Raw genomic sequence first — 279,182 nt, 5'->3', positions numbered from 1 at the left:
ACAGAAGATGGCGGGGCTCTCAGGCCAGTACTAGCCCCCGTAGAAAAAGAGCCCCAGGTGGGGGTGAACGAACCAGAGGCCACCCCCAACTCAGTGCGCTCCTCCTCCACCGACACAGCCAGCGAGCACTCGGCTGATCTCGACGTGACGGAGGCAAATGGACCGAGCAACACAAACACCCCTGCTCCCTTTCTGAACTCGCTGCCCAAGGGGGCCGGCGATACCGGTGAACTTGGTGAAGCACTTGCCGAAGAACTTGGCAAAGGTTTGAAAAACCAGAGAGTCTTGGCTCGACAAATAAGGAACTCTGTCGAAGCTGGTGTCGGTGCGACAGGGCAGGAGAAAGACTTGTGCTCCCTGTCCCCGGTGTTCACACCTGGTGTGGTAAGGGAGGTAAGTGGGCACAGCGTCCAAGTCCAGCTCCAAGGAAAGAACACCATTGTTAAATATCCTTTTGATGGCGGAACCATGATGACAGCATCAGGATCCGCGAGCGTTGTGGAATTAGTTTTGGATGCGCCCCCACCTGGCATGTCGACTGTAGCTGTTAGTACAAAAGTGTGTGTGCCCTTTGGGGGAGATGAGGGGGGGCCGCTGCTGTACAGAGAGGGGGTTGTCTCTCTGGTGGACCCGCACCCCGGTGTCTCGTTCCCCTACCAGGTGGTTCTGAGTGAAGACGGAGAGACGCTGGGCAACGGCACTGGCCGTCAACAGGGAGATAAAAGTAAACCTCAAACCGTGTGGGTTTCCCGACAAAGTCTGAGACTCCTCACCCCTCCCTGGGATGTCCCGCACTTGGAGGGTGGGGGTGTGCGGGAGAGGGAACGGAACAGGGAAAGAGAAGAACGAGAGTGGAGGGAGGAGATGGAGGTGGAGAGAGAGGTTTGCCAGTTGAGTAGTGGAATGGGTGTACTGGGAGGGGGAGCAAGGCTGACCCATGGCTTGTCTCATCAAGGGCTCGCCGCTGGGCATCCCTACGGAAATTTGCATCCCTCCACCATAACTGCTAATATGGGGGCCAGCACAATCTACTCAGACATAGAGAGACCCAAACACGTCAACATCCCAGAGGAAGATGTTGAGGTATGTCGTCTAAACATGTCTGCTGCGCCCAAGACGAGCCCTGCCACGTCACAGCACAGAAATATAATTTCCAAGTCCAGTAGCTACCAATCATCCTCGACCCACCTCTCTGTGGTGAGGGGTTTTGGGCCCCCGGATTTCGCCAACCTAGCAAACCCCCAGCCTCCTCCTTCACCTGCCTTACTCAGTTCCGAAATGAACACTGTGCCAAATCTACCTCCATCCAAGATCACACCCAGTCAGACCCCAACCCCCTTGTCTGTAGGGGGTTCCTCCACTACTTCTTCTCGCTCCAGGACGCCCCTCTCATTGGCTCAGAAATACAAGAAGGGCGATGTTGTGTGCACCCAGAACGGTATTCGGAAAAAGTTCAATGGCAAGCAGTGGCGGCGGCTGTGCTCCAGGGAGGGCTGCATGAAGGAGTCTCAGCGTCGCGGCTATTGCTCCAGACACCTGTCCATGAGGACCAAGGAGATCGAAGCCGCCGGGGGAGCGGACAGGGCCGGAGGCGGCGTCGGCTCAGGGACCGTGACGCCGTCTGACCTGCGGGGGAGAGCTGGCAGTGAATTTGAGTGGGATGACACGTCAAGGGAAAGCAGCGAGACGAGCAGCCGGGGAGACTCCAGACCCCGCTTGTTTCTCCCCCACGACCTGTCGGCACGCTTCGACTTTGACGAGTGCGAGGCGGCCACCATGCTGGTGTCGCTAGGAAGCTCCCGCTCAGGCACCCCGTCCTTTTCGCCCATCTCCAACCAGTCCCCGTTCTCCCCTGCCCCCTCTCCCTCGCCCTCCCCACTGTTTGGCTTCAGGCCGGCAAACTTCTCCCCGATCACCGCCTCCCCGGTTCTTCAACACCGGCACAGGCACAGGCAACCAAGCGGCACTGGGGGAGGAGGGGGCGGCAAGGCGACCACCCCGGCAGGGGGAGGAGAACGGGAGAGACACTCTTCGAGCATCCAGCCGTCATACCACAGCAACCTGACATTTACGGTCCCGATGAGCCCCAGTAAACGAAAGCCAGACGCACCCCCTGCTCCGCCCCTCCCCCTGCACCACCACAATTACACGCCCAAGACAGAGCTGGAGCAGAGCGACCTCAACAACTCTTTCAGAGTGCTGTCCCCGCAGACACCGGCGTCACATTCCCACACGCCCACCTTTTCGAGGCCGAAGGGGTCCACCACCCCCTCCTCCAGCAGGCCTCCGTCCTCCACTGCTGCCTCCCCTCCTCCTCTCCTCGTGTCCCCGGCGCCTCCATCCCCTCTGACCCCCGACGGAGGGCCTCGTCGCGTGGTGCCTGTGTCCCATCAGAACTTGCGGGACTCGCCTGTCATTGTGAGGAACCCTGACGTTCCACTGACAAAATTCATTGAGTGTCCCTTAGGAAAAATGGGCGAAAAAGACGGCGGAGTGCAGCCTCCTTTACCTAAAGACAACGGCATAACCACCTTCGCGCCCCAACCGATTTCTGGCCTCCAGGTTCCTGTCCCCATCAACGCTGCAGCAGCCCCAGTCCCCAGTGGTACCGTCCTTCTGCGAAGTCTGACCCAAACCTTGCTACTAGTCTCCCCGTCGCCGTCCTCTCTGCCCACATCGGACGTCGCCCCGCTGGCGGCCCTATCTGTCGCCGTCGGCACGACAGTCGCCGGACCTGTTCCGTGCAGCGCGGACAGCTCCAGAGAAGGAGGGCAGGCCCAGGGCTTTGAGGGCGAGGTGCAGCAGCCCGTCCCTTGCCACCCTTCGCCCACAGCACTGCTACCCCTGATCCTGCCCGTGGAGAGCCTTCACCCAGCGCCGCGCAAGGACATCATCATGGGACGTCCTGGCACAGGTGAGAATGGTTTACATTTCTGCAGACAGAACCTTTTTTCCTCCTAACTTGACATTATTCTCTTCAACGTGCTTTGGACTCGTAATATTAGGACGTAATGTTAAAACATTACCACTTAGTTAGCTACTTCTTTCCTTGACACATTGCAGCAACAAAAGGGGTAAGAAGCGGGAAGGTGGCATGATCCGCATGTGGCAGCGATGCCCAGCAAAAGAATGTTTGCTTAAGTGACATGCTGTCGTCCCATATGGTCATCCTTCGTGTTTGTCACTCCGAAGCTGCCGCTCATGTGACCCGCACAAGCACCTGCGATTTGTCGCGCAGTCCTAATATTGTGCACATGATGTCCCAAAATGCAACACGCTTGCTAACATGGCTCTCATTTTTATAGCAGAGTTGTCTATTTTACCCCCTTGCAGGAGTGTCAAATTCTTTTTCATGGCAGGCCACATTTTAGTTCGAGGAAAATTGTAGAAAAATTATTACCTAATTATATAATGGTCCCACTTTTTATTATGAAACATATTTTTAGTAAGAAATAGAACTTGAAATCAGAAATCAAGGATATGATGGCAAACACCTTTGTTCAGTTAATGTTAAGAAGGGTTTGGTGAAGAAGAAAAAAACCGTGTATGATCTGTAAAACAAAAAAAAAGAGAAATCACAATGTTAGTACAGATTTTCAGACAAAATGAAAAGTACAAATCCATTTAGCAGGAACCATAACGTTGACGCTGTTGATTTGCTTTAGTAGGTCACATAAAAAAAAATTTGCTGTCCAGATCGGGCTCGCAGGCTTCCAGTTTGACACGTACCTTAAAGCATCCATACTCATTTACTCAAATCGTCTTGCATGCCGATTTGGAAATGAGAGGGATGAAAGAGAATAGATGTGTTTGTGGGAATTAGACTTGTTCTGGGATTAGTTCCATGTTCCATATTTCAAGTCATTAGAGAAGGATGCGATAAGAAAATAACACACAAAGTTGGAAATCTCAGGACTCCATAAAAAAGGTTTTATTGACTGGATTGACTATGCAAGGTGCTGAATGTGGACCAGGAAGCGTGTGCGTCTGTCGGTCTGTCGGTCTTTCGGTATGTCTGCCTGCCTACATATATATATATATATATATATATATATATATATATATATATATATCCATCCATCCATCCATTTTCTGAACCGCTTAGTCCCCACGGGGGTGCTGGAGCCTATCCCAGCCGTCAACGGGCAGCAGGCGGGGGACACCCTGAACCGGGTGCCAACATGCAAACTCCACACAGGGAGGGCCGGAGATGGAATCAAACCCGCACCCTCCTACCTGTGAGGCGGACGTGCTACCCAGTGCGCCACCGAGCCGCCTGTATATTTATCTCTATCTATCTATCTATCTATCTATCTATCTATCTATCTATCTATCTATCTATCTATCTATCTATCTATCTATCTATCTATCTATCTATCTATCTATCTATCTATCTATCTATCTATCTATCTATCTATCTCTCTCTCTCTCTCTCTCTCTCTCTCTCTCTCTCTCTCTCTCTCTATCTATCTATCTATCTATCTATCTATCTATCTATCTATCTATCTATCTACCTATCTACCTATCTGTCTATCTGTCTATCTGTCTATCTGTCTATCTGTCTATCTGTCTATCTGTCTGTCTGTCTGTCTGTCTGTCTGTCTATCTGTCTATCTATCTATCTATCTATCTATCTATCTATCTATCTATCTATCTATCTATCTATCTATCTATCTATCTATCTATCTATCTATCTATCTATCTATCTATCTATCTATCTATCTATCTATCTAGAGAGAGAGAGAGAGAGAGAGAGAGAGAGAGAGAGAGAGAGAGAGAGAGAGAGAGAGAGAGAGAGAGAGAGAGAGAGAGAGATAGATACATACATAAGTGTGTGTGTATTTTTATATTATATATATGTGTGTGTGCGTGCCTGCATGCGCCCGCAGTGTCAATCACGGAATGCCCGCAAGGATGTACACGTGAGTGCCCAAACGTCTGTTGCTATGGCAACAAAGCAAACATTTCAACGGACAAAACATGGAGGCAGGGAATACAATCACGCACATGTGTAAACGGGTCATCTGATGACACGGGCTCACGTGTGCGTGTGTAGCACAACAACACGTTGTCAAGCGGAATTTGGATCTTATAGATGATCTCTGAAGGGGATGAGAAAGCCCCTGGTGTAAATGACCCCCCATTAAAGTTTTAATATGACATTTTGATTATTAGTATAAGTGTCAATAGCAAGTGAGGAGGAGGGTGTGTTTGCAAAATTAAAGCGGAAACACATTTGAAAGTCACTGTAGGCCCGATTATTGCACATCTGTGAACAACGTGATTATCCTGTAGTGTTGGGTGTGTTAAGCATGATTTGTTTTATGGGTGATTTGTCAACGGTCAACGTGAGTGGACACGTGGCACATGGCCCTGTAGCACCACGCACCACCTCTTAAACGAGTGCAGGTGTGTGTGTGTGTGTAATACTATGACGTTAGATGATGTTTGAAATAAGAAAACAAAACGAGCATTTTTCTGCCGAACAACACCGCGCTGCATAATTCTTAATCATTCCCTAAATGATACTGTTTGGAAGGACATGTTCTTAAATGTCGCCATTTATCCTCGGGGCAATATTCAAAATGGCCTCTTCACAACTAGTACACTGCAGTTCTTCCAAAATTGTGACACACGCGACATGTCACACGTGCACTTTTCACCAACACCTTTGGAAAAATAAAGCTCTGCGTTTTTAACCCTTCACTCCATCGCATTGTGGTGCCCCCCTCTCCTCACCTCTCCCGCTCTCCTCATCCTGGTCTACCCGGATACGGATACACGGCAATAATATCCCAGCTCCCTCCCTCTCTTACTTTTTATGTAACACTTGAAAGCGCTTGCATATCCTCACCGGCCGTGGCAACAAGCACAACTGGATGTGGTGTTTTTGCTTGCCGCTGCCCCAAAAGGACTTTTCTCTGCATAAAAGGTCACTTGGAAGATTAACTGTTATGAATACTCAGAGGGAAGACTTTGTAAAGTTTTCAAAACTCTTTTTCTCATCCTTACATCCCCCCCAATAGGAAAATCTGCATGCCTTTATCTTTTGAATCTCTCTTTTTTTATTTTTTGCTCAGCACTGTCCGATGTTCTGGGTGCACGCAGCCCATTGGCCATGTATCTGCGGGCAAGTAGTGCCACCATATGGTCAAACTGGAGCATCGCATGTACAGCAGATATTTTTTTTTGGAGGGGGGGGCGATCTCTGGGGCATCGGAAAGTACCCCCCCTCTCCATCAGTGTGTCTGATAACTGTCATTTGTACATTACAGCACACTCTTAGTTCAATCCTGTAACGTCTCCTACCTGAGGTGTGTGTGTGTGGGGGGTCCCACAAATTGTGATGTGTAGCAGCAAGTCAAGTGACGGGCGAGTGAGGTCCAATTCGATGTGATAGGAGGCGAAAGCCTCTGCAACGAGACCTCAGGTGACTTGGATCACTGTTGCCACGGTAACTGCGAAGGACTGCCGCATGCAAGTTCTAATTGGAGCAAGTAAACGCCGGGCGCCGGGGAGGGCGGAAGACAAATTGAGGCGAGAGCGAGATTGGACGGGAGTGCAACGAAAGGTGGCACCTCGCCCGCCTCGTGGCCAGCGGAGGTAACGAGTGGGAGTAAAAGTTTCTCGTTCACGTGGCGCACGCACACGTTGGGTTCATGATGCCTGTTAGAATAGGAGACAGGCAGCGGTTGAACACCTACACACGTTACAAGCGTAGTCGCAGCGAGGGTGCGTAAGGCATCAGTGAAAGTCTATTTTTTCCCTTGAGGCCGCCGATTTGCAAAATGTATTGCGAGCACCATTGAGTACGTGGGCTCTCTGTAGTGCAGTGGTTCTTAACCTTTTTGGAGGTACCAAACCCCATCAGTTTCATATGCGCATTCACCGAACCCCTCTTTAGTGTGACCTCTGCTGTTGCCTTTGCAAGACCAGTTCAGATATGCGTTATCGCGAATTTACACAACATTCAGGTGTGTTCGGCCATCCGTGGGGGGGCATACCATACCAGCTCACCCCTTCAATCGAACCCAGGTTAAGAACCACTGCCCAAGTACAGTTCAGTTGTTTTCAACTCAAGTTCATTTTTTATCTTCAAGAAATGTGAATTTCAACGTGACTGATGCACAACCACATGTAGAAAAAGTCCAAATGCTCCAAAATGGCTGGCAGCAAATGTTAAAGTGCTCAGTGCTGTTGCGCTGTACGTCATCACTCCTGGAATGACTGTTGTTAGTATAATATATACAGCTTAAGTTAAATATTATGTTGCAACCATTTACCATATTTTTATACACATTTCAAGCTTTTTCAAAAGGACGTAAAATAAAAAAAAATTAACAATGTAATATACTGATCACAGTATAACCACTCTGGATAAATTGACTTTGATCGCAAGGGTAGGAAAATACTCAAATTCTGCTCAGTTGTTAGTTTACAGTATGTGTGTACCCTGCTTTAACTGATTACAGCTAAACTGTTGTTGTGGGGACCTGGGCCATGAATGAACCTGTGCAGGCCTTTTTCTCAACAAAATTGCAAGATGATACTTTACTTAATTTCTTAGTGAATACAGCAATAACAAAATGCAGGTAAACAGTTTGATGCTGAGGGGGTTAAGCGTTTTTACAATTGAGGGCAGCCTGCCAGAATCTCTCTCAACATCTCTGGTCATATCTCAAAGCTCTTGATGGGCTGACCGCAATAGAGACCCCTCCAAGTATTGTGTTGGTCTGGATGTGCTAGCTCAGCATGACTCATGCATCTTGCTTGAGAAATACAGCAAGCAAGCGTTCACAATGTACAGGTTGAGTTCTCGCCACACTTTTTCGCATTGTTCCCTTTGTCTGTGGCCGAGCCTTCCTGTATTTGAGAGAACTTGTCTTTTCACAAGTACTTTTCTCTCCTCCTCCCCCGTCCATGCCTCCCCCTGGTGAAAATGGCTCTATTTTTACCCACCACTCATGGAGCGTTTCAGCCGTTTCCTTCGCTTTCAAGTGGCCTCCTCTTTCCCCTCTCCCCACCCCCTCTTGTGCAAGCGTGTTGCATCAGAACGCTTCGCACTCTGTTTCACAAATGTCTATTTGTGTATATTTATTTGAAACGTATTCATTTGGGAAACTGGCGTCACTCGCCTCTTATTGCATAGGTCGTACAAGAGCAAACGCGCTGCTTTCTGAAATGATTTGTGTTTTGTAGTTAGTAATATAAAACGCCGATAAATGATTTTAAGATTCAAATCTACAGCAAAGGCCTCATTACCATCAATCAAATTGCAAAATCTTACATTAGTGAGCTCACGAGCGCATCCCATCAGTAACAGAAATTGGAACGCTTGTGTTTGGGTGGGATCTTGTAAAAGTCTCCACAAGGCAATTGGTTGTCCTAAATCCGAATGTCGATGTTCAATTGGTCGCTTTCTGCGTCTGTCTGCGTTTACTACAACAGCTTGCACCAATGGTACGAGCCGGTGGGGTGGCGTAAACGAAATAAACTGTACTAAGCTCTCGAAAGAGCTTCATTCGAACGACAATAATTGTCACCGTAATAAATTCTAAGTACGTATACGTGTTTTATTATCGAAGCTGTGTTGTATTCTTTAACGCTTTTTAGATTAGTTAATCGACCATGACTGTGGCACCGAATGATATTTGCATATGACTGGCATTCCACTGCACCTTTAAACCAATCACAATAGGCGGCGGGCTCCTGACTGGGGCCGCCCTAGCCAATGGCAAACGCCGATTGGTGGAGGTGGGCGGGACAAAGGTTGGGCGAGGTTGACAGGAGCAAGAAGGGGAGGGAGGAAAAGCAAGCCACCCAGCAAGCATAGCAAACGAAGCAGCCTAGTTTATAACAAGAGGAAGAGGGAGGGAAGAAAAGAGAGAGTAAAACGGGGAGCCGGGACAAAAATACGCGATTTACCTCGGCCGACGGTGGACTTTTGTGGATCGGAAACCCCCCCCCGAAGTGAACGACGTGTGCCTGTGGTGTGGTCCGCTAGAAGCTGCTAGCTAAACCTGCGTGCGGACGGCGGCGCTCTCCGCTCGCCACTACTCGCGTCTCGTTTTCCGCTGCGAAACGCTTTAAATTCGAGGAGGAGGCGGAGGACTAAGTGAGGAACGGGCGGTTCGGGTCCGTTTTTATTTGCCCGCTCACCGGAATCAGCGCCTCGGTTGTTGTCTTGTATCGAGGGCTGGCGGCGGTTGCGGCACTGGCTCCATTGGTCAGGTTGTGATGGATGAATGCGCCAGTCAGCCACATTTGCCCGTACCTAGCAAACAGGTAGACACACGACAACAAGAGTGTAATGGGCGCGCTCATCCTTGGCTGTAATAGAGCGTTCCATCCCGTCGCCTCGATGGGCTGCGACAAGGCCAGCGGATAGATAGTAGTTCGTAAACGGACAGCGGAATTGGGGCAGTGCATGTTTCCACTACGTTTTTGTAACTGAGACATGAGAACACTCGCGTCGTTTTGGCGTCTGTCTGTGCGCGACCAGGGGCGTGCCCGAGGACTCGCTTCCGAATTGGGCGCCGCGGCGATTCGGGCTCTGATGCTCGCCCCGGGCATGAATACATAACCCCCCCCCCCCCAAAAAAAAAAAAAAATCCAAAAACGAAAGAAAAGAGTCGAACCTCAATGTTCTCTCAGCTTGTGTAGACATTTTGTTCTTTTAATCAACCTTCTGCGTTTTGGCTGCGTCCGGAGGGTGCCAGTTTTGCGCAGGTTGGGTCGCGATATGACCCGTGTTGACTGCGTAGTGGCCGGTCTGATGTTCTAATCCAGGCCGTGGACACATTCGAGGCCTCGGTAACCCCTTCAGCGCCACGCCGCAACACTAATGTAAACAAACAACCGCGGGAGGGCATCGGGGCTAATTGGACCAAAGCCAACGGGGGAACCCAGTCTTTGGACCACAATCAATTCTGGTTTTGTTACTTCGGAAAGTTTTTACTGCATTTTCTCCACTTTGGAAGCCAAACAATAGCTTGATGTTTTTTCTCAGGCTCCTGTCAAGGATGACATATACAAACAGAATCCTCTCATCAATAGCAGATCAACATTTTGGACTAACTCACCGTCTCTTGTAGAAGAGACAAAATTGTTGAAAAGGCTGCATTAGCACGTTTTTCATTTTTTCTTTTTATTTGGGACAACCATCAGCAATAACGCCACCATGTTCTCGTCAGAGAATCGTCAGTACCTTCGCCAAGGATTAAGCATGTTTGGTTAGTCCTCCCTTCAATTCCTCCCTTGTTGATTGCTATTTGTTGAGTTCAGTGTGATCGTTTGTCAGCTGTCTGCATCTTGAATTTCCCCATGTTTTTGCAACATACGAGCGTTTTACTAGTCACATGATCCCAAACATGCAATTTCTTGATTTTTTTTTCCCCCCATTTGTGGTTATAACAAAAGAAATCGTTTATTTATTTATTTTACATATAGATTTGTATGATAATATATAGTGTATAATGTTTATCTTAAGTTTATGTCCTGGAGAAGGAACCAAATTTAGGAAATTGAGCTATAGTGCCTTAAGTGTTTATATTTGTGACTTCATTGCTCCCCTTCCCAAAAAAATATGATTTGCATCAGTAGATGTTCTGTCCAATAGAGGAAATAAAATGGCTGTAATTATGCGTAGAAAGGCTTGCTGCTTTGAAATCGGATTTCAGAGTACAGCTTGTACTTTCCCATATCAAGACCCAAATTCCAAATCTGGTTCCTCCCCCACATTCTTAAGATGGGATATAGTAGTGCTTTGACTTACAAACCTCTATTTCCATGACCTCGCTGATAACTCAAAACACATCTCAAAAGCCTTAATCCAAATTCATTCAAATGCAATCAATCATTTGGGTCCACGATCCGTTTGTGGGCCCCCGACCCTCAGTTTGCACAAACCGTCTTTTGTCTCCACAGTGTGGACCAATGTGGAGCCCCGGTCTGTCCCGGTGTTCCCCTGGCATTCTTTAGTGCCCTTCCTGGCACCCACCCAATCAGATGCCCCTTCGCAGCCGGGGGAGGGCCATCACCCTGTCAGTCACCCCCATGCGGCCGCTCCAAAGACAGGTATGGCCATAGCGCCATTGTTTTTCTTTCCTATCAAAATACTTGCTCGTAGTTTGGCTGCTTTTGCGACGTGTGCAACTCGTGTACAGTCTCTTCAAATGAAAGCCAGAGCAACTGCCAATTTTGTCCGAAAAATTCGTTTCCTGTGTCATTTTTCTCAGACTGTCAGACAGGGGCGGTGCCGCCCCCCGAACCCGCCGAGGCCCCTCACACGTTGGAGCGGGGTCCCCCGACTCGGCACGCCGTCGCACCCGAGGAGTCAGAGAAGGAGAAAGTGGACGCGGACAGGCCCGAGAGCGAGACGGAGAGCGACGTTGATGACCCGTATGTCGTCTTTTCTGCATTCGGCCCTGTAAACACGCGTCATGTATTTCTTGAAGTGAGCGTTGACGGTAACGCGTGGAAGGTGGAAAATGCTTTCATTCAAGGGATGTTCTTCCCGCTCTGGCTTGTAATGAAGCGCCATTCTCACATAAAAGTCAGCGGCCTTGTCAGTGACACGCTTGTGACGCTGAGCATGTTGATGGAAGGCCGGCGCACGTCTGGACTTTCCTCCGCACGAGAGAACTTTTGAGTTTTTGTCACCTGTAGCTTCCTCCCCGGCGTTGTACCCGAGCAGCCACTCTCGACGTCTCCCGTTAAGCGACGGACGCAGTCCCTCAGTGCGCTGCCCAAAGATGGGGACAAGAGTAGCCCCGGAAAGGTAGTCCTCCTCGCGCTTGTGGATGAGGCGGCGCCTGTGTTTAGTTCCGTGTGTCATTCTCAGCGGGAAAAGGACCACATCCGGCGGCCGATGAACGCCTTCATGATTTTCAGCAAACGCCATCGAGCGTTAGTCCATCAGCGCCACCCCAACCAGGACAACAGGACTGTCAGCAAGATCCTGGGCGAGTGGTGGTATGCCCTCGGACCTAAAGAGAAACAGAAGTACCACGACTTGGCCTTCCAGGTCTGCTCTTTAATAGGCTTGTTTAAGAAAAAAAAATCAATTTGGATTTATGAAGCATGCAAGTCAGTGTTAGCAATGAACTAGCGGACTCTTCTGAAATAATTTCTTCGCTCAGGTAAAAGAGGCCCACTTCAAGGCTCACCCAGACTGGAAGTGGTGCAACAAAGACAGGAAGAAGTCCAGCTCCGAAGGTCGCGGCGTCCCCGGCGGCAAAGACATCCGCGAAAGGAGCATGTCTGAGTCCACGGGTTGGTCTGGCGACGCCAAGAATCACCATGAGTCTCGGAGCTTTTTCTGAACATCCGTTTTGGTTTTCTGTTCCCCCCCACCCGGCAGAGCCCCATTCTGTGGAGGTGAAGGGGGTGGCGGCCCCGAGCCTGGCAGGCATGTCGGAGAGGAGTCAGACGGCGGAGGGTCACATGAGCCAGCTGACGCGTCCCAGAGCCTTCTCGCAAAGCGCCGTGCACACCATGGAGAGGGCCGACAGGGCCAACACGCAAACACTGGCCGAACTGGCTCAGGTGAACAGCAAGTTGTCCGGAAGTTGCCATTTTTGCATTTGCTATTCCAAAACGCAGAGTAGTTTAAAAAAAATTGTTTTTGAAAGAATGATCATCATGAATAACAAAAGAATCAAATTGTACCATTTTGAAGATGTGTGGTGACGGAGGCGGACAGTTTTCCAGCCATGCCCCCTCCCTGTCGCAGTCCCAGCGGGCTGTCAGCGAGGACATGACCAGCGACGAGGAGCGCATGGTCATCTGCGAAGAGGAGGGTGATGATGATGTCATCGGTAAGAACAAAACAGCCTCTAAATTGGCACTGACTTTTGTAAACCGCCATTGCTCATGTTTTGCTGCGCCCCGCCTGGTACTGAACGTGTTGTGGCATTGAATGTCAAGTGGAGCTGTAGCGCTTGTTCTTCTCTAGAGGACCCATACCCCAGCAGCTCCATCGACCTCAAATGCAAGGAGCGGGTGACCGACAGCGACAGTGAGAGAGGCTCCGGTGACGAGAGCGCTCACAAGGTAAGCGGCCGTCATGGCATCGACACAAAAGACTCACTTGGGTACTTTCACCAGTTATTGCTTGTGTTTGTTCAAAACTTACATGGCAAAAGGGCATTGAAAAAAATCATGAAATATTCAAGTTGCAATGAAATATTGAGGAAAAAAAAATGTTTTGCTTCCCAGCGTGTCTTTGCTCCCGTCATCTGTTCCACATCAGCCTCGTCTTCCACGCATCACGGCAGGAGCGCGTCCCTGTCTTCATATCCGGTCAGCAAGCGCTACGATGAGGGGAGGTCGGGGGCCGGTTCCGACCCTCGCAAGAGGGGCGAAGGAGACGTTAAGGACACTTTTGGGTGTGAGGCGGCAGCATCGCACGTCTCCCCTCTCGCCCTCTCGCTCTCCTTGGGCCAGTCTGTCATCCCCGCGTCACCTTCGCACCTCGGCATGGGTGCAATGCGGGTGGCCTCCACTGTGTTGACCAACGTGATGCGCCCCGTCATCAGCACGCCGCTGCCCATCGTCAGCAAACCCAGAGACGCCAGCGGCCCGCACCCTCCTGAAAGGAAGCCCCCAACGCTCCAGCAGCCCCAAGTCCTGATTGGCACGGCTCCGGGAAGCACGCCCATGCCGAGTGGCTACTCCTCCTGTCCGTCGCCCGGCCCTGTGGGTGCCGGTGTGGTGACTAATCTAGTGCTCGGCGGCGCGCTGTCAGGGCAGCCCACTGCCGTGCAGCTCATTGGCCCGCAGCCGCAGCCCCCGTCCTGCAACAGCCACTCCAACGGACCCCTGCCTCTCCCCCTGCTCCAGCCTCAGTTCCTGCCCACCTCCTCTCTAACGCCCCCAGGGGGCAAGGCCATCACGCAGGTGCAGTACATACTCCCCACCCTTCCTGCCAATCCCAAGAGCCCGCCGCAGCAACTCTGCCAGCCCAGCAGTATCTTCAACCTGCCCACAGCGCCGGCGACACACGCTGCCTTGGCCAACGGCAAGCAGCAGGCTCAGAGTTCGCTCATGTGTTATTCGTCCGGCCCCGCAACGAGAGGTGAGCGCCAAGAATCATTCCTCGGTGAATTTCTTTTTTTTTTTTTTTTTTTTTTTTAGCTTTCTGATAATTTTTATGTTCGCTATCTGGACGTTATGGCAAGCATGCACATTCAGCACCATTGAGAGTATTGTATTGCAAGTGTTCCACGAATATTTCTTCCTCTGCACAGTGCAAACGCAGTCCCCGGTATTCCAGGGTAAAATGGTCGTTCCCATGGCGACGGTCCGCACTGTGCCGGCTCCAGCCCAGCAGTTTCCTATTGTGGCCCCGCCTCTTCCTGTCCAGAACGGCACTCAAGCGGGGAGCAAGGTTGGCACAAAACATATTGGCTTAAAGCTCTCATAGTATTTGTTAGTGATTTTTTTATTTTATTTTGTCGGCAACATCAGATCATACAGATCGCACCCATGCCAGTGGTCCAGTCTCAGCTGCCCCAAGGAGGGGCAGTTCACCCTGCCAGCCCCTTCCCAGTGACAGTGGCCACCGCCGCCATTGTGGCGCCGGGGCCCGCTGCCCCCTCGCAGACAGTTCTGCTGCCTCCTCCAACCACCAGGTATGAACACTGCAAAAATTCCACAGGAAATCTTAAGAAAAAAATATGTTAAACCATGACAAATAATACTTAAAATAAGCAAAATTATCTGCCAACAGAACAAGAAAGTTTTACTTGACAAGATTTTGAAAAATAATAAACTAATACTAGGCCCATATCTACAGCAGTCTTGAAATGAGTATTTTTAAACTTGAAACAAGTACCACAATATAATTCAAATCTTAAAATAAGCAAATTTGATATAAGAAACCACACTTCAGGTTCTTTTGTTGTTGAACAATCCTCTTAAAATGTTGAAAGTGTTTGTTGTAAGCCTCATAGTACTTGAAACTAGCTTTTAATACTCATGGGCAAGACAATAAGATCAAATGAGATAATCAAGTAATAAGTATCTTGAAATAAGATGATGCTTCTCTCATCTTGAGCCAAGTACGGGACTTCTTTCTCTCGTGCTTTACGAACAGAGCGACTCAACCATGGTAGACGAGCTAAATGATGGCACCGAGCAGATCGCGGGATTGCTGGGTTGGGGAGGGGATGTTGTGCTGCAGGGGTGCCGCCGCTGCGGCGGAGCAGCTCTATTCTGGATGCATTAGTCACGCTGCTGGTGGCCCCTGTGCTGCCTCGGCCGTCCACCCCCGCACGCTTGCACTCGGCTCCGCACCTACACGTACAACACAACTTCTCCTTTTGTTCTCTGACCAAGCTTCCTTCCCGCGGCTGTCACATCGTTAAACCCAGTCAGCACTTGAACAGACCTTTGGACTCTTCTGCAGGATCACCTACGTACAGTCCACTCTGGGGGTTCCATCAGCTCTTCCACCGGTGTCCGCGACAACAGCTTCCTCATCCTCCCCGTCCTCCCAGCCAGCGCTGCCTCTGCCGGGCTCCTTGGCCACCCTTGGCTTCACCGCGATCCCGCCGCCTGGCCAGACGCTGGTTCAGCCGCTGATCGCTGGTCAGTGCAGCACATTTTTAAAAGCATCTCAACTGTCCTTATTCTTTTGCGCACCATTAATGGGAGCCCACCTACCACACTATGAGAATCACTGACCTATTTTGTTTAGAGTTGATTGACTTCTTTTTACACTTGCATGACGGTCAGACTCCAATTTGAACACCGGTGTCCACCCACATGCAGGTCAACCGCCTCTCCTGGCCACGGCGCCATCTCCGCAGCCCCCCAGCTCAGCCCCCGTCTGCGGCTCAGGCAGCCAGATTGTCACCGCCATATACCCTCCTTCGCAAAGTGTCACCATGGCGACCGGGGTGGTCTCCATGGCGGCCGTACCGCCTAGCGCGGGCGTCTACTCTGTCTCCAGTCTTTCCAGTGTTTCCAGCCACGTGATGCCCAAACCCACGGTGCCTCCCGCTGCCGTGTCTGTCCCACAGCTGCATCCTGAGCGCCGCCTGCCTGCCGACAGAGCTGGCGAGAGGCAACCGGAGAGTCAGACAGAGGCGCCGATGCAACCGGAAGACCAGCAGCCACAGAGCACCATGAGTGGCAGCTCAGTAGTGCCTCCTGGTGGACCTGCTGCGAATTCTTGCAGTCCTCCGCTTCAAATCCAAACACTCGGTAGGCTTGTTCACATTCTGATGCAGGTGGTGCAAGTAGAAACATTTATTGTAGTCTGCCATTTATATTCTAGAGAATAAAGTAGAAGCAATTTGTATTATATTTGAGATTTTCTCATTTTTTCCTCCCCAAATATTTTTTACTGTAGTGTGGGTTTATTTAAATTAGTTTGAAATCATGCTTTTAAATATCATTTGGCAGCCAGCACACCTGGCACACTCAAGCTCAGCCAGTTCCCGAGCCGCCCCCCCCAGAAAGTCAAGGCCACACTGGCCAGCATCCCGGTGGGCAGCTACGAGGGAGGGGGTCGCGGCAAGGAGCGGGACAAAGAAAGAGGGGCCGCAGCCACCACCGCCTCATCTAACAGCCACTTCTCCTTCGACCTGGAACCGGCAGGACCCACGACTGCGTCTCCTGTGTCGCATTCGGCCGAGGAGCCTCCATCCTGTGACGGCACAGCAGAAACTGCCAGAGAGGTCATTTGATGGCAACTCGGGAACAATTCTTGAATAAAAGGAGAAAAATTAGCCTAAGGGTTCTATACTAACTCTTATATGGTTGTGTTTTTTTCAGACTGGATGGAAGGACTCCCTCCCATCCTCTCCGCTACCTCCGCCGTCAGCTACTGAGCCCACCCTGCCGCCCCCGTACACCGACAAAGAAGGATCGGTGCCAAAGAAGATCAAAGCTCGCCCTCCGCCGCTAAAGAAGACATTTGACTCGGTAGACAAGTGAGTGCTGGCAAAACCATGGAATATGGCCAGCCGGATGGCGCGCTATATGGCGTATGCCTTTTTTTTTTGTGTGTGTGTGCTGGTCGGGAAGAGTGCTGTCGGAGGTCTATTTCGAGGAGCGCTTTGCCGAACTTCCGGAGTTTCGGCCTGAGGAGGTGCTCCCGTCGCCCACGCTGCAGAGCCTCGCCACGTCGCCCCGTGCCATCCTGGGCAGCTATCGACGCAAAAGGAAGAACTCAACAGGTTTGCTTATTCCATTTTTATGATTAGCGATGATTTGAGATGCCGTTTACTTTGTCCAGTGCCCCGATTTTGGCTCAAATCTCCAGTTGTTTTTCCCCATTGACATGAATACAAATACCTTCCTATGTGGTTCAGACTTGGACTCGGCCACTGACGATCAAGCGTCTCCAAAGAGGAAGAGTCGGCGGCGTTCCAGCTGCAGCTCGGAGCCCAACACGCCCAAAAGTGCCGCCAAGTGCGAAGGCGACATCTTCACCTTTGACCGGCCAGGTAACACACATGCATGCACACATTTCATTAAACCCTAGCCTGTAAAGCAGGGGTGGGCAATTCCTGACCTCGAGGGCCGGTGTCCTGCATGTTTTCTATGTCACCCTCTTGCAACACACCTGATTTAAATGGTCAGATAATTAGCAAGGTCTGCAGAAGCTGGATAACAATCCTGATCATTTGAATCAGGTGTGTTGCAGCAGGGAGACCTATAAAACATGCAGGACACCGGCCCGTGACGACCGGAATTTCACACCCCTGCTGTAAAGTCACAGGTGCCATTTGAGCTACTGTACATACTTAGGTCAGAAATCAAAACACATTCTCTGTCCACATGATTTTAAGATGGTGGCCCTGTGGCGATGTTGTCGGTTCATAGAGGTTGAATACTTTTGGTGTGAACTTTTGGTTTTCTGTAGGCACTGACAGCGAGGACATACTGGCTGAACTGGAGTTTGACAAAGTGCCGTACTCATCCCTGCGACGGACGCTGGACCAGAGGAGGGCGCTGGTCATGCAGCTGTTTCAGGAGCAGCAGGGCTTTTTTCCATCAGGTTGACAAAGCATACACGGAAACAAACAAATACCTTCTATATAAGTTAAAGCCGGCTGATCATACTAGAGCAGTGATTCTTAACCTTGTTGGAGGTAACAGTTTCATATGCGCATTCACCGAACCCCTTGTTAGTGATTTTTTTTATTCTAGACATAGATGTTTTTTACTGGTGCACAAAATGAGCCATGCATGAACATCACCTTGTTCGAAGAACAAAACCAACACAATGCATGAACTCACAACAAATTACATACTGGTAAATCAGAATTTGCACAATAAATCAGGTTTGTTCGAACCTCCTCAGCGGAGGCTCTGTCGAACCCCTGAGACCGACTCACCGAATCCCTAGGGTTCGATCGAACCCAGGTTAAGAACCACTGTACTAGAGCATATACAATGACTTTGTTTCACTGACGAGCACATATGTTCGCGTCGTCACCAAAGCACAACAAATCAGCAACTTCCTGCTTCTTTTTTAAAGAATTATGTAAAGTCCGTGTGTCAAAAGACAACTAAATTAAAAACGACCTGTTAATACATCAATGAGTATAACTATTGAACAAACAATTAAGTGTATTGTTTGGTAATTGAACAGCGCCCCCGGCGACCGATGGGAACCGCGGCAATGTTAACCTTGTTCTCTGCTTGCAGCTCAGGCCACAGCCGCCTTCCAGACCAGGTACTCGGACATTTTCCCAACCAAGGTGTGTTTGCAACTGAAGATCAGGGAGGTCCGGCAGAAGATCATGCAGACGGCCACCCCGGCCGACGCTGCCTGTCTTGCCGTCCCCACCGACTCATTGCCGGGACCCTCCAGCGCCCAGTCGGGGGACTTGGCCGGGAGAGAGGACGAAGACGGGGAACCCGGGGCTGACGAGGATCCCGGCGATTCGCAGGACTCTTCCAGATGAGGACGTTTTGCCATAATGTGGACTTGTAATCATATCTCTGGAAGCACAGTGAGATGTCCGTATAAACCCCCCAAAACCAAGACTGTATTGAGAGTCCGGGTGGAACGTTGGAATCCCCGGAACTCCCCCTTGGAGGTTCAGAAAGACCAAATGGATGCAACGTTTATGTCTTGATTTGTTTTGAACAATGTTAAGAGGGAAAGTCGTTAGATTTTTTCCCCTGGATATGTAATCACTTCCAGGAAGTTTCTGCTGACATTGTGAGGGGCTGGGACCCTCAAGACTTTTTCCATCCCTGAACCCGCAACCACCGGTCGCTTCTTCTAGCTGACCTACAGGCCACTGACGGAGAGCTCTTAAAAATCGACTGCAGAGTGGACAGAAAGTGGACTGTCTGGCTGTGCCGTCATTCCCGCTGTCGTAGTCTGAAGGAAGCAAACATTCCCGTGCCTCTTATTGGTTACGCATGAAGGAAGGAGGATGGTCCATGGTGGTGATTTTTATGGACTTTTTTTTCAAGTATTTTCAATTTTAACATCATTGCGTTGGCTCCACCTGTACCCTATTATTAATATTATTCCTTACATTTTTCATTGCCCTTACTTTACAATCTTTCAGAGGCATGTACTGTACCCTTCCTCTGTGCTTTGTCTTCCCTTTTAACAAACGACAGACTTTTTACGTTTTTAGAGCCACCTCAACACTACTTCTTCTTTCCTTCTTCCTCCCTTTGTCACTTTATGCCTTGCCTCCCTCCAATCAAAATACAACTGTTGGAACAGAACAGTTGATCTAGTGCAAAACTAGTTGGGTAAATACTGTAAAAGAGTCTACATATATAGGACCTTATATCACAAAACAAAAACAGGACTGTGCAAAGCAAATTTAAAGGAGGAGGGGGGGGAAACATTATATGGCTTTCAATGTTTTTGTGTTCATGTTTGGCTGTTCCAGTATTCAAGAGACAAATTTATATGAAGAATTTAAGTTTGTATCTGTAACTTTCAGTATGCCAATAAAGTTAGGTGGTCAGTTCAATAAAAAAAAAGTGGAAATGTAGTAAAGCAAACTGAGTTTATTGGGTTATGAACACCATATTTTGTTGCGACTTTCAGCAGTGACATAAAATTTATACAAATCAAAAATACAAAAAAAATAGGTCACATAAGGTATAATGCATTTATATACAAGCAGACACTCGTAACCTTTAAAAGTACTTCTTCCTCGCTGCAAAAAGCCGCTCACACGTTGTATGTAAATACACTACTGTTTTAAAGTTTTGAAGTGACTGAGAAATGTTATTTTTGAAAGGAAAGCACTTGTCATCACAAAGTCTAGATTGAATTTCTACCTTCATTGAAAACCAAACGCTTCTTTTAAAAAATAACCCCACTATTTGTGTCTTTAAGTTGTTTTCATGTTATAACGCGAGTCTTTCTGTTGGCTCAGAGCAGGTGTAGTCCATCCAGGCCATTCTCCATCGCCGTGTGAAAGATCTCCAGGGCCTGCTCCAGCGGCAGCGCCCTGCCCTCGCTGCTCTCGATGATGGCGATGGTCTCCCCAAACTCGTTGCACATGATGGTGTTGGTGCCCTGTGACGGTGGCAGAACAGACATTTGACATGATTTAGTATGCTTTGGCTGATGAGGGCCGATCGGGCGTGGCCCCTTATGGCACACTTGAAGTTGTTAATTCCCAAACTTGATTCATAAAAGTATATTTTAAATTTTTTACTTTGCATTTATTTGTTTTATTGAAAATTAAATGATGAAAAAGAACAATACATTTTAGGAAACAGTTTAATTATAATTAAACAAGTTGTACTGCAATTAAAATTAAAATTGCTTACTGAGGCAATTTTACATTTTAAATAAATTATTCTTACATGTTCCAAATCATTAAAGAGTTCATTTTAATTCATTTACTTCTATACTTGAAAATGACAACCTATTCATTCATTTCCTTTCGCATTTTCATCCTAAGTGGGAACTCATTGCTACCCATGAGGATGCATGATTTAGATAATACGAACCTGCTGAAGATCAGAGGACTGGATCTGGATGAGGTGCGGCTGCCCCTTGGGAAGTTCCACTGTGGAAACCTCCACAGCCGAATTAGCTTTGTCGTCCCGGTCCCGATCCAGCTTCTGCTGCCGACTGTGCGTCTTCTTGTGGTTCCTGAGGTTGGAGAAGGTCTTGAAAGCCTTTCCACACTGCGGGCAGACGTGCGGCCGCTCGCCCGTATGCGTGCGGCGATGTTCGACCAGGTGCATGCTCTGGACAAAGCCCTTGCTGCACACCTCACAGCGGAAGGGTCGCACGCCCGTATGTGTGCGCAGGTGCTCACGCAAATGCGTGCTTTGTCGGAAGCGCTTGGCACATATCTGGCATGGGAACGGGCGCTCGCCCGTGTGCACCCGCTGGTGCAGCGCCACGCCTGATCTGGACACAAACAGCTTGCCGCACACGGGGCACTGGTGGGATTGGGCGCGCTTGCAGGTGGCGCTGCCTGGCCGCCCAGGACTGGGGTGGCTCAGCTTGTGGAGCCGCAGATTGGCAGGTGAGTTGAGCTTCTTGCCGCAAATGTGGCAGTCCAAGCCGCTTCGGACGGTTGCGTCGGACTCTTCCGCAGTGGAAGAGGACTGCTCTGATTGGCCGCCAGTGGCACTCTGGGGTTCTTGGTGCCGCTCAGAACAGTGGGCGTCAAGTTGCCTCCTGGTGACAAAGCCGGCCTCGCAGTGAGAACAAGGGAAAGGCGCGGGGGAACCTGGGTGGTGCATAAAGCGGTGCGCGGCTAGCTTGGCAGGCCAGCGGAAGGCAGCAGGGCAGTCTGGGCAGGTAAGGCCCCCGCTGCCACCCGCTGCGTGCAGCAAACTATGCTGCCGCAGGTTGGACGACTGCGAGAAGGCGCGTTGGCACACATCGCAGCGGTACGGCCGCACACCCGTGTGGATCAGGGTGTGGCGGGTGAGGTTGGCGAGGGACGAGAAGGTCTTGCCGCAGTCGGCGCACTGGAAGGGCCGCTCACCCGTGTGCGTGCGGATGTGGTTGCGTACGTGGATCTGCTTGGTGAAGCTCTTGTGGCAGATGCCGCACAAGAAGCTGCGCTTGGGCCCGTGTGCCGCGCCCCGGTGCTGGAGGAGCTGCAGCTGCGAGACAAATGTCTTTGGACAAGAGCGACAAGCCAACGCGCTTTTTCCCGATGACACAGGTGTGGTGCTTGCCGCCGCGCTGGACGCGATTTCCCCGACGGGCTCGGCGCCAAGATGCTCTTCGGCAGGATGCTCTTGGCCCACCTCCCCTTGAACCTCGCTAGTGTGCAACTTGCTCGCATCGCCAGAGTCCTGCTCAATTTGTTCCATCTCTTCCTCAGTAAGGGGGGCCATCATCTGAGAGTTGTTCTTCTCCCTGGCTCGCTGCAGGATGGCCAGAGTCGAGGGAGAGACTCGTCGTGGAGCAGCGTTAACCTGGAGAGGGATGGAACTTAGTTGAAATTCATGCTGAATTGAAGAAAAAAATACAGCACATAGCACATGTCTCAGATTCTCCTGCGGTATGGCAATTGTGATCAACTAGAACATGTGGTCGCGTCGACGACTTCTTGAGGATTACCGTCTAAATTGATGATACAATGAGTTCTATCTTTTCTGTTTTACAATAACAGTTGCAGAAGGACTACCATGGTAGAGGCGGCGGGGCAAGCAGGTGTGCCACAGGTGTTGACGTTGAGGTGTGTCCGTCGGTGGTAAAGGTACTTTGTCATGTTGGTGAAGGTTCTGTCGCAGAACTGGCACTTATGAAAGGGGGTCGGCGTGTGCGACTTTCTGCAAGAAGCACATGCGAGGGGAAAGGTGAGGTCGGATGGGAGCAAAGAGGACGCCCACCGCCGGCGTTGGGCCTCACCTATGCACGAGGAGGGTCATCTCTGTGGTGAAGCCTTGGCCGCAGTCCACGCACAGGTACCTGTTGACGCGCAGGTGGGTGCACAGGTGGGCCTGCATGGAGCTCTCTCTCTTGAAAACCCGGCCGCATTCGGGGCATTCGTGCGTGCCCTGCTCGTGGACGCGCTGGTGGGATTTGAGGCGGTTGGCTGAAACGAAGCTACGGCTGCACAGTGTGCATTGCTGAGGCACACACCCCGTTGTGCCGGCTTTCTTCGCCGCCGTTACAAATTGGCTCGGTCGCCTGATGGAGTTGTCCGCCATATCTTGGCGCCCAGAGGCTTCGTCAAAGCCGCCCATGAGCCCGCAGTCCGAGCTCTCTTTGTCCTGAGCCAGGAAGTGCTCTCCCTGGTGTTGGAGAAAGTCTTCTGGCGTCTGGAAGAGTAGGGAGCATTCAGAGCATTCGTACGCTTGGTTGACCGTCGTCTCAATGGTGCCAGCATGGACTCCGGGGGCCAACAACAATGCCGCTTGGCGCCGCTTGGCCGTCTTGCCCGAGCTGTCGGCCAGGGCTTGGGCCGTCAGGATCTGTAGGTGCATGGTGGCCGAGCCGGGGGCGGGTGTCACCGGGGGCAGCAGAGAGGGCCGGGGGGCTGCTTTGTATTTGAGGTGGGATGTCTTTTTTTGCTGCTGCTGCTGCTGCTGCTGCTGCTGTGCAAACACCTGCAACAGATCCAAAGCAAAGCCCTCATCTGTCATTAAAGATTAGATGGAAAATTTATAAGCTGCAAATCGCACTCGCGCAGGCAAACCCCTGCGTGGCCCCTGCGATGTCATTTCCGAGGCCGAGGCACGCACCCAATGACAACAGTAAGAGTGTGGTAATCTGCATACTAACCGCACTTACCCCACAGGTTGATGAAAATCCAGAGCCACTTTGAAGTGAGCCCGGACCTCACCGTCAGAGACAGCCTCATCCCACACAAACGCAAAGCCCTCGCTCTCGCGTCGACAACAAAAGGAAAGCAAACCTGCATTGAGTTCTGTTGCAATCACGCAAACTTCTGATAAGTGGCAAACACTTGACTGCTGAGTGAAGTTGCACAAAAAATGCTATGGGGAAAAACAAAGCATGATCCGTCTCGGTCAAAGCATTTAAATTCAGTACCTGAGCCAAAATCTCGCCAGCCTGCTGCTCGCTCAGCACAAAGTTCTGCGTGTTGGTGAGAGGAGCCAGGGTGCCGTCCGCTTGGATCACATACTGCTGCGGCTGCCAATCAATCACACGCTCGCCAGTCAGACAGACTGTTCAAGAGGCGCTTCTTTGGCCATCTCTGTCTTACTGTGTCCTCCGCGTATGTGCTGGTGGTGTTGCTGTGGTGGCTTTTGCGATGTTCAAACCATGTGTTGGGTGAGTCAAAGAGAGCCAGACAGTCAAGACACTGGTACTGTACCGCGCGTGGCAGCTGGGAACCAGAATCTTCGGGTGCCGCAGCCTCACACAACTCTGAGAAGGGATTGCACAAATGTTAAGAATTCCAAATTTAAATAAACTTCTCCTTGTACAATTACAACCATTGTCTTTGACTGCAACTTTTATCCCGTTCAAAATATGCATCTCAACACAATCCAAATCCGAAGCGGGGGATGAGCGAATGATTCGACAAAGATTTCACGTGACAAAATGTCCGACCTCGTTGCTCGGCCTCCATCCCCGCCACCCTCATGTGCATCTCCTGGTGCAGAAGCAGCTCCTCGGAGTTCACCAGAACGGCGCCACACTCCAGGCACTGGTACTGCTCGCAGTGGACCGCCTGGCCCGCCTCGCCTTCCTCACTTGTATGAATCTCCTGGTGGATCAGGACTTCCTCCAGGGTGTTGAAAAGCTGGCAGCACTCGCTGCACATGTATTGGTGGTCCACGCTGGCATCCTCAGGCTGCTCCATCTCCATGTAGACATTCTGCGCTTCCATGATGTCAGGTCTTAAATCGAGTGGGTCATTTGAAGACAACTGGAAATAAAACTGGCAGATGAAAAAGAAAACCCATCAACTGGGATTCAGACCATGGATATATGCTGTATACATGAGTCATGAGTTGATTTGATCCCATAGGTACGTATACATCATCTATCATCTGTGAGGAACACCATCTTCCTGAAGAGTTTTGGCTGGCTTCATCTGTATAACGCTGTCCTGAGGTGACCAACAAATTAAAGAAGAAAAATGGCCAAAACAGTTTGATTTTTAAAAATTTAATAATTTATAATTACATCTATATTATTCATAAAGTACTATACTATAGAATATCAAATAGCTATTTTATATCAGCTAAGCCTGAATGCTACTTGTTGTTCATCTGATCCCGGCCTACAGGTAGAAACTACCGTAATTTCCGGACTATAAGTCGCGGTTTTTTTCATAGTTTGGGTGGGGGGGGCGACTTATACTCAGGAGCGACTTATATATGTTTTTTTTCACAAATTTTTACTTGATCATTAAGACATCACTTACAAGTATAGTTGACCACTTCCCATGTTATTTTTAGTATAGTTGATCACTTCACATGCTTTTATATCTTTATCTTGAACATATTCAAAACATAAAAAATACAGGAAACATCAAATAAAGCAATTAACACTTTAAAGCACTATATCCAAGTCCACTGTCTGCTGTATGTACACTTGCTCCATTTTTGCTCCTATTATATTTATTATTATTATTTATTATTATTTCTTTATTTATCATTTATTCAACACTCTTATTTATTCATTGTTTGTGCCTTCTTGTTTTTTTTGTGTTGCTTGTATGCACATGTGTACTATCTCACCAAGGGATAGTGGAAACGTAATTTCAATCTCTTTGCGTGTCTTAGTATATAAAAAAAAAAAAAAAATCAACGATAAAGCAGACTTTGACTTTGATAAAACAACCAAAAAAAATTATATTTTCAGACGAAACTGGATGAGGGCGCTCTAAATTTCACCGTTGGCCGTGACTCATCAACTGGGTGGGCTTAAGAAAAATGGCACCAAAAAGAAACTCATATTTTGCACGTTCCAAACTTCAAGTTGTAAAATATGCAGCTGAAAACAGTAATCGAGCAGCAGAAAGAAAGTTTGGAGAACCGTGATGTACCAATGGATTACTATTTCAAGTGACGTCAGTAGCGCGGCGCGGCGGTTGTTTACATACAAACGTGCCCACACAAGGACATCATTAGCGGTGATCATTTCTAAGTGACACGGAGGACAAAGAGTTTGAAGGAATTAAGGATTTGGAGTGACATAGAAGGTTTGAAAAAACTATTATGGCTTTTACGCACGCCCGGTCCGACTCTACTGAGTCGGGGGCCGGCGCTCGGCCGAGTGGTTGTCCGCGAACGGTGCGCGGGGCTCGGACATGGCCATTACGCACGCCCGGTCTGTCTGGAAGTCCACGCCGCCACACGCTTGGAAGTTTGTTTTGTTTAATAAAGAGCCGTTTACCAAACCCACGTCTATCCTTGTACTTTGTTAACGCTACAATATATATAGTAGATCTGTGGAATAAAGACGAGGCTGACGTCAGGGCGCACGCGCGGCGATGTTGACAAAGGACGAGGAATTTGATCGATGGATTTAATGGAATTAAAATGCACGGATGGTTTGATAATATTATTGGCTTGTATTATAGTTATTTAAAATATAGTTTATCTATCGTTATATGAGCCTGTGGAATATGTGGAATATTTTGAAATGCAAGCGTCCTCAGCCGTGCGCACCCATTGTTGACAAAGAACGATCGATGGATTTAATGAATTGAAGTGACACCGATGGTTTTATAAACATGTTATTCATGTAATAGTTGTCCTTAATCACTCTATATGTTACGTCAGGCCCGTTCTCAGCTCTTTGTTTGTGTTTGTTGAGTTAGCACACCTATCGTTTAGCCTGTTGTTGCTATTTAATGAATTGGAGTGACACCGATGGTTTTACAAACATGTTATTCATGTAATAGTTGTCCTTAATCACTCTATATGTTACGTCAGGCCCGTTCTCAGCTCTTTGTTTGAGTTTGTCACGTTAGCATACCTATCGTTTAGCCTGTTGTTGCTATTTAATGAATTGGAGTGACACCGATGGTTTTATAAACATGTTATTCATGTAATAGTTGTCCTTAATCACTCTATATGTTACGTCAGGCCCGTTCTCAGCTCTTTGTTTGAGTTTGTCACGTTAGCATACCTATCGTTTAGCCTGTTGTTGCTATTTAATGAATTGGAGTGACACTGATGGTTTTATAAACATGTTATTTATGTAATAGTTGTCCTTAATCACTCTATATGTTACGTCAGGCCCGTTCTCAGCTCTTTGTTTGTGTTTGTCACGTTAGCATACCTATCGTTTAGCCTGTTGTTGCTATCGTTTAGCCTGTTGTTGCTCGTTCATGACTGTTTTTGATGTGGGATTTTGTCGAATAAATTGCCCCCAAAATGCGACTTATACTCCGGAGCGACTTATATATCTTTTTTTTCACTTTTTGGGGCATTTTATGGCTGGTGCGACTTATACTCCGGAGCGACTTATAGTCCGGAAAATACGGTAAAACTTTCTAAGCCTGTGGTGAGGACTGTGAGGAAGTGGACAGTGGAGTCAAGGCAGGATCTCCAAGCCTGCTTTGACTGCACCGATTGGGGAGTTTTTGAAGTTGCAACTTCAGACCTGCACGAACTCACTGACATCGTCACATCATACATCAGTTTTTCAAAGGATCTGTGTGTGCAGACTAAGACCTTCTGCAGGTACAACTACGACAAACCTTGGTTTGCACCGAACCTCAGGAGGCTGCGCAAAGTCAAGGGGGAGGCCTACAGGAGCGGCGACCGGGACCTGTTCAAGCAGACCAAAAACACACTGAACCGAGAGGTCAGGAAAGCCAGGAGGTGTTACGGGGAGAGCCTGGAGAGACACCTCTCTGCCAATCCTGATCCCTCAACAGTGTGGAAAGGTCTGCAGAGCATCACGGGCTTCAAGAAATGAACCCCCTGTCCTGTGGAGAGCACAAGGCTTGCTAACCAGCTAAACAGGTTCTACTCCAGTTTTGATCGGTCCTCCCACACAATGGGACCTCCTGCAGCACAATCAACATACTCACCTCCCCCCACAACCGCTCTGTCCACACCTCCATCACCGTTGTCACCTACACTCTCTCTTGCAGAGGCCGCGCCCGCACTCCAGATACGCAAGGAGAAAGTGCGGCAGATGTACCGGAGACAAAAGATCAGGAAGGCACCGGGCCCAGACGGCATGTCACCTTCCTGCTTGAAAGTCTGTGCTGAGCAGCTGGCACCCACTTTTGCACAGATCTTCAACCGTTCCCTGAAGCTGTGTGAGGTGCCCTCGTGCTTCAAGACCTCCACCATAGTTCCAGTAGCCAAGAAGCCCGCCATCACAGGTTTGAATGACTATAGACCTGTCGCTCTGACATCTGTGGTCATGAAATCTTTCGAGAGGTTAGTGCTGAACCACCTGAAGGATGTCACGGGCCCCCTGCTTGACCCCCTCCAGTTTGCCTACCGGGCAAACAGGTCAGTGGATGATGCGATCAACATGGGACTGCACTACATCCTGCACCACCTGGACACCCCAGGAATGTACGCCAGGAGCCTGTTTGTGGACTTCAGCTTGGCGTTCAACACCATCGCTTCTGACATCCTCCAACAGAAGCTCATCCAGTTCATGGTGCCTGCCTCCACCTGTCAGTGGATCACCAGCTTCCTGGCCAACAGGAGACAGCGTGTGAGGCTGGGGAGCATCATATCTGACACCCAGACCACCAATACTGGCGCCCCTCAGGGATGCGTCCTCTCCCCACTGCTCTTCTCTCTCGACACCAACGATTTCTCCTCAGGTGACTCTCCTGTGAAGCTCCTGAAGTATGCAGACGACACCACTTTCATCGGACTGATCTGGGACAGTGATGAGACTGCGTACAGACAGGATGTGGAGCGGCTGGTCCACTGGTGCAGCCAAAACCACCTGGAGCTGAAACCGCTCAAGACCGTGGAGATGACAGTGGACTTCAGGCTTCACCACTTTCACCCCTCACTATCCGCAGTAATACTATTCTCTCCACAGACACCTTCAAGTTCCTGGGAACCACAATCTCTCGGGACCTGAAATGGACCAGCCACATAGACACTGTCCAGAAGAAGGCCCAGCAGAGGCTGTACTTTCTGAGACAGCTCAGGAAATTCAACCTGCCACAGGAGCTGCTGAAGACCATCTATACTGCCATCATCCAGTCCATCCTCTGCACCTCCATCACTGTCTGGTTTGGATTGGCCACCAAACAAGACAAGCACCGACTGCAACGGACAATCAAGATTGCAGAAAAGATCATCGGAACCAACCTCCCATCTATCCAGGACTTGTACCTGTCCAGGACCAGGAAACGTGCAAGTAACATCTCTACAGACTCTTCTCACCCAGGTTGCAGTCTGTTCGAACTACTCCCCTCCGGACGGCGTTCCAGAGCACTGTACGCCAAAACCAGCAGACACAGAGACAGCTTCTTCCCCCAGGCTGTCGCTCTGGTGAACTCACACCACTTTTAGAGTTTCAGAGACATTGCTGTGCAATAACATCCTGCTCTCAACGCTTTATCTTTGAATTGTCTATATGATGTGTACTATGTGTCCACTCTGCATCCTTTGCAGCCTGGTCATCCTGGAAGAGGGATCCTCCCATTTGTGGTCTCTTCTCAAGGTTTCTCATTTCCTTTAGTTGGAGTTTTGAGTTTTTCCTTGCCCTCCTGGGAGTTTAAGATCAGGGGATGTTTGAGAATATTTGTCATTTTTCACATGTCCTGAGTGTTGTTAGTCACCTAAATGTTGCACAGATGGTGTGATGTACCGAAGTCAAATTCCTTGTTTGGCACGCTCAAACATGGCAAATAAAAACTCTTGAATCTTGAATGTAGGTATTGTTTATTGGAAGCTAATTTTACTAAATGCACAGCTTTCTTCTCAGCCAGGCGGCTTGGCACTGGTTAGCACGTCCGCCTCACAGTCAGGAGGGTACCGGTTCGATTCCACCTCCAACCCTCCCTGTGTGGAGTTTGCATGTTCTCCCCGTGCCCGCGTGGGTTTTCTCCAGGCAATATGGTTTCCTCCCACATCCCAAAAACATGCTTGGTAGGCTAATTGAGCACTCCAAATTGACCCTAGGTATGAGTGCGGATGGTTGTTCATCTGTGTTAGGCTGGCAACCGGTTCAGGGCGTCCCCTGCTTACTGCCCGATGACTGCTGGGATAGGCTCCAGCACGCCCGCGACCCCCGTGGGGACAAGTGGTATAGAAAATGGATGGATGGATGTTTTCAGCCAAACCTGCTTTCTTACATGCTTCACTCACTCACACAAATCTACTTTTCAGCTTCTTTTCTCATTCTTTTTTTTAATATTCCTGCATCCTTATAGATTATTCAACCGGGTTCACCTGCTTTCCCATATTCCTTCCACCACAAATTAATAAATTGAATTTAAATTTACTTTTGGGCCACCCTGCTCTCGACCTACTGGATTAAACGAGTCAATTTCACATAAAGTAAGGATTGTCTAGATTTTCTTCTCATGGAAAGCGCCCGTGGTTAAAATGTTGGCAATTTTAATTCTTTTATAGTTTAACGCGGATGAAAAGACAACATGTTTCGACTTAGCAATTAGCCAACATGATGGCCCTTGTTGGTTGCCTCGTCCCAGCCACTACCTTACAAAGGTAATATTGAAACCACCAAAAGGTATCTTAACAGGTTCGCTTGTGTACTGTCTCATGTGTGCGATGGCGTGTGGAGGGCGGTTGGAGGCGCTCCCTCGGCCAGCGAGAACCAATTTTGTGACGCTCCTTGGCACCGCTATTTCCTGACGGCCGTTGCCCGGTTCGCCGGGCGGTCCGTCAGGCGGCGCTAGCAACTTTTCGCCGCAGCTCTCGGGTCGAAAGGCGGCAGGGGCCCTTCTTTTTTTTCCTTTTTTTTTTTTTTACCCACCCCTGTACCTCATTTACTGTCGTCGGACGGCGCCGTTCGTAGTCATCACCGCACGTCACTCAAACGCCCGCTCCGCCGAGGCTGCTCCGACGCTGTCTCGGGCACGAGAAGCACACAACGGGATGGTTGTTCGCCGACGATTCTGTTTTACAGCATGTAGGGAGACGTTAACCCGCCATTAGCCTCCATTTTTGTGACACTAAGCTCCGCCCCGTATGAGATCCGGCTGAAAGTCTTGCAACCACGATTGGATAGTGTAGCTGTCAATCACTTTGGAACTTATGCGTGGTGGGTATTGTAGTTTTATGCCGCCGGTGTTTATTTGGGGCGAGTAATTTGTTAAAAAAAAAAGAATTTGACGCAGTATTTAATGTACTTTAGTCATTTTATGTTTGATAGGACTTATTTTTACCATTATTGTTGTGTAATTTTTGATATAGTTTTGTGCACTGTTCATATTTGTTTTAAACTTGTTATCATGGACTTCAACACAAAACTTTTGAAACGTTCTTATTTATGCTTGTTTTGCTTGATCACCTTTATTAGTGTATGTTAAAAAGCCTATCGCTCTTTTTTTTTATACTGTGTTCTATTTTGAGGATAATATTGCTATGATATGCAACTGAACGTCGTCATTTCGCTCACCACCCCTGGAGGACAGGTACATCGAAACTCGCTTTCCCACAGTCCTTTGCGAATGTGACGTCATTCCACGTCAACTCCCCAGTTCCCCACCATCATCGTTGTACAGTACAGAGGAAGAAAGGGGGAGACTGGGCAGAAAGCAAGAACGCTGTAAGTGCAGTACTTTTCCCATGGGAGTTTTTTTTATGTGGTGGTCGTGGTTGTGGTGGTGGGCTCGTATTTATTGTGTGACTTGGTTGGCTGTCAGTAACGTTCGCCGTTAATCCTGGCTGTAGTTCACACAAATATGAGCGGCAGCGGGCGGCCCAGGACCAGCTCATTCGCCGAGCCTCCCGGAGCTCCCGGAGCCGCTGCAGCCGGTGTCGGATCGGCAGTAGCCGGCGGAAGCTCGACAGGAAAGTCGGGGGCTTCGCAAATCAGCGGAGGTGGCTCGACAAGCTTTGGTAACCTCAAACTACCCCGTAAGTGTCGTTTTTTAAAAATGACCACTCGCCGCCTCAGACGCTTTGTTCCAAATGATGTCCATCCCGTAGTTTATTTCAGATGACGATATGGACATTTTCTTTAAATGAAGTCGATCACAATCGCCGAGCTCATCTCAGCTAGCAGGCTCTTGGCTAACTTGGGCTAGCTATCCAGCTACCATTAGCCGTGTATTTCTCCCACTATTAAAACTCTTCGATGACTTCAACATCAACATCAATACCGACTGTTGTTTTTTCGGCGAAAAAACGATTCCATAAGTTTATTATTGACAATTTCAGTTCGGTGGACTCCTCTTCACGTCACTCAGGTTGAGTTAACCTTAGCGTACGTGCTAGTCATTTGTGGAAGCAATCGTCCACTTATTTGTGATGGAACTGGGGGAAAAATCGTTTTATGTTTTAGGAGGCTTTTGTTTGTGTCACAGCGTATGACCAATTGATTGATATATTTCATTATTGTTAGCACAGAACCTACATTTAAATGTCAATATGTCAAATTGCGACAACACAAAGTGACCCAATTTATATATTCTAAAATGTCTGACCTCTGAGATGGATAAAATCAGGTGGATTTACTGTAGCTGCTTATTTCATATCATACAAACACAATATTAATCAGATGACTGTGTTTAGATGGGAGGCACTGCGTAGAATGAATTCTTAACCAGAACTTTTTGACTTGACTTCCCCTTTAACACTGCATGTTACAAACTATACTGATTAAGTTTCTATTTGGTGTGTTTAGTGAGGAATGCCATGATGTCTTTGCGAAATTTGTCTGTCTGGTGCGGAATGATTTGCCGTCTTACTCCATTTTGGTACACGGCGGTGCCGAGACGTGTAAAGTGAACAAGCCCCGGGAAAAAGCAGTAACACTTGTGGATGTGCTGCTGTCCACACCATTTTAACCACAGTGAGCTGACAAAAGCGCTTTGGGGACGGGCCTCTGTCTCGCTCGCTCTTGCCTCGCTCTCCCTCCCTAATGTTGATCCGTTGGAATGCTCTCAACGCTAACCGCTCTGTCAGTTACTGTTTTATCTGAAGCACCAAGTTTTTTTTGGGGGGGGGGGGGTCAAACATCAGCCTGGCGATGAAACTCTTTGACCAGTTGCAAGACGCACACAATGTACTCCCCCAGAGAGGGCATCACCTCCTTGTACATAATCTGATCCTGGATTATGCCAAATCAACCTGCGGACCACACGTAGCGCGCATGGCGCTCGCTGAAGCGGGAAGTCGTTGACGTCATTTGAACTGTTTTTGAGCTGTAACTGTGATGGAATTATTTTAACGTGCATCAAAGTCTCGGTTGTCGCAGGGGATATGATCCCACACATTGCACAAATGAGCTGATTTTTCATTTTGCCTTTATTTTTTCGCGCGCATTTCTCGTCCAGGTGACACTGGCAAATTGACCACCGTAGTGGCCACGCCGGGCCAAGGCCCCGACCGCCCGCAGGAAGTGTCCTACACGGACATCAAGGTCATAGGAAATGGCTCCTTCGGCGTAGTCTACCAGGCCCGCCTCATCGACAGCCAGGAAATGGTGGCCATCAAGAAAGTGCTCCAAGATAAACGCTTTAAGGTGAGCATGGGCTGTTGGTGATGTAGGCCATTTTATGGACTACGTATATTGGTGACTCACTCTTGGTAAGAATCTGCCTTGTGATTTGATTGTTGTATCCTCCTTGGTTGCTTTTTAGAATAGAGAGCTGCAAATTATGCGCAAGTTGGACCACTGCAACATTGTGCGGCTACGTTACTTCTTCTACTCCAGCGGTGAAAAGGTGTGTATTCGCCTGCTGTTCAAAAAAAAATTGGCCGGCCCACGAATAGCAAAAATCCATGCCTGTTATAACTGCATTGGGGAAAATTGATTTGATTTAATAATCTGTCCTGATTTTTTTCATTGAGTTACAAACATGGCACTATTGTCAAGGAAGAAGCAGATTTCCTTTGTCGCCCTCACTGTATTCCGTTAATACAAAGAAAGGAAACGGGCCAGAAATAAAGCAGGGACAGTGAATTTTTGAGAGGCAACTGGCTACTTTTGTCGTTTGGGTATTTAGCCAAAGGTAGAAATTGTCTGAACTTCGATAGACATTCTTGTCAAGCACCTTACAAAGCGTCTTGGGACGACTTGGCGGCATGAGCTTTGCTCCGCGTTGCCTCTGTGATGTCATTTTCAATTCGCCGTCACACTCGTAACACTGCACTCGCTCCCACTTTGTGTCTTATGCAGAAAGATGAAGTCTACCTGAATCTGGTGCTGGACTTTGTCCCCGAGACGGTGTACAGGGTGGCTCGGCACTTCAATAAGGCCAAGACCACCATCCCCATCATTTATGTTAAGGTAAGCGCCACCTCGTTGCACCCCCGCTTATACTTGTCGCTCGTTCCGTTGCCTTCAGAGCTACATTTGTGTTACGTCTTATGCCCGTCACTCACTTTCTCTCCTTGTTAAGCAACATCCCTTTTTGTACTCGTCTGTAATCGTGTTGTTGTGACGTCACAAGCCAGTGTCTCCACATTTTGTCACTTTTCCCTGACGAAAAGCAGCACGTCTAATTGTATTCCCCACCCGAGCCTCCGCATAATTCTCGGCCCGTTCCACCCCATCTCTGTCCATACGTGTTTGCTTAGCTGCGGTGTGAAGCCGATGCCGCCCGGCGTGATGGCGCTCTCTGACTCTTGTGACACGGAAGAAACGCCCACGCGTGTTCTTTCTGTGTCAGAGAAAAGCGGAGTGATTAACATTTGACCATGCTGTCGAAAAGTCGTTGCGCAACTGTAGGAGAGCGTGAGTCACGGTTAACCCCCCCACCCTCACCTCCGCCCACATTGGGAAGCCGCACATAGCCTCGGCTGACAGGAGCTTAACAACTGCAGCCGCGAGACGACGACTCAAAATCAGCATGGTGGACTTTGTACGTGTTGATTTTGAACGGTTGCGTCCTTCTCATCAGGTGTATATGTACCAGCTGTTCCGGAGCCTGGCTTATATCCATTCCCAGGGTGTGTGTCATCGAGACATCAAGCCCCAAAACCTCTTGGTGGACCCGGAGACGGCCATCCTTAAGCTGTGCGACTTTGGCAGGTGAGCAGCACACCTTCCGACACATTCCTCGCAGTGTGTCAGCCGTCTTGACTGCGCGTGCAAGTCTTGTTTTGCTCACCCACTTTTTTTTTTGCGTCCTTCATTGAAAATAAAGCCCAACTGAATTGAATGTTTAACCGAATGGATTGATTCAATTAAAGTGTGGCAGGAAGATGAACTTGCCGAAATGAGAGTTTCAAGAGAAAAAAATCATCAAAGCATTTATTTATTTTTCTGCAGAGGGTTGAATGTATTTAATAGAGTAAGAGCGCGGTATTGCATAAAAGTGAGTATGAAGAAAGAAACTGGTTTTCTAAAGTGTCATTGCAACAAGCTGAGTCACAACAACAATAACATGCACAATTGTTGTGTGCCTTCAAGGCATGTGGCCTTACTCATGTGTGGCGTCAGTCTGCGTGTGAAATCCTCAAAATAACCTATTGGAGTTTTCTTTACAAATTATACAATTGACACACTTTCATTCTAGAGTTTTTACTTTTTATACAGGGATGAGAATTATCTGTGGATTTCCGTGTGTTTTTCCATCGAAAGTATCATTTTTGTGAATCATGTAAATCCGTTGAAAAATTTTATTTTATATATGGGGGGGGGGGTGTATGGAAGCGGCCGGCCAGCTGGCTGGGCAACGTTAGCCTCGGCGACTCACAAGCATTCGCCCGCGGCGGCATCTTTTGACAAATCTCAAGCCAAAATTAGTGAAGCTGTGAGTACGGAAATCGGCTTGCCTCTGTGAACCTAACTCACTGGCAGCCGTGATGCGACAACATCCGTCTTATTTTCGGCAGCATTTTGGCACTACTTTTGTCACATCATTTCCACTTGTTAACTTAACTTACGCGGCGAACTAGTGTTTTTACACCGCCACAATGTGAATTTGCAATTTGGTTTTCATCACTTGTAGACAAGTTATTTAGTTAAATAGATCTAGGGCCTACTCAGCAAAAGTTTTCGCCAGCATGAGGATTTTGCCAGGGAAATAAACAAGCCAAACGGGATCAAGAACTGCTTCAGATGGGCAGGGCTCGAGAGCAGCGTCATCGTACAACTCGGAACACAGTCCGTCAGTCTGACGGAACATATCCGTAAAGAAGAATAAATAATAATATATGTGTATGTGTATATATATGTATATATACATACACACACACATATATATATATATATATACATACATACATACATACATACATACATACATACATACATACATACATACATACATACATACATACATACATACACATACACACACACACACACACACACACACACACACACACACACATAGGCCCACCCAGACCCCCGGCTACTTTTCAGTATTTTTTCCACATTTGCTATTCTCATCCCTGTTTATATAAATGCAAAAACAATGGTCGTCCCCTAACGGTGCCCGTCCCCCACCGCCCCCACAGCGCCAAGCAGTTGGTCCGAGGCGAGCCCAACGTGTCGTATATCTGCTCGCGCTACTACCGCGCTCCGGAGCTCATCTTCGGCGCCACAGACTACACGTCCAACATTGACATCTGGTCGGCCGGCTGCGTGCTGGCCGAGCTGCTGCTGGGCCAGCCCATCTTCCCGGGGGACAGCGGCGTGGACCAGCTCGTAGAGATCATCAAGGTACATGCGCCAAGGAGCCCAAATTCGAAGTGAGAGCTGGGTCGCAAATTCTGTCTTTCTCTCCTACTCACAAGCCACATGTCATTGCACTTGTGTCAGGTTCTTGGAACTCCGACGAGGGAGCAGATCCGAGAGATGAACCCCAACTACACGGAGTTCAAATTCCCGCAGATTAAAGCTCACCCGTGGACAAAGGTAATTCGTCAAATCGGTAGCAACATGGCGACGGCGGTCCGCAAAACGCAGACCTTGGCTCAAAAGGCCTAGCGATTGTCCTTTGAGGAGGTCCAAAGAACGGGCCTCCTGGCAATAAAATTCAAAATTAATTTATTTGAAATTTTCTCAGGTGTTTAAGCCCCGCACGCCACCGGAGGCCATTGCCCTGTGCTCGCGACTGCTGGAATACACACCGGTCACCCGCCTGTCTCCGCTGGAGGCCTGCGCGCACGCTTTCTTCGATGAGCTGCGTCAGCCCAACACCCGCCTACCCAGCGGGCGAGAGCTGCCCCTCCTCTTCAACTTCAGTCCCGTCGGTGGGTTTCCGCACTCGCCGGCGAGTCTGACACGAGGGGGGTGTCATATTCGTTTGTTGTGCCTCCTCAGAGCTGTCCATCCAGCCCCAGTTGAATTCATCACTCATTCCTCCTCACGCTCGTACACAGACGACGCCTGCCTCGCATGGTATGTCGACCAATACGCACACATGGCAAACCTTTTGCTACTGGCTCCTCTCTGTCTGTCTGTCTCTCTGTCCCTCTCCATGGAAAAAAACAACAAAGTGCAGCTGTGTGTACAAGTACCCATGACTTACATATTTACACCTTTTTTTTCTTACAATGTTTCTGCATATTTTACTGCCAAATTTGTAATGCCTTTTTCGCTCTACAGATGGCAGTGCGTCAGACAGTCCTGCACAGCCCGTGCCCGGCTCCATCAACAACAGTACCTAAACAGCCAACACCACCCTGCCATAGTTTTTTTCTTTTTCTTTTCCTCTTCTTCCTCTCAACATTTAAAAAGACTATACAGCACACAGTCTCTCAACACACACACACACACACACACACACACACACACACACACACACACACACGTACATATACACACACACGTCATGCATTGCTGTTTCCTCCCCCTGATAGGCTTCATCTATATATAAGCTGACTTTATAAGTCCATGTTCTGTGGGATGTTTGGGGTTGTACAAGCATTGTCTGTGTTACGGACGTTTTACCCCCTCGTGTGTCCCCCCCACCCCTCGTTTTTATTTAGCTTGTTTTATGTGGAGTGGCCATTTGGCTTTTGGAGAATGACAATCACCCAAAAGATACAAAACGTTCTCTGCTCGTTCGCTAAAACAACCAAGTCAATTGGGTCCTTTGAAGCAGTCAAACATTTTGCCTGCTGATAGCACCGTTTTTAGATTAGGTGATTTTAAAAAACATTTTATGACAAAGGAAGCACACTGCAGCAGCCTTTCTTTTCCCCGCTTTACCGTGACCTATTATTTTTAAATGTGGGCATTGAGGGCCACTGTATGAATAGTAGAAGCTCACGTATCGAGCATGTAAGCTGGAAAGTGTTTCAGCAGGCTAAACAAACGGGTCCAATCTCCTCATCATTTTGACCGAAAGCTACAGTACTTCCTCCAGAGTGACTTCCTGTTTCGGACCTTGAATTTTGAGCCCCTTCCCTCCTGGTTGTCCTTGCTCCTCCACAACACAGCTAATCTGTAAATATCAACTCTTATTTTTATTTTTTGTTATTATTCAATTGTTGTTCTTGTAATGTTTTTTTTTCTCCAGTAGATGGCGCGTCAGTCGCAGTCTGTAAATACGGTATTACCTTTTATTTTTTATTTTTTTTTTGTGGGGGGGGATCCCTGGTTCAGTAGGGAGGGAAAAATGGAACAAAAGTCTCACAACTGAATCTCTCTCCTTCCATTTCTCCTGTCATGACTTCTCCCCGCCCATAGTTGTCTTAACTGTTTTATTTATTGTATTGTGTGTTTGGTCTCTTTTTGTATATTATTTTCAAAATCGTGTAGTAGTGGGGCAGAAAATGTAGTCACATCCAAGATACTGTACCTCGACTCGGATCGCCAGTCCTCTGGTAGAACGCTTGTTTCCATTGAGCTTCAATGTGAACAGAACGTTACAAGGGTGTGTGTGTGCGCGCGCTTGTGTGCACTTGTGTGTGTGTGTGTGTGTGTGTGTGTGTGTGTGTGTGTGTGTGTGTGTGTGTGTGTGTGTGTGTGTGTGTGTGTGCTCACGCACGCGTGTCGTTGATGAAAACAGCCTTTCATTGATCGTCTCCTGTGTCCGACTGTCGGTCCACTGTTGTACGACACGCTGTTTTAATGTTACTTTTTAAAATCTGTTTTAGCAGCCCCGACCCACAGTCTGATTACAGACCTCGACATTGGTGCGGAGAACAGTGAAAAACGGTCGGCTAGAGGGGATGACCAGGGAGGGATGGGGGGAGAGAGACAGTTTTTTTGTTTGTTGCTATAAGTAATTCAACTCATTAATAAAGTGATGAAACTGTTGGCGTCTCCGCACAGCCGTGTTTTAATTGTGCGTCTGTAATCGAGGTGCTGATCGTGTCACAGCTGTAATTGAGACTCCGATTGTGTCACCGTGTTCTCACAAACGCCGTGGGAACGCTGTGACGTGATTGGTGCCTGTGAGTTAATCATTTCACGCTGACTGGAACAAAAGGGATAATATGTCAAGGCAATTTGTTCCAGCCTCAACTTTTATTAACTTTACCATTTTTGACTCTTGCACCCCAACCCCCAAAAAAAGAAAAGCCAAAGAATTGTGCCACTTTTGGTTTGTGACTTTTGAGAGTGTAGTTTGAGTGGCGCGTCTTGCACCAAACGGCAGCAATTCAACACCGCTGTTTGTGAACTTGCCTGCCAATCCAAACTGAGCATGATTCAAATTCAAGAGGTGCAAGTGCAGGTAAACAAACAGGTTAGACCAGACCTGGGCAAATTACGGCCCGCGGGCCACATCCGGCCCTTTGTGCGTCCCTGTCCGGCCCGCATGAGGCCAATCGTAAATGATATTGGATTAGTACTTAATTTAAAAAAATAAATAAGTGTCGTGCATGCAATACAACTGTTTTGCTTTAATTTTGAAAGGCGTGAAGGTGAACAGTGCGAAGTAATGCTGCCTGAGAAATGTGTGCTGACCCTCAGAAAAGAAAAGTTGACAAGGAGCGCCGTGTTTTCAACAAGACATGGACTGCCAAGTATTTCTTTACAGAAATGAAAGGTAAAGCCGTGTGCCTGATTTGTGGTACACAGGTCGCTGTGTATAAAGAATATAATTTGAGTTGCCACTACACGACCAAGCATGAGAAAAAATACATCTGTCTGATAAACAGGGCGCATCAGAGGCTGATGCATTGCTAGCGAACCTGCAAGCCCAACAAGGACTTTTTATCAAACTTCACACTCAGAGATGCAGCGGCTTTGTCATTTGAGGAAAAGTTAAAGAAGTTAAGAATAAATTGTACTGATTAATGAATGTTTTATTATTTGACCTATACACCACAATTTCACATAGCTTAATAGAAATATAAACAGAATAATTGTATTCTTCTAATTACCAGTACCAACTATTTAAAAGAAATAATGTAGTGCATTTTACAATGGAAGAAAATTGAGCAGGTTTAAGTTATCATAGGTGTGAACCTCTTACACAACTCAGGTTTTTCATGTGGCCCCTTGTAAAAATTAATTACCCACCCCTGGGTTAGACAGTGAGGCTTCAGCCTCCATCTAAAGTAGTACATGGATATTTAACCAGGACCAAACGTGCGTGTGCGCTCGTGCTCACGCTCATTGTCTTAAGGCAATCATTTTCCATTCACACAAGACTCTTGTGTAAAGGAGGAATTGTAGGTTTTAATGAAGTCTCGGGCTTCGCAGTAACAGTCTCCATCTTTTCTAGAATATTTATAGGCATTGGCAGTGCAGCTGAATAATTTGTTTCCTTTTTTTCGTAGCTACTCTTCAACACTTGCTATACTTAGTTTTTTTAAAGCCCTGGCGGGTTCTTTGGCTCCATCCTCAAACTTCAATTTCAATCATGCAGGTGAAGAGATGAAGATGTTGGGAATCCATGTGCTTGGAGTTTGTTTTAAAAGTTGAGACTGCAGCCAGTCTCGCATTGAGTCATATCAAAGTCAAAGTCAAAGTCAGCTTTATTGTCAATTTCCCCACATGCCAAAGACACACAAAGAAACCGAAATTTCGTTCCCCCCTATCCCACGGTGACAAGACATGGCCCACAACAGACAAACAAGTAAACAAGTATAACAACAGCGTGCTGAATAAATAATGAATAAATAACACAATAAATAAATAAGAGGAGCCAAAAAAGGAGCAAGTGCGCGTACAGCAGACATTCCAGAAAATAGCGCAACAGTGCCGCACGCTACGCAGAAGGGGGTAGCGAGTTCAGGGTCCTAACAGCCTCGGCTCGTGACTCAAATGAAAAACCAAGAAGAGCTGAAATAATGGAATTCATACCCAAGGCAAACTTCCAACCTTACCCAAGGCAAACTTCCAACCAAATTTAAAAGACAAATTTCATTCTGGAGAAGTTGCGCCTAAGGGAAGGTGCTGATGGAATCCTCCTGGAGCTTGAAACTCCAAAGTAACTGTACTCGAGGCAGCGAGACTGATGGAATACTCTTGACGGCTGCACCTGAGGGGTGAGGGAAACTAACTGGTAGTCCCTGAGACTGGATAGATTTCACCTGAGGACAGGCGGTCTGAGATTGCTTCCAAAATTGAAAGAATCCATAGAAAGTCGGGCTGCAGTTGAGCTGCGTAAACTAGTCTTGAGAGATTGTGCCTGTCTGATAGAATCTCCATGTGATTTTGACTGATGGAATAAGTTTAGGGACTAGATATGTTGAATAATGACATCCCTCATGCTGGGAGACTAATGGAATCTTGCCCAAGACTGCAGCAAGGGACAGGCCAACTTGTGGAATTTGCAAGTGTAGACCAAGGAGAATACTGAATGAGAGATGGAACCTGTCGAGTTTGGGAGACAGAACTGAGAGAATCCCTCTCAGGAAATGGCACCTGACCTGAGTGGAATCAGACTAAATCACAGAGAGAGTGCAGAAAGGGGAGTCTAGTTCTCCTTCCTGTGGTGGCCTTTTGTTGAAATCCTCCTCTGAGGTCTTGTGTTGTTGTAAACCCTTTGCATCGATTGTGTATTTGAAAACTTTTGGCTGGTGTCTGCACAAAACGCAAACTATTGCCTCTTTTAAGATACACAGTCAAACGTTTACTTTAGTGATCAGCAAAAATTCTTGAAAAGGTGCTGACGCCACCCTTTTTTGTGTCACTCTTTCCAAGTTGCTGATGTGATTTTCGTTTTCCCCCATCAGGACAATATTGACTGTCCCTTGTGACTTTACCGACACTTAATAAGTTTACAGTGGTTTTATTCAATCTCCCGCTGCCGTTTATCAACCAGCCCGACACTTACCAAATTGGCAATGGAGCAATCGCAGCGAGCTTCCACTGTGCCGCATAAACTATTATATTCACAGAGTGACGAGTCAATCAAAGTGTGCCCTTGGATGCCCTGCCGACCAACCGGAGGATGAGCAACTCCCACCAGACTTGCGAACCAGACGCCAAATGGGTATTGAAGGGATGGCTTGCGGCCAGATGGGCCACAGCCACTCTCAACCTTGAAGGAAAAACATTACTGTGATGAAGCTCCAGGAGCTTCACATGTTTTGCCCCTCCTTCCTCTTTCTCAACACTATCAGTAATGGCATGTGTGAATTCAGAACCGACAAGGTTCCCGGGCAATGTCTTGACTGAGGTTGTAAAGGGACGATATCTGCTCAATCTTTTGTATTTGATCTCATTAGGTTGCACAGTTTTGGCTGAGAGGCTAATACATGAATGGGTCGGGCCGCATGAGGACAGACATTTTATTTTGCATGTGTATTCAGAAAAAACAAGAGTCAGCAGAGAGTGCGCCAGCGAGCACATTAATACTCAAAGGGTTTACGCACACAAGGAGACTTCATTAAAACCTACTGTGCTTTTATAGAGGAGTCTTGTCAGAATTTCAAATTATTCCCTTGAGGTAGTCTGACTGGGTGTGAGAGAGAAATAGTTAGTGCTGAAATATCCATGCACAATGGATGTGCCAATGGATGCTGAGCTTTGTTGTTTAAAAACTCCCCATAGAAATGTTACACACCAGTGAAGGTCAGAAATATTGTAAAAGTGCTTCTGATTTGCTGCCCTATTATAGGACTCTTAAATATACAGTATCTCACAAAAGTGAGTACACCCCTTTCATTTCTGCAATGCTTTAATTATATTTTGCTATGGGGCAACACTGAAGAAATGACACTTTGAGACAATGTTAAGAAGTCACTGTAGAGCTAATAGCAAATTAAATGTATTGTTACTTCAAAGTAACTCAAAATACAACAATGAATGTGTAAAATGCTGGCAACATAAGTGAGTACGCCCCAACTGAAAATGTCAAAATTGGATCCATATCCTGAAGACAAGTAGACTAAGGATATGGGTTACTGGAACCATGTCCTGTGGTCTGATGAGACCAAGATAAACATTTGGTTCAGATGGTGTCCAGCATGTGTGGCGGCAACCAGGTGAAGAGTACAAAGACAAGTGTCTCTTGCCTACAGTCAAGCATGGTGGTGGGAGCGTCATGCTCTGGGGCTGTATGAATGCTACTGGCACTGGGGAGCTACAGTTCATTGAGGCAACAATGAATGCCAACATGTACTGTGGAATACTGAAGCAGAGCATGATCCCCTCCCTTCGTAAACTGGGCCGCGGAGCAGTATTCCAACACGATAACGACCCCAAACACACCTCCGAGACGACCACTGCCAAGGTGTTGGACTGGCCAAGCATGTCCCCAGACCTAAATCCTATTGAACATCTGTGGGGCATCCTCAAACGGAAGGTGGAGGAGCTTAAGGTCTCCAACATCCACCAGCTCCGTGATGTTATCATGGAAGAGGATTCCAGCGGCGATCTGTGAAGCTCTGGTGAACTCCATGCCTAAAAGGGTTACGGCGGTGCTGGAAAATAATGGTGGTCATACAAAATATTGACATTTGGGTCCAATTTTGACATTTTCAGTTGGGGTGTACTCACTTTTGTCGCCAGCATTTTACACATTCATTGTATTTTGAGTTACTTTGAAGTAACAATACATTTACTTTGCTGTCCAAGCTCTACAGTGAGTACTTAACATGGTCTCAAAGTGTCATTTCTTCAGTGTTGTTCCATGACAAGATATAATTAAATATTGCAGAAATGAGAGGGGGTGTACTCACTTGTGAGATACTGTATATTTAAAACAAATCAAAGGTCTACTTTGGATTCAGCAGCGTTTATTTTTCTTGTCGAAGAATGAGGGCAACTTAAAATTTAAAGTTCAGACACCCCATTTCAATTTCACCCAAGATGACTCACTCAACCAACACCAACACCCCCCCCCCCCCCCCCCCCAAAAAAAAGGTTAGTATACAAAAGTATTTCAGGTCGTCGGGTGAAGCGATCTCTATAGTGATCAAATAAAAGTATCCCCCCTTCCCATTCAGCTCTAGAAGCAAGTTTTATTGTGACGTGAAATCTTTTAGTCATGTCTAACAAGTGTAGACCCACAAAAATGTCTCAAGTAATAAAATCAAGTAATTTTGTGATTAATTTCTTTTTCTGAACCGTTAATATTAATTTGTGCAATTGCAATGCCTTGGATTTAGTGAGGTTAGTATATATTCATAGCCTTTACTGAAGTGTGCAGTGATACTGTAATATTCCTGGCAGGATTTTTAAATCGTGAAACTTCAAAATGTTCAGGAAGTGAAATACTATAGGTTGGCAGCTCTGAAAAACAAATATAGAATGAATAATATATTGAAATACAGATCTGAAATGAGTACCTTAATTTTGAAATACAGGCTTCATGACACATCTAATTTGTGCATTATGCAATTCAGGAGTTGAATGAGTACTACTAAGGATTAATGGGAGTGTCGTAATTGCACTTGAGTACATAGTTTTTTACGTAAAAAATATCTTCCACCATTGTGGAAGAGGATTCGGGCTCAGAATTCTGACTTTAAAGTGGGAATTCTCACATTAAAGTCAGATGTCTGTAAGAAAAAAAGTCAGAATCCTGTAAAAAAAGAAAAAAAAGTCAGAATCCTGTCAAGTGGGAACTTTGACTTTAAAGTGGGAATTCTCACTTCAAAGTCAGAATTTTGAGAATAAAGGTCAGAATCGTCCCCCCCCCCCCCCCCCCCCCTCCTTAGCCCTAATCCTCTTCCGTAGTGGACGTACTAGTCAAGTCAAGTCAAGTTTATTTGTATAGCCCTAAATCACAGTCTCAAAGGGCTTCACATAGCCAAAAATTGACAATTATTCTCACTGGACAATACTACATTTGCATCTGACGGGTTACGTTTCCGCCGTGTTTTAGCGCGCTTTCGTCCATCAAATGTCAGTGTCAGCGAACGCCATTGGCGGATTACGGGACCACCTGGACAAATCAGCGCCGCGCTTCTTCCAACCAAGCCCCGACTCAACTTGTTGTCCTAGTTCCCCTTCAAGCGTCGACGTCAAAACGTAACGGCAAGCCGCGGTGAGTTACTCGACGTTCGATCACTTTTTTTTTCATACTTTTGGGGCATCGTTTCCTACTCCGTAGGTTATCATATGGACAACATTTCACCGGTAAGGGGACAGCGAGACTTTTAGACTATCGCCGCCATTACACCACCGAAGAAGGGTATCCCGCCCTCCGTCTTAAGTATTCTCTTCTTCTTCTCCTTCGCCTCCTTCTTCTTCTTCTCAGTTTTCTTCTTCTCCACCGCCTTCATGGTAGTACTTGACGAGGAAGCAGAAGTGATCTAAGTGTTTTAGAGGAATACTTTCGTTAGCGTTTGGGATGCTGAAACGCGTCGAAGAGGAGGCCGCTTCGTTAGCTTTTGGAGCTATCTCGCGCCCACGCCGTTAGCTTTTGCTATTAGCCGGGCGGCCATTTAGCTCAACGGTTCTTGTCCATGACGGTGACTGCTAAATTAGCTGCCGAGCTGCTCGCCGCCATCGAACGTATTTTTTATGTACGATCAAAACGAAGCCCCGATCCACCTTTCCTGTGTTCGCTTTCAATATGTGCGTTTCATTAGGCTTTTTTTTTTTTCTGTGTGTTGCTGTGGTTTAGTTAGGCCAAAAGAGAATCGTCGCGCCTTTTGAAATGGTGTGGACGTTACTTAAAGGCCCACGCACACCGAAAGTTAGGCCGTTTGGCTTTCATCTTCAGACTTCGTCGGTAATGTGTTTGTAATTCCCGCACAGTCTTAAGATTCAACTATAAAATAATCCACTGAGCAGAAGTTGGTGATCTGGTCAAAAAGACGTGCAAGTTACACAACAACACAATGTATATGTAATAAAAACACTACCAAGTACAGTCCTAACACTCATTGGAGTACAAGGCTTGTTTAATTGACCCCAACATTTCAAAATCATGTTCTGTTCATTGAAGACTAAATTGTCCAAAGGTCTGAAATGTGAACAAATTTCCCCATCAGTTGTTGAAAAATAAACGCAAACTGCAATGCAATCAATTACATTACTGTTACTAAGCACAAATACTCAATCCGTTGTTCATGATTTAAAATAGTGGTTTGAAATGAGCCCCCAGACCACTCCTCCAAATGTGCCCCTTGAATTTAAAGGACTGCCTTTCCTTGCCAAAGCTGCTTGTTAACATATACTTAAGTGAGGCACTTACAGACCTTGCAGGTTTATCAGCGTGATGTTATACCAATGTCACTAAGCACTCGTAGAAGCCTGCAAGGCCAAATCAGGGAGAACCATCGTCGCATATTGTTGGATGTCAGAAGCGCAGAAAGGTGGCTCTTGAACAACATGAAATGTGCCTACAAATTAGGGCGGGGAGACAAGCTGCATACAGTGACATCACAACTGGCACTCTTGTCTTCCATCAGGAGAGGGCAATGTTTGCACCAGAAGCACATACACAACACACATACAATTGCTTTTATATTGAAAGTTAATGTTTGTAGTTGCAGCACACAAATCTTTAATTTCTGATATTTTCTCGGCTACTGCAGGGGGACATGGAGACTCAGTCGGTGTACATGTGCTTCCCCTGCTACAAGGAGTTCAACACCCTTGAAGAGGTGCTGAAGCACCAGATGACTTGCACGGCCGAGGAGGACCAGGCGGACTCGTCCCGCGTCACGCCTATGATTGTTCCGGTGCTCCAAACGCAGGTAATAAAAGCTCGCTGGTTTGAATTCCTCCAAAAAGCGCTACAAAAAGTGTTGGTAGCATCGACGTGAGGTGCTCGTGGCTCCACTGATTAATAATGAGAATCCCTAAATGGTAGCATTGACCTGCAGCTGAGCACTAAACGCGGAGCTTGTTTGCCACAATTTATAGGCCGCTCGGCGGGATTTTTTTGTTCTCAGAATTGATTAGCTCAGCGGGACTGAGGGCTGAACACTTTTCTCACTGAGAGAACAAATTGTATCGCTGTCAATGTTGCAAACGTGGGTTGTGCAGAAAAGTCAATTATGGACCTCCATCAAGTCATTGTCGCAGATTAGCCTCCAACATGATTAGTTTCATCGTATTTTTTTCATAAGTAATACATTGTAACTACAATAAATTACTACAAGATTCCACAGCGTCACAATCACAAAAAAAAACACACAGCCACGGTTATCATTAGGTAACAGAGGATAGATTCCCTTGAAGACTTGCGAATTTGCTAATGCAGAGCAGTAGAACTGCGGCGGTCCTGCATGTTTAAGCATGCACGTACAAAGACTGTATTTTAATATGTTTCAATGAAACTTTGAAGTCGTTTCGCAATATCCATATACAGGGTTCACTACTTTGATCCACCCGTCCATTATCTGAACCACTTATCCTCACGAGGGTCACGGACTCTGCGACGTCTAGTTGTTTGAAATCTCAATTAAAATGGTAGTATACAAAAATAGAAATGCTAACCTTTTGGCCTGAAACAATAGTCATACAGACAAAACCGATACTTTAGAAAAAGTTCTCCAGTCTTAAGTGCAGTTTTTCTGACGCTGACCCTGCAAGTGGAGCTCAATCTCATGTCTGGAAAAAGGTTCCATATCTGTGAGATGGCAATCGATGTGGCGGGGCTTCGGAACAGCCGGCCACGGCTGCTAATGAGGTCACTCGGCAGACTGATGCTCATGATGCTCGCTAACTGCCCAGGCCGTCTTGCCAGCTCTGGATCATGCGCCTTTGTCCTCCATCGTTGTCTTTGTGTTTTGTGTGACTGTTGAATTGCTGTTGATAATTTTCCAAATAATTTTCAATTTGCATTCACCCAGGGAGATGGGAGCCATTAAGCTTCAGGAGCTTTGACATAACGCATGCCATCCCACTCCATTGGCTATCATTTGCTTGTTTATTAAGGAATATAGCCACATAACAACAGCCGTTAATGTGGATGAAGAGAGCGTTTACAGTGACGTTCAGTGCACGCAAACATTTACGGTCAATCTGAGCGAGGAAGTTGTAGGTGTAGCGCCTTGACAAGTGCAGAACTACCCTTTTGCTTTATGATACGAATGAAAGTATATGTATTTTTATTTATTTTTACAAATTTGTTGCATTTAGTCATCTAACAGTGGCAATAAAAAAATCCTTTATTTTTATTCTCCAACCAAAGGAACATTTATTCTGTTCTTTCTCCCTTATCCATTGTGTTCTTGCAGCCGGCCGTAACACAGGAGGAGATGGTCGGCCCGCAAATCCAAGTGGAGCTGGAGCCACTGTCGGCACAGTCTGCCGATAATGTGGTGCAGGTGGCTGACATGGAGGCCCAAGAGGCCGAGCTCAGCGAAGATCAACTGTTGGATCAGCCCCGAATCCTCTACCAGTGCGGGGACTGCGAGGAGCTCTTCAAGAGCCTGGACCAATGGCAGAGTCATCGCAAAGAAGGTGTCTGTATGAGGGCCGTCGTCGTGGGTGAGTCGGACAGCGAGCCGCAGTCCGGTTTCCCCACCGAGGAACCTCATCCTGTCGCCGAGCGTAACGTGAGTGAGCATGAGACCGACCGAGCGGACGCTTTGGGATTAGAAAAGGAACAAACACGAGACCTCGAAGCTTCGTCGTGCGACGGTTCCGACCCGGCGGCTCCTGAGGTGGTCACAGTGTCATCTGCGCAGGAAGAGTCGTCTCCCAGGAAGAGAGGCGCATTAAAGAAGCCAAAGCCTGATCCGGTGCTGCTGTGCGTGGACTGCGGCTCCTGTTTCGGCCTGGTCTCCGAACTGGTGGCCCACCGCAAGACGCATGGCTTCGAGGAGGCCTTGCACCACTGCACCGTGTGCGGCGAGAGTTTTCTCAACACCACCCTCTTCCTCTACCACCGCAAGCAACACCGTCAGAAAGGCGAAGGAAGCACCACGGTGGCGAGCAGCCAATCAGAGAAAATGTACCCACACAGCAGCGCGGCGGAGGGGCAGGAGCCGGACGGCGCGCCCTCCACTTCTTCGGCGCAGCCCACCGAGGTCTTCCTGTGCCTCCAATGCGGCGGCAGCTTCAACACCGCCGCTGTGCTGGCCACGCATCGTCGGGCCATGCACGACCTGGACGCGCCCATCCATTCCTGCTCCTACTGCAAGGAGACCTTCATGAACACCACCCAGTACCTGTACCATCGCAGGCAGCACCGCGTTCTGGAGTGCGGCCCGATAGATGAAGTGGAGACCGGCGACGAGATCGCGTCGCCTACGGAAGAGGCGCAGACCTCAAAGCGCTCGCTCACTGAGTTGGATGCACCAGCCCCAAAGAGGAGCAGGCAGGTTTTCCGGATCGTTGGCAAAGGTAAAGTGGACTCCGCAAAACTGATGTAAGAAAGCTGACAATGCAACAATCAGGCCTTTGCTGAGGAAAGATGTTCAAATCTGCTCTTGTAGCCTGTTTATGTCAAAAGTGATTATTTGTCTTTTTAGGAAACAAGGATTCTAGCGGTAAAGAGGAAGCGGAGGGCGGGGCAGCAGTTCCGGTGGACACGGCGAACCTCCCGCCACCCGCCAAGCTGCTGCAGGACTGGTCCCGCACCGCCCTGCCCCACGTATGCCCCTACTGCGGCAAAACCTTCACCAGGCGTGTCTTCTTGCGCACGCACGTCTACAGCCACACCGGAGAGAAGCTCTTCAATTGCAAGGTGGCCGTCAGAATCTTCAAGCGCACTGCAGCAACACAAGTCAGCCACGTCACGCCTTGCCTTGCCGTTGTCCTGCAGGTGTGTTCCAAGTCCTTCACCAACTCGCAGAGCCTGCTGCGCCACACCATGAGTCACAGCGGCAACAGGCCCTTCTGCTGCGAAGTGTGCGGCAAAGATTTCACGCAGGCCGCCACTCTCAAGAGGCATCAGCTCATTCACACCTCGGACCAGCCTCGCCGCAAGCGCGGACGCAAACCGGTCGGTCCCCTTTTCTGCTTCTTCAACAAGAGGCACGCCTCTACCGTTGGTCCTTTACCTTCCCACCGTAACAAAAACATTTGCCTCTTGAAACAAATTCTTGTGTAATATCGTTTCACGATTGTTTATTTGGCTTTGTTTACGCTTGCTCTTTAGTGAGCCCTCTAGAGCATTATTTTTATTTAATGTGAAGGATTCTGTAGGTGCTAGTCTTTTGCGTTTCACTGCGTTAAAGTCTGAATAAAGCGTACTGCACAAGGCTTTTCAAGACCTTGCTTACTAATCTTTTTTTTTTTTTCCCTCCTCCTTTGTCCTTCACTGTGTCCTTGACTGCAGATGTATGCTGCAGATGGTGACGTTGGAGACGGTCTCTTCTCGTGCCCCCTCTGTCCTTCACACTTTAACACAGAGGAACAGCTCAACCATCACAAGTAACACGTTTCCTTTCTCTGTATTGTTTGACGTATTTTGTGTCTCGTGGCACTATTTTCTCTTCAGTAAGAATATTCAGCCTTGGCAATCCAGTTAAATGTGTCCCCCATTATCACAGGGATGACATTTAGATTAACGCCCTTCTCTCGGCTGGCCGTGTAGCAGCTATGTCGGACCTTTAAGCTTTCTGAACACGCCGTGCCCGGATATCTTCGACGTCCTTGAGTTTCAGCCACGTATGATTGACAGACAGCCCAAGCAAATTAAGCGGACAGGGCAGGACAGGAGAGGATATGAGGGAGGAAATGTGTACACCGTGTCTGTCTATTTTCTTCTTGTGAGTATGAGGTGAAATGGCTGATGAAGTCACCTCCCTAGCTTCTTTATTTTCAGAACAATGTCGCAGTTCTCATTGACTTTGAGTAGAACGATTGCATTTGTACACTATTGACAGGTTGTGTCCTTAAGTGGACATGGTGACAGCCCTGTCACGAGCAGCAAAAATCTGCACGTCAAGTAGGGTTTAGTTTACTGCTGTTCTTCTAGTTCAGACACTCTTGACTATTTAGTCATATATTTAAAAAGTGTATAATTGTTTTAAATCATCAGACTTCTCCACACCAGCAACCCATTCCCCTGCCCGGACTGCGGAGAGGCATTCAGTCGCAGGAAGGACCTCGACCTGCACTCCCTCACCCATCAAGGTCAGAGCCCCCCTGAACCTACCCAATTTGTATTGTCAGCGGGAAGAAAGCACTCTAGCAGGAAACAGTTTGCGCTCTTTTTTTTTTTTTTGCGTTATCTTCCCCGTCAGTCGTTTTGTGTTTCTGTTCGGGACCGGAAGAGCAGGCATCAGCGTGTAATGAAAAATCCGCTATGCCGTAATGGAAACGAATCAATTATGATGTTCTTATTAGTGCAACTCCCAGTCAATTACTATTGACTCGGCAATAAATGCCTGCCCGCTCACCTGGTCAATCTTGTTTATTACTAAACATACGTCGGCGTTGCTGCGCCCATGCATTAGGTCAGCGACTTTGCATTGATCTGTGTCTCAAGTGGAACAGAATGGGAAAGGTGCAGGTACATGAATTGGGTCAACGTGCCCACACTTCATCTTAATCAGGAAGGTGGGGGACAAGGGGGGGGGGCTCATTAGTTAAGCTTGATGAGTCCGCATGAGGCAAAGGTCAGAGGTACGGCGTTCTTCAGCGAGAGATGATTGAAGACATCGATCCGCTGATCAGCCCTGGGCCATCGGGCAAGATTGTCCTTAATAAAAGTTTAATTAGTTGCTTCCCGAGAGGAAGGAGGGGCCAGGGCGGGACGGTCGTCCCTCCTGTAGTAGAAAGGTGCTGATGGTTAGCAGATTGCCAGCCGTTGGGGTGACGACCCCTTGACGTGCTCATGATCCATCGGTTGGCTTCTTTTTTTTTCTCCTCCTTCTTCCCCAGACATGTTTTCATCCCAGCAGGAGAGCATTTGGTTTTCGCTAAGTAGACCCAGGATATCTGCCGCCAATTCATTGATGAGCTGATCACGAGAGACTGAGCATCACTTGCAATAATTAGTCACGCGAAACTTGCAGCATTGGCACTGTTAATGTGTTAGTAGTCCAATCACGGAGATATGCGCTCATTTACGGCCTCCCTGTTGTTGTTTTTTTCTTTTTTGGTGCGCGGAGTAAACCAGGAATTTTCAAAATAGAACTTTAGCACTTAATAGAGAAGAGAGAATAGAGTTGAGCCTATCTTGACTTATACCATTTGAGTGGAAAATGAAAGTATTGTGACGTCCTGCCATGTGGGTTACTGTAATTATGACATTTCTTTTATTGAGTTAGCGCAAGATGGCAACCTCGTTCTGACTTGCACATCAATCCTGGTGACGCAGTCGCTCTAAGAATGAGACTACGTCTAAAGTGGGAACGCGTGTATTTTTTATTCTCCTGCTTTAAAAATGAAAAATTGTTTTAATGTTCAGTTGGGAAATATGTGATTATTTTTCTGGCTGGTTTTGTTTTTTGGCTGAGAGTGGGAAAACAGTGTTCATTTAGGAATGAATGAAGTGAAAAGTGTCAGTGAGCCAATGTGACCTTTTCTCCCCGGAGAATCCAATGATACTGTTGCCGCTTATTAATGCTCCTAAATTGAAAGCTGTACGCCTCCTGAAAGTCAAACACCAGATGATCACTGCAGCTCTGTTAAGATGGAGTCAAATATCTCTCTCAGTGAATTGAAGCAGGACTTCACTCAACGTGTTTTACAACGCACACTAACAAACAGCGCTTGTACTTGCGCGTGCCACCGCCTGTGCATTGATTTTTATTTATTTTTTCCTTCTCTTTAGCGCTTGTCCTCATTAGAGTCCCTGACTTTGGCCAAGAAGCCAGGTACATTCTGGACTGGTCGCCAATCTCAGGGCACATGTAGAAAATAACCATTCACACCTTAAGACGACTTCATCAGCCTCAAGTGCATGTTTTTGGAAAACACGCACAGCACGGGGAAAACATGCAAACTTTGAGGGTCAAGATCAGGGAATGACATGTCAACTTTGGCCATATGAAAGCCTACCTAAATAGACTTGATTTTAAGCCAGGACCTTTAATGTGTTCATCTCCACTTGGATTCACAATCCCACCTTTTCTTCCATTTCAGACAAGGAGCCCGTCGTCTGTCCCCACTGCTCCTCCCAGTTCATCAACGAGTCTGTGCTTGAGATCCACCTGCAGCGCTGCACAAGCGAGGAGGAGAGGAACACCGGACGCGGGCGAGGACAAGGACGAGGGCGCTCCACAGGACAGGTAAGCCTTACGGAGTTGCCCACACCATGTCAACAAAGGATCAGAACCTGAAAGTCTGAAGCACCCCCCCGCAGATTGAGTGCGACCTGTGCGGCCACCGCTGCATGACCCAGGAGGGCCTGGACCTCCACCGGCTATCCCACACCGGCCAGACGCCGCTCAAGTGCCCGGTGCGGCCCTGCCGCCGCCGTTTCATCTCCAACAAGGCCCTGGAGGAGCATGTGCTGGCCCACTGCCAGGGCAAAATTAGCAAGTCCAAGAGCCGGGTCCGCTTCGAGTGCGAGATCTGCTTCAAGGGCTTCGCCTACAACTCCACCTTCCAGGTTCACATGAGGACTCACACCAATGAGAGGCCCTTCGAGGTAAGAAAGTCATTCAGAATCGTTGGGAAGACCTGCTTTTTTTTCATGACCTACATCACAAATTGAAATCCAGCATTCACGGTCACAAGCTGATCCCGCAACGGCCATCTTGCCACTTCTGGACCTGAGCCATTTGCAACCTGTGCGTGTATGTGTGTCCTACGGGTGTTTCCTCCCTCGCTGTACTTGTGATTAATGGCCGGGCTGAATTAGGACCTGTCAGCTCCCCACGCTGCCTGTTACTATTCTGGGAATCCCCCGCCACCCCCACCTCTTTTGCCGCCCCCATCCCAGTGGCGACCCTCCATCTTTGCCGTGCCGGTGACATCAACTCTCCCCACCAAGCCGCCCTGCTTGCCGCTGCGGGAATTGATTTAATGTTGGCAACCACGCAGCATCACTTTGGCCGCGCTCAAAGATGGATGTTTGATTGGAGACGCAACAATGGCTGTCCTTCTGTGGCTGAATATTAATTGAAGCCAGGCGACAGAGAGAAATCATGCATTTTCTTAGAATTTCGCTGACAAAGTTAAAAAAGAAGACATAGGGAAGCCACAGAAGTTGATGCTGCGGCTTTGTGTAGTCGCTCATAAAAGTATGAAAAATCCACAGAATGCGGATCAAGCAGCAGATGATGTTGTGCTCTAATAACGTCTGCTGTTCACCTCCCACCTTGTGAAAAACCTCATAAAATATGTTTAACTCTTGATGCGCGAATGTCTTTGCCATAAAGAGGCACAATAAGCCGTGCGGGTAGCCCGCCGCCGCAAAAGCTAACTTTGCTCAAGCGGCACTTGAAGGCACAGTAAAATATGAGGACGCTTCTCCGGCCAAAAGTCCCCTGGAGCCGGACTGGGATCAGTTCGCATATTAATGGTCTTGTCCGGTTTCTTCTCCTCCGCCAGTGCACCACCTGCGGCAAATGCTTCCGCCAGCTGCCCCACCTGCAGGACCACGAGCGTATCCACAGCGGCGTGCGGCCTTTCTGTTGCTGGATCTGCGGCAAGAGCTTCAGCGTGGCGGCCCGCCTCACCGAGCACGCCCGCACCCACAGCGGCGAGAAGCCGTACCCGTGCCCCAACTGCCCCGCCGCCTTCCGCTCCCGCTCCAACCTGGACAAGCACATCCGGCAGCACGGCGACCAGGCTGCCCAGGCTGCTGAGGAGGTGGCCAGCGCCAACGAGGCGGCGCAGGTCCAGAAGGTGCTGGAGGGCGCCAAAGTGCTCTCCTCCCTTGCTGACGCCACCCAGGTGGAGGTAGACGACGGCAACGGCGGCATGCAGACCATCTACGTGCTGCAGGCCAGTGAGGGTGGCGGCGAGGCGGTCATGATCCCCGCCGAGGAGCTGAGTGGCATGGATGGAACCTCGCAGGTGGTCATCCTGCCCTCATCCATGCTGGGAGCTCAGGGCATCACCATTCCCACCATCACAATGGACGGCAGCGAGATCACCATGATGGACGGCTCACAGTCCCCGCAGCACTCCATCGAGTTCATCGTGGAGGAGACCATTTGAGCGTCGAGCCCCGGGTCAAGTTTCACTCTAAATATACATTCCTTGGAAAGAAAATTAGATAGTCAACTTGAGCGCTGAAGTGTTAGAGGTGCGATTGATTTTACCTTCTCTTAACTTTGGAATACAAGCCCATCTGTTCAATGCTTCAGTGCCTTTTGCACAACTTGCTAACAAGGAGCCGAATGGCAAAACTCACAACAGTAGTTGTGAGCCACGATCCCTGGCTCATTTCGAATTAGGGTTTAACGCCTCTTCTTCATCATGAGGAGTGCACGCCGACGTCAAATACTGCAATTAATCAACAAAACGAGATGTGGCCACAGAGTTGGTGCGCTCAGCACATTGTGACAGAGATTGGGAAAGAACAGAAAAGTCCAAGAAATGGACACATTGCAAAATTTCTTTTATCAAAAACCTGTTGTGAATTTTGAAGTGCAAACAAGTAGTGAAACATTGACCAAGTGTTCATGTGCATCGTGGAGGTCACCTTTAAAGCTTAGAGCGCATTTTAGGATCTTCCTTTGATTTCACGCAAACTTAATAGTTTGCAGCTTTAACCATCCTGCCTTAAAATACAATCAAACCTGGAAAGATCCTTTAAGTGTCCACCATCCGTTTTTTCCTCAAATTCAAACTTCCCACAACTGTCGTGGAAACATTTAGGTTACTTTAAACTCTTCTTCAGCCTAAATTTTGGACTTGTGTTCAGTTCATAATACAGAATGTGGACTTGTAAAAGGAAAGACTGGTGTTTATTATGACCATTATCCAACATCAGTGGCGACACACCTAATTGATTCGGTCGTCGGTCACCCTTGAAGAAAATCTTACAAAAAATCTTCCTACTTGTGTTAGTTTACTGCATGCTTTGAATGCGAAATGTAGTGCCATCTGGTGGACAATAAAAAAAAAGATCAATGCGAAAGCCGACAGTCCAAATGTAAATCTTAACAAATGACTGCATTAGATTCAATTGAGTTTCTGATGGTGTGGGTATTTTTGTCTGTTGTGTTTCCATGTTGTGCTCATTTCATGAGCAGATGACAATTATGAATATACATCCCCTGGCGCTTTATTCAAAACAGCCCAAATGACTTGGAAAATGGTAAATGGAAAAAAAACCCTGAAAGGCACACCCAATGTCTCCGGGATTGCTTAAGGGTTAACTCAAAGGGTTAATTCAAATCACATTGTGCAAGCTAGTAAGAGCCGTTCATCAAAACGTCTCTGCAGTTGTAGATCATCCACCTTCGGCAGCCCCGGCTGTCGCACGCATCTTCGGGCTAACAAGCGTGGGAGTGAAAAGGCACCCAGCTCAGCAGCAGTACGAGTCAGAGTGACCCCCCTGCACTGTCACCAGCTTGGCGAGGTGCGTGCTAACTCCAGTTGTCTGTTCTATTCATTGTTAGTGACTTTTAGTCCTCAAAATAAATAAATCCTATTGTTATTCAAATAATGTGTGCGTCGTTCGATGGAATTAATCCAGTGGTTGCCGGCACTGAAAATCAAAATGATCCTATTTGTAAGCAAGACTTTATTATGGAAGTTGTCCACCCTTTTATTTCCACACACACATGCAAACATGTGTTGGCGCAAACGGGGCCACTCTGTCTTGTTTTGTTTCGGTGTCAAGGAAAGCAGTAATGCTGATGATAGTGAGCGAGGGAAAGTGAAATGGGCGAATGGTGGCAACGGATGGGCCTCCCAAAGTGCAAAAGGCGTCCGGCAACAGCAATTTGTCTGCCTTGTATTGCTTTCTTCTGATGCTCGACATGCAGCCGGCTAATAACCAAATCTTTTCAAGAGAACCGAGGCCCCATTTTGTGTTTGACAGGGGTGGCAAAAGTGAAAAATAAATTTTTACTGTCAGTTGTATACAGAAATGAAAACCAAACCTCAGACCACAGAAAAATCATTTGCCTCTTTCATGATAGTTTTCACCACTGGTGTAAGTTGCTTCTGCACATCTGACGGCATCAAGTTCACTGCTTGAATATTCGCTGATGAACACATCACATCCTGCCATATTTGTGCAAAGCCCTAACGATGGCATCTCTGGAAGCGAGTCCACCAAGGTAGAGGCAATGGTCTAAACTGTTTTTCTTAGGTACTTTGTAGATTAAGATTTAGGAGAAAAAAAGGAAAAGTGGAATCAAACGTCCCAAGTGATCATGGACTACATACTCCTCCTATCCACTATCTATACTTGTGTGAATCGCTTATTTTCACTTCTACATGAAATAAAAAGGGAAGAGTTGTGTTTGAGATAAAGAATTGAACCTTTTTTGTAGTTCAGTTCAAGATGCCTGCTATGCACTTGGTTGACCATGAGCTAGCCACGCTAGCCGTCTCCTTGGTTTTCCAAAGCATTACTTGGAAGCATTGTTGGCGACAAAATCTCCGCCAGCATCACGCTGAGCACGGGGGCCCCCCAGGGCTGCGTGCTCAGTCCATTGCTCTTCACCCTGCTGACGCATGACTGCACTGCGACCTACAGCGACAACCGCATAGTGAAGTTTGCTGACGACACGACTCTGGTGGGTCTCATCACGAAGGGCGACGAGACTCGGTACAGGTCGGAAGTTGACCTTCTGACCACGTGGTGCAGGGACAACAACCTCCTGCTGAACGTCAATAAGACCAAGGAAATCATTGTTGACTTCCGGAAGGGTCACACAACACACCTGCCGCTGATCATCGACGGTGCTGTGGTGGAGAGGGTGAGCTGCACCAAGTTCCTGGGGGTGCACATCAGTGAGGACCTCTCCTGGTCTGCCAACACCTCGTCACTGGCAAAGAAAGCTCAGCGCCGCCTGTACTTCCTGCGGAAGCTCAGGCGTGCATGTGCTCCTCAGGCAGTCCTGTCTACATTCTACCGTGGCACCATTGAGAGCGTCCTCACCAGTTGCATCGCTGTCTGGGGTGGTAACTGCACTGAACGGAACTTGAAGGCCCTGCAGCGCATAGTGAATACGGCTGGTAAGATTATTGGTGCTTCGCTCCCCTCCCTGAAGGACATTTACACCTCCCATCTCGCCCGCAAGGCAACCTCGATTGCCAGAGATGTGAGTCACCCGGCTCACTCTTTGTTTGACCTTCTGCCCTCTGGGAAGAGGTACAGGAGCCTGCGCTCCCGCACCACCAGACTCGCCAACAGCTTCTTTCTCCAGGCTGTTAGGGCCCTGAACTCGCTACCCCCTTCTGCGTAGCGTGCGGCACTGTTGCGCTATTTTCGGGAATGTCTGCTGTACTTGCTCCTTTTTTTTCTGCTCCTCTTATTTATTTATTTATTTATTGTTGTGTTATTTATTCATTATTTATTCAGCACGCTTTTGTTTTACTTGTTTGTCTGTTGTGAGCCATGTCTTGTCACCGTGGGATAGGGGGGAACGAAATTTCGGTTTCTTTGTGTGTCTTTGGCATGTGGAGAAATTGACAATAAAGCTAACTTTGACTTTTGACTTTGACTTTTGACTTGACACATGATGCCATGCCTGAAAGGTCCGCTCGCACTGTTTTTTCACACACGCACGCACGCACGCAAGCGCACACACACACACACACACACACACACACACACACACCCTCCATCATTATATGCGGGAATTGAACTCACGTGTTGGCACACAAGACAGGCAAGTGTACCCCCACACCAGGGGTCCCCAAACTTTTTCCTGTGAGGGCCACATAACTTTTCCCTTCTCTGATGGGAAGTTTGTAACAGAAAAAGTGTGACGATTGCAAGAGTGCCTAAACGTAAAGATGTATTGTTTTCCAAAAAGCACGATCAAATAACCCTTTCTGGATTCTTCACAAAGCAAAAGTCAGGAAATAAATAACACTATTCATGAAATAAATAATAACCAAATAACCCTCTCTGGGTTCTTCACAGAAAAAAATCCAGGAAACAAACACTATTTTTGAAATAAATCATAACCAAATAACCCTCTCTGAGTTCTTCACAGAAAAAAAGTCCATGGAACACAAACTTTCTGTTGTGCTGTGCACAATCTTAACTGGTCCAAGTTCAGTTTAGTTGTCAGAGCAGAATCTCTTACTTAAAAAAGCAGGCCCTCAAAGTTCTTGTGTTCCTTCCTTATAATCCTTTTCCAGTAGGCTTGTCGACATCGCTAATTGCAGCTCACCCTCTCATCAACTTCCTTGTGAAAACCACAAAGCAAGCAAGCAGGCTGAGAAACTGAACTAAGTCATACAGCTGCGCCTATACCAGTACCACTACCAGTATGGTTGTGGAGATGGATTTTATCCAAGTAGATTTTATTATGATTATATTTTTTTATACTCAGAATGACTCATTTAAGTCAGCTTTAGTACGTTCATCAGTGTGAACTGTGGGCCTGCATCTGCCAGATGATTGGTTCAGCTGAGCTTGGCTTACAAATGTAGTATTCTGCTGAGCTAACAGTCCACTTTTGAGATTTGAGTGTTTGTCTGCTCGCATTTGGCCTTGCAAGCTATCATACTTGTCTTTGCGACGGGATTCATAGTGTCGCCGCAGATTGTATTCTTTGAATACCGCCACCGCCTCTTGACAGATGAGACAGACAGCCTTTTCTTTGCATTGAACAACAAAAAAAAAATCGTTTGTTCACTGCAGGTTAAATGCCCTGCATTCTGAATCAATTTTTCTTTTACCTCGGTAATCTTTTCGCCATTATTCCGTTCTCTTTTTGAGAAGGGCGGGTTTAAGATTTTTTTTCCCCTGTGGGTTGCCAGATAGGGGCACACACCGCAGAAGGATGTAACAGAATGTCACGTTATATCCGTGTATGAAATAGTTACTAATGGTTTATAATGAAAAAAGTTCATAACTAAGGGACATTTTATTGCAAAAGTCCAATTTTATCATTAAATACAAATACACATGTATGAAGAAAAAAAAGCTCTCTGGGAGTGTTCCCTCTAAGCTGCGCAGCTGCGCAATTGCAGTCCCTGCACAAGAAACTCCATGCTGCACACAAAATAAAATTCAGCATACACTGATTGCTCAGTATCTAATGTTAGACGTAATCTAATCTAATTAGATGGACCAATGACTTTCTTTCTGTGCCTTTCTATAGTGTAAATCAGTGATTGACCAGCCAATGTTATGATATGGTTCACTTACGCTACATAGCCAATCATAGCATTGACAGTGCCTCAGAATGTGTCCTGCCCATCCGTGCCGTGCAGGTTTGCTAGCTAACAACACTGCGGCGGAGTCAGGAGATGCAAATGCTGAGTCAGCTAACCCCTCATCATGGCAAAACGAACGAGCAGCGACGCATCCACTCGTCAAGCCAAACTACTGTAAATATAAGAGATGCAGCGGTTCTTTTAAGATGGAATGGTTGTCGGAGTGTGTGCAAATAAAAGAACAAACGGTGAAGCTGGGTGTGATTTTCTCTTTTTTGAGTGAGAATGGTCTACTATGCAAAGCATGCAGTGAAGCCAAAGTAGCGGACGGGTTTACGGAGGGAAAAATATGGACTGAATGGAAGTTTGGCTACCTCAAGCGTCACATTTAGCAGAAATGACATTTGAAAGCTGTTGGAATTGTACAAAAACTCAAGATGGGACAGTTACATTATTGTGGCAGAACACAAAGGACCAACAGAAAAGGAACGAGCTGTCACACAAAACAAATTCCGACCCTGAGTATGTTTAAGTTCTCATTGACATTCATTATTTATTTATTTATTTATTTATTTATTTATTTATTTATTTATTTATTTATTTATTTATTTATTCGTTTAGTCAGTCATTTATTTATTTAATCTGGTGTTGCACACAATGGTCCACAGTGTGCACAGGGAGCGTGTGTGTTTGCACAGACACTTGAAAAATTAGAGGGACCTTTGCTCTGTGGAATTGTTCAGGGGGCCGGACCAAATGCGGAGGTGGGCCGAATTCGGCCCGCTGAACGTAGTGTAGGGCCTACACCATCAGCGACTCCCAACCACTCGTGCAGTTTATTCACCGACCCGTCCAACATCCCCAACTTGAGTCGTGACCGCCTCAACATGGTGAACAAACACATGGTGAGTGAATGCATTGAAGCCCTGCTGACACCTTTGACTTATGAACATTGAAATTTGGTTACAAATGGCACAAACTAAAGGCATCAAGGATTTAAGGGGTTGGAATTTTTGAATATTTTCAACAATACTATGGAATTGAAATGCTTGTTGGAAGTATATTGGATAATGGAAATGCTGACACGCCATGGAACTGAAATGTTTGACAGAAGTTTTTGAATTGGACCGCATGTCAAAATATGACTAGCTTGTATTTAAAGATGCAGAATAAGAACTTCTGGAAAGCGGTTTGAAAATTCAATTTTTCACATCCACGAGAAGGTCCATGTTACTCCAAGGTTATCTTCAAATAGAGCCGACGGAAAGAGATTTTTATCCCGATGAGTGAGCTGCCCATCCCCCTCCACCCCCCTCCCCGTCTCCTTGCATCCCCCTTGTAATATTCTCTTGATATCACGCACCCTAAAAATACCCAAAGTGACCCTCGGGAGAGAACGTGCGATGTTCAGCTCTCTCAGCAGTAAACAAGCTGACATCACAATGTCCCGTGTAGGTGAAGGACAACAAGCAAGCGCCGCTTTGTCCAACTTGTATCGCCTTGGAGCCGCAGGAGAGAACGCCGCTTAAGCAGGCCACTGAGTCAACAAAAAATTTGCCAAAGGAAAATAAAATGAAAAAAATCTCAACTAAATTAAAAAAATAATTAATTGTAAAAAGTAAAAGGCCATTAAAATGCTACATTTGGGCACAAAACCATTATTTGCACAACATTTTAATTTTGGTATAATTAATATTTTCCCAAACATTTGCCCCCATAATTTTTGTGTATTAAAAAAATGTTTGATTTTTTTATGTAGTAATGATGTAAATTCAATTTTCAATTCAAATCAGTGCTCTGAAACAAGCTGTTTTCAAAATGATCCCTAAAAACGCACATGCTGTGTTAAAATATTTGTTTGCATTTTGTTGCTCAGCCCAAAATTGAACTTTGGCCACAATTAGCATCATTTCTTTGATTTAATACTTTTTTGAATTTCTCGGAAGGCCTCGTCACTTGTGTACAATTTCAAAGTCATCCAGCCGTCGTTTGATGTTCTACGATGGCTTGCGGCTGTTTTTTTGCCCTCCAGGAGGAAGGCAGCCTGTGGATGACAACTGTTTCTCCTCGGATAACAAGAAATACACAAAAACGTGCAAAAAAATCCCACAATTAAATCCCGGCAATGATTGCAGTGAAATTATTAGCCCGCAAAGTCTCTTTGAATGAATTGTGTGGACTTGCACGAAATGCGTGCAAAGCAATGGTCCAAGTGCTAACTACATTCATGGCCGCATTGCTTGTGGACGTTGGGGCGTTAGCGTGCCCTCGGCGGATATTGGAAAACTGATCACCCCCGCTCATGATTAGCCAGACCGCTGCGAACATGCGATGGATTTAACAATGTAAACAATGCAAGCCGGCGTCGGGAAGGCAAGAGCTAATCAATCATCTTGCTTGGGATGAAGGGCCTGTGCTGCACCGAACAATTTGTCCTGGTGAGAACAAATAAAATGACTTTTTATCAGCAAATGCTTGCTTCATTTTATGAAATTGTTCATATTCTTCTCAAAAGGTCCAATTTTCGAATGTAGCGTTGACCTTTTGGGACAAAGGCGTTGCGTCAGCCGTGCATATAACCAATATGCACTTCCTGGCAGGTGAACGGTAGCAAGTGGTCTCCTTAAGTATCGGTCGCTAGTCTCGGCAGCCTTCGTAAGAACTTGATATTTTGAAACAAGCCTAGAATCGGCCCCACAATGATATCGGTGTCGGTTCTCACCTATTACTATCGATTCAGGAGCAAGTTTTAATTAGAAATGGCTTGAAGTTGTTCATGGTGCTAATTTCTTTCTCTTTTTTTTTCGCACCTCAGCTTTTGGGATGCTGCATTTTAATGCTTTGTTTTTAATTTGGGCCTCGAAAAGCTCACCGCAATTCGGATTTTACCGTGCTTTGTCATTCATTGCGGAAAACATTTCACCCATTTGGTGAATTGGACTGCTATTTAAAAAATAAAACGTTTTTATGTACTGAGCAACGTGGAACATGAACATGTCTGTCATTGATAAATGGACTGAAAGAAGTCAGATGAAGCCACATCAAAAAAGACAATGAGCACTCATCATTGATCCTGTGCGAGAGAGGGGCGGAGTGGCCAATTTGCATGAGAGAAGACCACCCCACCAAAACAGGTGCATTGTATTCGCCATTTTGCAAAAAAAAAAAAAAAAAGACATATTGACACGACCTGGAAAGTGTTTTCAGTGTGTGATGGAAAACAAGCACATTCAGTCTCTATGAAAGTGGTTAAAAAAAACACGACAGTTAATTGGGACGGCGTCAAGTAGAAGGACACAACGATTCCTTCGACCGTCTTGCACTCTATTAACATATTGTTGTTATTAACGGCGGGCGGGGCTGCCGGCATAATCTGCCACATGAATCACTCGCTGCGCTTTGTGGTGGCATTCCTCTAATTGATGGTTCCCTGCGCTTGCGGCTTGCTCAGCTCGGCACCTTGCTCCATTCTGCTGCTGGCGCTCGCCGTTTTCCAAGCATCCTTTGCTTTCCTCTGCTGAGGCTGTGCGACTATACCCGCCCTGACTTTGACAAAGTAGTGCCTGCGCGCCTGACTGTGTGCATGCAGCGTGCTTGTTCTTGTAGTTGGTCACTCCTAAGGGGCCGTTAGCTTTGTTTAATATGGGAGCCAATACTTGTTGGTTCTCAAACAGGGGTCCGCGAGCGTAGCGTAACTACACTAAAATAAACATCGTAAGCTAATTACCCTTTGCTAATTTAGTTTTGGAGCCATTGGTGGTCCTGACTCAAATGAGATCCCCTCCCCGCTGGTGCCCCCGCTAGCTTTTATGTCCTTTTTAGGATTAAAATAGTTTTATTGTTGCTGGGCACTTAGGTCTACTATGTTACTGTATTTTGACGCCATTATGCTGGTACGTGGAGAGCGCCGTGCTGTTCTTTTTGGGTGGTCCTCGATTTGAAAACGACTGGTCTCTCTAACACGTGCGTGCATGCGCACGTGCGTGTGCGTATGTGTGTGCGTGCGTGTGTGTGTGTGTGTGTGTGTGTAGCTTTGCTGCAATGCTGTGGGACTGTTAGCTTCGTTTCATGTGTGTCTTGGGGAGCCTATCAAGTGCGTTTGCACACTCTTCTGTTTTGTCCTCCATTACATCCCTCCTTTCATCCCCTGCTCTGTCGTTCACCTTGTTTCCTACCCCCACCCTTTCCCCTCTCTCCTCCCTCCCTCTCATTGATAGTGAAGCACATGTGAGCAGAATGCCAAGGAGCTCATCATTATTCTGGCAACAGAGCGTGCAGCTCGGCCTGAATGTCAATCCCCAGTCCTCCCTCCCGCCTTCCTTCCCTACATCCCGCCGCATCCTCTTGCATTATCCCACCATCTTCGGATGAGGGTGGGGAAGCACGTGTAACACTTGAGTAAAGTTTGCACTGTGCTCGTCATTTGTGTTTGTGTGACATGTGGCAAATGTTCCTCCTCAAGGTGTCAAGAGCAAAGTAATGTAGGATGGAAATGAGCTGTAGACTGATGCTGCGGAATAGATATTTTGGCACGGTGGGGGTGGGGTGCCAACAGACAAACGGGCGTTGGGGCTGCGTGCAATACCAGTGGCAGTTCAAGTTACGTCACAGCATTTCTCTGTGGTGATTGCCGTGTGTGAGTTGCTGTCATTGGAAGTCTGACTTTTGGTCTCGCTCTCGCCTTGTGGAGTTCCTGTGGTTACTTCAGTAGGAAATATTTTTGCCTCAGTTTGCTCTTCATTGATGTGCAGCTTGTGTGGGACTGCATTTGGGCCCTTAAGTCAGAAATGTTGCATATTAGAACTTTCTCAGATGGGGAAGAACCATACTTGGCCACTTGGGTAGGAAATGTTTCACGTCTAAAAGTCATTTTGACATTATGATGTGACTTTGGCTGCCAGCGAACCACTTTTGGTTCCTTCATTAGGAACTATATTTCCAGTATGAATATGATATTGATTTCTGCTGTGGATGCATATTTGGTTCCCCACTCACTGCTCCCTCACCCAATCAGTTATTTAAGTTTGAATTGGGACATGTTCAGAGTGATTGTAGCTAGATTATGATGCAGTTATTAAATGCGTCAAATCATTATTTTGTGTCTGTGGTTGTTTAGACAAAATGTTGGTGCTTTTTTCTCGGTCCAAGTTGCTTGAAAAGGGACCAAGAGGGGCAGTGACCCACCACATCCAGTAGATGGCGCGCCAGTGAAAATACACTCGTCTATTCCATCTTTGCTGCCTTCTACAGGCCGGGAATTGAATATCACCCACAGAGATGAACGTCCTCAAAGGAATGCTGAATAAATGTAGAACTTAATTAAAAGACAATTAACGGTGTACATTACTCTTTAAATTGCCCTCGCAGAGTTAAGTGGAGCTTTCTACTACAAAACTCGTTTTTTATCACCATATTTGATTGCATTTCATCATATTGAAGTCTCGCTGTGTGTAGGCCATGGAAATTCGGTCGTTTTTCCATTTCATAATGTCAGGAAGGGGCGGGGGTCACGCTTTGCCTTACTTGCTTATTTTGTTTTTGTTAATCTGCTTGTTTTTATTGATTGAAATTTGGTTTTCTTCTTCTGATGAGATATAGACAATTCTGAGTGCTTCTTTGAGTGTAAATTTCGACCATATTCTTGTGAGAACAGGCTCAAATCCATGCGTGTGCGCGCACGCGTGCGTGTGCGTGCGTGTGTGTGCGTGTGTTTGTGTGTCAGTCAGGGTGCGAGGCATGCTGGTGTGATAGCGTTTATCACGCTTGAGCATGAAGTAGTGTTAAACTCTGTCAGGGTAGTCGTCCTCCACCAGTGTGTGTTTATGTGTGTGTTTAATACGAGTGTGTTTTCCCTCCTCGTGAGTATTTTTTTCTGGTGTGTGTTGCCTGTCCCAATTCAAAGGCTGATCGCACTGACTGACAGAGACGAAGGTGCCGGGCAGTAGATGTTCATCTTTGAGGAAAAACACCTTTGAGGGGAAAAGAGAGGGGGAGGACGAGTGGGTGGTGAGTGTGGGTGAAAGAGAGAGCGAGAGAGAGACAGACAGAGAGACAGAGACAGAGAGAGACAGAAACAGCGAGAGAGTGAGAGACAGAGCGACAGGGAGACAGAGAGACAGAAAGAGACACACAGAAAGGGAGACAGAGAGAGAGAGCGCGAGACAGAGAGCCAGCGCGCGTGCGAGAGAGAGCCAAACAAATAGAGAGAGAGAGAGAGAGAGAGAGAGAGAGAGAGAGAGAGAGAGAGAGAGAGAGAGAGAGAGAGAGAGAGAGAGAGAGAGAGAGAGCGCGCAAGAGAGAGAAAGACAGTGAAAGACAGAGAAAGACAGAGAGTGAGAGCGCGCACGCGAGAGAGAAACGCACTATTGGGCAAGTGGAGGACGCAAAGTGGATGCAGCCGAAGCAGAGAAAGTGCACGCGCCCAAGTCCGAGTGGATGTACTACTGCTACGGACGGACAGACAGACGGACGGAGCAACACATGGAAGTACGCTGAACGCGGAGAGAGCGAGCATCTGCATCCCCTGGTGAGAGAGCGGAAGAGCAAGCGAGCGAGCGCCGCGCCGCAGTGAGGCGGGCGACTGGCGAGCGGAGTGCGCGAGCACAGCCGAATGAGTGTGCAAGTGTGGACGTATTTTGCGTGTGTCCCGCTGTCCCGTGTCGTGGTTCGCCATAGTCTTCAGACTTGATGCGTGCGTGCGCGCCCCCGTCGGCAACATTGGTATTCAGCGGACAGGAGGTCGGCGATCTCACTGCGCCTTTCCCCAGGACGGGATCACAGAGCGGGGATTGTGCGAGGCACCGGGAGCCCCCCTCCGATGGGTGAGTGAGTGCGTGCGTGTCTGTCCTCCCTCCTTCTTCTCCTCCTTCATCATCCTCCTCTGTCGAGTGATTTATGATTTTTTTTTTCTTTTTTTCCCCAAGCGTCAACCGGTGTCTCCGCTTCTGCCAGCTCCGCTCCCCGTCCTCTTCGCCCCCCCCCACCTGTTTGCCTCCACCCCATCCTTATTTGTACTGGTCTTCTCAGCCATCCTCCTGTCCTTTCCTGATGTCATGTCCACAATGTCCTCTGTCCAGTTTCCGCACGCATCCCCATTCCGCTCTCGATGCAGCCGTCCTCGTTTTCTCTTCTGATGCCTCTATCCGAATGTCCGGTCCATTCATTCTTATGTCCTCTGTTCAGTCTGATCTTGTCAACTCGACTCTTCTCCACCTCACTGGTGTCGATTCTCATGTATTTTCCCAATGTAGTCACCCTCATGTATGTCCACGAATGATGTCACCATCCTTGTGGCTTCTCCTGAGGGGTCCACCCCCACGCATGTCAACATCGTAATGTCTTTTCCGGAATTAACCGTCATCTCCTGTTGTATCTCTTCGGGATGAATCCATCTTCGTCATCCTCCTTACGTTTCCTGATATGTCCACCCTGGTGTCCTCTTCTGATGCCTCCGCCCTCATGTGCTGCCCACGCCGTCCGCTCCTTCCCATATCTTCTCCCGCTGTATCCATTTTCCTTCCTACTCCTGATGGTCATGTCCTCTGACATCTCCTCTCATGTCCTCATCTAATGAATCCCTACTCATGTGTATTGTGCTTAATCCATTCTCAGGCCCTCTGCTAACGTCTCCTTCCTAATGCCCTCATCCATTCTTGTGATCTGCACGTCCATATCACGATACTGACTGTGTTTCCCTCTGTTCAACTTTTCTGTCCGGCCTCATCCCTCTGTCTGTCCTGTTCCTATGATTGGCTGTAAACGGCTCAGTTCAATTTTCGTGCACTCTCCCCACTTCCCAATGATGAACCTGCCCTCCCCCTCACATTCTTCAATTTCTTACTTGGGCTCCATCAACCCTCATCTTTCTCCTCCTCATTCTCATCTCATTCATAGCCGACATCTCTTGGAGTGTTATTCTCATGCTTTCTTTCTCTGGATGTGCATTCAAACAGAGTACAGACGCGCCAAACACGTCACCAGCGAATGAATAGACGACTGTGCCAGTGTGCGTGTGTGTGTCAAAGTACTGCGTGTATTTCTGCGTGTGTCAATCATTCAGATTGTCTTTCTTGTGCCTGTGCGAGACAATGCAAAGAGGTGTTTTCAAGCCCAGCTTGCCGGATTGCAAGATCAACACGTCTAATCGTCTCAGGCGTGACACCTGCGACACAACACACACACACACACACGCACACACACGCACACACAAACATGCACACACACGCAAACACACACACACACACACACACACACACACACACACACACACACACACACACACACACACACACACACACACACACACACACACACACACATACACACACACGCACACACACGCACGCACACACACACACACACACACACACACACACACACACACACACACACACACACACACACACACACACACACACACACACACATACACACACACACGGACGCACGCACACATGCACGCACGCACACACACACACACACACACACGCGCGTGCGCACACACGCTCAAGCACACGCGCACGTACACACACGCACACGCACGCACACACGCTCAAGCACACGCGCACGCACACACACACTCTTCTCATGGCCATCCCATTTTAAACGGTCCTCTGCGAATCTGGCAATCCGTTGCAGGGTCACGTATGTCCACATTGCGGTATCGATCGGTGTGTAGGTCGAATGGACTCCACTGTTCTTTTCCCACGTGGGCCATCCGCTATACTGGACACTAACAGGCAGCCTGGAGGAGATGATGCAGTCGGTCCCGGCGAGGATTTCTCGCTGGCTACCAGCGCTTGTTGCTGCCTCAGGATTGCTTGTAGACATTGAGCAAGTGCAAACTGTTGCATAGTAACAAGAGTGGAGGCAACCTGTTGCGGGAGCTCAAATTTGACATCCGCCGGCTGACTTGAGCTTGTGTGAATAAACCGATGGATAGGGCCTGATGAATAATAAAAAAATGTGTGTGTCTAAGCTCCCCATCTGCGATCGACTTTCATACCTGTCAGCTTCCCTCCGTAACCAAATGTCTTGGCACCTTATAAAAGGGCCACCTGATTTGTGACAACACAAATAAGCGGTTCAAAATGATGAAATAACGATGAAGGGAATGGAATTAATCACGGCATTTAATTTGCGCTTACAAAATATCGCTTGTCAAATAAGTGTAGCTCATCAACTGCACCGCACACATCAAACGCACATTAAAGTTGCAGTTTCATGGCAGCAACTTGAAATTGTATTTATTATAGTGGCAATTGAAGGGATTTTTTTTCAAAAGTGTAAATGGTTCTATTTTAGTCAGCCGTGATAACAGTTGCGCAATTATGTGCTCGACACGTCCACATGATGAAGGATTTGCACAAAACCCGAAACTTTAAAACCTGCACCTATACTTCAACATCCCAAAAATAATTCCATTAACCTTATTTGCCCTTCTTTGTTCTTGAGATTATTTTCACACTCCACCACGCAAACCAGGCATTTTGTGACTCTTAGAGGATATTATGTTTATTTAGTGAAGATAGAAAAAAATATGCATTTTATGGATGCCAAGCGACTGTCTGGCTGCGAATATACAACAAGAAGCGTCATGATCAGGTGTGAGTGTATCAAATTCAATGCGGGCATTGAGAGGAGGAAGTGACAGGGTGGAGTGTTTCCAAAGTGAGACGACTGAAGTGAGCGGAGATGTGGGGAGGAAGTGGGCCGAGGCGGCCATCGAGGGCAGAGCAGCCTGCTAACCTTTCATACGCTTCTCCATCCAGCCAACACGCAGGGTAGCCTCAGCATGCCACTTCAACGTTAAAAGTTGCCAATAAAACCAATAAAGGCCATCACAACACAACTAGAGACGCTTGAGGGAGGAGTGGTCCACTCAGTCTAGCCGAGATGTGATTAATAAGACACGGCTTACTGTTTCCAATGTTGTGTTCTCACGTAGCCCCGAAGGAGCCCAAAGGAACCGAAAGGAGCCCAAAGGAGTCTGAAGGCCATTGGAGCTCCTCCGGGGCCGCAATTGGCCAGACCGTCAAGTAAGCGTTATAACGTGTGCTCCTCATGTCTCCTCCATGTGTCCACAGTCTTCTCCAGATGTGAAGAAGGTGGACGCAGCGCGCAACGGCAGCCCGCAGCCTGGATGATGGCCTGCTAAACCGCTAGCGGCGCAATCAAGGAGGCCCCTCGGAGGAGTCCGCCATCCGGTTCGCCTGTCGAGCGGCTTGTCGGGGATCATCGCAGAGCAAATAGGCCGCAGTGATGCCCCGGCGAGGCGGCAGCGCCTTCGGACATGTCCGGACCTATCCCCCGGATATCCTGTTGAGATTGCAACATTTGGCCGCCGAGCTTGTTTTCCACAAGGAGTAATTGAAAATCCACTTATCCCCCACCTCCCCACCAAGAAGACTTTGTGTCCCCGTTCTCTTGTCAGGGCAGAAGGACAGCTCAATTTTATAAGGAACAATTTCATCCCACTTTTTCCCCCGCCCCTTTTTCTCTTAGCCTGTAGTTTTCTTTTTATTGAGATAATAGACTGTCCGAAGAACATAACGAGCAGGTACAAAAGCGAGAGCGACAAATTAAGCAGCTTCTTGTTGCTGTGGATGCGCTGGAGAACGGGAGCGTATAGAAACCTGCCGCTGGAAAGATGACTCGGTAGACGAACAAACGTGCTGGGCAGTCGACTCATTGTCATTCTGAGCGTCGTGTGAAGCAGGAAGGAGGAAGAATAAAAGGCATCGCGAGGAGGGGAGGGGTGAGGCGACGGCGGCAGCCCTGTTGTTTTTGCAGCAGGCCTGCCCGCGCCAACAGAACAGGTGAAAGGCAGGAAAGAGAGCAGGTGTGCCCAAGCCTCCTCTTCATTTGTTTGCTGTTGACCTTTTTACCCCCTCCCACCCCCAGTGCCCCCCCATCAATCCGAGGGATTATTTTTGTTTCATCGCTCAATAAAGACGGAAGCCTGCAAATTCCTTCATTGTGTCTCTTGCACGCGCCCCTGCCCTCGCAGTCCTAAGTGACACACCATGCGGCCCTGTGGCCCCCTCTCGGCCGCCCCCCTTGGCTGAAGCGCTCAGAAAGCTCAGATCTCTGTGCCAGATCTCCCCCTTCTTCTCCTGCTGTGACGCTTCTGATTGCCGTCTTCATTCCTTCTGTGAGTAACAACCTTCCTATCCCCGTTCTGCCTGTACGGATGTGCGCTGTTGTTTTGTTTAGTTTGTTGACAGCAGGGGTTTGCTTTTCCTGCGCTTTTCCTGCTCCGGGCAATGTGAACGCATTTGTGTATTTGGTACTGGGCCCTCAGTCACAGGGAGGGCGCTAGACCGGGGCTTTGAGGGGCCACAGCCTCCTCAAAAGTCTTTGTACACACCACTCAAGGCCATCCAGCATTTTCTTTGATATTCTAAAATATATTTAGCATGTATCAGTCAAGCCCCCCTTTAGCCCCAAGAGGGGGAAAAAAATCTGTTCCCAATACCGCCACTATCACGTTGCAATTATAGAACCCATCAATCGATGCAGGTCACAACTAAGAGAAAAAAACGTGCAACAGTGAAGTAGAAAACATCACACTTAGCTAAAATGCCAATTATTAAATGTTTTGACGTGTGCAGATTGTGACAAACTTGCTTCTATTGTGGTCCCACCAACAAATCAGAGGGCGGAAAATTCTTTGTCATCGATTTAAAACCTGTTTGGTTAAAGAAACAGCCTCGGTCATTCCTTAGACGAACATGGCGACAAATATAAGATGAAATCTGATTGGGCACAAAGAAATGTTACTTTAATTGCTTCAATTGACCCGCTTTGTGTAGCCAATTTCAAAAATTCCAGTTTCAATTTTAGGCATGCTTCACAAAATGCCTCCTACTCGGAAGGAAAATGTCACACCGCGGAAGTGGTACTGGGAATGTAGTATTAGTGCATTTAATTTGGTACATGTGCGAGTAGTGGCAATGCACAGTATCAACCATATCAATATTGGTATCGGTGCAGCCTGCCTTTTGATTTCATACGTGATTGACTGCCCTTCATGTGGCAAAGGGCAGCGATAGTCGCTGATATGCTTCTCTCCCCCGCCTACTGCCCGATGACTGCTGGGATAGGCTCCAGCACGCCCGTGACCCCTATGAGGACAAGCGGTACAGATGATGAATGGATGGATGGATGGATGGATGGATGGATGGATGGATGGATGGACGGATGGATGGATGGATGGATGGATGGATGGATGGATGGATGGATGGATGGATGGATGGATGGATATTTCAAATATGTTTTGGGCATTTTTGGTGGGGTCCAAATATAGTTTATTTTCACTTGCGAGTTGAGCGTAAATTAGCATTCCTTGATCAAATTCTGACTGTCATCCAAGAAGCCTCTGCATAAGGCCAACAATGTTTCCAGCATCTGTTTTATTTCAGCTTATTGGGATCTTGAATTAGCCTTTTGCCTTCATATTGGTCCTGAGGTTAATGTAGACTAATTAGTGGCATTTCCCCCCACAGCTTCTTTGAGCATTTCCTTTTTTATGATCTTCTGTCACAAAGGATAAACCAGCTGATGAGAGAGAGCCCCGATTCCCCGACTCGTACTATGCCGCCTCCGTTTCACACCTAAAAGCGTTGCGCAATGCTTCCGCCTCCTTTGGTTTACCATTGCATCCGATGCGAGCAATGACGTCGTCTCGCCTGGGACATGTGCACATCTTTATACACTGTCACAGTCGCATAGCTGCTCCCGCTCCCTTTTTCCAACCACCATACCCGGGAGACGCTCAATCAAGATCGTTCCGTCAAACAGACCAATGAGCTGCGAATAACGCTATTACGCCGGGCTCCAGCTCGGAGTGTCACGGCGACGGAAAGGTTGGGAGGGACAAGCAAAAAAGATGCAGTGTGTGTGTGTGTGTGTGTGTGTGTGTGTGTGTGTGTGTGTGTGCGTGTGTGTGTGTAGTGTGCATGTGTGTCTGTACTGTATTAGAGGGGCCCTAGAGCAGCAAAAGACCTTCCATCCATGGGATCAATGTGATGGCTTTAGCGAGGCCTCGTTTTGTTCGCACTGCCGCTCAGCCTCTGACAACCGAGATTATTAAATAATACCATTTCTGCAGCTGCACATTGATAACACACTGCTACAAACAGCTTCTGTTTTGCCAGGATGGAAAGTGAGTGTGGGGGGTTGATAGTTGCCTTCAAAGACATGTTTGGCTTCACAACGTGGTTGACAAACAAAGTAGCCTAGCAACAATTGGAACAATTTCATATTTGATACAGAGCAGCAAGCCATTTTGGCTTGGGCGTCTCTCTGACTATCTCGACTGAAGCCTATAAACGTGATCTGTCTGCCCATAAGGTCTAAGCAATGACTACCTCTCCTGTTGTATATTTAATACAGAGCTGTGATTCAATGAAGGTTTGTGGCTGCTATATGCCGTTTTCACATTTTTATCGAGAGTGTACTCTGTCCAATTCTGTGACATTGACCCAATCAGAGCCATTGTGCTGATTTAGCGCTTGCGAGATCGTTCTCGTCCTTACTTCAGGTGCAGAAGTTTACAATGAAAAGCGAGTGATTGATTTGCACGTTTTTTTGTGTGATTTACAACATTGATCTTCAGAGAAAAATTGGATTTGAAAATATTGTCTTGGTGTGTAGTCTTGGCAAAGTGCTAGGCGCTGGGCATTTTTTCTCTCTTTGCTGTATGACAATGACGGCGCATCCATCTTGTAGTCTAGTACGCCTCACTAAGGTTTTGACCTTGCCGTCTAGTAAAAAGCCGAATCGGACAGTATTTGATGAATGTTCCTCCAGTACGTCAGGAGTGGGGAGGGCAGCTAGAAAGTTGCGACCCGGGTCCTTGGCGAGAAAGCACGCGGAACCCGCTGAACCAAATATCGAGGCTTGTTCCCCACCGCGAGTCCTGTGAGAAGGAATCACTTGCCCGCTGAGATGAAGATTAGCTCTGCAAAATGCAAGAAATTTACACGCACGCAAAATTTACAATGACAAAATCAATGCGTAACGTCTCAATTTAAAGAGACATGGCATGGAAAATGTGGCGATGGGAACAAAAGCAAAATCTTCCCAAGTTTAATTCAATGAGGCATGAAATCATGAGGTTGGGGGTCATTTGAGGTCATGGGCTGTGGACTGTATTTTTAGCGTTTTTAGTTTAGTGACAGCTTTTCCCAGCATCCACGGTGTCCCATGGAGCGTCTCATCTCCATAAAGCGCCGCCTGGGCGCCTTTCGTCAAGCTGAGGCGAGCCAGCAAGCGGCGTGTTTGAGCCTCCTTGCTTGGCGCCTTCAATCCTCAGGTGCTTGACCAGTTTGCACTAAAGCTTGGCTCATCATTGCCTAATGGAGCAAAAAAATAGAGCCCTATTTGCTTAGCTGTTTGTCCATTCCTGCCTGCTTTCAGAGCCTCAGGCTGAGTGGGGGAGGAGAGGGTCTGGGTAGCGAGTGCATGTGTGTTCGTGACCATTGTGATGGGGGCTTGGGCTTGAATGGACACTTGTTTTTTCTTTTTTATAAATGTTCTCCCTACTGAGCTGTTTGGTGGCTCGTAAAGAGATGGCCGCTAATGGCCTCCTGCTTAATGGACTCATTAAGATCGAATTGTAAGAAGATAAAAGCAATGCGAGTAGTGTGTGCCTGGCGAGATCGTTTCTTGCGGACGGAGGAATCGTCACGCCAGCCGTGTTGCTTGCTGGCGTTTTCCGCTGTGTCAGCGGCACCCGCCACAACTTTTGACAGCGCCCCGTTTTTGCGTCATCGCGATCCTCGACGGGTATCCTGACTCTGCCACATCACCACCGTGTGACGGGAGGTCACTCGGGGGCACCGCAGAGCGAGGCCAAAAGGCATTCTGGATGGCCTGGCGTGTTGCTTCACCGTGGCTCAAGTCTTTCTTCGTGCAGTCCGGAGGCTTGTTTGCTTGCGTCGGTCGCAGCTGCGGTGTCGGATCACCGGGGGATGGTCATTTACATGATAACGAGAATAGCACACTGCACAGAGCAGTTTAAAAAAAAAATGACACCCAAACATACCACGACGAGCCACATCTGTGGCATTGTAAGAGGCTTATTGCATTTGGGTGCCAGCATAACAGCCAAATGCTGCTTCACCGTGTGTTTGCTTCAAACTCTGAAATGAGTCTGCAGACCTCAATCAGATCAGTCAGCTAATTTTTTATTTTGTCGCAAAACTGTGTGAAAGAGGCATAACAGCACTTGTTGGCGTTGACCTTTCCTCCAATTTCGATTTGTTCTTCGTTCAAAGATGCGCCGTTTTGGAGCATATCTTCATTTCGACCGGGAAAAAAACCCAGATCCCAAGGTGACAGCGCTTTCCCTTTAATCCAATCAGCATTTTGTGCAAAGCAAAGCATGTCGCCGTAAAATGGCATCCTAGCAGGGGGCCGCAATAATGCAATCAGTGATCAAACCTGACGGTCCCGCGGGGGGTACTACAGACAAAGGCAAATCTGGAGAGCAGCCTCACGCTTTGATCAGATACCACCACACTCTTTGCACCCACGACACGTCTTAATTGATTCGCAATCGAAAGCCACACATAGCGGCGGGTGCATGCAGCCTTCTCCATATTGCAATTGTTGCTCCTGACTGTGTCTAAGCGCCACTTGTTTGAGCCTCGTATCATAATTGACGTTTTGTCACGGGGGTCGTCTTTTATTTTGTTGTGACTAAAACCGCTTTTGTTTCCAATGGCCGCAATGACCACCAGGCGGCGTAACTGAGTGATTTCCGTCTCCAGATCAAATGGAAACGCTCCTCTAAAGTTAAGATGGAAATTGACTTTAGAATTGCTTTCACCCAAACGGATGGCTTTCTGGAGTGCCTGGCCACCCATCAAGTGTGAAATGAAAGAAGCCACTCAAAATGAGCCATTTTGCATTTTTGACACCCAAACAAATGAACGATTTGGCGCGTTCGCATGAAAGACGAGTTTCTTGTACACTTGCCGTTGACGTCGGTTATGGCCGTCGCAAAACAATTGTGGGCGTCCTTCTTCATACTTTATTTGCGCCCCTCCTGGCACATTGCGTCGCATTTTCACCGCAGCTGTGATGATGACAATAAAAGTGCCCCGGCGGAAACCTTTATGTCCTCGCGGGCCAGTAATGAAAGCAGCCACCTGAGAATTATTGTGCCATACTTGAATAAATAAGACGCTATCTAGTCAATTTAATTTCAGATAGGTCGGTCTGGCAGAGACACCATCCCTCATTAAAGCACGTAACAGCTTGATTGCCTTTTATTTTCTCTCCACCCTTTGATTTCATTCTTCGCTTAGTATTTGTGTGCGAGATGTGTTTTTGCTGCCAAATTGCATCACCCGCTCCCAATGTTTTTGGTATTTTTGGAGCGTGAGTCAAGATGCCGCAACGGGTTCTGTCGATCGGCGATATTAGCGCGTGAGTCACATCCATGGCGGCAGCCTCCGTCCAAATGGCCACAGGGCGGCAAAATACCGGCCCACTTTTTTGGTAATTTCAATCGGGTCAGCTAGCCTCGAGTAGTCATGTTCAGCCCTGAATGACTCCAAGATTTTTTTTGATTGTGGCATCCGGTGGAGGCAGAGTCAACTACGCCCCCCTCAGAAATCTGTGTAGCTCCAGTTAAACCTCTCCAGCGAGTATAGTTGTAAATGGTTTTCTCAGCCTCCTAAAGTCTAGCCCCGGGAGCGAAAGAAAATCCCAAAGCCACCCCTGGTAGTGACTAACGCAAAAGCAGTCAGCAAATTGCGTGTGTCTTATCCCGAGAGCCGCTAAGCGTCTGGTATTAGCTGGCAAATTGGGTCTTTGCTGTAGATTGTGGCCTATTACATAGCAGGTGTTGCATCACTTCACTTGATTATGCTCAAAGCCCCAAAGAAGTGATTTGCGCCTCTCGCATCCAGCCGTAATTATTACCTCATAAAGGTAAACACTTGCTTGTTTGAATACCCGAGGGAACATCGAAATTAAATTGGGTTTGTTTGTTTGTTGTTTGTTTTGAAAGTTGCGTAAACCCATTTTCACCCCGGCTTTTGCTCTGCTATGGTTCTGTGGATTAGCAAATGGCTGCCTGCCTGCGTCTGCTCGGCAGTCGATACTTAATGGCGCATTGCTTTATTGAGCATTTTTATGGAAATCAAAAGTATTGAGAACTTAATGTCGCCGTCCAATGAAACTACGCGTCCCGTGATTTTTTTTCCCAGGAGCTACGTATATAAAATGTTTTACAGCAGCACATTTCATCAAAGCACGACACAAGCGACATTTAGCACCAAAGCCGCCAATGAAGATGTTTGTCTAAGTTTTGGTGGTGTTAGACGCTTTTGAATGGTTTTCGACGGCAGATCTTACTTGCATTTTCATCCTTTTTTGGCGCCAAACTGTCCTAGGCGCCGCTTGAAGATCACATCGTCTCCTTTTTCCAATTGTGGCCGCTCACCTCGCTGCATCATGATGATGGCTTTGTAGTTGGCCGCCGCGGGGAGATCTCCCTCCCGCCGTCGACAATAACAGCGGCGCCTCGTAAAGGGATAACCTGCCTTATTGCTCGCCGGATTTACATAGAGCAGGTAATCATGGCGGCCGGCGGCGCTGCGTGACTGATGGCGGGTGTCAGCCGTGTGCACGCTGCTTGTGTTTTCATTTGGATGCGCTGGCCCGCCGGGCCATCGACGTACCGCTCGGCAGATTGGCGTGGATTTGATTGGCCGACTGCCTGCGTGGAGATTGGGGCCATTTATCTCAACGCTGTCTTGACTTCCATTTTCCTGTCATGAGTGTGAAAGTCACGTTTCCACCAAGCCGCTCGCAGGACTTTGTCAGGGAACGCTTAGTGGAATTTGTCATCGGGTTAACCTGCGTTGAGGTGGCACCTTTGACATAGTTGACGCAACCAATTCTGTCAGTCAGCGGTTGCCGATTAGTTAGATGACGATTAGTTCCAGTCCCAAAAGGTACAATTATGTGGTGTTTTCCTTCCCAAAGCAAGCCACACCATGACTAATTCATACTCATTTACCTTCCCACAATGGCTTTAATATTAAAACGGCATTGTACAATAATCCAGGCTGAAAGATGCTAATGAGCGGATGTGTGCGTCCTCTGAGGCTTTTCCCCGCCAGTGGATGTAAAAGCAGAGTGGGGGCAGGCGGTTGGGGGCGTAGTGTGCGATAAGCGATAGCTCAGCAGAAAAGGTGTAAACTCCTCTGGCTGTTGGCTGATTTAGCAGGCTTAGGTGCAAGCGGTGCCTTTTCTGTCCGACCTGGAACGGCAATGTCCACTCAGGGCTTCTGCGGTCCCGGCCCGCAACACATTGATTACCCGGTGAGAGCGCGCAACACCTTTGACCTCCTTCAGCGTACGTGCGCACAGCAGGAGACGAGAAAGAAAGAAAAAAACTGGGGCGCTTGCGTTTGGTCTTGCTCTGATCTGGAGCCAAAATCGGCAGAGGTGCGTGCGCATGCTGGCAGCTGCTGATCTGCATGAGAGCCTTTGCGGGAAATCAAAACTGGCGGCGAGACAGGTTGCAGTCGACCCAGCCATTATGCTAACTCGGAGAGAGCAAGAAGACTCGGCCCCTGGTTTGAAGTGGCCCGGTCCCTCATTGGCATATGATGAATAAACATGATCAACGGTTGTTTTCTGAGCTCTGCACAGTGTGACGCTCATTAGCGGCAAATTGATAAAAACAGTGCGTCCAAGAAACGTCTGTCGGCAACTCCCGCAGGCTCATTCGTCAAACTGAACCAAAGCAGCGAGAAATCATGGTCATGGTGAAGCATCATGTGGCTCGGGTAAATTCCTAGACTGGCTCTTGAAGATGCGCTTCAAACATCACTTTAGAAAATCTTTCCAAGTTGACCCTTGCTAAGTGCGCCACTTTCAAACACGGGCGACGAGGTGCAGGGAAGGCCGCTTATGTCGAAGCTTTATTCGTAAGCGGCCACCTGCCACGCTCGGAGGCCAGCGGGAGTTTTCAACATGACCCGTGCACTCAATTTTTTTGTGAACCGATGTTTTTCCAATTTTAGTGTTCGCAATTTGTTAGTTTAATAATAATAACACACTTCTTAAACGTTTAATGCGATTAAATCCCATGCGAATTATCTGGGGGCGGGGCTCTGCATTTGCTTATTTCAAGTTGTGCCTCCCCACGAATGCGCATCCTTCCTTTGAGCTCAACTGAATACAAACCCGAGCGGCGTGTCGCTTTGAAAGCGTTACACGAATCACTAACAGCCGTTAAGACTTTCCGAGGCGGATCGGGGTGGAGATGAAGCTGAAAGGGAGATGGCGGGAGCAAATGTTTTTTTTTTTTACAGGCATCCGACACCTCCCCCATAATTGCGGGATAATCCTTTTTCATAGAGTCTTCCTTCGGCAATGCGTGTTGAAAAAGCCTTCCCGCTCTTCAAGGGCACGCGTTCATAAACAGTCATCATCTTGGCGAACCCACGTTAATGAATTGAAAGGGCTCGTCACGTGACGCCCAGCCGGCCAAAAAAGAAACGCGCAGCCAAATAAATCATGCAAGCGCATCCGTCACTGCCGCCCGCCCCGGCCCAGCCCGGCCAGGAGTTATTAGTCAAAGTTGCGCTGGCGGGCCGACGTGCCAAAAGAAGACTTTGTGCCGCTGTTGCTCATCCGGCAAGTGAAGTCGTTTTAAGTGGTAATGACACATGTCCCTTCACGTTTGCCGTTTGGCTGGCTTGAAATGCCGCCTGAGAGGCCTGACCGCTGGCCGCACTGCGCGCTGCCTGTCCGTCAGTCCGTCCTTCCTTCCTTCCTTCCTTCCTTCCTTCCTTCCTTCCTTCCTTCCTTCCTTCCTTCCTTCCTTCCTTCCTTCCTTCCTTCCTTCCGCACAACCATCTATTCGTCCACTCTAGCTAATCATCCACCAGTATTCATGTACGTTATTCATCCACATGCATCACCCGTCCATTTACACCCACCTGTCCATCATCCATCCGTCCAGCCGTGCTCATCCAACTCGTGTGCCAGATATGTTGAAGAAATGCTAATGGAGTTTGAACCCAGTCAGGTTCTTAACACAGTAGTAAATATGGCGCATCAGCATTTAGCTAACGGCGTGGAAGTTAGCCCAAAGCATCAATGCTTTCAAGGTTAAAAAGATCCCTTGCCTTCCCTATCAACCATCCACGGCATCCATCTGTGACCTCATCCATCCCTCCATCCCGTCCGTCCATGCCCATCTGCACTCATCTCGTCTTCTTTCTCTAGCAGAAGGCAGCACAGGTGACATGCAGCCTGCACGGTGTCATTTCACACGACAACACACCATGTCAGGTGCTAAACCTTTCACCTTTGCCTTGCTGGACGTGCCTCGCGGGGTCTACCTGGGGGGCGTGTCCTGAGCTTGAAGATGCTCAGGACCACCTGTTACTTGCAGCAGATGGATTGAAAGCCTGTTTCAATTCAAAATCTTGGCTTTAGCTGTGAGTGTCCAAGGGAATGGAGCATTGATTAGGAATTGATCCCCTATGTGAACCACTCGGCTCCCAATGGCCCCAGTAACAGTGACAAATGGGCCCTTAATGTCGTGACATTTGATCATCGTAGAATGCTGCTAACGAGTCTCCAAAAAAGGTACCGCAAGGTTTGCACGGGGGGCTCTGCATAGTCATTTTGTCCCGCGTCATTGTCATTCTTGTCCCGGTTGCACTTGCGGATAGCACAAGCCAGTTAAAAGGAAGCAACCTCCCACTTTGCGCCCACCACCCAATTGTTGCGTCATTTACAGAGCGTGACGCTTTGCTTTCTGCTTTCTGTTTCTGGCAAGGACTGTTCAAAGTAAAAAGCGTCTGGCAGCGTGCTAATGCAGCACCGGCACCGCCTTGTGGCTTTGGCTCTGTTTCGTAACATCCATCCAGGCCGGCCCTCGCTCTTCACCAGCTATCTTGTGCTATATCCCAACAAGCGATGCTATCTGACTTCCCCGTGGAGAATTCCTCCTCCAGATAAATCCACCAACCCCTCTCGCGACCCTCGCAGTTCGCTTTCTCTGCTACACCATCTTGTTCCCATCATTTGTCGCAATTCTGCTGCCTGCTTTCGGTCACACCTGCTTGTGAACTCTCTGCACCGGCGAGCATCTGAGCAGAACGGACTAAACTGGAGTGTTCCGGTGCGCCGACACACACTTGAGAGTTGAGTTCATGGACAAGTTGGCTAGCATCATGGACAACTGGCTAGCATTTTGTCGCCATGTTGCCACCTTGTACCCGCTTTGCCTTTCTCCTGCTTGCTTTCCTGCGTATGCAAAAACTATCAAGTCTGATGTCTGACCTTCCAAAAGCAAAGTCGCTGTCCTTGGAGTGCAGTGATCAACAGAACAAATCATGTCGCAAATATAGTTATAGTTGCGCTTCACTTTTTGCTCCTTCACATATTCTTCATTTCTTCTTTGTTTTATCAGATGACTCAATTTGCAGAATCAGAATCACGTCAAAATGGCAAGACGCCCACTTGAATTTGTAGTTGCCAGGAGTCTTGAAATCAGCATTATGATCATGCTAGCGTCTTGCTGTGCCCTTTCACATTTTCCACCCCCCCCCCCCCCCAAACAACATCCAGGCAGGAGCGGCCCAGCCTGCTTCCCTCTGCCTGCTCGCCCGCCATAAATGGTGAAATAATGGCAACCACACGCTATAAATCAAGACAATTGAAAAGCATGACCATTAGCGGCTCCCGTCACTTTTCTTCCCTCCCACGTTTCGGCGCCCTTCACCTTTGTGCCAAGAGTTGAGCAAGGGAGGAAAGGGTAAGCATTAGAGAATTATTTTTTCGTTGGGGGCAGGGCCACTGTGCCATCCAGCGAAGGTGAAAGATGATAAAAATCGCAAGTGCGGTTTCTTGCGTAGCCGCACATTTCAGGTTCTCCTGGAAATGATCACCGTATTTTCCGGACTATAAGTCGCTCCGGAGTATAAGTCGCACCAGCCATAAAATGCCCCAAAAAGTGAAAAAAAACATATATAAGTCGCTACGGAGTATAAGTCGCATTTTGGGGGCAATTTATTCGACAAAATCCCACACCAAAAACAGTCATGAACGAGCAACAACAGGCTAAACGATAGCAACAACAGGCTAAACGATAGGTATGCATGTGACAAACACAAACAAAGAGCTGAGAACGGGCCTGACGTAACATATAGAGTGATTAAGGACAACTATTACATGAATAACATGTTTATAAAACCATCAGTGTCACTCCAATTCATTAAATAGCAAGAACAGGCTAAACGATAGGTATGCTAACGTGACAAACTCAAACAAAGAGCTGAGAACGGGCCTGACGTAACATATAGAGTGATTAAGGACAACTATTACATGAATAACATGTTTATAAAACCATCTGCGTCACTCCAATTCATTAAATAGCAACAACAGGCTAATCGATAGGTATGCTAACGTGACAAACTCAAACAAAGAGCTGAGAACGGGCCTGACGTAACATATAGAGTGATTAAGGACAACTATTACATGAATAACATGTTTATAAAACCATCGGTGTCACTCCAATTCATTAAATAGCAACAACAGGCTAAACGATAGGTATGCTAACGTGACAAACACAAACAAAGAGCTGAGAACGGGCCTGACGTAACATATAGAGTGATTAAGGACAACTATTACATGAATAACATGTTTATAAAACCATCGGTGTCACTCCAATTCATTAAATCCATCGATCGTTCTTTGTCAACAATGGGTGCGCACGGCTGAGGGCGCTTGCATTTCAAAATATTCCACAGGCTCATATAACGATAGATAAACTATATTTCAAATAACTATAATACAAGCCAATAATATTATCAAACCATCCGTGCACTTTAATTCCATTAAATCCATCGATCAAATTCCTCGTCCTTTGTCAACATCGCCGCGCGTACACCCTGACGTCAGCCTCGTCTTTATTCCACAGATCTACTATATAACTATATTGTAGCGTTAACAAAGTACAAGGATAGACGTGGGTTTGGTAAACGGCTCTTTATTAAACAAAACAAACTTCCAAGCGTGTGGCGGCGTGGACTTCCAGACAGACCGGGCGTGCGTAATGGCCATGTCCGAGCCCCGCGCACCGTTCGCGGACAGCCACTCGGCCGAGCGCCGGCCCCCGACTCAGTAGAGTAGGACCGGGCGTGCGCAAAAGCCATAATAGTTTTTCAAACCTTCTATGTCACTCCAAATCCTTAATTCCTTCAAACTCTTTGTCCTCCGTGTCACTTAGAAATGATCACCGCTAATGATGCCGGTAGTCCTTATGTGGGCACGTTTGTATATAAACAACCGCCGCGCCGCGCTACTGACGTCACTTGAAATAGTAATCCATTGGTACATCACGGTTCTCCAAACTTTCTTTCTGCTGCTTGATTACTGTTTTCAGCTGCATATTTTACAACTTGAAGTTTGTAACCTGCAAAATATGAGTTTCTTTTTGGTGCCATTTTTCTTGATGAGTCACGGCCAACGGTGAAATTTAGAGCGCCCTCATCCAGTGTCGTCTGAAAATATAATTTTTTTTGGTTGTTTTATCAAAGTCAAAGTCTGCTTATCGTCGATTTTTTTTTTATATACTAAGACACACAAAGAGATTGAATTTACGTTTCCACTATCCCTCGGTGAGATAGTACACATATGCATACAAGCAACACAAAAAAAACCCAAGAAGGCACAAACAATGAATAAATAAGAGTGTTGAATAAATGATAAATAAACAATAATAAATAATAATAATAAATATAAGAGGAGCAAAAATGGAGCAAGTGTACATACAGCAGACAGTGGACTTGGATATGGTGCTTTAAAGTGTTAATTGCTTTATTTGATGTTTTCTCTATTTTTTATGTTTTGAATATGTTCAAGATAAAGATATAAAAGCATGTGAAGTGATCAACTATACTAAAAATAACATGGGAAGTGGTCAACTATACTTGTAAGTGATGTCTTAATGATCAAGTAAACATTTGTGAAAAAAAACATATATAAGTTGCTCCTGAGTATAAGTCGGCCTCCCCACCCAAACTATGAAAAAACCCGCGATTTATAGTCCGGAAATTACGGTACTCGTCTTAGCACGCGTGAAAGGGGCCATACTGACTCCTCACCAGCTATGTAGAGGGGGGACTTCTTGAGATGTTAATTGTCAGCTCAGGATTGAATGAAACCTGTTTGAGACAGCACAAAAAAACATGGTAGCCATTTTGATCTGTTTGGACTTTTTAGTGGCTGCTGGTGTCGCCTGCCCAACACAGTGGCATAATTTGCGAGCCGGGATTTGTGCCTATGACGGCAGGGGAAAATATCCTTGTGTCAGCACATCTGAGAGGCATTTGCATGTCTCCCAGGCTTAAGCCAGGGAAATACGTATCGGTGAGACAGTAACAGATCGGAAGAGATAGACGAATGGCTGGGGCCGAGCGAACGGCAAAATTGCTGGTGAGAGAAGCGGTGCATTAAATGAGATATGACAGCCATGTACATTTTCGTATTTGATTGTCATCGCGATGCGCAGACGCACAAATGTGCGCGCGGGCACCGATCCAGAACGCCAGTTCTTCTGTGACATTATTGCGCCAATAAAGGCCAGCGCCAAGCGAGAGATTCTGTCTGGGTTTTGGTTGCCATAGTGAAACACCAAAGATGGAAGCAGTATTTTTTATGACTCAAATGACAAACAAGATCTGAGTGATGGAAGTATATTGTTTTATTGGTGTCCAATAAATAAATTCCACGATGATTTGGGGGGAGGGGGGGGGGTCCGTCTCTCCTTTGGAAGCAGTCCATGGAGCCCATGTTGAGCCCATTCTAATAGTCAAGTGCTGATTCAGCTGAATATCGTCCTGCCATCCAACGTGAAGGTATTACCATAGGAGCGCTTGCGCGGCGCGCGCCCGCCTGCCACGCTGTGTCGTGACACTTGGTGACAGAGCACGACTAGTCACGGCGCAAAAAGGGCACGACGCCAGAGGTGCTGACGGCTGTCATGTTAATCCGCCGCCGCGGCTACCGGGCTCGCTTCTTCCCGTGGCATGGCCGGACACGTCATTTAATTACAAACTTGTGGTGGCACACATGCACAAGCGTGTCATGAACTTATTTTTAACAAAGACATCCGACGGGAAAGTAACGCACATATGCAACATTTAAATGAATTGACGTCTGGGTCTACCAGCAGGTTCATAAACAAGTGCACTTTATGCACAAATGGGCTATATATTATTTATTGTTATAAAAATGCATTTGTAAGACTAAAAGTCGTTGCCCCAATAAGTCCTTCATGAGTAATAGACGCCTGCTGCTCTCGAGGGTTTTGAACACGAATGCTCACCGCCGCTCACTAGATGAAGAATAATAATATTTGAGTTCATCCATTTTTGAAAAATGCATTTGTACCAATGAAGGCCTCTCACCTACCAAGCAAATGATGACAAATTCTTGACTTTTTTTGTCACAGAGTAAATGAATGCCCCTGGCCATGATGTTGTCAGGGTCGGAATGGAGCAGCGTGACCAAATGCAGCTTGGACCAGGGTTTATTAAGGGAAAAGGTGGTTGGAAGAGAGGAAAAGGGGAACAAACTAACAGAACCGGTAAACTGACATAACTTAACGGACCGACCGACAGACTGGCTAACCGAAACAGAACTGACAAAGACAGGAACCAAAAGAACCAAGAACAACATCAAACGTGAAGACATCAACGAACCTACCGGGGAGTGAGGGGCAGACAGGACTTAAATACAAAACAGGTAACAAGAGGCAGGTGACTGTGATTACATTGATTGAGGTAACACAGGAGGGGAGGGGCGACGCGAACAGAAACCATGGTAACAGACATAATAAAGCAACCGGGGACGAGTTGTGACAGATGTAAGCTAATCGGTTACAATATTGGCACATGTTCCTAAATGAATGGCCTCAGACCAGTATGAGGAAATACAATAGAATAAATAGAACAATAAATAATAAAATAGAATAAATAAAAGGCCTTCTCCGAATAAAGTACCTTGTGACACATAACTACTTGGCAGTTGAGTAACCGTTGTTGATAACCCCTCAGCCACTATGGAAGCAAATATGATGTTTGAGTATTATCTAAATGCTTACAAAAAAGAAAGACCTCCTCAGATAAATACCTTCCGACGACTCAACTGCCTCTGCCATCATTATTTCCGGATGGTGCAACATTGTAAAGAGCGCAGACAGTCCGGTAGCAGGAGCGAGATTGCGTTATTGACCTCCGCCTTTTTTCTCTGTGGATAAACAGGTAACGGGAGGAAGGAAGCGTGGGGGGGTGGGCGTTTGCGGAGTGCAGGCCCCTCGTAGACACTGTGTGTGTGTGAAAAGGAAGACTGCGGTTGATGAGAGCAAGACGAGGGAATCGGAGATGAGGGAACAAGGGGGAAGCAAGGCAGATGGCGGCGAGGGAGGCAAGAAGGTGGGGGGTTGGGTTGGATGTCAGTGATGGAATGGAGACACGTGAAAGAGGCACCCGGGAAGAAGGTTGGATGAGCTAAGGAAAAAAATTGCGGCTAGTGGAAGGGTTTGTCCTCCATCTCGTGAAGAAGGGAGGTCTCGGCTCCGGGCCCCTGCGGCGCTTTTTCTCCCCAATCTGCAGCCTTTTAATCGAGAAGAGGCATCAAAAGAAAGACATGGTAATGGAAAATGTCAAAGGGGAGAGGCAGAAGAGAAATAAAATAGGAGTACAAATACAGTCATGTCCAGCAGGCACCTTTTATCAATTGCTCTTTAGTAAATGTACTATTATTGAATAAATAAATAAATAAATAAATAAATAAATAAATAAATAAATACATAAATAAATAAATAAATAAATAAATAAATAAATAAATAAATAAATAAATAAATAAATGCCTTCCTCCCAATAAAAAAAAAAAAATCCATTATAATAGCAAGAAAAGGCCTCACCTGTAATGATTACCTTGTAAGAGCGATCATATACATTCCACCAGCCACTCCAGTAAATAAAGGAATGCTCTGTATGATAGGACGAATACATAAAACATGATGCGGAAAAAATATATTTTTTTCTTAATAAATGCCTTACAGCTAACCAAAGCTTGATGTTTACAGGTGTTGCGTAAATAAACACCCCTGCCACTATGAGGAAATATTGTAGATAGCCTTTACTCGTATAAAGCAAAGTTGTAAGAAATGAAAGTTTCGCTCTTAACAAACTGCTAATCTCCAGTTTGAGGTGGAGAGAGCGAGCAAGAGCGATGATGACACCGTGGATTGCAAATAGTGATCTCCCACAGGCACCTTGCCTCTATTGTTCTTCTTTAGAATGATTTGAAAATATGACTCTGAACCCCTCACTCTCATTAATGTGCGAGTGTTTTGCGCCCAAGCGTGTCTTGGATCTTTATTGGCTTTGTTGTCGAAGCGTACCCGCCCGGTCCCTTGCCGGCTCGTTCGTGTTCCTCGTGATGTCGGGCTAATCACTGGACCGCAAGATGTGTGTGTGCTGATTATAACGTTGAGTGACAGGTGGAAGGTGACATGGGGGGTGCCGCCGCGAGGACGCGGGCGTCGCCATTGTCGCCTCTCATCATCAGCATTCGGTGCCGGCGAGCCGTCATTTGCCAGACGCAAACTTGGTGGAAAACGAGCATATTCAAGGCCGTGTGGATCATTTGAGGGTCACACTTGTCACTGAGGGAGCTTTGAATGAGTTGTCACGTGGCTGCACTAGCTCATGGGAGGCGGCGAGCTGATGAGTGAACTGTCACGTCTTCAAATGACCATGGCAAGATTTTTGCCCTTAAAGGGCAGGAAGGAAAACGCTGTTGTGCGTGACTTCCATTGTGTGCATATTTTGTTTTTTTAATTTGACTTTGGGAAATTGTGTGTGTAATGGGGGGGGGGGGAGATAATCTGTTTGCAATATAGATTCTGTCCCTTTCTAAATATTTCCACAATTTCATCTTCAGAATGTTTTATTTGTATGATTTAAAAATATTTTATTATTATTATTATTATTATTATTATCGTTACCAATACAAGTATTACCTATTATTAATAATAGTTGTATTTTTATAATTCAAGTTCATTTTTAAAGTTAGACTATTGAAATCATACCAAAAATTAAAACGGTCATTTTCTTGTTCTTAAAGGAGACATATCATGGAAATATCCACTTCTTTTGTTTTTATATTTATTTTATTGTGCACTTGGAGTCTCCAAGGTTGTAGAAAAGTGTAATCTATCCCTCAAGGTGTTGTAGAGGTTACTTATATGATCTGTTTTGGGGCTATTTTTTACTCCGTTCAGTTTTCTCCATTTTCTATTACATATTTTTATCTATTACGTCACAGTCTTTGGGGCGGGATTGCCAAACAAGGTAATGGGCGTTGATAAACGGCTTCGCAAACAACTCAAGGATGCCGAAGTGGAGAGATCAAAATGTTCTGTTGTTGGATGCAACAATCCACACAACTCATTGCACCGTCCCACATCATCAGAACCTCAAAGAAGCGCCTGGTCAAATTTCATTTTTCAAGCAGTGTTCCCACATCTTTGGGCAAAGTCCTGCTTGTTCAAGGACAAGTGTTTCAAAAATCTTTTGTCAGTATAGAGAAGGATTCGCGGAAAGACTTAGTTTCGTTGATGGTCCAGTTCCTTCAATCTATGGAAACGATGGATTCAGCAAAGCAGTAAGCTTGAGATGACACAAAAATAATACACTGTATTTCACGTTCATATAATTCTATGATGCCCTCGTTTTCATAGCATTAGCCTCGGTCTTTGATTTTAGTGTTGTGTGCTCTGTTTTCGCTTCCTGTGGATGTATTTTGAGCAGTTGTATCCGATGAATTGCATCGAAGATGCTGTTTTATTCTTGGGGAACACAATAGTGTGTTAAATGTATTTGTTAGCTTCTTGCTAACACTAGCGCTAGCATTAGCTGACTTCTTAGCTTGACTGCAGTGCTTGTTTACAAGACGTGTTCATGAATATTGTGAGGGGATTTATTTTGTGTTATGTACGGTTGGATGTCAAGTCTTCTGCTGTTGACACCTTTCAATCAATCAAAAAGTTTGCGGGCAAGTAAACTCTACCTCCACTAAAAAATGACAAATATGTCTGACCGGAAATGGAGGCACATATCTTGCGGTCTGGAGTGGGTGGGGTGTGAAGTATCTCATTTGCATTTAAAGAGACCGCATTAAAACGCCTTGCTTTAAGGCGTCCTCAGAACAGGGGTAAAAGAAGGGCTTATGATACTATGATGATGAGGAATTCAGACAAAATATTTGCTGTTCTACTTTATATTCACCACATCTGAATGAGTAAAATGTAAAAAGGAAGGATTTATAACCATGATCTGTCAGCTTTATTACAAAATTGACTTTACGTACAAGAGGTCCTCGGTTTACGATGGCCTCGAGTTACATTGTTTCGTGTTTACGACACACGTCACATATATTATTTTTGATATTATTTTTATTATTTTTTTCGTATTTTATCTCATATATTTAAAGCCAAGTGGTTTTGCGTCGTAAGCGTCGTAAAGGCGTCGTAAGATTTGTAACGTGCGCGGGAACTACTTAGTGCGCGCAGCAGAAGAATACACCGTGAGAGAGGCTGTGGGCCTAGTAAGACAGCCCTCTTGGTCCAAACTGCAAATGTGTGACAAAAAAAGCCAATTCATTGAATTTAAGCATATGTACAAAATTGTAGCAAAGGGAGATGAGTTATATTTCCATCATTTGCTGTTGGGAAAATCTGTTTGGAAATGGTGGCAAAGTGAAATGGCGGGAACACGTGCACCGCCAGATGGCCAGCTGTTGCGCTTTGAACACGCTCAAGTGGCACCATCGAATGGGCTCATCGGGGCCGAGTGCGACTTTGAACGGGAGATGGAAATGTCAACGAGGCAGGTATCAAGTCAAAAAGTCAAAGTCTGCTTTATTGTCAATTTCTTCACGTCAAGACATACAAAGAGATTGAAATTGCGTTTCCTACTATCCCACGGTGAAAAGACATATTACACCCAATTGGTCCACAGACAAACAAAACATTCAAGTAAACAATACAAAAAGTAAAAATAAGAGGGCACATACAATGAATAAATAAGAGCAATGAATAAATAAGAGCAAAATGGTTGAAATGGAGCAATTGTGCATACAGCAGACAGTCAGTATATAGCGCAAAAGTACAGGAGGAGTAGTGCAAGTGGAGTAGTGCAGGGCAGCCATCGTGGCCCAAAAGGCCAGGACGTTATGCAGCCGAGGGTGGAGGGGGGAGAGGGGGGGGGGGGGGGGGGAGTGAGATATTTCAGGATCCTAACAGCCTGGAGTATGAAGCTGTTGGTGAGTCTGGTGGTGCGGGAGCGCAGGCTTCTGCACCTCTTCCCAGAGGGCAGTAGATCAAGCAAAGTGTGAGCGGCGTGACTCAATCGTGGTGATATCAACAAAACGACATGTTTTCATAGGACCACGCACATCGCGCACACATCGCATGGCTAGAGAAGCGTTGACTTGGCTAATTCAATAAAGTAAACACAACTTTGGTTTGTTTACAAAGAAACACCTTGGGGCGCCTTTAAGATTCAGCTCTGCCGCTCACTTTAATTAAGGTGTCGAGATCCTCTGATCTTTCTTTATTTTTGTTTTTTAAACCGAAGCCTGTTGTTGTATCCCGGTCGATCTTGCGTTCCCCAAATTCCAACTCGCCGACGAAGGAGCCAATGTCACCCAGTTAATGGCCTAATGAGCGCCGCCTCAGGCAGGTGCGCCACAATTTGTATTTGCAACTGCACCTGCCTGAGTGGCGCCCTCCCATGCCCCCCATCCCCTTCTCATGTTTTACACCATTTCCCCCTGTTATTGAACCAATCAAAATGTGCACATGGGTCTTTAAGCAGCAAGCCAACAAAACATCTTTGGTTTTTCTGAGATTCACATCCTTGTAGGTCATCCAAAGTCATCGCACTTTTTATGAAACTCGTTCCCTTTCAAACCTTGACTTGCTCACAGTCACATATCCTGGAATATCCTTGGGGGTGCTGTGTCACAAAACACAAGCCCAAGTTCAGTCTGAAAGTGCCACTGAGCGTTTTCGTTTCGGACTCGCTGTTGTCGTGACAATTGCAACGAGCTGCCCTTGCAAATGTGTTCAATCAAAACAATGCTGACGTTAAACAAGAGAAAATTGCAAGCATGATCCAAAAATTGCTTCTTTGAGCACTTACTGAATGGACTGAGAGGATTGAGGGAACATCATTTGTTTTCTCAGAATCATCAACTGCGCGACTGACCATGTGCCATCATTTGCATTCAAAAGTTTGTCAAAATAGTCACACGGAGAAAACGTCAATATTTTCTTTTTATTAGTATTATTATTATTATTTTGTTCTAGCAGGTTGATGCAACATCGGACCAATGCCTCAATTTCCTCTGTCAAGTGTCTTCAACAAAAGCGCGTAAGAAAAGGAAATATATGAACTTAACAAGCAGCATTTTCCTCATCTCAGTGAAAAAAAGCCCCAAAAAGCAAAGCAAAACAAAACAAGAGGCACTTTGATGCTCTTTATTTTCCAGATAATATTTCCAGAAATATTACTAGTGTGATTCCTGAAACGTAAACACAACTAGTATGTGTCACGACAATTATCGTTAGAAGTCCCGCCTCCACAGAACGAAAAATCATCGTCAAGATGTGGTTTCTGAAGCAAAGGGCATTTGAACACTAACGGTGGATGGCACATGTAGACAATATAAGAACGCTTATTCATTGCAAAAAACACAAATATTACACCATCTTATTGACTTAGCCATGAAACACATTGGTGGCTAAGGCTATGATAATTGATTTGAATGAAAAAAAAAGTGCAAATTAATTGCAATTAGCGACATTTAATATCACTTTTTTTCCCCAGGCAGATTCCAGTACGAGTATTCACTTGTTGATGGATACGCGTGGAACCAAAAAGCCAAGAGCCAAAAACCCAATTAATCCGTCTTCGGGCTGTAACGGCTCTTATCGGACACCTTTTTTTGTTGTTTTGGGGCCTCTATGATGTCACGCACGCTAATCCTTGCCTTTTGCAGTCAATGAGCGAGCGCTCTTCATCATCGAGCGACTTGGCAGGCGGCTAATGCGTCCCGCTGAAAGCGGCACACAATACGAGTGCCAGTCAAAGCTCATAGGCAGGCGTGAGCTTTCACTCCTGCTTGGATCCTTTAAATACGTGCGACATATTTCTGAATGTAGCGACCGGGAATGCTTAGTTCTTCAAGTGCAGACGGGCGGCGGGTGGTCGTCTCCCTGCGAGCGCGAGGCCGTTAAATGTGCCTTAGATGACATCATTGACGCCTTACGGGTTCGAATGAATGGCCCACAGAAGAGGAATGAAAGCTTTTGTCCCCCAGGTTAAGATCGAGTGAGCCCCTTAAATGCTTTTTTTTTTTTATTCGACTGTTCTTTGTTTGTCATTGAAGCTAAGCTTTCAAATTAAAAGCGAGGCCGCCCGGTGGCGGCAAACAATGTCGGCGGATTACGCCGGCTTCAAACTTCACCGCTTGGAGGGCCTTTTGACACCTGACATTTCAAAATAGAAATAAAGGAGCGTGCTGGCAGCATTTTTACGAGTTCTTTTGATTGTTTTTGCTTCTAGTCGACTTTGAAGCCCCACCATGGCCATTATTAGTAACTGGACCTTCATTTGCTTGGAACCCATAGTTTCAGTTAGTTTTTGAAAAAGCATTTCATTTTTATATTATTTCATTGTTTTTCCAATCCAATGGTTTTGCTTATTTCATAGTTTTTGCTACGGACAGTAAACACCCAAAACGCTTCAATTGGGCTCGGCCCGAGAAGACAATTTCACCTTGTTTGTGTGGTCTCGGTGAAGCGTGCGCTCGACGTCTCCATCCGAGCGCAGTGCGTTGCTGTATCGATTCTTGGAGGTCGGTGCGGAGTTTTTTTGCAGCCGTATTAGTAAAAAGACGATCACGCGTCCAGATGTCAATCACATCTTAGAGTAGCGGCCAATTATGGCGGCGGCAATTTGGCCGCGCTGAGGCGACGTGACGTCTTTGTGCGCGGCGCTGCCCCGCCCGTGGAGGCTGTCTCGTCCCACTAATGAGGATGGAGAGGGAGGTCAGAGATGATAGCCAATCCAAATCAGGACCTTGATATGACTTTAGCACGGTGTCATATTGTGTCTGCATCGTGTGCGTGAGCGCGCGCTCCGAGGTAATATCCGCCCCTCCCACCTTCCTGCTGCTCTGTTATGACTCGCTGGGAGCTCGCTGTCACCGCGAGGTGTCGTGGAGGGCGCACACACACACACACACACACACACACACACACACACACACACACACACACACACACACACACACACACACACACACACACACACACACACACACACACACACACACACACACACACACACACACACAATCATTAACATGTGACGTCGCATTCTTGGCTCTCATGTTAATGGTAAAGAACACGTGTATTAGTATGATCAGTGTCTTCAGGTTAATTAATATCAAGATTACTAACATTGTTAGAGGCAAATTTGTGTATTAAACGAGAAGTAGCTCTCCATACCCCAAAGATGGATGCTGCCCAGTATAATGCGTTGCCATCAAATAGCTGAATCGGGCCGTGAGATCATACTTGGCTTTTTCTTTGATGTAATATTCTTTTCATCTTTATGCGATACCTATTCATTGGACACTTCCGGGAGCTACAGATCAAATCCGCACACGATCTCCCCGCCGGAATGGAAACGTCTTTTCCGGGGCGAGTTGCATTTTCGCCTGGCTATGGTATTGGAAGTGAAAGCGCGGCTGCTTAAAAAGGTGACGCGCTACGAAGCACGCCAGCGGACCGGCTACGCTTTCATACATGGCTTCGCAGCTGCCGTTGAATCGTTGGCCCGCGTCATCGTAGCTGAATATTAACCTAGAGGCGGTGAGCCGGTAGGCCTCGTTATGAGTCCACCATTTTGGGGTTTGTTGTCATTCAAGCTTTACCAGCATGAACGCTAGCCTATAATGACTACCCCCTATGCCAGGCGTCTCCAACACGATGCCCGCGGGCACCAGGTCGCCCATGAGGACCGCATGAGTCGCCCGCAGGACTGTTCTGAAATTAGCTCAAATAGCGGCACTTATCAGTGAGCTGCATCTATTTATTTTACAGTCGAACCTCGGTTTTCGAACGTCCCGGTTCTCGAACAAATCGGAATTCGAACGAAAAATTTGAGATTTTGTTGCTTCGGTTGTCGAAAAAAATTCGGATGTCGAACCTCGCGAGATGAGCCGGGAGGACCCGAGAAAACCCGACCGCACGGTCCGGATGCCGACTGACTCCGTTGTTATTGTATTTTCGTTACTTTGAGGATTGTATTAACCCCTAATCATGGCTCCAAAGAAAGCAAGTGGGAACAGTAAAGCCATCCTACAACACAAAGACGCTCTTAAAGCAATGCGACAGTGAGCGCCCGGCGCGCTGCGGTCGCGCCATCGGACCAAATTAAGCTCCCTAAGCTCTTAGGTCCACTTAAATTTTGGAAAGTACATTAGGACTTTAAAGATATTTTCTAAATTTCAGCAACGGCTCTGTCACAATAATGCGACCAGCGCGGTGCAGTTGCGCGGTAGGCGACGCGCTACGGTTGCGCTTTCGGCGGTGCGCTGCACTTGCGTGATCGGACAAATATGCGCAAATGAAAAAATGCTTAAAAAGGTGGGATTTTTTTGTCTTGAAACCGATTAAAAACTTTTTCCATTATTTGTAATGGGAAAAATTGATTCGGAATTCGACCGATTAGCTTCTGGAACCGCCTTCTGGAACAGATCGTGGTCAAAAACTAAGGTTTGACTGTATTTTTGCTATTCTTGTTAAAATTACACTTACATGTGAACTGGAAATGACAATAATAACACATAGTGAAAGCCAAATTGAGCAAATTGGCTATTTCAGAAGTGTATGTCAAACTGGTAGCCCTTTGGCTTAATCAGTACCCAGGAAGTATAGCTCTCGGTTTAAGAAAGGTTGGTGACCCCTGCTCTATGCTAAGCTATCTTGCTTGCTGTTTTAAAAGCTTCTGCTTTTGATGCAAATCACGTCTCCATTTATGTACCATAAAACATGCGCTCCTTTGGCGCGCTGGCTTTTATAGTCTGCGGGCGGTTATGGCGTGCGTGGGCTTGCATTCAGTGGCTAGAAAATGTCTATACTATCCACTAGCCTGTTGAGATTTGATATTGAGACCAAGGTACATTGTTTCAAAAGGTCTTACGCCATTGATGTACAACTCAACGTAACACTTTTTCTCTGCACTTTTTTCTGTGGTCTTATACTATCTTAACTGGGCTCACGTAATAGGGGGACTTTGCCTGACCTGTGCGATCATGTGGATTCAACTAGAAAGTGTGGAAAGAGTGCCACAGATGAGGAAAGCAATAGCAACAATTTGACGACCTATCTAATGATAGCGGCCTAATCTCCCACCACTTTACCTCATGGCCCCGACATACAATATGAAGAAGACCCGAGTTTCCATATTTACTTGCCAGAAATTCCGTCGGCACCTTCGGTGGCAGTGCGTCTGACCAGGTTTTGCATCTTTTCATCAGTTTACCAGTTATTGCAAAAGTCACTGTTGCGCCATATTAGAGGATTCTGGTCTCCAGTATTTTGAATGGAAATTCAGTTGGTTCATTGTGAAGGCAGCCGCTTCCCCACTTACGGTATGAGAATGTGTACACTTCTGCAACCACTGATGAAAATTGTTTTCAAAACTTCATCTCTCTTTTTTATCATTTTGCCCACGGTGTGTTGACATGTGTTGTATCCGCCGAACATCCGCCCGTATCGTCACCGAGCATCGTGGGCCCCTGGCGACCGCCTCTGCTTTTTCAAGATCCCCTTTTCCTCGACACTTCCTTTCATGTGTCCGTGTACACGTGCCGGCGCAAAGGCAGCCGAGCATTTGGTCACGTTGCCTCGTCTCACTCACCGGGCCGACGTGTATGTTTTAAGCCGTAGCCGAGTACAGTGCGGCTGCGGGAATGCGGCTCCGGGAAGGTATGTGCTTGTTATGCTGCTCATGTCACGAGAGCGACAGCGAGAGAGGCTCCCTTGTTCTGAAGCAGTGCATCTCATTTAATGGCATCATTCAGGCGGGAATGGAGTCCGGTGCGAGGCGCTGGACAGTCATGGCAACGGGCATAGCAACTGGGACCTGTGAAGGAGATCTGGAATAAATGAGTTAGATAGGTGGTGGCGCTGCTTTCTGCTGCAGTCCTGCCTAGATGACAACCTCCTGTTTGTTTTCTCAGAGCCAACGGGAAGCATTTCCTCACAGTTTAAGTCTAGTTGGCCCCCCGATTTTGAGGATTTGCCAACCTTTGCTAGCGGCAGAATGATTTCAGGGCTCGGTGCGGAGGTGGGATCTGCAAGGTGGAGGGCTGCGCTGTTGTGGGGGTACTCACAGACCATTTCAGTCAAGGCCAATCAAAGCGATTTCTTTCATTCCCATTAAATGTGATTTATTACAGTCTCCCCATGGATTTGCGTGTTGTGTTTTGCTACTCCACACCGACGAGCTAAACTCGAGGCAAGTTCTTATTTGGTGGCACTCGGAGAACAAAAGTGTAGCCTGGCTTCTATCTCTTGTTTTAGACTCTCTCTCACACACACACACACACACACACACGCACGCACGCACGCACGCACGCACGCACGCACGCACGCACGCACGCAGGCACACGCAAACGCGCACACACACACACACACACACACACACACACACACACACACACACACACACACACACACACACACACACACACACACACAATAGATGCGACCCCCCCCCCCCCAACCGTAGATGGCTCTTCCTGTATCATACGAGGTGCGCCATCAGCCCATTAGAGAAAGTAGGACAGAGCTGATGACCATATTTGGTAGAGGGGGGGCTTGGTCCCCCCTGCAGCCATCTTGCCTGCCAGGCCGCTGATGCTCTCGCTCGCTCCCTTGGCCTCTGGCGTCATCATCATCCATCCCCCCTGTTGCTCTCCTCCGTCTCACGCCAACCATTTGACTTCCTCCTCCGTCTCTTTAGCGATACCTACTTGAAAACCTAACCTTTGGTTGCGACCTGATCTGGAAAGGCTGATTGAAAGCCCTAAACCTTGTTTGTAAAGCCCAAACACTTTGTTGAAAGCCCAACTTTAGTTTGCTCCCAACGGTCCGTTCCAAACGAGGCACATGCTGCATCATGACTGATGTTTAATTCCCTGGTTGCGTTCCCTAATCAGCACAGCCCCAATGACACGCTTCAGCGTTCCACAAACATACGCCGTCTTCTTCTCATTGTGCACCCGTTTTGTTCAGGCGTGAGCTTAATTTGCTGGAGCCTGTTCGCGATAGTGTGCACTGCTTCCGCTTCCTGGCAGCAGGTTGCATGAATACTTGAATGCAGGGCGCATAACAGCTGGCGGGGAGCACCCAGGCCTCGCGCCCGCCCTTCTCCCACTAGAGCGGCTCGACTCTGCTCCGCATCAAGCGAAGAGCAGAATCGAATTGCCCCGTTGGCCGGCATTTTAGGAGAGTGGAGCAGAGCGGCTCCTGCACCGACTGTAACATTCCCAGCGAGCGGGCGCCGTCTTCCTCAGACTGGGAGGAAACGGTGCCAGAACGCGCCGCCAGTCAAAGCAAATTCGGGACCGAACCGTCTGGGAGCGTCTCTTCCTGCTTAAGTTTGAATCATGACTTCCTTTAGAACCTATCTTTTCTTAATTATCTTACCATGTTGAGTTCTTTAGAGACTTGTGTTTTTTCCATTCTACTTTTTGATGTTGTTTCATATGATGCTTATTCCTTTTGTCACAAAAGTCCCTCGCAAAACTGGCGCACTGCGTATTTGCTAACTGGCTCTTCTAATCAAGACTCGTGTGACTTAATATGCATTTTCAAATATGATTCTCCAAAGCAGGGGTCACCAACACGGTGCCCGCGGGCACCAGGTCGCCCGTGAGGACCGCACGAGTCACCCGCAGGACTGTTCTAAAATTAGCTCAAAGAGCGGCACTTGTCATTGAGCTGCATCTATTTATTTTACAGTCAAACCTCGGTTTTCGAACGTCCTGGTTCTCGAACAAATCGGAATTCGAACAAAAAATTCGAGATTCTTTTGCTTCGGTTGTCCAACAAAATTCGGAGGTTGAACCTCGCGAGATGAGCCGGGAGGACCCGAAAAAACCCGACCGCACGGCCCGGATGCCGACGGACTCCGTTGTTATTGTGTTTTCGTTACTTTGAGGATTGTATTAGCCTCTAATCATGCCTCCAAAGAAAGCAAGTGGGAGCAGTAAAGCCATCCTAAAACAAAAGCAATACGACAGTGAGCGCCCGGCGCGCTGCAGTTGCGCCATCGGACCAAATTAAGCTCCCTGCGCACTGAGGTCCACTTAAATTTTGGAAAGTACATCAGGACTTTAAAAATATGTTCTAAATTTTAGCGACGGCTCTGTCACAATAATGCGACCAGCGCGGTGTAGTTGCGCGGTCAGCGACGTGCTACTGTTGCGCGTTCGGCGGTGCGCTGCAGTTGCGCCATCGGACAAAATTAAGCTCCCTGCGCACTTAGGTCCACTTAAATTTTGGAAAGTACATCAGGACTTTAAAAATATTTTCTAAATTTTAGCGACTGCTCTGTCACAATAATGCGACCGGCGCGGTGCAGATGCGCGGTGGGCAACGCGCTACGTTTGCGCGTTCGGCGGTGCGCTGCAGTTGCACGATCGGACGAATATGCCCAAACAAAAAAATGCCCAAAAAGGCGGGTTTTTTTTTTTGTCTTGAAACGGACTAAATTTTTTTCCATTATTTGTAATGGGAAAAATAGATTCAGAATTCGACCGATTCGCTTCTCGAACCGCCTTATGGAACGGATTGTGCTAAAAAACCAAGGTTTGACTGTAGTTTTGCTATTCTTGTTAAAATCACACTTACATGTGAACTGGAAATGACAATAATAACAGTGAAAGCCAAATTGAGCAAATTGGCTATTTCAGAAGTGTGTCAAACTGGTAGCCCTTTGCCTTAATCAGTACCCAGGAAGTAGCTCTCGGTTTAAGAAAGGTTGGTGACCCCTGCTCCAAAGCATCATTGCCACACGTCAATGTGATATAACAGGCGGCTGTTCCACAGACGTCATCTGGAGTCGATATCGAGCTAGTGACAAGAAAAATGAGTTGGGTTGACTTAAGTTCTCATCCTCTCTTTTGAAGAGGGTTTTTGATGGAATTGGAAGTGCTGGTGGAAAAAAAAAACCCCATCATTGGGTTTAAGGAAAGAATTCTGCCAGAATCCAGTAATCGTGTAAAGGCCACATTTTTTTGATTTGAAGAAATTCAATCTGAGCTTGTGCGAGATGCCTAACAAGGAATCCCTGACGTCGTATAGGACACCCCCAAAAATATTCAGAAGATTATTGCATCATGTCATTGCTTGCCGTCCGAGCATGGTGGCAAATCTGCACGACAAACTCGACGCTTCTTTTGCGGCAACTTTTGAATCGACTCCCTGCGAAAAAGGCAAACGGAAAAAGCAAGGTCTCAGAAGGCATGCTGACGGCTCGGCTAACGACATATTTGCACGCGTGCCAAACAATCTGTTAAGGGAGGTTTGAAATATTTGTCGACATTCGCCGTACCGAAACGTTTGTCTGTGGATGACACACAGATCTCGAGAGCTTGCAAATTGCAGGGAATATTTGCGCAGGCTGTTTGGGATTTCCGGTGTGTGTTTCAACAGGCGTCTGGGTGGATGTGTCTGGTGTCCGTATGAATTGCTGATGGCAGGTGGCTGCCCTGGGACCAGTTTTTCCCAGACAGCAGATGGTCTCGTGGCAGACGGGGGCCGGACGTCTTTTTCCCTCCATATTTCAAAGCCGCCTTCTCCCTGCAATGCAACATTTTAAAGCCACTCAACTGCTAAATTCGCCGACACCACAATAGAGTGAGGTTACGTTTGAATTTTCATGTTGTTGTTTCGTTCGTTTTGTTGCATGCATGCCACCACCTGCACTCTCTCTCTTTGTCTGCGCCGTTTTTGGTCAATCCTTTCCATTTCCTGCCTCAGTTTTTAGCACACAATCTTTGTTTTCAGATTTTGCTTCCACAAGCAATTTTACTCAACATTCAAGTTCAAGTTCAAGTTTACTTTATTGTCAAAAATTCTATGTAACAGGGTTAGCACAGAAGTTTGAAATTGCGTTTGACCAGTCTCCAATGTGCAGTTTAACTAAAAGCATTTAAATAAGACATTGACGTAAATCTCTTTCTTTCTCACACACACACACACAGCTAACTTACTCATACTGAATTTACAATACTTTCTCTGACATATTCATTCACAACATAAACACAGACAATGCACACTTACACATTGCAGTCATTCAAACACTAACATGCTGATAAGACATGTGCAATACTATACAATAAAATACTCTCTCTCACATTCACACACACGCACACACACACAGTGTGTAATAAGAGTATTGACATAATACAGACATAACACACAACCCCCCCCCCCCCCCCCCCACACACACACACATACACAGCAGCAGAAGTACAATCAGTGGTCATAGAAGTAAAGTGAAAAAGTGTAGATCTGTGTATAAGGTGCAAGAGTAAAGTGCCAAGTGGCATGGTGACTTTGGAATGTTCAAGTGGTTTTCCTCAGTGTGTTCATGAGTCTGATGGCTTGAGGAAAGAAGCTGTTACTCAGTCTGCTTGTGCGGGACCGCAGGTTGCGGTACCGCTTCCCTGATGGTAGAAGGGAGAACCGTCTATGTGCAGGATGAGTAGTGTCTTTGATGATGTTCATTGCCCTCTTGGAACAGTGTGAAGTGTACAGTTCCTGAATGGCTGGAAGGGGTGACCTGATGATCTTTTCTGCTGTCCTCACCACCCTCTGCAGCGCCTTTTTGTCTGCAGCTAGGCAGCTGCCATGCCAAACAGAGACGCTGCTGGTCAGGATGCTCTCAATAGCACCTCTGTAGAAGGTGGTGAGTGCAGAGGTGGGGAGGTCGGCTCTTCTCATCCTGATGATGATAGGTAGATGCAGAAAAAAAAGAAGAACCCGAAAGACGGCCATTTTGGTTTGAAGTGGCCATTTTAGGGTTCTTTTGTGACCTTCTTTTTTCTTTCCTCCACTGTGCAGGTTGAATGCAACTGGCTGTGCGTGTGTGTGTGTGTGTGTGTGTGTGTATGTGTGTGCGAGAAACTTCTAATAAGTCATCATCACATGGTTATAGCTTGACCAAACATCTTGTCTGCGTGCGTGAAGGCCACTCCCTCCAGATTGCGAGCCATCAATAATGCAGCACAAATGCGCGGCATTCCACTTATATCCAACTTCTGACTACTGTTAAAGGATAGTAATGAGGAAAGTGAATGAGAATCTAGATTGAAACGCTGCCTTTAGCCCCTTACATTAATGCTAATGCTAACCCATAATGGGAAATGCATAAAAATGGGAAATGCATAAAAAACCCAAGCAGCTGATTTTATTTGGTATCGACTCCATCCCAAATGTTGCTGTGTGGTGCAAGGCTGCAACACAAGCAGAGCCGCGTTGTCTTCATCTGCGTCAATAAAATTCGCGCCAACAAGTGGACAAAAGCATCCGAGGAGCAAAGTGTGGCAAGACGGTGGCTGGCATTCGCGGCGCCGGGTCCACGTGCGAGTGTGTTTTGACTTGATTAGCGGTCATCTTTGATGCAAGCCAGACGTTTTCAAGTGTTTGTTGTTGCCGGCGTGTTGTTTGCTCGCCGTTATCACGGCGGCCCAGACCGACGAAGCTCTTTAGTGGCGCATTAGCCGCGTTAGCATGAAGATTGGCGGGCCTTGCATGTGTGTTTCATTCCCCCAAGGGAATATGTTTTGCCATATGCGTGCGCGCGCTTCCAGTCAGCAGGTGGCTGCGGCGGTGTTTGCCGACGCGAGCCGTTAGGTAATCACTCTGATCTATTCCCGAAGCGGTGTCATTATATATAGCATTATCCTCTCTGCCACCCACTCGCTATTCTCTCCTTCTCTTCCCGGTGCACTTACTCTATTTTCCGCCTCCCCTCACGGAGTCCTCCAGCCGCCGCACTCCCACACTCGCTCCATCGGGCCGGCATTTGCTCTGACTGGATATATTAGCGCTCCCCGTTGTTTGTCTCTACTCTCTTGACATTTCGCTTGTCATTTCCCATCGTTTTCCGTCATCAAGACTTGCACCCCGCCGATGTTTTGAGCCCAAAACATCCCGTCTTTTCCTGTCTTGGCTTCCATCACATCACGTGTGTACGCAGAGTATTGATTGCATGCTTCTTTGACAGCCACAGCAACGCATGACTACAACGTGTGCGTACGTGCGTGCGTACGTACGATGTCAATAACTCACCTGAGCAAGCGGCGGGGTGGGGCGTGAGTAAATCAGGCAGAGTGAACGATAGCCAGCTTGACAGACTGCATTTTCAAGGCAGCGAGCCAAATGTAGGGCAAATTTCAAATCACAACCCCCTGGCACCTTGGGGAAGTGGACCAGCTGTGTAAAGACCCCCCCACCCCCACCGACACACACATACACATTTATTCTTACCGCCTAGCCACCCGGCTGGCGATAAAACAAATGGGTAAACTCCCAAGATGGCGACTGACGAGTGTGGCTGGCATTTGTTCTTGCCAAATAGTGAGCTCCTCAATAACTGATCACTCAGGACGACAATTCAACCAACTGCTTTTTTATGACGCATGATATTCAGTGTCTTTTGTCTTTTTATGAATTATTCCGTAAAAATTGGTTTCTTGTCCCTCGAGCAGTTTGAGGATATTATGATGATTGCAACCACAACCTGACTTTCATACTATTAGACTAACATGTCCAGATGGTTGTTGTTTCCCACCACCTTTGGGACTTACAAAAAAATTCCTTCAGCAAATGTAACTACGGCTGTGTGCAAAAAAGAAATGGAAGATGGGAGCTACAATATTACATCAAGTTTATCTTGCACAACTACTCCTGTTGCGCCATGAATTGCGAAAAGCCTCATTTTGGAATTGCAGTAAGTAAGTAGGTAGGTAGGTAGGTAGGTAGGTAGGCAGGCAGGCAGGCAGGCAGGCAACTAACTAACTAACTAACTAACTAACTAACTAACTAACTAACTAACTAACTAACTAACTAACTAACTAACTAACTAACTAACTAACTAACTAACTAACTAACTAACCAACCAACCAACCAACCAACCAACCAACCAACCAACCAACCAACCAACCAACCAACCAACCAACCAACCAACCAACCAACCAACCAACCAAATAAATAAATAAATAAATAAATAAATAAATAAATAAATAAATAAATAAATGCGTATATATCGATTTTTTTAAAATTGCGGATGAGTTAAACGTCCCAAAACTGTCAATTGTTAAAGACAAAACAAAGCCAGTTCTGCTACCCCAGTTACTATTTTTGCATGAATATGATAAAAAGGTTCAATTGTCTTTTGTATCCTTCACGACGTTGTTTATTTTTAACCTGTTGTCTACATTAACATGTAAGTCGTCTTATAATCTTGTCAACACACAGGTTTTTGTATTAGTCATGCCATATAAAACCCCGTCTGTTAGAGATTCGCTCACTCCAACTTATTTTGCAAGAACCACACGGGAGACAAGTAAGTCCTTTTAGACACCTGCAGGTGGAGAGTCCATTCGTCGCTGTGCGTGCAGCGATGTTCGAATGGAGGTCTGACTCTCCCTCCTGCAAGAGCATATTTATTAAGAAAAACAGAGTGGGGGTAAGAGTGGACTGGATAGAGAAAGCCCTTGTCCTCTAGTCAAAACATATCAGGGGGTGTTTTACGACCTTGCGTAGGATGGGACAAGCTATTTTATTTATTACCGGTTGCATTCCAACATAATCATACGATAAGGATAATCTGAAAAACCCTAACACCGTCTGGGTTCATTGGAGACGTGCCAACAATTTCATTATTTTATACAGTGTGTGCACAATGTGTTTTATTAATGGCGCATACTGTAAATGCCATCGTGTCACATCCTATTCTGCTTGCAGGCATTCAGTGACTTATATAGTCCATAATTTCATGGTCATTTGCATGAAATCACATTGTATGTTCTGTTTTGCATGTATCTGGTCATCTTAATGAATTCATTATGGATTAAAAAAAAGTTGTTTAAAAAAAGAAAAAGGTCTGCCGGCGGAATACATAAAGGTGACTGTTCCCGACAAATAGCAATTAAACTAAACCTGACCCAGGCGTCGTCAAAGCCGAACGAGCTGCGCTAATGCGAGATGCGCTCGTTTTCCTCATTTTCTGGATGAAGTGGCGCTCGGCCTCACGTGACGTGCTATTATGCATGCGCTTGTTCAGCCAGGGCCACTCGTTTACCCAACAACAGAGCAAACCAAATGCTAATTCCGCATTAGAATATGGCTGTAGCTGCTCTTAGCATATGCTAGTGTCTATTAGCATAGAGCGCGAACCCCTTCAGCGTAGACAAGAATGGCGAGGAGCCCGATGAAGCCATTCGGTGTCACGGATATTTGTGGAGATGCACACTCAGTTTCAGAGGTCCACCTGCATAAAATACACTTTTATCACAACCATGAAAAGCGCCTACTAATTGTCACCCCCTACTACATATTTGGGATTCAATAGTAACACTGAAGTCATCATGTCGTGGCAGCTAATCGGCCTTGGGCACCTCATCATCACGACGTCATCAACCACCGTGTGGACTGCGACCAGTCCAGGGTGGAACCTGACCCGGGATCGGCTCAAAATAACCCGACGGCGAGCATCGTGAGCAAAAAGCCGCGGATGGAAATTCTAATAACTGATCTGCCGTTAGGCGAGGGCAATGTGATGGCCAATCGGACATTAAAATTTGACCCGAGAATACGATTCGGTTCCAGGCGCCGCCGAAATGATTTATCATTTCTCACAGGCGACACTTTTGATGATGTCGTTGAGACACCCGCCGCCTCCCGCCGCTCGTCGACCTTGAGCCGAGTCCCGTCACGGGAAAAATGACGGATCGCAGTGTCAAAAATCAATGGACACTCGAGCATAAAAAGCGGCTGTCTATTGACACATTTCATTTATTGTTAGCGGGAGGCCTACCGTCAGTTAATTTCGACTTTTAATGCATATGATGAAATTTTGATAAGAGCTCCTAGTAAATGTGATGGTGTTTTAAATGTTTAAAAATAGTTTAACAGTCAACGGTAAACTAAAATAAAAAAAATCACAAAAGTCGTGTTGCTAGCCGTCTCTCCCCCCAAAACTCATTTTGCTAAACTGCAAGCATGTCAAGTCAAATTCAACTCGTGCCTTGTTTGTCACGTAAAGGAAGGACGGAAAATAATGGCGGTGCTAGATGCCAAAGTATTGAGCAGCCGCCTTTTGCGCATTTCACTGCCCTCCTCGCCTCGCGTCCTCTGCACTCCGCCTTTTTCAGCTTCATTAGTGCCACGTCTCCACACACCAATTTTAGCAACGTCCGGCCGTCTCTTTGCACCGTCTCAACGACGGGGATGAAATTTGGAGCGATATTGATCATTAGCACTCCCGTCTCGTGAAAAAATGTAATTACGAGACTAATTTGATCTGGTTTCAAGTGGCGCTACTTGAATGACTCCAGTCGGCAGTGGACAAACTGTTGCCGGTGAATTGAATTCCCATAAACGGCTGCGAATTCAACTTTTAATCCAATATATACAATTGCAATCTAAAGCAGCTCGGCTGGGAGATATACACCGCCTCGGGATTAGCATAATAAAATACCGCCGTTTAGAGGCGGGGCTTTTTTTCCCCCTTCTTTTTATCGTTTAGTGTTTGCTACAGTTATGGCGGCTCGGAAGTTCAATTGAAAAAGCCCCGTTCACACTGATGAAATCATTTTGCCTTAGCAGAGGCAGAAAAGTCATTTCCCGCTGCGTGGCCTCCTCCGGCAGTGTGACAAACTACACGTCTAAAAATAAAGTGTGCTGGAGAAAAGACAGCGCCACACCAAGGTCATGAACTGCACGTCAGCTGCAACGCCTGACGGCGATGGAATAGCAATCAGTTACATGAGACGGGCACCAATAGGGTGCCTGTTGGTCAATCTGTTTGCCGATTTCAATGATCACCGATTGCGTGCACCTTTATTTGAACCCTTGCAGTTATAAGTGTACCTAATGTTGTGTCCAGAGAGTGCGCATGCACACCCAAATACAGGGGGTCCTTGGTTTACGACGGTCTCGAGTTACGCTGTTTCGTGTTTACAACACACGTCTCATATACCGTATTGGCCCGAATATAAGACAGTGTTTTTTGCATTGAAATAAGACCTAAAAAGTGGGGGTTGTCTTACATTCGGGGTCTAGACATTATACCCATTCACAACGCTAGATGGCGCCAGATATCTTTAAAGCGAATGCTGAACTTAACTCCCCAGGCCAAAGCGAACCCCTGTCACGAAGAATAAAAATAAAAATAGCGATAGCACGAAGAAGAAAAATAAAAAATAGCGGTAAGAAAGAAAATAAAATAAGAGAAGAGATCTTTTTTCAAACTTGAGTCTTGAAAAAGAGGGGGTCGCCTTCTAATCAGGGTCTTCTTATATTCGGGTCTATACGGTATTTAAAGCCTTTTTTCGATCTAAGCGGTTTTGCGTCGTAAGCGTCGTGAAGGCGTTGTAAGATTCGAAACCCGCAGGAACTAGTTGGTGCGTACAGCAGAAGAATAAACCCCGAGAGAGGCTGTGGACCAGGAAAGATGGCGTTACCCACTCACATGGCATACGCCATTTTGGACTGTTGCGTAATCTTGCTCTTGCAACGCCCCTTCCAGTGTGAAAGCCAATCACAGGAATAAAGTTAAGGAATTATTTTCTCTTTTTTATATTACAGTACTGTTTCATTTTATTCCTGTTCCTACTTACACCGATATTCGGTGTACGTCGCCGTGTTGGAATGGATCGACATCGTAAACCGAAGACCCCCTGTACAGTCATGTATATTTTTGTTACATAGTTAACAGACTTGTATCAAATTGTAATTATGTGTGCAAGAGTTGTGAAACCCCCCCTCCCCCCATGTGCTCTGACAGCATGTCTGACTTAAGGGTTTGTTGGATTTTGTCCACAATTTAGGGAGCGCGTTATCTGCGCCTCACGGCAAAAGCCATTGCCAATCACCTGTTATCCAATTTACTCACTGCGTGCTCGTTTGATTTCTTCGGATTTAGGAAAATGCTAAGACACTGAAGCAGAAATTAGACTTACACAGGTTGGTTGAGTTCAATCACAATTCTTGTCAAGAAAGCTCTGCTTTCAGGAAAGTACAATACAGCGCTGGGCCTTTCAAGAGCGGAAAGTCTCCATTCAGAAAAGGCAAAGTTCAAGGTTCTTTGGTCAGTTTATATTCAGTTGCACATGCCAGTGTGGGCTGAGTTTGATGGGTGATAAGTCTTTGGGCCGGGGCAAGTTCGCAGGAGAGTCTGATTCCATGGGAGTGGGTGCTGGTTCGGTGAGAGCTGGTTCCGTGGGGTTGGGTGCTGATTATAGGCGATTCGATGTGTGGGGGCTGTTGTTTTCCTTTCCGTCTTTCAGCCTTGACGATCATCTTTGGCTGGGCTGTCTCCCTCTGGCACCTGCTGGTTTTATCTCCAAGTGACCTTCCTGTAAACATTCTCCTCCATTCTTGCACATACACTGTTCCACCTCATCCATTCATCATTCTTTCAATTTTGTTATTTTGTACGGAATTATGTGAGCTTTTGGCTGTGACATCATCTACATATTTATTAATGTTCCCTGACTATGCATAGTTTGTACTCACCACTTACCATGTTTTTGTTTGTTTGTTCTTTTGATCTGCATGTACTTGCTTACGTCATCATATTCTTAGTTTAATCATGCTTTCAACCATATCTTTTCTTTGTCCAGAACGTTCAGTAGTAATCAAAAACTGGCGTCTAGCATTAGTCAAAACATAAGATACAATCAAGTACTGAACATTTTTAGACGACTTTGGCAGTGTCCGTGATTCAGAAAATCATCAGGCATGCATTAAACAGTTCCTTAAGGGTTATTAATCTATTCAGGCAATATATCAAAAAACATTTGTTATTTCAAAGTGCTCAGAAATATATATCAGATCATAAAGTTATAAAAACCTTTCTCATTACCACTTATCAAAAATGTCTAGTTGTGTCTTCTTTATTGATTTGGTGTGTAGGTATAATTATATGCTTAAAATGTTTCTTTTATTTATTGAATATGTGAATATACTTGTCTGCTTATGTACTTTATTCAATAAGGTTTGAGCATATCTGTTTTTGTAGCTAGGCAGGACTTTTTGTATTTCGACCCCATTCCTTCAGGTTCCAGACGACAAAGCTTCTCCAGAGTGATTTTGTACACAAAAGTTCTCTGCTATTTTTGCAACAGCATCAAACGTAAAATTCCACACTTAGCCCGAGGTGCAATTCCCCAAATAATGCCCGACTGTTAAAAAATGAATTAAACCAGATAATTACAATGTTGCCTTGATTTCTCTAAATTGGTTTTATTAAGCTTTTTAGCGCTTTTAGCGCCTAAATGAAGCGAAAAGCAAAAAGTTGTCGCATCAGCCGAGGGGATGAGAAGGGATAAACATTTAGCGACAAAAAGTCCCGCTTTTGCAAATCTAACATCTGATCGCTTCAATTAAAGTAATTGAAGTTGCACAAAAAAGCCAATCGACGGAATGTGTCAAAGAATTCCGTAGAGCCCGCAAAGTCACCTAAACCCAACACGAGGCCGATTAAAGGCTTCATTTGTTGCATCTGTGTACGCTTGTGTGCGACGACCCCCCCTGCCCCGCATCAGCCACCGGCTTCCTCCTCCAATCAACAGCATGTACGAGTTGATGTTAAAAGGCTGTCGGGGCGCTCCGCATTAATACTTGGCTAATTAGCAGCAGGCGGCGCCGTCACAGCCGCCGCTCCGCGACACAACGTGTCGACGTCTCGTCCTACTTATTGTGCCGACTTCGCCGCGCAGTCGGGATGGATTTGTCTTTCGCCGGCACAGTCAGGATGGATTTGTCTCTCGCTCGCGGCGGGCTGAAAACAAAGCCGAAATGAGCACGCCGGCAAATTAGAGAAGATGAGAGCGCAGCGCAACGAGCGAGCCTTGCTTTCAGTTATCAGTCAGCACTAATACAAACACAATTTCGTCAAGATGGGCCAGTTTATGCTTTGGCTTCTTGCAAAGTTCCCACTGCAAATGCTGTCGTCCGCGGCGCAGGTGGCGAGCCATGTCAGGGACGCTTTGTTGCCTTTCACTTTGCGTGGGCGACGCGTCCTGGTGCTACCGTCGGAAATGAAGCCCCCCGAAACTTTGAGTCATTTGCTTTAAACTGGTTTCTTAGCAACAAGGGGTGGTCCGACTTGCTCGGTTCACTTCCGTCTCTCCTCATGACAAGGTTGGTGAAGTGTGCAAAATTGTTCGCTCTCTTTGTGAAAAAAGGATGTTAGTTAACTTGCTGTGGATAATAAGACCACAAAAACGATTTCTGGTCGTATGTGTAGTATGATCATTAGCAAAGCATCAAAATCCCCTCAAATGGGATGAAGTGACTCTTTTTGTGATGTAATTCAAAGTCTGTTATACCTGCACCAGCAGCTTCCCCTCCACCATCGGCGCCACCGCCTCCATCCGTCATCCTCGAATCTGTTGCCACAGCAGCAACAGCGTGACAAGGAGAGACGGTCCAAATGTCATGTGAGTCATTGGGTGCGCAATCTGTGTGTGCTTGTGGAGACGTCAGTCCGCGGCTGCAAGAAGACAAAGCTGCTCCCTGCTACGGCCAACCTTCCAACCGAACGGGATTCTGTGCGCTCGTTGATGCCGAGCGGCCCTCCCAGGCGAAGACGTCACCCATCCAAAGCCATGAGAACCCGGTCTGCAGGCATGCTGACCATTCCGTTGTGTTACCCCAAAATAAAACCACATCCAGTCTTCATTAATATAAGAAAATGTCGATAGCCCCCCACACATTGATGCTGCCCCACCTGCCTTTAAGTAAATCAACACTTGTTTACAATACGAAAGTAAGCCAATTGCACGAAAAGGAACGTACGCTTCTTCGTCTCACAACAGAAGCACGAGGCTCTCCAAGAAGACCCTCACGAGTGTGTTCCTCAGAAGAAAAAAAAAGAAAGGGGCTGAAACCTCAGGAGAGGCAGTTCAAAAGAAGTAGAAGGGAAAAAAATCTTCTCGCATGGCAGCATCCGCGTTTGCGTGGGGTTGGCATGGGGTGGGGGGTGGGGGGACAAGTGCAAAGAAAGCAGAAAGTAATACTGTCGTGTAATATTCTGAAACAAGGCTTGTCCCATCCCCCAGAGAAAATATTCCACATCCGCTGCGACAAGACCCACCATTTCCTCTTCTTTTTTTCCCTTTTTTTCTCGCTGTCCTTTTGTAACAACACAATGTAATCATAACGTGATGTACGCCAGCCACCTTTCTTGAAGCCCCATTCAAATGTTTCAACTCATCAAAGAAAAGCCACAGGGCGAGTGCAGGGTTCGTGGGGAGCATCCTAATAGTGATTAAACCACTTGAGCCCCCACCCACCGTCCCTTCACACATTGCTGTTTCCACATAAGGGAAACAAGCCAACTAATTCTTGTAGTGCATCAGCAGCGTTGTCATTGGTTCTACTCGATCCTGCGCTGACTTCAAGGGCAAAAATACACCAGAGTCTTGTACAGTGGCAGAGCTAGAGGGGAAGCCGCAGGTGACTAACCCCCCCCCCCCTCCCCCCCTGAAATATCCCTCGACCCCGCCAGGTGCCAGACCTGACTATTGACTTTTGGGTATTTTCATAGTTCTTTTTCATCCAGTATTTTCTTTCCCCACATTTCCAGCCATTCCATAAGGGAAACATATAAATCTTATTTATTGCGAACCCCCTGAGATATCCTTGGCCACATCAAACAAAATCCTAGGTCTCTCTGCCAGTGGTCTTCCACTGATCCAGAAGTCATGTGCACAGCAGTCTACAAAAATTACCGTGATATTAAAATGATTGCCACGGCAGTGTTTGTCGACTTGATGAAAATCTACCAGAGCGTTGTATCATGTAAAATTTTCTTGATGAAGCAGCATGTGGCGCGTGGCTTGAGGTTGTTTATGAACGTCCTGTTCCGAGTGAATGCAAATAATTGTTTGTGATGATACAGCTTGTGTTACATATGTGATTGCAGCCGCACGGCAGCGTACGGAAGGCTGCAGTCTTTGTCATCACCCGCGAGAGCCAAAATGCCGCTCAGGTTGCCGAGGAGTCATGGCGGGCGAGGGGGGTGAAGCGGAGACAAAATGCAAGGGAGGGAGAATAAGTGACGGAGGGGTCACAAGGTCAGACGTGGGCAAGACGAAAAGAGGAAGCTGGTGGGAGGAAGGCTCACTTCCTCTTTACATCTCCTCGGCTGTCGGAGCCACGCTGCCATTCCGATACACGCGGCAACAAAATTTAAATGAAATTGTTCTCATTTCATCACGTTGACGTGTGCTTCAAAAATTAGGCGCAGTTTAATCTCTTAAATGCTTGGATATTCAAATGGTTCCAAATAATGCTATAAAAATGCTACCTTCCTTCCATCCTCCCTTGCTTGCTTCCTTGACTTCCCGAAAAAGTTGACTTCCAAAGTGTCTCCCACTTTAGTTCCACTTTTTATGTGACACTTACACGTTATTTGTCATTTTATAGCACCTGCCAGGCTCATAATGGAATAATTTGGGCTAATAACAGTGATCATTTATTTGCAGGTAAATGAGTTCCTTGATAGCTTCAAATAGTGAGTAAATGCCATCAACTTGAGATGTACGTTGTTAGGATTGCGTTGCCTTTATGTAGCAGATGACAAAATGTTAGCTTTCATTGTGTAACCTTCATGACGCTAAGGAGAAGAACGTGTCTTGCTCCAGGAGTTAGCGTTGCGTTGCACCACCAGAGGCAAGATAAAAAGATGGCCGCATGAAATGTTAACTGTACTCGAGAGTTTCTGTCTTGTGATGTAAGAGCTTTTTTCCGTTCGACGTGTTATCAATTTAAATACAAGCCGCCGCGTCGGATGATAAAATATCAGGTGGACTTCGTCCGTGGCCGGATGACATCCGATTTGCATGGGACGGTATAATCGACGTCGGCGTTGGTGATATTACCGCGTCCCCCCCTCCATTTGAATCTGGTTTTGCATTTTTGCCTTATGGTGATTTATTCTATGCGCCCCAGCCAAGATGGCATTTTACCTCCGCCGCGCTCAAACAAACATTGCCAAATGCAAATGGAGGCACGCCGTGCCGAGCGGCTTCCAGGTAGAGATCCACATCAAATGAATAAATCAACGTCTGCTCCAAATGTTCTCGCTCCCCTTCAAGTCTGGGACAAAAATGGTGGGCATGAACGGGGGTGGTTGTGGTGGTGGGGTGGGGATTGGGGATACAAATCTGCCGCAAAGTTAGACAAAAAAGGGATAAAAAGGAACAAAGAGCCGGAAAATGTCAGAGCCAAGAGACTCGCAGCGATGGCGAGATTAGAAAAGTGAGTGTCAAAAGGGGAGATGGAGGATTAGCCCATGGAACGTTACTGCAACAACATGGCAGAAGGGGAACACTTGGTGAACAGAAAAGCCATCTGTGCGTCCACGTCCAGTCGGGCTGCTCAGCGTTCTTCGGCCCAGAGGGAAAATGCAAGTGGCAAACTTTGTTTCTGTAAGGGTGAGGGGGGGGCACAATATGGGTTTATAAAACAATAAACAAACATTCCTAGAAAATCACTATGTCTTATCACAGCGGGTCAGTACAAATCTTTGAAGTGGAACCATTCAATGCTTGCATTGATGTCCATCAATTGATCTCATAGGGAAGAAATGTCGAACGGTGTCATGGTATGTCTTGCGCTCGACTTTGAAGGTTTACGGTAGTGCATCTGACACACACACGCGCACACACACACACGGACGCACACACACACATACACACACACACACACACACACACACACACACACACACACACACACACACACACACACACACACACACATACACACACACACACACACACACACACACACACATACGCGCACACAATCGTGCCAAAGTCAGCCATGTTGCAAGGCTGCGGCGCTGTTGAAATCCTGCCCAAGCCGTTCCACTCGCAGATTCAATTACGGGAATGATTCATCCCGCCATTATGACGACTGTCACATTTTGTTGTGTCACACAATAAGGCAGAGAGGGGAAAACAAACCACTCGCCAGACCCCCCCCCCCTCCCCCTCCAGCTTCCCTTCCTCACCCTCCTCCTCCCCGCCTCAAGCTGCCCTCCTCCATCCGACTTGTTTTTGTCTTTTGGCTCCCCCCTCCCCGCCTTCCTCGCCTTAGTCTTCATTCATCCTCTGCTCATCTCCGGCCGGTACAAGGCCAGATAGCCTTTCTGATTTTCTCCAAGCGCCACCCCACCTCACCCCGCCTCACCCTTCTCCCGTCCAGCTTGTCCTCCATCATTCTCTTCGCCTACCTCACTCCCACCTCTTCTCCTTGGTCTTTCTCTCTCGAGATAATTAGGATCTCTGATTTTATGCTTCTCTCTTTCATAACAGACACTGCAGACGCAATATGCAGGCAGCCAAGTCCACTCTCATGCACGCGCACACGCACACAATTTGCATTTGCATACACGCGCGGCAAGATTAATGCCCCCTGATTTCTCTTTTCTTCTCGGCTGCATTTGCAGGCAGGAATTTTTTAAAATATTTCTCTGGTTTTGCCTTTTGTGTGTTTGTCGGTGGCATGCAGGGTGGCTTGCGCCATGAAAGGCGTGCGCGTGCGTACAACAAGGGGAACTGGGGTGCAGCTGGGGCGGGTGGGGGTTAGGGGGGGCTTCTGCAGACTGGCAGCTGTTCTTAGCCCTTGTTACTGTGACTGTGTTATACCGTACCTGTGGTGGCGATACAATTGAATATTAAATTTATATTTGAGTTTTTGGCGTGGGGAGTTCTATGTTTAGCGGTCCACAAACGGTGAAGCAATCCAAAATGACAGATAATAACACATTACTCACAGGCATATATTCTTTATCCTCTGTGTAGAAGGACCTACTATATGACTAAAATGAATTGCATAAGCGCCCTGTAGTTTTATGATTGTGTGTTGGAATGTTGGTGTGGTCCTTCAAATGGCTTGAAAAGTACAATCTCTGTATTGTAATCATCCTTCCACCCATCTATCTATTGTCCTCGTCTGTCCATGCCACGTCCCCCTCCCTCCTGCATGTATGACAAGCACAATAGGCGTGTTTGCCGCCTACCACAATATCATTTCCTGGCTGAGAGGCTTGACACTAGATGTAATACTATACCAGATAGAGAGTCATTACTCATCTACTTTTATCTGCACCAACTCACCAAAATCACCTCAAGCCTAATGTGGATGGATGTCTTGAATACATTAAACTGGGAACCAGATAAAACAAGCGCCTCGTGTCCAAGTGGAAATGATAACATGCGCCAGCCTGCCCGCCCATTTTAGATCCGCATCAATTACAGCCGATTATGAGAGCCGGGCAGTCAGCACGTCCAATCTCGCTAGCAACTTCAAGACGACATACTCCAGGAAAAAAAGAATTGATCCAATGGTTATCTGTGCCTTGTGATACGTTGGCGGCACGTCCATGACCTCGCCTGCCTCTCACTTCAGGTCAGCTCAAGAGAAAATGGCTGTCCTGTATCTCGGCATCAGAACGTCCTTCCAGACAGGCGAATGAATGCGACGTCGCTTTGTTATCGGCTCGCCAGGCTCCTGGGATGGAAGCCATGCGCTTCTTCGAGCGATGCAGCCTTCGGAGGAATCAATCAGCAACTTGTAGCCGTAGGTTGAGGAGGAGCCGCCGCTTGCCGGGAGCTTAAATTACGACAATCTCGCCGTCTCGCTTGATCACAAAATTATGTAAACACGGCGGCAGGCAAAGTGTCTGTAAAAGTGCTCTTTCTTCTCCGACTCGCCCCTCTCTCTCATTCCAGCCAACCACTTTCCAATCTCCTCAGCCCGGGCATTCAATTTTGCTTCTTCGATTCCCTCGCCTCACTCATCCTCCTGGATTCCACGCCCCCTCCCTCACCCCCCCCCCCCCCCCGGCGGGAGTACAGATGCTGTTATTTTCCCCATTCTAATGCTGTCAATAGCCCTCAGTAGCAATGAAATAGTGGCCCGTTTCCATCTCCCTTTATTGATAAAGACGTAGAGGCCTCACTCCGAGGGCTCTTAGTCATCTGCTTTTGGGTAATAGCCAATTGGACAGCCTGGCTCAAATGCTGGCCCTCTTCCGGGATAGGTTACCCACGACGTTTTGATTGAGTGCGGCTGCGGGCCCACCTCTATGGCCCCTGATCGATACGCCATCAAGCTGACACGCTGCGAGTGCACGCCATGAACATGCTGAGGCCCGGTTCGCTCGACAACAGCAAGGCCGCACATTTGACACCAAAGGAACTCACATTTGTTTTCATGGCGCTTTTACCGCAGCTGGACCAAAGCGGTTTACACAAAAAAAAGAAAGAATGGATAATGACATGACATGCGCGCTACTACCGTCGTGATCTGTGCCCTGTGACCTTTCATGGCACACCGATGGGAAATCACGTGATCTCAGTGTGTAGTTAAACTAATCATTGGTTGTTTTCCCCCCCACAACAACATTCCGCTCGTTTACACACACACACACACACACACACACACACACACACACACACACACACACACACACACACACACACACACACACACACACACACACACACACACACAGTTTTGTGCATACACGCTCTGCTTGGACGCAAAACAATGTCTCCCACCGCGCGGCCATTTTTTGCCGAGGTGTCGCGCTGGGGTCCGTCCTCAGTTCACTTTGACCAGGGCAAAGCGTAATGAGGTCACCGCAGCCATCTGCACAGTATGATGTCGAGCTATTATTATTAGCGCCATGTTTCCTCACGCGTGCCCCGCTCCCCCCTCGTTTTTTTTTTTTTTTTTGCACGCTCTTTGACACATGAAATACAGGAACAATAACATAGAACAAAAGCAAAAGAAAGAGTGGGGCATGTTGCGTGGAGAAAAGGGCATCAAGTGAAACCGAAGAAGACGAACAGTTTTCCATTTTGTTGAACGACTCAATTCGTTGGGCGTTTTACGTGCGTGTTGCAACTCTTTGAGCTTGTCCACCTGCTCCATCCTTTCTCGCCATGTCATCAGTCGGGGCCAGGCGGCATTGCCTTGCCCCCAGGCTGCCTGCTTAGCAGCTGTAATCGTTTTCTGGATGAACTTGGAAAGAAGTTGATGTCGAGACACGAGCGAGGAAGCTGAGCCTCTTGTTTGCGGCGACGCTGTCTTTGAACTGCCTCCGGAGATCTCAAGGCTGAGGCCTGTCACTTCCAAAAGAGCCAGTCTCTGCCGGCGAGGGAATGCGCCGGGCATATTTCACCCCCAGACAGGAGGTGCACGGCGGCACCACATTAAATCTCGCCACAGTGAAAGTCGAGTTTAGTGAGAGCAGGCGCAACTTGTTACGGCACACGATTGAAATCAGCGATGAAGAACATGTTTCTTCCCAGGGGCCATTTGCGCTACCTCGGTGGGCTCAACTATTACTACAGTAACACTGTGGGGGTTACGTTCCAGACCATCCGTCACGATAAGTGAAATCCGCAGAATTGAAATATCCTATTCAAATACTCCCTGGCTGTGCTTTTACAGCTTTTACAACACTTAGATTTTTAAAGGTCTTTAAACGCACTTTTAAAATAATACAAATATAAAAACACGTAATATACCGGGAGAAGGGAAGCGCAATGGATAAGAAAATATTGTACAAACAACATACTGATCACTCTGTTCCCACTGAACAAATCACAACCACCCCCCTAAACTAATAAATTTGACTCATCATTATTGATTATCAAGTGATCTGACAGCTGTCCCATTTTGTAGGCGTAAAACGCAGGATTGGAGAGTATCTCACCTTCAATAATGTTGCACTTTTGCTAGGCTGAGCTGAAAGACTTGCCATTTTCATTCTTTTTGTTTGTTCAATCAATGTGATTTTCAGTCCATGAACGTGCATCATGTTCTCCGTTCCCACAGGTGGCAGTACAGGCAGCCAGCAGACCGTTCTCCATGAGGAGCAGTAGAAGATGCCGGCTCTGCCAGCACTGCTGCTGTCAATACACTTGCTGTCCTTCCTGCTGCTAGCCAACATGCCGCCACGTTCGCTCTGTCAGACTCCCGTGCTCTCTGCCGTTCGCTTGGGTGAGTTTCAGCCTCCAATCTTTCAAGTGGTGTTTCCGGGACAGCAAGTCAGGATACTGCTGTCTTTCCAAGATGGAGGAGAGAAATTCTTAACTTTGCCATGCAAAACTCTGTAATTTTGTGATTCATAATATATTTTTCCCCAAAACTACCTGTGAACGACGACAGCGACGCAAAGTTAAGCTCCGCCTTCATCACAAAAATGTTGGGTCCAATAATATGTGAGAAAACTGCATTTGCATCACGAACCACATCAGTTGGCGAGGCCTGTCTGCTGGTAGAAAAATATCAATGATGTCGATTAATTATCGATTAATCGACTTGAAAAAGCTTCTGAGCCCTAACCTTCACTCATGTAGCATTGTCCTCTGTTTCTAAACCGTTAAAGTTCTTGGTTTGTTGAAAATTAGGCCTCGGCAGAGCAATTACAGTAAAATACACTGCTGCCGAAAAGGAGCAGTCATTTTTCCACCTTTAACTCAATCTCAAATAAATCATCTTATGTCGTTACATTGCTACAAAGACAACAATCGCTCCACCTGCCTTGCGATATAGCACTCCATACATGTTCTGAGAGAAAACAAAGTAGATTTCGTAACATTGAAAACTGGATCCCGCCGACGTGCCCAGAATGAAATTTGTTGCTGCTGCAGTTCTTTCACTTTTGACTTGTCATCTTGTGTCTTCATTTAGCTTTGTTTTTTTGATAGCAATAACGACAACGTTGAAAATTGGGACCTGCCACAGCGCCGAGAATGAAATTTGTGGCACCTCCAGCGCTGTAAAATAAAAACAACTGAATGGTTTGACTAGCAAGCTGGTCCACTCAGTATCTTTAAGGGTCCTCACTAACGATGCTACAGCATCGCGGCCTCTTAAACAAGCTTTCACGAGGTGCGTCCAACAAGATGAAGAGTCATTTTTGCCTTAATGTGACGGCTTGCATATCTGATTTCCTACCTGCTGCTGGGATTGAAACAGCTCTTGTGTAATCAGCCTTGCAAAATGTCAACCTCGCAAACAGGAGCAGCGAGCAGAGTTACTTTGAGTCGCCGCTATTTCGGGCCATCGCTATCATTCTTCAATCTGGTCGAGGGAGCGCATCACTGCCTCGAGCAACTCAACAGAACAGAAACAGTACAAGCAGGAGGCGAGACTGAAGACAGTCCAAAATACAAACAGAGCTTAGACCTGGAAGGGCAACTTCAAAGCTGGAGGGGCCGCAATTTTTCATCAGGGCGACTGGGAGGGGCGGGGGTGGGGGGGTGGGGGCACATACAGTTAGAACTGAGACCCATATGCCGCCTGGTGGTGCTTGGTGATATCACAACTAAAAACTGCAATCAGCCTCTGGGTATTTGCAGTTCAGCACTCACTGATTCAGATTCTTTTTTTTTTTTAAACAGATCTGAAATATATATTGTAATAGTTTGTTTTCTATACATCCCCATCTCTCGCTCTCTGTCTAGCGGCCATTTTGGATGACCAGTCTGTGTGTGGGCGCGGCGAGCGTCTGGCGCTGTCGCTGGCCAGGGAAAACATCAACAGCCTGATGGAGGGCCCGGCCAGAGCTCGAGTGGAGGTAGACATCTACGAGCTGCAGAAAGACTCCCAGTATGACACCACTGACACCAGTGAGTCGTGCTCTCATTCAAAAAACTCAAACTGTTCCGCTGTTGCTCAACTTGGATGAATGAAGGCGTTAATGCAGCTCTGGCTTTGGGAAATGGTAAAAAAACCTACCGTTCTCATTAGCACTGTGTTTCTTCTTTCCTTCTTTTCTTAAAGAAAGGCTGAAAATGACACCGGGAGCAAAAAAAGCACTCAGCTTTTTTCTTTGATGGTTTTATGCTAATGAGTTTATATGTTCAGTGGAGAGTGCTGCTGACCCGCCAAGCCGGTCTCATTAAAAGCAGTGGACCAGTGCCCTCCAGGAACAGCGCTTTCTGTCCGCCACTGTGCCCAGTATGGCTCTCTAAAATGCCCATTTTGATAAAAAATGAAGCATCGGTGCAGGCTTGAGACTCCCTTGCTCAAATTCTGATACTGTGGCTCTCTGACCCTGCCATCAGCCCCTGGCACAATGTCTGCTTGTGCATGACTAGGCTTGTGTACATATGTGCGTGCGGCTGTGTGTGTGCGTGCGGCTGTGTCTTTGCCCGATGGGCAGGAGACTCTGACTTGTTTGCTCAAAGCCATTTTTTTGACAGGGTCTTTAGATCGGAGAGCTCTGTCATCTTATAGCTATGACTGTCTGAAGTGCGTGCACACGCACGCACGCACGCACAGACACATACACACACAACTAACATACCGACGTATACAGCAAGCACCAACATATACATTGGCCTGTGTCACTACGGGCTAGTGTCATTTGAGCTTCAAAAATCCCACTAAAACAATGATATGTTTTCATTATCCTGACTCAGCCACATTCATAGCTCAGGATGGAGAAACTATGTGAACCCCTTGTCTTTTTGCTTAGCGGGACATAGAGCTGACTGTCATCAAAGGAAATCCCAAGTTTCCTTTAAATGGAAGCAAATACAATAAAACAGCAGAGGTTCTGAAAGTGAGCCCTGGTGGAACACCACACAGTTGTGGGGCGGAGTCCTAATTGGTAATGGTCGGAAATTGCTCCTGACTGTTGTGCAGGTCTGATCTGCAACAACTGCACACATCAGGCTGACATTGTTTCCGCCATGAGAAAGTCACCCAAGAGCATTTCGTGCTGTGCTCTTGCAGTCATCTTGTCTAGCGAGAATAGCAACAACGCTGAATAGACACGCTGTCTTACCATGGACTGATGAATGCTGAGGCTTTTTCAGCTACCTTTCACCACCTTTTCAACCTTCGTGCAAGATAATTTTTTTTAGCTCTTTTTTTAGCGTGGCACGGTCCGAATCGGACAATGCTTGTTGCGAATAGCAAACTTGTGTGTATTTGTTTGAGGCCGGAGCGCATTTAACCCATCTCCTCAAACTCATCATATTGATTGCACTCTTGGCTGGCCAACTGCTCACGCCGATAAGCTCTTGGAGAAGTCGTTAGCTGACGGTTCGCATACTTTTTTTCCCTTCACCCTGCACTGTGAATGTTTACATGCGAGGTCAAAATGAAAACAAACAACAAAATTGTTTTTGGGCTATTAGTTTAACGTCGTTGGTTTATTCTTTGCTAAAGATCACATTTCATGATAAGAAATGAAGCATTTCAAAAAAAGTCCTTGCAACATAAAATTGTACATTTGCTTCGGACACAGTCAGCGGCCTGGCCACCATTGGGTCCAATCAAGCCCTTTTAGTTCTCAGACTGAAAAGTGAAATACAACAAAACTGTATTTGGGTTATGATCCTTTCAAGTATGGCTCGAGTGAGCCCAGGTATCACACCGGGTTGTCAAAATAGATTATGTTTGATTTGACAGAAAAAGCCTGAGAATTCTACTTAAGTCGTGTCCATTCATGTCCTGCCTACAAGCTCGACTCGGCTCGTTTGACTCCCCTCACAGCAGTCCGTCTCATCTTGTGAGATAAGAGCGCTTGTTGACCCACAGGTTTGGCTCAGCGATCTCATTCAGGCGTCACTGAAACGTCTTCGAGCCTGTTGTTGTTGTTGTTTTCCTCCCTGACTCTCAACAAGCTGGACATAGCAAATTGTCTGGCATTGATTCATTTGGTTTTGTTTCTTTTTTTGCTCTGCCTGGTGACGCAGGTCAGAAAGTGATCTCCAAAATCAGAAGATTTGGTCCGTCATCTGTTTTGGATGGCAGAGCTGTTATTCGGCAAACATCTGGTTGTGCGTTCGCTGGCTGATGTTGGGCCTTCCTTTTATTTGCATTCGTCAGGTGGACGGCGTGAGTGAGCGTGAGAGCGCTATCGATCGCTGCTCGATGTGTTTTTTTCCCCACTGCCCATTTGATTTTGGCCACGAGAAGCCTCATTTTCACTCCATAGCGTGAGTCTTTTGTCCTTCTAGCTAACTTTTAAGCATTTATTAGGCATTTATTGGGAGAAATCAATCATTATAATAGAACTTACACTTACAAAGGATGAGTACATTGAGCCAAAGCATTTATTAAAAGAGGGCCACTATTTGAGGATATGAAAAACTGATTGTTTTACTTAATCTCCACAATGAACGAAAACACAAATGGAGATACCGTATTTGCCGGTGTATAGGTCGACTCGGTGTATAAGTCGACCCCCTAAAATTCGACGGAAATTTACGATTTTATGATATATCCTTTGTCGAGCTCAATTGTTGCATTATATTAAACTTCAAAATTCAATCAGAAATATGCGAAATTTATTGACGAAATGTGTTCAAATTCCGGGAGGCCGTGCGGATGCGCAGTGGCCGGAAATAACTCCAGCCGAGCGGATCGGCTGTTTATAAGCACCGCGGAGGAGATCGCGGAGCCTCATTCGACTTCCAGCGGCCGGCGAGCTCGCGCACGCCGCCCGGCACCAATGGGAGGCCGGAAATAGCTCCAAGCCGAGCGGATCGGCACTTTATAAGCACCGCGGAGGAGATCGCGGAGCCTCATTCGACTTCCAGCGGCCAGCGCACTCGCGCACGCCGCCCGGCACATCTGGGAGGCCGTGCGCACGCGCCAAGTGGCCGAAAATAGCCCCCGCCGAGCGGATCGGCTGTTTATAAGCACCGCGGAGGAGATCACGGAGTCTCATTCGACTTCCAGCGGCCGGCGAGCTCGCGCACCCGCCCGGCACATCCGGGAGGCCGTGCGCACGCGCCAAGTGGCCGAAAATAGCCCCCGCCGAGCGGATCGGCTGTTTATAAGCACCGCGGAGGAGATCGCGGAGCCTCATTCGACTTCCAGCGGCCGGCGAGCTCGCGCACCCGCCCGGCACATCCGGGAGGCCGTGCGCACGCGCCAAGTGGCCGAAAATAGCCCCCGCGGAGGAGATCGCGGAGCCTCATTCGACTTCCAGCGGCCGGCGAGCTCGCGCACCCGCCCAGCACATCCGGGAGGCCGTGCGCACGCGCCAAGTGGCCGAAAATAGCCCCCGCCGAGCGGATCGGCTGTTTATAAGCACCGCGGAGGAGATCGCGGAGCATCATTCGACTTCCAGCGGGCCGCGCACTCGCGCACGCCGCCCGGTTCAAATTTTCTAAGTGCAACGCACAATGAGATGCATGAGAAACGGCCTTGGTTACCATCACATTTGAAGCGATGACTACGAAGTTAAATTTTATGACTCGGTGTATAAGTCGAGGTCGATTTTTTTCGGTCGATTTTGGATCGAAAAAGGTCGACCAATACACCGGCAAATACGGTATGTATCTCTCATCAAAAGCGGCTTTTTGATGCAGCTCTGGTGTTGGCTCTCATTACTGGCATGCTCAGTTGTTCTATTTTTCTTGTGCTGTTGAAGTTACAATAGGGCAAAACATTTCAAGCAGCTGCAGTAGCGGTTGTTGTCCTTGGGGGCGCTCCTCCTCGCAAATAAGTCAGATTACAGACAGTCGCTACAATGGGATCAATGGATGAATTCCAAAACTCCAACCCCGCCTGGATTCGGCAACGGCGTATGAATCTAACGTTTTTTTGGTCCACTTTCTCCCCGCAGTGTGTCAGATTCTACCCAAAGGTGTGGTTTCGGTGATTGGGCCCGCCTCCAGCCCCGCGTCCGGCTCCACTGTCAGTCACATATGCGGTGAGAAGGAGGTGAGTGAGTCTGCTACGTGAAAAGTTGGCAAGATTATAATATTATTCTAATACTATACCTCCTTGCCCTCCGACTTGCAGATTCCGCACGTGAAGATCGGTCCAGAGGAGACGCCCCGCCTACCGTACCTGCGCTTTGCCTCGGTCACCTTGTACCCCAGCAACGAGGACCTGAGTCTGGCCATCGGGGCCATCCTGCGCTCGTTCAGCTACCCGTCAGCCAGCTTGCTCTGTGCCAAGGCGGAATGTGAGTATGCGCACACCCTGAGAAGAAAGAAATGCCTCCCTATGTCATGCTAAAGTAAAGGTAACACCATGCTGCCAATGTGGCAACTATGATAAAAAAAAGTTAAAGTTAAAGTCCCAGTGATCGTCACACACACATCTGGGTGTGGTGAAATTTGTCCTCTGCATTTAACCCATCCCCGTGTGATTTTGATCCATCCCCTGGGGGAGAGGGGAGCAGTGAGCAGCAGCGGTGCCACGCTCGGGAATCATTTGGTAATCTAACCCCCCAATTACAACCCTTAATGCTGAGTGTCAAGCTTGGAGGCAACGGGTCCCGTTTTTATAGTCTTTGGTATGACCCGGCCAGGGTTTGAACCCACAACCTTCCAGTCTCAGGGCGGACACTCTACCACTAGGTAACTGAGCTGGTAATTAAGTCACTTTATTTATCACGCTAGTGCTAGTTTAATATTGCTAGCGCTACTATATATCAGGGGTGGGCAAACTTTTTGACTTGCGGGTCGAATTGGGTTCTAAATTTTGACCGGGGGGGGCTGAACCAGGAGCAGATGGATGTAGTGTTTGAGTGAAGTAATATAAAAGACGTAAAGGTCATTGCATAAAGGTTTTGGCCTTTAGTAAAGCATGGATATTAAAAAAAAAGCTTTTTGAAAACAAATGCATTTATTAACAGCATTAAAAAAATATTTCACCAAAAGACTGCTGCTATCAGTGATTCTCATTAAATACGACACTGTTATTATGAATAACAGTTTCCGTCACTTCAGTGCCTGCAGGTAAGATTTATGAAAGATGTTTATCTTATGAGGCGAAATCACATCAAATGGCAAACATTCTGACCAAATACATCATCTTGAAGAATCAGTGAAAGAATACATCTATATAAAGTAATAAAGAAATCAAAACGGCAACACGGTGACGAATATCTGAAAATCAGAGCAGAGCTTTAACTCACAAACACCTGGTGACAGAGGTGACGAAACGGGACACACTTCCTTAAAGTTGGCCTTAAGAACTTTAAAAGTTAAGATTAGTCGCAAACAAGTGGTGCATCAATGTCCTTGAGCATTCTGCATTGTTTGAAAATGAGATTGGTCGCTCGTTTTAATCCCTGCTATTTGTACAAATTATATTCAAAATGCATTTTTTTTTCCTGTACAACAAACTTGAGAAACTCCCCTTCATTTTTAGTGGGAACAGTGTTGTTGGTCTCCCTTTTTTTGCTACTGCATCATAGTCTGGAGTAATATTTGCTGTGGCAATACTTGGGATAGAGCCGAGGTGTTGGTGTGTTAACCTAGATCTGTGATGGGTTGATATTCATGTGGCTGAACGTCACGTCGCACAGGTCGAGCCAAATTGTCCACTCTTTTTTAAACACTCGGCACTCAGTGTCCACCTTTCTTTTCCTTGGGCCGCTCATTTTAATGCAAGGATTCCAGGGGAAGGTTTGTGGGTGGCTTTAGCGTAAAACTGTATCTGAAAGCTCAGCGCGCGAATTACGAGAATGCTGACGTCACAGCCCACACTCGAAATTCGGCGTGTCCGTACTACTGAGTACGTACACGCACTTGTGAGTGTGCACCGAGCTTTCTGACACGGCTTCCGGTAGTAAATGCGCGGGCGGGTGGTTCCTCATCTACTGGGGAAACGCAGTCATTGCAGGGAAAATGACCCAAAAATGTTTTTAATAATACAATTTATTCAGGGTTGGCAGGCCGGATTAAACGGCCCCATGGGCCGGATGTGGCCCGTGGGCCGTATTTTGCCCATGCCTGTTCTAGATGCTAGCTACTGTACATTTGTGACCGATGAGTTCCAAAATGTGTTACTTAAAACATTCAGTTCAGTTTCCAAAGGCGAAGGTGTCTCTGGAATGGATTCTTTCATATTCAGTTCTGAAAATCAGCAGGTGTCCCAAAATTGAAGGGCCAGCAGGCCACTCTTGTGCTGCCTGCCAAACCGTTGTACAGTTCTGTTTTCAATGTAGAGCGTGACTGATTTTTAAAAGCGTGTTTTTCACCGTTTGGACAGCGTTCATAAAGTTGAGCTCGTGCTGGAGGCTTTTTTTTTGTTTTATTTATTATGCTTGCATGCGCATCCTCCTGGGAGGCTTGTCAGGCCGCACTCATCTAATCATAGAAGTAATGTTGGAATGTTTTGTTTTCGGAAGCAAAAAATGACGAGGCTCTCAGACAGCGTCAGGGAATTCATTATGTTCATTTTTGAAAGAGCACATTATTGATTGATTATGCAGTGGCTTATCGGAATCAAAGGATGGACGGCGCGCTGTGCTGTGCTGCGCTGTGCTGCGCTGTAGCCGCCCACGGAAGTCTTTGGAGGCCTCGGGGAAAAAAAGCATCACACAGAGCCGATCATTATCCTCGGGCGTGAATGGAGGGAGCCGCGAGGTGCTTTTTCAAATTCTTATGGACCCGCCGCGCCATTGACTTCCAAAAGCTTTTTCTCGTGCCTCTTTGAGCTGTTTCTCTCCTTTGCTCCGCAACGTATCGCATATGTTTTTTATATTCCGATGGCCCTTATGGAGCACACGCTGCAATTTCCATCCCTTCTCTCCAATTCTCTATTTTTTTTCCCCCCCACGAGGTTATCACACGGGAAGCCGGTGACCCACTTGGCTGTGCTATCTTATCGCCATGGCGGCAGTTGCCATGGCTGCGGGAAAGGTGCTAACTGCCATTCAGCAGCCAGCTTGTTCCACACTTGCGCAAACGCGGCGTGGGCGTACGTGCGCTTGCCGCTCGCGCTTCTCATTGTCCTGCTACGTGATGCGCTCGTCATTTGTTTGATTGCTTGATTGCTTGCGTGCTCACTTTGCCCTGCGTTGGGGCAAACACATACGTGTGTGTGCATGAGTGTGTGCGTGTGTGTGTGTGTGTGTGTGTGTGTGTGTGTGTGTGTGTGTGTGTGTGTGTGTGTGTGTGTGTGTGTGGGGGTCTATGTGTGTGCATTTTGGATCCAGTATGGAAGGTCCACTTTGATTGAGAGTGTTTTTGGCCATTTGTTAGGCTGACGTTTCAGTCATTTAAGATGGGCGAGGGGGGGCTAACCTTTTGGCAGGCGGCTGTTATTGACGCAGACGGCAACTATGAATCGTCCTCGTAGGGACAATTGAGAGCAAACTTCAAGTGGGGAGAAGAACACAGATGACGTTGCACTGACGACTTGTCATTTTAAGTTTCCTTATGGTTTCAATCACAGTTCCTTTTTCTGCCATTTCTTTTTCTATAACAATTATTACCTTTTTAATTTCTCTGCCCATTTTGTCTTTTACGCTCATGGGTATCAACACAGTTTTGGCCACTGGTTTTTCTTTGTTTTGCTGTTTTCTTTTCTTGCCATTTTCTTGCCATGATTATTGTCACATTTTTCTCAGCTCATTTCCTGTTCTAAGGTAAGGATTGCATTTTCCCATTTGCTGCCTTTCGCTTTCATGCCCCGTTCTATGGCTTTCCCTCTTGGCTATCGCTGTTTTTTGTTCTATGGTTCTCATCCTATCATCCGTCATTGCCATCCCAGGACCCATTAGAATGGTTTGCATCGTGCTCCTTTTTAACATGGCCGGCCGCCGACAGAAATGAATCCCCATTCGCTTCGTCAAATGCGAGCGAATTTTCGGGTCATTTCCGACGCATCTTTTCTTTCGCCGCGGCCGGCTACCGACGCTCTATCGTGAGACTAATTCCATTAAGCGGTCGTTGGCGACTCGATGAGGTGGAGGACGGCGAGACGTTGAATGCAGAAAAACAGAGAACAGGAGAGATAAGAGAGGCCGCCCCAAAGACAGCTGAGAAAAATATGTGACGTGAGCAGGCAGAGGGAGGGAAGAGAGGAAGCTGTAAAGTGCATTGATTTTTCTCCCCTCCTTGCTCAAACTAATTAAAGTTTTGGCCTGCTTCAGTGATTACCCCTCTGCTTACAGAGGCTTTCTCCCGCCGAAGGGCTCCATCCGCTACCTCTCAATCCGGATGCGCGGTGATGCCGCCCCGCTCCTCCTCTGCCACTTATTTACATAGCTGTGGGGTGCTTTACTCTCGCATTACGATGAGGCGACGCGCGTCGGCAGAGTCGACTTTGCGGTCAAGGCTCACTCCACATACGGCGTCAAATGTGTCTCGACTGCCACTGGTTATGCTCATTACCCAAACCAAGAAGTTCGTGTGAAGAGCGAGAATCAGCTCAAGTGCACACATTTCTGTCTTTCTGCTCCTTTCTTCAACTCGGCTTTCGGTTTTCCCCGTTTGCCTTTCAAAAAGAATAATCACAGCAGTGCTCAGAGGAACGAAAACTGTAATTGAGCTGTGACATAAACTGTGAATTGCAGCACGCCTGAAGGCCTCCTCCGAGATGGACATTTCTTTTCTCCCATTGTGTAAAATTAAAATGGAAGCTGCTGCCATTATATCACCCTTGTTGCCTGTATGGACTGCTCATTTGCACCTGCTTGACTCAAAAGGACAGAATGACATAGAAATGTCGTACATGACAGTAAGCAGCAGGACTCTAAAAAAAATGAAGGTAAAAGTCAAGCGTCTTGCAGTCAAATGATTTTTTATTGAAATATTTTATACAATCCAATCAAATTTGCCTCTTTTTTTTCTCTCTTGTTGCCATGGTGACCCCAGATCTCTACGGTTACACTTGGAATCAACAAACAAGCCAAATAAAACAAGGCACCCTAAATCATGGTCTCAAATAAATCCTTCAAGAGGAATAAAATATTGACTCTTTTTCACAGCAGCTCACAAATCTGTTTTCCAGAGCTGTCACGAAGCAACAATTATTTTTACTGAGCGGGGAGGTTTGAACACACATAAGCCCCGAGCCCAGCAATATTTCACCGTTTGAACGGTCCCTGCGAGGCAGCCGTCGCTCCGCCTGCCGTGCGCTGATAGAGACATTGATATGCAGCCTGACACGCCGCGTCGCTCTGCCTCAGGCCTGCTGAGATTGGAGGAACTGGTGCGGCGCTTCCTCATCTCCCGCGAGACGCTGTCAGTCAGAATGCTGGATGACAGCCTGGACCCGACCCCGTTGCTGAAGGAGATCCGTGACGACAAAGTCGCCACCATCATCATTGACGCCAACGCCTCTGTCTCCTACCTCATCCTCAAGAAGGTCAGAGCATACACACGCACACACTTTTTTTGTTTCATGTCAGCCAGTCTCTGCGTGAACGTCTGGCTGTTGGCCGTGGCCAACAGCAGCTTCTGTGTGAGTGAGTACTTCCCAACACCTGTGGAAAATTCATCACCACTTGTAGCGTTGATTCATCCTATTTCAGCTCCCTTTGGTGTCCTAATACCTTTGTCCATATAGTGTAAGGACTTAGTCTTATTAAAGTTTTTGGGCTAGTGCTTATTCATAACATTTTATTGACGATTATTTGAAATGGGGTGTCACAAAAGCTCCTGCCATTGTTCGTGCAGTGTGTAAAGCTAATCTGGTGCCCACGGCAACACTGTGGGAGTACTTTTATTTTTGTGTGTGTTTGTGTTCTCGGTGGGAGTGCCAGATCCTCAAGTGAGCTCATCATCCATAGAATAGAGCAACTTTTTAACTTCCATGGGCTCCACGCTTGCCCCAGTAAGGGGATGGAGGTCTAATTTTACCTTGGCGGATTTTTACCTTGAGGGACCATCGTGATAACGGGACTTCGGAGCGGGAATCGTTCCGCAGCTCCGTGAGGACTCATTCGGGGTGCGCGGCAGAGCCGTTGCGCCCTCCGGGAGCTGTATGTTTCCCGTGATGTAAAATAATGATTCGACTCGCCATCCTCTCCCGCCAGCATTACTTCCCTTTTTTGCTCCCATCCCTCGTCGTCTCACCCACCTGTCTCTTTGTCATTGTCCCCCCCCCCCAACCACCTTTTTTGCCGCAGGCGTCAGAGCTGGGCATGACGTCACCGTTCTACAAGTACATCCTCACCACAATGGTAAGAGTGCAACCTTCATCTTTTTCATGCATCCGTTTAACTGTTGTCCTCATTTGGAGCCTGGCTAGCTGATTTAGAGCACCTCATTGTAGTCCACAAGTACGCACCTTTCAGACAGAGTAAGAAGAAGAGTATGGAAGGGGAAGGTGTTAATTTTAAAAGGTGTCAGCACAAGATAGAGGCTAGTTGACGACGTCGCATCTGCAGTATTTTGATTGACAGTTGACTGGTAAGCGTGACTTTGTTTCATTCAGCACGTAGAGGACGGCTTGATTTTTGTCGATTTTGAAACCTCCTTTACAGTACTTGCCATTTTTTTGTATTATTTAAAATGTAGCCTGGATGTTAACAGCACTTGTCCCCGTGGTGTGGCAAAATCGTAAGACGTATTTAGTTTCACTTTACACTGACTTTAAAGTCAAGTGCAGTAAATCCCGAGTGTTATTTATATGAGCTGTAATCACATTACAAGTGCAGCAACCCAAGTGCAAATTTGACATGTGCAATATTCCCACGATGGTGACAAGCGCAAAATTGCTCACAGGATCTCGAGTGATTACTCGGGACAGTACTATCAAACTTTATTTTATTCACTATTAATTCATATTTTGACTTTTATACTTATTGAACTGCCTGTTGGCCGTAATTTTCAGATGCACCTTTTCCTTGTTTGGGTTTGTGCACAAGAAAGACGATCAGGCCATGCTTTGGGGGAAGGCTGAGACGCGGGAACGCACAGAGGACGAGCCAAGCGGTGCCGACGCCTCCCCCCTTTTTAGCATTTCGATTAATGTGTGGCTTCACTCTGCCGCCTCCTTTCATTCCCTCCCTTGTCTGTCCTCCGTACGTGCCTCACATGCGATTTGGATGTTTACGTGTGGCACCGCGCAAAAGTCACTATTAAGATGCAAAGCTCTGACAAACGTACACCGCCGTTGAGCCTCTAAAGATGCACTTCAAAAAGAAAATCTGCTTCAGATGCTTGTCAAGCTCCGGTTTGTGCACGTTTTGATCTGTTCCGGGGTCACAAAACTGTCTGAACGGCCAATGTTTGAAGTCAGTACGGTTGTGATTCTAGGGAGTTGGACTGTTCCATTCAAGCACTATGATGTCATTTCAATCCACAGCAAGTGGTAAAATGACTGCCATCTGTGATGGATACATTTCGCTGATATTCCACAAATGCAATATGAATCTGAAGGCCGTTTTTTGGACCAGTGGGGCCGCATAGAACATTAATTCATATGTTTAGCACAACCTAAAGAATATTTTAGATATATTTTGAATTCGTATTAAAAATGGCTAACGAGCCAACTTAGCTAGCGCACATTAGCCCATGAGTATAGATAAGGTTTCTTGCACTTTCTCAAATTTTTGGGCTGAAATGCGACCACGTGGGGATGACTAACAACAAAATGACTACTGTCAAAAAGGTCATTCAAGTAACAGAGCAAGTCGTTTAAGAATATAATAACAGTAGAGCGGCTGCATCAGCAACATGAGTCGCTGTCTCACTCAATTGCTACTTATCTCCTCTCCTTGTTGTCAAAGCCCTTCTAAGATTAGATGCTGTCACTTGCTGGCACTGTATTTCCGTTATCCGGCGTGGCTTCAAAGTCTCTGCGGCTTCTTGTAGGACTTCCCTCTCATGAGGCTGGACGACATCGTGGACGAGCAGTCCAACGTGGTGGGCTTCTCCATGTTCAACACCAGCCATCCCTTCTACCTGGAGTTCATCCGCAGCCTCAACCTGTCATGGAACGAGGGTTGCCACCTGTCCTACCCCGGCCCGGCGGTCAGTCCCTTTGTACGAAAATGGATTCATACCAGGTCTTGCTCACACCTCGAACTGTGCTGAAGTCATATTCTCAAACTCTTTTTGCAAAGCTCTTGGTGCCATTCAGTTAATGAAACAGCTGACTAAGCGGTTTTAGCGCTGAAGATGACACGTTTCGTTCTGTACCGATCCATTTTGAACAAAATAGCATCTGACCTAATGATTTTTACTCGTTAGTTATTTTAACACAAAAACTCCGTATTCATTTTATACTACTCGAGTTTTTTTCACCCATAGGTACCATCTCCAATACGCTGACAGTCAGCGCCTCCCCCTCCCTCGCACATACCCTCAAAAACCAACCCTAATTAGCAGCCACTAAAGATGTTTTGTTTCCTGATGATGCAAACGCGCCACATAACCTCTTTTTACTTGTATGTAATGACTATTGATCCATCCATCTGTCCCCTCATCCTTCCTTCCTTCCTTCCTTCCTTCCTTCCTTCCTTCCTTCCTTCCTTCCTTCCTTCCTTCCTTCCTTCCTTCCTTCCTTCCTTCTTTCCTTCCTTATTTCCTTCCTTATTTCCTTCCTTATTTCCTTCCTTCCGTCCATCCATCCATCCATCCATCCATCCATCCATCCATCCATCCATCCATCCATCCATCCATCCATCCATCCATCCATCCATCCATCCATCCATCCATCCACAAACAAACTCCCCTTTCCTCTTTCCCCTTTCCCGTACTCCCACTCTGGCTTCTGCAGCTGTCGTCGGCGCTGATGTTTGATGCAGTGCACGTGGTGGTGGGGGCGGTGCGGGAACTCAACCGCAGCCAGGAAATCGGAGTGAAGCCGCTCAGCTGCACTTCGCCTCAGATCTGGCAACATGGGACCAGTCTTATGAACTACCTGCGCATGGTACGCACACGCCATATCGCTTCATTCTACATTCAGTGAGAAACTCAACGCACGGACCGTCATAGACTATTGTGTGTTCATTTCCAAAACTGCTTTTTGCTTTCTTTTGGCTGACGTGGAGCGTTCCAGAAGGCAAATAATCATTTTTTGACTTCATTTGCCATGAAACCCCGTAGAAGTGGTGTTGACTGCTGTCATGATGATGATGATTTGTGAGCGCTTGTCTCTTCCTGGCCGCTTAATGAGAACAAATGGCAGCTTCATTATCATCCTCATCTCATGTTGCATGTGGCCTGGGCGTGTGCGTCTGTATGAGAAGGACGGCGTCTGCGTTGTCAACGTGGCCGTGGCACCATCCCTCATTGCCTCCTCCCCACCCGCCAGACATCTGTCCATGTTAATCAACATCACGATGAGTGCCGTCCTCCACGTTCCTCCTTCTTTTTCCGGGCACTCAAGTTCATCGTCTCCTCGTTGAATCGAAGCCGCCGGTCCCATTCTGACCCGGCTAGCCCTTCACTCTTTGCTTTTTGCGCTCTCAAAGGATGGGACAAAATATCGATACTCCATCATGATAATTCTTCCCTTGATAAGCTATTGATGTCGTGGAGCCAAATATTGATGCTTGTGTTAAGCCGCCATTACAAACACGCCGCCTCGTTTACCCGACTGAATTCAAGCACTGAGTTTCATGGTAATGTCTGCATTTGCGGCCCTTTTCTGGGGGAAAAAGTAAGGCCAGCAAGACAGCAATTGAAATGTTTCATTTACTCCGCAACAGGGAGAATTGAGCTAAAATTTGAGCATCCATGAAAAATACAATAAAATAATTGCTTTTATTCTTCAGTATATTTGACTCCCATTCATTTTTCTGTTAAACCATTGTTCTGTATTAAATATAAAACAAAAAATGAAGTGACAGCAACAGCAGCATTTTACCTGAATGAGTCACCACGATGAAAAGATGGACGTAATGTTGTTGGTTTTTGTTTCTCTTCTTCCGCCGTGGTCTCGTCTCTGCCAGGTGGAGTACGACGGCCTGACGGGACACGTGGAGTTCAACAGCAAAGGTCAGAGGACCAACTACACCCTGAGGATCCTGGAGAAGCACCGAGGAGGCCACAAAGAGGTCAGCAGCCATCTGCTATGCAGTTGTTGACAGTTGTTGATTATTTTTTTTTGTTACCTGCATGTCTAAAATGAAAGTAGTTTGCTGCATATATGAAATCAATAAACACCCGGAGGGGATGCAAATTTTATTTCTACACGCAACCAACATGATGCTTGGTTGAACTGAAAATCTGTTTGAGCCTAAAGTAGCCGCTTCAAACCCAAAATTTCAGGCGAGGCTTTCTGAGACGTAATTTGTGAGTCTGTCCGATTTCTTGCTCTGGGGGCTGAATTTGGAGAAAATTCCAAAGGGTGCCCACGGCTCCTACCAGACATGAATATTCACCAGGATGATCATGACTGTAAAATTTGGCCTGTGAATAATAACGGCGAAGAAAGGAAGCAATTTTGGCGTTGCCTTTGAACTGGACAAAAGGCCGTTGCAGGCGGAGGCCATTTCATTACGTGGACAGGATTTTTATCACACGGCTCTTTTGTAACCATTCCCCGCAGTTTGGTCTTTTCGCTAATGACTTTAGGGAGCTGAGGATGAGCTGCATTCTGGGCTGGCTAATAAATCAGAATAATCATTCTCATCCACTCCCCTACTTGTCTTCATGTTTATTTATGTATTTTGTGCGACGGTCTTTTTGAAAAGAGATAATCCCCGTGACCTTCCATAAAAGAGCTTGTTTTGGTAAATGTTTGATCTTTGGGTCAGCTCCCCAAAATCAAGCCACCATGTCACAAAACTGACCAGCCGTGTCCTTTCAAAGGCGGGATTAAATATGCCCGTGTGCGTGCCCGCAATGAGCCCCCCCCGAGTTGGGGCTGCGCACTTACGAGGCGCCCCTGTGTTTAGCGCCAAATGCCAACCGATAAAAGGCTGCTGTTCTTTAATTATGTGTCTCACTTGTTATAATTAACGTTCCAGCTCGGCGGTGGGATAAAATGTCTGAGTGGGATGAAGAAAAAGAGCTTTACAGCCTAATTCAACCTTTTGGTTTGGTCGTGTCTGCTTTTGAGAGCCTCGTTGTTGGCTGCAAGTATACGCGCGGGCAGGAACCAACGCTGTCTTATGCTCTCCTTCATTTGCTTTGCATCATTTCATTGTGTCAATATGATTTGCTGGCCATAACCTTCCACAGTGGAATCATATTTCTTTTGGTTCCGAAGCTTGAAGGGCATTTTCTGTCTTACGCTCAGATCGGGATCTGGTTCTCCAACAACACCCTGGCAATGAACTCCACCAGCCTGGATATTAACGTGTCGGAGACGCTCGCCAACAAGACCCTCATTGTCACCACCATTCTGGTAAGGTCGCTCCTTCCTTCGGGGCAGCGACACAAGATGGGGGTTGCGGCGTTTGCGTCGGGTGTGTCTGCGTCGTTGGAGATCCCGCTTTTCACTCATGGCTCGAGCTGTTCTCATAGGAAGTGACAGTGTTGACATAACAATCTGCAATATTCCCATTGTTGTGAGATGAAGTGGACGTGGGGGTAGACTAGGAGACTCGCGTTGCTCAAATCAACTCATTTTTTAAGGAGGCTGGGCCAGCTCATGCAATTGAGCCTCGCAACAGGGCCAATGCCGAGTGCAGCTTTCGTTGGTGTGAATATTTGGGAAAACTACCCAGAGAGCCAACTCTTTCAATTTTCCATCATGTACTGATCCATTCTGGTTGTAATGTCCCCGTCCATTTAATTTTGTGCTCACCTTCGCCATTGGCTTTGTATGGAACAAAAGCCTAATCAAGGTCAGTTCTGACAATCGGACCTAGCGAGAAATGTTTACAGGAATAGAATAGTGACGGTCCATTTAGCACCGCAGTACACCCACCTCGTGTCAAGTAGAGCAGATATGAAAAGTCAACAGCGCACACGCACGCATGCACACAAACACACACAAACGCACATAGTATGTGCTTTCATAAACTAGATGAAGCTTACTAGCAAGTCAAAGTGTGGAAATTTGTGCTTGGTAGCTTAATTTCTTAGCACAATTGTGTGTGCCAATTGATTTCCCCCTAAAATGATGGCCAAGTCGCAAGGAAAGTGTTTTTGTGCGATGAGCAAAGGTGCCAAATGTTTACTGCCTTTGCCAGCTTGCTCCGCTGTTGCGAGCGATTTTTGTTTGGTATATTTGGATGCTTGAAGTAACGAGAAGGAACAGTTTGGCAACTGATGCTCAGGAGCCTCGGCGGCATTGGAAACAAGCGACTGGGATGTTCCCTATGAGTAATCAATTTTGGAGTAGTCATCAATACCAAGCACTGATGCCCTTTGTACGATTGATACATACAATTTCTTCCAAAAAGCAATGACAGATATTTTTAAAACAAGCCCTCCATATGCCAAGATAGAAAAATGTCCTGGAAGTGACGTTTTGTTAGCCGCAATTTTCTTCTCTCCTCCGTTTTAATTTCTAGTTCCTGATAAAATGGCCCCAAAAGATGGTCGTTGCGAGTACCAATACCTTGAAATAATAGGCACCGATACTCACCCATTCCCAGAAGGAAGCAGTATGTGTGTGAAGCATGTGTCGCAGGGGTGGGCAATTCGGGTCCTCGAGGGTCGGTGTCCTGCATGCAGGACACTGGCCCTCGAGGACCCGAATTGCCAGCCCTGATGTGTCGTATCAATGCGAAATCTTTTGGAGTGCGGATTGAAACATGAAAAAACAAAAACAAAAGAGGTCTTGCTGTTGCTGCACCAAATGAAAAGCTTTGCCTTGCACTTGTGATGTATGGCAGGGTAGGTAGGGTGTTTTGTAAGGTGCTTACAAAGCAGCGTGATGGCTCTCTCCTCGCAGGGGAGTCGCAATTTTGACAAGGTGCAGCAGCCTCTGTGACGTTTGCCGCTGCAGTCTGCGTCCCTTGCACGCGTCCGTTACGCTCTGCGCTCGTTCAAATGAATTCCGAGCTTTCCCGGCGGGGCCTCTCGCCTCAATTCCAAATGTGAAGTAGGCTGCGTGTTGGGAATACTGTACTCAAAACACATACAGACACACACTTAAAATCGTTTCAGTGGAATGTTGATGCGAGTTTTTTGCCCTTAGTTTGCTCGCCATTCTGCCGCAGCTCGTCCTCCCAGCTTTGTGGACGACAGCTACATGTTTGGAATGCAAACCATTTGATGCTGTCGCTCGCATCAGCAGCCGGAATGCATCAGCCCTGCCATTTTCTTTCCTTTGAAAAAACAAAACAAAAGGCCAATTGGCTATTGGAGCGAAGTCAGACTGGGGCCATCTCACGGGAGACACATGCAAATGTGTTGTGCGGCGGCGACGGCAGCCCAACAAGCGCCAGACTCATCTTGCAAATGCAAAGGCACACCACATCACCGTATTCGTTGGCCACATTCGTTGTCTTAAAAATATTTAGAAAAATAATAAGTCGAGAGGCTGTGGGTTTCAAAAAGAAAAAAAGACCGCATTTAAAACGACATTGTGATAACATGAGAATTGCAATTTGAATCAACTCGTTTCTTTCAACTTGCAGTTGAATTTGACCGTCAAATTAAACATGAAACAAAGAGAATGATTCATTGAATATAACCACATGGCTTTGCTTTTAGCTTAGACTCTCTAGCTTAATGCTAACAAACAACACAAACCACTATAGAAAGGCTAATAAATAGCTAAATAAATATATACAATAAAAAATAAAGAAAATCTATATCTCGTCAATAAGGAATTCATGGCATTAGAAAAAAAAAGTCCTGAGTCTCAATCAGCATCTGTGAACCGTGATTGTGTGTGACTTCACCGTTTCTGCCTATCTCTCTGATAGTAGATTAAGTATTAGGAATGTAGCATCACCAGCCTCGAAAGTAACTTTTTTGGTGCTCACATACAGAAAAAAGTTATGAATTTTGTCTTTGGTAGTGATGTGGGAGCTTCCACTTGCTCTTGTTTTGGTATCTCTGGAGGATTACACAAAACGGCTCCCAAGTGGAAGTCGAGCAGGGGAAGAAGCTGCCGAGCAACCTGCAGTCATTCAAAACAAGATCCAAAAAAAGAAAGCAAGAAACGAGCTCGAAGGAGTTTGACATGATGACAGAACAAAGAGTGCTTGTGTGCAACTGTGGGAAAGAAGAACCCATCTTGTTATAGTCGGGGAGTCAAATTGGCAAGCAGGCCCCCATTTTCTATGTCTGTGCATGCATTTCTTCTGTTCAGGAAAACCCGTACGTGATGCGTAAGGACAACTACCAGGACTTTCTGGGCAACGAGCAGTACGAGGGCTTCTGCGTGGACATGCTGAGGGAGCTGGCTGACATCCTAAAATTCTCCTTCAAGATCAAGCTGGTGGACGACGGGCTGTATGGCGCCCCCGAACCCAACGGCTCCTGGACGGGCATGGTTGGAGAGCTTATCAACAGAGTGAGTCCTCGCAAAGCGGCTCCTCAAAATATTTGGGTCGGGAAACCGTTTTACCGTGCCTGGCAAAAGCTACGGAAGTAGCTATACTTTTCCAGAGCAGCTTCATTGTGATGCAGGATGGCAAGTCGAGAATTGTGTCAAACTGGCTTACAAATAAATGTGTCCATCCGTTTGTCTGTGGCCGGGCTCTCCACCAAGATTTTGCAAAAAGTGATAATTGGGAGAAACACTGAAATTGCCCATGTCGTCTTTTTTTCCTCTATCCAGGCCTTGGAAGCAACTAACGGCCATTTTTGCGGTAGCCAAAATGAGTGCCCCACCCCAATTACCATACGGTTTTCTCCAATTAGCAGACTGCGGTCCCCTTGTGGGGTCTGGCATGCTGGTGTCCCCCCACCGGCTCACCACGCTCGACCACCAGGCAACGCTGGCTCTAATTAGCGGCCCATGTTCATCAATTAGCTTCTAATAGGGGGGGGCACAGGTGGAAATAGCTGCCAAGCCTGTGCTTCCTCGCAATTAGCCTCATCTACTTGATGGATAGAATGAGGAGAGGGATGCATTTGTATCTGTTGTTTCTTTCTTTTCAATTGTCTCTATAAGCACATTCGAGCACTGGCGGCTGCTGTGCCGCTGCGATTGAGTGTGGACACACGCTTCTTTTTTTTCTTTTTGCACCCACCTGAACACTTGTGTTGCTTTGATTTTTTTTTCTCTCTTTTTTTTCTTCCCCATCTGCCGCTCTTTATTCTCTGTATTTGATCTATTTTCAGAAAGCCGACCTAGCCGTGGCGGGCTTCACCATCACGTCGGAGCGCGAGAAAGTGATTGACTTCTCCAAGCCCTTTATGACCTTGGGGATCAGCATCCTCTACAGGGTTCATCTGGTAAGGATCTTTTTCGGGGCACGCCCATTCCTGGCTTTCATTGTTTTGCTTAGACTTGACTTTAGAAAGCTTACAGGCCATGAGAGAAGCCACTTTGACTGGCCATGATTGTGACCACTCCCACAGTGGTGCAGCCCTCCATTATCTAGACAAGGGGAGGGACTCTAGGCAGTTACACTGGTTACTAATGCCTGTTTGGTCATGTTTACACCTTTTTCCTCCATTTTTTCTTTTTTTGGTTTTATTTTTTTGGTCTTTATATATTTTATTCTTTTCTTTTTTTTTTGGTCTGACGTTATTTTTGTCAGATTTTTCCAGCGTGCTAGTACATAGCATTTCTTTTAATCATTGGTGGCCCTGAGGGAGAAATCAAATGCCTAATTTGAGTGTTGTGCTATTGTACCTTGGAATTAATCGAAGGCATTCACATGCTGTGGAGCGCTCTGTCTTAGCAGCTTTACATTGCGAATGAAGTTTTGAGCAAAGACATTGCAAAAGGCAGCGAGTATGGATGGCGGCATACAACATGGTAGCGCCCCGCCCCGCTGTGTTGACCTCTTTTTGTACCTCCCCTTCTGTCCGTCCCACGCTGATCCGTTTCCTCTTCAGGGTCGTAAGCCAGGTTACTTCTCCTTCCTGGACCCTTTTTCGCCGGCTGTCTGGCTCTTCATGCTGCTCGCCTACCTGGCTGTGAGCTGTGTGCTCTTCTTGGCTGCAAGGTCGCCAACCACATTCAGTTTGTGCGGGTCACTTGCCGCTGCATTTGGCCTTGCCGCGCCTATCGATCAAACTGCGGACTCCCGTGGTGACTTGCCTTCTCTCAAGCAGGCTGAGTCCTTATGAGTGGTACAACCCTCACCCGTGTCTGCGAGAGCGCCGGGACATGCTTGAGAACCAGTACACATTGGGCAACAGCTTGTGGTTCCCCGTCGGCGGCTTCATGCAGCAGGGCTCAGAAATCATGCCCAGGGCCTTGTCCACCAGATGTGTCAGTGGAGTGTGGTGAGTTGTCCTGCTAGCTAAGCGTCACGCTAACAGAACTTAAGGACGGCCCTTTAGACCAGGGCGTAAAGTCAGTAAAAATCTAACTAGCTCCATGACCGGCGTGAAAAGTGTATGGTTAGTATTAGATAGCTAGTTAGTTGTCACGGATGCTTTTGATAAAGGGCAAATTCAAGACAGACTAAAACTACCAATCTGACTCGACTCGGGCGCATATCATTCGCACTCTGATTAAATGTGTGCATTTTGATGACATGTAAATTAGAAGCAGAATGTTAAATCAAATTTACCCTCGTGGGATATTAAAGGATTCTTGCTCTTCCCGTAACATTATGAGTCCACAAATCCTCCAAACAAACTGGAGGACCGGGATTAGATTGCGAGCACAGATTGTCTCCATTCGGTCGTTTAGCTGACGTGCAGCTCACTTCTTTTCCCTTGCCGTAAGATTCGAGACGAACGGTTAGTAAATGCTCACAGGAAAGCTCATCCGAGGGCTTTCCTGAGGACTGCAAGTTATGTGCTGAGCTAATCAATGTTCGCAGCTGAAACTGATGATTTAGGCGAAGACACCCAAGTCAACCATTTTGCACTAAGTGACCATGGCCGTTGTTTCCGCCGCGGTCCAGGTGGGCATTCACTCTCATCATCATCTCGTCCTACACGGCCAACCTGGCCGCTTTCCTGACCGTGCAGAGGATGGAGGTCCCCATCGAGTCCCCTGACGACTTGGCCGACCAGACCAACATCGAGTACGGGACCATCCACGGAGGGAGCACCATGACGTTCTTCATGGTAAGGCCTTTTTTCCGTTTCTGTTGTTTTTTTGGGGGGTTTTTCTCTTTGTGCCGTGACGCATTTGCCTTAATGTTTGTCCTTACATCTGCCACTTTATCTTCATTGGCTGTGACGGGCATTTAAGTGGCAGCACGGTCGCCTTTGTTTGTTTCCACGAGCGCCTCGGGGCATCCGTGTTGGCATCTGTGTTTGCGCAACAAGAGTCTGCGTGTGTTTATGTTGTGTTTTTGCGTGTAGGTGTGTTTACATATGGGAATGTGAGTAGGTGAGCGTATTTGTTTCTCTGTGAGCGGATGGCCGCATGCCAGGTTGGAAGCGTTTGTATTCCCTTGTGTTGTGATCAAAATGCTTGTGTTGAGTAACAGCGAAAAAAGTAAATTGTGACAATCATTTTGGGGGTTGACAGGCGTGAAGTGATTCTCTAGTCTGTGTTGCACAAAGTCCACAACATCATAGCATTGGAAAGTGTGATCAATTTTTATTTCGTGTTGTGACTGAGAAAAGAACGTGGAAATCAGAAGCCGTTCTCTGAATTTTACTTTCCTTTTTCTTTCCTTTTTTTTTTCCAACGACACTGTGGACTATTATTCCAAAGACACGCATTTGGCGCCCCTCCCTAACATGCCGCGTTTCCTCTTCCAATGAAACCCGCTAAAAAATGTTGCGGCACACTCCAGGCACTCCATCGTGTTGCCGCGTTTTTCCCCTAAATGCTGAGCCACCCCTCCCCCCCGCCAGCCCCGCCCACCTGGATCGCAAGAGATGATGCTTCTGTTCAACGTCGCCGCCGAATAATGTGTTCCATCGAGTTACCTCGCTTTGTCTTGACCCCCGTCTAGCTGCCGTGATGTCACCGCGTCATTATTCACACTGGATTTTCATAAACACACACGCTCACATTCGGGGGGTTCCAATGTTGTTTATCCGGCAAGCATCTTTTTCCCCTTTTTGCCTATCGCACAATGTCTTTCCTTATTTTAGCCCGTGTGTCTTTTAGCCCTATTCGAGAGTCACGATGCCTTTTTTTTCACATTCGTATTATAGTATTTCAGCTTGTTTACGTTCTGTGCCCACTGCCTCCTCTTTGTTGCCATCCTTAGAACTCTCGCTACCAGACGTACCAGCGCATGTGGAACTATATGAACTCCAAGCAGCCCAGCGTGTTCGTCAAGAGCACGGAGGAGGGCATCGCCCGCGTGGTAAATTCCAAGTACGCCTTCCTGATGGAGAGCACCATGAACGAGTACCACCGCGGCCTCAACTGCAACCTGACGCAAATTGGAGGCCTGCTGGACACCAAGGGCTACGGCATCGGCATGCCGCTGGGTACGCAAAGCCGCCGCTCCTTGCGCAAGTAGGTCAGCTTATCGCCTTTGCCTTCCACACCCGTTCATCTGCACACTGGAATCTTAATCAACAAGAAGAATCTTCAAGCGTTCCAATATACCAAACAGCCACTCACATTTTTAATTAATGGCGTGGCGCCAATTTATATTTCCATCTCGTGTTTGAACATAATTGAGTCGCAAAGAACAACTGGAGTGGGTTAACTCAATTTTTTCTCATTTCTCATGCACTCAGACTCTATGCCACTATTGGTACCTTGATATATACTAGATAGAAATATTTGTCTATATTTTCCATTTTTTAAACCTCTTTTTGAACACAGCAAGTGATTAGCACTTTTAACAATTCTGTTTCACAAATTATTGAATTCATAATATCGACAAGGATATCCGAAAGGAAAGAAACATTTATTTTCACCCTATATGACAAAGTCAAAACACTCCTCCTTCCTGTCCTCATCATCATTGTCCAGGTTCGCCGTTTCGAGACGAGATCACGCTGGCCATCCTCCAGCTGCAGGAGAACAATAGGCTGGAGATCCTGAAGAGGAGGTGGTGGGAGGGAGGGCAGTGTCCCAAGGAGGAGGACCACCGAGCCAAAGGTCACTCCACTCATCAATCCTGTTTGATATTAAAAAGCATGGGCAGCTTTACTTTTGTTCCCTATCCATCAAAACGGCAGCTGTCTCTCATGCAAACACTAACTTTCTTCTACACTTGATCAGTGATTTGATATATTTAATTCTGTCTGGACTGTCACAGAAGTAAAACTTGATCCATTTGCAAGTCGGTCAATTTAAAGCGAGCAACCGTTTTCCCATTGAGACGTTTGCGGTCCTTCTCTGTTTCTTGCTTTGTGTCAGGCCTAGGCATGGAGAACATCGGCGGCATCTTTGTGGTGCTCATTTGCGGCCTGATCATTGCCGTGTTTGTGGCCATCATGGAGTTTGTATGGTCGACGCGCCGCTCGGCAGAGACCGATGAGGTATGCCCCCATACCTGCCCTCGCCGAACCCGCGGACACACCCCAGTAGGTTCCCGCCAACCCTTTTTCCATTTTTTCTTATGCGTGTGTGTGTGTGAGAGTGGTTTGTTTCTTTTCCGAAACTGTCTCCATTTGTGTGTGCTGTCCCACTTTATTTGGGCTTCATGTCTGTTACGTGCACATGAGGTGATTGTGCAAGTCAGAAGTACTAACACCTGCCAAGATACAAGGCTAACATGCTATTAGCTGGCATGCTAACAGAGGCCAAGATAGCAACCTGATTATGGAAGATGCTAAGGCAGGCCTTTTCACACAACACTTACTAGGTTTCTTGGGGTGAAAGATCTTACATCAGCTCTTATTTCTAACAATAATAGTAATCTTTTCACTAATGCTGAGATGCAAAGAGGTGGAATGCTATAATATATAGTTAACCTCACAAACCTGAGTATGAGCTGTATTTCAGAGGTCTAAACAAAAGATATACAGTAATCCCTCGCTACATCGCGGTTTGATTATCGCAGCTTCAGTACATCGCGGATTTTCTTCCCCCCCAAAAAAGAAAAAAATCACAAATTCAAAATAAACCTTCTAAATTGAGGAACTATGGCACAAACGTTGCCCACACGCCAGCAGAAGGCTGTGCAATTGCACAATCTGTAGCTTTTTCTAAAAAAAAATTGTTATAATACTTCGCGGATTTTCACATATCGCGGGTGGTCTTGGAACCAATTATCAGCGATAAACGGGGGATTACTGTATTTACATAGCAGCTTTAAGCCATCATGAATTGGGCAGATTGGGAAAGATTTTACCTCATGCCGACTAAAACCAGTAATGCTAATTTGACTGGATGAAAAGCTAACACGCTACTAATTAGCAATGCATCGTCCAAACAGCAATTTAAAGTCAGATTGATCAAAATCTTCCCATCATGCGCTGTACTCAGCTTTTTCCCCCTCCTTCTAGTGTAGTCAGGTTTGATTTCTCATAAGACTCATTGAAATGCTAACGGCAGCACTTTCCCCACTGCCATTTGCGTCCATTTTGCATGTCCTGCCTGTTTTTAAGGTCAGCGCACATCTCTGAGTGTTAAGCGAAAATGTCAGCTGTTTGTGTACTAAACGTGCTGCTACACAGGAGCAATATTGTCAACTGACAATATTTGCTTACATAATGCCACGTTGTGATCCGACTTTAAATGTCGCTGTCTCCTTTTAAGAAAGGGTTCAAAAACTGGGGTCCGGAGACTTTCCATGACTCGTACTATTCAGGTTATTTGGAATAAAATGTTGTATCATATTATTTAGGAAAACATGTGTCTTCAGTACACACCAAGAGTACTAAGTTACGGAAACAATTAGCTCTCAGCCAACGAAAAGCTGTGACATGATTGTGTGACGTATCAAGTAAATCTGACATCTTTTAAGGGGTGGGGTCCCCGGGCCCCAAAAGTTTGAGAGCCCCTGCTTCACGTTCTGCTGGTATTCTTGGTCTTCCATCTTTTGCATTACTTCTTCCTCTCCTTCTTCTCCCCCATCTCACTGTCACCGTCTCTCTCTCTTGCTCTCTCTTTCTCTCTCTTTCTCTCTCTTTCTCTCTGTTTGTCATCTGTCCATCAGTCGGCGTTCTCTGACAAAGAGTACTGTTTCTGTTTCTGTGAGCCCATGACCTTTTCTTTTGAATGCTGTTTGTGGTGACGAGCGCGTGTGTGGCCAGCCTGCCTGAGCGCCACGTTGCCATGATGAAGTGTCCATGAACTAAACCAGCCGTCCCCAACCGCTCAGTCGCGGACTGGTACCATTGCAGGGTGGGGGGTGGGGGGTGTTGTGCCATTTGGAGCCTCCAAAATGTTTGATGAATTGGCAGAACCTGAAATAAGTTTTATTTTGAAATCAAGGGCCTGTCAACCTCAGTCATGTGATAACCCCAACACGTTGGAATCAAACAAGTTTCGACACTCGAAGAGAGTGAGAGGAGCAAATGCTGAACGCCATCTGAAATAATCGCCTGATGTCTAGTGCTAAGTCAGCGTCGCTACGGACAGTTTTTTTTTTAGTTTTTGTAGACATCAAGGAGGTTTCACTCTAATTGGAGAAAGCGGGTCTGTGGTGCAAAACTGGTTGGGAACGGCTGCACTAAACGACATTGGGTGTTGCCGTGTCTCTGGATTGTAATAACTCTCTTTGCTCTTTGGAAACTCTTCCCATCCCGAAATCCATTTCCCCCTCATTCCTGTCTTTCCACCTTCGCTGCTCTTTTTGCATTGTGTTCATCCATTGTTTTGGGCCCGCCTGGTTTCCGCCATTTTCCTTGCTTTTCCCATCGGTGTGGCATCCCGTTCCGCCGCCTGCCTACTCTTTGTCTTTCTTTTCCCTCCTTTTCGTCTTTCCTTCCCCTCCTCGTCCCCGCCCCCCTTACCCGATTGTCCTTTCAGGTGTCTGTCTGTCAGGAGATGATCACCGAATTCCGAAACGCTGTCTCCTGTAAGAAGAGCGCCCGACTGCGCCGTCGGCGCCCGCTCAGCGGCTCGGCAGCAGCCCTGCGCCACCCCGGCCGCATCGCCCTGGGAGCCCCACGGCCCTTACGCCTGGTCCGTGAGATGCGCCTCAGCAATGGCAAACTCTACAGCGGAGCCGGACCCCTAACGGGCGGGGCCGGAGGAGGAGGCGGCGCGGGGCCGCCCGATCTGGGCCCGGGTCCTCAGCGGCTCCTGGAAGAGCCCCTCGGCGCCAACGCCACACCTCCCCCACCGGCGCCCACCCCAGTCATGCTGCCCAGCCGCGGTTGCACCCACGTGAGGATCTGCCAGGAGTGCCGCCGCATCCAAAGCTTGCGATCAGACGGCGGTTTGGCGTCGACCGTCACCAGGATACCGCCATCGTCGGCGCCCCTGCCGCGGCTGCCCCCGCCGCCTCCCCCGTCTTCGTCCAATACGGACAGCGAGGGTGGCGGGGGTCCCAGCCCCAGGCGGCTGCATAGTCCCCCACACCACACCGCCCGGCCCATTCCTCTTCAGCAGAACCTGAACAAAGCGGACCTACTGGGGGACCAGGCCTGAGAATAGAACCAAAAAAAAAAAAGGGGCAGTTGAAAGGGTGGGAAAAAAAAAAAAAACAAGCGGCTACAAAACCATGTAAACTGGAACCCGTTGTGTGGTTGACCTTGAAGCCTGCCTCACATGCGCTTTTGAGCACTCCCATTTGGACAAAGACTGATGATGGAAGTGCTCATGGCCAGATCGAGCTTCTGATTCTTTCCCTCACGTGAGCGAGGATTTTTTTCTTTTCTTCCACAGACACTTCCTGGAAGCTAACTGCGCTGCTCACTGGACAACGTGTTGTACCTGTATGCCGTTGGAAATCAACACCGAAAGACGTCCTGAGGATTATTCCGTGTTTTGTTCATTTTTTTTGTCTCGTTTTGTTGGCATTTGTTCCGAGTGGGACTTCAATTAAAAGCCTTCTATGTGACGATTGCGGTGCTTCGCGACAACAAGAAACATGACTGCAGCTAATTGTGTTGAAGAGTTTTGTGTCCCTCCCTTCGTCGCTCTCGGAAGGATGGAAGACTTCGATCTGTAGTTCATTCTTGCCGGTGTGTGCGCGTCTTCAAAGAGTGTGAGGAGAACTCGTGACGAGCAGCATGGCACCCTTCTGTTAGTCGAACGGGAGACTTCCAAATGGGAAATGAATGTCGCTTGTTATCGGGCTCCCTTCCCCGGGAGATAGAAAGTATGGCAGAAAGAAGCTTAAAAAAAACAGTGAAGACTTTATCCACTGCAATTAGATGGGTCCTGATCCTTTAATTCTCGGCATCTTTTTAAAAGGGTTTGTTCACACGCCAGCAAGCTGTGACTGCAGCTCCAGACTTGGCCGTCCGGCTCGGGGGCCGTCTGCCAGAACGATCGTCGATAGCGTTTCAAGCTTTTGATTGCCTAACGACTCCTCTCGCCCGGCCGATGGGGAAGCGCGTCAGAACGTTGCCCGTTGGAACGGTGGCGTACCGCCGAATGAACGCAGAGGGAATACGTTTTTATCAGTCGCTGGGGCCAAACGACAACGCTTTGTTTTTTTCCGTCGCGAGCTGTTAATGTCACAGGCACTTTGGTTTTGAGCAAAACCCTCAAGCGGTCGATACGCTTGAAAGTTTGCAACGTGAACGCTCGCTCGATGAGGCAAAAGCAGAACGGCCGAGTCCCCGCTTCAGCCCATGAAAATCATTTGCTCAGCTTGACTTTCAATAGCGGTGACATTTTGAACATCTGTCAATGTCTGTCTGTTTTTTTATGCTAAATGGGTGTTGCCATGGTCGCTGACAGTCACCCATTTGGGGGAATCTGGTTAACTTCAAACGGTTTCAAAGAACTGCAAGACCTCCTTGACTGCTAAGCTAATGGCCTGAAGCGAAACGCCAACCCTTTAACCATTACCTGCCAACCACAAAACCAAGAGCGCCAAACCCTTTAAAGGTCTCCCTCCAACGGCATGAGCAAGTTGCTACCCTTAAATGGGTTAGCAGGCGTAGTCGGCCAAGCCCTCAAACTTAATCGCTTAAACTCTAAAATCTTGACAGCCTAACTATGCCACCGCCAACTCAGATTGATTCCCCCGTATCATGCCTACTCACTAAAGCCTCCTCTAGCCTGAACCTTAATACCTGACACCTTACCCTTGCCCCAGAACAAACGACCCCAAGGCCGTCGATCCTTTACCCTTTCATCAAAATTTGAGTCTCCTAACCCCGTCCAAAGCACAGACATCCTTTAAACCTGTCCCCGAGTACAAGATGACAAAAACCAAATGTCTCTCTTCAGTCAGCAAAGGCCCGATCGTCAGAAAGATTAGCGTCAACGATTATTTTAGCCCGATCTGTTCAGAAAACAATTGCTAGTGTCATACCTATAGGATATACCATAGGATGGACTCCTTGGTTGTGCTAAGCTAACACTTAGCCTAGCTTTTCCCGTTCATTCCACTTTGTCTTTTGGGGTTTTCTGTCAGTTTGGATACCCTGTGGCACTCTGCTGCCTCTGTCAGGTCATTCTTGGTCCTACAAATTCCCTCCTTTGTGCGGTGTTGCTCATCTCGAGTCCACCAGAGGCCGAGAGCTTAAAGTGCGGCAATTTTTCTTCTCATGCCGGTCTCTGATGTTAGATGTTCAAAGTTGTTATGTGTGTAAGGGTAGGCTTCATCTTGGATGTCAAGAAAACAAAACCCATTTTCCGCAAATCACAGCACTTTGAGAACAGCCACCTTCTCCAAGAGCGTTTTGCACACTGTGCCCTTTGTGTAGGTTTGATGGCCTTTTGTGTTCTCTTTCCATTTTTGTGCCGGCATCAAACCAACACCATGATGAAGCTATCAAAAAGATCAAACATACCATCTGTGAACTACGGGCTCAATATGAAACACAAGACGGAGGGAGGGAGGGAGGGAGGGAGGAAGGGAGGCTCACAAAACAAATAGAAGAGTCTCGGGCGGTCACTCACGCAAGAGGGCGGGTGCTCTCTTCTTTTTGTTTCTTTCTTTTGGATGGAATTTGTTTTCATATTTCTATACTAGTGCTAAATGGATTATTGAATATTCTGACGACATTGTCGTCACTCTTCCTGTTGCTGAACAAGATTTTATTGTGTGTGTGGGTGATGGCGGCAGGAGGGAGGAGAGTTGGAGTCCCTTGGTCCGCCCCGTTGTGCAAAGCTCATAGACAGATCCAACTTGTTTTGCAATAAAAATATTCAAACAGACATCACCGACAGTTACAGCTTGTCATTGAAATACCTGACTGAATTGTTTTATGTGTTTTTTAAGCTTTACATGAACATTTTGCTGAATGTTGTCTCTTGTTAAAGGTAACCTTCAAACGTTCATTTTAAACAAGATTTAAATTCAACTTGTAGCATATTCTTCCAGTGCATAACCTTTTCTTATTGATTGACCCCAAGAGATCAATACGAAGGTTCAAATGAAACTGATTCTTTTTTTTTTTTTTTCATGACTAAGTTGGTTTGCCTAATTCAGTGGTTCTTAAACTGGGTTCGATCAAACCCTAGGGCAGGGGTGTCCAAGTCCAGTCCTCGAGGTCCCCATTCCTCCATGTTTTCCAAGTTTCCCTCGTTAAACACACCTGATTCAATGATCAGGCTCCTGCACAGGTGTGTTTAACGAGGGAAATTTGGAAAACATGTAGGAATGCGGCCCTCGAGGACTGGACTTGGACACCCCTGCCCTAGGGGTTCAGTGAGTCGGTCTCAGGGGTTCGGCAGAGCCTCCACTGCGGAAGTCCGAACACACATTTATCGTGTAAGTTTGTTATAATGCATATCTGAAATGGTCTCACAAAGGCACACTGATTTGCAGGTATGTAATTTGTTGAGGTCATGCATTGTGTTGGTTTTGTTCTTTGAACAAAGTGATGATCATGCACGGCTCATTTTGTACACCAGTAAAAAACATCTATGTCTTGGATTTGAATTTTTTTGTTTAATTTTTCGCTAAAGAGGGGTTCAATGAATGCGCATATGAAACTGGTGGGGTTCGGTACCTCCAACAAGGATAAGAACCACTGGCCTAATTATTCAAAATCTCATTCGTGTGAAGGCAAAAGCCTTCACACTAATGACATTCCAGTACTTCAGGGATTGTCAACCGGTGGTCCGCGGTCCTCTAGTGGTCTGTAGCGGTATTGCAGGTGGTCCGCGAAATTGGAAATGGAAAATAACTAACATTTTAAAAAAATAAATTGGTTTATTATTTAGACTTGATTTATTTTCCAGCTAATTTGACAAATTTTGTGAATCATTTACCCGTCCAAATGATGTCAAATGTAGCTGAGATTCCCAAAATAGACATACAGATGCAAATAAATAGCCTGTACAGGCCAATCCTCCTTAGCTGCAAAATGAAAGCAGTGGTCCCCGAGTTCCTTGGTTATAATGGTGGTTCCTTGGACAAAACCAGTTGAAAACGTTGAAAACCCCTGCTCTACTTTATTATTATTCTACGTATTACCCCACTTTTTGACGCTTAACATATTCATAATTCACATAATTCATCCGATTTTACGCTTAACATATTCATAATTCACATAATTCATCCGATTCACCCCATTCCGATTTCAACATATTCCAAATATCCATGCGAGGGAGCTTCAATTTATTTCAAATATTTTCCGTATTCGACAATTCACAAATTATCAGCCAAAATTCCACTATTCATTCTTACTGGCACATTCAACGTTTCACATTTTCATCGTTCCCATTTGTAATTCACATCATTCAGCTCATTCAATTCACATAGGCTGGGATTTTCTATGTTCCCAAAATTGTCACATTTCAAAAATTTCACATTTTCACTTTTAAAATTTCTGCAAAATTTTACAAAACTTCACTTTTCCCTTCTAATTTCTGCATTTTTTGACCGATTCAACCTATTCTAACGTTAACTGTTCATCTTATGCCTACCTATTCCAGAACCTCCCACTTTCCAACATTTCCAAATTTTCACCTTTAAAATTCCCGCAAAATTTCACAAAATCTCGTCTTTCCCTTCTAATTTCTACATTTTTTCGACCAATCTAACCCGTTCCAACTTCAAATTGTTCATCATATGCCTACCTATTCTAAAATATGCCACTTACTTAAAATTCAAAATTTCCAACTTCAAAATTCGCGCAAGATTTCACAAAATTTCGTTTTTCCTTCTAATTTCTAAATTGTTTGACCGATTCAACTCATTCCAACTTTAAACTGTCAAATCTTTTCTGAAAATCTTATGTGCCTACCAAGTCCAAAACTTTTCGCTTACCAAAAATTCTACATTTTCAACTTGAAAATTTACGTAAAATTCTAATGAAATTTAATTTTTCCCTTCCGATTTCCACTTTTTTTGACCGATTTAACCCGTTCCAACTTTAAACTTGTTCATCTTGTGTCTGTTCCAAACATCCCCACTTACCAAATATTCCACATTTTCAACTTGAAAATTCCTGCAAAAGTTTACAAAATTTCATTTGTCCCTTCTAATTTCTACATTTTTTTTGACCAATTCAACCCGACTGAAACTGTTCATCTTATCCCTACACTTAAGATCAGGGATGAGAATGCCAAATGTGAAAAAACACTGAAAAGTAGCCAGTGGTCTGGGGGGCCGACCGGGAGTCTGGGGGGGGGGGGATGATATATATACGATATACCCCGGTTACTTTATATAGTATATATATATATATATATATATATATATATATAAACGATATCATGACGGTATTATGATATATTATGTAGTATACACTACCGTTCAAAAGTTTGGGGTCACCCAAACAATTTTTGTGTTTTCCATGAAAAGTCACAGATATTCACCACCAAACGTTGTGAAATGAATAGAAAATAGAGTCAAGACATTGACAAGGTTAGAAATAATGATTTGTATTTGAAATAAGATTTTTTTTTTACATCACACTTTGCTTTCGTCAAAGAATCCTCCATTTGCAGCAATTACGGCATTGCAGACCTTTAGAATTCTAGCTGTTAATTTGTTGAGGTAATCTGGAGAAATTGCACCCCACGCTTCCAGAAGCAGCTCCCACAAGTTGGATTGGTTGGATGGGCACTTCTTGCGTACCATACGGTCAAGCTGCTCCCACAACAGCTCAATGGGGTTCAGATCTGGTGACTGCACTGGCCACTCCATTACCGATAGAATACCAGCTGCCTGCTTCTACTCTAAATAGTTCTCGCACAATTTGGAGGTGTGTTTGGGGTTATTGTCCTGTTGTAGGATGAAATTGGCTCCAATCAAGCGAGAAATTGCTAAGAAATTGAAGATTTCCTACAACGGTGTGTACTACTCCCTTCAGAGGACAGCACAAACAGGCTCTAACCAGAGTCGAAAAAGAAGTAGGAGGCCGCATTGCACAACTGAGCAAGAAGATAAGTACATTAGAGTCTCTAGTTTGAGAAACAGACGCCTCACAGGTCCCCAACTGGCATCTTCATTAAATAGTACCCGCAAAACACCAGTGTCAACATCTACAGTGAAGAGGCGGCTGCAGGATTCTGGGCTTCAGGGCAGAGTGGCTAAGAAAAAGCCATATCTGAGACTGGCCAACAAAAGAAAAAGATTAAGATGGGCAAAAGAACACAGACATTGGACAGAGGAAGACTGGAAAAAAGTGTTGTGGACGGATGAATCCAAGTTTGAGGTGTTTGGATCACAAAGAAGAACGTTTGTGAGACGCAGAACAAATGAAAAGATGCTCGAAGAATGCCTGACGCCATCTGTTAAGCATGGAGGAGGTAATGTGATGGTCTGGGGTTGCTTTGGTGCTGGTAAGGTGGGAGATTTGTACAGGGTAAAAGGTATTCTGAATAAGGAAGGCTATCACTCCATTTTGCAACGCCATGCCATACCCAGTGGACAGCACTTGATTGGAGGCAATTTCATCCTACAACAGGACAATAACCCCAAACACACCTCCAAATTGTGCGAGAACTATTTAGAGCAGAAGCAGGCAGCTGGTATTCTATCGGTAATGGAGTGGCCAGCGCAGTCACCAGATCTGAACCCCATTGAGCTGTTGTGGGAGCAGCTTGACCGTATGGTACGCAAGAAGTGCCCATCCAACCAATCCAACTTGTGTGAGCTGGTTCTGGAAGCGTGGGGTGCAATTTCTCCAGATTACCTCAACAAATTAACAGCTAGAATGCCAAAGGTCTGCAATGCCGTAATTGCTGCAAATGGAGGATTCTTTGACGAAAGCAAAGTTTGATGTAAAAAAAAATCTTATTTCAAATACAAATCATTATTTCTAACCTTGTCAATATCTTGACTCTATTTTCTATTCATTTCACAACGTTTAGTGGTGAATAAGTGTGACTTTTCATGGAAAACACAAAATTGTTTGGGTGACCCCAAACTTTTGAACGGTAGTGTATACTATATATATATATTAACGATATCATGACAGTATTATGACAATAGCGTAACATTAGCTTACATGTAACATTCTAAACCCACATGCTTGTAAAAGTAAAAAAGTACCTTTGTGTTTTTTTGTTTCAATGTGGTCCTTAATGTTCCTAGCGCCGCGACCTCCATAGCTGATCATATCTTGAGAGAAAATACACAAAACCTTCCCCGGGACATCTAATTTACAGATATGTTCCGTCAGGCACGTGGTTCCGGACTGTGTTCCAAGTTGCACAATGATGCTGCTCTCGAGCCATGCCCATCTGAAGCATTTCTTGATCCCGTTTGGCTTGTCTATTTCCCCGGCACGATCCTCGTGGTGGGGAAAACTTTTGCTGAGTAGGCAAATGGTAGATCTATCTAACTAAATAACTCGCCTAGAAGTGATGAAAACCCAAACGCAAATTTACATTGTGGCGGTGTAAAAACACTAGTTCTCCGCATAAGTTAAGTTAACAAGTGGCACGGAAAAAAACCCACAGAAATCCGCAGATCCGCGGAAAATTCTCATCCCTGTAAGATTATTCTTGCTCATGGTTTTTCCTGCTTTTTTTGCGGACTGTTTTTCTTGCTTACAATTATTTTTTTACTTATGGTTTTTCTCACTTACGTACATTTTTTCTCACTTACATTTTTTCCCACTTACATTTTTTTTCGCTTACTGTTTTTCTCGCTTACGTTTTTTCTTGCTTAGTTTTCTCTTGCTTACGTTTTCTCTCGTTCATGTTTTTTCTCGCTTACGGTTTTACTCACGTTTTTTTCCTGCTTACGTTTTTTTCTTGCTCACGGTTGTTCTCGCTTACATTTGTTTTTTGCTAACTATTTTTCTCCCTTACGGTTTTTTTCGCTTACGTTTTTTTTCGCTTACGTTTTTTTCTCGCTTACGTTTTTTCTCCCTTACATTTTTTCTCCCTTATGGTCTCTCTCGCTTACGTTTTCTCTCGCTTACGTTTTCTCTCTTACGTTTTCTCTCACGTTTTCTCTTGCTTATGTTTTCTCTGGCTTACGTTTTCTCTCGCTTACGTTTTCTCTTGCTTAGTTTTTTCTCACTTAGTGGTTTTCTCGCATGCTGTTTTTTCTCACTTTCCGGTCTTTCTGAATATTTATATATTCACCTTTCCACATTTTTTACCAATTTGTATCGTTCCATCTTTAATATTTTCAGCTCATTCCGACTCATTGTATAAAACTTCATTCAGTATCATTTGAAATAATTCCGGAGCATTCCCGAAGTTTTTATTCAACTTCTTCGCAAGTTCACATTATTTTTCTTTTATTAGTAATCATTATTACTAAAACATTTGTTTTTTAGCAATTTTATTCACCTAATTTATTTTGATTAAAAAAAAATCTCCTCAGTAATTTATTCATATTTTAATTTGGTAAAATGTTATTTTTTGTCAAATAACTAATAATTTAAGAATCTATTTTATTTCATTTAAAATAGTACAATGGCGTCACAGTACGCACTGGTTAGCACGCCCGCCTCACAGGTGCGAGTTTGATTCCACCTCCGGCCCTCCCTGTGTGGAGTTTGCATGTTGTACCCGTGTTTGCCTGGGTTTTCTCAGGGTCCTCCTGTTTCCTCCCACATCCCAAAAACTTGCTTGATAGGCTGATTGAGCACTCCCAATTGCCCACAGGTGTGAGTGCGAGTGCGGATGGTAGTTTGTCTTGGTGTGCCCTGTGATTGGCTGGCAACCAGTTCAGGGTGTCACCCGCCTACTGCCCGATGACGGCTGGGATAGGTTCCCCGTGGGGACAAGCGGTACAGAAAATGGAATGGATGGATGGATGGATGGATGGATGGATGGATGGATGGATGGATGGATGGATGGATGGATGGAAATATTTTAAAATCAAACAAGTCACTTGTGGGGTTTTTTATTCGACATTGTTGTTAGTACGTCTTATCCGTATTACGGATAATAATAATAGTGAATTGCAACTTGAATGTAGAATGTAGGATATTTTAATGTGTTCAATTTTGTTTGTGGTTCCATTCAATTAATAATTTTGGTACATTCTTTACATACTACTCGTACTTGAATCAACGCTCGGGAGGGTCAGCAGTCAGAAACTGGATGGATGTGTTGCACTTTGTTCAAGATGTCCATCGTTGAGCAAGGTTAACAGAGATGTGGAGTAACAGTTGGTTCTTTATTTGCAAGATCTTGGGTTGTTTAATGGCGGTTAGTACACAAGGCACAACATCAGATGAAACAACAACCCCCACACTCCAGGTCAGAAGGTTTTATACTGTCCGCACGTAAGAACAACAAAGGGAAGAGGCGGGAAGGCAAAAGGCGGCAAGGGACAAGGGACAAGGCGGGGAGACAAAAGCATGTCCTCTGTTCTGTTATCACATGGCCATTTGGTATCGATGTGGGATGGAAAGTTACTGCCCTGTGTGTGTGACACATTGCTGTTGCTCTCTCTTCAGATAGTTGGATGATGACAATAAGAATAAACCATTTGAAATTGATGTTGCCAACAAACTACGTCATCCTCTTCTTCCTCTCGGCGGTTCCAAAGCAGCTGTCAACCCATGTTCTCGTGCTGGGCAGCGTCTGCATGTGCAAGAAAACCACATTTTCAAAGTTGCGCGTTAGCAAATAGCCAGACCCTAATCTCTAATCCTAGTTAGAAACCCAACTTTGAAAAATATAAAAAGTAATACTTTTTCAATTTACGATACATGGTCCTTTTTAAAGCCATGGTCATTTTTGAAGTCTAAGAACCTTAACATTAGTCCTAACGCTAACCACGTAACCCGGACCCAAACCCTAACCTTAACCTGCAACCCTCTCCCGCAACCTAATCTTAACCCTCACCAGCAACCTAGACCTAACCCTCACCCTAACCCGCTCCCGAACCCTGACCTAAATCTTAACTCTAACCCCGTAACCTGTAACCCCTAACCCTCACCTATAACCTAACCCTTACCCAAACCCATACCTGAACCCCAACCCGCAACCTAACCCTCACACGCATCCAAAACCCCTAACATTCAAAAAGTAGCGGCGGTCTCCATTTCATGACGCTGTCAGCATTAGGTTGAATGACTTGCTTAACTGTTACCGCTAAAGTAGCGAGGCGGTGCATTTATTTAAAGCCTCTTCTCACCAGTGGCCCGCCGTTAAGCTTCCTCCCCCCTGCGGGAAAAGCACCGCTAAATAATTATCTGCCTGGCAAAATGAGCCGCAGGTGTCGAGCGAGCTAATCAGGTCAGTGATGCAAAGCTTTTTCATTTGCTTCCAATCAGCTTGTTGCCCCGCATGTAAATCGCTGGTGTAAAAAGGCTTGACGAGAAAAACAACTCTGTGGCGGGCCGCGGGAGGCGCTGGGGTCGATGTGGGGGCCGACTAAATAAGTCGTGTGTTCAAAGAGCAAATTTAACCTGACTTCATGCAAATGTCTTTTTGCAACCTCATTTTTAATCTGATCTGTTATTTTTAACAGCTTTAATTTTTTCATCTGAACAAAACAGAAAGACCTTATATAACAATAATAATGACAACAAGCAACAGTATAAGCATGATGATTTTGCGTGTTTTCATTCAAGCGAGTGGCTCAATTGTTTCAGGGTAGGGTGCTGACAGTGCATAATTATCATGTCATTATCAACTCGGCGTGGTCTTTTGAGCTGTGGCATGCAAAAATTCACGATGGCGCATAGAGATCAATTTGGGCAAAAGTATTACAAACGCTTTTACTGTGAAATAAACAATAAATAAATAGTAATACAGACATTTTTTTCACGAAGGTAAATAATGTAGTCATTTGAGGTGTTTATTCAAGCGAACAACAAAAAAGTGATTCATTAAGGCTGGTGTTGAAAAGATATCCTTGTTAAAGGAGGGCTTTCAACAACAATACTGCTAAATTACGTAATGCCAGGGAAATTATTTTCAACATGAATAATCCACATCCACAATCATCATTTAAATTCATGTGTTATGAGAATTGTTTTTTTTTAGCGTGAAAGAAAACAGGATTTAACCCTAACCCTAAACACAGCTCTAGTGCATCTCATATTCACAAATGAATCCTTGAGTCCAAAGAAATAGTTGTACTGTTAATTGTTCCAAAGCAAGCTCCTTCATTTGTATCTCCATGACGATGCTTCTCGCAAAGGCTTTTTCATAAGACATTGTGTCCTAAGCGGACGCATCAGGAAGAGAATGCAATCATTTACAAAAGGCTCTCGGATTCTAGCAAAGAAAATAATTTTTTTTTTATAAAATCTTTGTCGCTCAATTCTGTCACTCTTCCTATCTGCCAATTTAACACGGAAGTATTTTGTTAAGTCCAATACCGAAAATAAAGCAATGTCAACGTCGAATATAAACGTGATTTTTAATGTTTGTTGACAGTTTTTCTATTCCACAATCAATGTGTGATTTTTTTTTAAAAGTGTGTCTAATTGAGATATTGCTCCAAGCGCTTTTAATTAAGCAGTAATGTGTTGGTGTCAACAAAAATAGGTAAAAAAAAAAAAAAAAGGCCAATTTTTCCCAATTAAAAAAAAAGATCACATCAGCCGGCCTATTATTCGATTTTGGAACTCACCCATTCATCTTCTAATAGGCCGACATGAACCACCTGAGGCTCGTTGCACTCAGCACCAGCGCTGATAAGGACCAGCAAGGAGCGACGCAGGACGCTTGATGACATCAGCAACAAATAGGAAAAACATCAGGTAAGAAAATTCTGACTGGAGAGGCACTCCGAGCGGATTGGTACCTCTCAGGTAAAGAAGGGTGGAGGTTTGGCGCCGGGTCACCGCATTTCTGGCCGTGCACGTGTAGTTGCCCTCGCTTTGCTCGTCCATGCGGGGGACCACGTACAAGGAGCCGTTGACGCCTGTGGCTTTGCCATTGAACTCCCAGGCGAAGTTGGCCGGCGGGAACGAGTTGACCAAGCAGAGTAGCGTCACTCTGCGGCCAAGCGGGGCTGCCGTGGGCCCCGCAATGGACACGTTCTGTGGTCCGACTGCGCAAACAACAATAGCTTGCAAATGAGGCCTTTGAACTTTTAATTTAGACTCAAAGAAGGACATTTGTTGATTTGAAAATGACGATTACATACACGAGGAGCGCAGAGGCGAGGCCGGCCGACATACTCACAATTGACAGTGAGGTTGAAGGCGGCTGTCAGGGTGCTGATGGGGTTGCTGACCCGACAGCGGTAGACGCCGCCGTCGTGGCTGCGGACGGGTTGGATGAAGACGGTCACGTTGCCCTGAGACAAGTTGACGGTGGGCCCAGCGAGGATGGGACGCCCGCCCTTGGTCCACACTCGGGAGCTGACGGAGCCCGAGGCCTCACACGTGACGCTGGCCGAGTGCTGGTCTTCGATCAGGATGCTCGTGGGACCCCGCACGGTCACCCCGGAGACCGGCACTGGCGAAAATTAAAAACGAATGTTGTTTGTGGGTCCGAGCCCCCTTTACACAGGAGGCATTTGTCCGAGGACCAACCCACCGTACACGTTGAGCACAACTGTGCCCTGTTTCAGACTCTCGCCCCGCGGTATGACAGCGACCACGTACTCCCCGCTGTCAGCTGCCGTCAGCCTCCGGAGCTGCAGGCTGCCGGTGGTCCGATCCAGGGTGATCCGCTCGCCATATCCGTCCCCGGGTAGGTCTTCGTCGGTGGTGGAGGTAATAACGTTGGCGCCGTTGAAGGTCCAGCTGACAGAGAGGAAGGGGCGCTCTGGGGGCCGGAGGGTGGTGGTAAAGGTGATGCTGCCGGACACGGCGCTGCTCAACGGGCCCGGCGGGAGCAAGTTCTGAGCCGTGCACGTGCCTGACGAAAGCAGATTTAACCTTGAATCCAAACTAAATCAATAAATACATAGATAGAAATGAACTCTACTTCCCAGTACTGTAGAAAAGGAAGAAAGGGGAAGTGTACCTGCAACAAGAAACAAGACAATGGAGTTGCTCCACTGCAGCCTACTGTCCATGGCGACTTGACAAGTCTCAAATAAGAAGAGGCCGCTGTCGTCCCGTCTCTTTCATGCTCAACAAGCTCCCCCTTCTCTTAAAAAGGGAACACAAACGCTGGAATGTGTATGTACTGCGTGCCACAACACAACACAAACACACACACACACGCACAAGCACACGCACACACACACACGCACACGTACATGCAGTTCATTGTGCACATAAGGAACTCAGCTTTGACGTCTTTGTCCGTCAGTGTAATCACCTCCAAGGCGAACCCTAGTTTGAAACCCTAACACTAGTTTTAAACTGCAAACTGCATTGAGACAAAACTCTAACATGAAATCCTAATTTGAAACTCTAATTTGTAACTCAAACTTGTAAACCTGATGTGAATTCCTAGTTTGAAATCCTATCTTGAGTCTATAACATAAAAGATTCATTTGAAACCCCAACCCTATATAATGAAAGCCGAAACCTACATTGAAATTCTCATTTGAAAACCAAAACAAAATTTTAAATGACAAACTTTCATTTTTTAAAACTAAAATTAATGTTTAAACTATCAGAAGCTCAAGTAAAACAAAGCATTTTCGACAAAGTATAAAGCAACAATCATGCTCTAAAACTAAACAAAAATAACTGAAATTAAATAACACTGAAGTCAAAACAAAGTAAAAAGTAACGCCAATGCGAAATCCCGACTCGACCTGACACAAGACGCCAAGTGATTTTTTTTCTCCGGTTATTTTAGTCACTGATTACAAGATGACAGAGTGCGCCAGGTCAGAGCGGCTTTGCGAGTGTTTGTGCTTCGCTTTTGAGTGAGTCGTGTTTGAGCAGCAGGAGTCAACCGTCTCGTCTGGTTCCGCAACGCCAGGGCGATCAAAGCCTTCTTGGCCATTTCGGAAGGAATTACAGGCCAAGATGTTGTCAAAGGAGCCATGTGAATTAGCGGTGCACAGCGAGAGGCGGCGAAACTGTGGTCGGAGTTGAACTTTTTACGGCACGCTGACTCAAACAATGCAGACAATGCATCTCTGTCAAACGCAAATACACAGTGCCTCAACAGTTTCAGGGCCACAGCTGCTTGGAGGGATTTTGGAGTCAATCCTACAATTGTCATATTCACTGCTTCTGTTGTGTTGTGTCATCTCGTTATTTCTGACAAATCTGGAGAGGACTGAAAATTTACCAAATTTGGCAGATAAATTTATCTCATGACAGAATGTGACAACCCTAATTCACTCAGTAGCGCCCCCTAAAATAAATAAGCATTCTAAACCACCAATCCACACATTTCGAGCTTCCATTTTTCTCTGTCCAGTAATGAATAGTTTTCCCTGAACTTCACATTTTTTCACCCAAAATGAATATAACAGCAGCTAAGGTCTGAAATGGGGTCACCTCTTGTTAATATCATGGAGTTATGCTGATGCGGTGGCCACACAAGAAGAGCTGCAGGGTGACCCCTTGTCAAAAATCACAAAGTCCATTGATCCCCGCACAACAAGGCTCATAAAAATAATTACCATTCTGAGCTCATTGACACAACTCTGCATATTTTTCATCCGAGGAAACAAATATTCATGAGTAATTTACACGATCAACATATTTATAAAAGCAAAACAAATTTCCACTAAGTGCATAAAGTTGCAAACTAACCAAATAACGCAAGGAATCATGCTTAATAGCACCACGGTCATTAGATCTTTTTTATATCTCATGTTCCTCACCTGCTTTATGAACTTGAAGATAAGAACATGAAACCTAATAAAATGTTTATTGTCTACTTGTCTTTTCCATGCGATTAAAATGCAACCCGCGTACTGCAATTACATTTTATTGGCTTGAGATAACCAGTGTACAATAATAGTTATTAAACATTTAATATATACACAAATACAATATGTACACAAAAGCAAATGTGGCGCATTGTCAAAATATTTTACCTTTTTTGTACACACGCGTGCACAAATAATTACACCCATTCCTTCAAAATAGTTGCTCATCTGCAATTTTAAAAATGAATAAACAATTGTCTGTATTCCTGAAATAAACACAGAGACAACTCAAAGAACTCCAATTTCGTGCGGCGTACCACTGCATGTAGGTGGGTTTGACCTGCTCTTGCTAATTTCACAGATGAGCACAAGCCGGCGGATCTACGAGAGGGAGGCCTGAGCCGCTGAGGGCGTGGTCCACAGCCAACTTCCATCCCAGCCATGGCAGAAGCTCATCTCTGGCGTGACGCGGACGTTTTGAGACTGCCCTCCAAATTGGCAAACACGCTGTGAACCTAGTGCTAAAATGAAACGGGAGATATGCTAACCATTTGGTCGCTGAGTGTGGCGTGTCACTACATTACAACTAAAATCACGAAGTAGGAATAAATAAATGAAAGAATGGAGTTTTGTTTTCATTGGGGGACTTAGTTGCACTTCTCTTCTGCAGAAAACAAACAGCAAAAATCTGTTATCAACTAATCCATTTTTGTATTTGGATGCAGACAAAAATTGTCAGACTCACCTTGAAAGGAAGCAGCAGACTAACGCTCGCTCTGAGTTCCAGCTGCGATCTTGTACATGTCTGATTGCTGCACCCTCATACTTTTTCTCCCTAGAATGCAGTCAAGTTGGTCTTTATTGATAGAGTCGAGTAGAGTCTAAAAATAGTTTTGACCAAATAAGACGAGAACTAACCTCTTTTGAGAGTTGGATATATGTTTCTGTGTCTGTCAAGTCAAATGAATAAGATGTTGAAATATCTCCCACAAAGCCATAAAAAGGTCATATTTTTGACTCCCTATCTTCTCAATATGCGTAATAATATGAGGAGGTTCACCTTTTCCTTCTCCTGAGACCATACAGGATCAAGACGATCACCATGGCGACGACAACACAGCATCCAACTGCGACGCCGGCAGCGACCGTGACAGACGTCCAGCAGTTGCAGTCGGACAAGACTGGAAAAAAAAAAGATGTTCGTTACTCACAACAAATTGCACTACTTACAATGACATAACAATTTCAACAAAAACTATTATTTAATTTACTTTATCCACAGGCATGAGGAAAAAATTGACGATTTACTTTATCCACAGGCATGAGGAAAAAATTGACGAAACCGTTGTTGTTGCTTCTTGTTCCTTTGGCATTGCTGTGCCAAAAGAAACCCGTTTTTTTTTATCCGTTCGTCACATTCATCAAAATTCATCAAAATGATCACAAAATTGAAGAAAACAAGGCAATGTAATAGTGTTTTTTTACTTATTTAACTTGCATACAAATTCAATTTACAGTGAACTTGGTTGCGCACGACGTACCCAAAACAGCCAACTGATGGCTTCCACTGGCGCTCTGTCCGGTGACGGCATTCCGGGCTGTGCACACGTACTCGCCAGCATCCCAATGTTGGCTTGCAACGATGACCAATGCAGCTGCGTGCACACCCGTGGGCTTTCCGTTCAAAAGCCAGAAGAAGCTCGCTGTCGGGACAGACAAGGCGGAGCAGAGAAGCATGGCGTGCTGTCCGACGAAAACGGAGTCCGGGCCCTCGATGGTCAGGCTGTCTGGTCCGTCTGACAAGACAAGTATACAAAACAATCGTAATTTCAGCAACTAAAAAAAATAAAAACAAGCACCACCCTGAGGTCATCTAGCTTCACCCTAATGCTAAATAGACTCTATGTTGCGGTGTTACAACATGAAAGCAGTTACAAATTCATTATTTATCTGTTGCAAAGAACGACTAATATCAGTGCCGTATTGACGAGCTGAGAGTGTGTGTGAGTCTGCGCCTTAAACTCACACTGAATGAAAAGATGCAGTGGGCGACTCAGTGCCGCACTGACGCCATTAGACACGTTGACGCTGAACGGTCCTTGGTCGTTGCGCGTCACGTTCACTACAGTGAGCGTCGAGCCTCCGTTACTGAAGTGAACTCTATGACTGGCCGAGACCTCTGAGCTGCCGTTCAACCACAGGAAGGAAAGTCCCGACCCGGCAGTCGAACAGGACATGGTCGCTGAGCTGAACTCAAACATGACTGTGAGGTTTGAGGTAAGGCTCACGTTGGAAACCGGTGCTGCGGACGATTACAACAACAACTTTTAGCTCACATTATGGTCCAGGCTGAGGAGCCCCGATCGGGCCCAACTTACTCTGTATAAAGATTGCAGATGGCTTTGTTGTTTGATATTTCTCAGTTTTGTCGTTAAAAGCCCGGCAGCTGTAGTTCCCGCTTTGGTTCTCCTGAACCTTCTGCAGATTGAGCACCGCGCCGACCTGGGACAGCAGGTCTCCATTGAAGAACCACTCAAACAGGGCAGGAGGTCTGGATGCAGCTGAGCAGGACAGGCTGAGGTTGGATCCTCTCACAAAGTATTCCCCGGAGGGGTAGAGCTGGAAAAAAATGCTCTCTGGTCCATCTGTGGTGAAAGAAAAAAAATAAAAGTCATTCCAACCACCAATGAATGTCCAAAAAGGTTGTTTGACTCACAGCTGATGGCGAGTTTGAGCGGCGTGCTGGTGGCGCTGCTGAAGTTATTGAAGACATGACATGCGTAGGGACCCTCGTCGTAGCGGCTCACGTTCGAGATGGTGACAACGGCACCTTTGCCGCCGATCTGGACTCGGTCACTGGCCGCCAGCTCGGAGCTGCCGTTCCGCCAAACAAACGTTGGGAACGATCCGGTCGAGGAGCACAAGAGCCTGACGGAGCTGCTCAGCTCTTCCATCTCCGTACTGCTGGCAATGATCACCACATTAGAGATTTCTGCTATAAGAATCCAAAAAAAAAAAAACATTCAAAGAGGACAGAATCAGCCGCATCACTTCCGCGACACGAATCGCCTTGGATTCAAATGTTTTCATCCAACTTACATCTTTTCACCGAAATAGCCACGGGCTCTGATGTTAGATTCTTCATAGTTTTGTCATTAAAGGCCTGACAGCTGTAGTTTCCACTCTGATGCAAATGAACATTCATCAGCTTGAGTTCCGATCCAGCCTGGGACAAAAGCACTCCATTGCGGAACCAGACAAATTTTGGCGGAGGGCCGGAGTTCACTGAGCAAATGAGGTCCACATCCGAACCTTCGTCGTAGTTCTCTTGGGACGGCCGGCTCGTCAGGTTAATATTCTCCGGTCCAACTATCAGGGGAAAAGCGCATCACTGATAAGCAAGGTGATAGTCAAGTCAATGTTATTTTTAGAGCACAGAAGATAAATAAATAGTGACAACAGAACAATGGTGGGGAGGACAAGAAAACAAGGGCCGAAGTGGCAACTGATGAAAATAAGGTTTGTGGCTCACAGTAGACCGACAGGACCACCGGATCACTGGTGCTGTTGCTGATGGTGTTGAACACGTGACACCGAAACGGGCCTTGATCGTAGCGGGTCATGTTGACGACAGTAAGCTTGGCGCCTCCGTCCGTGAGCCGAACTCTCTCGCCTTCCATAACCTCGACACTGCCATTCAGCCAGCGGAAGGAGGGCGAGGTCCCGACCGAGGAGCAGGACATACTGACGGGTCCGCTGAATTCAAAAATTTCTGTGGCGTTGGTCTTGATCTGCACGCTAGAAACTGGTGCTGTTGACAATGCAGAAAACTCAAGACTCCATTATGTGGAAATCAGAACGTCAATAAACCCATTTTGATCATACACATACCAATTATAGTTATAGCCGAGTGGCGAGTTTTGGACTTCATTGTTTTGTTGTTGAAGGCTTGACAGCGGTAGTTCCCGCTCTGACTGTGCAGAACATTCTGCAGTCTGAGCTCAGGTCCCGAAGCAGCCAACGGGTCTCCATCCAAGGACCACTGGAACACTGCAGGAGGTCGAGATCCAGCAGAGCAGGACAGGTTGATGTTGGAGCCTTCCAAGTGGTATTTCAGCGACGGGGATGTGGTTAGCTGGATGTTTTCCGGGCCATCTGCAGAGGGATAAAAAAAGGGGCTCATTATGAAGCTCGGCGATGGGGCTGAGAAGTAACACCAGAAACAATCAGAACAATGTCAAGGAGCTCACAGCTGATGGAGAGCTGGACCGGGTCACTGGTGCCATTACTGATCACGTTGAACACGTGACACCTGAACGATCCTTGGTCGTAGCGGGTCACGCGACTTAAGGTGAGCTTGGAGCCGCCGGCGGTGATCTGAACTCTATCCCCGGCCGTCATCAGCGAGCTGCCGTTCAGCCAGTGGAAAGAGAGTCCGGAACCGGCGGCGACGGAGCAGGACATCCTGAGCGGACGGTTGGACTCCAACAGGTCCGTGCCACTTGCAACCAAGACCACGCCGGAGATCCGTTCTGTGAATAAAAACTGTAAATGGCTGGACGAATAAATATGAACGCAAGCACGTACCGTGTACATCCACTTTGCAGTTCCCATTCTGATGACCGCCAACGGCCGGGACGATGGTGATCCTGAAATTTCCCGTGTCCCTCAGGCTCACGTTCCTCAGCTCCAGCGATCCCGTGTGACGGAGGAGGGTGATCCTGTCCCGGTACTCGGGCGCTGTGACGTTGGCAACGCTCGAGGAGGATATGACGATGCTAGTGGCACCGTGCATGTCCGTCACGCTCCAGGTGATCACCAGGAAGGGTTCTGCCGGCGGAGGCACCGTGGTGGCCAGCGTCAGCGTTTCGCCGACAACCGCCACCAGCCTGTCGGCGGACAGCACACCGGCAGCGTAGCTCGAGCCTGACCAGCGCAAAAGATGGGATTTGAGTCACTTTTGAAACCATTTAATAATGAGAATGATGTAATCATAAAATATTTACTAACTATTGCAATTCACATAAAATCCAGACTACCAGACTGAAAAACAGTTTCTTCCCGAGAGCCATCACCACACTGAACTCTGAGAGCAAACAACACCATAATACGTTACCAATGCACCTTTATACTACCACTGTCACCGCTGCTGTCAAGACTACATGCAATAATTATTTATTATTTAATTCCTGTACATACCTCATTCATGTTTATATAAATAGCCACATTGTATACATCCTAAATAAGAATCTTTCACTTTTATTCTTTCTGCTCCCTTTATACTTCTTAATTTTTGTAATGTTTATTTTTGGGGATTTCTTTTTTTTATTGCACTGGAAAGGGAGAAGCTCTCCAATTTCGTTGTACAATCGCATTGTAAAATGACAATATGCGGCATTCTATTCTATTCTATTCTAGAAACTATCCATCCATCCATTATCTGTACCGCTTGTCCCCATGGGGGTCACGGGCGTACTGGAGCCTATCCAGTTGCCAGCCAATCGCAGGGCACATAGAGACGAACAACCATCCGCACTCGCACTCACACCTATGGGCAATTGGAAGTGCTCAATCGGCCTGTCAAGCATTTTTATGGGATATGGGAGGAAACCAGAGTGCCCGCGGAAAATCCACACAGGCACAGGGAGAACATGCAAACTCCACACAGGGAGGGCCAGAGGTGGAATTGAACCTGTACCCTCTGAACTATGAGGCGGACATGCTAACCAGTGCGCCACACTGTGCTGCCTTATAGAAAACTAACACATATAAAATACTGCAGACTTATTTCATTGTTACAATTATTCACAATACTAACAATAACAATGATTAGAACAAGTGTGTATTCATAATGATGAGTACATTTAACATTTATAATTAATTCCTATTTGAAATGTGAAACAATCCAATTGATCACAGCATATATTTCATTTTGAAATGATAAATATCAGAATGTATTCAGAATGTAAAATTGTCAAAACTCCTTTACAATAACCTTTTGACAGTTCATTTAACAACAAGATGTATTTGATTTTTAAAAGATCGACATGTCAATATTCATAATTGACGAGCATGTGAGGGCTGACCTGAGAGGGCTCCCAGCAACATCAGAAGCAGCACACGTGTGGCCATCGCTGCAGGCTTCGGACATCGATTAGCGATTGCAAAGACGTGGCAGCGCACTTAAGGCACCACTTAGGGGGGCGGAGCCTCTACCTACTTGAACCTTGGCTGACTTCAATGCTTTGGCACAATTGTTTTTTTTGTCCTAAAACTTTACTTTTCACTTTCTCAATGTTATGAGGTATTCTGGTGCATGTCAGGAAAAAAAGTTAATTTACTGCGAATTCAAAAAGGGGAACTCCTATGGATATATATTTAATGTATTGAGATGCGCCCGATGTGTCATGACCAAACAATGGGTTAGCAAAAAAAAAGTAGTTTTTCAAGTTGAAGTTTTCATATTCCACTCAGTGGAATTGATTTACAAAGTCATGAATTATTTCCGCGAAAACGTCGTGAACACAATTGGCACCGTATTAGTCCTTCTTGATAAACGCATGCAACAACAACAAACCTTGATAATCGCCACATGACCTTTGATAAACATTTATGGTGTGACCATTCCGATAAGGAGTTATCACAAAGCCATCAGAATAGCCATATGGCTCCATGATAACACTTTGGATGGACGCCGGAGAATAAAAGAACAAAGTGAAGATCAAATGGAAGGTCAAATGAGGTTAAGTTTGAATATGAAGAAATGAGAAACACAAATTATCTTTCACGGCTGTCAAAATGAAGCAAAATGAAGAAGTATACGTCAGGAAACACTACATAGGATGTCACAAGTCCTCATGTATCTTTTATTATGATGTCGGACAGCACTTTTGCAAACAGTCAAATAACATTGCAGGAGGGACAAGCTTTGAATGGAGGTACAACAAACACGTTCAGAGAAAACGTCTTTTAGATCAACCGGAAGCCAAGTGACGTCAGGACAGCGCAAACCAGCATGGACATTCGGAGGGGAACGGCCGAGTCTGCGCGGGAAGAGAAACACGTTACTCACTTTCCATTTGCACACGTTTTTTCAAGTGGCGCTTGATCGATTTTGCTAAGCCGTGCCCTAAAAAAAGGCGAACTGACCACTGGCATTTGGAAGAAGAACTTTCCAATATTTGGTTGGCTCTTTCAAAGGCAATTACGGTTTAACGAGTCACAAGTGGCCCTTTGTGAAATCTTAATTTTCGGTTGCACATGCTTAAGCAGTGGAAAAGTGACACCATTGTGAGCATTATATTCATGAGCAATTGATGTACGTACATGTGAAAATTAAGAAAATGCAATAAAGGTAATGAGGGAGGGTGGAAGGGAGGGAGGTTGGATGGATGGATGGATGGATGGATGGATGGATGGATGGATGGATGGATGGATGGATGGATGGATGGATGGATGGATGGATGGATGGATGGATGGATGGATGGATGGATGGATGGATGGATGGATGGATGGATGGATGGATGGATGGATGGATGGATGGATGGATGGATGGATGGATGGATGGATGGATGGTGATGTGATCACAGCGTATTACAACTTCCGCACAAAGAAATTGGATCATATTTCACTCGGAGAGCAGCTGCCATGTTGGTTGAGAAACTTCATTTTGACCAAGGGACAACGGTTGTTATCGAAAGATCAAGAATGCTGAGCTCAAATACCCTGCAAGGTGTGTTCCGCCGAGACCTGTGAGCCGGTGATTTCGTTGTGCGCCGTGCAGGTGTACGTCCCCAGGTGGCGATTCTGCATCTCCTCTATGTCATAGCGGGGACCCGACGCAACCGTGCGCTTGAACTTCCAGGTGAACTTGGCCTTGGGTAGCGAGTCGGCTGAGCAGAGCAACGTGACGCTCTCCTCGAGTTCTGCGCCAACCGGGTCTTGATCGATAAAGGGTTGGTCGGGCCCGTCTATGCAGAAAGGACGGAGAGGAGGTTCTTCTTTAGGTCAGTGACGCCCAACGTGAGACTGTTGGGTGTGCTGCGGCAAATGTACGATTTGGTCTGAGATGCGTTGGCATACTTACAGAAGACTTTGAGCTTGCATTTGGCAGTGGCAAAGCTGATGGCGTTGCTGACGTTACACAGGAAGACGCCGGTGTCCTGCCTGTCCATAGGGCTGACGGAGAGCACTCGGCCGTCGTCATGGAAGACGAACCTGCCGCCGGGGAGCAGCGGTTTGCCTTTTCTCGTCCACGCTCGGTGGGTCACCCCACCTTCGGCGTCGCACGTCAAGTTGAGGGAGCTTTGACCTTCAATCAAGTTTTCCGTGGGACAGGCCATAACGGGCACAGACACCACACCTGAGCACGGAAAGGAATCAAACAGTGATGGGATACTTGAAAGGGGGGCGTGGCATGGCAAATGTGACTTTTGAATTGCTTGGTGGTCTTTGAAGTAAATCTTTTGTTTTGCTGGCTATTGAAATTTGTTCAAATGTGATGTCATCAAAGAAAGTGGGGAGGGGTCACATACTACCCTTGGACTAAAATGTGATTTAAATAACTGATATAATTGATTGAAAAGATGATTATAAAAAGTAAGTGAGTAAGGGGACATTCACGGCTCGTGTTACTCACTTAGCACGTTCAGTCGAACACGCCCTTGAATGGGCTGGGCGCCATGCGACACCATGAGCACCTCATATTCTCCGCTGTCCTCCTCTGTCAGGTTTGCGAGCACCAGAGCGCCGGTGGTTTTATCCAGGGTGACCCTGCCCTCGTAGCCTTCTCCCACCACGTCCACACTGGTGGAGGTGATCACGCTGATGGTCGCGTTGAAGCTCCAAGTCAGAGCCAGAAAGGGTTCCGATGTCGGCGTCAGGGATGTGGTGAAGGTCACGCTCTGGCCAGGTGTCCCGTGGAGCCAGTCGACTGGGATGATCCCGGCTCCGTGGCAAAGACCTGCAAAAAGGATCGGTGCGCTTAGCGTACTGGACACGTGGCGACCCGCCGATCCGCTCGTCGTCCCGACTGACTTACTGACCCGAGGAGAGCAGCACAAAGACGGCCGCCCGGCAAAACATGTCGGCCACCGTCGCCTTTGATTCTTTCTGCTCCTCTTCAATTGTTGTCTGCACTGTTTGAGCAGCAATAGAAAGAGTGCCTTGGAGATAATCTGCAATCAAGGAGACATATCAACAAGTTGGATACTCAGCACGCTTAATTATTACCACCATTAAGTTACATAAGCAACACAATGCTTCATAATGTAGCCCAACATCTGACTAGGATTTATAAGTGAGATATCAAATGCTGAAGGACCTTTGGAATTATTGCTACATGAATACAATTTGATGACATCTTTAAATCAAGCAATTCACAGAATTTAACAGTGAGCAAACATATTTCAGTGGATCTGCGATTCATACAACAAAAATTTCTAAATTCATACCATCATAATATGTCTCCCTCCAGAAGCATACTCTTCGAATTGCAAATTTGAAACAAGACAAACTACAAGAAGCCTTTTCCTTGTGAAAAATGACAAATGGTGCCACGCATGTTGTTCCAGTGGCTGCTGGAAACGACAAAGGGGACTTTAATATTTCAAGGAAATTTTGTGTCGTATCCACGTCAGCAAAATCCTTCAATTGAAACTTCTTCCTAAGCCACCTGGCCTGCCTTTGTGTTCACTTCCAGCACAAACACAAGAGGGCGACGCGATGCCGCATTGAAGATGAGCCGTGCAACTTCCCTATTAGCGCTGATGGACTGTGGCCCAGCACGCAGGTAGTTTACCGCTTGTTCCTACTTGAACGTGTCAAATGGAGCTGGTGGAAGAGCTCAATGCGACATTCTCTGCTATACAAGTTACAAAAAGATGAAATGGGCACACTAGCAGTGTTTTGCATCTTCTGGGCGGCTTTCACAGGTAAACTGAGCACTCATCTGGTTGACCTAAAAATGCCTAGTCTGTGTTTGTTAAACAATGTAACGGCGTCAACGTGGATGAAGAACATGTTTTGGAACGCAATTGTATTATGAGTCGTCTCAAACATTGCTTTGTAGATTCAGCAAGCCTGTCAAAGGGCAACAAACTAAGCCTGGCCATAATAGGGCACTTAAGAAGCACCTGGACAAATATTTGTAGACTACACAACAATTTGAAGTTTAAAGTTTGACCAGATATTTTATCTCGGTGAGTGAGTTTTCATTTTTAATCCTAAACCATCGTGTAGGTTTGACCGCAGGATCCGGCGCATTGCCCGACGGGCCTCTGACTGCAGCCGTGGGAGGCTCTGTGACGTTTAACACCACAGTGGCGGCCACGCCGACGCCGTTCCCGACGGTGATCTGGACGTTTATCGAGGGCAGCAATGAAATACCCGTGATAACGGTCACGTCTCAAAACAAAACTGGCCCCGGGTACCAAGGCAGGATAACTCTCTTCATACAGACTGGGTCCCTGGAGCTCAGCAAGCTGGCTCTCAGTGACAGCGGAAAATACAGTCTTGTCATCGTAACAGAGAGCGGCGACCAAATCACGGGATCCACCACACTGCAGACGCTTGGTGAGCAGATGTTTTTTGGTGTGTTGGATGTGATATGAGCATGGTGGTGTGACAAGGTTTCAAAATAAGAGCATTGATTTCTGTCGAATAAAAAGGTTCTGCTTTGTCATCAAGTGAGAGGAGGCCCTTGATTTCGACAGTAGTACTTTGCCGCCTGTTTGTCTGTAGCCAATTACACTGTAAATCCCTCTTAATTCTAAGCAGAAGTCCCAAATTTGCCCTCCTCATGAACAATCAGTTTGGTAAATGTTGCATTGTGAAGTCATCGTGAAACAGTGTCGTCCATAATCACGCATGATTTCTAAATATGTACAGATCCAGTGTCCAATGTCATGTTGACGGTCAGCAGCACAGACTTGCTGGAGTTCAACAGCACTCTTCGTCTGTCCTGCTCTTCGCTTGGATCGTCTGTCTCCTTCCATTGGCTGAACGACAGCGCCGAGATCTCGGCTGACGACAGAGTTCAGCTTACCAACGAAGGCGCTAGACTCACCATCGCTCCCGTGACCCGCTACGACCAGAGGTCGTTCCGATGTCGCGTGTCCAACGCCGTCAGTGAAGATGACAGCCATTCGGTGCATCTATCCGTCAGCTGTGAGGGACACTCCTCTTGAAACATTTCACCCACCAAAACATTAGATGCACCTGCACAACCTGACAGTCTTTCTTCATTTTTGGATTTCCTAGCAGACTGGATGCCTCGCGTGGCCTCTCACAGGCCAGTCTTGGTACTGCAAGATCTGGTTTGCAAAATGTCGATAAGAATATGATCTTTTATTTGAGGTGTGTAGGGTCGCAGAAAAAATACTTTAATGTTACAATTTGCTACGCATGTAGCTCGCTTTAATAGATTGTGCCAGTGTACCAAATGTTGTGGCCGGTGAATGTATGACCTTTTAACTCGCGGATGTTTCCAAATTTACCATCTGCGCACCATACATTGCAGACGGCCCGGATGATACACATCTCGTTATGTCGCCACGGAAAGAATACATCGCAGAAGGGTCGAATGTCAATCTTTCCTGCTCGGCCAACTCCAGGCCAGTCGCCACCTTTACCTGGTTTGTGAACGGGAAGGATCTGCCGGTCATGGGATCAAATTTCTCGCTGGTGAACGTCCAGCAGCATCACAGTGGAAATTACAGCTGTCGGTCCTTTAACACCAAGACTCTGAGACACAAAGAATCTCAGCAATGGCCGATTCATGTGCTAAGTAAGGGCAACTGCACTATTTAATCTTATACTATATACGTGTACTATGCATTCATATTTTGCGTTCAACAGAGAAAATTTCCGGTGCCTCTGTCACACTGTCAACGAGTCACCCAGTTGAGGGAACAGAGCTGAATATGACCTGCGACGCCGCTGGGTCGGTCTTCTTCAGAGAGTGGAGCAAGGGCGGCTCGGCGCTGATCCCAGATGAGCGTGTGACGCTCCACGACAAGAACAGGACAGTGTCCTTCCGCACCGCTGTCAGATCGGATAGCGCTTCATATTCCTGTCGGATTATAAACCCCATCGACGAGGAGGAAGCGACGTTGGGCGTGCTTGTGAACTGTAAGTAGTCAAAATCTACAAAGTACAATCCGCCCATTTTATAAAATTGGTCGTTAGTTACTCAAGGCTCCAGGACAGATTGCGTCTGACTTTTCAAGTTTTAACCCAATTGTACAAACTTCTCTAACTTCAAACATTGCCGTGTCTGGCAGACGGGCCCGAACCTGTCCAAATCACAGGACCGAGCCAAATCATCGTGAAAGAGACTTTAACCTTAAGCTGCTCCGCGGTGTCTGTCCCAGCCGCCACCTACATGTGGACAGCACTGAACAGCACAGCAGTGCTACATAATTCTTCAACCTTTGTCAAATACAACGTCAACTTTTCCGACAGTGGAAGCTACGTTTGTAGCGCCACCAACAGTATTACTGGCAAAAGCATGTCAGCTAGCCACAGGTTGGATGTGACAGGCAAGTAGAAGCACTAATGTGCCTTTGGAGCATGCAGCAGCATTGTGACAGATATCTGCTGGGATACATTCACAGATGGAACAGATACTGCGTGTTCGGCTGGTTGCATCGCCGGCATTGTGCTGGCGTGTTTAGTCATCTGCGCAGCAGTCGCTGGGGGCGCCTACGCTTTCTACATTCAACGGTAGGTTCCCAGGATTGTCCAACATTCTAAACAAACCTCTCTAAGAAAATGTTGGAGCCAAACGATAGTCAAAATAAACATTTTTGACATCTCAATGAGATATTATCCTCATATTGATCTACGGTATGATAATGTCGCAATACAGGAACAAGACAAAGAATCGCCCCGACAGAGACATCTCGAACAGGACAGGTAAGAGTGACACGGAAATGATTTGATCCAAACTGAGCTTTTCTTTAGGTTTTGTATTAATTCACATTCCACTCAACGTAATGCTGTTGTTGACAGAGATATGTCCTTGTATTGGATTGAAATTTCTTGCAGGAGGAATAGGCCAAGACAACACAGAAGAACCCCGAAATCAGGTACAGAAATTCAGTTGGTCCAGACCGACAGACATCTGAAACATCTTCCAAGAGTTTACTTTTATTTAATCATTAAAACTTCTGTATGGTGTGTTTCAACGATACTATGACATAGCCGCCGGTGTGGGACAAAAAAACAACAACTTTACAACTTTGATTGTTGGCTTATGAGTCTGGGTTCATGTTTATTGGGGTTGTCTCTCATCGTAACTCATTGGACTTTGAACCGGGAGGAAGATACACCGCTAACAGTGGTATGGAAACGGGAAGTTGCGTTATTTGTGCTTGTGTCTATTTTGGGAAGTGCTCCTCTTAGTTATTTCTTGGTGCTCTCCATCTTTCAACCAGGAGTTAAACTATGCCGACGTGACTATTCTTCACGCAAAGGGCGGCGGCAAAGGTCAGTTGGAGCTCCAGGCCAGCCAGACCGAATACGCCGAGGTCCAAGTGAACAAGGCGCCTCCTTCCTACGACGCCCACGTGCGGCGGATGAAGAGGCAAGCCCCTCAGCCACTAGAAGCCCGCCTTCAGGTTCACAGCAACGGGTCGTATCATGGAAGTGGGGAGCAGTCAACAGAGTGACGTATGCTCACACTTCTTTCATGGCACGCTAATAATGCAGAGTGTTTGTGTAGTCATTGTGTGTGTGTGTGTGTGTGTGTGTGTGTGTGTGTGTGTGTGTGTGTGTGTGTGTGTGTGTGTGTGTGTGTGTGTGTGTGTGTGTGTGTGTGTGTGTGTGTGTGTGTGTGTGCGTGCGTGCGTGCGTGTGTGCTTGCGTGCGTGCGTGTTAATCATTGATCAGTTGACTGAGAGTCACAAAAACACAACGATGCTTGATTAGATGTATCGACTTGATTAGATTTGTCTACACAAGCGCGAATTGGCCAACTATGGCACACAGACAGTCTTGGCATTTCTGTAATGTATATGCCCCCCCTCCCCAAGTTTATAAATGTGACCAAAGTGAATGTTTAAATATTGTTTGAAAGACTTCAAAAGTGTAACGTGGACTAAGAGCGTCACGTGAACGTCTCTCAAAGGGGCAAATAAATAGTTATTCTTGTGAGTTGCTTCCATAAACATATTTCTTTTTATAATCTTCACATTGCTTAAAAGTCGGAAATGTTATCTACTGAGGAACCTATATAGTATGTCCTTCAAATACTGCAGGTGCAACACAAAATGAGCAGAAACCAGCTCAGTGGCCTAGTAGTAGAGTGTCCGCCCCGAGACTGGAAGTTTGTGGGTTCAAACCCCGGCCGGGTCATACTAAAGACTGTAAAAATGGGACCCATTGCCTCCTTGCTTGGCACTCAGCATTAAGGGTTGGAATTGGGGGGTAGATCACCAAATGATTCCTGTGCGCGGCACCGCTGCTGCTCACTGCTCACCTCTCCCCCAGGGGATGGATCAAAATCACATGCGGATGGGTTAAATGCAGAGGATAAATTTCACCACACCCAAATGTGTGTGTGACAATGATCATTGGGACTTTAACTTTAATATCATCCTATAAGGAGCTGACCTATAGAAATTGTTTGAACTGCAATGTCAGTGGATGTTTGATAACAAAGTCGTCTGACCTTTTATTGTGGCCATGTGTTCAGGCAAGATGACGTCTTGTCTCCCCTGTCGTTCTTCTTTCACGTCGCCAACTTTTTCATTCGTCACTGCGGCACAATAATTAAAAAAAAAACCGCGCTACACAAACTTAGATAGAATTTTATCGTCGAATTTTGGTGGGTTCTGACATTTTCGGGTTAACAACACCACGTGACTATTTCAAGGAACGTTATTGGTTAATCACCGTGATTTAATCTGATGAGTCCACCAACATTTAGGGGGAAATACCGATTTGTTTGTTTACCATGCAAACTGATAACAATTACGTTCCGGTACTCTTGGTACTAACCTTTCTAAACAGAATGTGGCGAAACCTTAGGCGACCTCCCGCCAAGTACACAAGGAACAACTTGTTGCACATCTCGAATCCAAGATATTTTACAGCAGTAGAATTGCTGCAATAAATCCAAAGTGCAAAGTACAAACATTCAAGATGAACCAGAAAAAAAGTATGGGTGTTTTAATGTATTTTAAAATGTCTTTTAAAAATGACATTGGTGTAAAATGTCGCACTGTGAAATTGGTTGGCAGACAAGTGTTATGAATATTTCTCATAACAATTGTTAGGGGTTTAACGTCTATTTAGCCCTTCAAGCTGTTGTAGCGCTCCCTGGTGTATGTATCTATTGCGACATCAGGCTGACTTTCGTTTCCCATCATTGCGCACCTCTGGGAAAATTCCGACCATGTTGCACCATATCCTATGGTTTGTTGTGAAAATGAAGGTGTGGCTAATCGTCGAAAAGGGTTTCTTAGCTTACAAAAGACTGTTGAAACTCCACAACCTCAAATTGTCCACACGGGGAGAAGATGGTCGCCGTATACGTCATTTTGCTGCTGCTGCTGGTACTGAATGGTAAGATAACATCTTCACCCCCAAAAATGTATATATTGTTACATTTACATTGTAACATACGTATATTGTAACATTAACATTGTAACATATATTGTAACATTAACATTGTAACACTGTGGCTCAGTGAGTTTTTTAATCTTATTATTTAGAATTAATGTGTATTTTTGCAGCTTTAATAGTATTGCGTAGTATATTATTATTATTATCAAGGTGGCATGGTGGCGTACTGGTTAGCACGTCAGCCTCACAGTTCAGAGGGTACGGATTCGATTCAACCTCCTGCCCTCCTTGTGTTGAGTTTGAATGTTGTCCCCGTGCCAGCGTGGGTTTTCTTCGGGCACTATAGTTTCCTCCCACATCCCAAAAAGATGCCTGATTGAGCACTCCCAATTGCCCGTAGGTGAGTGCGAGTGAAGATGTTTGTTTGTCTCTGTGTGGCCTGCGATTGGCCAGCAACTGGTTCAGGGTGTCCCTGCCTACTGCCAGATGACTGCTGGGATAGGCTAAGGTAGGTGAGGATAGGGATAGACTTCACAATGCCCACGATGCTCACAATGTGGGGACAAGCGTTACAGAAAATGGATGGATGGATAATTATCAAGTCTAACAGGCCTCTCCATCTTTTATCCCTGTCATGCAGGTGGACCGGTATCAGGCTTCAAATTGCAAATTGGTTGGAGTGGTAGAGTGAGCGCCGGGTCCAGCACCACATTCACGTGTTCGTCCAACTGCTTGGCAAACTGCACCTACTCCTGGTCTCTGTTCAACCTCACGTTCAATGGGAGCACGCTCACCTGGACGCCGGATGGACTGCACCCGTCGGTGACACTGCAGTGCACCGTGCAAAAAAATACGGGAGATTCCAGCACCACCAAGACCATTTTGGAAATTAAAAGTAATTGCAGTACAGCATGTCTAATGCCACTCCCGCATATATAAGCATATCTATACCAGCCATACCTATTACATTTGCAGATCCAGTGTCAGTGCAAGTCAGTCCACCCGGTGCTGTTCCGTCTCTGAACCGGCCCGTGGACCTCGTCTGCCACATTAATGGACTCCCAGCTCCCACCCTCTCTGCGTTGCCGGTGGTCTGGTACAAAGATGGGCAGAAGGTGGTGTGGCGAGATCATATGCACCTGCTCCACAACACTACGATCCATTTTGACTCACTGCTGCCATCTGACGCTGGATTCTACATGTGTGAGACCATACTGAAGCAGACTCGGGTTTTCAGTCTGGGCTACCTGCTAAGCGGTAAGTACATTGAGAGCCCAAACTCTTTATAGCCATCGTTTCGGTTTTTTAATCTTGTTTTTGGCAGATGATGCTGGTTGGAACGTCAGCATCAGCGGGCCCGACAAGGTGTTTGCGGGACAAATGTGCTCGTTCACCTGCTCGATGAAGTGCACCTTGAACGTGGACTGCACCGTGAGGTGGCCATTCGAGGGCGGTTTTCCCCTGGGAAGTTACTTTTCCGTGCATGAAAACCAGCTCTGGTGGATTCCCACTGTGCCGGGAACCTTCCAAAATTTCACCTGCCTTGTGGAGAACGTCGCAGCGGGACGCTCAGCCAAGGCCACCAAGATGGTGGAAGTAAAAGGTAGCTGCTGCTGGCCATTGGTTGTGAATTAGTGTTACACGAGCTCAGATATTGTTCAACTGAGGGGAATAATAATTTTATTTCTTCTCCTCTGCAGGTATTCCTCTCTCTGGATCCATACAGCTCACTGGATTGTCCACTTTGATTTTCGGCCTGGCTCTACTATCAATGACTTTCTAACATCTGACAGAGCTACTTTAATATTGATTGTTGACTTCTTACATTCACTTATTCTCTATATCATGAAATAATTTATGAACAGTGCAAAGATTGAGGAACATTTACTTTTTAAACTCAATACTATAATTTCCTTGAGTGTAAAGAATTCAACAGTATAAATCAGGCATGTCCAAAGTCCGGCCCGCGGGCCAAATCCGGCCCCTGGTCAGATTTCATACGGCTCGCAGCTACAGTCTTATAATGTATTATTTATGGCCCGCCTGCACTGTCAAAACGGAAACAAAAAATCATGAAACTTGAAACTGTAATTCATCCTATTACCAAAAGTTGGCAACACCATCCCTCTCTGCTCATTTCCGCCATGGCGACTGCAAAGAAAACGAGTCAAGTTGATATTGAAGGCCGTCGCTGTCAAGAGAAATGGGAATTACAATACTTCTTCACTGAAAATCAAGGTAATTGTGTTTGTCTAATTTGTAAAGAGAAAGTTGTCTTATTTAAGGATTTCAACCTAAAGAGACACTAGAGTCTAATATATTAGACGAAACATGCTAACACATACGATAAGCTAACAGGGAGTGACCGAGCTGCAAAAGTGAAGCAGCTCCAAGCTGAACTGGCATCACAACAGCGATTCTTCATGCAGGGCTGTGAGTCAAAAGGAAATCAAAAGTAAATATTACTTAATATTAAATAATTTGAAGTGGCCATGGTACTGTTGATGTTATGAACCTGTAGACGTGACACAAACTATTACTTTCTCAAAAATATTGTAAATGACAAGAGCAAAATTCACTTCTTTTAAGTTTTAATAATAACAGACAACTTTGCATTACTTATAGCGCCTGTTTAAAATGTTCATGAGGCAAAAATAATTTTAAAGTCATGTAAATTTAAGGTATCATTAAGGTCATACAGTTTGTTCGATGTTATCTGACTCTTCAGATGTGAATGAAAGGCAGAATTTGTGTTTTTAGAGTTGTTCACATCTGCCTGAGTGTCTTGTATTTGGGTATTTTGTCATTTAAAAAATAAAGACAGTTGGGACAATGAAATTTGTTTTATAACAGTGTGCATTTGCATGAAATTTTTGTTGTTAAGAAATGTCTGAAAAAACTATTGGCCTCCGGGCCCCTTCACTTTATCAAATCTGGCCCTCCTTGCAAAAAGTTTGGATACCCCTGGTGTAACTCATAATGTACATTTTTCCCAGCATGCTTGTTTTGGCCACCGGGAGGCAGTATAACACAGTCATGCAGACACAAAAGAACAGCACTTCTACTTGTTCAGTGCGTCACTCAGTAAGCTGCTGTAATATGAGCCGTTTTTCATTGAGGGTAAAAAAAAAAATCTGTTAGTATTGTTATATTATTTGTCTACATGTGTCGAAAAGCGTATCAATGCACATAAACACAGGATAAAGTGCTGCCTTCCCGAGAGAAAAGGACTGCATGGTTTTCGGGCCCCCACCACCACCACGGTTTTGGCGCACTTCCGCGAATAGAAGCTACCTATTAGTCGTCATGGCAACAAAACCCGGACTGGCCATTGTTCTTGCAGCGTATGGGTCGAAATGCGGGCTGGCTTATTTGCATTGAACTGTTTTACGATTTACAATTGGCATGACTGATGGCGCACGTTGCCGATAAAGCGCCAGTGTGGATGTAGGTTTGTTTGACTGGATGACAACCTTTGACCGGTTCGTGTTATTGATTCACCCCAAGCTTAATGGAAGCCATTGTGACGTACATCGGAAAATTTCAATGACTATCCTTCCCCTCTCTGACTCGTATTTTTTTTTTTACACACATGTGAAATAGATGTGTGTGAATCACACAAAGCAAACATGAGGGTGACAAAGGTCTCCGGTGTGTTTTGACGCATTATTGGGCCCCTCACATCTTGCTGTATTTGCTTTTAGATTATCTACCCCTGTCATGTATGGATATAAGTCAGACAATCATTATGTTACTCTTACAATGATCATAACCAAAACATTGTTAAGTGCTGTAACTATTTGAAAACTATCAGCTCAAATGAAGTACCCTTCTCAAAAATGTGCTTTTGTATACGAATGAATGACATGTTTATGATTGTGTCGTACACCTAATAGTAGGCCCCACCCAGAGACGCGCGGTCAGAGAAGGCAATGGAGGCCGTTCCTCCCCTGCCATCATGAAAAGGGGAAAAAACAAATACAATTGTTTTTATTGTAAAGTCATTTTCCTTTTAATTTCAGTAGTTTTGTATCATTTTGAACCAAAATCATTGAATTTTTATAGTTATGTTAAAACCGAAGACGAGTCGTTCAGAGGAGGCAACTTCCTGTCTTGCCTCCTCTGAGGATTGCGTAATCACACGGCTACCTATGTTGACAGGCTATGCAGTTAGACTGAACTGCTGTTTGTCTCTATGTCGCTGTTTAAGTGTTCAAGCACTGTGGCTATATTAACTAATTTCCGTAGTTACGCTGATGTATATCATATCTAATGTTTTTTGTCATCTGTCTGTAACGTCGTGTTTCTTTAGATTAACAAAACGGCTTTGAAAAGAGACCCAACGGAGGCAACGAAAAGAAGTTTTCCAGCCTTATGGCAGGAAGCGCTAGTGACCCCGAGATGCTTCATGCGCCCACCTGTAGAATAAGTGATCTCCAGTTCAAATTTACAGTGAACAACTGAGGAGCAGTCGTCCATTTATTTTGTTTTACATTCGTTTTTTTGTTTTTGTTTTTACATTTCGTTTTCAATGGAGGATAACATATTCAAACGCTAACAATTTTCAACTATATGGATTTTCGGTCGAAGCAGGAGGTCATCAGTAAAGGAAGAGCAACTCCGGAGTTAAAAGGTTTGATTCGGACAACGGGACTTCGGAGCAAAACCTTTTCAAACGGAGTGGTACGCATGATCGAAAACAAGTTTTTGATTCCATGTGCTCTATTGAGTGTTTTTATGTGCGAAGACTGCTGATATGGGATTTTAATTAAGATAGTTCAAATTAAATAATGAATAAGCTACTCTAGAGCAGCGTTCCCCAACCATTTTTGTGACACGGTTAGATGTCGGACAAATTTTACCGAGGGGAAGGGGTGACGTCAGTGCCTCCCCAGTCATGAACCTCACCGCACGTCACTGGCCCCACCCACACGGGATTTTAAGACACCAAACAATGAAAATAACCCGGCAGCAGGTGCAAATTACAACACCGATGTCAAGAACAGTCCGTCGTGTTTCTTTTTCTGAGATTTACACACACCATTTTCAATTACAATAAATAAATCAAAGAGCCATTTCTTCATTCTCTCATCTGGCCAAAAATCTTCTTCCTGGTGTTGCGCAAATCTGAAACAAGTCACCTATCGATATCATGTCTGCCAAAGTTTTTCAACAATAATGACAAGAAGCTGGCGTCTTAATTGGACCTGCACGGAAAAGGCCATAGAAGCCTGAACAAACAGCATCCCCGGCTGGGCCCCCTTCAGTCTCACTGCACACAACATAGCCCTTGTCATCATTTGTCATGTGTAGAACTTCACCCAAGATGGCAAACAAAGATGGAACACAGAAGCCACCTGCAGATAAGAAGCAGCATATTTGAGGAGATGGGGGTGGACATATATAACACTGGCAAAACAGAGGTGGTGGTCGACACCTCAAAATGGAGAGAGGACAGGTTGCTGTGCTGCTGCTGCTGCTTTCAATACAAGCTGATGCTGAAGTGGTGATTGTGCAGTGGTTCGGGTTGAGCATTCTTTTTCTTCACCCCCACCAGGACCTTCGGCCGTGCAGGTCCTCCCGTCCTCCAACCCGGCAGCAGCCGGCGACACCCTGACGCTCTCGCTCTGGCCAGCTGCCGACCTAAAGGGTGGCAACTGGGCGATGGGCGGCTCCCTCATCCTGACCTGGCTCGGGGACCAGCAGGCAGTTTTCCCTAACCACAGCGGCAGGGCGGCGGTGAATGTCCGCACAGCCGCCCTCACCCTCAGCTCACTCACCTTGGAGGACTCGGGAGTGTACGCCGTGCACAGCAGCAATCCCCCGCTAAGGGCCAACGCCTCCATTACGGTGCTGGGTGAGACACTGTATCGTGGATCATCTTACAGAACAACAAATGTGAGCATTCAGAGTCAGTTTATTTGCCATTTGTGGAAAACCACATTGGAAAACAGTTTGCGAGAGCTCAAAAAATACACTTATGACAAGAACAATAGACAACCAATAAGCAGATAAATAGACAATCAATAGACAGATACAATAGATAGAATAAAAAGGACCTTTTGCCCCCATGGATAGGCTGACAGTCACATTAGAAAAATACAATTCATATAGAAAAAGGGCATATTAGAAAAGTGCTAACTGGAAGGTGCCCACCACTGGTGCCTGCAGGAGCATAATGCAAGTAACACAAACTAAAAAAAAAAAATAATTGTGCAGCTTTAGTTTGTTCAGGCTGCGCACAGCCCTAGGGAAAAAACTTTTTGCATACCGAGAGGTAGAGAATTTTATTGCACGATACCGCCTGCCTGACAGAAGAAGAACAAAAAAAGCAGAGGCAGGATGAGTGGGGTCAGTTAAACAGAGGAACGAAACATAAGCCTGGACCTGTAAATGATTTCCGGATCTGGCAGGTCAGCACCGGTGTTCTTACGAGCAAAACGGACTATTCTTCTCGGACATTTCTGATTGCGTATGGTCAGGTTTCCAAACCACACTGCAAGTGAGGAGGTGAGAACACAATCATAAGAATTTGATCAAATCCGGCAGTTAGAAGTGAATTCCTTAAGTTTATGCAGAAAAATAAAGCCGTTGAAGAGATTTTTTAACAATGATGCTCGTGTTAAGATGCCAGCTGAGATCACTGATAGTAACACCAAGAAATTTAAAATTACGCACCATCTCGACCTTTTCACTTTTAATAGTGAGAGGGAGATGGGACAACCTTATTCCTACGAAAGTCAAACACAATTTCCTTTGTGTAAGAGGCATTTAAAAGCAAATTATTGTTCACTCCACTTGATTAAGTTCTCTACCTCTAGTCTATACAGTGGAGCGTCGGTTTTCAATGACAATCAGTTCCAGAAGGCTGTTCGAGAACTGAATCGTTCGAATTCCAAATCATGTTTTCGCATTACAAATTATGCAAAAAATATAATCCGTTCCGAGCAAAAAAAGAAAAGGAAAAACGACTTTTTTAAGCATTTTTTTCATCTGCGCATTTTGGTCCGATCGCGCAACAGCAGCGCACCGCCGAACGCGCAACCATAGCGCGTCGTCGACCGTGCAACTGCACCGCGCTGGTCGCATTATTGTGACAGAGCCGTCGCTGAAATTTAGAAAATATTTTTAAAGTCCTGATGTACTTTCCAGAATTTAAGTGGACCTCAGTGCGCAGGGACCTTAATTCTATCCGACCACGCAACTGGACCGCGCTGGTCGCATTATTGTGACAGAGCAGTCGCTAAAATTTAGAAATTATTTTTAAAGTCCTGATGTACTTTCCAAAATTTAAGTGGAACTCAGTGCGCAGGGAGCTTAATTTGGTCCGATTCTGCAACCGCAGTGCGCTGGGCGCTCACTGTTGCATTGCTTTAGGACCGTCTTTGTGTTTTAGGATGGCTTCACTGCTCCCACTTGTTTCCTTTGGAGGCATGATTAGAGTTGATGCAATCCTCAGAGTAACGAGAATGTAATAACGAATGGAGTCAGTTGGCCTGCGGATCCTCTCGGCTTATCTCACGAGGTTCGACAACCGAATTTCGTCCGACATTCGAAGCAAAAAATTCTCGAATTTTTGGTTCGAATACCGATTTGTTCGAGAACCGGGACATTTTAAAACCGAGGCTCCACTGTAGTTTGATTCGTCATCTGAATGTAAAACATAAAAATCTATTTTTTTTAAATATCTAAATGAAATCTATTGGCGCAGGCAGGAGATTCTGGCCTTGGTCTTATTACTGCTTGGAGAAGAAGTCTTTGCTCTTCTGGACGTCAGGTTTGATGGTATCACTTCCCGGATGGTAGTATCTTCAGCGTATTTTACTATCAGATTATTCTGGAAAGAGGCAGTGCAGTCATATGTACATAAAGAAAACAACAAAGATTTAAGGATACAGCCTTGTGGTGAGCCAGTACTTAAGACAAGTTTGTCAGACACACAGTCCCCAATTCTGACCCTTTGAGGTCTCAACGTTAGAAAATTAAAAATCCACTCACATACAGCATCACACAAACCAAGACGCTGGAGTTTGCATTTGTTAGATGTCATTCACCAATTTTTGTTTGCTTTGACTTCTGGGATGTGAGCACCGTGTGGTGCCAGGCAACTCAGTAGCAACAGCTTTCCATCGTAAGATGTCCCTAAGCAAGATTGACATAAGGACTTCAAGTATTTCAATGTTTGGATTGACAACAAGGAAACTGGGTTTTTGTTGTTGTTGTTTTTTCGAGTCAGTGAAACCTTGTGTATGTGTGTTTTGGCTCAGCTGAGACTTTCTGTCGCTACGCATAATGGCATCAGCTCCTGTCTGACTTGTCCTGTGTCATTACGCTCTATTTGGAGTATCATAATCATCATCATGAGCCAAATTCTCAAACACAGTAAACTAGACTTTCCCAGGAACCAAAGAGAAGATCCGCCAGCTTTTACACCAAGCTCATGTGGATGGAAATAGGGCCCTTTATGTTTGATAGGATCTTCTTTTTCAAACACGAAGACAATGTACAACAAAAAAAGAGAAAATCTTCTCTATTGTCCATTTGTGTCCTGCCCAGAGCCAGTTTTGAACGTGACACTGGGGACCAAGCAAAGCCGCCCGCTGGAGTCGTCCCCAGTGGCGCTGACATGCTCCGTCTCCTCGGGATCCTCGCCATCTTTCCTGTGGTTCAACGGGAGCTCGGTGGTGACGGCCCACCACAGGGTGGCGCTCTCCGAAGGGAATTCCACTCTGACCATCCTCAACGTGAGTCGCTATGACGGAGGCCCCTTTAGGTGCTTTGCGTTTAACCCCGTCAGCAATGGCACCAGCAAGCCCTTCGTCTTCACCGTCATCTGTAAGCGACACCCTTTAAACGTAAACCATGAAAGTGAGCGCAGCCGGCTTTAAAATTCTTCTCCTCAGACGGCCCGGACAACGTGGCTTTGACGGTCAACGATTAGCACGCTGCCGCCGCTTCCTTTGCGAGTGGGAGCAACCTGACCGTACGCTGCTCGGCCCAGTCCGGTCCGCCGGCTCTACTCCACTGGGCTTTCGAGGGCCGCTTTCTAAACACCACGGGCCCATCGTTGGAACTTGTCCACGTTAACCAGGAGCAGAGCGGACCTTATTCTTGTCTGGCCTTCAACAATGAGACCAACAGGAGCAACAACATCACTGAAGACATCCTCATAACTAGTTAGTGGTGTCATACTGGATATGTACATATGTGCGACGAGTGGTACATGTGCTCCTCTAGTGGCCCATGAAAGAATTGCTGAATTAAAGTGTTAACTTTTTATTTTTAAGGTGCTAATAGCATTCTAGATATGGTGCCCATAATGTGTGCTTTGTCTCAGAGTCCTACGCAACATCGTTGAAGCTGCACGTGTGGCTCCTTCCCGTGATGCCGTGGTTCGGATGCCTCCTGTCCGACGTGTGACCTTACCAATCACAAAATGTAACGATCTAGCAGTTTAAGATTTGCTTAACTATACACTCAACGTCAGGGACGTAATCTGATCCGTGATTCAGAACCCTCTTGCTACTATCATGTAATAATGATCATGCCTCCCCGGTTCTTATTGGCTCAAGTTATGTTGTTGAGACGTTTCAATGGGTGTTTGTCCCAGGGGTGTCAAGTGGCCTGGCAAAGACACTATGGTGCTGTACAAGCAAAGGAGGAGAAGACTGAAACAATGACTGCTTGTCTGTTCACAGATGCTGGCAGCCCCTGAAGAAGCACATGTGTGCACGCATGTACAATATCTGTGTGAATCTGCAGTGTCCAGACTTCAAATACAATTTGACACAGCCAACTTTGTCATTTTTTCCTGTGACATTGGCTGCTAATAGATAATGCTACGAATAAGTCACCGACAAGGGTGGGCGAACTCGATTTTTTGACTCATTTTGCAGGGGGCTCATTTAAAGTTCTTGATGAAAATAAAAGCTGGAGGAATTATATCTTGGTGATTTACTATATGGCAATGATTACTGATTTACTATCACCATTTTGGACAGCCCTGAGGCATAAGCTGTCATCAACAATGTAGGCTTTGTTCCATTTCAGTTCTATTCTAATGTTTGCTCATTATATCATATTGTTTGCCTTCATTTCATGTGATGTAACGTGTTCGTGATAATAAAATATTTGTCCGGTGGACACGAGCTATTGAACGTGTACAGAAAGTACTTGGCGCCAGCACAAACATGTCAGACGGGTGAGGGTGGATCAAGTGTAAACACCAAGCAGTTTCGTTTCAGTTTCAAATGCCACGGTGCGGAAGAGGCCCACATGTCCCCTATGGATCAGACTATAATAATATTTTGAATCGCAGTAACGTCATCATGCAAAATGATTCATCATATTTCCACTGACTGCTGACCTGCCATCCTCAATGTCACAAATAAAAGACATTTGATGTTTATGTGTGCATAAAAGACACTTGTCTTTGCTTTTGGGTGGTTTTGTGAACGCAGTAACCAAAGCGGATTTGTTCGATGTAAATTTATGGTCCAGTGGCGCACGAGTCGAGCGACGACCGGCTTACTCCAGTTTGGGCTTGGGCCAATGCAAGGGTACGTATGGACAAACAAGCACGCATGACCAATTTCGGTTCTTCATGCATGTATTTGGAGGGCCCAAAATTCCAAAGCGCTAAGGAAAGGGTTCCCCAGAAACGCCACCACTGAACTTATCGCAAACAAATTTGAAAGAAAACCGCCTCGACGAAATTGCATCTTTGCTAGTTAAACACTAACACACTGTTAGCAAAAGGTATTTTTTTTGTGTGTTTGCCCAACTGAAATTGTCTGACCTCAAACTGTTCATGATGCAACAAATATTTCTGTGTTTGTAAAACATGGAGGCGATGTTGCTCAAGCTCAAACGTCCTTATCTTAGGAGCAACAGAAAATTTGGGAGAACGATTCATCCAAAAAGAAGTTTCAAGCTGCTTATTGCCGATTGGAAAAATTACACCTTGTGTACAGTATGTAAAACAAGCACACACCTTTTCCCTTCAGCTAGCTTAAAGCTAACACATGTTAAATTAGAAAACAGATGGTCTGAGTAATGGCATCAGTAGCCAGATATGTGAATACAAATAGTGCAGCAACACAAACAGACAATATAATACATTTTCTTGACCTTAAGTATTTTTTTTTTGATTATCTGAGTAGTTAACTGACTCGCTTACAGACTTCATTTGTGTCGTCGTGATTTATTTTACTGGATCCAATGGCCAAGTTGCTCATACTAAATCATAACAAAAACACTATTTTAAATCACAAACTCGTCAAAGTAATTTTTTGTGAGTTAAACACCAAAATCTAGAATTTGGGCAAATCATTTTTGTGTTTGCCCGAATACAAATGTGTGGATCGGGCTGATGTGAAATTGCTCATTACACAACAAATCTTCCAGTGGTTATTCAAAGTGTGAAGGAATGTTGCTCGAGCTCAAAGGTCTTTAAGTTAAAGGAAAGCGTCATTGTGTTCCCCCCACTCCCACGAAAAGTGGATGGAAAGTTGCCGGACAAGAGAGGTTTACAGTAAATGGACACGCCTGCGGCGCAGCTCCGGGAGGATCAGGGCAAAACAGGGCGTGGTGGCTTTGTGGCGGCAGCGTTGAGCATTTGCATCAACACAAAGTTGTGCACAGCAAATATTTGTTATCAAGGCAGCGAGCAGGATTGGTCATAAATTAGTTTTGCTAAGAAGGCCTTGGGGAACGCATCATGTTAGTGTGTCTCATCATCATATCGCTGTTTTCCTGCTCAGCAGGTAAGACTAAAATATCTCTGAATCAAATGATAATGAAGCAGCGCTAAAAACCATTTTCCCTGTCTGTAGATCGTGCGCAAGGTCAAGGTATATCCGCCTCGGAGAACCCAATAGCAGTGGGGAAGAATGTCACCCTTTTCAGCCAGAACCAAGTTAGCACGGGCGCGTGGCTCTTCAACAATAACCTGGTGGTCATCATATTCCCTGGCGGAGCGGTCACCGCCTCCAACTGGACGGGCAGGGTGGTGTTCAACGCCAACACCTCAGCGTTGACGGTGATGTCGCTCGGGCTGAGGGAATCCGGGACGTACACACTCCAAGACGTGGGTTCCTCCGCTTCACAGTTAGTGCTGTCGGTTCAAGGTAAGGCATGGTTTGTGGAGAGTAGCTGGATAGCCCAGGATACGCAGTAGAACATGGATGAATTAATTACACGGTTGTCTGTCTGCATGTGCCCTGATTGACTGTTGACCAATTCAACTGGTTGCAATGGACTGTTGTCAGCTGAGGTACTGTAGGATCCCACTTTCCCTTGACCAAGAACAGGATGAAGTAGAAGATTGCATGGGTGATGGATGGATGGATGGATGGATGGAAGGAAGGAAGGAAGGAAGGAAGGAAGGAAGGAAGGAAGGAAGGAAGGAAGGAAGGAAGGAAGGAAGGACTGACGGTCTAAATGTGCTCTCCAGTTTATTGGCGAGCAAGCCAGGATGTATTCTGCCTTTTGTCACAGAAAGGTGGGATAGGATTGAGCTGCACCCAAACCTGAATGAGTTGTGGATGGATGGATGGATGGATGGATGGATGGATGGATGGATGGATGGATGGATGGATGGATGGATGGATGGATGGATGGATGGATGGATGGATGGATGGATGGATGGATGTGTCTCTGTCTTGCCCTGTGATGGATTGGGGAGCAATCCAGGAGATATGGGGGACTCTATTCACTTGACAGTAGTCAAACTCAAGCCGTTGAATTTAGGACTTTTGGCTTACTTGGCTAAAATTTATGGACCTTGACTTGGATATGACATCCGCAAACCTGATGCATGACTTGACAAGTCTTTCCACGTTACAGTTGAAAGTCAGCATAGTGCCGTTTTTTTTTTTCCCATAGACATGTAACAATGCAGAAGCGCTTTGCTGTCTGTAAGAGCCTGCTACAGAGGGAAACTATTTTGTGAGCAGAAGTTATAAGTTTTACTCCCTCCCTTTGAGACTTTTCTACGATTAAGGGCTATATAAATTAACTTGACTTTATGTTGTTGCAAAGTTATCCACAACCGTCTTATATTGTTAAGTCTGCATTTTTTTCTTATACTTAAGGAATCGAATCCATATTTTGACTCCTTACTTTTGCCACTTCAAGTTTGAACACATTACAAATCATTTGAAATAACTTTTGTGAGCCCTTCTTTATCCACAGAGCCTATTTCGGGTGTGACAATGTCCACAAATGGCACCGACCTGGTGGAGTTCAATGACACGGTGGTGCTCACCTGCGCTGTGCTCACGGGCACTTCCCTGTCCTTCACGTGGCTCAACAACACGGCCGAGGTGACGCCCAGAGAATATGTGCACTTCAGCCATGACGGCTCCGTGCTCACCCTCAGCAAAGTGACACGCTACGACGAGGGCCCGTTCAGGTGTAACGTGACCAACGGCATTAGCCAGGGAATCACCTCGTCTGCACAATTCAACATCAGCTGTAAGTTGCAGGCCACAAAAGTGTTTTTGATGTTAAATATGGTCTCGTTAAAACTTTAGCACTATTGCTCATGTTTCTGGAATATATCTCACACTCAGTAGCATCTGTCCAGTACTATTTCCCACCATTCCTTTTGTTCCTCCAGATGGACCCACAAACGCCGCCGTGTCAGTCTCGCCCCCGGTGCTCACCCACATCACGGGCTCAGACATTACCCTGACCTGCTCGGCCGAGTCCAAACCCCCTGCGATGATCCAGTGGATGTTGGATGGGATGAACCTCAACCACAGCGGGGCACTTCTTGAGCTACCAATGGTTGCAGAGAACCACTCGGGGGACTACCAGTGTCTGCTGCACAACTCTGTCACGTCCAGGTTCAGCAGTGTGAGCTCAATGATCAGGATCATGGGTAAGGTTGGCTCTTCTGTTGCAGGAGAGTGTCTGTTTGTGGCCCGTGAACTCCCCCGTTCATGAGCAAATAGATGAATCTAGATGGTAGTCTAGATCTAAGGACTGAATGGTGACCCTTCTGGGTTTTGTCTGGCTTGGGACAACATTCAATTGGTACAGGGCCCAGTTTCCCCAAATGGATGGGGTTTCCAGTTTCTGGATGCTCTAGTTTCGGATGAGCCTGAACGTGATAAACAGCAGAAAAATAGTAGCTGCTCATCTGTCTGTTTGTGCCCTGTGATTGACTGATGAACAATCCAGGTGTGCCTTTCACCCAGTTAACTGGGATAGATTCCAGTTGTTGCAGTTTTTTTGTGACTGAATAGAACAAGCGTTTGAAAGTAGACATTATGCATTAGAGTTTACGAGCGACCTTGCATGCGATAAGCGGCACAAAATGGCTGTCCCGTTTTTGGTCTATATTTTTCCCATGATGGCAACCAATCCAAGGAGGAGTTTGCCTTCCACCTATGCTCAGCTAGGATAGACTCATGACCTTGAACAAAATAAGTAGAAAATGGATGTCTCGATGGCTGATAGTCATGTTCTGTGAATGACTGGCAATCTAGAGGAGGTTTCAGTTACTACCTGTCACCGGTGGCCGGATAAACTGCTGAAAATAAGTGGATGGAGAAATGGAAGGTTGCTGTCCTTACGATTGACAGGCATTCAATCCAGGGAGTAGGCGGTCAAGCAGTAGAAAATGGATGTTATATTATTGATTGTCCTTTCAGATTGACAGTAGTGCCCACACGTCACAACACACTTGAAGTGGCACTTTCACAAACAACGACGAGGCGGTTTCATGCGGGCTCAAGTGCTGGAATGTTTTTGGGCTACGAAGTTAATCTCACACCATTTGAGACCAAAACTAACATCAAATCTCCTTGCAATGATGTTTAACCCTAAACAAGAATCGGTCCCACAGCGCCAATAACGGCCGTTGCGGTGAACCACACGGGCGGAGTGGCGGTGGCCGAGGTGCCCTTCACCCTCAACTGTCACGTGAGCGGAGAGGCAGAAGTCATCCATTGGATAAAGAATGGCAACCTGGTGTCCGCTGACAATACCACCATCTTTGATGTGGAGAACCGGACGCTGACTCTAAACCCGGCCCAGCTCGCCGATGCTGGCCAGTACTCGTGTCATGCTTTCAATGCAGTGAGCAACATGACCAGCAGTCCCTATACCCTGGAAGTCTTCTGTAAGTCCAAAACATGTGGTCCACTGATTCAAGTAAAAAGTAATCTTGTATTGATTGTTTTTGAAGACGGCCCACAGACGCCAGTGATTACAGGACTCTCCATGGCCCTGACTGGAAACCAGGTTCTCCTCAATTGTTCCAGCACCTCGCATCCTCCAAGCGTGTACAGCTGGCACTTCAACGAAACCAAGGTGGCTGACACCTCCGAATACCTGACCGGCCCGCTGGCGCTCAACATGAGCGGGACATACACCTGCACAGCCTTCAACAATGTCACCGGGAAAAACAGCACCGCGTATCACACACTCACTGTTTTGGGTAAGTGGAGTGACTCATTATTTAATTTCCTCAAATGGCCTCTGACAGAAACTGCAATATTCTATGCTTACATTTTGTCACCCCCTGTCCAATGTATGGGGAAATGTTGATGGTTCATGTCTTCCCTGGCTTCATTCAACCTTTCCACAGCTCCGGTGCGCATGGCCTTGGTAATGGCGGCGGGTGCAAACCCGATCCTGAACCACACGTTCAGCCTCACCTGCGAGACCGTAGGAAGCGTGGAGTCCATCACCTGGACGCAAGACGGAGCCCCGCTGTACACGGATGGCAACACGAGCCTCTCCTGGAACAACGGCACCCTCACCTTTGAGCCTGTGTTGCTATCCCACAACGGCAATTACACGTGCAATGCTTCTAACCCTCTCAGCAGCTTCACCAGTGAAAATTATACCCTCAACGTCATATGTGAGAATTTTTACATGAGATGACACGACCACCAGTGTATCTGTGCTGTGACAAACGAGAATACAAATTTGATGTTTTAGATGGACCCGGAATGCCTAACGTCACGTCGCCCAACGTGACGCTGGAAGGAAGCAACGTCACACTCAGTTGCAGCGCCTCGTCGTACCCGCTCAGTCAGTACACGTGGTCCTTCAATGGCACGAATGTGGCCAACACCTCTATGTACGAGACAACTGCTCTCAGCACCAACATGAGCGGGACGTATACCTGCACGGCCCGCAACACCGTCACTGGAGACAACAGCTCAGCCCATACAGTGCTGACCGTTCTCGGTGAGACCATGTGAACATTTTCCACCAAGAACCAGCACAGCAACGATCAGAGTTGCAACACATTAAAACTAGCTACCGTGACAAATATTCATTTTATACCATACATAGCCCTGAAAACAACCAGCAGATAACCCGTGTGTTATTTTTTTCAGAGCACATCAAATACGTCCACATAAATGTGTCCGTGCATCCTTCCGTGGAAGGATACGCTTACATGTTGATGTGCAACGTGTCCGGGCCCGCTGACCATGTGTTGTGGCAAAAGAACGGAGAGCCACTGATCACCGACACCAGGATCACCATGTCCTCCGATAATCGGACCGTCACATTTAACGAGCTGCACCGTAATGATTCCGGACAGTACCATTGTCGGGCTTTCAATCCGGTTCAACACATGCTAAGCCCTCCTCACTTGCTTCTTGTCAACTGTGAGTATGACGTAGACATCAAACGGTGACATCGGTGCCAAATCAACTTCATGCTTTATTGCTGCAGTTGGACCAGAGACGCCGATGGTTTACGGTCCACCCGTGGCCGTGGAGGGACAGTCGGTAAACTTCAGCTGCTCGGCAGTGTCGCTGCCCGATAGTCACTTCAGCTGGTGGCACAACATCACCTTGGTCGCCAACAGCTCCATGTTTGTGACACCTCCTCTGACGCTAAACATGACCGGACAATACACCTGCATGGCCCACAATCCCGTATCAGGAAAGAACGTCACCAGAACCCTGATGCTCCACGTTATTGGTAAGAATCCACGACAGTGCCCAAATGTCTCTATGTTCTGGTTACTGACATCAGTTATAATTTACAGTTAAATTATTTTTTATGCACGAGGTCAGACCATGGCAGCAAAACACAAAACGAACTAAGGGCTAGAAGGATGGAGCCAACAGGCAGTTCAGGGAGCTAAATATTTGTAACTCTAGTTGATCTTTGACAAAAGGAGAATTTCAACTCAGAGCATGTTGTCATTTTCAGAGGACATCAAGTCAGTGAAGGTGCAAAACGACACGATTCCCATCGATGGCGACAACTTCACGATGACGTGTGTAGTGGACGGGCCGTACACGTCCATCCAGTGGAGGAAAAATGGCACAGAGCTGGCGGCAAACTGGTCCGCTACCAATCACTCCCAATACCACATGGAAGAAAACAAGCTTCACTTCACGCCCCTGACACGCTACGAGGACGGCACGTATGAGTGTATCGCCAGCAATCTGGTTGGGTCTCACAAAAGCCCTGCGTACGAGCTCCTGGTCAACTGTGAGTACTGAACAAATTGAAGTTTTTGCTTACCGACAGCCGGAATAGGCCTCAGCTCAAACCCCGACCAGAATCAGGACAAACGTTATTAAATGGATAAATGTAAACCATATTGTGATTGGCACCTTACAAAAAAAGAAATCTCTGGTTTGCTTGACCTCTCGTTCCACTTGCAGACGGCCCCCTCAGCGTGACTATTTTGGGTCCGGAGTTGTCCAAAGAACTCTTCACCGTTACCATCACGTGCGTGGCAGATTCGCGGCCAGAAAGCGAGTACGAGTGGTTCCTAAATGACATCCCCTCATCGGCCGTTGCCTCGAGCAGCGTCATCCAAATTCCGTTGCTAGAGTCCAACTACACGTGCAAGGCGACCAACCCCGTCACCAACATCAGCATGTCGCGCAGCAAGTCGATCAGCCCTTTTGGTGAGTACGACTCTCCTTCAATGACATTCCATCATGGGCAGAAAATGAGAAATTCCCTTCATTTCTCTGAAATGTCATTTTTTTCCCCAGGTTCTGCTTCTGCCCTGCAGTCCATATCGCACAAATATCTGGTGATCATAAGTGTTTTGATCGTGTCTGTCCAGGCTCTCTTCCACTGAGTAGCTCCAAATCATTTGCGGCATCCCGTCGTTGGTCAGCTCGGAGACATCATCTGTTCTTCATTTTCGTTTTTGACGGCAGCAGTTTGTGATTATTGCTGTCACTGCACTGGAACGTGCTTTTCCTACTTTCAAAGTGGCACCATTGCTAACAATTAACTCTTGCACTTTTGGCCAAAGTCGTGTGAGATCAAACCATATGATGTGTGTTTAGACTTTATCAGGCGTTGACTTGTAGTATTTTTTGCGAAATCAATAAAACTTGGAAGACTGGTTGATCCTTGGGCCGTGTTGTTTTGTTCGTTTAATTTGGGGATATATAAATCCAAATCTGGTGAAAGGCATGGGACTCAAGTCAGTATGTACCAGCACTTCTCTGAAGTGGAGGACATAGCAGAAGACCGGGCAGTAAATATAAATAAAAATCACACCCACCAAAAGAATGCTGTTGTCTTTCTTTAATTTGTCTTCTCAGCTTATACTGCTCGCAAATTGAAGCAATGGAATTTTCCTGAAGGCCAAATTGGAGCGGCGCCTCCCAACACAAGACTTGTACAACAAACACATTTGTGACGTTTGTTGTTTTCAACTACAGTACAACAGCAAAAAGTGCTTAAGGACATGGATAAAGTCTGAGGAGGAGCGTCATCACGGGACAAAAACAGGAGTGGGAGCTTCATCTGGACATTAGTCTCCTTCTCCAGCATTTCACATTTATTTCATAATTATTATTTCACTATTTTCATTTCAAGTGTTTTGGTCCCATTACCTGTAACAGTGATTGACAACCACGTCGCCCACCGATGCGTTGTCATCGATATTATTTGTCATTCTTGCTAAGCTAGCGGGTATGAGGGACCAGTGCGAGTCGTCTATACGTGCGCATGTGTATATGTGTACTCAGTTCTCGGCAGACCTGTCTAGCATGGACTTGAGGTGGGTTTGCAGCGGCTCACACACAGCCTGGTAGGCCTGCGGACTGAGGTGAAGGTAGTCGTACATGTCCTGGTGGGAGATGCTGCCGTTGGAGTGCACGAAACCCGGGTCCACGTTCAGGAAGGAGGCGTGAGCGAGGCCGGCGACGGCTGCCCGCACCAACCGGTTGACCTCGGCGTTGCGCTCACGCAGCGGGTTTGGGGACTTACCTCTGGGCAGGAGTCCCTGCATGGAAGAGGGATTTTCAGGTTGGAAAAAAAAAAGCAGAGGCCGCTATCAGTACTGATACTTAACGGAGGCGTGACGACTTACCAGCACGAGCGTGTGAGCGTGCGGCAGCTTGTTCTTGACCACTTGGACGATTTCCATGATGCCGCCGCAGATCTGTTCTGCGGTGTGTCCGTGATTTTGAGTTCCCACCCACAAAACAACGATCTGGTGCGACAGAAGCGATGGGATGACGTCACCGTGTCCATGCACCGAAAACTAATGATGTGCACAATACCTTTGGGCTGATGTGGTCCAGTTCACCGTTGGTCAGTCTCCAGAGCACGTGCTGCGTGGCATCACTGCCAACTCCGAAATTGAGGGCGTGGAGTGGCGAGAAGAGTTGTCGCCACACCTACAAAACATATCTGGCTTGCACATGAACATAAATTTGGAAGGGTGGACACAAAGGATGGTTTCTTACACCAAATTGATGCATGTGCTGCACCAGAAAGTCACCAACGAAGAGGACGTCGGGTTCTTTGTCTTTGCTGTCGGACAGGAAGCGGTTGTGCTGCACATTGGCAGAAGAACTATCAATACAGGAAGTGCCATATTGAAGGGTTTTTATGTTATTTTTGTGATGCCACCACAGTGGGGCTTCGGCTGGATCAGCCCTTTCTGCCAATAGAGGGTGCTGCTCGACTTTAACAGTCATAAGTAGTTTAATGAACTAAAATGTGGCTAGACTGGATGAAGACTGGCAATGTGTGGATGTATAACAGCGCCAGCGAAGTTCCGGGGCAGAAATTTTGAGTGGACCTATTTTTGTGGTGTAGTCATTCAACTACTAGCCCTGCGTCAATTATTAGTAGATGGGAGAGAGGTTTTGAAATTGTATGTAAATTGCATGTGAATTGGCCGTCTGCCTGCAATTTCGTGACTGTGTTTTGTGTGCGTGTGTGTGTGTGTGTGTGTGTGTGTGTGTGTGTGTGTGTGTGTGTGTGTGTGTGTGTGTGTGTGTGTGTGTGTGTGAGGGTGGGGGGTGGGGGGGGGTTACGCTCATTTAAATTACGTTATGAACACACCATCGACATCCATCGTCCGTCTCCCTGGGTGTCCAAACAGGCGGTGGGTGTGGCGGCCGGGTTCTTCTCGTCGGCGCTCATAGTCGGCCCCGATCAGCGTTTAAAAGCCGCCACGTATGACTTTGGCTCTTTCTGTTTCAACGGCCCAACCCGAAAGAGAAAAAGAAAACAGTCTAGACAACACGGCTAACCGGGCGGTCGTTTCAGACGCCAAAGAAATTAGCACCGGTGGCTAGCTTGTGAGGTTTTTTTTTTAATTCAACTTACAATGTGGCTCGTTTACCTTTGTCGTTGAAATAATTGTGCGCCAGGATATATGATGGATCAAACCAGTGAGAATTTACGTGAACGTTGAAATGTATAATTAAATAGTGCAAAATCGTGTCATCATCTCCCCAAATCCGTTTCAGGAAGTGAGGTTCACGCTGATGGCCCGTACCACTGCAATCCTGTGGGGATAACGGTGCATTGTTTCAAACCATTTCTTTCCCTTAGCGGTGTTTTACAATCACGATTCACCATTAGAGAAAAATATTTGATATGTAAATACTGGGCTTCATAAAGTTTAAATGAAGACATAGGAGGGAAAAAAAATCTGCTACGTTGTGGAACTCCTTTTAGGAATGTGTCAATGGTCCGGTCGAGCGACGTTTGAGAGCAACACAATTGCGCATGCCTGGCGCATATACGCGTCGCATTTGGAGGGACGGTTAAAACTTTACAATTAGCTGTGATGTCAGCAGTTGTTTTTGAATTAATTTTATTGTAAGGTTCATTCGTCGGGTTCGCTGTTAATTCCGCCTCACGCGGCTTAAATTGTTTGTAGTTAATTTGGGCGGAGTACAGGAACACCATTCAGGTGCGTCTTCCGTTTAAATTGCAGCTGCAATCACCTGCATACGGCTAACGGGCGCGATCGATTGTACCGTTCATCATCACTGCACGTTTTATAAAATAAAATTAAAAAATGGATTGATTTTGCAGGTGTGGTGGGCTCTTTGATCCTGATCAGTCAGTCTCCTGTTTTGGCTCTGCAGACGTCCGTTAGATGGCGCCCTCGCCAGTTTGTGAGTAAAGTGAACTTTTAATCGAATATCTTCAACGCGGCCACGTTAGCTTAACTTGCACGCGTTCAGTGTTCAGTTTTGGATAGAATTGAAATAATTGTAGACTGTCAAACTGCTGCTTGTTCTGCAGCAAGTGAGTTGACTGCCACCAAACAGCACTTGTATCTTAAAATAGGGTGATATGAGTATACCGGCAGTATGGCATTTTTTTTTTCCAGAAATATTTTATTTTCAAACTTGTTTAATTTTGTTTTTTCTCTCAAGTCAAGATGGCAGAGAGACAATCCGTGGGGGCCTCTAAATGCCCAGCGGACGTGAGCAAGCACAAAGTGAAACGCCTGAAGTCACGTAAGGAGCGCAGTCAGGTGAGAGGCAGCAAGGACACCTGCAAGCTCAAAGCGCGCAGCTGCCACGCTCATGACAACCTGGATGTCGGGCATCCATACGGCTGCTGCCGGCACAGCTGTTGCCGGCACGGCTGCAGGAGGGACGGCGCATCGACCCCGCCGCCGGTGCTCTGTGAAGCGCTGGCTCCCACGCAAGAAGCCAGTGTCATCACAGAGGCCCGCCTCACCGGCCGCCGTGGGCTCTTCAGCCGCAAGGTCAAGTCTATCGACATCGAGCAGCTGTTACTGGGGAAGAGGGAGGCCAGGGTCAAGGAGACAAAGGCAAAGGCGACATCCTCGCACGTCATGACTGCTGCAAGTGGTCCCGATGAGGAAGCCGGAGCCAGTGAGGAAGGACGTGACAACAACAGCCTGGCGTCAGATGTGACGCCGGACCAAAGAGAACAACAACATCCAGCAAAAAACGATTTGCGCCAGGGGCTACCATCCTCTGCTGAACGCACACCGCAGAGAAAGAACGCCCCTGACCCGCGCCCACCACCTAGCCCGATTCGCTGTCGGCCCGTCGTCGTGGAAACCAAGGCGGACACGCATGCCCAAAGAGAGGACACTGGCTGTAAGTCCGTCGCTGTGGTGGCACGGCACCTGTGCGAAGCCTTGCGCTTCCCCTTAATGGGGAAGAGGGATCTGGTGGCAGAGAGCAAGGAGGTGCTGGTGCGGGCTCTGCGAGCGGCGCACGGCCAGTGCCTGCAGCAGAACCTCCTTCGCATACACTCAACCACCGACCTCCACCATCATCCCAGGACAGAAGTCCAATATCCCACACGGAAAGACTGGGATGGACGCTTGATGCCAGGTACACAAGCGCCAGAGAGCCCAGAATCATCCATGAGTACCTCCAACTAAAATATGCCGCACTCGTATCTGTCATACTTTAACCCCCTTTAATTTATGGCCTTTAATTTGATAAACAGCTATGGATTTTTGTTTTGTTATCAGACACGTTCCCAGCACCATTTCAAGTCCACGCTGCGGATTCCTTCTACTTCGGCAGCAAGGATGCTTCCGCTTTGGAAAACACAATGAAGGGAAGGCAGCACGTTTCCGGGGATCTCAGGAGCTTGCCACAGCAGCACTTCAACCAGGTATGAATGTCTGATGTATTTTATTTTCTTGTAGCAAAGCCTTTAGACGCCTGCACCTTACTTTGTCTTCTGAGAAGACCGACGCTTGGCAAAGCAGCCCCATGAACACCTCGGCAGGCTTCTTGGAGGACATCTTCAGGCCTCGTGTCTCGCCGGAGGAGTTCAGCATGGATTTTGGCTCCTCCTCGACAGAGATTCATCACTTGTTTGGCCCGCCTCCCCCCTGTCGAGCGGAACCGGCGACACACGACTTTGCCAAAACGGACTACACTGTGGGTCCATTTGAGGACTATTTTGCGCGGAGGAGGTTGAGTCGATCGCAGGCGAGCTGCACGCAACTTGGCGCCCACCAGGAGCTTGCAGCCCGATATTCACCTGAGAGCTTTCCCCTCGAGCGGGAAACCTTCTTTGAAAGTCAACAGTACTTCCCCAGCCCCATTTCGTTCTCACAACCTTTAACCTCCTTCCATGACCACCGTTACCAGCCATCTTACAGTCCTCCATCTTTATTTGCATCCTTGTCAAGTCCAAAGCCCTTGTCCTTTTACCACAGGAAATTGTACTAACTATTGTATTAACCCAAAAAGGCAACGTATTCTTAGCAATAATATGCTCTGTCTTGCCCCCACAAGTCCAAACACTTTATTCTGATGGGTTGTGCGTTTTTTGAAAAATAATTAAGCAGATTCAAACCTTTTCATCTGGCACATACGACAGAAGAATTTTTGTACCATCAATTCTCTTTGAACTCACTTTCTGTTCACGTCTCGTATGCTTTTTTTTGTTCTCTCATAAACAGTCAGACAAGGAAGAGTGAAAGTGGGAAATCCAAAATGATCACAATGAACCTCGAAAATGTGGAATGTTAATCCAAATTGCAAAAAACAGTCCAAGCGATGCGTCCTTTCTCAAAAGCTCATTAGTCGAGTATCTCAAAGCAGGAGACATGATGCATTTTATTTCACAATTTCCAATGCTTCCTCTGTGTTTTAATAACACAACTGACATTTGTTCACCAAAATAGTCAATTAGATTGAGAATTACATTTTCTTTTCTTTTTTCTCATTTGCAATTCCACTTCAACTTTTGCATATTAAATGACTTGGATGACTAACAAGCTAATTAGTCGCACAGTTATTTTAATAAGTGCAATACTTTCCATCCGCTATGAGAGTCAGAGTGTCAGAATCTCCCAAATCGTCCGGAGCCGCCCAAGTTTCATCACCGTCCTCCATTTCCAGTTTGCTCCCAGCCTTTACTGCACGACGCAACTGATTCCAGAAGAGCTCCTGGGCCTGCTCGGGGTTGACGCAGTCCGAGGAAGGCCACTGCAGATACGTCTTTTTGAGCATGACCTTCCGCATGCGGTGGTAAGAGGACATTTGGCGTTCTGAGACAGGCTCCAGGAAGACAAGCAGGAGCACGTCGCGGTGTTCGTCGAAGAGCCGGTAGCTGGCCAGCTGGATCTCCAGGGAGCACCACTCGCTCTGGATGAAATTGCGACTCACCACGCAGATGGTCTTGCGGCTGCTGTACACAGCCGCCACGATGTTGTCCACAATGTCCCGGCCGGGCTCAAAGTCGCGGTGATGCAGGCAAAGTTTCAGAGCGGAGCCGGTGCCTTCCAGCTTGGGCAGCAGCTGCTCCATGACCCACACTTCGTCGTTGGAATTGTATGACACAAATGCGTCGTACGTGCAATTCTCCTCCTCCTCCTTGAATTTGCGCCACTGCTCGCCAAACCAGGATCGAAAGACGTAGTAGCCGTACTTCATTTTCCAGTAGAGTTTAACATAAAGCAGCGGGATGACTGTCAACAGAGCCACAGTGACCGCCGTGCTGAAGAAGAGAAACTCGCCCAGGTCAATGTAGCAGACGTTTGTCTCAAAGTTGTAGAAGTTCTTCTGGCCGCCCTGGCACGGTAGGTTGTAGACGTAGACCACTTGGACCGTTTGGTTGTGCACTGTCCAGTTCTGCAGCTGGGAGTTGAGGCAGGTGCAGCTGAGCGGAAGGTTGCGTATGTCCAGGTAGCGCAGACGATGCAGGTCCCTCAGCATGCCCACGTCGAGGCTTTGCATCCCGTTGTGGTTGAGCTGCAACCACTCCACCTGGCTGAGATTGCCAAACACCTCCCGGGAGAAGTTCTGGATGCCCGCATTCTCTAAAGTCAACTTGCTCAAGTTGCGAAGGTTCTTGAACATGCCCGGCAGTAGCGGAATGTTCACATCGCAGCACTTGTTTAGCGTGAGGAAACGCAGGCGCTTGAGCTCATCAAAGGCATCAACGGCAATGTACGAGATTTGATTGTTGGTGAGGTAAAGAGAAGTGAGGTTACCCAGGCCGCGGAAAAACTTGCGTGGCAACAGCTTGAGGCCATAGGGACGCTGGTTGCCCAACTTCAAATCCTCGAGTCTGCTGAGATTCACAAACGGCGATATGACGGTGAGCCTGGAAAAGTGAATAAAGTTGTTCTCCAAATCCAGGACCTTAAGCATGCCCTCAAACACGGGATGGAGGCACATGTCGATCTGGCTCAGGTGGTTTCCGTCCAAGTATAAGTTGGACAGGTTTCGGAGTCCTTCAAGTCCTGCGGGGTGAATCTGGCTGATCCTGTTCCCTCCCAGGTCCAGCGTTGCCAGATTGTTAAGCCGGTAGAAAGTCTTGTTGAAAATGACAGCGATACGATTGTTGCGCAGGTTGAGCGTCTGCAGTGAAGTCAAGTCCTCAAAGTTGTCGAAGAAGAGGTCGGTGAGGAGGTTGTTGTCCAGACGCAGTGTCCTGAGCCTGACCAGCCCTTTGAACGCTTTTTGAGCCAGAAAGGCGATGTTGTTGATGTTTAAATTCAGGGTGACAACGTTTGGCGTGTGATGGAAGGCGTAGGGGAACACAACCAGAATTCGGTTGTAGCGTAATTTCAGCTCCTCCAACTTGTGGAAAGGCCTCACATTCCTGCACGAGTAAAGTCTGGTTAGCTTGTTATTCTCCATGATGATCGTTTTTAAAGATCGATTCTCGCCAAGAAAACGGAGGCAGGTTGAGTTACTTTCCCGGAGGCTCCTGGAGGTTATTTTATTTCGCGATAGATCCAGAGACATTCTGATTGTGGGGCAACGGGATAGCGTGCCATTTGCAAGATCCCTTATGCTGTTGTTGCCCAAGCGTAGGTCATTGAGATATTTCATCTTTCGTCTCAGCACCTCGCACAGCTCAAGCAGCAGAGAGCTGTTCTTCACACCTGTGCCAGTGAAGTCCACGTGGCCCGCCTGGATATTACTGATGTTTAAAAGCTTGATTACATCAACCGCGGTGGTGTCCAATTTGAGGTAGTTGGTTCGTTCCAGGTCCACACCGGCAAAATCCTCAGCTTTCAGTCTAGAATTGTAGGACAAATCCAAGATCTCCACCCCCGAGAGGAAGGAGCGCTGGCATCCCAACGTGGACAATTTGTTTTGATCCAGGTACAACTTGGTGAGGGACTTGGGGAAAGCTATGCGGTTGTGCTCCAGAGACGTGAACTTATTGTGGCAGAGCTTCAGAATCGACAGATTCCCCAAGCGGGACACTGACTCGACAATCTCTGAGAAGTTTGTCAGGAGATTCTGCTGCAGTATTAAAGTGCCAAGCTTGTGCACGGCAAAGAAAATTCCTACCGGGAGCCGCTTGAGTCGATTGCCCCTCAGCAAGAGGAAAGTGAGATTGTGCAAGCTCGCAAAGAGCGAGGGGCTCAACTGAGAGATGTTATTGAAGGACAAGTTGAGAGACCTCAGTTGGTGCAGGTCGCTGAAGGCCAAGGCGTCAATAGTGCTCACATTGTTGCTGTCCAACCGGAGCAGCTGAAGGTCCTTGAAGCGGGTGAAGGCTTTGTCGGGAATGTGCGGGATGGAGTTGCCCCAGATGCTGAGAGTGACAACGTGTCCCCGCAGGTCATCCATGATGGCGGAGATATTGGTCTCCTTACGTTGGATGCATTTGAAGCCCAGGTTCCTGGCTCCGTCCCTCGTCTCAATGCAATTCTTGAAGGTATACGCTGCCGCCACTGCCAAGACTAGCGCGAGACACGACAGCCGATAGACAAGAGCCGCCATGCTCAGCGTTCTCCTGGCAATGTCCCTCAAAGGCTAATTTTGGACCTACGTCCGAGTATATCTGAGGGTAGAAAAAGGACAAGACATGAGTGGTATCAAACGCACGCTGCTTTTTGTTACCAATGGGAACATTCCCACCTGCCGGGGTCTGACGCTGACAGTACACTTCCTCATAAATAACGGCCATTTCTCTTTTTAGCAACAAGACCCCAGCTATGCACACTGTTCTTGTTTCCCTTTCTTTGTCTTTCTTTTCTTTTAAACATGCAGCATTTAAGAATGAATACTGGCTCATTGTCAGCTGCAGAACAAGCGGCATTTGAGAAGAAATGCTGGCTTATTAAAAAAATAATAAAAAATAAATCTGTGATGTAAAATTCAATGACTCAAAAGCTATTGTATGATTTATAATGAATGTAATTATGAATGATTAAACAATTCTATTAATTGAAAATGACTTCACAACACACATATAAACACATTTCTAAAGGTCATGACATTTTTATTGGAAGGATACGCCTAACAAAATAAATATTGGCTCATCATAAAAATATGTGCAATTGTTTTAATAATGTCAATTGAAAACTCAATTTCCCCCGCTTTTCCTCACAAATATCTAAATAACAGGCTTGTTGAACACATATCAATCATATGCACTGTATGAAATTTGCTAGAGTGAAAGCACAGCGTGTACATAGTGAGTGAAGTCATTATTCACTATCAAAAAATGTCCCGGCATGAACGTGACACTTCAGATGAACAAAAAATTGGGATTCTACAAAAGAAACAACATTATCTTACACTCGAGATCTTTGCGCTCAAAAGGAAGAAATAATTGCAACAAAAGAATACTTCAACTTCCTCGTGAGAAGACAACCTTTTGCACACTCTGCACCAAACACCGCACGAAAAGGCAAATCTGAGTACTATTTGGAAAAGAATGAAACAATTGCAGTATTATGTAGTCTTACCCGATATCAAAGGAAATGTGTCTTGTCACCTTCTTTCTTTGTCTGAAAGAGGAAGACGAATGACACTGTTGCCCTTTGCAATTCCCCGGTACTTTGCTGACGTCAACTAATGGTTGAACAAATCCAAACAAACATTTGAAAATTACACGCAGACACAATTGGGTGATGGAAGGTGTTAGGGTTGACAACTTACTTTGATCGTATGATTATGTTGGCATGTAGACTAGAATCATTTGCTAAAACCTTCCACCTTTCCTTGACACACTCTCCACATTCAGTTTGTAAAACAAAGCACTAAGACCCTCTGCACTAATTAACCAGTTTGCAGAAGTGACCCCCTGTTCCCTCTCACCCCTACCCTGCTTTCTCTCAACAAATATTCCCTTGCAAGAGGTGAAAGTTAGACTGCTTTTAAGCACCTCTGTACCACACAGGGCGCTGATGGCTTTCTCCGCTTGCAAATGGCCAAACTGCCTCAAGTGTGGTTCTTGCATAAAAGGTAGAATGGGCAAAACTTTATCTATAAGTGATTAATTGGAAGGGAGTGATTGCCAAAATAAATAATGAGTCAACATTGAGAAATAATGAGCTTTCCATGACCCGCCCTGCCAATCAAGTAAATCACGCCTCATTAACAGCGCCATTTAAACTCCGTCATCCCAGCCAGTCCTTGTCAGTCTGTCTGGTGATGCTCCTCAGTTGCTCACTACGCGCTCTCTGCCCGACTCCTGTTGCCGACCATGCCCGTTTTCTGACCCTTCCAAATTCTGTCTGCCGCCCGCCCTGACCATTTGCCTGTTTACGACCTCTCTCTGACAGCCACCGCCTGTCCACCACTTTACCCCCAACCACGATTATCAGCTGCGTCCTGTCTTGCTGTGCGCTTACTCTGTTGTCCTCTACAGTAGGTTGGTTCCAGCCATCCGCCAGCCGTCCTCCAGCCAGGCGCGCATTGGAGTGCGACCCGTAGTGGCGTAACAGTTCCCGTCCACCAGTCGAGCACCCAGAGCGTTGTCGCTCAACCCAGCCAGACCTCCAGCTCGCCACATTCCCCTTCTCTCTTTCCAATAAAATCTACGGCGTAACGCACTTGGGTGTCCAGCTCGATCAGTCCGTAAATATAAGATTAGTTTTCAATGTTATGCGGACGACACCCAATTAAATATGCCGTTAGCAATGACAAATCCGAGGAATTGTTGTAATCTTGAGGCGTGTCTTGCTGAGATTAAACAATGAATGTCTCTCAATTTCCTACTTCTTAACCCAAATAAAACGGAGATGTTGATCATTGGTCCTGCTCATTATCAGCACCTATTTAAGGAAACCACTGTCAATCTGAATGTACTATTACTCAAAGTGATACTGTAACCAATCTCGGTGTTATATTTGACTCTCCTTTCAAAAACACATTAAGAATATCACTTGAACTGCATTTTTTTACCTCCGTGATATTGCTAAGATTCGTCCAATTCTTTCAACCCGTGATGCGGAAATTATACATGCGTTGATTACTGTTATGTATTGTTCACTTGTCTTCCTAAGTCTTCTATAAAAAGGCTAAAGCTGGTACAAAACGCTGCAGTTATCAGCACCTAAGAAGCCTGCCATCACAGGTTTGAATGACTATAGACCTGTCGCCCTGACATCTGTGGTCATGAAATCTTTCGAGAGGTTAGTGTTGAACCACCTGAAGGACATCATGGGCCCCCTGCTCGACCCCCTGCAGTTTGCCTACCGGGCAAACAGGTCGGTGGACGATGCGGTCAACATGGGACTGCACTACATCGAGATGAGCCGGGAGGACCCGAGAAAACCCGACCGCGCGGCCCGGATGCCGACAGACTCCGTAGTTATTGTATTTTCGTTACTTTGAGGATTGTATTAACCCCTAATCATGCCTCCAAAGAAAGCAAGTGGGAGCAGTAAAGGCATCCTAAACACAAAGATGCTCTTAAAGCAATGCGACAATGAGCGCCCGGCGCGCTGCAGTTGCGCGATCGGACCAAATTAAGCTCCCTGCGTACTGAGGGCCACTTAAATTTTGGAAAGTACATCAGAACAGAAATTTCAGCGACGGCTCGGTCACAATAATGCGACCAGTGGGGTGCAGTTGCTCGGTCCGCGACGCGCTACGGTTGCGCGTTCGGCGGTGCGCTGCAGTTGCGCGATCGGACAAAAATGCGCAAATGAAAACATGCTAAGAAAAAAAAAGCGTTTTTTTTAGTCTTGTAACGGACTAAACCTTTTCCCATTACTTGTAATGGGAAAAATAGCTTTGGAATTCGACCGATTCGCTTCTTGAACCGCCTTCTGGAACGGATTGTGGTCGAAAACTGAGGTTTGACTGGATTTTTGCTGTTCTTGTTAAAATCACACTTACATGTATAGTGTATTTTTATTTAGGTCTCATGCAATGTATATTTCATTTCTAAGCTTAGAAGTGACTCGGTCACGCGCGCATGGGATTTTATGGGGCCTGGACCAGGAGGGCAAACTTCCTGGCACCAGGATACAGGAATCAGCCATTTGGTTAGAATCAACAAGGCAGGCTGGGGGGTCAGAGGACATCCAGCAGCCCTCGTTTACATGGGCCCGAGTAAGGGGGGGCATGGGGTATAAGACCCAAGCAGGAGAAGACAGGGGGGCTTCTTTTTTTGGCTAGAGAGAGAGACACTTCAATTCTGACATCGGTTGAATACAAATTTCTTCGAGGAAATTCTGGTCCACCATCTGGCGTCTCAGGAGGGGGAAGCAGTGCAACGTCAACACTGTTTACAGTGGGGATGGCGTGCTGCTGACCCCGTCTCGGGACGTCGTGAGTCGGTGGGGAGAATACTTCGAAGACCTCCTCAATTCCACCTACACACCTTCCATTGTGGAAGCAGGGCCTGGGGACTCCGAGGTGGACTCTGCAATCTCTGGGGTTGAAGTCACTGAGGTAGTTAAAAAACTCCTCTGTGGCAAGGCCCCGGGGGTGAATGAGATCCGCCCGGAGTTCTTAAGGGCTCTAGATGTTGTAGGGCTGTCATGGCTGTACCGTATCCCTCGGGAGGTTCTGTGGAGGGTGCTTCGGGAGTACGGGGTGCCGAGCCAACTGATAAGGGCGGTTCGGTCCCTGTATTACCGATGTCAGAGTCTGGTCCGCATTTCCGGCAGTAAGTCGGATTCGTTCCCAGTGAGGGTTGGACTCCGCCAAGGCTGCCCTTTGTCACCGATCCTGTTCATAATTTTTATGGACAGAATTTCTAGGCGCAGCCGAGGCGTTGAGTGGGTCCGGTTTGGGGAGCTCAGCATTGCGTCTCTGCTTTTTGCAGACGACGTGGTGCTGTTGGCTTCTTCAGGCTGTGATTTCCAGCTCTCACTGGAGCGGTTCGCAGCCGAGTGTGAAGCGGTCGGGATGAGCGTCAGCACCTCCAAATCCGAGTCCATGGTCCTCGAAGGGTGGAATGCCCTATCCGGATCGGGGATGAGATCCTGCCCCAAGTGGAGGAGTTTAAGTATCTTGGGGTCCTGTTCACGAGTGAGGGGAGGATGGAGCGCGAGATCGACAGGCGGATCGGTGCAGCGTCGGCAGTAATGCGGACTCTGTACTGGTCCGTCGTGGTAAAGAGAGAGCTGAGCCAAAAGGCAAAGCTCTCAATTTACCGGTCGATTTACGCTCCTACCCTCACCTATGGTCACGAGCTGTGGGTCGTGACCGAAAGAACGAGATCCCGGATACAAGCGGCCGAAATGAGTTCTCTCCGCAGGATGTCCGGGCTCTCCCTTAGAGATAGGGTGAGAAGCTCGGTCATCCGGGAGAGACTCGGAGTAGAGTCGCTACTCCTCCACGTTGAGAGGAGCCAGATGAGGTGGCTCGGGCATCTTATCAGGATGCCTCCTGGGGAGGTGTTCCGGGCATGTTCCACCGGTAGGAGACCCCGGGGACGACCCAGGACGCGCTGGAGAGACTATGTCTCTCAGTTGGCCTGGGAACGCCTTGGGATCCCCCGGGATGAGCTGGATGAAGTTTACCATTAATTGTTAATGGTGAATGTGTTTATATTTGCGCAGTACGTTTTATTCTCGCCATCCAAATGAACAAATCATCCATTCATGCACTTGTCCTCAGCTGGGTCACACCCGAGCTGGAGCCGAGCCCTGCTGACTTGTAATTTTCTTTTTGAGCATTTCACTGCATAAATGTAGAAATTTAAAAAGGGAACCGTGTCAATTTCACTCTGAAACCCCTGCACAGCAACAGAGGAAGTGAAAATGTTTTGCCGTCATTGAGTTTAACTGGAAAAAAGACAACGTGGCTGTCTCCCGTCCTTGTCCATGACGGTGGGGTGCGGCATCAAACGAATAATGAGGGCCACACCACACAAAAACAAAAAAGACACCACAGCCACCACTGCCTCAGAAATTGACAATGCAGGCCCTAAATACAAGAGCAGGAGTGGCTGGCGGGTGTTCATTGGTTGACAGGGGCAGGGCCGACAAGAAGCGCTGGAAGCAGACAACAAAAGAGCAAGAAGACAATATATCTCACTGTGTATTAAAAGGGACACAATATAGCTAACGACTACTTAGTTACTTACAAGAGTATCATTGTTAAAGTGTAATGCGCTATCAAGCTGTGCCAAGTTCCAAACCAGAGCAGAAGTAAAAGCAACATCTGCACGATTGCGCAAGCACAAAGTTTACCAGAAGACCCTCAGTCGAGACAAACATAACCACAAGATGATTCAGTTCCTCACACTTTAAGCTAATGAGATGTTTTCGAACATAAAGTGGTCAGGACAAGTAATGACGGTTATTTGTTCTTGTAAGCTGAGAAAATGCAATTGAAGTTGTTTTGATAGGTCACGGTCAGTAATTGGACGTTTGAATGGTGACGTCACCACAATGGATTTGAAATACAACAATCCAGATGTTGCAGAAGACAATCGTTTCACAAAAATATGCCCATTTAGGAGTTGCAATGGAGCGAGAAATTACTCTACTCTTCCAGCGGTTCCACTCCTCTCTTGGCTTCTCTGTACAGCAATTATACTTGCATTCTTTGAAGAGGATAAAGAATAAATGCCTGTCAGTATTCTTATGTGGTCTGTCTACACGGTTCAGCATGATATGTGTCCAGATATACGTTCTTTGAAGGGTAAGCGCCGCATAGAAGCTAAGAGCTAGCCCGCGTGCCTTTACGGCATTTCCCATTGTGCGTTTGCATTCAGCTAGCAGAGGCTATTTGCGTGAATCTCGTTGGTTTACTTACGTTGATAGCTTGCTGCCTCTTTGTCATTGTCAATTTCTGCACTTCCTCATGCAATCTATCTGCCAAAGCGCTGCTCATGGAGGACTGACTTAAGTCACCTTTGAAACTCGTCAATTGGACCGCTTGTATCTCAAGGTGCCGTTGTATTGTACAAGTTTAGAAATATTTTCATTCAATTCAAATGTAAAGGTAAAATGTCAGTCAAATATATACATATATTATGATTAGAGTAACAAAAAAGCTAAAGATGTCACGTAAAAGTGTGATTGTAATATAGTATTTTGTAAACTTTGTAGAAAGATCAAACGGAACATCATCATTTTGGTGTTGGTTAGCAAGTGACGGCTGTCAATTATTCACTCCCCTCTTTGCTTTCTTGTGCATTTCTATTTTCTGTATTGTGTTTACATCCTATCGTCTTCACAGGTCTTCAACCTCGTCCTCCTGTTGGTGTGCATTGACAATTGTTTCATTTCATAGGATTCTTTTTTTAGGCTTTATGATGATACCTAGTGAATACTGAAAAAAAATAGAGATGATGCTGTTGCAGATTTTTCCACGGCATCCACATCAGTCACGCACTGTCTGTCTGCCTGCTTGAAAACATTTTTATTTTACATGTCTGCAGAACTTTTTTTTTTTTTTTTTTTGCCCAAGCATGTCACAATTTCCTCCAAGGCAAAAATAAGACACTCAAGCTAAGTTTGCATCAGTCCTAAAGTGTGTGAGGATTCGGTTCCCAAAATTGTGACTTCTCCTTTTTTTTCTCATCCATCCAGTTTTGGCTGCAAAAAACGCTTCGCTTGATCCACTTTGTAGTGTGCAGGTCAACGTGCTGCCTCGGCATCTGCAGCAAACATGGATGATTACGAAGTAACCACCGAGGACTACTGGGTGAGTGGCGCTCTTTTGTTTCCAAAGCTTTTCCAGTAACAAAAATTCATGCTTGCATTATGGGTGGAAGAAAAATGCTTCTGTTGTTTCTTGCTATTGGATTGATATTTTTCTACATATTTGGAGTGCTGTTATCATATCCCGGATGAATCTCTAAATAAAAGCAAAACTATTTTCTCTCTTATTGCACGAGGGGAAAGCAAAAAATGGAAAGCAACCTCACATATATTTGGGCAAATGCTTTCCTAGGTCCAGTGGTGCACAACATTGGGGTGCAAATGACAAGCTTCGTTCTAATACTGAATACATCCATTTGCTTTATTCAGAGAAAATTGTCATGTGCAATAAACCAGCACCTGTGAATTTTTGGCTCTGTTTGAAAAGTTCATCGTGTTTTGAGTGACTGCCTTTTTTTTAAAGAAAGAGAGCTCTTGGGAGCAAACCTTTCTGGGGGACACGTGGGGTACAAAAAATATGAAGCTCACTAACTCACTTCCAGCAGACATTAAAATTTTCTGCTTTTGGGGTGAGGACAGGAGGCGAGAGAGCAATTCTGACTATTGATGGACGTGGTTGTGTGTCTACAGATATTCGACTACGACAACTACACATTGACGCCGGAAACCAGCAAGACGTACGCGACCCCCTGCCCTAATGAGGACATCTACGTGTTTGCGCAGCGATATCTTCCCGTTGTCTTCATCCTGGTCTTCCTCCTGGCCGTGGTGGGCAATGTGCTGGTGCTGTGCGTGATCCGGCGCTACCGCAGCTCCCGTGGTGGCGGCTGCTCCTTTTCCCTGACCGACACCTTCCTCCTGCACCTGGCCATCTCCGACCTGCTGCTGGCCTTCACGCTGCCACTCTTTGCCACCCAGTGGGCCCACCAGTGGGTGTTCGGCCAGGCGCTCTGCAAGATCTCGGGTGCTCTCTTCTCGCTCAACCGCTACAGCGGCATCCTTTTCCTGGCCTGCATCAGTTTCGACCGCTACATGGCCATCGTCCACGCCGTCAGCTCTGGCTGGAAACGCAGCACCTGCCAGGCGCAAGTGGCCTGCGCCATCATCTGGGCGGTCTGCCTGGTCCTGGGCGGGGTGGACATCACCTTCAAGCAGGTGGGCGAGGTGAAAGTGGGCGAGGCCCGCTCGCCGCTCCTGTGCCAGGTGTGGTTCCCTGCCAACGCAGCGCAGTGGCAGGCCAGCCTGCAGCTGCTCAGCGTGAGCCTGGGCTTCGGGCTCCCGCTCCTAATCATGCTGTACTGCTACGTCCGGATCTTCCGCTCGTTGTGCAACGCCACCCGCCGGCAAAAGCGCAAGTCCCTGCGCCTCATCGTCTCGCTAGTGTCCGTCTTTGTGCTCAGCTGGGCGCCGTACAACGGCTTCCAGCTGGCTGACGGCCTGCAGAGGCTGGGCGTGGTGGCGGGGGGCTGCCGCTTTGGCCGCATTGTGGACATGGGCACAGTGATCACTGAGAGCGTGGGGCTGTCCCACTGCGCCCTCAACCCGCTGCTCTACGGCTTTGTGGGGGTCAAGTTCCGCAGGGAGATGGCACGCATGTGCAAGGGGCTGCTGGGCAAGAGAGGCTGGCTGGGCGTGGGGGAATGGGGCGAGCGGAAGCGCAAGACCACCGGTTCCCACAGCTCTGCCGAGAGTGAAAACACCCACTACTCTGTCGTGCTGGGAAGATGAGAGAGATGAGAAAGTTCATGATGTGTCTGAAGAATAGTGCCACTTTTTCCATTGGGCACGAGCAGCTCCACTGACTAACTCTTAAGACAGATGCAGATTTTGAAAACTTTGTCCACTTAGTGCACATGAAAAGAGAAATTTGCTAGATGCAAGGAGTGTACAGCGGTTTGAGCAAAACAGATGTGTGGTTTGTCAGGTCTTATGATTGATAGGAAGGACCAACCAAGTTCTGGAAATACGAGCTCACAGTAATCAAAATAGCAAATAAAGATGGCGTACCACGCAATTGAATATATAGTATATGATACAGACCCCCCCCCCCCCCCCCCCGTGTATTTTTGTACCTAAAACATTTGTATTTGGCCCTGATTAAGAAAGTGAAGCACTGAAACAAAAATTTTGGCTGAGTATGATAAAGACTGGAAAATGTTCTCTGTGTTGCTATGGTGCCACCTCATGCTTGCATGTTGTTGCTTTAGAAAATGTAGTATTTTGTTGTTGGATATTGTTTTTGTATGATTATCTTGTGGAATAGTATCTTGTGAAAAGTTTAATTTCTTTAAAGCAAATTGTTCTTAACCAGTACATGCAATATGTTAAATACAACTGAGCTGTGCGTAACACTTGTTTAGCCATTCTTGTAGGAATATCATTGTGACCTTATCATGAAAATAAAATGGTTCATAAGTAACTGATGAAAACGTTGAAATATATCTGCTGACTATGTCTCTTTTTTTTTCAGCTACAAACATATCCCCGTGTGTGTGATCTGTGTTACAAAAAAGAGGAAATAATTGTGACTCACTTATGTTGTTTACGGTGGCGCACAGCCCTTAGCATTGGTTATGAGCTATGATTGTATGATACACTTTTGGAGAATAAAATAATCAAAGCCTGACTTTTGTTTAGCATTCTTCCAAGTGTATTCTATGGGCAAAATCCAAAAGAAAAAAGATTTTTTATATCTGTCAGATAATTGGGTGCTTATTTTTGAGTGGGCTGCCTCGGGCGGCATTATTTTATGTTACGACCCCCCCCCAAAAAAACATTTGCCCTGCAAAGCAGTTTTAGCACTTTATCACTGTGTAGGGAATTGGTCATTTAGCGCCCCCTCCAGGAGAATCAGCAATTTAGCGCCCACTTCAGCTGCAGACCAGGTGCCAAGAGGAATTACCAGGGAACAGGGCGCGTGGGGGACAATTCACCTGGGGGATCCCCAATGTGATTTGAATGTGCTGAATGATGTGAATTTCAAACTGGAACGACGTAAATGTGAAATGTCGAATGTGCCATCAAGAATGAATGGGGAAATTTTTCTGTAAATTTGCGAATTTTGTGAAAACTTTTGGAACATTTTTGGAATGAGAAAAATGCAAGCGCTCATTACTTGAATTTGGAATACGTCAAAAGTGGAATAAAGTGAATTATGTGGAAGTAGTAGCAGGACAAAAAAATAGAAGAAGAAGAATAAAGTTAATGGTGTAGAATAACAAGTGTGAAGGCGAAGAGGGCTGCATAGTGGAGCACTGTTTAGCACGTCAGCCTCACAGTTCAGAGGGTTTCCCTCCACCTCCAACCCTCCCTGTGTGGAGTTTGCATGTTCTCCCCGTACCTATGTGGGTTTTCTCCGGCACTCCCAATTGCCCATAGATGCGAGTGCGAGTGCGAGTGCGAGTGCGGATGATTGTTCGTCTCTGTGTGCCCTGTGATTGGCTGGCAACTGGTTCGGGGTTTCCCCCGCCTCCTGCCCGATGATCCAGCACGCTTGTGACCCCCGTGGGGACAAGGAGTACAGAAAATGGATGGATGGATGGATGGATGGATGGATGGATGGATGGATGGATGGATGGATGGATGGATGGATGGATGGATGGATGGATGGATGGATGGATGGATGGATGGATGGAATAAAATTTACAATGTGGAACACAACTAAAGAGCGCCCTCTATTAGCCAATATCTGTCATTGCGCCCACTTTGTATTCCCTCTTTGTTCCTAAGCGTCAAGTCCGAACCTCCCATGTCCGGAAGTTTCGAAACGCGCCATAGTAGTCTATAAAATAAAATGTAAGCAATGCATATTCCCTATTATAGAGATGCAATATCTTTGTTTTTCAGAGCTATAACATGTGAAAATTTTCTAACAAAAGAAAAAAAGTCGTAATTTTGTTATTAGGCAACATTTGTCTATTTTGAACGGCAATGTTATTTTATTTTGACGCTCACGTATGCCTAAGGGTGCTTGCGGTGGTTAGTTCTGTTGCAGGCTCTGAGATGACATTTCTTGACTCGCACAAATCCAGACAAGCGATTTAATTAGTCATTAAGTCCTGTCGCGTTTTACCGAAACGCGTCGTTGTAGCAGACTGTGTCAGTGTTGTAATTTTTGCTTCCCGTGTATTGCTTTTTGTTTCTTTCAGTCTCCGCCGCGCGTTTTGGGTTTCTCAACTGTCGCCCCCTTTGGAAGAATGGGGCTCTTAAGGGTTTCGTTTTGCTTTCGGATTTGACGTTCTGCAGACCACTTGCACTACCACCCAAAAACCGTTGCGGAGAGTGTGTGCGTTGGTAGGGGGCTTTTTCGTGCTTTTCATTCGAACCACCAAGGAGTAGAATCTTGCAGCTGTCATCCTTGGTTAAAGGTGAGCACCATTGTCATTCTTTTTTCCTTACAGCTTTCAGGTTTTTGGTTTAAATATCGGAGAGCGAAAAAAATGACTATTAGGTCCGATTTCACCTGTTGGTGTACTCAATTTTGTTGCTGGCAGTTTAAACGATAAGCGTTTGGGTGTGTGTTGTGTAATTTTGAGGGTACGGTAAATTTAGAATGTTATACAAGCCGCACATTAACATTGCAGCAATTTCATATCATCATCATCAGTTGTGTGCCATCAAAATGTCTTCTTTTAAGCATGTTTTTTTTTTTTTTTTTTTTTAAATTTGGAAATTTGTCTTATTGAAAAGTTAGGACGTCCTTGCCCGAAGGGGACAAAACACAAAGTGCTCCATTATAAGACTGTTGTCATGACGAAGACGTTGTCCATAGTGTTAGGAGTGAGTACAGTTTATACAGTTTAAACAGTAAGTAATGTTTATGTAGATGTCAACTAAAATTGCAAACCATGTCTAAAAATATGACAAATAAGGCGACGTGGGTGCGTCAAGTGTCATGCACCAGTGACTTCAACATTTCCACTAAACGTGATTTATTAACAATGTTATTGAAACTATGGAAGCAGGTAGGGGGGAAAGGGTTTCTTTTCTGTCCAGCTCACAAAGCAAAACTTACTCAAAGATCTCTACGGTCATCTCACTGCTCCGTGTCACTTTCACGCTTTTCCTTATCATCTCACCAATGACGTTTGAATCTACCTCATGTAAATTAAAAAGCAGAAGAGCTCTCAGTTGCTGTAAGTTCACGTTGGGGGGTGGGGGTTTCCTGAAGCTCAGGTTTTTCAGCGTGTGATTGCGTGTGACCGGGGAACTTCTGATTCACGCTACACTTGCATCACAGTTCACACCCTGCCATGTGAGACCTTGACTTGAGTTCTTTAAAAAGACTTTGGAAGTGGACAGTCAACCACTTTAAGCACCTTCTGAAGACAGCGCCGTTGTCTCCGCAGCAGCAGGACCAAGATGGACGTCAATCTGGACGGATTGTTCCGCCTCAACGTCACCTACGACTACGACGACGACTATGTGTATCAAGACGATGATCCCGAGGCCCGGGGGGACAGGACGACGTGGATTCCCCTGGTCTACTCGGCGGTGCTGATCGTGGGCCTGCTGGGGAACGGGCTTCTGCTGGCGGCGCTGGCGCTAAAGAAGCGAGCGTGGAGGACGTCGGACACCTTCATCCTTCACCTGAGCGTGGCCGACATCCTGCTGCTGCTCACGCTGCCCCTGTGGGCAGCGCAGGCCACGCACGCATGCGGATGGTGCGTCGGGCTCGCCCTTTGCAGGATCAGCGCTGTTATTTTTAAGGTTTGGACAAGTTTCAAAACTTTCAACTCATGTACTTAAGGAAAAGAAAAATAGCACCAGAAGTGGCTAGAGTAGCCAATAATTGACAGGAAGTAAGAGTACTGTAACTTAAAAGTATGAGTAGTCAAGTAAAAGTAAAAAGTAGTCCTCCAAATAAAATGAGTAAAAGTATTCAGTGAAAAAACGTACTAAGTATGTGGTGGATAACTTGTGATTCATTGATTTGATTTTAATTGGCATCATATAAGCACAAAAATATGAGCCATTTTCATTGGAATTTTGTGTCATATGTTGGCCAAATCTGTTGGATGATGAGATGAGGAATAGAGTGGAGCAGACGCGCGCTAAGTGAAAGCGAAAGTTGTGCAGGCATTTTGAAGAAAGGGCACAAAAAAGGCAAAAGGAAAGGGAAAGTGTTTTCAAGATGACAGACTATCCCCCCCAGGGCTTTAACCATGCCCAACAAATATTGATTCATTTACTATTGCTCTTGCTGAAATTAGACCATAACTGTGGTACTTGGGATTAAGAATGACATTTTTTCCATGAACCTGTTCTCAAAGCAAAATATTCACAAACCAAGGTAATGTTTCCCATTGAAACAAATGGAAATACGTATTTTCCGGACTATAAGTCGCTCCGGTGTATAAATCGCACCAGGCATAAAATGCCCCAAAAAGTGAAAAAAAACATATAAAAGTCGCTGCGGAGTATAAGTCGCATTTTGGGGGCAATTTTTTCGACAAAATCCCACACCAAAAACAGTCATGAACGAGCAACAACAGGCTAAACGATAGCAACAACAGGCTAAACGATAGGTATGCTAACGTGACAAACACAAACAAGGAGCTGAGAACGGGCCTGACGTAACATATAGAGTGATTAAGGACAACTATTACATGAATAACATGTTTATAAAACCATCGGTCTCACTCCAATTCATTAAATAGCAACAACAGGCTAAACGATAGGTATGCTAACGTGACAAACACAAACAAAGAGCTGAGAACAGGCCTGACGTAACATATAGAGTGATTAAGGACAACTATTACATGAATAACATGTTTATAAAACCATCGGTGTCACTCCAATTCATTAAATAGCAACAACAGGCTAAACGATAGGTATGCTAACGTGACAAACACAAACAAAGAGCTGAGAACGGGCCTGATGTAACATATAGAGTGATTAAGGACAACTATTACATGAATAACATGTTTATAAAACCATCAGTGTCACTCCAATTCATTAAATCCATCGGTCGTTCTTTGTCAACAATGGGTGCGCGCGGCTGAGGGCGCTTGCACTTCAAAATATTCCACAGGCTCATATAACGATAGATAAACTATATTTCAAATAACTATAATATAAGCCAATAATACTATCAAACCATCCGTGCACTTTAAATCCATTAAATCCATCGATCAAATTCCTCGTCCTTTGTCAACATCGCCGCGCGTGCGCCCTGACGTCAGCCTCGTCTTTATTCCACAGATCTAGTATATAACTATATTGTAGTGTTAACAAAGTACAAGGATAGACGTGGGTTTGGTAAACGGCTCCTTATTAAACAAAACAAACTTCCAAGCGTGTGGCGGCGTGGACTTCCAGACAGACCGAGCGTGCGTAATGGCCATGTCCGAGCCCCGCGCACCGTTCGCGGACAGCCACTCGGCCGAGCGCCGGCCCCCGACTCAGTAGAGTAGGACCGGGCGTGTGTAAAAGCCATAATAGTTTTTCAAACCTTCTATGTCACTCCAAATCCTTAATTCCTTCAAACTCTTTGTCCTCCGTGTCACTTAGAAATGATCACCGCTAATGATGCCGGTAGTCCTTACGTGGATACGTTTGTCCATGATGTAAACAACCGCCGCGCCGCGCCGCGCCGCGCTACTGACGTCACTTGAAATAGTAATCCATTGGTACATCACGGTTCTCCAAACTTTCTTTCTGCTGCTCGATTACTGTTTTCAGCTGCATATTTTACAACTTGAAGTTTGTAACCTGCAAAATATGAGTTTCTTTTTGGTGCCATTTTTCTTAAGCCCACCCAGTTGATGACTCACGGCCAACGGTGAAATTTAGAGCGCCCTCATCCAGTTTTGTCTGAAAATATAATTTTTTTTCAGATGTAGTTTTTTGTTTTGTTTATTTGGTTGTTTTATCAAAGTCAAAGACTGCTTTGTCGTCGATTTTTTTTCATATACTAAGACACACAAAGAGATTGAAATTACGTTCCCACTATCCCTCGGTGAGATAGTACACATCTGCATACAAGCAACACAAAAAACCCAAGAAGGCACAAACAATGAATAAATAAGAGTGTTGAATAAATGATAAATAAACAAATAATAATAAATAATAATAATAAATATAAGAGGAGCAAAAATGGAGCAAGTGTACATACAGCAGACAGTGGACTTGGATATGGTGCTTTAAAGTGTTAATTGCTTTATTTGATGTTTTCTCTATTTTTTACGTTTTGAATATGTTCAAGATAAAGATATAAAAGCATGTGAAGTGATCAACTATACTAAAAATAACATGGGAAGTGGTCAACTATACTTGTAAGTGATGTCTTAATGATCAAGTAAAAATTTGTGAAAAAAAACATATATAAGTCACTCCTGAGTATAAGTCGCCCCCCCACCCAAACTATGAAAAAAAACGCGATTTATAGTCCGGAAATTACGGTACAATCAATCCCTTTGAGCTAAGGAAGTGAATGAATGAACTGACCTAGTATTCCTCTCCCTAGCTCAACTTCTTCTGCGGGATCTTTCTCCTGGCCATCATCTGTGTGGACCGCTACCTGTGGCTGGTCCACGCCAAGCAGCTGTACTCCCACAAGAAGCCCATGTTGGTTCACCTAAGCTGCGTGTTGGTGTGGCTGGTCTCCCTACTCCTCACCATCCCCGAGTGGCTCTTCATGGTGTTGGAACAGCATCCTTGGAAGGAGGAGAGGACCCAGTGCGTCCTCAGCCTCTATCTGGCGAACATGCAGCTGTCGTCGCGCCTCTCCCACCACGTGCTTAGCACAGCAGCGGCCGTCGTCATCGGCTTCTCGTGCGCGTCGCTCTGGCTCCGACGCCCCGCCAATACATTCCGCAAGAGGGCGGTGACCCTCATCCTGATCGGGGTCTTCTCGATCTGCTGGATTCCGTACAACGTCGCGCTCATCGTCGACACATTCGCCAGTGAGAAGACCCCGGACGGCTCCCGGAAAATCTTGCTGACAGTCACGGCGGCGCTGGGTTGCGTCCACGCCTGCCTTCGGCCGCTGCTCTACCTCGTCCTGAGCGGCGAGTTCAGGAAGTGGACACTGGCGACGCTGAGTTGCAAACGAGCGGGACCCAAGGGTTCGGTGTGGGAGCTGGGCGTAGGTGACGACGCCCCGCTCGAGCAGAGTCCCGAGACGGAGCAGCTCAACCAGATCACCAGCGTGGAGCAGCAAGTGCAGTCGAAAATATCCGCGTAGCAGATGTCATGTAACTCAATTCAAATCAGCCATTTTAAGACTTTTTAGCAGAGGCCTATCAAAAACCCAACTTGACTGCAGCTGTACCTTTACTCTTGAGGGCCCCAAGTTACAAGTTTTCAATATGACCAAGTTTTATTTATTTTTTTATGGCTTGCATGTGTGTGACTTACTCCAATCCTTGCAACATAGGCCGTTAACATTAATGCTGCGCGCTTAAAGTCAAGTGTCGTGCTTCAAAAGCAAACAAGGTGTGCTGACTTTTCATGTCCTGGAGGACATCATTTATTTATTTATGTTTTACATTCATAAATACTGAAACATGGATCACCAGAGGAGTCCAGACTGTAATAATCTTTGGAATGTGCTTAAGAAGTCATCCAATAGTGTCCCAGTAAAGTTGTGAATGATATTGTGCTATAATCACAGCGACGGGTAATTTGACTCTCCAATCGAGTGAGTGACTGTTTTATGGCTAGTTTTACTAGCGTAATGTTATTCTACGTTAGAAAGATAATCTCCCGGGCTTATCAGTGTTGTAGGAATTTACATTTAAAGAATTTACCTCACCACGTAGTTGCCATTTAGAAGACACAAGTTAACTAAGTGCTGCTTGCAATTATTACTTTTCATTTTTTGTTCACTGAGGTCTGGAGAGGCTAACGTGACCTCAGGTGGAGCTGTGGCGGGAAACCCCCACGGCAGAGGAAAAGGGGACCTAGACACCAATCTCATGGGAAAGACTAAACAACTTCTTTGATAGCAATCCAGCTAAAGGACATCAAACCACACTTCATGAAGTTGACAATCACAACTAAGTCATCAGACGATTTGCCTCTTTAAAGCAGCAGTGCCGTTATGCAACTTGCGTGTTCTAATGAACACAAGGGAATTTGCTTTTGGGCAAAATCCTGCTGTGCTTTTTTTATTATTCAGTGTTACAACAAGTTTGCGGAGGGAACACAGCAGGTCGACACAGATACACGAGTGGGCGGGCTGATGTCATGGCTTGTGTCTACGAGGCTATTAAAAGCTCTCGCTGTCTGTTTTGGAGGGTTTGTCTCGCTCTCGCGTGACCAACCTGACCAACCTGATTTGTAAGTTGAGGTTGAGTCAATGCAATGACAACGTTCGTGAATGACAAACAGGGCGGAAGAGCCTTTTTCTGTGTTGACAAAGCCTCCCGTGGGCGGTCTTCGTCAAATGTTGTTTTGTTTCCTCTCAATTCAAAATGTTCTAAGAAAGTATCAAGAAAAGGCCGTGCTCAAGCCATTACCACAGAGTCTTGTCAGATTGATCACAGACGTGCAGTTGGGTGAAGTTTGCATGCCTGCACTCTTCTCCTTATCAACTGATCTTTTTTCTTTCTTGCATTAACCGCACATTGCACAGGAGTGCAAAGCTGCTTTTTCTTTTCCCCCCGTTCAATTCCTGTCACAATCCCACAAGGCTTTTTTTAAAGGTTTGCTTTCCTGCCATCAAGTCATTAAGTCTATTGGAACAACTTCGAAACTTTTTTTTTTTGTATTTTATTCAAGTACTCAGACCTTGTACTTAAGTAGAAATACTGATATTTGTGTAAAAAACATCTTGATTCAATATACCACAAAATTGCAGACTGAAGCATACAAAAGTAAAAATAATTTAAATGTACTTATTTAATTCAAATTTATTACATTAATTTAAATTAGATTTTGCTCATTAATTTAAATAAATTCAAATTAAATTAAGCTCAGTCACAGTATAAAAAAATACCTGTTATGATAAATCATGTTGAATGTTGTGTTTTAAAGTCAAGTGAGGAGGAGCGCCCTGGCCAAAGGTCTAATATCAAAGTAGTACTTTTCTGCCATCTTGTGGCAACTATAGGGAATTTAAAAAACATTTTATGGGGCGGCAAGTATAGCACAGTACTTTCACTTTTTCACTGTTTGTGGCCCCTCTGTCCCTTCCCCATAAATACTGGATGGACCACGGCTTTTCTCTGAGTAAGATTGTGCTATGGGGGGCTTCAGTTCTGTTATTGAAGAAATAGCATTGTCATTCAAGATTCAAGAATTCATCATCAGCTGATGAATGCACATGGGTGGGGAAAAAAGTTTATTCATATACATTTAATGGCACAGTGCCATACAGCTGCTTTTTGTGCTATAAATGTGGTGGACCTTTAAGTCAGCAAAAAAGCTAAGCGATATGAGAAGAAAAATGTTATGCGCACAAAAGGAGCTGCTCCAAAATCTCAAGGCCCAAAGCTTAACGAAACAATTTTCGGGTTATGGTGGGGAGGTTGGTTCTGATGTAGACGAGAGCGTTTCAGATCGCCAGGGAGTCTGAAGTTTCGGCAGACTCGGACCAAACAGAGGTTCTTCTGCCGCCCATCGACTGGAATTTGGTTGACGTCTTAGAGCTGAGCAGTCCGAGGAGGTCCAGGAGCTGACGACGGAACTTGACCCCCACAAAGGCGTACAGGACAGGGTTGAGACTGCAGTGGAGGTTGCTGATAATCGGGGTGATGTCTGCGGCCATCTGCACAGAGGTTCTGAATGCACAGCTGGTGCCGTTGTTGTCCAAAAAAGCCGTTTGCACCATGACGGCAACGTTGTATGGCGTCCAGCAGAGGAAGAAGAGCGCCACGGTGGCGACAATGACTCGAAAGGTCTTCTGCTTCTGGAGGCCGCCCGTGCCGCAACGCAGCCGGCGCAGGATGCTGGCATAGCAGAAGACCAGAACCAGCGACGGCAGCAGGAAGCCGACGATGTGGGCCAGGAGGCGCGAGCCCAGTGTCCACTGAGTCAAGTTGCGCACGCACTGGCTTTTCTTTCGCCTTGAGTCGTTTAACGCCTCCAGGAAGATCAAGTCGGGCATGGAGAGCAGAAGCGAGAGGAGCCAGACGGCCAGGCAGCTGGACTGGACGATCCACGGTTTGCGGCGGGAGTACATCTGGGTGGCGTGCACAATGGACAGGTAGCGGTCCAGGCTGATGCATGCCAGAAGAAAGATCCCACAGTGGCAGTTGATCTGAGGACGCAAAGGCGACACTTGAGCTTTGCTACTGATGGAGTTGTATCTTTGTGTCTTGATCTACCTTTCCCTGTCCAGCTATTAAATAATCTGTCACTCCATCGAGCTATTTCCCAAGCCATCTATATTTTTGTCAATCATTTGCTCGCAACCTTCAACTGCCGGCGACGCTACGTGTTGTCTTACCGTGAAAACAGCCCCTGTGATCTTGCATAGAGGCGTGCCAAAGGTCCAGCCCAAACTTTGGCCGTCCTGTACCGCCCACAGGGGCAGCGTGAACAACTGCAGGACGTCAGCCACAGCCAGGTGCAGAATGAAGGTGTCCGTCACGCTGCGTGTCTTTCTGCTCCGCGTCAGAATTCCCAGAAGCAACCCGTTGCCCAGAATCCCCACCACGAAGGCTAGCGAGTACAGGACCGTGTTGAAGACCGCCTTGAACCGACCGCCCTCGTTGGGGTCGCATACGCCGTTGAAGGACTTGGCACTGTCGTACGACTCGTTGCCGTCCCACTCATATCCGTCCAGCAAGATGTCCCAGAGCGACGAATTCCCCTCGAAGGTAAGCGATTGGCCGCGTTCCAGAAGAGAACTCTGAAATAGACTGATTGTTTAGATATTGTGCTTCACTTGCCATTCATCAAGCCGGCCATAAATCTGTCTTTCAGTGTGTCGGTCAGTCACGCCCCTCAGATCGTCCGTTAACTGTATCTGTAGGAGCAGCTCTGACAAGATGAGAGCGCCCGCTGCTGACTCTGCTGCTCACTCAAAATCCCACCATAAGGTGGGGACCAAAACTACGGGTAACGTGACACACCCATCCGGTATACTTCCCCCCCAACCCCAGCCCCACCTTTTTTATTTTTTTCACTCTGGGTTATTTTCTATCAAGTCACTTGTACTTTCACTCAAGTATCATTTTCTGGTACCTGGATAGAAGCCAGCCAACATTCCAATCCCAAAACTCTATGAGCTATAAATCAGACATTCTAATCACTACTCCTATCATGTCTCATTTCGAATAACACAAAACCAGAGAGAGGCAAATGATGAAAGCAGCCAACACGACAACCGCGAGAGTACAAACCTCTCTGACATTGTCCATCAAAACACGACATTCATTGCGTCGGTCCTCCACTGAGGAGGTCCAAACCTGTTTTATTGTGTAAATTCTGATTTGCCAGTATGTAATTTGTTGTGAGTTCATGCATTGTGTTGGTTTTGTTCTTTGAACAAGGTGATGTTCATCCATGGCTCATTTTGTGCACCAGTAGAAAACATCTATGTCTAGAATTTAAAAATATATATTTTTTCACTAACTAGGGGTTCGATTAATGTGCTTATGAAAATGGTAGGGTTCGGTACCTCCAACAAGGTTAAGAACCACTGGTCTAGGGCCTGTATCGTTGTCCCACCACATTTATGACCTTTATTAAACCACTTCTATAGTATTGCTACCATTTTCCTTTTTTGCGAATGATCTGACTTTGTTGACACGCAGTTGAACTGACCTTTTTTTTTTCTCCTCCAAGGAAGCACTGACATTGACAACAAACCTGTTATTAACCTAGTTATAATTGAAATCGACACAAAAGCAGGTGTTCTCTAAATATTAACATGAGATATTGTAAAATGTAAAAATCAAATGCATGCATGACTCAAAATAATCATCATAATATAACAAGAATATTACAGAGTATGTTGCCATTTTTTCACAATTTGGGACACAATAATACTACTACTACTACTACTACTACTACTACTAATAATAATAATACAAACTTACCAGGCTTAAATCATGTGGCATGGTTGCTAACACTGCCGAAGACTCACAATGTAGCTGCCTAAAGAGCGTGTCTCTAAAAGACAGGAAGTCTAGTGGTTATTTGAACAAAAAAAAAAAAAAACCTGTGAAAAACCACATGGCGAAAGCAGGTGCACCGAGTCCCGAGTGTTGAAAGGGGGATGCAAATGAAATTGCAACAAAATGAAGGCACTTGAAGGCTGCACAATATACAGGACTGTCACAGAAAATTTGAATATTGTGATAAAGTTCTTTATTTTCTATGATGCAATTATAAAAACAAAAATGTCATACATTCTGGATTCATTACAAATCAACTGAAATATTGCAAGCCTTTTATTATTTTAATATTGCTGATTATGGTTTACAGCTTAAGAAAACTCAAATATCATAAATCAAAATATTGGAATATTTCCTCAGACCAAGTAAAAAAAAAAAAGATTTATAACAGCAAAACAAAATCAAACATTTGAAAATGTCCGTTGATGCACTCAGTACTTGGTTGGAAATCCTTTTGCACGCATTACTGCATCAATGCGACGTGGCATGGAGGCAATCAGCCTGTGGCATTGCTGAGGTGTTATGGATGCCCAGGATGCTTCAATAGCGACCTTTAGCTCATTTGCATATTTGGGTCTGGTGTCTTTCAGCTTCTTCTTCACAATACCCCACAAATTCTCTATGGGGTTCAGGTCAGGGGAATTGGCAGGCCAATCGAGGACAGTAATGCCATGGTCAGTACACCATTTACTGGTGGTTTTGGCACTGTGGGCAGGTGCCAGATCATGCTGGAAAATGAAATCATCATCTTCATAGAGCTTTTCAGCAGACGAAAGCATGTAGTGCTCTAAAATCTGAATTTACTTTGGACTTGATGAAACAGAGTGGACCAACACCAGCAGCTGACATGGCTCCCCAAACCATCGCTGACTGTGGGAACTTCACACTGGATTTCAAGCAACTTGGATTTTGCTCTACTCCAGCCTTTCTCCAGACTCTGGCGCCTTGACTTCCAAATCTGAAAAGAGGACTTTGGACCACTCTGGAACTGTCCAGTGCTTCTTTTCCATAGCCGAAGTCAGACGCTTCTTCCGTTGTCTTGAGTTCAAAAGTGGCTTGACCATGGGAATAAGGCTATTGTAGCCCATTTCCTGGACAAGTCTGTGAACAGTGGCTTTTGATACCTGGACTCCAGCTTCAGTTCACTGTCTTTGAAGCTCCCCCAAATTCTGGAAGCGGCTCTTCTTCAGAATGAGACTGCAGAGAGTGGTGAGGACGGCAGAGAAAATCACCCTGACTCCGCTGCCCTCTCTGCAGAGTATCCACCACCGTAGGGTCCACAGGAGAGCAGCTTCCATCCTTAAAGACCCCACCCACCACCAACATGGACTGTTCACACTTCTCCCCTCAGGCCGGAGGTACAGAAGTGTAAAATGTAAAACCTCCCGTTTCAAGAACTCTTTCTTCCCCACAGCCATTAGACTCTCAAACAGCTGACCAGATCACTACCTCACTCACTGATCTGCACTTTATACTGTACATTGTGTACACTTACTTTGTTTTGTGCTGCATTCTCCCCTGTTTAACAGTACATTCACTATAACTCTCACAACTGTTGCACAATGCCATTTTTGCACTCGCCTATATTGCACATCCCTCACCCTAGTAGTTGTATATATTGTGTATATATTGTGGTTTTTATATTTTGTGTTTTTACTTTTTTTTAAATCTTCTTTTAATCTTCCTTACTTTGTCTGGCATTTTAACGGGCAGCGAAAGAATTTCATTGGAGAAAGAAAAAGTGCTTTCCTTTTGTACACATGACAATAAACGCTCTGAATCTTTGAATCTCAATGCTGTTAAGGCTGCGGTCATCTCTCTTGGTTGTGCAGTGTTTCCTGCTACATTTCCCCCTTCCAACAGACCTTTTGTGGATGTGCTTTGAAACTGCACTCTGTGAACAGCTTGTTCTTTGAGAAATTTCTTTTTGTGTCTTACCCTCCTGATGGAGGGTGTCAGATCAGCAGTCTTCCCCATACTTGTGATTTAGTTTACTGAACCAAGCTGAGTGTTTTTCAAGGCTCAGAAAACCCTTGCAGGTGTTTCGAGTTAATTAGACAATTCAAGTGAATACCCTACTAGTATTCTTTTTCATGATATTCTAATATTTTGAGATAGGATATTTGAGTTTTCTTAAGCTGTATGCCATAATCAGCAATATTAAAATAATAAAAGGCTTGTAATATTTCAGTTGATTTGTAATGAATCCAGAATGTATGACATTTTTGGTTTTCTAATTGCATTACAGAAAATAAAGAACTTTATCACAATATTCTAATTCTCTGAGAAAAGTCCTGTACTCGAGTTGTCACGTTCCTGCGTCACCTGCCACTCGGCCATGCCCCAATCAGCTGAATCACCCACACCTGACAGCCTCTCTATTTAAACCCTGTCATCCAGTCACTCCTTTGTCAGTTCGTCTGCTTACCCTGCCCTAGACACCACTGCTCTCTGTGCCCTGAACGATCTCTGTTGCCAACCGGTTCTGTAAACTGACCGACCACGCTTCCGATTGCCGCCTGCCCCTACTACTTGTTCGTCCTTGACCATGCTCCGATTGCCGCCTGCCCCGACTACTTGCTCGCCCCGACTACGCGCTGTGCTCTTCTACACAGCCACGCTAGCCAGATCACGAGTCCAGCGTTCCACTTCCCCTTTCCCCTTATTAATTAAATCTGTGTCGCTCTGCATTTGGGTGTACTGCCCGATTCCTGACACGAGTCTCGATTTTCTTTGTATTGCAATGAACGTACATAACTGCCGCGTCACATTAGGCATTCTGAGAGACTTGGTTTGAAAGTTATCAATTTACAAAGACGTGTGGCTACATTTGATGGAAGTTGTTTTGGTTCACAGCTGTTTGAGTCTGCTGAAGGAGCATTAGGGCACTTTATTGGCTGCCGTTTTGTCAGATTTCAACAAGCTGATTCCTTGGGATTGACACCCTCATATCTGTGAGGTCTGGATCTTGATTGGGGTTTGCCTGTGCTGAGCTCGCATGTTCTCAATAAATCAGAATTGAATGGAATCACGTCCTCTGCAATCAGGCTTTTATTGGTTGTTGTTTGCATAGACCTGACACCTGCAAGCGAGCGTTCTTTTCTCCCCGTTCTTTTTGAGACCTGTTCCTGTTTTTTTCACACCTTCTCGCCTTCACTTCTTGTTTTGTTATTGAACCGCACCAAACCTGAGAGCAACTTGAAACTTTTTGTGTTGTTGTCCACCACAACAGTGGCTTTGAACTACAAAGTCAAAGAATCAAATTTGATTCAAGTGGACTTAGACTTAGACTTAGACTCAACTTTATTAATCCCTTGGGATTGCTCCTTCAGGGAAATTCTGTGTCCAGTAGCAGTAAATACAAAATATACAAAAAAAACAATATAAGAGATAAAAATATACAGAAACATGCAGAAATATATACAGTGCAAAAATTAGCAAATGAAATGTAAAAGAGGCAAAAAGATAAATTAGGTAAGAAGATTGAGGGAAGTAAAAACACTACACAGTAGTTGCCATGTATTATTGCCATGTGTTATTATTGGACAGTGTGAAAAAAAGTAATTGCACAAATGATGACAATGTAGTAAAAAGAATGGAATGGGAAATATTGCACATTGTATATTGATGTGAATGTGTACAGTTATTACAAGTATCTCCATGTCCCTGTTCATGTCCATGTCACCTCCTCCCCCCCAGTGAGGAGTTGAACAGCTTGATGGCTTGGGGGACAAAGGAGTTCTTCAGTCTGTTAGTCCTATATTTGGGGAGGAGCAGTCTCCCACTGATCCGGCTCCTCTGATTGGTGATGACAGTGTGCAGAGGGTGACTGACATTGTCTATAATGTCCAACAGTTTTTTCAGTGTCCTTGCCTCTGCCACTGTCTCCAGTGAGTCCAGCTTCTTGCCGATCACAGAGCCGGCTCGCCTGACCAGTTTGTCCAGTCTGGAGGTGTCCTTCTTGGATGTGCTGTTGCCCCAGCACACCACGGTGTAAAACAGGACACTGGCAACCACAGACTGGTAGAACATCTCCAAGAGTTTGTTGCAGATGTTAAACGAACGTAGTCTCCTCAGGAAGTACATCCTGCTCTGTGTCTTCCTGTGAAGGTGGTTGATGTGGGTTGACCAGTCCAGTTTTTTATCCAGCCACACCCCAAGGTACTTGTAGGAGTCCACAGCCTCCACCTCAGCCCCCTCCAACAGTACGGGCCTAGGCTTGGGTCTGTTCCTCCCAAAGTCTATGACCAGCTCCTTGGTCTTGGAGATGTTGAGCTCCAGTTGGTTGGCACCGCACCAGGTGGCGAAATCCCCCACCAGGCTCCTATACTCCTCTTCTCTGTTGTCCCTGATACACCCGACAATGGCTGTGTCATCTTTACTATGCCCTGCAATAACAATTTTTGAGGATAACAATTTTTGAGGAATTTGTATCCACAGCTATACACAACAAGGAGGTTGTTGGATTTGATCCACAATTTGGGAAGCGCACTATCCACGCCTCACGGCAAAAGACATAGCCAATCACCTGTTATCCAATTTACTCACTGCGGGTTCGTTTTATTTTTTCAGTTTTAGAAAAAGACTAAAACACTGAAACAAAAATAGACTTACACAGGTTGGTTGAGTTCAATCACAATTCTTGTTAAGTATGCTCTGTTTTCAGGGAAAATACAATACAGCGCTGGGCCTTGCGTGCGACCATGCTCAAGAGCAGAAAGTTTCCATTCAGAAAAGGCAACGTTCAAGGTTCTCTGGTCAGCTTATATTCAGTTGCACATGCCAGCGTGGGCCGAGTTTGATGGGTGATGAGTCGGGGTGTGGCAAGTTCGCAGGAGAGTTTGATTCTATGGGAGTGGGTGCTGGTTTGGTGAGAGCTGGTTCCGTGGGGGTGGATGCTGATTATGGGCGATTCGGTGTGTGTGGGGGCTGTTGTTTTCCATCCCGTCTTTCGGCCTTGGCGATCACCTTTGGCCGGGTTTTTGGTTGTTTTCCTCCTGCCGCTCTCCCTTTGGCACCTGAACCGGTTTTATCTCCAAGTGTCCTTCCTGTAAACCATTCTTGCACATACATCTACTTCACCCACTGTCGCACACCGTCCAGTCATCATCCTTTCAATATTGTCATTTTTGTCATGTCATTTTTGTCATGTCACTTTTGGGTGTGACATCATCAATTTGTTAATGTTGCCTGACTATGCAAAGTTCTTACCACTTACCATGCATTTATTTGTTTGTTATTTTGAAATTATCTTTTGACACATATCTTTTCATTGTTAGGCAAAACATTTCCCTCTGTCCAGAACGTTCAGTAGTAATCCAAAGCTGGCGTCTAGCATTAGGCAACATATGATGTCACATCTAGTATTAATCAAAACATAGAACTGAACATTTTTAGACGACTTTGGCAGTGTCCGTGATTTAGAAAAACACCAGGTATGCATTAAACAATTCCTTAAGTGTCATTAAGCTATTCAGGCAATATATCAAAAACTTTGTTATTTCAAAGTGCACAGAAATACATATCAGATCATAACGTTATAAAAACGTTTGTCATTACCACATGTCAAAAATGTCTAGTTATGTCGTCTTTATTGATTTGGTGTGTAGGTATAATTATATGCTTAAAATGTTTCTTTTATTGATTTAATTTATGAATATACTTGTCTGCTTATGTACTTTATTCAATGAGGTTTGAGCATATCTGTTTTTACAGCTAGGCAGGACTTTTTGTATTTCGACCCCATTTCTTCAAGGTAATTTCTTTTTAAGAAACCCTTCTTGACAAACTGGTTAGGCTGACCGCATTCTAGGTTTTGGTTATTTTTGATAATGCCAGGAGACAAGAAAGCATGAAACATGTTATTGATCACGGATGCAAGAAAGATTTAGACACAAACTGATTTGAAGTCACAAGAGAGAAAACCTCTTGTGGATTTCCTGTTCAACATTCACTGCATTAACTGCTGTATGCTCTTTCGATTGTTACTTTGGTATCAGGCCCACGTGCAGAGTAAAGATGATTGGAATATTGTCCTGTCCTAACACCAGATAAGAAGAGTTTACTTGAAAATGTTTGCTTCACACTTGGTCATATGTCACAATTTTGACTCATGACGAGCAAACACTGCAATAGTTGGAGCCTTTGGTTTGATAAGCACTTGCACAGTTGCTGCTTGCGACAATAAACTCTTGCTGGATAAATCACAATCATGGAAATAAATCAAGGCAAGTCATCCAGCTTTTTTTGAGTGATGCGCACTTTTTACTTGCTAACCCGCACCGATATTATATTAATTTGATGTTGATGTTAAAATGTTAACTTTATCACGCTAAATTGTTATGACGTGATCACTTCTATAACAATGCACGTTCGTAGTACAGCATCTCATTTTTATTTATTAAAAAAAAAACATGCATCATTTATTAAATACAAATGAAAGAAAGGTTTGGATCCAGATGTGCGTTGTGCGGCATCGCCACTGGGTGACGCCGCCGAGGAGGACGTGCCTGACCCAAGATTAGCTTTTGAGTCGGTGTCGACCACCAAAACAAGGAGGCATCTGTCCCGTCCCGTGTATGGCCCCGGCTTGTAGCGGGAATTAAACGTCGCTTTTCTCTGCTTATTTGCCTCGTCAGCCCCAGAAGGAGCTAGCTGGAGAGCGTGTTACGTCGCCCTTGATCAATAATGACTGATACGGATTGAGTGCGCATCTGGATTGAGACTGAGGCTGCGCTCACTAGCCACCTAGCGGCTAGCCGTGTTGTTGTTGTTTCAGCCCGCTACCCGGTCGGCTGGCTAGCTTTCTTGCCCTCTTTAACAACGACGAGCTAGCGAGTAGCTTGCTTCGCTTTAGGGACAGAAAAACCGAGAGATAAAAGATGTAAATGGCTATGGGGCCGGAGAGACGGGAACTGGTACGTACTGTATGTTGGCTAAACGCAATGAAACAGATGCTAGGTGGCTAAATAGCGAGCTAACGGGCCACGGATGGTTCTGGTCAGTGTAGCATCATTTAGTGTTATTCACGCGACACTCCGTGTTATAACGTTGTTCTGCGCTAAAGACACGCGTAAGAACGAGCTGGTCTCACGTGGTTTAGTTATGTTTTTACTTGTGGTGCAAAGATTGCAGCGAATTCACGAAACTAATCAAGCTTTTTAAGAGGCTGTTTCTCAACCAAAAGTCTTGTTTCTCAATCATTTTACTTGTTACATTATATATGTATATAGCGCTACTCGTAACTTGAAAAACTACGTAATAGTAGTAATCCATAATCAATACTAAACAAGGTAAAAACAAGGTATATATATATACATACACATACACATACACATACACATACACGCACACACACACACACAAGTAAAATGATGGAGAAAGTTTAAGTTGCACGTGAAATCTGAGATGTCCAAATACGCATGTAAACACAAAATATATACAGTAGATGGAGGGGAATGTATATGTATATCGCTGGCATAGTTATATGAACAAAGATGTATAATTTGTATTGCTGTAGATAAATATGTTTTGGGCAATTTTGTGAAATTGCAGCAGAGTGGTTGGGAATCATTTATGTACTTGCATTCTTGTGTTTATATTTATTTGATTCCCTCAATCACACAGACAGCACCAGGGATGGCCTCCCCCCTGCCCGTCTGCTTCCTCCTCGTGCTGGCGCTGCTGGCCCGGTGGCCCGCATGCCAGGCGGGTGACTGCAAGGGTCACCGGCAGGTGTTGAGGGGGCCGCCGGGCTACGTGACAGACGGGCCGGGCAACTACTCGGTCAACGGCAACTGCGAGTGGCTCATTAAAGGTTGGCATTACAGCTTTACCACATTCTATTACAATCCAGTGGGAGCTTGTTTTTACCTTACTTAGTATTGATTATGGATTACAACTATTATGTATAGGTTTTCAAGTTCCGAGTAGGGATTTCTTTTTTTTGTCTTCCTATCCTTGCAGCACCCAGCAACAGCTATCGCATTGTGCTGAACTTCACCTTCATGGACACAGAGTGCACTTACGACTACCTGTTTGTGTATGACGGAGACTCCTACCAAAGCCCGTTACTGGCCAGCCTGAGCGGCAACACCCTGCCACAGCCCATTGAGGCCACATCTGGGAAGGTGCTTCTCTTTTTTTCGTGCAGGTCATCACAACCAATGTTGAATTTGGATCCTGACCTTCCCGTTTTTCCAGATGCTGCTTCATCTCTTCAGCGACGCCAACTACAACCTGCTGGGCTTCAATGCCACCTACACCTTCTCCGTTTGCCCTGGAGCATGCGGTGGCCACGGTCGCTGCGACCCGTCCACGCACAAGTGCCACTGCCAACAGGGCTGGGGCGGGGCGTCTTGCGCCACTTCCCTGTGCTCCCACTCCTGCTCGGCGCATGGCCAGTGTGACAAGGTGAAGTTTGCAATGAGCGCCCTTAATAATGAGCACACGTCTTCCACAACGCAAAGTGTCATTTTCATCTCTCTGCATCAGAAAGGAGAGCACTGCCATTGTCATGCCGGCTTCCTCGGTCACAGTTGCCAGTTTGGTCTCCATGACGACAGCGGGGCGGGGCAGTGGTGGCGCATCAGCGAGGATGACCCCTACATGTCGCCCCGGACAGGCTCCGCTGGCGTGTACTTATCCTCCACCGGAGCCATGTACTTGTTTGGAGGTGACAGTCCAATTGGCTTATACGTTTCTGCTTGAATTTTCTTTCTTCCTTTTTTTTTTTCCACAACAGTGTGATTGTGTTTTTTGATGTTGTCATTTGTTAAAATTCCAGGATTTGACCTGAACAGAGCCCTCGGTGACTTGAACAAATACAACTTTACATCCAATCGATGGGAAAGCAGGTCTTATGGTCACTCACCTGTAAGTACAGTGAAAGGAGAAATACTTTATGTTTTGCTTTGCTTTCATCAAAGAATACAAACATTCTGGACACTTTTTTAGGTTGGTGCTGCGCCACTTTGAGAACTATAAATTACAGAAGAATAATGTTTCTTTTTTATAATTAAACTTTCTCGTTTCACTTTTAGATCAGTCAAGTTCACTTGTACATGTGAATGTAAAGACATCCGTTCTGAATATTTTGAAAGAGCTTTGTGGCGCTTCCCAAAATGGCGGCAGATTGTAAAGAAAGTTGTTTTCTTCATATATTAACGGCATTTTCTCTGCCACCAGTTGGCACGGCATTCCCACACTGCCGTGGAGTGGGCGGGAAACATGGTGATTTTTGGCGGGGAACTGGCCAACGGCTCCTTGGCCAGCGATGTTTGGATGTACCGCCCCCTGCAGGACGACTGGCAGCAGGTTGGCTTTCCCAACACCGGCGGCGCTCCCACTCTGGCCAATCACGCCGCAGCCGTAGTTGACGGGTACCTTTATGTGTTTGGAGGTAGGTTGCTCAACAAAAAAACATGAATGAAACATGTCAGTGGCCATCGCGGGAATGCTGATGAGCATGGCTCCACGTGAGTGCGGTTTCCACGTGTTCTATCCTAGGTCGCACTGAGGAGGACATGTTTTCGTCCTCTCTGTATCGGTTCAGCCTGCGGGGCTCTGGGCGCTGGGAGATGGTCCAGCCCACAGGTGGGAAGCCCCCGGCCACTGCCGGCCACTCCATGGTGTTCCACAGCCCTTCTAGGACACTTTTGGTCTACGGAGGTCACCGGCCGACCACCGCCAGGTACACAACCTCAAAGAAAAAGGTCGGAATGTCATGATTAGGTCGAGTTGATATGGAGTCCTCTTGAGGCCAGAGTCGCAAATCAAGATGACGCAAGCGGCCAATGCAGCAGTCATCACTCGAGGCTCCTTCTTGTCAAATAAAACCAACTAAAGTGACACGTTTTTTTCCCCCAGGTTTAGCGTGCGGGTGAACAACACAGACGCATTCCACGTGGACCAGCGCTTTTGGACGGCGTTTCGCTCCCGTTACCCGGCGACGGGCCCCCGGGAGAGAGCCTTCCATTCAGCCACCGTCATCGGAAACTACATGGTGGTCTATGGTGAGCCAAAATGCCCACACGGCCTCCCAGCTGACATAGCTTTCCTGAACTCCACTGACCAAACCTATTCTCCCTCAAGGTGGGAATGTTCACATTCATTACCAAGAAGAGAAGTGCTATGACGAGGAGATCTTTTTCTATCATTTGGGCTGTCACCAGTGGGTGATGGCAGGGGAGAGATGGTCGCTCAGTGAGTTACTCTTGTCTTTATTTGACGTCTGTCCCTATTTCCAGTTTAGCCCGCCTGTATTGTATCCGTGCGTTTTTCTGCAGATGGCGAACCCGTCAAGGGGCGCTACTCCCACGTCGCCGCCGCGATGGAGGGACGGGTGCTGCTGGTTGCCGGCGGTTACAACGGCGTCACCAGTGGGGACCTTGTGGCTTTCAAAGTCCCGCTGTTTGTCAGTAGCAAGGAAGGTGACAGGGTGAGAGAAAAGGCCCTTCCACAAATGGTCACGTTAGAGTCTCAAAACAAAACATCTGATAAGCTTCCGTATTTAGAAAGTTCTTATGCCAACATTGCCACCAATTTCATTTCTGTGGCGTTTATATCAGCTAAAAAAAGGTTCCTGGTTTTTCGACAGTATAAAAGTGCTTTCTGACTCTACTTTCAAAGTCACAAAATTGCCAGGTCAACCCCCCCATCATAATCCACTGCTGTTTCTTGTTTAGGATGCTCTTTGCGCCGAGGCCCTGGATGAAAGCATGTGTTTGAAGAATCCAGAATGCAGCTGGTGCGAAGGCCGATGTCGAGAGTATCAGCCCACCAATCAGGTAATGTCGAAAAGACACAATTGGAACCGCACAGTCGGCATGACGCCTGCGACCCTTTTCCCACTCATAGTGCGGCAGCACCGGCTGCTTGGGCCTGGCGCGCTTCCTCTCCGACTGTCAGTCCTGCCTGGTGTTCAGCGGCACGCCGGCCACCCTGGCCAGAGCGCCCGGCGAATTCGGCTGGTGCGTTCAGAACGAGTCCTGCCTCCCCATGTCAGGTGAGAGCCAGGGAGGGAGGAAGGAGGAGCGGCGGCGGTTGCACACTGACGGAAATATCTTGGGAGGGACTAGACTCGGCCCGGGCGCTGGTCAGAGATGAAACATTATGTTGTGGGGGTTTCCTCCGTGTCAAGGAAGGCCTCCTCAAATGGATGAGGCATTCAGAAAGAAGATACGAGTTGCTATCTATATAGTCACTTGCTCTAAGTCACAATATTAATTTAGAGAAATTAAGCCATAACAGATAACAAAAAAGTGCAACATATACTGTGGGAGTAAAAAATGCTTTTTACAGTGCTTATTTTGATTAGCAGTCATTCAGATCATCGAACTCTTTGACTACCATATTGGCCCGAATATAAGACGACCCTGATTATAAGACGACCCCCTCTTTTTCAAGACTCAAGTTTGAAAAAAGACTTTTTGAACACCAAATTTAATTTTTATACAGAAAATGATTACATCTGAAACAAATGATTATAACCAGGGCTGTGGACTCGGTCGGATTTTTGCTCCGAGTCCGGCCTCTTGACCTCCGAGTCCGTGTCCGAGTCCGAGTCCGGCTGTCCATTTTTTCTGTTAATTCATGTGACTGCTTAGTCTTTATTCAAGGCTAATTTAGATCAAAATCAAAATAATGATATAAGCTGGGTGACATAATCATCCTTGACATTGGTACATAATGTAAACATTAGCTTAAGTGCAACTCAACGTGGCCGCATTGATCGTAAGCAGGGCTGTGGACAGTATTCCTACGCGCATTCTCAGCAGCATGATGAAAATCAAATTGAACGTATTTTTTTTATTGTCGGACTCGGTGGACTCGGTCAAAATCAGCACCGAGTCCGAGTCCGGCAAAAATGACCGAGTCCGACCGAGTCCGAGTCCCCAAGTCCGAGTCCGGCAAAAATGACCGAGTCCGACCGAGTCCCCGAGTCCGAGTCCACAGCCCTGATTATAACAATATATTCGAGAGAAAAAGCATGTTATTTTGCCTCAATCAAATCATGCAAAAACTGTCTATCACGTCTTAATATCTGAACATTTAAATATGTAAACTAAAGTGCAATCACATTTCTAAATGAATGGCTTCTGGTTTTTGAAATGTAAATAAACCAATCTACTGTGATAAAACAACAAAATTGTAATAACTGCATTAACCATCATAGTGAAGTCTAACTGTAACTGTAGTCTTGAAACAAATGTGAATAAGGAAAAACATTGCAATAAAATAATGCAAACATCTACCGCTATTGTTGGGGAGCCTGAGCCATAACTCGGATGCTTATGCTCTTTTTGCCCCCGGGTGTCGGTCACAACACAGGAGGGAAGACGTGGTTCAGTTTTGATTGCTTTACTGAATTATTGGCAAAAAAGTAACAGGCACTGTGGCATACAGGCAAACTGGCAAACGGGTATAGGCACACGTTTGGTCGTAAGGATGTGAGAGCAGGTGTGTGTAGTGTACATGGGTGAGTCTTTGGGTGTGTGAATGTGATTCTTGTGTGTGTGATTATTGTATGAAGCGTGTGAAGGATGTGTGTGTGTGTGCGTGTGTGTGTGCGTGTGTGTGTGAGAGTGTGTGTGTGTGTGTGTGGTGTGCGTGTGTGTGGTTCTGCAACAGACAGAAATATAGCACGTAAGTCAACGCTCAACTTCTGACATCACACAACACTAGTAGACGGCACACAATACATAACTAACTGCGCGTAACGGTTCCGCTATACTAAATAACCATAAATGAAATACTCGTAGCAACACACCAAACATAAGTCATTGAGACAACAAAATACATTTGCTGGCGACAGTTAGTCGCCGTGCCGCTGTGTAATGGCTGTAGTCATGCATGTACGCTAATCGTACGATGCAAGGCAAACTTAAAGGAGCGCGCCGGAGCTGTCAATCAAACGTCACGCACACGAAGCAAACTGCGAACGGACAAACGGCACAACAGCGGCGATAGTAACAATGAAATGTATATACTCGCTTTGTGTCAAAGACGCACACGATCACAGCAACATACTCAGTCGATACCAGCAACCTTTAACTTACCGCTGCGCACAAGTGAATGGGTATAATGTCTAGCCCCCGAATGTAAGACGACCCCCACTTTTTCAGTCTTATTTCAATGCAAAAAGCATCGTCTTATATTGGGGCCAATATGGTATTTTGATTTTGTATTCCATAGTCCATTTTTTAACGGCTGGATAGCCATTCAGCCGTTTGCTAAGAAGCAACGACCACTAAGCATAAATAAACTAAAAACAAAATCAGTAAACTAACAAATAATATGCTAGCAGTTCCACTGTTTTTTTAATTCTCGTCACTCTATTATGAATCTGAAGATGAGTTAATTGTGAATATCTCTAACAAAGAGTGTAATGCTAGCTTCATTGGACAAACCAGTTGACTACAGCTTTTTTTTCTCTCTAATACATCTGAGTGGGGTGTAGCAACCTTGACATTGAGAAAAACCTTGAAACACTTGGCTCAACTTGACCCAGCTGAGATAGAAGAGGTCACTCAAAAAAAAAACCTAACTTGATTGGCCTCTTTCATCTCTGGGGCACGTCGGTGGCTTTTGGCCACTCTCTGACTTGCGTCCGATCAGGCTCGTCGCAGCATTGTGGAGATCTCATGAGGTCAGATTGCGTTTGTCCGTTTTGCTGACCTCTCCCTCTCGATCTCGCAGAGCCAAGTGCGTGCCGTGTGGACCAGATCTCAGGGGCGTACGGCTGGTGGGGGGAGCGTACCCTTTTCCTAACCTCCCTCCACTCCTGTCGCACCGAGAACTATGTCCCGGGACTGCACCTGCTCACCTTCCAGCACCCCCGCAACGACTCCCAGCCTGACAAGGTACGGAGTCCCAGTCTCAAAGAGTTGTGCTTGTAACCCCCCCCCCCCCCCCCCCCGCACACACACACACACACTTTACAGACTGCATCCGCCTTTCCTTCCTCCAATGTTGCTTTTGTACCAAAAGATGGGATTTAGGTGGCTTTTTTTTTATATTGAGAGGTACACCCAACTATTTTTGATCAAATTTTCATAGTGTGTCCCCTTCAAAGTATCCCAGAGAATAGTGCCTCTGTTTATGTGTCTGCACTTGCTCCGCCCCATCCTCCGCCGTGCTCTGGCCAGGTGTCCATCTTGCGCAGTACCACCATCATCCTAAGCCCCACCACCGAGATGGACGTGGCTCTGCAGTTCAGGGGCTTCATCCACCCTCTTTGGGGGGCGCCGACAACTCCTCCGGCCGAGACTGTCTCCATGTGGGCTCGCATCCAGAGGCTCCACTTTGAGGCTCGGGTGGCCTCGGGTCCCAACTCCAGCCAATTAGTGAGCGCGCCGTAAACAAATTGACAAAACAGTCTTTCTCTGAATTAATGAAATGAAGTGACAAGCCAGATCCAAATTCTCTGTTGGGCTGTAGTTTGCTTCCCGATGGTTGTTAATGTTTTTTTTTGTCTCCGAGCAGGAGGTGGTCGGTCGTTGGGCGGCTCAGCAGGAGAAAGAGTTGAAGCTGCTGTCTCGCCCCGACGGTGGTAAGCTCTTCTCCAACCTGACCAGAGGCAACCATTACCTGGTCCAGGCCGAGGGCTACCTCAACAACTCCGGCTCGGGGCAGACGAGTGAGATGGCCCTCATCTGGAACAGAACTCTGCCGGGAGGGAGCGTGAGTGTGTCTTTTCTTTCCTGTTCCTGTTTGTCTCTGGAACAGCAACATGATCTGTCATCTTCTCTCCTGTTGAACCCAAGGAAATCTCCTTCCTCTTCCTGGAGCCCTATCGCTCGGGTTTCTGTTCAGGCTACATGTCCTGTTTGGCCTGCCTGTCGGACCAGTCTTGCGGCTGGTGTCCGTCGCTGTCCCGCTGCCTGCTTCGAGGCCCTGAACTGGAACCCTGCCCGGAGAGCGAAGCGATGGGAGAGGAGGCTCAGCGGCATCTGCTGCTGGCACCCCAGCACTGCACACTGTGTGAGGAATATCGGGACTGTTCCGCTTGTACGCAGGTGCGCGCCACAAGATTTCGCATGCATGAAAATACTATACATTTCATTAAAGAAATCAACACTCCATTTTTTATAAATCTTTAATTGCGATTTAATTTTCTTTAATTGATATGAACAAACTATTGGTAGAAAAACAGCAGAAGTATTTCTGCCAAAGTCAGAAATTTACTCCCTCTGCAGGACCCTTACTGCGAGTGGCAGATCAACTCCAGCAAGAAAGGCGACTATCAGTGCAGCAGGCGAGGACGCCTAGATGGCTCCATACGCCACCCGGCAGGCTGTCCCCGTGTCTGCAACCAGTGAGATGACAATTTCCTAATTGACTGTTTCACAACATGCTCTGATGGCATTTCTATTCGCTCCACCAAGGCGGAAGACGTGTTCCGAGTGCCTCTCCAACTCCAGCCAGTGTGCCTGGTGTGAATCCGCCCAGGCCTGCTTCTATTTCGCAGCCTACCTCACCAAGTACCCTTATGGTGAATGCAGGGACTGGTATGACAGGTAGCAATCACACAACAATTCTCGGGCGCACCGAAATTGCGCTGGTCATCTTAATTTGGCCTTTTCCCAACTTGCCAGTGTGCATTCAGTTCCGCAATGCAAGCAATGTTCTGCTCTCAACACTTGCACCGACTGCCTGCGCACATTCCAGTGCGGCTGGTGCGGCGACTACAACAACCCCACCATTGGAAAGTAAGCGCACTTGCCAGCAAAGATGACGTTGTGTCACGATGTTTTGGTTTCATCTTGTCATTTTGTTTTTTTAGATGTTTGAGAGGCGATTGGGCTGGAATGGACGAGCCGTCTGTGTTCAACTGCAGCGTGGCTGTCGCTGAAGCGCGAGCCGCTAAGTAAGTTCCCGCGAGCCAAACGAGGACACGTGCCATAGAAAAGAAATAAAAACAAAGTTTTTCTTCTCCAGCCCTGAGCCGCAGACTTCTGCCCCGCCTCGTCCTCTGGACATGGACATGGAAATGGAGTTGGAGCACTTGGAGGTGGAAGAGCAAGATGGCGGCGTGTGGTCCTACCCTGCTTGCCCTGATGTGGAAGAATGCCGTCTGGGCCTGCACAACTGTCACCCCTTTGCCACGTGCATCAACACCCCCACGTCTTACGAGTGTCACTGCGACCGAGGTTACGCGGGGGACGGCACGTTGCACTGCAACCAGACGTAAGAACGTGGATCTTTTTCAATCTCTAAACCCATTTCAAAGGTTCTTTTGAACACGCATTTGTCCGCTAGCCCAATGGTTGTTAGCATCATAGGCCACTTGTGGACTCCACCGGCAGGTGCTACAATGAGTGCAGAGAAGGTCAGTGCAGCGGCAGCCCGCGCTTCGAATGCGAATGCTCGCTGGGTTGGACCTCTGATCCCGCCACTCTGGTTCTGAGCGGTGTCGAATGTGATGTGGACTGCGGCTGCAACTTTCACTCCACCTGTATTACTGCACCAGGCATTTGCGACGAATGCCAAGGTGGAAACACAAATAGCTTATTTTTGTGTCCGTCCAGTTGTTTAGAACTGAATTTCTTTTCAGATTGGACAACGGGGCCCCACTGTGAGCACTGTCGCCCGGGGAGCTTCGGCTCTGCCCTGGCCGGCGGTGGCGGATGCTTGCAGTGCGAGTGTAACGGCCACGCCGACCCGCTGCGAGGATACTGCCACAACCAGACGGGCCAATGCTACTGCACACATAACACCCAGGGCCCGCACTGTGAGTCCTGCCTACCCGGCTACTACGGTGATCCCAGGTAAGGGCACATTATGCAAATTCATCAAACTGGTCTCACCAGTTACTTCATCTGAAGAGATGCTTCTTCATCTCATCTTATGACAGTAACACATTCCTGCTGGTCTATGCTGACATCTTTGCGGGCACCTTTAGGAATAATGGGACATGCTACCGCCAGTGCCAGGGGCGCTCTGTGCTGCTCTCCTCCACCAATTCGTCCCCTTCCGTTCCTCTCTCCTCATCCCTGGGCTGGAGGAGCGGCACTGAAGGCAAAAGCGGCCTCTCCCATTGCCTTTGGGTGCTTTCGGTGACCGAGAGCCTGGCACCCTGCCGCCCCAGGCAGCCATGCCCGCCCGTTGCCCTCACGCTGCATCCCGACTCTCATACACACTGTAAAGTGAGTCAGCATGCTCGCTCTTCTTCTTTTCTGCCAACGCTTCTGAACTCACATTTTTCAAATGAAACTGCATCATAATCAGACCAAAATCTGACCAGAAAGTAACAAAAGCCGGCGTTTGAAGAGGGCTCTCTGTATGTAGACGTTCAAATGTTATGAAGGTATTCATGTATTTATTTTGCAGAGCTCATTTGTGTATGTGTTCGATGGCCTTCCTCGTTTTCTGGACAACGGCGTCGTACATTCGGACCATAACTTGATCGGTGCGTTTTGCGGCACCACCAGGTCACAGCCTATCACCGTCGAGGCCACCTCAGGTACCCCACACCCCCATTTAAAAGCAGCTGAACGGAGAATGTGACCCCCTGTGCCTCCCGCCTGCTAGGTGTGATCTCTGTTTACTTTGAGGCCAACGTGTCATCCAACAAACCCCAAGGCTTCAACGCATCTTTCTGGGTGCGGCGGTGTCACCAAAGCGCCGACGAGGGCGACGATGGGTCACCCGCGTGTCTCGGCGGCGCGCAGTGCCAGGCCGGGCTTTGCCAGTGCCCCCCGGGATATGGCGGCCCCTACTGCGACCGACCCGTTTGTCCCCAAGACTGTGGACTCGCGGAGGGCCGAGGCGCTTGTAATCTTGTAAGTTGCGTGATCAGTTAACTCCTGTTCATTGCAGTCGGTGGCGGTGGTATATCATCAAAGTGTTGAGAGCCATCGTAGCTTGCGTTGAGTGGCAATGTCTTATCGATATCGTCGGCTTCTTTCAGACACTGGGAGTGTGCGTGTGCACCGAGAACTGGGCCGGCCCAGACTGCTCCATCCCTCGAGACGCCAACAGCCTGATCTGGGAGACGCTGCTGGACACGCAACTGACAGTGGTACAGCTCTGAATACAACCGCGCCGGCAACACTCAAGGCCCCTACAACGGCACCACTCTTTTAGACATACTTTTTTGCCCCACAGAATCAAGCCCACAGGTTCCTCCATAGGATGGGCCACTCTCTGGTTTCTGGACCTCACGGCAACCTTTGGATGTATGGGGGACTCTCTCTTTCAGAGGGCATTCTCGGAAATATTTACAGGTAACAGTCTGTTGCATATTAGGTACCGTATTTGCCGGTGTATTGGTCGACCTTTTTCGATCCAAAATCGACCGAAAAAAATCGACCTCGACTTATACACCGAGTCATAAAATTTAACTTCGTATTCATCGCTTCAAATGTGATGGTAACCAAGGCCGTTTCTCATGCATCTCATTGTGCGTTGCACTTAGAAAATTTGAACCGGGCGGCGTGCGCGAGTGCGCGGCCCGCTGGAAGTCGAATGAGGCGCCGCGACCACCTCCGCGGTGCTTATAAACAGCCGATCCGCTCGGCGGGGGCTATTTTCGGCCACTTGGCTCGTGCGCACGGCCTCCCGGATGTGCCGGGCGGGTGCGCGAGCTCGCCGGCCGCTGGAAGTTGAATGAGGCGCCGCGACCACCTCCGCGGTGCTTATAAACAGCCGATCCGCTCGGCGGGGGCTATTTTCGGCCACTTGGCTCGTGCGCACGGCCTTCCGGATGTGCCGGGCGGGTGCGCGAGCTCGCCGGCCGCTGGAAGTCGAATGAGGCGCCGCGACCACCTCCGCGGTGCTTATAAACAGCCGATCCGCTCGGCGGGGGCTATTTTCGGCCACTTGGCTCGTGCGCACGGCCTCCCGGATGTGCCGGGCGGGTGCGCGAGCTCGCCGGCCGCTGGAAGTCCAATGAGGCGCCGCGATCTCCTCCGCGGTGCTTATAAAGTGCCGATCCGCTCGGCTTGGAGCTATTTCCGGCCTCCCGTTGGTGCCGGGCGGCGTGCGCGAGCTCGCCGGCCGCGATCTCCTCCGCGGTGCTTATAAACAGCCGCATGCGCACGGCCTCCCGGAATTTGAACACATTTCGTCAATAAATTTCGCATATTGAATTTTGAAGTTTAATATAATGCAACAATTGAGCTCGACTTATACAAAGGATATATCATAAAATCGTAAATTTCCGTCGAATTTTAGGGGGTCGACTTATACACCGAGTCGACCTGTACACCGGCAAATACGGTATTCATTTTATAATATTTGGTGCCGTATTTCCCCAAATGTTGGTTATACCATTCAAAAGACACCCTCTGCCGAACAAAAATCGCCTCTGAGTTTAAGGAAAAAGCACCGTCTGAGGTGTGGCATTTATTTATTTAGGTGGCCACCCTTTATTTAAGGAAATGATGTATCGTCAATTGTCAATAGATATGTGATGACAGGTTTTGTCCTCATTGTAGATATTCCGTGTTAGAGCGCCGTTGGACTCAAATGTTGACGAGTTCAGCGGACGAGGGCTCCGCTCCGGCTGCTCGCTATCACCACTCTGCCGTCCTGCTGAGCAGCCATGAAATGGGGACCAGTCATAGCTGCATGCTGGTAGTGGGCGGAGTTACTCAGCACTCTGTCGCCATGGACACTTGGAGTCTCAACCTCAGCAGTCTGGTCTGGAAAGAGCACAAGGTATAGAAACGGGCTTGTCATGCGGAACAAGCTATGTTCGGACCTCTAACTGATCAGCGTTCCCCTTTCTCCATGCGGCAGGCCTCAGTGCTGCCCCCGGTGGCGGGCCACACACTGACAGTGCGTCGGGACAACTCGGTGCTCTTGATTGGCGGTTACTCACCAGAAAACGGCTTCAACCACCACCTGTTGGAGTTCAACCCGCACAGCGGAAACTGGAGCGTGGTGGCGCACACTGGCACGCCGCCAACAGGCCTGTACGGGCACTCGGCTGTTTACCATGAGCAGACTGACGCCGTCTATGTGTTTGGAGGTTATCGTTTCCATGTGGAGGCCGTGGAGCCGTCGGGAGAGCTTTACAGCCTCTACTACCCCAATTTCACCTGGTCCCTCCTGGTACCCTCGCAGGGTAATAAGGTAAGGAGTGTTGATGCCCGGGGTATGTCTGACATTTCACGTTTCACTTTTTTTGCAGCCCCTCTCCCGTTTCTTCCACGCCGCAGCCCTGATGAAAGACACCATGGTCATCGTGGGGGGACGGACAGAAGTGGAGGATTACAGCAACTCTGTGTACTTGTACCAGATCAACTGTAACACCTGGATCCAACCAGGTGGTCCATCTTGTCTCGCTGCGTCTTCCATCTTTACGTGCTTGTGCCCCAACCAACGTCACATTTGTGTTGCCCAGACTCCGCCATCGGCGACTCGGTGAACCGCTCGGTGTCTCTCGCCATGACGAGCTGGGGTGGCAGCCTCTTCTTATCGGGCGGTTTCAACGGGGTCACCTCGGGACGACTCCTGAACCTAACGGTGCCCGCCGACCCCTGTGCCGTGCTGGCCACGCCGGAGACCTGCAACTCCACCACCGGCAGCTGCGTTTGGTGCCGAGGGGCCTGCGCATCTTCTGATAGTGCCGAACGGTAACACATCAGCACTCGGTTGCGGTCTACTTCCAAAGCGCTACATGAATTCCCTCTGTTCTTCGTGACAGAATGGGCTGTTTGACCGGCGAGTCGCCCTGTTCGCCAACCCCTCGCCAGCCAGATCAATGCCGCAGGCTTAAGACCTGCAGCGAATGCCTGGCCCGACATCCCAAAACATTCTCCGGTCCATCGCAGGTGGTCCCCACCCGGGTGTCATAGCTCCTAATGCACACGGCCACTCATATTGAATCTTGAATTTTCTTTTGCTTTTCCAGCATGCTTTCCAGTGCAAGTGGTGCACCAACTGCCCCGAGGGGGCTTGCATCAGCAGCTCGGTGAGCTGCACGTCTGAACATGACTGTCGCATCAATCAGCGTGAGATCTTTCTCTCCAGCAACTGCACCGAAACCAGCTGCGAGGCTTCCGACTGCCCCAAGTGCACCGCGTCGGGCAAATGCATGTGGACCCGCCAGTTTAAACGCACGGGTACTGGTAGTCGTATTATTACAGTCTAATCAGGGCTGGGTAATAAATTGTGTAAAATTGCTGCCAAAAGGTCACTCACTCGTATTAACTCTTCACCAGGCGAGACGCGGCGTATCCTGAGCGTGAACCCCACCTATGACTGGACCTGCTTCAGCTACGCCCTGCTCAACGTCTCGCCCATGCAGGTGGAATCTTCGCCGCCGCTGCCATGCCCTCCACCCTGCCACACCCTCCTCAACTGCACCCTCTGCCTTGGCTCCAGAGGTTCTGATGGCGGCTGGCAACACTGTGTGTGGAGCATGGCCTTGCAGCAGGTAAGACGGAGATGCATTGAAAGAGGGCCTTTTAATTGCTTGCTTGCATAACAGAGCACAACAGCGACATAAGAGAACTTAAGCACTCAAGTTCCTCCAATGTGATCCCGTTTCCCCAGTGCATGAGTCCGTCGTTTGTGCCCCTGCGATGCGAAGCAGGCCAGTGCGGTCGCCTTCTCTCGGGCGGCGACTCCTGCTCTCCCCAGTGCTCCCAGCTCACCCAGTGCTCCCAGTGCATCGCCAGGCCCCAGTGTGGCTGGTGCGCCACGCGTGGGGACAACGGAGCGGGATACTGCCTTCAAGGAGGACTTGACGGTGCTGGCAGTTGATTTGGGATGGGCTCTGCCCAAATGTTTGAAGCCGAGCTTTAACCACTGCACTGGATTCTTGTCCTCACAGGAGTCAGTGAAGGGGTTTGTCCGCTGCGGAACAGCAGCTGGTCCTTCCTGCACTGTCCAGAGGAAGACGAGTGCGCCAACGGCCATCACCACTGCAACAGCACCCAGGACTGCCATGACCTTTCTCAGGGATACCACTGCACATGTAAACAAGGCTACATCCTCAGCAGGTGAGCTCGACAGTCACCAACCTGGACACCCAAATCTGTGCTGGAATGATATAAAACTAGTACATTGAGGTAAAAGCCTGATCTGGAACGAATTAAACTTCTAAGTCAAGCTAGCACTGCCGTCAAAATCACATTTTCTACAACATGTCCCATTTAGCGAATTTAGCGTTGTATCCCAGACAACATCGTGTTCAACCAAAGAGAATTGAGGCGACACTCCGTCTTCCATGTCATTTTCCCTTGATCTTGTTACTAGTCTCAGTGGTCAGTGTGAGCCGGTGTGTGCGCAAGGCTGCGTGAACGGGACGTGCGTGTCCCCGGGCGTGTGCCGCTGCCACTTTGGCTTTGTGGGGGACAACTGCTCCTCCCAGTGCAGCTGCAACAAGCACAGCAATTGCGCCAGTGTGGCCAAGCCCGACGTTTGCCTGGAATGCCACAACAACACCATCGTAAGTCAGCTGCATTTACGCGCAGCACGTGCTGGCTGGGTGTTTTCACGCTTTCACCTTTCTCCCGGTTGTAGGGCAAGCATTGCGATAAATGCAAGCCCTTGTTTGTGGGCTCAGCCAAAGGCGGCGGTACCTGTCGACCGTGCCGTGAGTTCTGCCGGGGGAACAGCGCTTTGTGTCTGTCCCGCGATGAGCACAAGAAGGCCCAAGAGAACCCGCGACGCTTTCCCCTGGAGCCCAACAGCGTGAGTAGCATCATTGGGTTAGACTTTGGTCTGAATCAAGTGTATGGCCTTTAATTTCAAAACAATAAGCTGAAAATGAGTATCGTATTGGCCCGAATATAAGACGACCCTGATTATAAGACGACCCCCTCTTTTTCAAGACTCTGGTTTGAAAAAAGTGCGTGCGTGCGTGCGTGCGTGCGTGCGTGCGTGCGTGCGTGCGCGCGCGCGTGCGTGCGTGGTTCTGCAACAGACAGAAATATAGCACGTAAGTTAACACTCAACTTCTGACGTCACACAACATTAGTAGACAGCACACAATACGTAACTAACTGCGCGTAACGGTCCCGCTATACTAAATAACCATAAATGAAATACTCTCGGCAACACACCAAACATAAGTCATCGAGACAACAAAATACATTTGCTGGCGACCGTTAGTCGCCGTGCCGCTGCGTAACGGCTACTCGTACGATGCTCGGCAAACTTAAAGAAACACCCCAAATCTATCAATCAAATGGCGCACACACGAAACAAACCGCGATCAGACAAACGGCACAACAGTAGACAGTAGTAACAATGAAACGTATATACTCACTTTGTGTCAAGGACGCACACGATCACAGCAACATACTCGGTCGATACCAGCAACCTTTAACTTACCGCTGCGCACAAGTGAATGGGTATAATGTCTAGAGGACCCCCACTTTTTCGGTCTTATTTCAATGCAAAAAACATCGGCTTTTATTCAGGCCAATACGGTAATTGAGAAAGAAAATCATCGATAACACAAAGTGGGCTTTTCAACAGATCCACAACTGGGTGTCGGAGGGCCCCACTGAGGAGAACGCCGTGTGCGTGAGCTGCCAGAACAACAGCGTTGGCGACAAGTGTGAGAGCTGCCTCGGCGGCTACTTCCTGCTGCAGGGCAAGTGCGAGAAGTAAGTGGCCGGTGTTCCTAACAGTTGCTCAACAACGTGACCAACAATGTGTACGGCATGACTGACGTGCCGGCTTAGTCAAACGTCACATTGACACAGAATATAATAAGATGTAAAAGCAAATCGATGACCTTCCAATTCCAGGTGTCAGTGTAATGGCCATGCAGACACATGCAACGAGCACGACGGCACAGGTTGCCCGTGCCAGAACAACACGGAGACCTCCTCCTGTCTCAGTAGCCCTCAGAGCGACCGCAAAGACTGCTACAGACAACAGGTACCTGCTTGAACTTTAATCTGCGCTGATGCCGTCATTCAAACTTTTCCCACACGCGCACAGTAAGCGGGTGTGTGCGTACACCTGATCGTTTAGCTCAGGATGACCTTTCAGGGACATCCCGTATTCTGACCTGTCTTTTATTGCCCCGATGACCTCAAAAATTGTGTCCTGACTTTGCTGATTGACTTTGTAAAACCGCCTCCAGTGCGCCAAGTGCAAAGATTCCTTCAACGGCACGCCGGTGAACGGCCGCCAGTGCTACCGGCAATTCAACGTGGACACCGAGTGCTGCTTCGACCCCACGTCGCAGACCAACTGCTTCCACGACCCGACCATCCGCAACCTGCCGCGGGGCCGCACCGTCTTCTTTGCCGCCCAGCCCAAGTTCACCAACGTCGACATCCGTGTCACCATCGACGTAACCTTCGGAGAGGTGGAGATCTACGTGTCTAACTCGCACGACACCTTCATCGTGGACGTGGATCGTCGCTCAGGCTTCCACGCCATCAAGATCGAGGAGGAGTCGCGAGGGGCCGCCGCGGCGGACAAGGACTCACCACCGTCACCCATCAAGGTGTTCGCCAACACCTCGTCAGGTCTCGGGGGAGGCTTCATCTCCCACAATCCGCTGCAGCTGCAGGCCAAGCCGCCGGGCTTGGAGCGGGAGATTCGCGAGGAGCGAGCCCGGGGCCTCATTTCTTACATCACAGTTTGGAAACCGCAGACAGTTCTGATTGTTCGAGGCGTTCGGGACCGGGTAGTCATAACCTTCCCGCACGAGGTGCACTCACTCAAGTCCAGCCGCTTCTACATCGCCCTCCGAGGGGTGGGAACGGTGGCCGACCAGGGCGAGTCCCAGGGCCTGCTCTTTCTGCGCCAGGACCAAGCACACATCGACCTGTTTGTCTTCTTCTCTGTCTTTTTCTCCTGCTTTTTCCTCTTCCTGTCCGTCTGCGTGCTCCTGTGGAAGGTCAAGCAGTTCCTGGACTTCCGGCGGGAGCAGCGGCGACACATCCAGGAGATGACCAAGATGGCGTCGCGGCCCTTCGCCAAGCTCACCGTCTACCTGGAGCCGGACGAGCCGCAGCTCATCTACCTCCCGTCCGGCGGTGGCGGCGTGGCGGTCGCCCGCCCTGCCAAGCTTGCAGGGGTGATGGTGGGCCAGCGGGGCCGCACCGGGGCCGTGTCCTACAAACACGAGCTAGGCTCGGGACCGGCCGGGCACCATCAGCACCACCTGCCCCCTGGCGGGGGCAACAACGGCCAGCACTTACCCCTGCACTACCTGAATGCCCACCACTACACCGGCACCACCACTGGCAGCCAAGTCTCGCTGCAGCACCACCCGTCCACGTACAGCGGCTACCAGCACTTCTGCCGCTCGGACCCCTTCCTCTCACAGCTCATGGGGTTCTCCTACTCCTCCTTCAAGGTGGGGCCCATCACTCTGGAGCCCACTGATGACGGCATGGCCGGGGTGGCCACAGTCCTCTTCCAGCTGCCCGGCGGGGTCTTGGCTCCCAATCGGGCCTGCTTGGGCTCAGCGCTGGTGACATTGCGGCAGAACCTGCAGGAATACTGCGGCCACGGCAATGGAGGCGGCCACCCGGGTGCGGGCGGCGGCCGCAAGGGGCTGGCTGGCCATCAACACCTGACCACGATGGCCATGTAAGCACACGGCGAGGGAAGAGAATCCCTGTCGTTTCCTCATATAGTGGGCGACGCCTTCGCCAAGTTGTGCTCAGCAGTCCGGAGAGTGGACCCTGAATCTCCGCTTGAGCTTCTCCATAATCCTGCGTAGGTTTTCGCTTTGTAATCAACTTGGCTTCCTTCCACATTCCAAAAGCATGTTTGATGAAGCGTCCTAACAGTCCAGATGAGAGTGAGTGTTTCGGAATTTTTGTTTATAAATGCCTGTAGAAAATGGATTCACGAGTGGCATGCTGAACAAGTGGTTAGCACATTTGCCGACCTATCAGCAGATCTGGATTTGAATCTCCTTGGAAGCATCTGCCGTGTGGGCATGCTTGGATAGCTTTGCTTCGTGTACGCCGCATTACACAAACATGCCTGTTAGTTTCATACATAGTGTCGGGTAATCTTAATAGGAAACTAGGATCAATATGACAAGTGCCCGTACAATAGGAGAATTCAATATGAAAATTGCACAATACACGGCCGCATAAAAGCATTTTGTGTGCCATATACAGTCGCCACATTTGAAAGAGTTCTCTGTGTCACGTCACCATACAACTTGGTTATCATTGCAGACGTATCTCGGGGCCACTACATGAGAAATGCGCTCAGTTCAAGGGCCTTAAAAGCCTCCATTAAAGCGTTCTGCTCAAGTGTACTGAGCTTATTGAACACATGTACATACACTGTATGTTGCTTTGTTGTGAATATGAAGTGTTACGGCGTTCGGTGCCGACCGAGCCGGCTGTCCTTAAGAATGCACTAATAGACACGGCGTCGCTCTTGCTCACTGGGGTGGTGCCATGGTGGACTTTTAACTTGACTTGGTACCTCCCAAAAGTGACAATCAAGCTTGCAGTAGAGTTGGTTGATTGTTACAGCTGGAAAATAACTTTTTTTTTTTATCCCGGTCAATATGCTTTTTTTGTGTGTGTGTGTCTTTCACTCACTCGATACGTTTTGTTATTTTTCCAGCACATCTGCCTTGACTGCTTGCCTTGTCCGTGGCTTAGGCTATTCCAAGACAGGCGGGGAACCTATTTCAGTTTACTAAAGTCCTCCGAGGGCCTTACTGAGTTGATGATGGAATCCCATGTTTGAGTCCTCAATGTGTGAAAGAAATTTACAGTTTACATGCGTTTCCAGGTGAAAATGTTATTATTTCCGAGATCCTTAACACAACTGCAAAGCTCGCCTGGAAAGTTAGGGAAAAAATTAGTCCACGAAGCCACATTCACCAACAGGAAATAGGCCATTTTATTTTGAAGGCCTTCATTTTGAATCAGCTCAAATGTGCCCTAATCAGAATTAGGTATCCTGGCATAGGTTCCCTGCCACCAAGCGTTGATGGAAATATGTCGACTTCCTGTTACGGTGATAATTTATGTACTTTTTTAGGTTTTGTATAAAGAAAAGTCTTGTTCTGTGTTTGACGCTGGCAATAATTTAATGACAGTTTGAGCCTTTGTGTGCTGACACTTTATTGTATGTGAAATGTTTTTGGCTGGTTTCGCTTGACTGCTTTTATTTGGGGCGACCCGCCTCGCACAAATGATTGTATTTGCAATCATAGCTTCCGTTTAAACAATACTGTACGACAAATAATGTGAGAGTTTTGCAAGTACAACGAAAATTCTCTTCAACACTTCTCCTGAGGAGAGATATTGACAGCATTATTATTAGTTGTGAGACTGAATGACTTACCCTGCTCCACTGGTAAGATTTTAGTTTGGATTTGTTTGTGTTTGTTTTCACGCTGCACAGAGCCAACTAGTACCGATACACTAAAAGTCACCCAAGCTCATTCATTGATGGGACAATTTGGAATGGTGCTACAGTATACGTTAACTCCTGCTATTTATAAACCCCCATCAATAAGCATTCATGCATTCTGTTTCTTATGGTATATTTTATTTTGTTAACATGAGTATATTTGGACATAAACTTTGTTGTGAAAGAAGGGAACAGTGTTGATCAAAATATGGCATTATCTGTCCTGTCAAATAAAACATCTCTGAAATATGATTGTAATGATTTTACTCACTTTACAAGTTAGAGTGATGTGTGTAAAATGAAAATTAGTAATTAGAAAACATGGAATAAATAAAAGGGGCGTGTCACACAGGGGTCTCTTTAAATATGGACGTTCCTGCCGCGTGCTGATTGGCCACGTATCCCGGAAGTTTCCCCCCCCTCTTCATTTTTATACGGTCATCAAAGCCACGAATGAAGCAGGTCAGTAAACAAGGTGTGGGCGTGGGCACATCTTCATTTTGATATGATCAAAAGAGCACTTATGCAACGGTAGCGCATGAAGCCGGGATATGTGACGTCGGGGCGGAGGTTCAGTCTCGCCACCGCGGCCAGGTTACTGCTGTTAGCCGCCATGCTAACGCCATTACGCTAGCTGTGGGCGACACGATCACAGCGTCGTTATTGTGGCCAGCTTCGCTTCACGATCGGCGTTGCGGTCATCGCTCAAGTGCATTGCACGCAGGACATAAACGATGAAGGTGGAGTGCGCGGAGTCTGAAAACAAAGCGACGACGGACGACATCGTTACGTTCAAAAGTGAGGACGAGCCGTGGTCACGCGACGGAACGGAGGACGACCCACGGGAAGATTGCGCCGATGGACGCGACCTCGACATCCGAATCAAGGAGGAGCCGCACTGCGTGCAGATCAGCGAGGACCACTATGAGCTAGATGCTCACCGCCCTTTCAAAGATGAGCTCGACTCGGACCTTCAGGACGAACTTGAGTACGAGGCGACTGTCAAGGAGGAGGACGACGACATCAAAGAGGAGGAAGACGAAGAAGAAGGAGAGGGCGAGGAGTCACAAGATGGAGACCTAATGGAGGATGACGAAGAGCAGGATGACACAGGTAAGAAAAAGACAATAAAGGAAAGTCATTGTCCTTCTTCCAGAATGCGCACTGGAGCTGAATCTTATCTCCACTTTCCTTTGATCTTCTCTTAGAGTCATCAGCCGACTTCTTCCCGTGTCCTCACTGCGACGTCTCTTTCACGAACCTAGACTTCCTGGAAAAGCACGTCAAGTGGGTCCACCAGAAGGAGTACCTGGCCGAGCTGAAGAAATGCTTCTCGGACCGCGATGGGATCCTCATCCCGGAACACGTCTGCGCGACTTGCGGCAGCACCTTCAGCTCCAAAGTCTACCTGCGGGTCCACGTGAAGGAGGCCCACCCTTGCGCCCCGCCCCGCCGGCTACACCCGTGCCCGACATGCGCGCGCAGCTTCCAGTACTTGAAGAACCTGAAGAACCACTGTCAGCGCTGGCACGGCATGTCGGTGGCGATCAGAGGCGGGCACTTGTGCTGCGCCAACTGTGGCAAGAGCTTCGAGGCCACCTGGGGGCAGGGACCCCACCTGTGCCATGCGCCGCGGGCCGAATCCGAGGAGGAGCCCATCTGCCTGGACGTGGGCGTGCAGTGCGGTGAGTGTGGCAAGAAGCTTCGCACGCCCCAGAGCCTGGAAGACCACATGCGCACGCACACCGGTGACCGGCCCTTTGTGTGCAAAGACTGCGGGCGGCGCTTTGTGGAGCGCAGCAGCTGGCGCCAGCATGCCCTGATCCACACGGGCGAGAAGCCGCACAAGTGCCAAGTGTGCGGCAAGGCCTTCCAGAGGGGGCACCAGCTTAAGTGCCACCTCACCACGCACTCAGCCAAGAAGGAGTTCGCCTGTGGCCAGTGCGGCAAGGAGTTTGGACTCAAGGCCAGCTTGAATCTACACCTGCGCATGCACTCCAGCGACAAGCCCTTCCACTGCCTCGTGTGCGCCAAGAGCTTCAAGACTCGCAAGAACCTACGTGTGCACAGCAAGCTGCACGACGGTGACAAGACGCACCAGTGCAGCGACTGCGGCCTGAAAATCAGCGACCTTGGTGCACTCAAGATCCACCTGCGCACGCACACGGGCGAGAGGCCCTACCACTGCACCGTGTGCGGCAACAAGTTCATCCGCCTGGCGCACCTGCGTAACCACCAGCGCACGCACACCGGCGAGCGCCCCTATAAGTGCGACCAGTGCGATAAGAGCTTCACACAGTCGGGCGACCTGGTCAAGCACAAGCGCACGCATTCCGGGGAGAAGCCCTTTGAGTGCCCCGAGTGCCGTCGCCGCTACACCTCGTCCGGCGACCTGGGCAAGCACCGGCGCAGTCACACTGACCTGCGGCCGTACGTTTGTCAAGAGTGTGGCAAGAGCTTCCGCCTGTCGGGCCACCTGAAGACGCACATGCTCACGCACACCGGCGAGAAGCCTTTCTCCTGCCCCAACTGTCTGCGCAGATTCGCCCGCTCACACCACCTCTCCGGACACGTTGCTAAGTGTCGCTGACTTGCCAAACGTGTGTTTGGCTCCAAATTACAGTGGAACCTCTAAAGTGCGGTTCGCAAAGCAGTACCCGGTAGCCTTACCACAAATATAGAGAAACATTTTGGAGCTAGGTGAGATGGACTTCTGATGTATATTGTCTGTCTACCATTTTGCCGCACCGTTTGTGTTCATTTCAGTGCCGATGTACACCCCCTCCCCCTTATTTATTTATTTTATAATTGCCAATACAGTGTTACCTTGACTTTGGAGGTTAATTTGTCATTGTTAGCAAGTGTGTCAGTCACTTTACATGCACGTTGAACGCAACTCAGCATTCATGAATTCACCCTTTCCCCCCCCCCTCATTTGGCACAATGTTACTTCTCCATCAGGCAAAAACCAGAATTGACGTGCGGTTGTATCGTCGGCAGCATGTTGTGGCTACGCCCGCACAAAATATGACAAAAGCCAAAGAACAAGCAACCTTGTGGAGTTAAATTCTGAAGAAGTTGACCGGGGTCTGTGCAAGTCTTTGGAGGAATATTTACAATTATAGCAGGTCAGAAGAGACCCAAGTAAACCTTAGAGGTTCCACTGTGTTTATAAATGCGGCTTGGAAACTGACGCACAATCTCATGCTCTTATGGTTTTTATTGGTAGGGTGTTTTTTTTAAAACTAGTTTAAAAAAACATTAATATTACAACGTGGTGTCCAATATTGATCCATCTTTACTAATCCATGCTGTGCTAATTGTAAAAAATGTATTAAATTATATGACCAGTGTATGAATAGTCGTGTGTGTACGTGTGCGCGTGCGTGTGCATGTAATTAATCTAAATATGGTGGCATCTAAGCGTGTGAGTAGACCACAAGTGTTCCATAGAAGCAATGAAATGAAGAAACAAAGCGCTGAATAAAATTCAAATATGTCCTGGAGGGGTGGGAGCACTTCCCAACTTAGTGTTTTAAGCGACGGAAGCTACGCGCCGGGTACAGTTCATGCTGGCGACGCCGCTAAACACAGCACACGTCTACAGAAGTCATATTTGGTCAAAGTTGACCTTATCAAGAGTCGCAAATGCTGTAAAACTATGTTTATATGCCTCAACCCCGTCATCAATCATGACAACACGTTCCTGCAAACGTTAAACGTCTGCCACTGCTGCTGCTGTGATTTGGAACTAGTGATGTAAGTAAGAAATTGAAGCTACCCACCAAAGTGTACTTCCAGTCGAATTTGAGGTATATAGACTTCAGAAGTTCAAAACATTAGCAGAAGGCAATAATTGAACCTATAAAATGAATTCAAAAACTTTTTTTCTGAATACATTTGACATATTTTAACATAATTGCTGAAAACGTAAAGGCAGAGAAATAAGTTGTTGGAATGAAGTGTCGAATTGTTTTTGACCATTCCAGGTTTGCAATTCGGAAACCGTGCATTTGAAATATATTGTAATGTGTCCTCTGGGCCACCAGAGGACTGTCTACCTCCTTTTGGTTATTTATCACTGATGGGGTGGAAAAAGGCAAAGGCAACATGAAGCGCGAGCTTTGGTCAGATGACAAGCCAAAACATTGGTTGGATGTCAACACAAATGTGCGTGAGTAGATCACATTATCAAGAGGGTAGATTAAAGCCGAATTTTCTCCATAATGTAAGGAAATATTGTATTGCTGACTTTAGTCTGAGGACACTTTTGAAATTAATTGTACTTTATGTTGTGTCTGATTTTGGTGCCAAATGCCAACACAAATGTCATCATTTAAAAAAAAAAAAAAAACGCGGATGTTGTTCTAACCTTACCCATTTCACATTCTAAAATACGTATTTATGTTTTTCCTGACCCATAAAGGTCCAGTAATTATTGTCTCACTGCTGACCTTTTCCAAATACCCCCGGTTTTTGCCTTCCGCAGAAAAACAGTTTTCTTTGGATTTCCGATAAAAAGGAAATAGACAATTTGTCTGCTTTTTATTGGCCCGCGCCGACATCCCAAGATTGATTGGCACTCGAGCGCATTGAATTACCTTGGAAAGACCTGCTTTATTTTTCCGGCGTTTTCTCGTTATCTGTCGATTTGATGCGTGGCCCCTCATTCATTTACATCCCAGCAAAACGCGGCGGCCTCCAACCTGTCACCGTCAATTCCCTGGCAATTGCGCCATTATTTTTATGTCCGCAATTACGAGGACAGAGCAGCGAACCGCGCCGACTCCCGCGCAGATAACAAAGATATATTTCGGAGTAAATAATATTGAGTGTACCTTTGTTTAAAGCCGGAATCGATACTTTCTAAAGCGTGTCCATTTTTCATTTAGCCGCGCGTGGGAGGGGCCCTGAGATGAATGGGTTGGATCCTCTAATTCGCCCGCTTGCAGTTATCATAATTGTTGAACAAGCGCCGCTTTTAAAGATCGGGCTGGAGGAGAGACAGGCCGCACAAAGAAAGCTAATAGCTTTGGAAAATTGAGATGGATCACGCCGTGCGCCCCCTCCCCTTCATTTTTTCCCCACCAGTACGACAGGACAAATATGTTCCTGGGATGAAGAGGTGTTTGTCTTTGCGAATGCAATCGGTGAATAAAGGCGCCTCTGTTGTTTGTCTTCCGTTTGACAACCGCACTGAAGAAGCGAGCCGCAGTTACCTTCTGAAGCCACCAGGGGGAAACAAATCACTGCGCAAGAAGACGGGTTTGGGTGGTGCTGGGGGGGGGGGGGTGGACTGGGGGGGGGATCTAGCTCGGGAAAAATTTGTGGAGTCATCGTTAAATGATTCCTGCGGTCACCATTGCAAAGACAAAAAGTGTCTCGACACCGCAAGGACGGTCGCACATTTTCCGAGTAAGTGGAAACTATTTCAGAATACTTCATCCAAACTCAAATTTGTCAATTTTTCATTAGCAGACCTCAAGAAAAAATGTTTTTTTGCTGATATGGCGGATAGGCTGAAAGACATACTGAAGTGTTTTCCGTACATTTGCAGTTGCCGACTTGCTTTTCTTGCATATTTTGTATCTTCCGTCCACCTTGAGCCATTTTAGTAATCAGGCAAAATACTTGTCTAATGGAAAAATATTGCTTTGGCGCCATCTTGTGGCATCTAAGTAGACGCAGAGATCTGTGCGCAGCGGTGTCGCGGCGCTTAGTTGGCAAGGCATCGGACAACCTCAGTCGTTGATTTACAACATTCCCACAGTTCCCAAAAAACAAAATTCACCCATCTAATGTTTCATCCTTTAGACACTTCTACATTTGTCAACCAATTTACATCATTTACTTTTTGCCCATTCCAAGGTTAAACTGTTCAGCTCTTTCGTGTTTTCCATCCAAACGGTAATTCCTAGTTTATGACTGCGTTAGAGTAGATGATGGACATGCGGTCGTCAGACCAGAACTCGCCTAAAGATTAATTCAAAAGCTAAAATCCTGTGGATTTGCCTCGTGTTCATTGGACGCTGGCGCCATTTTTGTTTTCCACGTAGCCTGAGTGCGGCGGTGCACCCCTGACAGCGACCCTCTTACGGCTCCGGCCCAAATGGCTTTTAGTCACCCGTCCGGATCTTTGGTAACAATTTACCCGGCGGCTGGCGCTCGTGTTTGTTTCCATTGTTTTCACACGCTGATGCATTTTGGCTTTTCCTTCCTCTCCTCTCCAATCTCGCCCGCATCCAATTTTCACCTTTCTCACATCCAATTTTCCCTAATATTCAGACGATTATGGGCTGATGCTTTCCTTCCCTGCGCCGTGCCGCCGATCTTGCCACCTTCCTTCGCTGCTCCATTTTCAGACGATCCCGTCCCGCTTCCCGTTCGATTACGCCACACGTGCGCGCTTTTGACCATGATCTGTTCTGCCGGTGCAAACGCATGCGCTGAACACCTCCGGCAAAATAATCAACAAATACAATCGTAAAACTCTACATTTCTTTAACCTTTTGTAGCCAAAAGTCAAACGGTCCAAACACTGCGTTGTCATTTTCTTGACAGACGGTACGCCATTGGCCGTTTTCGGCCTTGCCCCCGTCTGGGAATTGAATTATGGAAGCTTATAAAAGTGCAGCCGAGGGGGATTTTCTTTTTGTGATGTCATTTGAGCTATCCAATTTTCCTCGTATTTACTGTCTATACTTTTTGGTCAATTTGCCTTGGGGGACGCAAGACAATACGAGCGCCGGCACCGCGTGTCAGCCGTGTCGTCACACTGCTGTGGTTTTCGCTGTTTGCTGGCCTCTGGGGTCAGTGTGTGGGAAGAGACGCTGGCTCTGAGGGGCTTTGTGTGTGTGTGTGTGTGTGTGTGTGTGTGTGTGTGTGTGTGTGTGTGTGTGTGTGTGTGCGTGTGTGTGTGTGTGTGTGTGTGTGTACATGCGTGCGTGTGTGTGTGCGTGCGAGTGTGTGTGTTTTGTGGCAGGGCCTGCTTGCGTTACTCTCCTTCATGGCGAGGAGGTCAAACGGATGGGTCAGAACACACCGTTTGACTTGCCGCAACACACCGCTACGTGCGCATGGGCATAGATGAAACCAGTGTATTTTTTTCAGACCCTCTTGGTTGATGTTGTTTTTTTTTTTTTCTTTTACTTCTCTGAAGTATCCAAATTTGCCTGATATCATCTGCTGGCACACAAAGGAAGAAGAGAGAAAATTGTGAGAGTGGACTTGCTTGTCGTTGGCTGTTCTAAAAATTGTTTTGGTTTGCTCCATGTTTTTACGAGATCAAAGCAATCAAATTAATCAAATATAAAGCTGCTTTCACTCAGGAACGTGAAGTGTGGTCGGTCAACCAAGTCGTAGACCGGCAACAACTGACGTGTCCTGGACATTTTGACCAATTGTTGCTAAATTTGAAATTTGTTGCCAAACATTTACAGTAAAGTGTCCGAAAAACAACCAATCAGAGATGGAAGGTGTGACACCGGCACTCATCGTGGGGACATTTGAGCATATGCAGGTAGAAAAGACAAAGATAAACACAGCTTCCTTTCTTGTGCTAAATTTACTACAATATTTATCCAGCAAAAGAAAATGTATCATCATGTCCTTATCCTGTTTATTTTCTCCTTTTTTTGTCGGGGGTGTTTTGTAAATGTTTTCTGGTAAAATCCAATCTAAACTTCTACTCTTTTTAAAACTCGCTGAGACTGACTCAACAGCGCCTCTGCTGGTGGCATTACATAGCATACGTTACCCGGTCAATGTAAAAAAAAGTATAAAGCAGGTGTGTGCACGTCCTCATTTTTAAAGTGTGAGAAACTGTGCATGACAAGATATGTAACTTTGGGCAAAATGTGTCCAGCTTTTGCCTTCCCTTTGTGGGGGAAGCTTATTTTGAGGAAAGGAAGAGAAAAGATGGTCCTGTTTGAAGACAGCCTCCAATCTGACTTTGAGGGCAAGTCGAGCAAGATCCTCAAATTTGACTCCGCTGTTGACACACCATCGGTGTACGCAGCTTTCCTCTCTTGCTCGACCCCGCTGAGCCCGCGCTGCCACGGGAGCGTGCACCAGTCTCTTGACCGAGCCCCCCCCTCTCCCACTGTAACCTCTTGCGCCCTCCGTCTCCTTAACAGCGGGATAGAGATGTGGAGGGCAAGCGAGAGTGACAGTGCGCGCTGGCCTGCTCAGTAAATATGAACTTCAGCCAGTAGACAGACTCATTCATCACCAAAGAGGAAGGGGAGGGCCCAAAGGACTGAGAGAAATGTCCAAAAGACACAGAGAGGGCGGGAGGATGAGGAAGACAAGTGGGAGGACGAGGAAGTAGATGGAGGGGAAAAGGATGAAGGGGGAAAGTGTTGAGGGGGCGAAAGGAGCGAGAGAGCGACCGAGCGAAGCGAAGCGACATCGCGCGCTGAAAGGAAAAGAGAAGCCACCATGATGGAACGGGAAACCCAGCCGAGGTCCTTTTGAATCACTTCTACACATTTTCTCCTTTTTTTTTTTTTTTTTTTTTTAAGGCTCTCGAGTATGGTCGCTTTTTGGACTTTGACTGTCCAATAAGGTCAAGTTGTGTGAGTGAGCGCACGTCGCGCTTTGTTCAGCAACTTTTTGAGCCCACCGGCGACTCTTTATGAAGATATTTCTTCTATAAAGAGACTAGCAAAAATGGCACCCGTTCTTATTTACCATATTTCTGACTAAAAGTCGCTCCGGGATATAGGTCGCATTAGCCATAAAATGCACAATAACGTGAAAAAAACCTAAAGAAGTCGCTCCGGAGTATAAGTCGCATTTTGGGGGAAATTTATTCGACAAAATCCAACACCAAGAACAGACATGAACGAGCAACAACAGGCTAAACGATAGGGATGCTAATGTGACATAAACACAAATGAAGAGCTGAGAACAGGCCTGTCGTAACATTCAGAGTTATTCAAAAAACTATTACATAAATCACTCCAATTCATTAAATCAATCTATTGTCCTTTATGTCAACAATGGGTCTGCGCCGCTGACAGCGCTTGCACTTCAAGATATTCCATCGGCCCATATAACGATATATAAATTATATATCTAATAACTATTATATAAGCAATAATATTATCAAACATCTGTGTCACTCCAAATCATTAAATCCATCAATCAAATTCCTCGTCCTTTGTCAACAACGCCGCGCGTGCGCCCTGACGTCAGCCTCGTTGTTATTCCACAGAGCTAGTATATAACTATATTGTAGCGTTAACAAAGTGCAAGGAAAGACGTGGGTTTGGTAAACGGCTCTTTATTTAACAAAACAAGAGATCAACGAGCCAACAACTACTGAACTGTAACGATAAAAACATATACAAGTTGCTACACGAAATGAAATATATCAAATAACTGTAACATAAATAGTTCACCGCCACACGGCCCCAAGCACCTGCGTGGACTTCCAGGCGTGTGGCAGTGTGGACTTCCATCGCCGGAGGTTGCACTTCCAGCCACGGAGGTGGAAGAGAGCTCCATAGAATAGGACAGGGCGTGCGTAAAAGCCATGTCCGAGCCCCATCCACCGTCCCCAGACAGCCACCCGGCCGAGCGCCGGCCCCCGACTTCCATCCACGGAGGTGAAAGAGAGCTCCGTAGAGTAGGACCGGGCGTGCGTAAAAGCCATAATAGTTTTTCAAACCTTCTGTGTCACTCCAAATCATTAAATCCTTCAAAGTCTTCTTCCTCCGTGTCACTTACAAATAAAGCCGCTAATGATGCCGGTAGTACGTGGGGCCCTTCGTCATCTTCGTCATCCCGTGATCGAATCTTTGTCCTTTATGTAACCAACCGCACCGCGCCGCACCGCGCTGCGCTGCTGACGTCACTTGAAATTCAAATTACAGTAATCCCTTGTTACATCGCGGTTTTGTTTATCGTGGTTTCACTTTTTTTTTTAATTTTGAAAATTTATGAAAAAATTCTCATATAAGTCGCCCCTCAGTATAAGTCGCCCCCCACCCAAATTATGAAAAAAAAAACGCGACTTATAGTCCGAAAAATACGGTACTGCCCAGTAATGGGAAGTGGTTCGGGCCTGACAATGCCCTGCTTGCCTCGCTACACATTCGGACACACCACGTTTTGTCTGTTAGCGCCACTTAGCACTCTGTCATGAGACATCATTGTCGATATGATTAGGATTATGATGACTCTCTATTTAATTGGGGTCGTGGCTAAGATGTGTCTAATCGTTGTCTTGATCTGCGGCTTTTCTCAGCTTTCATGTTTCATCTGATGATTTTCTGGAGAGAAATATTGATAATAGAAAGTGCATTTGTGGTGCTCAATTATTCTAAGATGCGACTGCGGAAAACTTTGTTACCTAAAAAAAAGAAGAAATGCAATGAATGTTCTTTGTGGCGCACGTCCTCAATTTCCCTCCGTTGACTCGGAGCCCGAAAGCCCCCCGCCCACGCCATGTTGTTCCCACTCGGGGGCAGATGATGTGTGACAGATGGCGCCTTTCGACTTACTGTCACGGAGACGAATATTGACAGCGCGCCTTTCTTACCGGCGGCTTGTTGGGCTTCTGATTTCACGATCCTCTGCTCAGACACCTTTTTTTCCTTAAGAATCAGACAATAACAGATGTGGCGAGCGCGACAGGGACGGGCCGAGCGAGCTCGCGAGCGAGCCATCCGTCGCCGGGTGGCCAGAAACTGGAGAAAGTCTGGACGGACCATGTAGTTTGAAGTGGAAGCTAGCAGCAATACTTGGCCTGCCGAAACTGGAGGCCAAATGTTCAGTTTGCTTGGAAAGCGAGTCGTAGAATCTGCTCAGATTTGACTTGACTCCTGACTTGACTCGGCAAAAGCGGTTCAGGTCTTGATGTCCAGGTGCCAGGCCTTCATCGCAAGCCCGCCCGCCTCGCCGAAGTTTCCAAAGCGTAACATGGTGTCCGGCAGCTTCCTGATTTTGTCAGTTCAATGCTAACTCGCAGCGGGAGAACAAAATCAATTGGGGGAGTGGCTTGCAGGTCCCCTGATATGAAAGCGGATCCCAAACGGGAAAGCGGGCCCGAGCAGCGGCAAGCGAGGAGGAGCTGAGCGGCTTCGGCACCTAAACAAATAGAAAGTGGAGTAGGGGGGGAGAATGCAGCGAGGAGACGAGAGAGCGACGGGGAAACAGTTGTCGCCTCCGACTCGTATTGACGTTTCCCTCCTGCGCCGGTTCACGTGAGCACCAGATAAATTTGCAGTGAGCGAGCAAGTATGGCGAGGAGATGCCGTGAGGAAGAAATGAGAAAATAAATGACTCTGGAAAGATATGACGATAGGCTACACGCAGCTTTAAATCTGAACGGGAATTCCTGACGTATTCAACCAATTTGTCATTGGCCCCTGGCCCTGCCCCTCCCCTTCTCTCTTTTCAAGTCTCCTTGGTATCAAAGTGCAGACCTTTGCGATTCTTCTTCGGCCCCGTCTCCTTTTTGGGGAGTTGCCATCGATCTGACTTTTGGCTAAAAAGTGCCTTTTGTCTCCATCCGAGTCCTTTTTGTCTGCGTAACGTACATCAAATCCGTCCTGCCGCCCCTGTTCAGCGGCCGGGCCCGCCTCCTCCCGTAAGCGGCATCAGATATTGCCTTTGCGCCGCCTCCGTCGCTCTATCAAAATGCGGCAGCAGGGCGGAAATGAGATGCATAGCGGAAAAAGAAAGAGCCGGGCCGGCCTCGAGGATGGCTGGGAAATGGCCGGATGAATGGAATGGAAAAGAGAAAAGAAAGAAAATGCAGCCTTAAAGTATAGCCCCTTGCTTTTATTTAATTTAGACGCCAGGCGAAAATCGATCCTGCCATTCGATACGCAATCCGAATCAAGGCGAATTAAGCGGGCGGAAATTAACTCTGAAAATATTTTTGATGGAGTGGCTTGTAGTCTCTGGGCCAAATGGACTGCAAAGTGGAACAAATGACAGGGGCCTAGTGGTGGAGACAGCGCCGCTCCATCTTCCATTAGGCCGTAATGGGATAGGTCCCGCCCCCCAGCTCCGCTCGCCGGCATTAATCAAAACAGCCGCTATATGAAGATTTATGGTTCTCCACTCCAGCGGAGCCGCTGCCCCGGCCACTTCTACGCCTGGATGTTTGAAGGGAGGGGGGGAGCAGGGGGGGGGGGGACTCGTCCCCCGTCCTCCCTCCATGCCTCCCTCCCTCCCTGCCTTCCTCCTACGGACTTTGCCTGCACCTTGCCGCTTTTTAATCTCAACACTGTGTCATGGCGTCCTGTCATCTGTGCTCAGATGCGGTGAGGCTCATGTCGACACGCGAATATGCAAGCAGCCCGAACGGGCCCCGTTCTTCCTCAGCCTGACTTTGCTCATCTAGCGACAACCAATGCTAATTGCAATTAAGAATTGGAACTTTTTTACTTCCAAATTACTTTGAAAAGAAAAGTAAAGACTACCCGCCTACAAGTGGGTCTTTCTTTTTTTTCTTCACAGGCTTTATTAGAAATCTTTAGCAAAGAATTCTCTTTCCAATGTGCCGCACTTTAGCACCAAAGGGAGCTCGGGCAATGTCAAGTTTTTATTTTTCCCCTTAAGTTTCAGGGGCTGATATCGCCAGCCTCTATGAGAGCCCGATACGTGGTAGGGCTACTCGCCCATCCCTACTTTTTGGACCCCTGTCAATCAAGCTCTTGCTTTGATCACAGAAGAGAAAAACAATTCTCAAATGAGGTCCGATTCTATTTTATCAGTAGCCACTTTGAGAATTTGCGCTTTAAACAAGCTTCGTGGAGGAAAACAAATCAATCAGTTTAGTGTTTTTGTTGTCTTCAGTCGCCGGCTGATGGTCACCTCTTTCTCGGCTGTGGGCATGACTGCTAGCAAGAAAGCAAAGTTAGCATTCTCGCTGGGGGCGGCTGTGATGGGGACGACTTGCTCTCAACTTGGGACAAGTTTGGATGAGATGAGCGTGACTTGAGGTCGTGTTGTTTTCACACTCAGACTCTTCAAGTCCAGCTGAAGTTTGAGCTCGCCCACACCCGACCCATCTTGTCACCGCATTCTCTCCTGCCCTCTCTCCGTCCAGCCTGTCCTTTTATTTTTCCTCCCGCTCGCCGCCTTCCTTTGGCCTCTGACTCCTCCATGCGGATAACAAATCCAGCACGGGCGACATCTCGATTTCTACCCGGTTTTTCTTTTTCTTCTCCCGGTGAGCAAAGGGGAAGCTCGCTGCCAGTTTGGGTCTGCCCAAGGCTTTATTTAAATTAGAAACGCTTCAGTGTCCCCGTTGCCGTGGCGACTCTCCCGGCGGGCGGCCTCAAGGGTCCCGTCAATGCCAAACAACTTCATTTGCCGGATGGAAGCGGCACAAAGCGGGAAACGAGGGAGGGGCGCGACTCCAGTTGCCGTTTCCTCTCACGGCTCATTCCGCTTCGATTAAGAGGCGTGAGCGGCTTCGGGGACCCCAGCAACGGCGCAAAATGCGAGCGGCTGAAAGGAAACGATAGTGGAGCAAAAGTGTACACATCCTTGCAAAGAGCAGGTTTAGACTGTATACAAAAATAAGACCAAGATAAATTGACAAAACGTTTTTTTTCCACCCTTAGTTAACCTGCCGTGCTACTCAATTGAAAACAAACAGGAAGGAAAGTAAAGATGAATTAGGTTGTATAAGTGCGCACACCCTCTAATAAATCAAGGCCTGCCTGCGTTCAGTTCAAATGAACAAGATGAAATTGAAAGGATTGACTGTCCTGTCAGCAGTTACTAAAACTGCTTGCCACCTTCTAGAATGTTGGGCCGCTCATGTAAAGAATGATGAAATATTTGACAAACATCTGCTTGACAAACTTCTCCCACCTGATTCCTTGACTGTATTTCTTCTCCTTCCTTGCCAGCAAAGGCTCAGCCATCACGGCTAATCATCGCCTCTGTTAACAATGACCTCTTGCCCCAATAATCCTCCTATCCTCACTCCCTGGGCTGTAATCCCCCCCTCTCTTCCTCACAAGCCAACCCATTAACACACAATTATTTTTGGTGGTGGGGTGACACGTGGCTACAAGGGGGGAGAGGTGTGGAGAACAGGGAGCGAATGTCTCTTTAATGGCTGAGTGACACAAGACGAGATCATAGATCATGGAGATTATTAATACCGCCGTTAAACAGCCACTCACGGGGGGCCCACAAACACACGCACACGCATGCACGCACACGCACACACACACACACACACACACACACACGCGCGCATACACTCATACACACACGCACGTCTTTATATGAGCTGTCGTTCATGCTCAGCGAGTTGGCATCAATTTCACTTGGGTCGTTTAAACAATGCTCATTACGGGCATGCGAGGCTAAGAATCACATTTGCTTGTCGGGCTATTATTCACCGGGCCCTTTCCTCCTAATGACGCTAATTGCAGCTTTGATCGGATGATGGCGTCGCACGGCGAGGTGAGACGTTTCTCACCGGTAATGACCGGGGAAATGCCGGCGGCCCGCGGGGGAGAGCAGATTGAAATCCTGGGATGCGGCGTGTGAGTGTGTCCATGACCTGTCTGTCCGTTTAACCAGCGGGATCCCGAGCTGGAGGGGAGGGGGGTCGGTTGCCGTCTCAGGGGAGAGGGGTCTGGGGAAATCAACTTTGGCCAAACAAGCGAAGAGCTCCGTGGCAGCTGGCAGCCAATCCCAGACACACTCGTTTATATGCAAAAGAGGACGGAACCGGATGGAATGGGACGGGACCTAAACCCTTCCGCAGTCTTGGGCACGGCGCCACTCTTGAGCCTTGTCTGCCATCTAGTTGTGAACGCTGCTAGTACAACTTAATGGATCAGCAACAGAAAACATTTCCATTCCTGTTTTTCTTCTTTTGCAGCAGCTGACAACACAAGGCGGCTTGAAAAAGCAGCTGACTTGATCGCCCCATTAAAGTGAACTCGCCGTGTGTGTGTGAGGGGGGGCTTCTCTGTGAGTTCTGCCAGTGCCAGCTCATTGATTCCCTAACAAATCATCCTAATTAAACTGCCTTTTATTCATTCTGCGATTTACATGGAGGCCGAGCGCTCGCCTTTGACAATCAATTGCAACATGCGCTTGCACGAAATCCTTGCTTTGTTTTTCTCGTGCAAAAACAAGTGACATTGTGCGTCGGGCACTTGAAAGAAAAGCCTCGTTCACGCACGCCCTGCAGAATCTTCCTGCCTGGGCTTGTCATGATCTAATTTTGTTGACTTTGCTTTGTCTTTTGGGTGTTCCATTTTCGTGGCTTGTCAGGTTTTTGTTTCCGCCCGGTGCCTTATGTCAACCAATCAGCTTCCTCCAGCCATTTGTGTCTTGTTCAAGTGTGCCTCATTGTCTCAGGATTGAGACAAAATGGTGGCTGCAACCGTGATGAATCAAAGAAGTTTAGGAACTACAATATCAACAATGGCCAAGAAAACAAGACGCCAAGTGGGAATCAAATCACCACAAAAGGAAACAAGATGACTGGCAGCATTGTCAGATTTCACTAACACTACCAGACAGACTTCACTTTGGAAAAATGAGCTGAAAAGCAGAAAGAGGAAGGGTCAAACCCAAGTTGTGGGGACAGCGGCGCTTTCCTTCAAATGCCAAGCACCATTCTTGGTGAGTCGCTCAGTACCGAGATCCCACGGGGTGGCGGCAAAGCAATACTTTTATTGCTTTGAGAAAATAGGTGAAAAAAGTATGCTTATGCTTGGTTGAACTTTGCGGACTCTCCTGCCCTGGCATGTGGCCAAGTATCTGATTCCACAGCTCATATTCTGCCACCCACCAAGCCCCGCCTCTTGAAGGCACATACACTAATATACATGCATACGTGCAGAATTTTCTATACATTTTATGCTCGCCCTTAGAGTCGTATGTTAGAGAATGATTGCAGTGTTTAAAGCGCCTGTCAGAAGTTTAACTGAATTAGAAAAAACTTGCATGCAGATTTACACTTGTTGCAGAGTTTGTGGAGAGGAGATGTTCTTTTGCACGTGTGACATTCTCAATTTCCATCTTTGTCCGTGAGCATTTTTAGTCGCGCGCACTCATTAGATAATGAAAACGATGCGGTCCTGAACCGCTTGGCTTCGCCGTGATGGATGTCTGTTTATGAGCCGCTCCGCCGTGACATTTCTTCCCTGTCGATGTATCTATTCATCAGCAAAGCTTTTTTTTATGCTAATTTCCAAGCACTTAAAATCAAGCACCCCCCGAAACCATCTTGAACTAATTACACCACATCGCCTTCATTAAAATCTCCAGACAGAATAGAGTCGTTATGGCTTTTCAAATTATTGATAACATCCTTTTGAACAGTGATCGATGGGCAAGCTGTTAGGTGACGTCATGACTAAATAACGTGACAAAATGATCGGGCACGTGGCTGTTAATCATGTAGGTGGCGCTCTAGCGCATGCGCGTTCACACTCGCGCTTCAGCTCAGCTACCGGCGATCGGAGCAATCCCCCCCCTCCAGACCCCCCCTCCCATAAATAATATTCAAGTCGCTCTATTGTTAAGTGAAAAGTTGACTGGTGTTTGATTTTTCTCTCTGTCTCTCTCATGTGTGTGTTTTTTCTTCTTCTTTTTCCGCGGCGACCTCGGGTTAGGACTCATACATCACGGGATGACAGCTATAGAAAGGCCCTAAATTAGCAACTAAATCGAATATTGATCAGCTATGTGCCGCCCTGCGAGTCGCGCCTCCTTGCCGCTTTTTCCCCCTTTCTCCATCCGCCCCCTCCCATCAAAAGAGAGCGAGAGAGAGGGAAAGTGGTGGGGGCAGTGGGTGGAAAAACGGGGGCTTCTTTCTACCGTTCTCGGATGTGCGCGTTCACACTCCAGCAAACAACAAAATAAATAAATAAATGAATACATATATATATATATATATATATATATATATATATATATATATATATATATATATATATATATATATATATATATATATATATATATATATATATATATATATAAATTCGCGCGCATTGTAATTAGAAATCAAGTCGTTCCTAAAAGAAATATGCGTTATACCGAACAACAAAAAATAAGTGCACATAGGAGTCCAATAAAAAATTAAAATTGTTTAAAATAAGGGAAATTGGCCGTAGCGGAATTGGCATCTGCATACGCTGAACTTCAAGTTGCTTGTTCACACACAATCGCTAATTTGTGCATACAGGCGACGTATTTGCTTATGCAAATAACATATCGACAGCACACTTATGTCAAATTAATAAATATAATTAAATAATATTATTCAAATTACTTCGGCGTCAGAGAAGGAACATATATGCACGTTTTTAAAAAAGCGATGATGCGTCTCTCTCTGTTGCTTGGCCGCTGGACGGTGGCGGCTGTCGCGAGCAAAGTGCACGAGCGGTCGCGGCAGCTCGGTTTGATTATCGCCGGTGTGCCGCTCCAACACACAGTGAGGTAGCAGCCCAAGCCAGGCGGGATCAAAGAATCGGCGGCGGTCATGCAGGGCAAGCGGTGCGTGGAAAAATCGGAGATGAGCAGCGGATTAGCGGCGGCTAATTGGACACAAGGCACTTAATGGCTCCTTAACCTTAATGACTCCTTAACTTCTTTATGCACCACTATTGAGTCATCTCCACAACGTTTTTTTTTTTTTTTACACAATAACACACCAGTATTAATTACACTTGAGAACCCCCCCCCCCCCACACACACACACACACACACATTTTTATGTTCATTTAATGAAGGTGTCAGCAGCAGGTGTGCCTCACATACGTAAGAAATTCTGTGTTCAAAACCTCCCGATGGATTAGGATGCACGCACACAACATTGTGGAGTGACCACACGACAGCAAGTCAGTGAAATGATAGGCCTTTCTGTTTTAATTATCTGTTTCCGGGGTTGGTGAACGGGAAGTCGTGCGCGCTCCCGGAGGTCGCAAATGAAAGCCGACGTTCAGCGGCCTGCGTCTATTTTGGTCGCCTCTTTTCACCATACAAGCATTTCACATGCAGGTGTCGGGCGTACGCTGCGTGTTGGGGTGTCGAGGCAAACTGGCAGACAGTCAAAAGCGCCTCTCCGAGACCCCGAATGGCAAAAGATGTTCCCTCACACCTGCTTGCTGAGACAATTTAATGAGGTTCAGATAATGAAAGAGGAAGCCCGACAGGGATTTTAGGAAGGAAGAAAAGAAGCGTGTTATTTTTCAAATTAGCTTTTCTTTTTCCTTTTTTTATGGGCTCATCAACGTCAATGAATTTCATGAGACTTCAGATTCCTCGTACAAATAACATTTTTGCTCATGCTCATATTTCTATCAATCAGCTAACACTTCTTTCAGACTCGGACACTGTTAGCGTAGTGCCAACTAGAGCTGAGGAGGACTTAGTCCATGCCGTGTTTTTTTTTCCTTCCTAAGTTTTGGTGTCTGGTCTTGGCAGCCTTCATAAGTACCTGATATTGTATCGGATCGGCCTGTTACCAATAGGGAGTTTATTTTTACCTTCCTTATATGTAGTGTTAAGTAAGATTTCCATGTGCCTTGTATGGCCTTTTTGTAAATAAATTCCTCTTGTTTTTTTTCCCCTGGAAGAATACCACTGCCTCCCCGCTTCCACCGTTTGCCACCTTGGAGTTGCTTGTTTTGACAAAGTTTCTGTTGGCTTCTGCCAAGGTGCCATGATGGGCCCTGCAGGTGAACCGCACAACCGTACGCTTGTGAACAAGGTGTTATTTACATCAAGTGCGTTTCCCTGTTGAAACAAACGATACCTACATTTCCAGCTTTTTTTGATGCCTCTTTAGCATAGAGATTAGATAGAGCCACGTCATTTTGACTCAGATGCCACGAGCTCAAATTTCCATTATTCACTTCTTTTTACATTTTATTGACTTGTTAAAATGTTCAGAGATATTTTTTCCGTACAGTTTCCTCACCTGGTCTGCGTATAGACCGTTGCTCTGTTGCCCAGCTTCAGAGACTTTGATTTATATATTTATTTTTTGTGACACACCGAGGCAGATCATTAATGATCAAAAGAACAGAGAGGAGGCGGCGAACAACGTTAAGTACAACTGACACCTGCAGACGCCGCGTTGGTAGCCACAAACGGGCAGGTGGAAAGCAAAATAGAGAGAGATGGAAAAAAATAAGGTTCCCAAAGAATAAAAAAAAAAGTGTCGGCGAGAAAAGAAAGATGGAAGGCCGAGAAACAAAGACAGACGGGAGAGGGGAAAAAAGAGTGCATGCAGGCAAGAAGAAGGATAATTGCATTAGAAAGAAGAGAGGAAGGAAATGATTAGAGAAGTAGGGAGTGATATCCGATGGAGAGATGGAGGCGGACTCTCTTGCCTCCCACTGTTCAATACATGCTGACACTCTGGCCGTCAATACGCAACACGCCTGTGTGTGTGTGTGCGTGTGGTCGCCCGTGTGCTCGTTGCCCGCGTGCTCGTTGCCCGCGTGCTCTTGTCCCATTTCCCTGAGGAATGCTTATTACATATGTCAATCTGGCTCTTTGCCCCTCCGGCATCATCTTGAACTTCCTCCACTGGTGCTCATTTCGACACCTTTTTGATTGTTTGAGCACTTTTGAGACTCATGAAACATATCGCAAGAGACATCTTGAATTCAGCAAACAAGGCCCACTCACGTGCTGTTTTTGCTGCGGCGGTTCTGACATCACTTGCTAATGTTTCCCAAATGAGAAAATATTTTTTTGCTCAGCACAGTTTGTTCATGAAATGAAATGTTGTTTTCTCTTGTATTCATAATTGTCCTTTTAACCAAGTAAACTTTTGCTGAATTATTCTCAGTGGGAAATCTGAATGCAAAAATGTGGGCTAGCTGCAGCCCTGCTTCAAGCACGACTAATCGAGTCATGCTTCATCCAACTCTTACGATGATGTAACTCGATAGTCACATTTTATTTCTTTTCTACTCACAACTTGCATTCAGGTGCAAAAGTTTTGCTATCCAACCAAATATCTCTCATGACTTCCTCCTGCATCTGTCACCCGCCTTCCCCATTTTGCGCTCTTTCTCTCTTTCTCTTTCTCTTTCTGTCTCTGTCTCTGTCTCTGTCTCTCTCTCTCTCTCTCTCTCTCTCTCTCTCTCTCTCTCTCTCTCTCTCTCTCTCTCTCTCTCTCTCACACACGCTCTCTGTCTCTCTGGGCGAGCAGTCCTCCCTTTTTGTCATTGACCCTTGACCCCGGGCGTCTGGGCATCGACTGGCTCGCTCCGTGTCACTGGAGCTCGCTGTCAATACTTACCAGGTTTGGCCACCCTCCGCGCTGTGGTCGGAGAGTGGAGAGGGGAGTGGGAAGGCGGCTTGGGGGAGCTACACGAGATGCTCCACGGCACAGGGAGATAAAGTCAAAATGAAGAGAGGTGGGGCGGGGTGGGGGGGGGCAAAGTGTCGCTGGGTTGTCGCACTCTGCTGGAGCCTGAACTGTACATTTGATGAAAACTGGCTTTTATTATCCAATACAAGTTCTTTCTTCAATAAAGAAAAAAAAACAGCAGCCAACAGTTCCAGGAAGTCCGCTAGCCAAATGGCACACGTACTCCAGCACAATTTCAAAACGGTTTCCCAAAGGAAATCGTGTTTGAAACAGTATCATCGTAGAACTTTTATTCCTTGCACAAAAAATGCTGAAAAGGCCTTGCGGTCATGCAAATGTAGAAAATAATACACAGTGCAAGCCTTGCAATTTATGAGACAAAAGTCAGCGATGAGTCAGAAATTTACTCTCCACGTAAACGGCAAACGGTGACGTCGTCAGAGCCATCGTCAGGTTCTGTCAAGCTCGTCTCTAAACGGGTCACCAATGAGCGACTCCTTCCTCAGTTTGTCACGTGAAGATAATCTTGGAGCATTTTCATCTTTGACGTCCTCGTGTTTGTTATGCATAGCGTTGGCTCCTACAAAATGTTTTTCTGCTCTATATGAGAGGCGACATGGAGAGCAAGGGAGTGAGAAGGACGTAGCAGCAGTTGGGGGGGGTGCATGTGTGTGTGCGTGTGGAGGGGGAGGGGGCAGGCCGAGGGGGTGGGCGCGGGGCGGGGGGGGGTTCCTTTCCTCGTCGACAGTTTGACTGATGACATGCATTAAACAGTTAATCTGTCTGATTGAATGTTTGCTTCCTCCAAATTGAAACATTAAACAACAAGGCGAGGGAGAGAGGGGGGGGAGGGCGGGGCGCCCAGAGCGGGATATGGCTTCATCTATTGCCCAAATCATGTAAAGCATGAGACTGGAATATATAATACTGTCCTGGTAGACGCCAAGAGGGGCGAGCCAGATTGGAAGGGACAGACCGAGAGAGAGAGTGTGAATAAGGGGGCGAGCTATGAGGATGGAGAGCTCAGAGGAAGGAAAAGATAAGTCAAGCGGAAGAGGATGTGGCAGAAGAAGCCCTCAGAGAGGCAAAGGTCCGCCAAGACAACAGTCAACGGTACCAGCTTAGAAGCTTTCCCTCAACTTCTTTTGACAGAAACAGTTGAGCGTCACTGTCGTCTTTTCTCACCGTCACAGCAAACAATTTTGTCAGGTTCCGAAACTTGATAGCAAAGCTACAAATCTGTTTTAAAAATCTAGCCGGTGAATTAAAACAAATACCAAAGACTCCTTTGTGAGTTTGGAGTTGTTTGTGTGGCAAAAGCGTGACAGCCAAGACGAGTAAACGCTACGTACGTCCGGACCGAACAAAAAAAGGGGGAGGGGGGCAAGCGATGGTCTGACCCCGCGGCCGCTAATGTGATGTCATTTAGCTTCAGCCCGACCTTGTCCACTGGCAGGGTTCATCGCCGACACTGGCGCTCCAAATGGGCTTCCCTTTGTCTCAAGTGCATATTCTCCTCCGGCCAAATAGCCGTCATTTTCTGCAAGCGACTCGTTGTGTCGCGGTGCCGTAATTGCCCCGAAAGCCCACACCGGCCGGGCCGTCGGGTCCTGATGAGCGCGTGACTTTAAAGCCACTTTAGCGAGCGGAGCGCCGCGAGCCCGGGAGAGACAACAGCGGGAAGATGAACACATTAATGGATAGCTTGCAAGATGGACGGATAAATTGATAGATCTTTCAGAGAAGGTCAAACTTCTGTGCCCACAATGCGAGACCATCACCAAGAGAAGAGAAATTGATTGCCGCTCACAATGGCGGCGAAATGACTGCAGAAATAATTTTCTGGGCAATGAGCATTGTAGGAGGTGTGAGTGGAAAGTGCAACGCTTTTCCCCCCCAAAGGAGAGAAAATGGCTCGCGCAAAAGCGGCTGTCAAGTGGAGTTGTTGCCGTTTCTTTGCCGTCTTGTTTGTTCCACTCCTTTTGGTGTGTGTGTGTGTGTGTGTGTGTGTTTGTGTGTTTGTGTGTGCGCGCGTGTGTGCGTGTGTGTGTGTGAATGTGTATGTGTTTGCGCGTGTGTAAGTGGACATTCCAATATACAAGTGGGAAAACTCCATTGACAGGCTAACAAGAGTTAGCATCGCTATTGCAGTCATTTTGAACCATCAACCAACTTTTCATTGAACACAAACATGGCCGTAAGACTTACAAATATAAATAATCACGGATAGCGTCCATCACTGTCAAAATAAACATAAAACAAAAAGTGTTGTGTATTTAAAACAACCAACAGGAATGGCTTGCTAGCTTAATGCTAGCATGTAATGGAAGACTCCATCGACAAGCTAATGGTTAGCCTTCATAGTTGCTGTTTTGGCACCTTTTAACTAACAGACGTTTGTTTGGTTTTCTTTAGCCTCTAAGAAAAATGATAATTATTAAATAAAAGTCAAATCACAGTTGTAGAAGTACTACAAACAAAGTACGTCCACTTTTAAGGATGCTTCAATTTGAAATGGCGCAATGTTTCACAAGATTATATTGCTTCTATAGTGACCAATCATTCACGCCTCGTCACTGTTGTGTTAAATACATCCTTAACGCAAAAGAATACGCCAAGCGTCCCCTGGAGACTTGGACTAAACGATTGTTTTCTTAACGCCACCCCCTCTGCAAAAATGATAATTAGCTCGCCTCCTTTGACATATCAAGCCATCATCTCACCAGATCTATTCCATAAACAAATCTTTCACTTCTTCCTTCCTCCCGCAAACGACGCCCAGACTGATGGAGGCGGGAGCCCCACAATCAGGGTTGGGGGGGTGCAGACAGAGATGGATCAGAGGCGGTTATGTGGATAAACAGACTGAAGTTGATTGCTAGCGCAGAGAGGGGCCATTACGGCGAATCCGCACGCTAATCATAATGAATCACTTACTTATTAAGCGTTAATTACACCACACAAATGCATCCCGAGCGCTTGATGGAGACGAGGGCTGTCTGCCGCTCGTCCCGTCCGGACTGCATTAATTCATCCTTATTTATTAATTTGTCTCATTAAAACAACAAGGCTGTGCCGTGGGAGGGCTGCAAACCAATGGGGTGGGGGGGGGTCAGGCATTTCATCATACGCCTCGAGCGCCTTTAAGCATTGCTCTGCCATTTGGTAGCGGCCGACAAATGCCGAAAGACAACTATTAAGCACCTGGCAATTTGAAGATGAGACTTTAGACCAGCTCAGGTCTCAGACAGGTCTAAGTTGTGGCGCATGTACGCGACACCAGTGTGGTGGATTGGAACAAGACGCAGGCAGACAGATTTTGCGTTCCACTGACGTGTGCTAGGTGCCATCGTATTTCATTGTTAATATGACAACGGCATGCGTTGAATCCATCCGATCTTCCTGCTGTACTTTTGACGCCCCCCTAACCGCTCCCTCTGTTTGCTTTCAATTCATTTCTTATCCTTTCTCCGTTTCCCCCACAAGATCGAGTCCCAATTTTGCCGATGCAGGAAGCCGCCGGGGCCGCACCTGAGCGCGGGGCGGGGCGAGATAATGGCGCTTAATGCCCCGGTAATACAAGGCAGATATTATAATCTCGACAGTGTCACATTGCGTTAGAGGCGATGAGACTGATGTGTCAATGCCAGCGGCGAGCGGGTGGCTAGCGGGAGCTCGCCAGGCGCGGCTTCACACTAATGGAGCCGGCTGCACTTGAATATTTTCAAGCATATATTTGCACGAGGAAGGGAGGGGAGGGGACGGGACAGGGTGCTCTGTGGGGCTTTGGCCTCATCTGTGCAGCCAGGTGGAAGCCATCGTGCGTCCGGAAAGGATTCACAGCGCATTTTCTCACGTTTCACAACAGCCTCATCCTATTATGGACTTGTGAAATTTTGGCTGATTCATAAAAGCCCTTCAAAAAAAATAATAATAATGAAATAATAAAATAATAATTTAATAACCCCTTCAAATGACCGATGTACAATAAACGGCCTTTTAAAATCAGCAAAACTGGCAAAAAAAATTTAACATGAGAGAGAGATAATGACATTCACCCCACTCCAAAAAATATTGCAAAAATTCACAGACAGTTTTGTTTACATTATTATAATTATTTCAATAGTGTATCAAAAGTTTATTATAATATCAATTAATGTGATGTCAGGAGAACGAGAAAGCGAATAGCAAAATGGGCAACAAAACAAACATTGTGGCGTGTTACGTTTCCATTTTCCGTGTTGTATTTGCTCTTATGTTGTCTTTGTAGTCATGAAATATGACTTTTGGTGTTTTGTTGTTGTTGAAGACAAGCGAGCGCAATCCGTCTCCCTTCACGGCCGCCGAGTGATTTATGCCTGTGTGTAATTGAGTGTTAATAAAATGTGTGTCCCGAGCGTGTGGAATCGTGTGTTTCTCCAGCCTCCGCGTGCGAGCGAATGTGTAATTGGGTGTTATCGATGCGCGTGTGCACAGCGCCCTCGTGGTCGGCACGTTCGCCTCGCAGCCGGATGTTCTGGGTTTGAATGCCATTTCATTTGCCAGGTCATTTAGGGCCACAAACTCACCTGCAAACCCAGAAAATGATGCAAATTGTTTTTCCTCTTCGTACATATAGCAGAATAGCGTGTGTGCTCGGTGGAGACGGTGTTTAATTGATGCGGGCTGGTCATCGATCCTTCCCACCCGGGCTAATGAAGGCCTGATTGGCTTGTGAGAGCTGGCCGGTTCTGCTTAGCTGCCTCTGCCTTCTTCCCGCCTTCTCCTCGCTTCAACATTATTCGTCACTTTCTCTTTCTTTTCCGAATTTCTCTGTTTTTTTTTTTGTCATAGCGCCTCCAGTGAGCGTCCGCCAGCAGTCCCACGAGTGACATCTCACTTCCCTTTTAATTTGGCGGCAGATTGATGCATTTAAGCCGTAATGAAAATTCATTCAAAAAAATTCAAAATGAAGTCGTGACGCTCAGTAAAAGTGTTCATGTCGGTAGGCTAGCCAATGAAGAGTGCATTTTTGGCCCATTCGGTGTGTATAAAACGTGGACAAATAGTACACAAAGCACATCGACGGGGGCCCTATTGGCTACCCTAAATCCAAAAGCATTTGCGGTTTCTAAATATTAAAACAACGTGGCACAAACATGAAGGGCCATGTATTGGAGTTAGCTTCAAGTTGCTAACTTGAGCTAGCCCCACCGCCACTAGCCACAAAATAGGCAAACAACTCCGTTTCTAGTCGTCCTGTTGGAACACGGCGTTCAATTTTGAGTCCTTCATGAACTGAACATGGGGACAGCATGCAAAGACCGAGCCTGACCTTAAAACTGCGAGGCGGCTGCGCAAACCACTAGCTTACCGTGCCGACGTTTATCTTGTGGAACAAGCCGACACCCCCACCCCGCTTGCTCCCCTCACCGCTCATTTGGAGACTCAATCAAGCCGGCGAGCTGGCGTCGACCGTCATGGCAGCCCATGAATGTCTTTCTGCGTGTGCGCGTCACTCTCCCGTGTGGCAGACACGCGTAGCGTATTACAGCGCCCTGTTAATGGCTTTGTCAGATGGCCTTTTCGCCGCCACGCTCATGAAGACTGACACCAGGGGCTGCCGCCGATGATCAGTGTCTGCGGGTACACGTTCAGCTTTCGGCAGCGGGAAATCAAAGGCCACCTTGTAACCGCAGTCATGCATCAGCAAAATTGTTTCCTGTTTTTGTTTGTTTTTTTGATGTTCAAATGTGTCAGTCTTCAACTTCACGGCGGAATCAAGTCCTGCTCACGGGCATACTCACATTCATAGCTAGAGATGCAATCATTAAGCGATAACCAATCAGGTTAATGAAATTATTTTGCGGATTGATCCTTTTTGTGTTGAATCAAAATAAAACATTTTAAATTGATATTTTTGCCCAGTTTATGGACCAAACCGATAATTGAATCCTAACTATTTTTGTCCTATGGGGTTTTAAATACCCCACCCCCCAAAAGTCCTGTTGCTTTGGTTTTGACTGGAAATGAAGTAAACATGCATGCTAGATTAGGTTTAAATCTAGAGGTTGACTTGACTGGTGAAAAATGTTCGAATGAATTCCAAATGCTGCTCTTGGGCATTTGTATGAGCCCACGCCTCTTTAGGTATTTTCGACTAATTCCATTTGATTAATATTTTTACAAAATCCAAATAAATGGAGAACGGGCACACTGAGGCTTTCTTTTCCTCACTTGAGCCGCTGCAGTGCTTAGCGTCGTTTAACGATGATTTGCCACACAACCGTGAGCTCTTGACAACAGTTCAGGACTGCTTTGAGTCTTTTTTGGCTGAGCTTTTTGAGCAAAGCTGCTCCTTGAGCGGTCTTGAAAGCCCGGGCGGCACGGCAAGAGGACGAACCCGGGCCTGCCCGCACTGCGTGTAAACACTAGAGCTACGTGTTCACCTGCTTGAGACAAGACGGATATGGCGAGCGACAGGCCTGCTTGGCGCTTTTGATGGAGCCGCCTTTCAAAGCCGCCGCCGGCTGCATCTTTATTTCACAAGTCTCCGTCTGGTCATGCGGCACCCCCGATCAGACCCCCCCCCCCCTGCATCGCCCCCCTCCCTCCCCCACTCGACCAGCCGTGGGCAACAAACACACAACATTATACACTGGGATAAGTGGGGTGTGTTTACAGGTTGTTCGTTTCCACTCCAACTCTCAGCACGGGGAAGGAACAGGCTAGAGTGGCAGGCGAAGAAAGGGGGGTCATTTTTTTTTTTTTTGTCCTGGTGAGAAATAGCCCCTCTACCTTGTAATTGGAGGGCGAGAGTGAGGAAGGGGGGAGGAAGAGACAGCAGAAATTGCTCGGTCGGACCCGTGTGGGATGATAGTGTTTTTGACAGGTAAATAAGGCTGTGATTGGCGACAGTCACACTGACCCTTGCCGACCCCCCCCCCCACACACACACACACACACTGGCCCGTCTCCATCTATATTATACTCACACACACACACACGCACACGCGCACACACACACGCACGCACACACACACACACTCACGCACACGGACTCTGGCTGCCGCACTCTCATGCACATATTCAGTGCAACGCTAAGTCACACAAACTTTTGGTATGATGAGCTCATGCGTCA

General features: G+C 46.8%; 20 protein-coding genes and 4 long non-coding RNA genes across 43 annotated transcripts in view; 13 read left to right on the top strand and 11 right to left on the bottom strand.

Annotated features, from left to right (window-relative positions):
* The window catches only part of cicb (capicua transcriptional repressor b), a 26,261-nt gene extending 6,269 nt beyond the window's left edge, over positions 1–19,992 (top strand). For 2 of the 4 annotated variants that reach the window (XM_088388407.1, XM_088388405.1), the window contains exons 2-21: positions 1–2,914; positions 10,927–11,076; positions 11,238–11,400; positions 11,668–11,779; positions 11,843–12,025; positions 12,141–12,273; positions 12,362–12,546; positions 12,680–12,818; positions 12,956–13,053; positions 13,219–14,077; positions 14,250–14,389; positions 14,470–14,633; positions 15,410–15,591; positions 15,775–16,209; positions 16,411–16,685; positions 16,783–16,942; positions 17,028–17,186; positions 17,322–17,456; positions 17,876–18,010; positions 18,664–19,992. The exon at positions 1–2,914 is cut by the window's left edge and continues 765 nt beyond it. In XM_088388407.1, the coding sequence (XP_088244533.1) occupies positions 1–2,914; positions 10,927–11,076; positions 11,238–11,400; positions 11,668–11,779; positions 11,843–12,025; positions 12,141–12,273; positions 12,362–12,546; positions 12,680–12,818; positions 12,956–13,053; positions 13,219–14,077; positions 14,250–14,389; positions 14,470–14,633; positions 15,410–15,591; positions 15,775–16,209; positions 16,411–16,685; positions 16,783–16,942; positions 17,028–17,186; positions 17,322–17,456; positions 17,876–18,010; positions 18,664–18,923 (6,981 nt within the window). In that variant the 3' untranslated portion in view covers positions 18,924–19,992. Of the gene's footprint in view, positions 2,915–10,926; positions 11,077–11,237; positions 11,401–11,667; positions 11,780–11,842; positions 12,026–12,140; positions 12,274–12,361; positions 12,547–12,679; positions 12,819–12,955; positions 13,054–13,218; positions 14,078–14,249; positions 14,390–14,469; positions 14,634–15,409; positions 15,592–15,774; positions 16,210–16,410; positions 16,686–16,782; positions 16,943–17,027; positions 17,187–17,321; positions 17,510–17,875; positions 18,011–18,663 lie in introns of those variants that run through there. The other 2 variants (XM_088388408.1, XM_088388409.1) reach the window with 2 other exon arrangements.
* On the bottom strand, positions 16,301–17,574 carry LOC148392601 (uncharacterized). Its single transcript, XR_015861131.1, has 2 exons — positions 17,305–17,574; positions 16,301–17,157 (listed from the first exon to the last, which is right to left on the bottom strand). It is a non-coding gene; the product is annotated as an uncharacterized LOC148392601 (long non-coding RNA).
* On the bottom strand, positions 19,979–31,042 carry znf526 (zinc finger protein 526). Of its 2 annotated transcripts, none has more exons than XM_088388411.1 (8): positions 30,830–31,042; positions 24,497–24,827; positions 24,147–24,310; positions 23,972–24,073; positions 22,826–23,526; positions 22,602–22,746; positions 20,956–22,389; positions 19,979–20,515 (listed from the first exon to the last, which is right to left on the bottom strand). In XM_088388411.1, exons 2-8 carry the CDS (start codon positions 24,774–24,776, stop codon positions 20,369–20,371), a joined length of 2,973 nt encoding a protein of 990 aa, XP_088244537.1. In that variant the 5' UTR covers positions 24,777–24,827; positions 30,830–31,042; the 3' UTR covers positions 19,979–20,368. The 2 variants fall into 2 exon arrangements, with proteins under 2 accessions (XP_088244537.1, XP_088244536.1); XM_088388410.1 differs by having other exon boundaries at positions 30,838–31,042.
* Positions 30,817–39,255, top strand: gsk3ab (glycogen synthase kinase 3 alpha b). The gene is made up of 12 exons (XM_088388412.1): positions 30,817–31,117; positions 31,491–31,624; positions 31,750–31,935; positions 33,357–33,544; positions 33,663–33,746; positions 34,202–34,312; positions 34,926–35,056; positions 36,490–36,694; positions 36,794–36,889; positions 37,041–37,227; positions 37,298–37,375; positions 37,583–39,255. The coding sequence occupies exons 3-12, from the start codon at positions 31,761–31,763 to the stop codon at positions 37,642–37,644; spliced, it is 1,317 nt and encodes a 438-aa protein (XP_088244538.1). The 5' UTR covers positions 30,817–31,117; positions 31,491–31,624; positions 31,750–31,760; the 3' UTR covers positions 37,645–39,255.
* A 5,889-nt stretch (positions 39,256–45,144) lies between these two features.
* znf574 (zinc finger protein 574) lies at positions 45,145–56,804 on the top strand. Of its 4 annotated transcripts, XM_088387674.1 has the most exons (11): positions 45,600–45,852; positions 46,870–47,031; positions 48,520–48,840; positions 48,973–49,630; positions 49,759–49,973; positions 50,052–50,231; positions 50,568–50,662; positions 51,273–51,367; positions 53,324–53,469; positions 53,544–53,831; positions 54,737–56,804. In XM_088387674.1, exons 1-11 carry the CDS (start codon positions 45,793–45,795, stop codon positions 55,346–55,348), a joined length of 2,832 nt encoding a protein of 943 aa, XP_088243800.1. In that variant the 5' UTR covers positions 45,600–45,792; the 3' UTR covers positions 55,349–56,804. The 4 variants fall into 4 exon arrangements, with proteins under 4 accessions (XP_088243799.1, XP_088243798.1, XP_088243800.1 ...); XM_088387673.1 differs by lacking the exon at positions 45,600–45,852 and adding an exon at positions 45,145–45,371 and having other exon boundaries at positions 48,520–49,630; XM_088387672.1 differs by lacking the exon at positions 45,600–45,852 and adding an exon at positions 45,317–45,463 and having other exon boundaries at positions 48,520–49,630.
* Positions 56,805–66,571: 9,767 nt separating this feature from the next.
* On the top strand, positions 66,572–148,796 carry grik5 (glutamate receptor, ionotropic, kainate 5). Of its 4 annotated transcripts, XM_088387250.1 has the most exons (22): positions 66,574–67,010; positions 67,252–67,305; positions 70,570–71,636; positions 117,780–117,944; positions 119,414–119,578; positions 123,538–123,635; positions 123,717–123,882; positions 128,845–129,023; positions 129,787–129,840; positions 131,477–131,635; positions 132,384–132,536; positions 133,561–133,665; positions 134,853–134,960; positions 137,826–138,029; positions 138,803–138,916; positions 139,526–139,635; positions 139,745–139,918; positions 140,548–140,713; positions 141,817–142,042; positions 142,536–142,664; positions 142,926–143,092; positions 145,485–148,796. In XM_088387250.1, exons 4-22 carry the CDS (start codon positions 117,830–117,832, stop codon positions 146,106–146,108), a joined length of 3,216 nt encoding a protein of 1,071 aa, XP_088243376.1. In that variant the 5' UTR covers positions 66,574–67,010; positions 67,252–67,305; positions 70,570–71,636; positions 117,780–117,829; the 3' UTR covers positions 146,109–148,796. The 4 variants fall into 4 exon arrangements, with proteins under 4 accessions (XP_088243378.1, XP_088243379.1, XP_088243376.1 ...); XM_088387252.1 differs by having other exon boundaries at positions 66,572–67,305; positions 142,926–143,047; XM_088387251.1 differs by lacking the exon at positions 67,252–67,305.
* On the bottom strand, positions 99,771–103,216 carry LOC148392596 (uncharacterized). Its single transcript, XR_015861117.1, has 3 exons — positions 102,644–103,216; positions 100,237–100,484; positions 99,771–100,106 (listed from the first exon to the last, which is right to left on the bottom strand). It is a non-coding gene; the product is annotated as an uncharacterized LOC148392596 (long non-coding RNA).
* Positions 142,452–153,843, bottom strand: LOC148392594 (uncharacterized). Its single transcript, XR_015860875.1, has 2 exons — positions 153,769–153,843; positions 142,452–142,683 (listed from the first exon to the last, which is right to left on the bottom strand). It is a non-coding gene; the product is annotated as an uncharacterized LOC148392594 (long non-coding RNA).
* Positions 153,844–157,713: 3,870 nt separating this feature from the next.
* Positions 157,714–158,985, bottom strand: LOC148392593 (cell adhesion molecule CEACAM6-like). Its single transcript, XM_088387119.1, has 5 exons — positions 158,979–158,985; positions 158,502–158,825; positions 158,145–158,420; positions 157,814–158,010; positions 157,714–157,761 (listed from the first exon to the last, which is right to left on the bottom strand). The coding sequence occupies exons 1-5, from the start codon at positions 158,983–158,985 to the stop codon at positions 157,714–157,716; spliced, it is 852 nt and encodes a 283-aa protein (XP_088243245.1).
* Positions 158,986–160,811: 1,826 nt separating this feature from the next.
* LOC148392592 (cell adhesion molecule CEACAM5-like) lies at positions 160,812–166,893 on the bottom strand. The gene is made up of 14 exons (XM_088387257.1): positions 166,839–166,893; positions 165,340–165,678; positions 165,003–165,284; positions 164,644–164,907; positions 164,285–164,563; positions 163,852–164,121; positions 163,469–163,747; positions 163,131–163,397; positions 162,779–163,054; positions 162,294–162,548; positions 161,813–161,933; positions 161,671–161,702; positions 161,498–161,587; positions 160,812–161,416 (listed from the first exon to the last, which is right to left on the bottom strand). The coding sequence occupies exons 1-13, from the start codon at positions 166,882–166,884 to the stop codon at positions 161,517–161,519; spliced, it is 2,781 nt and encodes a 926-aa protein (XP_088243383.1). The 5' UTR covers positions 166,885–166,893; the 3' UTR covers positions 160,812–161,416; positions 161,498–161,516.
* Positions 166,894–167,590: 697 nt separating this feature from the next.
* Positions 167,591–175,601, bottom strand: LOC148392590 (cell adhesion molecule CEACAM20-like). The gene is made up of 6 exons (XM_088387263.1): positions 175,424–175,601; positions 169,797–169,928; positions 169,391–169,714; positions 168,839–169,114; positions 168,477–168,722; positions 167,591–167,795 (listed from the first exon to the last, which is right to left on the bottom strand). Exons 1-6 carry the CDS (start codon positions 175,437–175,439, stop codon positions 167,722–167,724), a joined length of 1,068 nt encoding a protein of 355 aa, XP_088243389.1. The 5' UTR covers positions 175,440–175,601; the 3' UTR covers positions 167,591–167,721.
* On the top strand, positions 170,495–175,550 carry LOC148392591 (cell adhesion molecule CEACAM20-like). The gene is made up of 10 exons (XM_088387258.1): positions 170,495–170,684; positions 170,992–171,324; positions 171,640–171,918; positions 172,271–172,537; positions 172,609–172,881; positions 173,034–173,291; positions 173,367–173,475; positions 173,621–173,667; positions 173,800–173,840; positions 174,189–175,550. The coding sequence occupies exons 1-10, from the start codon at positions 170,600–170,602 to the stop codon at positions 174,420–174,422; spliced, it is 1,926 nt and encodes a 641-aa protein (XP_088243384.1). The 5' UTR covers positions 170,495–170,599; the 3' UTR covers positions 174,423–175,550.
* Positions 175,602–176,102: 501 nt separating the features above from the next.
* LOC148392589 (basement membrane-specific heparan sulfate proteoglycan core protein-like) lies at positions 176,103–179,157 on the top strand. The gene is made up of 5 exons (XM_088387264.1): positions 176,103–176,319; positions 176,960–177,214; positions 177,295–177,576; positions 177,644–177,922; positions 178,020–179,157. Exons 1-5 carry the CDS (start codon positions 176,274–176,276, stop codon positions 178,100–178,102), a joined length of 945 nt encoding a protein of 314 aa, XP_088243390.1. The 5' UTR covers positions 176,103–176,273; the 3' UTR covers positions 178,103–179,157.
* On the top strand, positions 178,392–186,471 carry LOC148392587 (cell adhesion molecule CEACAM2-like). 3 transcript variants are annotated; one of them, XR_015860874.1, is made up of 6 exons: positions 178,392–178,557; positions 181,877–182,176; positions 184,876–185,154; positions 185,223–185,495; positions 185,657–185,757; positions 186,018–186,471. XR_015860874.1 is itself a non-coding variant. In XM_088387265.1 (4 exons), exons 1-4 carry the CDS (start codon positions 178,392–178,394, stop codon positions 185,258–185,260), a joined length of 783 nt encoding a protein of 260 aa, XP_088243391.1. In that variant the 3' UTR covers positions 185,261–186,471. The 3 variants fall into 3 exon arrangements, 1 of the variants encoding a protein (XP_088243391.1); XR_015860873.1 differs by having other exon boundaries at positions 185,657–186,471; XM_088387265.1 differs by having other exon boundaries at positions 185,223–186,471.
* On the bottom strand, positions 180,600–184,457 carry LOC148392588 (uncharacterized). Its single transcript, XR_015860876.1, has 5 exons — positions 184,318–184,457; positions 182,591–182,815; positions 182,100–182,200; positions 181,757–182,035; positions 180,600–181,676 (listed from the first exon to the last, which is right to left on the bottom strand). It is a non-coding gene; the product is annotated as an uncharacterized LOC148392588 (long non-coding RNA).
* Positions 186,472–187,915: 1,444 nt separating the features above from the next.
* Positions 187,916–194,673, top strand: ceacam1 (CEA cell adhesion molecule 1). The gene is made up of 13 exons (XM_088387254.1): positions 187,916–188,084; positions 188,154–188,447; positions 189,514–189,795; positions 189,941–190,204; positions 191,174–191,449; positions 191,516–191,767; positions 191,918–192,193; positions 192,274–192,525; positions 192,678–192,953; positions 193,021–193,272; positions 193,507–193,791; positions 193,968–194,216; positions 194,307–194,673. The coding sequence occupies exons 1-13, from the start codon at positions 188,039–188,041 to the stop codon at positions 194,393–194,395; spliced, it is 3,093 nt and encodes a 1,030-aa protein (XP_088243380.1). The 5' UTR covers positions 187,916–188,038; the 3' UTR covers positions 194,396–194,673.
* A 165-nt stretch (positions 194,674–194,838) lies between these two features.
* On the bottom strand, positions 194,839–197,229 carry pafah1b3 (platelet-activating factor acetylhydrolase, isoform Ib, gamma subunit). 2 transcript variants are annotated; one of them, XM_088387267.1, is made up of 6 exons: positions 196,894–197,229; positions 196,627–196,758; positions 196,023–196,112; positions 195,837–195,953; positions 195,644–195,766; positions 194,839–195,556 (listed from the first exon to the last, which is right to left on the bottom strand). In XM_088387267.1, the coding sequence occupies exons 2-6, from the start codon at positions 196,705–196,707 to the stop codon at positions 195,296–195,298; spliced, it is 672 nt and encodes a 223-aa protein (XP_088243393.1). In that variant the 5' UTR covers positions 196,708–196,758; positions 196,894–197,229; the 3' UTR covers positions 194,839–195,295. The 2 variants fall into 2 exon arrangements, with proteins under 2 accessions (XP_088243393.1, XP_088243392.1); XM_088387266.1 differs by having other exon boundaries at positions 196,910–197,221.
* prr19 (proline rich 19) lies at positions 196,726–200,307 on the top strand. 4 transcript variants are annotated; one of them, XM_088387260.1, is made up of 5 exons: positions 196,726–196,865; positions 197,611–197,693; positions 197,958–198,896; positions 199,040–199,185; positions 199,263–200,307. In XM_088387260.1, the coding sequence occupies exons 2-5, from the start codon at positions 197,675–197,677 to the stop codon at positions 199,749–199,751; spliced, it is 1,593 nt and encodes a 530-aa protein (XP_088243386.1). In that variant the 5' UTR covers positions 196,726–196,865; positions 197,611–197,674; the 3' UTR covers positions 199,752–200,307. The 4 variants fall into 4 exon arrangements, with proteins under 4 accessions (XP_088243386.1, XP_088243387.1, XP_088243385.1 ...); XM_088387261.1 differs by lacking the exon at positions 196,726–196,865 and adding an exon at positions 197,263–197,485 and having other exon boundaries at positions 197,963–198,896; XM_088387259.1 differs by lacking the exon at positions 196,726–196,865 and adding an exon at positions 197,264–197,485.
* Positions 198,249–204,339, bottom strand: tlr21 (toll-like receptor 21). Its single transcript, XM_088387255.1, has 2 exons — positions 204,242–204,339; positions 198,249–203,331 (listed from the first exon to the last, which is right to left on the bottom strand). Exon 2 carries the CDS (start codon positions 203,268–203,270, stop codon positions 200,325–200,327), a length of 2,946 nt encoding a protein of 981 aa, XP_088243381.1. The 5' UTR covers positions 203,271–203,331; positions 204,242–204,339; the 3' UTR covers positions 198,249–200,324.
* Positions 204,340–210,204: 5,865 nt separating this feature from the next.
* On the top strand, positions 210,205–212,972 carry cxcr3.2 (chemokine (C-X-C motif) receptor 3, tandem duplicate 2). The gene is made up of 2 exons (XM_088387249.1): positions 210,205–210,389; positions 210,977–212,972. The coding sequence occupies exons 1-2, from the start codon at positions 210,354–210,356 to the stop codon at positions 212,072–212,074; spliced, it is 1,134 nt and encodes a 377-aa protein (XP_088243375.1). The 5' UTR covers positions 210,205–210,353; the 3' UTR covers positions 212,075–212,972.
* Positions 212,973–214,310: 1,338 nt separating this feature from the next.
* Positions 214,311–220,808, top strand: cxcr3.3 (chemokine (C-X-C motif) receptor 3, tandem duplicate 3). Of its 2 annotated transcripts, none has more exons than XM_088387659.1 (3): positions 214,311–214,713; positions 215,698–216,055; positions 218,814–220,808. In XM_088387659.1, exons 2-3 carry the CDS (start codon positions 215,708–215,710, stop codon positions 219,531–219,533), a joined length of 1,068 nt encoding a protein of 355 aa, XP_088243785.1. In that variant the 5' UTR covers positions 214,311–214,713; positions 215,698–215,707; the 3' UTR covers positions 219,534–220,808. The 2 variants fall into 2 exon arrangements, with proteins under 2 accessions (XP_088243785.1, XP_088243784.1); XM_088387658.1 differs by having other exon boundaries at positions 215,695–216,055.
* Positions 220,809–221,616: 808 nt separating this feature from the next.
* Positions 221,617–224,444, bottom strand: cxcr3.1 (chemokine (C-X-C motif) receptor 3, tandem duplicate 1). The gene is made up of 3 exons (XM_088387657.1): positions 224,338–224,444; positions 222,741–223,145; positions 221,617–222,551 (listed from the first exon to the last, which is right to left on the bottom strand). Exons 1-3 carry the CDS (start codon positions 224,356–224,358, stop codon positions 221,847–221,849), a joined length of 1,131 nt encoding a protein of 376 aa, XP_088243783.1. The 5' UTR covers positions 224,359–224,444; the 3' UTR covers positions 221,617–221,846.
* Positions 224,445–230,909: 6,465 nt separating this feature from the next.
* Positions 230,910–251,982, top strand: megf8 (multiple EGF-like-domains 8). Of its 2 annotated transcripts, none has more exons than XM_088386795.1 (43): positions 230,910–231,332; positions 232,042–232,231; positions 232,381–232,544; positions 232,618–232,827; positions 232,909–233,089; positions 233,201–233,289; positions 233,602–233,815; positions 233,923–234,106; positions 234,283–234,428; positions 234,508–234,618; positions 234,702–234,853; positions 235,101–235,202; positions 235,273–235,420; positions 238,114–238,277; positions 238,563–238,760; positions 238,900–239,097; positions 239,181–239,432; positions 239,613–239,731; positions 239,802–239,933; positions 240,012–240,125; positions 240,200–240,283; positions 240,355–240,603; positions 240,723–240,907; positions 240,971–241,184; positions 241,319–241,562; positions 241,747–241,879; positions 241,948–242,198; positions 242,327–242,437; positions 242,524–242,642; positions 243,855–244,077; positions 244,159–244,494; positions 244,553–244,688; positions 244,766–244,997; positions 245,069–245,195; positions 245,276–245,486; positions 245,586–245,800; positions 245,920–246,115; positions 246,200–246,368; positions 246,625–246,817; positions 246,892–247,062; positions 247,852–247,982; positions 248,127–248,259; positions 248,468–251,982. In XM_088386795.1, exons 1-43 carry the CDS (start codon positions 231,303–231,305, stop codon positions 249,932–249,934), a joined length of 8,628 nt encoding a protein of 2,875 aa, XP_088242921.1. In that variant the 5' UTR covers positions 230,910–231,302; the 3' UTR covers positions 249,935–251,982. The 2 variants fall into 2 exon arrangements, with proteins under 2 accessions (XP_088242921.1, XP_088242920.1); XM_088386794.1 differs by having other exon boundaries at positions 241,271–241,562.
* Positions 251,983–252,129: 147 nt separating this feature from the next.
* Positions 252,130–255,236, top strand: LOC148392578 (uncharacterized). Of its 2 annotated transcripts, none has more exons than XM_088386797.1 (2): positions 252,130–252,843; positions 252,996–255,236. In XM_088386797.1, the coding sequence occupies exons 1-2, from the start codon at positions 252,465–252,467 to the stop codon at positions 254,318–254,320; spliced, it is 1,704 nt and encodes a 567-aa protein (XP_088242923.1). In that variant the 5' UTR covers positions 252,130–252,464; the 3' UTR covers positions 254,321–255,236. The 2 variants fall into 2 exon arrangements, with proteins under 2 accessions (XP_088242923.1, XP_088242922.1); XM_088386796.1 differs by having other exon boundaries at positions 252,939–255,236.
* Positions 255,237–279,182: the final 23,946 nt, after the last annotated feature.

Source organism: Syngnathus floridae, chromosome 10 (assembly GCF_059516105.1).
Source record: "Syngnathus floridae isolate MCC-2025c chromosome 10, RoL_Sflo_1.0, whole genome shotgun sequence".
Classification (NCBI taxonomy): Eukaryota; Metazoa; Chordata; class Actinopteri; order Syngnathiformes; family Syngnathidae; genus Syngnathus; species Syngnathus floridae.
This window is presented reverse-complemented; position numbering and strand designations above follow the sequence as displayed.

Bases quoted from the DNA above. Each gene is read 5' to 3' on its own strand.
- znf526 (XM_088388411.1), bottom strand. From the start codon at position 24,776: ATGGAAGCGCAGAATGTCTACATGGAGATGGAGCAGCCTGAGGATGCC. The intron at 24,311-24,496 runs GTCGGACATTTT...ATCCCTTCTCAG, and splicing joins GATGGAGGCCGAGCAACGAG to AGTTGTGTGAGGCTGCGGCA. The intron at 22,747-22,825 runs GTGAGGCCCAAC...TGCTTCTTGCAG, and splicing joins ATGACCCTCCTCGTGCATAG to AAAGTCGCACACGCCGACCC.
- gsk3ab (XM_088388412.1), top strand. From the start codon at position 31,761: ATGAGCGGCAGCGGGCGGCCCAGGACCAGCTCATTCGCCGAGCCTCCC. The intron at 36,890-37,040 runs GTAATTCGTCAA...AAATTTTCTCAG, and splicing joins AAGCTCACCCGTGGACAAAG to GTGTTTAAGCCCCGCACGCC. The intron at 37,228-37,297 runs GTGGGTTTCCGC...GTGCCTCCTCAG, and splicing joins CTTCAACTTCAGTCCCGTCG to AGCTGTCCATCCAGCCCCAG.
- znf574 (XM_088387671.1), top strand. From the start codon at position 45,793: ATGACGGTGACTGCTAAATTAGCTGCCGAGCTGCTCGCCGCCATCGAA. The intron at 45,853-46,869 runs GTACGATCAAAA...CGGCTACTGCAG, and splicing joins CCATCGAACGTATTTTTTAT to GGGGACATGGAGACTCAGTC. The intron at 47,032-48,519 runs GTAATAAAAGCT...GTGTTCTTGCAG, and splicing joins TTCCGGTGCTCCAAACGCAG to CCGGCCGTAACACAGGAGGA.
- grik5 (XM_088387251.1), top strand. From the start codon at position 117,830: ATGCCGGCTCTGCCAGCACTGCTGCTGTCAATACACTTGCTGTCCTTC. The intron at 119,579-123,537 runs GTGAGTCGTGCT...TTCTCCCCGCAG, and splicing joins GTATGACACCACTGACACCA to TGTGTCAGATTCTACCCAAA. The intron at 138,030-138,802 runs GTGAGTCCTCGC...ATCTATTTTCAG, and splicing joins TTGGAGAGCTTATCAACAGA to AAAGCCGACCTAGCCGTGGC.
- LOC148392593 (XM_088387119.1), bottom strand. The intron at 158,421-158,501 runs GTGGGTTGGTCC...AATTTTCGCCAG, and splicing joins AGTTGTGCTCAACGTGTACG to TGCCGGTCTCCGGGGTGACC. The intron at 157,762-157,813 runs GCCAGAAATGCG...TTTACCTGAGAG, and splicing joins AGGGCAACTACACGTGCACG to GTACCAATCCGCTCGGAGTG.
- LOC148392592 (XM_088387257.1), bottom strand. From the start codon at position 166,884: ATGGCCACACGTGTGCTGCTTCTGATGTTGCTGGGAGCCCTCTCAG. The intron at 164,122-164,284 runs GTGAGCCACAAA...TTCCCCTGATAG, and splicing joins GGTGGTCCTGTCGGTCTACT to TTGGACCGGAGAATATTAAC. The intron at 163,055-163,130 runs GTAAGTTGGGCC...AATCGTCCGCAG, and splicing joins ATCTGCAATCTTTATACAGA to CACCGGTTTCCAACGTGAGC.
- LOC148392591 (XM_088387258.1), top strand. From the start codon at position 170,600: ATGCGACATTCTCTGCTATACAAGTTACAAAAAGATGAAATGGGCACA. The intron at 172,882-173,033 runs GTAAGTAGTCAA...CGTGTCTGGCAG, and splicing joins GTTGGGCGTGCTTGTGAACT to ACGGGCCCGAACCTGTCCAA. The intron at 173,668-173,799 runs GTAAGAGTGACA...AATTTCTTGCAG, and splicing joins AGACATCTCGAACAGGACAG to GAGGAATAGGCCAAGACAAC.
- LOC148392590 (XM_088387263.1), bottom strand. The intron at 169,115-169,390 runs GTGAGTAACACG...TTCCGTGCTCAG, and splicing joins TGTTCGACTGAACGTGCTAA to GTGTGGTGTCTGTGCCCGTT. The intron at 167,796-168,476 runs GTATTTGAGCTC...CTTCCCGCGCAG, and splicing joins GGCGGAACACACCTTGCAGG to ACTCGGCCGTTCCCCTCCGA.
- LOC148392589 (XM_088387264.1), top strand. From the start codon at position 176,274: ATGGTCGCCGTATACGTCATTTTGCTGCTGCTGCTGGTACTGAATG. The intron at 176,320-176,959 runs GTAAGATAACAT...CCTGTCATGCAG, and splicing joins GCTGCTGCTGGTACTGAATG to GTGGACCGGTATCAGGCTTC. The intron at 177,215-177,294 runs GTAATTGCAGTA...TTACATTTGCAG, and splicing joins GACCATTTTGGAAATTAAAA to ATCCAGTGTCAGTGCAAGTC.
- LOC148392587 (XM_088387265.1), top strand. From the start codon at position 178,392: ATGAAACTTGAAACTGTAATTCATCCTATTACCAAAAGTTGGCAACAC. The intron at 182,177-184,875 runs GTGAGACACTGT...TGTCCTGCCCAG, and splicing joins CGCCTCCATTACGGTGCTGG to AGCCAGTTTTGAACGTGACA. The intron at 185,155-185,222 runs GTAAGCGACACC...TCTTCTCCTCAG, and splicing joins CTTCGTCTTCACCGTCATCT to ACGGCCCGGACAACGTGGCT.
- ceacam1 (XM_088387254.1), top strand. From the start codon at position 188,039: ATGTTAGTGTGTCTCATCATCATATCGCTGTTTTCCTGCTCAGCAG. The intron at 188,448-189,513 runs GTAAGGCATGGT...CTTTATCCACAG, and splicing joins GTTAGTGCTGTCGGTTCAAG to AGCCTATTTCGGGTGTGACA. The intron at 192,954-193,020 runs GTGAGTATGACG...TTATTGCTGCAG, and splicing joins TCACTTGCTTCTTGTCAACT to TTGGACCAGAGACGCCGATG.
- pafah1b3 (XM_088387267.1), bottom strand. From the start codon at position 196,707: ATGAGCGCCGACGAGAAGAACCCGGCCGCCACACCCACCGCCTGTTTG. The intron at 196,113-196,626 runs GTGTGTTCATAA...GCCAATGTGCAG, and splicing joins ACGGACGATGGATGTCGATG to CACAACCGCTTCCTGTCCGA. The intron at 195,557-195,643 runs GTAAGTCGTCAC...TCTTCCATGCAG, and splicing joins ACGCTCACACGCTCGTGCTG to GGACTCCTGCCCAGAGGTAA.
- prr19 (XM_088387260.1), top strand. The intron at 198,897-199,039 runs GTACACAAGCGC...TTTTGTTATCAG, and splicing joins GGATGGACGCTTGATGCCAG to ACACGTTCCCAGCACCATTT. The intron at 199,186-199,262 runs GTATGAATGTCT...TCTTCTGAGAAG, and splicing joins CACAGCAGCACTTCAACCAG to ACCGACGCTTGGCAAAGCAG.
- tlr21 (XM_088387255.1), bottom strand. From the start codon at position 203,270: ATGGCGGCTCTTGTCTATCGGCTGTCGTGTCTCGCGCTAGTCTTGGCA.
- cxcr3.2 (XM_088387249.1), top strand. From the start codon at position 210,354: ATGGATGATTACGAAGTAACCACCGAGGACTACTGG. The intron at 210,390-210,976 runs GTGAGTGGCGCT...GTGTGTCTACAG, and splicing joins TAACCACCGAGGACTACTGG to ATATTCGACTACGACAACTA.
- cxcr3.3 (XM_088387659.1), top strand. From the start codon at position 215,708: ATGGACGTCAATCTGGACGGATTGTTCCGCCTCAACGTCACCTACGAC. The intron at 216,056-218,813 runs GTTTGGACAAGT...TCCTCTCCCTAG, and splicing joins TCAGCGCTGTTATTTTTAAG to CTCAACTTCTTCTGCGGGAT.
- cxcr3.1 (XM_088387657.1), bottom strand. From the start codon at position 224,358: ATGCCACATGATTTAAGCCTG. The intron at 223,146-224,337 runs GTAAGTTTGTAT...AGTCTATTTCAG, and splicing joins TGCCACATGATTTAAGCCTG to AGTTCTCTTCTGGAACGCGG. The intron at 222,552-222,740 runs GTAAGACAACAC...TTGCGTCCTCAG, and splicing joins TCACAGGGGCTGTTTTCACG to ATCAACTGCCACTGTGGGAT.
- megf8 (XM_088386794.1), top strand. From the start codon at position 231,303: ATGGCTATGGGGCCGGAGAGACGGGAACTG. The intron at 241,185-241,270 runs GTAAGGGCACAT...ATCTTATGACAG, and splicing joins GGCTACTACGGTGATCCCAG to TAACACATTCCTGCTGGTCT. The intron at 244,998-245,068 runs GTAACACATCAG...TCTTCGTGACAG, and splicing joins TCTTCTGATAGTGCCGAACG to AATGGGCTGTTTGACCGGCG.
- LOC148392578 (XM_088386796.1), top strand. From the start codon at position 252,465: ATGAAGGTGGAGTGCGCGGAGTCTGAAAACAAAGCGACGACGGACGAC. The intron at 252,844-252,938 runs GTAAGAAAAAGA...ATCTTCTCTTAG, and splicing joins CGAAGAGCAGGATGACACAG to AGTCATCAGCCGACTTCTTC.